At 37.9% G+C, this 271,175-nt stretch overlaps 4 long non-coding RNA genes and 1 pseudogene across 5 annotated transcripts, besides 4 other annotated features; 2 read left to right on the top strand and 3 right to left on the bottom strand.

The window, feature by feature from the left end:
- Nucleotides 1–24,529: 24,529 nt before the first annotated feature.
- On the bottom strand, nt 24,530–42,997 carry LOC124902258 (uncharacterized). The gene is made up of 2 exons (XR_007061749.1): nt 42,879–42,997; nt 24,530–26,447 (listed from the first exon to the last, which is right to left on the bottom strand). It is a non-coding gene; the product is annotated as an uncharacterized LOC124902258 (long non-coding RNA).
- Nucleotides 37,602–38,801: an enhancer, noted in NCBI's record as "MED14-independent group 3 enhancer chr9:118706021-118707220 (GRCh37/hg19 assembly coordinates)". NCBI's record gives its function as "activates an origin of replication core promoter dependent on BRD2, BRD4, P300/CBP and CDK7 cofactors, and independent of MED14, by STARR-seq in HCT116 cells {active_cell/tissue: HCT116}" and the evidence as "EXISTENCE:reporter gene assay evidence [ECO:0000049][PMID:35650434]".
- A 14,338-nt stretch (nt 42,998–57,335) lies between the features above and the next one.
- Nucleotides 57,336–94,381, top strand: LINC00474 (long intergenic non-protein coding RNA 474). Its single transcript, NR_024032.2, has 3 exons — nt 57,336–57,520; nt 77,901–78,172; nt 94,063–94,381. It is a non-coding gene; the product is annotated as a long intergenic non-protein coding RNA 474 (long non-coding RNA).
- Nucleotides 126,393–126,894: an enhancer, noted in NCBI's record as "NANOG hESC enhancer chr9:118617928-118618429 (GRCh37/hg19 assembly coordinates)". NCBI's record gives its function as "activates a minimal SCP1, AML or CMV promoter by ChIP-STARR-seq in naive and primed H9 embryonic stem cells {active_cell/tissue: H9 hESC(naive and primed)}" and the evidence as "EXISTENCE:reporter gene assay evidence [ECO:0000049][PMID:30033119]".
- Nucleotides 137,454–138,436: an enhancer, noted in NCBI's record as "OCT4-NANOG-H3K27ac hESC enhancer chr9:118606386-118607368 (GRCh37/hg19 assembly coordinates)". NCBI's record gives its function as "activates a minimal SCP1, AML or CMV promoter by ChIP-STARR-seq in naive and primed H9 embryonic stem cells {active_cell/tissue: H9 hESC(naive and primed)}" and the evidence as "EXISTENCE:reporter gene assay evidence [ECO:0000049][PMID:30033119]".
- Nucleotides 142,759–143,351: an enhancer, noted in NCBI's record as "OCT4-NANOG-H3K27ac hESC enhancer chr9:118601471-118602063 (GRCh37/hg19 assembly coordinates)". NCBI's record gives its function as "activates a minimal SCP1, AML or CMV promoter by ChIP-STARR-seq in naive and primed H9 embryonic stem cells {active_cell/tissue: H9 hESC(naive and primed)}" and the evidence as "EXISTENCE:reporter gene assay evidence [ECO:0000049][PMID:30033119]".
- On the bottom strand, nt 155,213–238,704 carry LOC105376234 (uncharacterized). Of its 2 annotated transcripts, XR_930269.2 has the most exons (4): nt 238,438–238,704; nt 234,817–234,915; nt 155,800–155,958; nt 155,213–155,600 (listed from the first exon to the last, which is right to left on the bottom strand). It is a non-coding gene; the product is annotated as an uncharacterized LOC105376234 (long non-coding RNA). The 2 variants fall into 2 exon arrangements; XR_930268.2 differs by lacking the exons at nt 155,213–155,600; nt 155,800–155,958 and adding an exon at nt 222,220–222,292.
- LOC101928775 (uncharacterized) lies at nt 238,304–242,873 on the top strand. The gene is made up of 3 exons (NR_109805.1): nt 238,304–238,386; nt 240,981–241,081; nt 242,669–242,873. It is a non-coding gene; the product is annotated as an uncharacterized LOC101928775 (long non-coding RNA).
- Nucleotides 242,874–248,016: 5,143 nt separating this feature from the next.
- Nucleotides 248,017–248,151, bottom strand: LOC124902356 (uncharacterized; annotated as a pseudogene).
- Between the last annotated feature and the right edge of the window lie 23,024 nt (nt 248,152–271,175).

Raw genomic sequence — 271,175 nt, 5'->3', positions numbered from 1 at the left:
AAATGATTTCTGTCTTCTAAGAGCTTATACTGTAGAATGGGAATTTACTTATGAACATGAATTGATATAAGATAAAATACCTATACCATTTTGAATCAAGCACATTTGTTTTTATGTGGTTCATATCTACTACACACCATGCTGGGCACTTTTCATGATCCTTGAAAGCCAAACAACCTTGCCATGTGTCCTTTTATGTAAATATGAAATGCATATTTTTTCTTTACCTTCTTCTTTTTGTTAAAATTCCCCTTGAATGTCCTGATCAGTGACACAGAATATTTCTATTGTCATTCTGGCCATAGACAAACATGCCACATAAGAATAATCAATATTTACTCCCAAATTATTTTTCCCAGATTGGAAAAGCACTGTTTCAATTTGAAAACTTAAAAAATTATATAAAAGTAATATTAAAAACTATATCACTGAGAGTTGCATAAATAGAAGCTCTCTCATCATCTTAAAACATCTTCCCAAATGTTTTTTTTTTTTATTATTTCTGAGTCAAAAGGTCTCCCTAATTTGGCATCACAACTTGGACAGGGATGGAAGAAGCAGCTTTGATTTACCATAGCAAAATACAATATACTCTTATTTTGAATCACCTTCAGAAAAACAGACATTTGGTCCTACAAAATCATGTTTCAACTGCAAAATGTGGGGACGTCCATGTCTTGGTGAACTGCAGTAAATATTAGATTCTTTTGGCTGGCTTGCTTCTGAGCTCCCACCAGCAACCTCAGTACTAAGTCAGGCTATATTTTAAATAAGGCTGGTAGCCACTGTTTCTTGGATCTTCACTCAGTCTATGCAGAGAGGGGTAAAGGTAGCTTTTTTCTATCCACTCTGTCTCACAAAGGATGATGACCTTGGTGAATGTATGGTACTCTGGTCTTTTGTGCATTCCCTCCTGACTTCAGAAATAAGGCAAAGGGATCGGGTATGACCATGGCATGAATATGAAGTGGCCAAAGAAAGAAAGAGAAAAATGGAAGGAAGGAAGGAAGGAAAAGAGAAGAGAAGAGAAAAGAAAAAAGAAAAGAGAAGAAAAGAAAAGAGTCCAAATTTCTGGTAAACTGTTTATAGCCATTTATCAAGACATCCATTGTGCATACAGCTAGAGAGGAATGAAAGTCATAGGCTTACTCCTTGAGGAGGCCAACTAATCCTTCTTTAATGGCTGGTACAAGGATTTGTTTCTCTCCCATCAGTTTTAGGCTCTGAAAGGCACTCATGTGTTCCACTGAATTATACCGGATATATTAAATTAATTCTATTAACCAGCTTATCCTCTAAATCTTTAACCAGGCTCTAATGCATATGCATTCACTGGTATAAATGACTTCAAGCAATTTTAGAAATTGCTCATTGGGACCGTAGTTACATTGAAAGGTGAGCCAGTCTCTGACCTTACTGCATTCCACAATGTTAACTAATCGGCTAAATGATTGCAGCCCTTTTTCAAAAGGGGGTACTGCATTCTCCTCTTACCCCCCTCACTCCTTTTCGAGTTTGGAATTTGCCTTCAAACCAACTGTAGGACTCATGAACTCCAACCAGCAAAAGCAAGGGATGTGAGAGGCAAGGCCTCCACTGAAGTCTGAATATAAAGAAATGCAAGATGTACTGTTTCTAAATCTCCCATTTCTCTGACTGTTTCCCTGCTTATCTCCCCCACACCTGGTATATGCTTTCATCCTGTCCTCTAGAGAGCTTTTCCTGCTCACACCTCACAACCTCTGTAGGTGACTGTTTATTTTCTTACAGCATCTTGTGCTTACTTCTATCAAAAATAATCACAGCAATAATAGTCATAGCTACCATTGAGTCCTTACTATGTGCCAGATACTTATCCAAGTGCTTTGTCAATATTAACTTACTTAATCTTTGTAATGACCCTCTGAGGGAGGTACTATTTTTATCCCAATTTACATGTGAGAAAACAGAGTGATTCAGTAACTTGCTCAAGAATACAAAGTCAGTAGGTGGCGGAACTAGTACTAGACCTAGGCAGGTGGTCTAATTTAATCATAGTAATTAATATTGTTGAGTGACTCTAGATGCAAATACTAAGCTGTTTATGCACTTTATTCCATATCATTACGCTAGCACTCCTGTTCTGTAGGGATTACATAATAGACCCATTTTATAGATGTAAAAGTAAAGTGATCTGCTTGAGTTCAGATGCTGAATAATGAAGCCAGGATTCCCAAGCCCGGGCTCAATCACTTTGCTTTAATATACAGTTTTACAGTTGCTTATTTATTTTTCCATGAGATTTTCTTGTGTATGAGTCATCTTTCTGTGCTGATTCCCCTCCACAATACCTATGATGTGCTATGTTTATAAATACTGGCTATACTCACCTGAACTGAATATATTTTGAAGGTTAGCCCTGTAAATTTGCCTCATCAGGGGAAAGAGAACTTCAAAGAACAGAAGTCCATTTGTCTTAGCTTTTTCTATGTGTTTGCTCTGCTTGTTTCACCTTTCTGAAAACTAGTGGACATATAGAAGCCTCCCTCTCTTCCATTCCAATTACAACATATAAGCTGCGTGTACTGATGCTCCACAGTATAAGACAGGACTATGCTGATCTGATGTGACACAACTCCTTGTGTGTCATGCCAAAACTGCACCAAGCAATCTTAGGAAATGTAAAGATTTTTTGTGTTTTTTTTTTTTTACACAGGATTCTTCTCTGTCACCAGGCTGGAGTGCAGTGGTGCCATAACAGCTCACTGCAGCCTCGACCTCCGGAGCTCAAGCCATTCTCCCACCTCAGCCTCCAGAATAGCTTGGACCACAGGTGTATGCCACCATACCTGGCTAATTTTTTTAAAAAATATATTTTTGGCAGAGATGAGGGTATCACTATGTTGCCCAGGCTGGTCTTGAACTTCTGGTTTCAAGCGATCCTCCTTCCTCGGCCTCCCAAAGTGCTAGGATTGCAGGCGTAAGCCAGTGTGCCTGGCCTTGTTGTTGGCTTCAGAAGAGCAAATATAGAATCAGAATGCCTCACATTTGAGCCTATTTTCTGGATGTCTTACTCTGGGTAAATTACTTAACTTCACTGTGTTTTGATTGCCTTGTACAAAAAGTGAGAATAGTATTTACCTTTTAATATTTCATGGTGATTAAATAAGATAATATTCATAAAGTGCCTGATACAGCACCAATAAGAGATAGCAACTATCATGATTATGTATAGCTAAGCAATCTTTGCTTTTCTCCAACTCACCTCCTGAAAACTTTCTTTGTGGCCATGTGCCCAGATTCATTAGGTGTGTTGTTACACATACAGAATATTTTATTGGTGAGAAGCAAGAAACTATTTCAATAATAGTTTTATATGTATTGAGTCCTTGCTATGTGCCAGGCACTGTGCTGAGCTCTTTAGATAAACACACTTAATCCTCACCACATCCTATGAAATTGGCACAGCCATTATTATTCTTCATTTTACAAGTGAGGAAACAAAGGATTAGACAGGCTAGGCAACTTGCCCAAGGTCATGCAGTTAGTAAGTAACATGAATGGGATTCCAACTGAGGCAGTCAAACTCCACAGCCCGATCTCTTAACCAACCTGTCATGTTACACTTCCTTCCATGTAATCTTGGGCTGAGTCTCTTGTTTTTAAAATGGGTGACAAAGAAGAACAAACACTTGGAAGGTCAAATTTACCCAGCTGTAAGTAACATTTGGGACTTGGCTTGCCAACGTGGAAATCTGTTTGTTTGCAAGCTTTTATGAGTTCGTTGTTGAGCTCTCTTCACTGGCTGCCTCCTGTGTATTCTTTACAGATGATCTTCAGTGGACTTTTGGGTTCTGGGAAGCAGCTGGATGTTTCACATAACTGCTTGTGCACTTCTCTGGCACAGGTGTTAAATGTTCTTAAATTTGACACAGATAAAACCTAATGACTGTCCATTGGATTCTTGACACAGGACTCTCAGTTTTTCCTTCCATCATATTTTACTACACTTCACAAGTGATGATGATGACTTTCTAAGCCTTCTTTGAAATCTTATTGATCATGTAATTAAAAGATCTCCTAATGTATGTCAGAAGTCCAATTTCAATAAAACTCCTGCTGCCTAGTTTAACATAATTTCAATCCACAATTCTGCATAGATGCCCTTCTCAGGCTATGCAGCCATTATGTTCAAAATATGTAGAGAGTTTGAAAGGCTAATTTTAGCATGGGTCACAGCCTACATTACAGAAAACATTGCCAGCATGCATCTTCTCATATGTTTCTCTCACTTCCAGGAAAGCAGTATTCTGATTTTTAAATAGTTCCACATTCAGGAGGCAATCCAACTGGAAACAGGAACATGTGTTCCAAAGTGGGCTTGCAACTTCTAAGAGGCATTATGCTCTCTGTACATGGCAAAATGGCTTAGCAAAGGACCAAAGGGACTCATGGAGAAGCCACAATTTGAAAGATGGTGAATGTACATTGTCCACCCACTGAATAATCAAATTAATTGTTACAGGTTGCTGAGATCCAGGCCACATTTAGGTGATGGTATGGTTAATCTATCAACTACCCACTATTTAGGGTGATAGCATATGAGATATGGCAAAGGAGGAAAAAATAACTGTAGCCTGAGATTCAGGAAATATGGATTATAGTCTTTCCTAACTCATAGTGTCAGTTTCTTAGCTCAGGCTGCTATAACAAAATATAATACATTGAATGGCTTAAACAACAGACATTTATTTCTTACAGTTCTGGAGGCTGCAGAGTCCAAGATCAAGGTGATGACAGATTCGTTGTGTGGTGAGGACTCGCTTCCTGGTTTTCAGATGGCCACCTTCTTGTTGTATTCTCACACAGTGACAAAAAAGAGGCCTGTAGTGTCCTTCTCTTTTTATAAGGATACTAATTCCATCACAAGAATCCCACCTTCATTACCACATTTAAACCTAATTATCTCCCAAAAGTCCCACCTCTAAATACTATCACATTAGGGTCTGGGCTTCAACAAATACATTCGGACTGGTGGGATGGACACAATTCAGTCTATAGCACTCAGTAGATCCTGCCCCCTCTCTGTGGCTCAACCTGACAATCTGAATTGATGGCATGGGTCTGAACACCCCCTCTGTATGAACAGATTTCTCCTTCTGTGTAAAGCCTGCATGAAGCATTGTGTACTCCCACTCTCAGAGCAGTTCTCAGCAGGATGCAAAGTCTGAAATCACTGAAGAGCGAGGAAGAAAGGAATGACTTTCAGCTCTGTTTTCAAGGAGAATAACCTCACCACTCATTGGCCCAAAGGGGCAGCCAATGTTTCCAGAAGTCTGGTGTTAACTGATCTCAAATCTGAACCCTAGTGAATTATAAGGCCAATTTTCCAATCAATTCTGGCTGAAATTCAGAACGCATGTTGATATTTAGGAGCTGGTGAGCAGACTAAGCAGCAGAAATGCCAGAGTTAATTCCTATTACCATGTTCTGGACCCAGAGCAAGTCCTACTAAAAAAAAAGTTTTAAAAGTCTGGCAGTATTGCAGAGTAAAAGTAATAGTAATTCAATCTGGATGTAAGGAATGCATTCAAGCCCATTTCCAAATCAGCAACAGGCAGGCAGAGTTCAATCTTTGATGTATTTTTAACATCTTATAAAAAAACGGGTTCATTTAGTGTTTTAGTTATTCTTTAAAAGAGAGGATACACAGTGAGAAGCAATGGCAAAGTTTTCCTTCACTATGGAAATGAGTTACAGATGGCTTTCTAATGTTGGTCCACCCAACCAGTAGTTGGAGGTTTTATATTTTATTGCTGCCATTTAAGGTTAGAGTGTAGGAATTAGAACTCCCCAATGTCATGCCAGTGTAGGGTGGCTCAATTATTGGCACACTGTGTTGGACACGTCTTCTGTGTCATATTGGGTTCTCTTAGTGCTAATCCCTTCTGGACCTCAAAATGCTGGTAGCACCTCAGCAATTACAGCAAATCCCATCATTTTTAAAGGGTTGTTCACAAGCTTCCCTCTATGGCCATAATAGTTAATTTTATGTGTCAACTTGACTGGGCTAAGGGTTGCCCAGATAGCTGGTAAAACATTATTTCTGGGTGTGTCATTGAGGATGTTGTATTTGAATTTGTAGACTGAGTAAGGAAGATCAGCCTCACTAATGTGGGTGGGCAGCACTAATAGGTTGAGAGCGTGATAGAACATAAAGTTGGAGAAAGGGCGATTTTCTTCTTTTCTCTTCTACTGGAGCATCCATTTTCTCATGCAGTTGGACATCATTCATCTGGTTCTTGGGCCCTCAGACTCCAGGACTTATACTAGTGGGGCCCCCCACCTCAACTCACAGATTCTCTAGCCCTTATACTTAGATTGGGAGCTACACCACTAGGAGAACCCTATCCATTGTTCTCAGGCCATTGGACTCAGACTGAATTATACTACTAGCTTTCCTGGTTCCCCAGCTTACAGATGGCAGGTGGTAGGATTTATTGGCTTCTATAATCACATGAGCCAATTTCCATAATAAATATGATAACTATATCCATATTTATGTCTATGTCTATATCTATATCTATAGCTATATCATCTATATCTATATCTGTATCCTATTGGTTATGTTGTTATGTTCTCTTCTCTATGAACCCTAACTAATACAATGGCCAAGAAGATCTGCTTGGGTCTGTCTGGCTCCTCTTGGAGCTGATCAGCAGCTTCCCCAGGAGGATCAGCCCCCTACCCCTTGAATTTCCATGCAAAGCCAAACTCACCAACTACGTGCCCTGAATTTCAGGGGTTTTTTTTTCCACTTTCAGATACAAATGAAATGCATAGCATGGAGTGTGGGTTGGGGTGGGAAATTAAGTTTTCTTAGCGACTGTCCAAAGGGATAGATACAGCAGTCCAGAAATATGGAGTATTAACTACGGACAACAAAAACCAAAAGAATAAATCCTGTCACATGGAATGCTCTGGGATGTAGATTCTTTATACTACAGCTTTGAGATGGCTCATATGACCATGTGGGTCCACCTCTCATGGTACAGCTGTGTCTCTTTACAGTTCATCATGAAACAGTGAACAGCACAGTAATGTGTCACTTTGAATTTCTGTCTACCTTTCCATGCCTCACTTTCCTTCTCCTAAATCTTTGCTACCCTGGGATTGTATCTGCCTAAATTAAGCATTAGCACCTATTTCTTGCAACAAGTTTGTTTTCTGGAGAACCTGGGCTAAGACCGTACAATATTATATCTACTTCTCACAATAACCCTATGGCACAGGAACTATTGTTATTCTCAATTTACACAGGAGAAGAAAGGTTTAAAAATATAAAATGAATTGGTCAGTATCACAAAGTAAAAGCAAAAGGAAGAATTAGTACTTCAACTAAGGGCTGTCTTATTTCCACCAACATTCTTAAGCAGTACCCTATAGCTATGGTAAATTAATTTGTAGTAAGAACATGCAATCTGTTAATATTTATTGAATACCTCCTATGAGTCAAATACTCTCTAGGGAGTAGAAAATAAAGGGTAACTAATACAAATACTGTCTAGACCTCGAAGATGCTTAATATTTTTGAACACAAGTATTAGTTGGGGTAAGCCACATTAGTTGCTATTAGGAATACCATAATCTCAGTGGTTTAGTATAATAAAATTTACTTTTCATTCTAATCACAGGGCAATGAGAGTAGTCATCAACCTTATAATTTTAATAATGAAATCAAGGATAACTTCAGGATGGTTAAAATAATGTAGATAAGGTCCAGACCATTAGAAGGACAGAGAGATATGCTCTAAATTTGAGCTGCATTTCTGAAGAATGAGTAGGAATTGGCCAAGTGAAGTGGATAGGTTAAAGCATCTTTTAGATTTTTAAAAATGAATTAATTAATTATTTTGAGACAGAGTCTTGCTCTGTCAGCCAGGCTGCAGTGCGCTGGCACAATCATGGCTCTGTGCACCCAGGCTCAAGTGATCCTCCCACCTTAGCCTCCCAAGCAGCTGGGACTACAGGTGTGTACCACCATGGCTGGATAATTTCTTATTTAAATTTTTTATAGAGACAGGGTCTCACTATGTTGAGCAGGCTAGTCTCAAACTCATGGGATTACAAGTGTGAACCACCAGGCCTGGCCTTGGGTTTCTTTAAAATTTTTTTTAAATATATTTTTAAAGAGCAGTTTTAGATTATAGGAAAATTGACCAGAATATAAGAAAATTCTCATACACTACCTTCATCTTCTCTGTATCTCTAGTATCTCCTATTATGAACATCTTGCAATTGTGGGGTACATTTGTCGCAACTGATGAACACATACTGATATATTGTTACTAACTAAAAGTTCATAGTTCACATTAGGGTTCACTCTTTGTGTCACTTGTACTACTTTAACAAACCCATGGTATGTAACCTGAATGGTATGCAGATGTCTGCAGAATTATAAAGTAATTTACGTTATCCTTTTGCAGCTTTTCCTGCTTCAACGTATGCAGTATGCATTGCTGACTTACTCTCCCACTGGACAGCTGTGGTGACGAATTTTTACTACTCAGAATCCATTCGTGGCTACCCATTGTTTTGAGAATCAAGTCTCCAATCCTCATCTACCTAGTTTTGAAGGAGTTCTACATACTGCTGATAGCCCTCACCCTCAAACTTCTTGGGGACCCCTCAGGCAATAACCAACAAATACAAGGGCATAAAACTGAGTCATCTTGCCTTATGACGGGTCAACTCTATGGCACCAGTGAAGATTCACCTGCCTATTGGACCAGGGTGAAGCTTTGCCTACTGTCTTCTTTTGCTCTATTAACAGAGATCTTTATGTCTTTTCTGCAAAGGAGGGCTTCTACTACTGGGAGATTTTGGAAAGCAAAGGAAATATCCAGGAAAACACACACACACACACACACACACACACACACACACACACACACACGTATATAAAGACAGCATTTCAATGCACCATAAACACAAAAATGTCTATCACCCAAGCTTTGTGTAGTATCAACCTGTCATCCCAGCAATGTTCTCCCATTGATACATACGCCTTTCTGCTCTCCACATTAGAACAAGTACAATCTTTAATTTGCTCCAGCCATTATTTCTCATTACTCATAGAGTCAGAAGCTTAGTCATTGTCCACATTTTGTAATCCAAGGCCAAAACACTGTATTTTGCATATATATATGTATATATTTTGCATATATATATATAATTTTTTTCCTGAGCTTGCAGCTGAATCTTCTAGTGGCTCCCAGGGACCACGGAGCAATAATTCAAAGTGGCATGGTAGAGAGATCCATGGCAGAGGGCCAGTTCTCCCTTCCAATAGTTCAACCCAAAAAGAATGGGAGGAGAAAAATAGAGCACCCTGGAGGAAAGAATGCTTGAAAATCCCCTTCTCACTTAGTGAGAATGAAAAAGTTCTATTCATGACTTTTACCACCAGGTTTAGGCCTCTGCTGAAAAACAACAAGGAATTTGGAATATCTGCTTAAAATGAGTGTAAATATTTACCCACATATGCTGAAATATTCTTGTGACATTTAGTCTGATGCATACTGCCAGGAGAGAAGGAAGCTCCTGAGCCAAACACAGGAATTTTTTATTTTTAATCTTCCCTGGGAGTAGAGCAAACATTTGCAATGATATAAAATGTATTAAATTCACTAACCCTGGAATTCATAACTGGTTATACATTGAGTGCTGTCATCTTGTTCAGAACTCCAATGTTTGCAAGCTCTACATTTCTTACTCTTCTCGTTATTCTTCAAGAACTTGAACAGGGTTATTCATATTATTAGCATTATTATAATTAAACAGGCAAAAAACATATGTACCCATTTTTCTTAATATTGTAACAATCACACTGTGATTATTAAATGTATGATTCTATTTATGAGTGCTTATCACTGGCAAAATATTTTTACATTCATGATCCAGGGCATAGTAGGCACTCAAATGTTTGCTGACTCAATGACTCACTTATCCTTACCATGTGACAGAATCTTTGCTAAGCATTTTACATACATTTTTTTCATTTAGTATGAGGCCAGATGAACTATGTGGGGAAAATATGATTTTTCATTTCAACAGGTGAGAAAACTGAGGTTTGGACTGGACAAATGACTAGAATAGGCACTTGATTAACAACCTTGTGTTAAATGCCTATATCATGTATAAGACCCCATGTTAGGTGCCAAGATTAACTCTCTCTATATATATATCTGCACATACACATACACACATACACACACACACACAATCTGCCCATGCCATGGTAATTGTATTGATTACTGAGAGAGGAAGACACATAAGTGGTTAGAAAATAGCACTAGTGTGGTAAGTTCAGGGATAGGGCCACATAGAATGGGAACCTAATTTACTTGGTTCAGTGCGTATGAGGCAAATCAAACTTGGAAAATGATTAATGAAAGAGGCTGATATCCATCTTAAGACTGAGTAGGAGTTGAGTAGAAGTGTGTGTGGCAGTGGTGAGGACAGAAGCCTGTGCTTATGGAGAGCATCTCAGGTAGTGGATGTCCACACCATGTATAAAAAAAATGCATAAAGAAAATACCAAGGACCCCTAGAGGCTTGCTCGGTCTGTAACCAAGGGCACACAGAGGGGAGAATGGCCGAAGGAGCTCAGCTGTCAAATTTTGGTAGGGTTCAAATCATGAATGGCTTTGAATGCCATGCTAAGAAATTTGGACCCTACAACCAGTAAGTGGCAGAGCCTGGGCCTGAATTCCTTAGGTCTACTTAGTTCTCTCTACCACCCCCAGTGACACTTTCCTACTCTGTGTATGCATGCATGATACGGTTTGGTTGTTTCACCACGCAAAATCTCATCTTGAAATTGTAATTTCCTGTAATCCTCATAATCTCCACACATCAAGGGAGAGACTAGATGGAGGCAATCAAATCATGGGGGTAGTTTTCCCCATGCTGTTCTCACGGTAGTGAGATCTGATGGTTTTATAAGTGTTTGGTAGTTCCCCCTGCTTTCATTCTCTTTCCTGCCACCTTGTGAAGAAGGTGCTTTGTTCCCCTTCCACCATGATTATGTTTTCTGAGGCCTCCACAGCCATGCTGAATTGTGAGTCAATTAAGCCTCTTTCCTTTATAAATTACCCAGTCTCAGGCAGTTCTGTATAGCAGTGTGAAAACAGACTAATACAATGCATGTGTGTGGTTGTGTGTGTGCTTAGGAATCTACATGCACACACTATTTCTGCGTTTTGAGAGCTGTGATAGAACTGGTGACGATTGGATATTCGTCCAAGGGTAGTATAAATCACAGAAATGTTTCTGTTTCAAACACACTCAGAGATTTGAACCAGGCTGAGAAAAGTTATGTACAGAAAAACTGGTCGACAATTCCAAAGAATAGAAGAATGTTTGTAAGTGGATGAAAATATTTGTAAGTTCCTTGGGGCTACTAAAGTGTTTGGATGTTATGTGTTCTTTGTAAGTTGTGAGTTTTCCTTGTAGACATTTACCAGAATTTTAAAATGTATTCATATTTTTAAAGCTGATGATGCTTTGGAATATTCCATCAGGTCTGCTGTCCAAACTGAATGATGGACAGAGTTAGTAAGAAGTGAAGACTCACATTCATTCCTTCTGCCTAAAACCTGTACCTCACTTCACTTGGCTAATTTCCATTTATTCTTTGGGTCTCAGAGAAGACTGTATTGAATTCCACATCCTAAATAAGTCCCCTAGATAGAAACATTTTTTTAAAAAAATTCTGTATTTCCATTTCATGTAGCATCAAAATTATAATTTAAATAACCACTTATGTAATTCTCTGCATGTTCATACTCATTTTCTTTCCATTCTACATAATGCCTGGTCATAGGGAATGTCTGGTTCACTCAGTAAATGTGTTTTGAATAGATTAATAAAAATTAAACAAAAATCAGATAGATCATCATGATAGCCAATCTGGTGTTTAAATTAGTATCCAGCCTGGCGTGGTGGCTCATGCCTATAATCTCAACACTTTGAGAGGCCAAGGTGGGCAGATCACCTGAGGTTAGGAGTTCGAGACCAGCCTGACCAACATGGTGAAACCTTGTGTCTACTAAAAATACAAAAATTAGTCGGGCATGGTGGTGCACGCCTGTAATCCCAGCTACTTGGGAGGCTGAGGTGGAAAATTGCTTGAACCCAGGAGGCAGAGGTTGCAGTGAGCAGACATCGTGCCACTGTACTCCAGCCTGGGTGACAGAGTAAGACTCCATTTCAAAATAATAATAATAATAAAAATAATAAAAAATAAATACATTAGTATCCAAAGGATTCCACCAGTGTTTTCAAAGAATGAAATTAAACTTGCAGTTTTAAGATGATGGCTTCCATTAACAATTATTGATTATCTTCTATGTACCAGGCTCTGTACTAAGCATTCGATGTTTGTTTTCTCATTTAGTCTTCACAACAACCTTATAAGATAGTAATGTTGGCTGAGACAGAGACTTGTGCTCTCCTTCCATAATGGAAAGTTGTTGTTGGTAAGCAGCTTCCTTGCCAGGGACTTTTTCCAGCCCCCACTTGCACCTAGGTGGGCAACGTGAATGGTTCTGTTCAACAAAACATGAGCAGAAAGGATGTGTCACTTCTGGGTCAAGGAACTTGAGTCTCTGGCATTCCATACCCATGTTCTCTCTTCTCTTTCTACAGTAAACTTTGAGATAATGTGTTGAAGGTAGAGGCAATAAAGTGGAAGGAGCCCAGGCCATTGAAAAGTGGCATGGACAAAGAACTCCTAAAAACAGCCAGTTATTATTTGACTAACAAAGAAATTGAGGAACAGAGAAGTTAAGTGACTTTTTCCTGGCTAGTAATCAGAAATCATCAGAAAAAAATAATATTTTACTGTGATAAGAATGCTATTTGAATTTCAAGGTTTATCTATTACAACACTGAACATTACTTATCCTAGCTAATATAGGTACATAATAAAGGTACAATTACTGTAACCATTTTACAGAGAAGGAAAGAGAAGCTTAGAGAGGTTAACTACTTCTTCAAGTGTACATAGTGATATGGTTTGATACTTGTTCCCTCCAAATCTCATGTCAAAATATGATTCCCAGTGTTGGGTAGGTGGGCTAGTGGGAGGTGATTGGATTGTGGGGGTGGATCCCTCATGAATGGCTTTGAATCATCCCCTTGGTGATGAGTAAGTTCTCAGTTCATGCAACATCTTGCTATTTAAAAGAGACTGGCACCTCCTCCACCTCTCTCTCTTGCTACCGCTCTTGCCATGTGACTGCCTGCTCTCCTTTCACTTTCTGCCGTGATTGTGAGCTTTAGGAGGCCCTCACTTGAAGCAGATCCTGATGCCATGCTTCTTGTACAGCCTGCAGAATCATGAGAAAATTCAATATTTTCTTTATAAATTACACAGCCTCAGGTATTTCTTTACAGTGATGCAGTATTGGACTAATATACATAGGTATTAAGTAATACATAGGTACAATTTGTAGTGATTCCATAGTTTCATTACTGAGGTGTGTGTAGCAAGGGATTTATGTAGCCATCTGTTTGGAAAAAGGTAGCTTGGGAGCCTAAAACTCAGCTTCCATGAAATATTATATGTAATTGAGAAAACTTCAGTTGTTCAACAGCAAAGAATTGGATTGTGGCTAAAGAAGGTGAAGAGAAGCTACAGTAGTCCCACCTCAAGCCAGCTTGTGGCATAATCACTGGTTTTGTCTGTTAGAATTCATACATACTGATATGGTTTGAATCTGTGTCCCCACAAATCTCATGTTGAATTGTAATCCCAAGTGGTATAAGTAGGGCCTGGTAGGAGGTGATTGGAGCAGGGGGCTAGAATTCTCATGAATCGGTTAGCACCACCCTCTTGGTGCTGTTCTTGTGACAGTGAGTGAGTTATCCTAAGATCTGGTTGTTTAAAAGTGTGTAGCCCCTCCCTCTCCCTCTTGGTCCTACTCCTGCATATAGGATGCCTGCTCCTGCTTTGCCTTCCACCATGAGTAAAAGCTCCCTGAGGCCTCCTGAAAAGTAGTTGCCACCATGCTTTCTGTACAGCCTGGAGAATCATGAGCCAATTAAACCTCTTTTAAAAATTAATTTACCCAGTCTCAGGTATTTCTTTATAGCAGTGTAGGAAGGAACTAATACAGAATGGGGCATTGCTATGAAGATAACTGAAAATGTGGAAGCAACTTTGGAACTAAGTAGTGGGCAGAGGTTGGAAGAGTATGGAAGGCTCAGAAGAAGACAGGAAGATGATGGAAAATTTGGGACTTTCTAGAGACTTGTTAAATGGTTGTGATGAAAATGCTGATAGTGATATGGACAGTGAATCCAGGCTGAGAAGGTTTCAGATGGAAATGAGGAACTGATTGGGAACTGGACTAATGGTTGCTTTTGTTACACATTAGCAAAAGACTTGGAGGCATTGTGCCTCTGCCCTAAGTATCTGTGGAATCTTGAACTTGAGAATGATTATTTAGGGTATCTGGAGGAAAAACTATCTAAGCAGTAAGGAGTTCAAGAAGTAAGCTGGCTGATTCTAACAACTTATCTCATATAGATGAGCAAAGAAATGACCTAAAACTGGAATTTATATTTAAAAGTGAAGCAGAGCATAAAACTTGGGAAAATTTGCACTCTGGCTATCCGGTAAGAAAAAAAGGAGCCCTTTTTCAGGGGAGGAATTCGAGCCAGCTGTAGAAATTTGCATAAGTAAAAAGGAGCCAAGTGGTAATAGCCAAGACAATGGGAAAAAGGTCTCAAAGGCATTTTGGAGACCTTCACAGTAGCCTCTCCCATCACAGACCCAGAGGCTCAGGAGGGAAGAATGGTTTCCTGGGCTAGGCCCAGGGCCCCACAGCCCTGCACAGCCTCTGGACACTGCTCCCTGCATCCCAATCACTCCAGCTCCAGCTGTGGCTAAAAAGGTCCCAGGTATAGCTCAGGCCATTACTTCAGAGGGTGCAAGCCATAAGCTTTGGCAGCTTCCACGTGGTGTTAAGCCCATGGGTGCACAGAGTGCAAGAGTCAAGGCTTGGGAACACCTGCCTAGATTTCAGAGAATGCATGGAAAAGCCTGGAGGTCTAGGCAGAAGCCTGTTGCAGGGGTGGAACCTTTATGGAGAACCTCTACTAGGGCAGTATAAAGTGGAAATGTGGGGTTGGAGCCCCCACATAGAAGCCCCACTGGGACACTGCCTAGTGGAGCTGTGAGAAGAGGGCCATGATCCTCCAGACCCCAGCATGACAGATCCATTGACAGCTTGCAAGGCGTGCCTGGAAAAGCCACAGGCACTCAATGTCAACCTATGAGAGAAACCATGGAGGCTGAACCCTGCAAAGCCACAGGGGTGGAGCTGCCCAAGTCCTTGAGAGCCCACCCTTTGCACCAGTGTGCCTGGATGTGAGACACGGAGTCAAAAGAGATTATTTTGGAGCTTTAAGGTTTAATGGCTGCCTTGCTGGGTTTCAGACTTGCATGGGGACTGTAGCCCCTTTCCTTTGGCCTATCTCTCCCTTTTGGAAAGGGTGTATTTACCCAATGCCTATACCTCCAATGTAGCTTGGAAGTAACTAACTTATTTTTGATTTTCCAGGCTCACAAGCAGAAAGAACTAGCCTTGTCTCTGATGAGACTTTGGACTTTGGACTTTTGAGCTAATGCTGGAATGAGTTAAGACTTTGGAGGACTATTGGAAAGGCATGACTATATTTTGCAATGTGAGAAGAACGTGGAGTTTGGAAGAGCCAAGGGTGGAATGATATGATTTGGATCTATGTCCCCACCAAATCTCATGTCAAATTGTAATCCCCAGTGTTGTAGGTGGGTCCTGGTGGGAGGTGATTTGATCATGAAGGCAGAGCTCTCACGAATGGATTAGCACCAACCCTTTGGTGCTGTTCTCATGATAGTGTGTGAGTTATGATATCCGGTTGTTTAAAAGTATGTTATATTTCCCTCCTCTCTCTTGGTCCTGTTCCTTTCAAGTAAGATGCCTTCTCCTTTACCTTCCCAAATGAGTAAAAACTCTCTGAAGCCTCCCCCAAAACAGATACCATCATGTTTCCTGTACAGCCTGTGAAACTGTGAGCCAATTTTACCTCTTTTCTTTATAAATTACCCAGTATCATGTATTTTTAATAGCAGTATGAGAACAAGCTAATACACATGCCAACTACATTTCATAAATATCCTTAATTCTCACGGTATGAGAAACAGGTGGTATATGCCCATTTTACAGATGACAAATTGGAGTCTGAAAGAAACTAAGTGACTTGCCTAAGTCTCTGTAGCTAATAAACAATGAAACTGGAAATCAAGTCAAGTTCTTTCCAACTCTTCGTATCTCAATTGTATTGTGTCTATATTCAAAACAGATTTGACTTCGTTAGTTTCAAATTCAGAGGTGCATAGCCAAATCTGTCTTTAATGCCCTTTGAAGTTATACATGGTTTTCAAGCTCGTGACTACTATTATTGGATCTCTACCATGTCCCAGCATTTTCATATACTATTGAATCATTTTGGATCCTGATGAGAATCTAGCCTGGTGAACATTAATTTCTTCATTTGCAAAATGAAGAAAATATGATTAAAGAAAGAAAGCAGAGCTTTCCTAAAGCCTGCATATTAAGTAGGTGGCTCACACAAAATTTAAGCATTGGTTGGCTAAATTCAAGATCAGAGATGTTTTCATTGTAATATATAATATTGATAGTGTTAAGTACCGTTTTGGTCATTCAAAAAAGGGAATTATTTTACATGACTGGGGAGTTAGAATAGACTCTATGAAGCAGGGAGGTTTTTGACAGCACTGGAAGAAAGCATGGAGTTTGGATAAACACAGATATGAGTAAGAAGGAAGAACATTTTCAAGATCAGAGATGTTTTCATTATAATATAGAGGTAGGGGACTTAGGAAGATCTCATGGAGTATATAGGGATTGATGTTTGCCAATATGGTCCTCAAACATAATTGTGCATAAGAATCAGCTGGAAACTTGTTAAAATTCCCATGAATTACTGGGCTCAAATTTACAGATTCTGATTCAATATGTCAAACATGATAACTAGGAATCTGTGTTTCTACCAGGTCCCCAGATTAATGTGCTGCAGGTAGATTTCTTAGACCCTACTGACCACCACCCAGGGCTTCTAGCCTGGACATTTAGCGAGGCTCAACTTTTGAAATCCTTTATTGCTGTTCCCAGCACTGAGGGAGAAAATGACACATCTCCTTCTGGAAGGAGGCAGAGGCTTGGAGCTTCCAGTCCTGAGTATTCTGCACTTGGCTTCCGTTCTCTGTGTCGATTAGGCCTTTCAAACCAATTACCATTATATATTGCTGAGATTTATAGTCCTTGGTATTTGAGGTTACAAGACTTCCGTTCTCAGGAAGAAGCTCCATGCCATCACTTCTAATCAGCTCAGCACAATGTCTGATTTCCCCTCTGTAAGAGGGCACAATGTTCCATTAGAGTATTAATAGCCAGGCAGAATGGCCTCAATTGCAGTGCTTGGGGAAACATAAAAATTGGCTTTGGGGGTCCAAATTTTTAAAGAACTGTGCTCCTTCTTATCAAAATAAAGACAATGACTCAACAAAAATGGCTAAGAAAAAAAATCCCTGACTTCCAATAGGTAGAGTACAGTACATAGAAAATGAATCTCTCCAAAATGTGGGCAAGATAGTCTTTCCTGGGCTTACTATGATAAAGAGAGAATTTGCTCCAAGTTCAAAGCACAAATAATATATAGCACAGTCTGTGAACAATTAATTTATTTAATATTTACTAAATGTTATGATTTAATTGGCAAGCAGATGAGTACAAGACAGCTGGGTGTATATCTTCCATAACCATTATTTCATTCATTTATTCATCTATCCATCCATCCATGTCTTCATTTATCCATCCACTATCCACCATTTACTCAAACAATTACTGAGTGCTATTTGCCAATCATTATATTATGATGTTGAAATATTCAAATATTCCATCTTCAGATAATTTACAATCCACTCAAGAAAGACGTCTAATGCTTCTCCATTGCCTATAGAATTCAGAAAGTCCTAAAACCTTTTACCCTGTACTTCTAGCCTACATTTTCAGCCTCATTTCTCAGCCCTTTTATAATATATAAGCTAATCTATGTATCTTTGCACTTTCTGTTTCCTCAAACAAAAAATGTCCTTCCTTCTTACTCATACCTGTGTTTATCCAAACTCCATGCTTTCTTCCAGTGCTGTCAAAAACCTCCCTGCTTCATAGAGTCTATTCTAACTCCCCAGTCAGGTAAAATAATTCCCTTTTTTGAATGACCAAAATGGTACTTAACACTATCAAGTGCAATTACTCTTTGCTCTGTCTCACAGAATTTTTGTTAATATGTCTTTTCATCTCATGAATCTTGAGCTCCGATGATTGAAAAACAGGCAAGCCTCAATAATCTTTATAACCTTTGTAATGCCTCATCAATATTAAGAGCTCAGAAATTTCAGTGAATTGAAAGGAGGGAATCCTTTAGTAAGGTAGGATTGTCTCCTGGGCAAAGATTAGCTCTTTCGGTCAAACTTCTACCCTAATTCTGAGCTCTGTTCGCAAAAACCACAGACAATAGTATTTGTTATTAGCCATTTATCGAGAACTTATTCCTGCTAATTACTGATCTAGTTATTTTATATTATTTATTTTACATATTCTTAATGCCACATTGCTGAAGTAGTTATGGTCACCTCCATTTTAAAGATTAGTGGCCGGGCACAGTGGCTCATGCCTGTAATCTCAGCACTTTGGGAGACAGTGGCAGGTGGATCACTGGAGTTCAGGAGTTCGAGATCAGCCTGGCCAACATGGTGAAACCCCATCTCTACTAAAACACACACACACAAAATTAGCCAGGCATGGTGGCGGGCCCCTGTAATCCCAGCTACTCAGGAGGCTGAGGCAGGAGAATTGCTTGAACCCAGGAGGCAGAGGTTGCAGTGAGCTGAGATTGTGCCATGGCACTCTAGCCTGGGCAACAAGAGTGAAACTCCATCTCCAAAAAAATAAAAATAAAAAAATAAAAAAGGAATGTCTGCTGCCTAAAGCGATCGCTAAATTTCCTAAGGTCATACTGATGTGAGTCCAGAGACCTCAGGTACAGTGTTCCAGTGCCTATGCTCTTGACCATTAGGAAATATCTCTTGCCCGCCCTCTCCCTTGTGGTTAAATTTCACAGACTGTAACCTCCATCTAGAGATGCATCCTCTCCTATGAGATCTAGTTCCCAAGGTCATCCTGGTTCTGGAAAAGTACATGGGGAAGAGGGAACTTCCTCTTACTTCCCTGCAAGGGTCTCTAGGATCACAACAGTCTGGCTTCAGGAAATCTATGGATTGCTTTAGGCAGCAGACACTAATCTCTAAAATGAAGGTGGTCACAACTGCCTCAACTAGGTGACATTAACAATATGTGAAGTGAAATATATATATATAAATATATAATTTATTTATTTATATACATATATATAATAATTAGACCAGCTCTCTGCAAAGCCACAGGGAAACATAAAAATCAAGACAACTGATGGCCGAATAGGAACAGCTCCAGTCTACAGCTCCCAGTGTGAGTGACACAGAAGACAGGAGATTTCTGCATTTCCAACTGAGGTACTGGGTTCATCTCACTGGGGAGTGCCGAACAGTGGGTGCAGGAGAGTGGGTGCAGCGCACCATGCGTGAGCCGAAGCAGGGCAAGGCATCACCTCACCTGGGAAGCGCAAGGGGTCAGGGAATTCCCTTTCCTAGTCAAAGAAAGGGGTGACAGACGGCACCTAGAAAATCGGGTCACTCCCACCCTAATATTGTGCTTTTCCAACGGGCTTAACAAATGGCACACCAGGAGATTATATCCCGCACCTGGCTTGGAGGGTCCTATGCCCACGGAGCCTCGCTCATTGCTAGCACAGCAGTCTGAGATCAAACTGCGAGGTGGCAGCAAGGCTGGGGGAGGGGCGCCCACTATTGCTCAGGCTTGAGTAGGTAAACAAAGTGGCCCGAAAGCTCAAACTGGGTGGAGTCCAACACAGCTCAAGGAGGCCTGCCTGCCTCTGTAGGCTCCACCTCTGGGGGCGGGGCACAGACAAACAAAAGACAGCAATAACCTCTGCATACTTAAATGTCCCTGTCTGACAGCTTTGAAGAGCGTAGTGTTTCTCCCAGCACGCAGCTTGAGATCTGAGAATGGGCAGACTGCCTCCTCAAGTGGGTCCCTGACCCCCGAGTAGCCTAACTGGGAGGCACCCCCGAGTAGGGGGCTGACTGACACCTCACACAGCCGGGTACTCCTCTGAGACAAAACTTCCAGAGGAACGATCAGGCAGCAGCATTTGCGGTTCACCGATGTACACTATTCTGCAGCCACCACTGCTGATACCCAGGCAAACAGGGTCTGGAGTGGACCTCTAGCAAACTCCAACAGAGCTGCAGCTGAGGGTCCTGTCTGTTAGAAGGAAAACTAACAAACAGAAAGGACATCCACACCAAAAACCTGTCTGTACGTCACCATCATCAAAGACCAAAGGTAGATAAAACTACAAAGATGGGAAAAAAACAGAGCAGAAAAAGTGGAAACTCTAAAAATCAGAATGCCTCTCCTCCTCCAAAGGAATGCAGCTCCTCACCAGCAATGGAACAAAGCTGGATGGAGAATGACTTTGACAAAATGAGAGAAGAAGGCTTCAGACAATCAAACTACTCCGAGCTACAGGAAGAAATTCGAACCAATGTCAAAGAAGTTAAAAGCTTTGAAATAAAATTAGATGAATGGATAACTAGAATAACCAAAGCAGAGAAGTCCTTAAAGGACCTGATAGAGCTGAAAACCAAGGCGCGAGAGCCACGTGATGAGTGCAGAAGCCTCAGTAGCCGATGCAATCAACTGGAAGAAAGGGTATCAGTGATGGAAGACGAAATGAATAAAATGAAGCAAGAAGAGAAGTTTAGAGAAAAAGAATAAAAAGAAACGAACAAAACCTCCAAGAAATATGGGACATGTGAAAAGACCAAATCTACGTTTGACTGGTGTACCTGAAAGTGACGGGGAGAATGGAACCAAGTTGGAAAACATTCTACAGGATATTATCCAGGAGAACTTCCCCAATCTAGCAAGGCAGGCCAACATTCAAATTCAGGAAATACAGAGAATGCCACAAAGATACTCCTCGAGAAGAGCAACTCCAAGACACATAATTGTCAGATTCACCGAAGTTGAAATGAAGGAAAAAATGTTAAGGGCAGCCAGAGAGAAAGGTCGGGTTACCCACAAAGGGAAGCCCATCAGACTAACAGCTGATCTCTCGGCAGAAACTCTACAAGCCAGAAGAGAGTGGGGGCCAATATTCAACATTCTTAAAGAAAAGAATTTTCAACCCAGAATTTCATATCCAGCCAAACTAAGCTTCATAAGCGAAGGAGAAATAAAATACTTTACAGACAAGCAAATGCTGAGAGATTTTGTCACCACCAGGCCTGCCCTACAAGAGCTCCTGAAGGAAGCACTAAACATGAAAAGGAACAACCGGTACCACCCACTGCAAAAACATGCCAAATTGTAAAGACCATCAAGGCTAAGAAGAAACTGCATCAAAGCAAAATAACCAGCTAACATCATAATGACAGGATCAAATTCACACATAACAATACCAACCTTAAATGTAAATGGGCTAAATGCTCCAATTAAAAGGCACACACTGGCAAATTGGATAAAGGGTCAACACCCATCAGTGTGCTGTATTCAGGAAACCCATCCGACGTGCAGAGACACACATAGGCTCAAAATAAGGGATGGAGGAAGATCTACCAAGCAAATGGAAAATAAAAAAAGGCAGGGGTTGCAATCCTAGTCTCAGATAAAACAGACTTTAAACCAACAAAGATCAAAAGAGACAAAGAAGGCCATTACATAACGGTAAAGGGATCAATTCAACAAGAAGAACTAACTATCCTAAATACATATGCACCCAATATAGGAGCACCCAGATTCATAAAGCAAGTCCTTAGTGACCTACAAAGTGACTTAGACTCCCACACAATAATAATGGGAGACTTTAACATCCCACTGTCAACATTAGACAGATCAACGAGACAGAAAGTTAACAAGGTTATCCAGGAATTGAACTCAGCTCTGCACCAAGCGGACCTAACAGAAATCTACAGAACTCTGCACCCCAAATCAACAGAATATACATTCTTTTCAGTACCACACCATACCTATTCCAAAACTGACCACATAGTTGGAAGTAAAGCACTCCTCAGCAAATGTAAAAGAACGGAAATTACAACAAACTGTCTCTCAGACCACAGTGCAATCAAACTAGAACTCAGGATTAAGAAAATCACTCAAAACTGCTCAATTACATGGAAACTGAACAACCTGCTCCTGAATGACTACTGGGTACATAATGAAATGAAGGCAGAAATAAAGATGTTCTTTGAAACCAATGAGAACAAAGACACAACATACCAGAATCTCTGGGACACATTCAAAGCAGTGTGTAGAGGGAAATGTATAGCACCAAATGCCCACAAGAGAAAGCAGGAAAGATCTAAAATTGACACCCTAACATCACAATTAAAAGAACTAGAGAAGCAAGAGCAAACACATTCAAAAACTAGCAGAAGGCAAGAAATAACTAAGATCAGAGCAGAACTGAAGGAAATAGAGACACAAAACACCCTTCAAAAAATCAATGAATCCAGGAGCTGTTTTTTTGAAAAGACCAACAAAATTGACAGACCACTAGCAAGACTAATAAAGAAGAAAAGAGAGAAGAATCAAATAGATGCAATAAAAATGATAAAGGGGATATCACCACCAATCCCACAGAAATACAAACTACCATTAGAGAACACTATAAACATCTCTACGCAAATAAACTAGAAAATCTAGAAGAAATGGATAAATTCCTCGACACATACACTCTCCCAAGACTAAACCAGGAAGAAGTTGAATCTCTGAATAGACCAATAACAGGCTCTGAAATTGAGGCAATAATTAATAGCTTACCAACCAAAAAAAGTCCAGGGCCAGATGGATTCACAGCCGAATTCTACCAGAGGTACAAGGAGGAGCTGGTACCATTCCTTCTGAAACTATTCCAATCAATAGAAAAAGAGGGAATCCTCCCTAACTCATTTTATGAGGCCAGCATCATCCTGATACCAAACCCTGGCAGAGACACAACAAAAAAAGAGAATTTTAGACCAATATCCTTGATGAACATTGATGCAAAAATCCTCAATAAAATACTAGCAAACCGAATCCAGCAGCACATCAAAAAGCTTATCCACCATGATCGAGTGGGCTTCATCCCTGGGATGCAAGGCTGGTTCAATATACGCAAATCAATAAATGTAATCCAGCATATAAACAGAACCAAAGACAAAAACCACATGATTATCTCAATAGATGCAGAAAAGGCCTTTGACAAAATTCAACAACCCTTCGTGCTAAAAACTCTCAATAAATTAGGTATTGATGGGACGTATTTCAAAATAATAAGAGCTATCTATGACAAACCCACAGCCAATATCATACTGAATGGCCAAAAACTGGAAGCATTCCCTTTGAAAACTGGCATTTCCTCTTTTCTTCCATGTCTGCCTCTTTCTTCCTCTTCTTTCCTTCTTTTCCCTTCCATTCCATTCTCTCTAACAGGATTTGTGGAATACCCACCATATGTTTGGCTTATGCTAGACATTAAGGAAATATGAGGGAAGCTAAGATTTACGAATCTTAGAATTATGCATAGTTAGGCATTTTTATATGTGCTCTGATTTTTAACCTTTAGAAGAACCTTGGTGAGGAGACATTATACCATGGTGTTTTCTCCCCTTTATATAAATTAGGCATGTCTTAATTGGCTTGCTCAAGATTATACACTTGGGGGCTGGTGTCAGCAATCCAATCCAAATCTGCTTCTAAGGCCCAGATTCTCTCCACCTTAACATGCAGACCAAGCACATAATCATATTCCAGTGCAGCAGGAACAATGGGACAATGGAAGCAAATATAGGGTTCTGTAGGAGACTGGGAGCAACAAAGCTGGAGGGCAGAGATAATTTATAGAGTAAGAAATTAGCCCCAGAAAAGACAACAACTCACCCAAGAACATACAGCTATTTTGTGTGTGTTAGAGACAGGATTAGTGTTCTTATCTTCTAGGTCAAGTGCAATCTAGGTGGTAGATCACTAGGCTGCTCACTATCCACCCATTTTAATGTTAATTTAATTTTATTTATTATTATTTTTTTAGAGGTGGGGTTTCACCATGTTGCCCAGACTGGTCTTGAACTCCTGAGCTCAGGTGATCCACCCCCCTTGGCCTCCCACAGTGCTGGGATTACAGGCGTGAGCACCATCCCCAGCCTCTACCATTTTAATTTTATAAGCTGTACTTTTAGGGCTTGTTTTTTATGTAGCCCCAGGTTATACCATTATCCCCTCCTGGAAGACACAGTAGATCCTAGAAATTGGGGTCAAATCCCAAATTTTTTATTTTAGTATGTTTATTTTTCCACATGAGCATATGTAGGGAGATGCATTTCCCTAGATGACTTGAATATGCTCTGAATCAGTGCAAGGAAAGTGTAGAGCCATTTGGCTCAGATCCTGTCAAATGAAAAAAAAAAAAAGAGAGAGAGAGAGAGTGAGACTGTGGGAGGCAGAGAGAATGGGTAGCTTTCTGTCCAGTTGTGGCTCTGAAGTTCTAAGACGAGTTTGTTTGGGTGAGATCAGCAGGAGGGATCACAAAAGGAGAATTCTGCTCCCCCACTCTCCCTCCTCTGCTCATCTGTCCGGAACAACTCATGCCTTCTGTGCCTCTTCCCATATGTTACAAGCATGTTTGGTCTAACTGGTTTCTCTCTAAATTAATGCAGGGCTCCTCTTTTAAAAAGTCTTCCTTATATAATGTAGAACCTGGCAGGCTCAAAGAAAAATTAGCTACCCACAGCCCCACAGATGAATAAAAATCTGGGCCTTGTTTACTCTTTCTGCAAACAAGCATCAATTAGAAAAAGTCAAAAAGGGTTGTGCTTTGCCTTCTAACTTGAGAACATCTATGAGGAATCTACAAGTTCTTCTTGTGAGTGTGGCTAAGAGTTGAGATGTTGTGACAAGGCCGCATTGATGTCTATGAGCCTGTCTGGACCATTTTTTCAGGAATAGGAGGAAACTTTATTTTACTGATTGTTTTGATTTTGTTTCAAAGAACAAAACATTTGAAGAAACTGCTTGGTATGTGGTGAGACTTCTCTTTGTCAAACTGGAAGATACCAGGTTTTAAGTTGTGCTAGAATGATGAAAGTCAAGAAAGTGAAGTCAGGAAACCTAGGCTCTGTACCTAAGTACAGAGTCTGTTTAGCCACTGTCCCTGTCTGTCATTAGAAAAGTATTTCGTTAGGTCAGATCAGAGGCGGTTTATGCCTGATCTGTGTGTGCCACTGATACCTCCTATGTTCATGACAGACATCCTCAATCTATGGAGACCCTCTCTCATGCATTGCAGGAGTATAGCTTCAGGATTCTTCATAACATTTTCCACTAGAGAGTAGCTGTCTGCTAAAATCTGTTATTCATCTCCATGATAGATCATCACTTACATCTTTTCTAAATTCTTTTTTAAAAATCTGTTGCCAGGGAAGAAGTATTTACCCTCATTCTACAAACATATTTTCCTTTGTCCCAGTCCCACCTGACAAGTAGAAACGTATTTTGGTTGTGTCTTTTTCAAATATGTATGAACTTATCCACAAGCAACTTTCAACAACTTTATAAAATTTGGAATTAGTGTAGATAAAAAAATCAAATGTTTGGATACTGAGCTAAAAACAATTTGATGTGTTGCGTGTGATCCATCTGAATCCAAATACTCAGTTGGCAAACTCACAAGAGACAAGCACTCTTTCTTCTGTTGTTTCTGATCCAGCCATCCAAATGAGCGGGGAACAAGTCCCAAACATGATGCAGCCTTCTTCAGCTTTGTGGATTACTATACATTTTGGCACTAAGACGAATTAAGATTCAGGAGGTGGCAGATAAAAAGATTTTTCTAAACAAGCTTCCATTTCACATACTCAGATGGGATAGAATTAAATGCAGTGACCTGGAGATGGAGAAGAAGTGGTGCGCAGACAAGCCAAGAGCATTGCATTTGGAGTCAGAGAAGGTGGTGGGTTCTGATCTGCACTCTCCTCCTATCTTGTGAGATTTTTGGATCTTTCTCTTCCCTTCTTCAGATGTGCAGCTCTAATTGGTGTTAAGCACCCAGTCCATTCCCTGTTCTGATTCCATAAATCTGCTGCTCAGCTTCAGAAGGGTGGATAGATAATCCTGGTGTTTCTCAGAGCTACTCCTGGTTGCATTTTTACATCTTCAATCACTTGAAATCTGGGAAGGGATAAAATGTATCAAATATCATCCTTCTTTTCCCATTTAATATTTTAGGAAATTAACTTTTCATTGGGTGCTCAGTGACTCTCAATTGTGTGAGCAGGAGTCTTCAGAATTTTTAACTTTTATTATTATAATACATGTCAGGGTACTTTTGTTGATAAACTTGCAGTGGGGTTTGCCTGCTTTGGGTTTCCTCACTTTACTCTTTCCTGCTAAGTCTCACTATCCACAACATCCTGTTTCTATTCTTTACAGAATTTTTTTTTTTTTTTTCTTGACAGAGTCTCATGCTGTTGCCCAGGCCGGAGTGCAGTGGCACAATCTCAGCTCACTGAAACCTCCAACCTCCTGGGTTCAAGCGATTCTCCTGCCTCAGCCTCCCAAGTAGCTGGGATTACAGGCACCTGCCATCATGCCCTGCTAATTTTTTTATTTTTAGTAGAAATGGGTTTTTGCCATGTAGGCCAGGCTGGTCTCAAACTCCTGACCTCAAATGATCTGCCTGCCTCGGCCTCCTAAAGTGCTGGGATTACAGGCATGAACCACTGTGCCTGGCTATTCTTTAGAGAATTTCAATCTCTATCCTATGCATTCTTTAAAGCCCAGCATTTTATTTTCTCTATGAAGCCATTCTAAGCCATCACAGTCAATTTTTTTGTAATTTGTTACACATTTGATCATGAACAATCTTCTTGTCTTCATAGTTATCTCACCCTTTTATCATTTGCCCATTTGTGTATTTGTTGCCTACTTTCCAAATGATTTGAGGAGGCACATGTAATAATAATAATAAATTATTTCATGTTAAATTTTAAGCAGTGTGGTAGATATGCTTATGTGCATATTTTTTCCACACATAATCTTTAAAACCACACCTAGAGAATGTTATTAGCATGATTTTGAGTGAAATAACTTAAAGTAGAAGTGATTAAGGTTATACAACTAGCAACTGACAGAGATGACCTTGAAACTTAGTATTGTGTGACTCCAAAATGCATGCTTCTGGCCGGGCGCATGGCTCATGGCTGCAATTCCAGCACTTTGGGAATTCGAGGTGGGTGGATCAGTTGAGGACAGGAGTTTGAGACCAGCCTGGACAACATGTGAAACCCTGTGTCTACTAAAAATACAAAAATTATCTGGGCATGGTGGCGAGGCCTGTAATCCCAGCTACTCAGCAGGCTGAGGTGGGAGAATTGCTTGAACCTGGGGGGGGCGGAGGTTGCAGTGAGCCAAGATTTTGTCATTGCATTACAGCAAGGGAGATAGAGGGAGACTCTGTCTCAAAAACAAACAAACAAACAAAAAAACATGTTTCTTCATTTTGGAGTAATAAGCAGAATCTGAGAATGAACTGTGTATTACATAATAAACCAATACTACATGGCTGAACTTGACAATATAACTAAGTAATGTAAGAGAATATCCTTTTTCTTAGTATATACACCCTGATTATTCACAGGTAAAGGGCCATGATGTAAGCAGTTAACTATCAATCAGGAGAAAAAAGTGTGTGTGTGTGTGTGTGTGTGAATGTGTGTGTGTATTGTTATGTGTGTGTATGAATGGGAATTCATATTATTCTTGCAACTTTTTCTGTAGGTTTGAAATCATTTTGAAATAAAATGAAAAACAACAAAAGGGAAAAAACAAAAACAAAATGAATGCTGCTTCTACTACCACATTCTTTATTGTCTTTTTGCCACAAATCCTTTAATCAGTAGGTGAGAAAAGCCACATATTAAGAGCTAGAAAAGAAGCAAGGAAGTTAGTAAAGGAAAGATAAAAGCATATTTTTAAAAATCTTGGTTGAGTAAGGTTGTAACAATTGAGTGCCAAAATTAGCATTGAGCTTCCTGTAACCCTAGGCAAGGAGAGAAACCTAATGGGTATCTATCTTTTGGCATCTAGCAGAAGAAAGTATAGATAGATACACATGTTACCCTGGATTCCACTTCTGAGATGAACTTGTCACAAAGGATACTGAGGAATACATTGGAAGATGTCCAGAGTGCAAAAGATATTTTGCAAATATTTCTTTGTTGTATATAGCATTAGTCTGGATGAACACTGAAAGATTAGTGCTAAATCATAATTCCATAAAGACAATTCTTTAGGGACCTCAAAGAATATGGCCAGTGGATACCACTCTCTGCTGATCTGGCTTAACCTAGGGATAAAATGTGGAGAATTTTACGGTTTGAATAGTCAGCACGTTTTTAATCCAATATTTACTTGAGATGGTAGCGCTTTTGTTTTGTTTTTACATAAATAATGAGATGCATACTGTTTCTTAATTTTTAGTATGAGAAAATTTGCTAATTGCTTTATAGTTATATAAATATATGGTTATTTTGCAAAAGATTATTTATAAGATTCATTGAGCTATACTTGTAAATAGCAGAGAGTCATATGAAAAACAATATAGTGTGGAAATTGATGGCTTTGGGGTCCTTGGGGGTAGGGTGTGGTCAGTGAAATCTTCCCAGAGGAGGTACATTTGAGCTGATAACTATTAAATAATTAAAAAAAATACACACCAAGAGTAGTAAGTTTTACTCTGGAGGTAGGTTCAAAGAAAAAAGATAGCTCAAAAGATAAAGTGTCCAACTCTGAGTTACAATCAAGGTGACATTTGAAATGAATATTAAAGGATGAATTTTCCCAGGAGGCAAGGGAGAGAGGTATTCTGAGGAGAGGAAACCGCATCTCCAATGACACGGAAGCATGAAACATGAAAAGCAAATGCACACTAGGTAATTTTAAGTTGCTTTGTGTGGCCTGAGCCTGCCCATGAAGGAAAGTGGTCAAAAATCAAGCTAGAGGTCAACAGAGGGAGATAAGGAAGGACTGCATATGAAATTCCAAAGAGTTTGAGTTTTGTTCTGGGAAGCATGAGGCCTGTATTTTAGTAAAGCACTACTTTGTGACTGATTGGGAAGAGTGACTGGAGAAGTGTTGGGCTGGAATCAAGGAAACACAATGAAAAGGCTGCTGTGATCATCCAGCAAAGAGATGATGAACTAGCACTGAGGAGCTAGTGAGAGTGAGATGGAGTAAGAGGAGAAGGTGGGATTGAAAGATATTTAGGCAATAAAATCAATTGATTTTGGTAACTGTGTGGCAACTCTGCAAGTGCTAAGAACTACGGGAGGAAGAAATACATCTGTCCTGGGGTCAAAATATTGCAACAATTTACAAAGTGCCTGACTCATGATAGCAGCCCAAATGACCCATTGTTAAATAAATAAACATTTTTAGCTTGAATGACCGGGAAATAGCGATGTCTCAGCCAGACATTCAACTAATGACACAGAATTGAGGACACTAGCTGATATGCATAGGGCTTCTCTAGGATTAGAATATATTTCTCTAATTATCATAATTAGAGAAGTGCAGTGTACTAGCACTTGGTTAAGCACTGTACATATGGTATTGCAATTAGCAGTTATGAGTTATGACCATAATAGTTTAGAGGAATTCCTCTATGGGGAATGAATCATTGCTATAATCGCCATTTTAGAAACAAAGAAACTCAGGCTCTGAAAGATTAGGAAAATCAACCAATGTCACAAAGTTAGTGAGTAGCAGAGCCAGGTTTTGGACACAGATCAGTGAGATTCAAAGCCTATATTCTTTTTTAAAAAATTTTATTTTACTTTACCTTCTGGGATACACGTGCAGAACATGCAGGTTTGTTACATAAGTATACATGTACCATGGTGGTTTGCTGCAGCTATCAACCTGTCATCTAGGTTTTAAGCCCCACATGCATTAGATATTTGTCCTAATTCAAAGCCTATATTCTTAACCAGGATGAACAGAGATTGAGAGAGAGCAAATTGCTCAAGGTCGCATAGTGAGCAAGAGTTTCACAGGGGCTGGAGCCATCTCTTTCTCTTATGCCACGTGTTTTGGCTGAGCAGGCTAGTTAAATTCTGATGATGTCTTACTATAGGACTCAGACTATAGATATCTACCGGCTGTTATAGAGAACATGCAAAAACTGCACTATTTACTGGGTAGACATCAGTAAGTCCTCTATTTCCTTTTAGTCTCCAGCCAACGAACAGCTTACTGCAGTGACTTTACTACTGAAGATGGAAAGCTGTTAAAAGAAGAAACTGGGCTTAAATAGGGAGTACCAGAACACAAGAAGTGATGTTATTCTTACTATAATCTGCTGACAATCAAAGGACTTAGGAGCTCTAAATTATATTAGTAAACAAGAATGTTCACAGAATATTGGCATTTTTTATGCTCTTGGCAAACTGCTGAGATATTAAAGATGCATGTTGGAGTTCATAAACTTTCATAATTGCACATGGACACCAAGTTTCTATCTCAATGGAGAAGAAGATTGAGAGCTATGGCTTGCGAGACTCTGGGAAAATCTTCCTTCAAATGTCTGCCATTGTCAAGCAACACAGAGGTGCACTGATAAAGGAAATTTAAGGATTAATAACACCTCAGGAGTGACATTATCTAGGATCTAGCTTTACCTATGACTGTCCTTCCTGCCTCTTCTTGAGGGCTTCAGTTTTAAACTCCTTTTTGGGGAGTCCCATTATTTGCTGGGTAGTGCTACCTGGCAGAACCAAGTTTTTCGTGGTTAAGGTCTGTTAAATAGTAACTTTAGTTCTGTCCTAAGAGCATCCCGTTGTTCCATAAAAATGATACCTCCTATATTGGAGGACAGCTCTTTATTCCATTATGTCCTTTCTCTACAAGGTTTTAGAATGAAGAGCTGTAGTCACCAATATGATAAGAATGCAGATAAAACCAGTCTTCATTTATTGACCACATCAGACAAAGTTCTAGATGGATTTTATGGATGGTATTTTATTTAATCCTAACTAGGACACAGAAACAGAAGTGATAATTATTTCTATATTATATATGAGGATACTATATCTCAGTCAGGTGTTAAAAATTTACCTTGTTACTCAATGAGTAAATGATGGTTCTATAATTTGAATTCAAATGGTTCTCATTCCAGAGATTAAGCTTTTTCTGATATACCAAGCAGTCTCTCAAGTTTTACCTTCTTGGGCTTTTTAAAAAGATGTTCATTTCTTCCTTCACACACATTACTTCTAAACAGTTATATATGTAGAAAAGGAAGTTCGGTTATGGAGAAACATGTGCTTGCTGTTAAAGTTTTATATCATCCTTATTTTGAGTCATTTTCTAGGAAAACTCATAATTAGATGAAAATCTAGTCATTGAACTTTTAAGAACATTATTTTGTGATGATGTTAATAAACATAAAAATAATATGGCCAGGTCAAGTTGAAACTATCCCCTTTAGTTCTTTGTGAATGGGAGTAGAGATTAGACAGTTTTTTGAAGGTCTGTGAGCCCATGATGGGGATTTGATTCCAAGTGTTCTAGGAGATTGACATGAGCTGACTTGCCTTTTTTATATATTTCTCATTCCATTAAGTGGAAAACAAATGAAAGGGCCCACGTAGAGGCAGGGAAACAAGTAACGAGGCTAGTGAGGCTATGTTGGTGATGGGGGAGTGAAACAGGGCGAGGGACTGGAGTGATGGACTAGGGGGAAGTGAAACTGGGTGATGGACTAGAGTGATGGACAAAGGAGAAATGGACAAAAGAAAGGCTCACTAGGGGAGGTGGACTAGGATGATAGTCTGGGGGAGGGAGACTAGGGGAAAATGAAACAGGGTGAGGGACTAGGGTGATGATGAAGTGGAAATGGACTAAAGAAAGGTGGGCTAGGAGAGATGGGCTGGGATGATAGACTTGGGTGATAGACGATGGTGAAATGGACTATAGAAAGTGGACCAGAAAGAGGTGAACTAGGAGATGGTGGACTAGGGAGAGGAGTGGACTGGGAGGAGTGGGCTAGGGTAGTGAATGTGGGTGATGGAGTAAGGGGAGATGCAGTGGGGTGGTGAAGGGGGAAATAATGAGTGGTACTGGGATTTGGGATACACTATTTTTTATTTTTTAATTTTTTAAAATTATTTTATTTATTTATTTTTTTGAGATGGAGTTTTGCTCTGTCGCCCACGCTGGAGTGCAGTGGCGAGATCTTGGCTCACTGCAAGCTCCACCTCCCAGGTTCACACCATTCTCCTGTCTCAGCCTCCTGAGTACCTGGGACTACAGGTGCCCACCACCATGCCCAGCTAATTTTTTGTATTTTTAGTTGAGACGGGGTTTCACCATGTTAGCCATGATGGTCTCGATCTCCTGACCTCGTGATCCACCTGCCTCGGCCTCCCAAAGTGCTGGGATTACAGGAATGAACCACCACGCCCGACCTGGGATACACTTTTTAAATGAAAGTGGCAAAAATTGCCAAATGATTGGCTGTGGGGTTGTATGGCACTGATTCCACTTCTAAAAACTTATTGTAAGTTGATAATCATGAATCTCCTTCAAGATATAAGAATGTTTATGGTTTAAAATAGCACAATGTTAGAAATGTTTTATTAAAAAAATTAGAGGCTAATTAAGTATGTTGTGGAAAATTCTGGAATGATACAATCCAAAATTGAGCGGACGTCTTGTCTGGATTGTGAGTTTCTCCGCAGTTTGCTTCCTTCCTTCCTTCTTTCCTTCCTTCCTTCCTTCCTTCCATCCTTCCTTTTCTTTCTCTCTCTCTTTCTTTTGATCTTTCCTTTTTTGTTGATCTGAAATTTTAAACATGTTTAAAATGAGACTATTTTATTCTGTTAAAAAAAAGTCAGTTATGTTTGAAAAGTAAACCTATCCTTATTTGACTGCACTTCTGCACAGCAGGATCAACCGATTTTCCATTTAAAATGTATCCCCAAAACACAGTTCAGTTGGCCATCCTGTGAAGGACTTCACAAATACTCCTGATAGATTTACTATGTAGTAATATGAGCCCAAACTGTGGCTAACGCTGGGATTCATACATGTTTGAAAACTGTCTGGGTACATGTTTATTTATATGCGTAGTTTTGCACTGGTTGGAGGTGATGGAATGGGGAAGGTTTTACAGAAGGAGGAAAGTGGAATGGTGAGAACAACCACATGCCTATGATATGTCTGGCATGACCCAGAGACTGAGGTTATAGGTAATTACACAGGGTCTCTGTGAGGCACAGAAGTACAAAGATGGCATCTTTGGTATTCAGGAAGAGAAATATGGCACTGAATGGATGCAAATAAACTTCTGCTCACTGTTGGGGAGCACGCAGTCAAACTTTGGCATTTTGAGGGTGCCTGGAAATGCAGAACATCTAGAAATACCAGTTCTGGGAGCATCCTGACAAGTTCGTGTCCTTGGAAGTCCTGAGGCTTCCTCTCCAAATGGATTCATCATCTAACATGAAAGAGGGGGAAATGGGGAAGTAAATGTAAATGTAAAACATAGTGACTATCATAAAGTACCTGGAGTGAATGGGCTTCATTTGAACCTATGTATGGCATCTATAGTCTTCAAAGAGTTAACAAATTGAGGTTTAGAGTTAAAATCCTTTGTTATGCAAAAGAAAATATAGATTATCATCTTTAATGTAACCCTATTTATATACAAAGGGTAGTATAATGTGGTGGGGTTAAGGCTACAATAGAATATAGAGTCTTAGTTCTCAAATCCTAGAGATGAGAAGACACTAGAAGTTCTCTAATGCCTTCGGTCAATTCCAGTCACCCAAATAGACGGTTCTTAGTTTCTGAATGCCTCCTTTGATGGTACCTATTAATTCCCTTTTTGGTGTATCAGATAGTCTAATTTCTCTCTTCTCCCAATAATGTTGCTTGAAACCACGGACAGGGAGGGGCTGTCGTGGCTGAGAGGATGAGTGGGGGCTCAAACCCAATCTGTGCTGTATTCACCAACCTATGTGCCCAGGCTTGGTGAAATGATGGCTTTATTTTTATTATTATTATTATTTTTATCTGAGGAAGAAATTTAAACAACTAACATTCCCCAAAAGGTGCCTTTTTCTTTTTTTAAAAAAGTTATTCACTCAAAGTCACCACACATGCTCAAAGGCAATGTAGAACATGGGCCAGATCCATTAACTCTGGCCACAACAAAGGCTCATGATGTTCAGTGGGAATTCCCACAATTCTATGCTCCCTAGGCTGAAAGGATCCAAGTGCAGAAAACAAACTGAAATTATCAGCAAACTGTCTCAACCAGGACCTATGCTACACATGTTTTGTTTAGCATCTCATTCAACCCATACAACACCCCTTAAGAGCAAATTCTATTCTACTTTTATAACTTAGAACGCTGGAGCTCATCAAACTGGAGTTCGTGTACCTAGAAGGCAACAGAATCAGGACACCAACTTGTATTCATTCCATATGACTTCTTGAATTTGCTACCGATAGTTCTTTCAGTCTTTACAATCATTGGCTTCTTCTTGTTGGATTTTCCTTTGGTCACTTCCCTGGGGTCCAATCTCTGTTTACTAATTCTTCATCAATTAAGTAGAATGTTACCACTCATCTCTGTCTGATTTGGGCACACAATATGCTGCCAAACACTTTCAGCTCTAACAGTACTAGAAAAGATATTATCTCTGAATCACAACCATCTTTCTCATTGTATCGAATTCATCCTTGTGGCATCTGGCTCTGGCTCCAGCTTTAAGTTTTTGACTCCTTCGCTCAATCTCTTCACATATTCTTTTTTTTTGTTTTGTGACGGAGTCTCACTTTTTCTCCCAGACTGGAGTTCAGTGGCATGATCTCAGCTCACTGCAACCTCCACCTCCTGGGTTTAAGTGATTCTCTTGCCTCAGCCTCCCGAGTAGCTGGGATCACAGGCACTCGCCGCCACACTTGGGTAATTTTTGTATTTTTAGTAGAGACGGCAGGGCTTCACCATGTTGGCCAGGCTGGTCTCAAACTCCTGACCTCAGGTGATCTGCCCACCTTGGCCTCCCAAATTGCTGGGATTACAGGTGTAAGGCACCGCGGCTGGCCTCTTCACATATTCTAAGACATTTTATCAATTGCCCAACATAATTATTTTTTTAAAAAAACATTTTATTTAATAATTCTATTTTTTTAAAAAAACTCTTTTTTATTCCGTCTATTAGGACATGGCCTTAGGTCGAACCAATATTAATTTACAGTCTCATTTCTCTCTGGAAGTGGAATCCTACAAGCATTTTTATTCTACATCTCTTTGGCAGATATGCAAACAAACCATTCTACATGACTACACGAAATTTTGCTTGTTTCTCTCTCTACAGCTGGTCTCCAATTGTTTCATGTGCATTTGTTTTCTTCCCCTGACTTGACTCCTTGATGGCAATGTTGTGTACACAGAAGTTACGTCATACATGTGAGTTAGTTGATCTAATTCTTTATTTACTCAATGCTCCTAGCTCACTCTTTGCCCTCCCCCTTCCTGGTCACCTGGTTAAATAGGCTCTTGATAAATACTTACTGAATGAAATAATGAACCAGCACCAACTAAATATAAGGTGCTATTGTAATAATTGGCTGGGTCAGTCAGATACTTGGATACCATGTGGAATTCTGTGGCAGCATTGGAATCCCACTGGATATATGGAGGTCTGGCAGAGAGCAAACTGTGGTTGAATTTGGGCACAAGAGGGTGAGGGTGGAAATGGGAAAAATTGAGCAGGAGTCATTATGTCTGGGGATGAAATGGAAGGTCTGAACAGGAAAAATAGCAGCTGAATAGCAGACTGGCTGTTAGGATTGAAAAATCAGGTGTGAAAATCAACTACAATAGTAATAATAATGATAATATTAATGAATTTACAATATTAAAAGTAGACTGTCCCATGGTTTGTTGTTAATTTATCAATTTCTGAGTATTTTCTTACTAAGAAATATTAATTTCTTAGTATTTTCTGAGATTTACAAATCTTCATTGCAGATATGAAACCTAAAATTCATTTTGGAAAAGAACAAAATGGATCATAAAGTAGATTAAATTCTAATTAATGACATTCATACTGGAGAATTGGGTGAAATGTAGTGATGCCTTCCAACTTAGTTTTAAACATGTCACAAATAAGATAGATTGATGGAGAGAGAGGGGGGAGATCTAGAGAGAGGTATGTGATAAGACAATTATATTAATAGTGAAAGGTTAGTTACAGAATCTGAGTGGTAGGTATATGTATGTTTACTATAAAAATACTTAAACTATACTGTTTATTTGAAAATTTTTATAATAAAATCCTGAGAAAAAATAAATTATAGAGAAATTGATTCAGATCTCTTAAAAATAACCATATTGGAGCCTACAATGATTAGATCAAAATACTAGTTTTTTAGGTAGAATTTTCCAGCATAGTAATAAATCTTCATATTTATGCAAGGTTTTATTGTCCACCAAGTACAAAGTGTGATGATTGAGGGAAAAGACTCTGGAGCCAGACTAGCTGATTTCTGATTACTATCTATGAATAAACCATTTAACTTCTTGGTCTCTTAATTCCTTTGTTAGTCGAATCTGTGTAATAATTCTCCTAGGGTAGTTGTGAAGAGTAAATAAATCAGTAAATGTAAAATGCTTAGAAAGTGCTAAGAAGCAAATAAGCTCTATATTAATGCCATCTATTATAATTGTAATAATAATTGTTATGCCTTCCTCATTAGTTCTTAGGACAGAAATGGTTACTCTGCTTTTCAGCTGAAGTAACTGAGGTCTAGAGAAATATCTCTTGCCCAAAGCCATATGGTTTCATTTTAGGTGATACTGGGTCTAAAGTTAAGTCTTCATTGCCTCTTTCAAATATGCTTCTCCTTGTGTTCCAACTCCCATTGCAATGTCCAATCAAATTGAGGTGCAAAGAAATGCTAAGTGCCTGGCTGGGTGCCTGGCACATGGTAGGCACTTAAAAAGTAGGTGAATGATAAAAGTTCATTTATAGCACTTACTGTGTGTGTTACCCTGCTAATCACTATACATTATCTCAAAGAATCCTTGTAAAAGCTCTAAGAGTTTTGTTTTACTGCCCTGACTTTCCAGATGAGAGCAGAGGCTTTAGAAAGGGTATGTTGCCCAAGATCCCACAGCTAGCAAGTCTGAACCACAGATCCATCTGGTTCCAAAGCCCATGCATTTTTAACAACCCTGCAACACTTTCATGAATGAAGGGAGGCTGCTTCAAAGCTTAGCCGAATGGTAGAAATTAGGGGACATGAGCCATTTTACCCTTAATCCACAGTGCCTTCCCCTAAGTCCTTCTCATCATAGATGCATTGTATTACTAGCAAATGTGAATGTTTTGATGAATTAGGCAAAACACTCCAACTGCCTGTACATTGCAACATCTTCCCTTCAAAGGCCAGGGAATGTAGACTGTACGTTCTTTGTCCAGCTTGTCTGAATGCGTCAACGCTGTCTGGGAGGCACAGAGGTGGATGCTTTCCTAGCAGGGGTGAGGCCCCTCCTGAATGTCCAGCTCCCGTATTTGTAACATTGCCATGTGCTGCCACTGGGCCAAGGAATGAAGGGGCCTATGGTCCCAGCCTCCTCAGATTACGCAAGCCAAGAAAAATGTGCAAATCGCATGAGAAAAGCAGGCAGTCCCCAAACATCTTTATTTGTTCATTTCTGTGCCCTGATGCTTTGATTGCAGCCCTGCACTTAGAAATTTCAAGATAAGTATCAGCAGCTGGACACTGGGTAAATCAGAGGCACAGATTCCGTGTAAATACTGAAGTTTCGAAAGCACAAACTTATGTCCAATAGCTTGGAGCACAGGACCCAGTGGAAAGTGGGGGAGTGGTGTTCTGGCTTTGGCAGAGTCAACCTTCTGAGAAACTCATGGACATGTCTGTGCATGCCTGAACTTGTCTGACAAAGCCAAGCAGAGATTTCAGGATTGGCCAGATTCAGACACAAGCGGCCTGCTTGCTCGGAACCAAAATGGAACAGTCAGAGGAAGTGCAGGATTAGAAAGAAGAAACAAAAGATTACAGTCTGAAATCTGTTAACAGCAGAGGTTGCATGGTGAATGACCATGCTGATGACAATAAACTAAGCTGTCATCTATTGAATGGCTCACTGACAAGATCCCATATTAGGCTTTTTGTGTCCATTCACATAGTTAATTCTCCTAACAATCCTCAAGTTTTGATGGACTTTACCAGATTTTATAAATTTTAAAAAAAGAATAAAAAGGAAAGAAAGGGAGATGGAATGGTAAAACCACTATCTCAAAGTCAGGAACTAGCCAGTAAGAGGAAACAGGTTAGCAACACATGCTTGTCAGAGCCAAGGACCAATTTGTATCTTAAACTGCCCCCATGATCAATGAACATGAATTTAAACAAATGATAATCCCAGAACCTAAATCTGCCTCCCTGCAGTTAGAATAAATAATAACCATTGTGTGCCATTTTACAGTTCTCAAAGGGGTTATGTAATCTACATATACTGGAGACAGAAAAGAGAAAACTGTCCAGTTGGGTTTTGCTCCTAGGACAATAACAGTTCATATACTAGTTGTAAATAGTAAACACACCATTTTTTTTTTCTTCCTGACAGAAGGGGGATTTTGTCTGAGAAGAGAAAAAAAAAATGAGAGAGAGACAGCAGCTTTCTATTCAGAGACTAAATTAATGGGTAGGGCTGATCTCTTGGCATAATATGAGCTGTGAGGAGAGAGTTTGCTGATGAGATCTGTCAAGAACATAACAAGAAGATAGACTGGAAGAGTCTGGACCACACTGGGTGTGACAGCAGCCTCATCAGCTCAGCTAAGAGTAGATATATTGGTAAGAAAAATTAGAACAATGGGTAAAGCAAGATAACTAATGCTGTAGTTATGCTGTGAAGCTTATTTTGTTATTTAGGATTCTTTGGTTGCAAGTAACAGAATCCAACTCAAGGCAGCATACACAAAAATTTGTGAGATCTAATATAAGCACATGGAGATTTCTCTCAGGACAGCAAATACTAAAGATAAGGTAAATATGAAAATGAAAATTCAAGGTGGCTGGCAGAGTATAAAAACATGATCCTGGAGAGCATGACAGAATCCAAATCTTGAAGTTCTTTGTAGATTTCATTAAAGCACTTTAATTTCCTTGTAAATGTAGCAAGTGGCCAAGAAATGGGAAGTAATGTTATCAAAATGCAGGAAAATGGGATTATCAGATACAATACCACTTGAGCTGCTGTATGGGATAGAGAAAGGAAGTATGAAGGGTTGCTGTTGGTTGATTTTTTTGACTATGTATATAGTAGTGCCATAAATTGTGATAAGGAACATCAAAATGCAGATATGGGGTTGGAGGAAAAAGTTTGTGATGCATTTACTTTTGAACAGATTGGATTTAAGATGTCTGTGAGTCTTTCAAGAGATATCTACAGATACTTAGATAAAACAGTGTGGAGTTCAGAAGAAGCACATGTGCTGGAGTTACAAATGAGAAGTCACCTTCACAAAGATGCTACCAGAAGCCATAGCAGTGAATCAGGATATCCAAGGACTTGATTAAAGGTGAGAGAGCAGGGGAGAGCCTCGAACATAGAACTCTAACAACAACAACAAAAACCAGTTATGGGCCATAAGCATTAAGAAGAAAAGCCTTTAAACCTTCCAAGAGTAGCCAGAGAGATAGAGATAATTAGGAGAAGGAACACTTTCTGAAAGCTGGAGTGAAGACTTCTGAAAATCTACTTCATAACAGCAAAAAGAACACTAAAAAAATTGACAAAATAAACTTTTACAGAGCTGTAAAACTTAATCAAAAGCTTGTAACAATCTGAAGAATGTTTGTTGAAGAAAAATAGCTGAATTTCTGTAAGAATAGCAAAGAGCTTTGTAGCATTTTAACACACACTATTTCTATTTCTGTTTTCCTGCACAGTAGCAGTGAAAACCAACAGCCTCACGAGCATGGTAATTGTGAAAACCAGCAGTCTTACAGCTACTGGATGGGATAGAAAGTGTTTAGAGATCTCCCAAAAGTCCATTCCTAGAGAACTATCACTATCTGACCTGCCTGACAACTCCCTGGAAAGCCCCATTCATGGAGACTGGCTTTATTTTAACTGACTCAGAGCTCATTCACTGGGGAAATGCTGTATCCCCAGGGTGTTTGTGAAAAATGAACAGTGTCCATCATTTAAATTGAAGCTGCCTGAAGCAGTGATACAAGTTGTATCAATTAGGGCAAATAAGAGGCTAGCTAAGACCCTTAAAGGAAAAAGCTGAAAAATGAAACATTTACAGGGGGCTTTAAAAGACTCCAACATATTCAAGGGCATCTAGAAAATGATGTACATGTGCAGGGCTGTGAGAATGCTCGGGAAAGACTTGAGAAGATCCCAATATCTTATGCTGGCTGACACTGAGGATCTGCATAAACAGGAACTGAAAGCTAAGGCAGAGTTGAAAACTGGCAGTGTTGAAATGGTGCCCCAACACATCCACTCAGGGCTCCATGGTAAAGTGTGAGAGACCTATGGGTTCAAGTCATTCATGCAAATTTTTATCCAATCATTCCCTGACCACTAAGCTAACTCAGCAGAGACTTCAGTGGCCACACACAACACAGTGCAGACTTTAAATAATAAGTTGAGTAAAGTCACCAAACAAACTTCAAACAGCAGGAACAACAAACAGTAACAGTGGAAAACCCTGGGAAGTGAGGAATCTTATTTCCAGAGTTGCCACATTAGATTATGAAAAATTCCAGTTTTCAACACGAAGCTGTGAAACACACTAAGAAACAGGAAGGTATGGCCCAAACACATAATTATAAACTAAATAATATCGTACATGGATTAAAAGGGTTTCCTATGTTAAAGAAATATAATAAAAACACAAAGATTCTTCATTGGGAGTATATTCAGGTAACTTATTATAATTATTAGATAGTTTAAATTCTGCTGTACCAAAGTTTATTAATTAATTTTTTAAAAATACATAGTCCACGAGGTTTAGAAATGCAAGACGTGTACACTGAAACTACAAGACATTGCTGAAGGAAATTAAAGAAGACCTAAATAAATTGAAATTTAACCACATTTATAGATTGAAAAATTTAATATTGTTAAGATAGCAGTACTTCCCAAATTGAACTATAAATTCAATGCAGTCCCTATCAAAATCCTAGTGCCACTTTCTGCAGAAATTGACAAACTGATTTTAAAACTTATAGGAAAATGTAAGGGACCAAGAAGGACCAAAATGATTTTTAAAAAGGAAAATAAAGTTAAAAATTCACACTTTTTAATTTCATAACTTAAACAAAAGTATGGTATTTAAGAAAATGTTGTACTTGCAGAGAGATAGGCTATAAACTAATGCAGTGGAAATGAAAATTCAGAAGTAAATCCTTACAATATAGTTGATTGATTTTTGACAAGGTTGCCTGGACAAATCGATATGAAAAGAAATAGTCTTTTCAACAAGTGGTGCTGAAACAACTGGCTATCTACCTGGAAAAAAATGAAGGTGGACCCTTCCTTACACTGTACAGAAAAGCTAACATAAAATGGATCATAGACCTAAATATCAGAGATAAAAGTACGAAAGTCTTGTAAGTAAATATAGTAGTATATATTCATGACTTTGGGTTAGGCAAAAGTTTCTTAGATATGATACTGGAAGCATAAGTGAAGACAGAATAAGTAGGCAAACTGGATAAGATCAAGTTTAAAAAGTTTTCGCTTCAAAGGTCGCCACCAAGAAAGTGAAAAGGCAACCCAGATAATGAGAGAAAATGTTTGCAAGCCATATATTTCATAAGAGTCTCTATAAGAGTTTTGTACTTTTATCTCTGTGATCATTCCTTATATATTCTAAAGGCTAAATATATAAGGAATGATCACAACTCAACAATAAAGAGAAATAATGCAATTAAAAAATGAGCACATATCTGAGTAGACATTCCTCTTCAAACAAAGATATAGAAATGGCCAATAAACCCATGAAAAGATGTTCAAGATAATATGACATGAGGAAAATTAAAAACAGAACTACAGTGAGACACTACTTCACATTGACTAGGATGGCTAAAATTTTAAAAGATAGTAAAAAGTTTGACAAGGATGAAAATGGTGGAGAAAATGATACCCTCATATATTGCTGGCAGAAATGTTAAATGGTACACCTCCTTTGGAAATAAACTTGACATTTCTTCAAAATGTTAAACATAGAGTTACCATATGACCTAGCAATTCCAGTCTTAGGTATATAACTAAGAAAAATAAAAATGCACTTTCATACAAAAACTTGTACACACATTTCCGTAACAGCATTATTCATAGTAACAAATTAGAAGCAACCCAATTGTTCATCAACAGGTGAATGGATAAACAAAATGTGATATATATATGCAATGGAATATTACTCAGCCATTTAAAAATGACATACTGATACATGCTACAACATGAATAAATCTTGAAAATATTATGCTAAGTGAAATAAGCCAGTCACAAAAGACCACATTTTAAATGACTTCACTTACATAAAATGTCCTGAGTAGTTAAATCCAAAGAGACGGAAAGTAGATTAGTGGTTTCCAGGGAATGGGTGGAAGAAGAGAATTGGGAGTGACTGCTATAGGGTATGGGGTTTCTTTGAAGTGATGTAAATGTTCTGGAATTAAGTAGTTGTTAAGATTGCACAACTCTGTGAATATATTACAAATCACTCAGTTGTACATTTCAAAAAAGGTGAATTTTAAGGCATGTGAATTATAGCTTGATAGAGCTGTTATAGGGAAAAAAAAAAGGAATCCAGGAGACATGATGACAGCAGTGTCATACGCTGTGAATAAGCCCATTTGATAAAATGAGCAACATTTATTGGATATAGCAACAGTGAGGTCTTTGATAAACTTGGCTAAAGATAGTGGAGAGGTGGGGTAAAACAAGTTTGATTCATTCACCAAATATTTATGAATTACATATTGCACAATGGCATGTGCCATTGGGATGAGATATGAATGAAGGGAAGAAAGCCAGATGATAATGGGTTGATTTGAAAATAGGGGATGAGAAATGAGAGACTAGGAGTATGCACAATTCTTATAGAAGTTAGGTTGCAAAGGGCTGAAAACAAAAATGTTAGTAACTGGAAGAGGACACACACTCAGCTTGTTTTGTGGTTTGTTATCTGGGAGAAACTTCAGCATCTTAACATGGGTGAACATATCCTCTGTGTAGCGCTGATGGAAAGGATTCATGGGAGAAGGAAGGATGGGGTTGATGACACACGATGGCATGGGGATAGCTCAAAGGGACAAGTTCTGGAGAAGTTCACCAGAGCACAGATGGAGGGATAAACTTTAGATAGCAAGGGACACAGCCATATATTGTGATGGAAGAAAGAGAGGAAAATGGATGGAAATGAAGCTTATCTTAAAGACTTGTGGGAGAACACTGAAGAAATTTCCTGTCCTGGATTCTATTACTAATAAAGGAAGGTTTTATCTGTGGAGAGCCAAGAATTGGTAGAGCTTCCAGACTCACTTGGGATCAGTGAAATAGTGGCCAGGGAGGAAGCTTGAGAGGAGCGTGTAGGAGAAACATGAATGATTGCTCTGTGTTGAATAGACAAATCCATAGAGTGTTGAGAGCTCAAGGTCTGAGACTATCAATTTCTTGTAGCCCCAATTCACAGGGTTGGACATTTTTTTTAATTCTCCCAGTTTTCAGCAGCAGTGTTCAGATTGTAACATTAATAAAGCAAATCAGTGAATATTGCATAGTAGAGGAAGTAAAAATATTCTATTGATAAAGGAATTCTTTAAAGTGGGCACCCAGGATCTAAGCTGTGGAAAGAAAGGGAAGTCTGGGCATGACTGGTAGGGAGAAATTAGAGGGGTCAAATGATTGAAGGTATTTTTTCTCTTCTCTCTAATCTGTTTTGGATATCCCTTCCTCCTTTCCATCATCTTTCTTCTTCTATTTCTTCTCCTTTTTTAAGAAGCTGCTCATTTAAGATTACTTTTCTGCCTGGTTGGCATGTTCTTGATCATGAGCTCATCAGTTCTTGAAGAACTGTTGACTGGCAGTTGCCTGTGTGAAGGTTAGGCAGGTTTAGGATGCTAGTTACCTCATGGTTCAGCTTTCACAGAGGGGTTTTCATTTGAATTTCACAGCAATCCTGCCCTCTAAGTGAAGCGAAGAAACAGAATCCACTTCAATGGGCTAGGGGCTAGTTGAATAATGTTCCAAGAGGTTTAGGGACAACTCTATGAAGTCCAGTACAGGGTTGAAATTCAGTTTGATTTGTTTCACTTTTCTCCATTCCATGCTGACAGATCATTTAATTTATATATGGAAATGCATGCATTTCATTCAGTGAAGGGAGTCCTATTTATTTGGAGGGATGTTATTTATAGTAGAGAACTCTTTAAAAATAATAATCCACCACATATTTTAAATATAATTATTACTCCATCAATGTAATCCTTCCTTGGTTTTCTAGATGATCTTTTCAATATATTTATGCTTTGCCCTCCTCCCCTCCCCAAACATTTTCTTTAAATTAGGAACCAAATATGAGCCAAGCACCATCTTAATGATGGTATGAGAAAGAGTCACTATTTACAAGGGACTTAAAATCCATTTGGGAATATAACACATATTTGTATATATGTATGTTGGAGTACATAACATGTTATGTTGGAAAGAGTTCGTTATTTATATTAACTTTTTAAATTTCATGTGATTACCCCGTTTTCCTAGAACATTTATTTGAACACCTGTTCACCCTAATTTAGAAATCAACTTTTCCTTAACATCATTATATTCATGCAATATTCAGATTAGAAATTTATCCTAGTCTCTGAAAATTTGGTGGCAGGAATTGTGTCATTTAGGTATGACAAACTTAGTGTTAATACCTAACTAATTCTTGCTGATTTTAACTGAAATGTTGAATCAAAACAAATACTAAATCTCAGCATGTATGCCCACCTGCATCAGCTTCTATATAGCTATTAAATTCTGATGTCCAGACACATACAAAATATCCTTCACTACTTAATAGCTTTGTGACTTCAGTCAAGTCATGCGGCCTCTGGACATTGATTTTCTTACTTGTTAAATGGGGGTAATACTTTCTGCTCTATTTACCTCACAGGAGTGCTCTGTTTTATAGGCAAAAGCAGAAAGCACTCAAAGAACATGTTGAACACACATACACACGTGTGTTTTCACACAGAAACACATTCTTTTGAAAGGCCATTAGATCAAAGAATCATAATATCTTCTCCCATGATATGGGTGAATCTGAAAAAACCAGGATTATCCATTCTGTCATAAATGGCAAGATTTCTTTTTAAAAGGCTGAATGATATTCTATTGTGTATACATACCACATTTTCTTTATCTATTCATTCATACATGGATATTTCGGTTGATTCAATATCTTGTCAATTGCAAATAATGCTGTAATGAACATAGGACTGTTGATACCTCAACATATTTATTTTATTTCTTCTAGATATATACCCAGGAGTAAGATTGCTGGATTGTATGGGAGTTTTAGTTTTAATGTTTTGAGGAACCTACATACTGTTTTCCATAATGGTTATACCAATTTACCTTCCCACCAACAATGTGCAGAGGACCTCTCTTCTAGATATTGTCACCAACCCTTAGGTTTTTTTTTTTTTTAAATAATAGCATTCTAACAGGTATGAAGTAATATCTCATTGTAGTTTCAATTTGCATTTCTCTGATGATTAGTGATGTATACAATTTTTTATATTCCTGTTGACGATTTGTATGTCCTCTTTGGTAAGTGTCTAGTCAGGACCTTTGCCCATTTTTAAATTGGGTTGTTTCCTTCCTATTGAGTTATTTGGGTTCCTTATGCATTTTGGATATTAACACCTTACATGATGTACAGTTTGGAAATACTTTCTCTCATTCCATAGGCTGTATTTTCACTCTATTGATTATTTCCTTTGCTGTGCAGAAGCTTTTTAGTTTCTTGCAATACCATTTGTCTATTTTTGCTTTTGTTGCCTGTTTTTTGGGGTGTTATCATTGCCCAGGATAATATGAAAACAATTTTTCCTATGTTTTTCTGCAGTGATTTTTACAGTTTCAAATCTTATGTTTAAGTCTAATCCCTTTTGAGTTAACTTTTGTATATGATGTGAGATAAAAGTCTAATTTCTTTCAACATGTGGAGATCCAGTTTTCCCATTACGATTTAATAGAGAGACTATAATTTCATTGTTGTGTGTTTTTTAACCTAAAAATATCAAATTCAGAGAAGCAAAGAGTAGAATGGTGGTTGCCAGGAGCTGTGTGGGGGTGGGGAAAATGGGAAGATGTTGATCAGAGTACAAACTTCCAGTTACTCAGGATGAAATATGTTCTAGAGATCTAATGTACCATACGGTGACTATAGTTAAAATACTGTATTGAATAATCAAAATTTGCTAGGAGTAGATCTTAAATGTTCTCAACACACACACAAGGTAACTATGTGAGTTGATGGATATTTTAATTAGTTTGATGATTGTATTAGTCCATTCTCACACTGCTAATACAGACATATCTAAGACTGGGGTAATTTATAAAGAAAAGAGGTTTAATTGACTCATAGTTCAGCATGGCTGGGAGGCCTCAGGAAATGTACAATCATGACAGAAGGGGAAGCAGACATGTCCTTCTTCACATGGCAGCAGAAAAGAGAAGTGCAGAGTGAAGAGTGAAGAGCAGCAGCAAGAAGTGCCAAGCAAAAAGGGGAAAAGTCTCTTATAAAATGATTAGATCTCATGAGAACTCACTATTATGAGAATAGCATGAGGGTAACTTCCTCCATGATTAAATTACCTCTTCCCCACCGGGTCCTACCCATGACATGTGGGGGATTATGGGAACTACAATTCAAGATGAGATTTGGGTGGGAGCACAGCCAAATCGTATGAATGATGTTAATCATTTCACAATATATGAGTATATCAAAACAATGTTGAACACCTAAAATACATATTACTTGTATTTGTCTATGATACTCCAATAAAGCTGGAGAAGAAAAAATACACCATGAGATGCTGATCATGCTGGCTATCATTAATTGGTCATTTAAGAAATAAACAAATGTTCTTGAATGTTCTTATTAAGAGACCACCTTTAAATTTTCATTATATCAACATTTAAATTAGGGTTTCTCAACTCCATACTACTGAAATTTGGGGCCAGATTATTCTTTGCTGAGGAGTGAAAAGAGACTGCCCTGTGCATTGCAGGATGTTGAGCAGCATCCCTGGCCTCTACCTCCTAGGTGCCAGTAGCACTCCCCTTTCCTACAGTGTAAAAACATGCCTCTAGACATTGCCAAATATCCCTAGGGGTGTTTGTGTAAAACTGCCCCTAGTTGAGAACCCCTGCTTTAAATAATATGAACCAAGGCTTTCATGCAGTATTTTGCAAAACCCACTGAAATACATTATATATTAAATTCCCATAATACTAAGGCTTTGAGAAAGTGGATGATTTGCCTGAGGTCACACAGAAGGGAATTCAGGGAAACCAGGATTGAAGTTCAGTCTTCTGGTGTCTCAAATCCATGCTAATTCCCCTCCTCATCCTGCCTCCTGCCTCCATGTACTATGTAATATCAGGCAGGGAATATATATATATATATGGAGAGAGAGAGAGAGAGAGAGAGAGAGAGAAAATGAGTGAGAGAATGAGTGAGAGTGAGAGAGAGAGTAGTGAGTTTACCACACCACTCAAAAGGCAATTCCGGAGACTAATAAGTCCAAATACATTGACATGGCAATATATTGCATGATTTGTATGGATTGATAAGTAATTTCTTTAATGTATATTCTAATTTAGAGTTAAAACACACATATGTTTTACTCTCACAATAAACTTGTAATCTCCAAAAAATAAGTATCAATATTTCCAGTTTAAAGACAAGCAAATCAAGGCTCATTTGAGTAAGCTGCCTGAGGATACACAGCTATGTAATGGTATGTGAAGTGACGTCTGTTTAATTGTAATCTATCTTTCTCCTCTCACCTCTTTCCTCTTCTCTCCATGGCTGATGCCTAGAAATTTCCATTATCTTAGCGCAATAAGCAGGTGTTACAGCTCCTTAAATTTTTCTGAGGAAAAAAATGAGTCATTCATAGGTGTTCTGCTTAATTCAATTCACATTCAATTCAATTAATATTTATTGAGAGTCTTCAGAGGACTTGAAACTGTACAGTATTTTTAATGAGGTAGAGTTTGCGAATTTCAATCTCTTTGTTTTAAGAAACTTTGAGGATTATTTTTCCCCTTGCTTTTGAGAGATTCTTAACCACCTCAGTGAACATCAAAGTGCATTCAAGGGCAAAAAGCCTTCTTTTCTGTTATCTAAACTACTTATGGTATTTTACAGTGGGTCTATTGATGAAGCATTAATTCATCCAGCTTCACTGTCTTTGGGAAGCAAATGTCCAATAAGGAGAAGCACTAATAATATTAGTGACTTCAACGCAAGTTGTAATCCCCTCTGTGTGTTTGCCGCTTTTATATTTTGAATTGTCAAGAACCTTCGGAGCACAAAGGAAACAATGGTACGGGGTTTTAATTTTCATGATTTCCAACTTAAATTTCTCTCATCTATTCCTTTGTTTATTACTTTACTTATTCATCAAATGCAATGAAGGCAGGGACAGGGGACACAGTGATAAAAAGGAGACAGTCCTTCCTGTAATGGAGCAGACAAGTGGGTGAAGCACACAAAGGGATGTAAATATGGATGCAGAAGAGATGCTATGACAAAGGTCTGTGTGGCATGAAGTGGAAGCACGTGGAAAGGGTATCTAATCTGGATATGGAGCACACAGGGATGCCCTCCATGAATACCAATTCACAGCTGAAGGATAAGAAAGAATTATCAGAGGTGGGTGGAATTGGGACCAGCATATGCTCAATTAAAGAGTCAAGAAAAAATTATGACAATGGAGGCAGCAGAAACTTATTGTGAGTGGAGAATAAAGTGTAAAACACACACACAGAGAAAGAGATAGAGAGACTAGCAATAAGTGAGGCAGAAGGGGTACACAAATTGGAATGTGAAAGCCTTGTTTTACATGTTAAAGGGGCCATGTCTAATAGAGCCACTGAACATTTAAAGTAAGGGTCAGACCTATGGCCGATGTTGGTTTTGGGAAAGATCCCATATGCTACATGATGGAAGATGAATTGGCAAGAGACAGGCCCAGAGTGTCCAGTTCAGATGAGAGGTGAATATGCCTTGAACCAGGGTGATGTCGAGGAAGTGGAGATAAGGGGCAGACGTAAGTGGGATGAAAGTGGTAATGCCCTGGACCAGAGAAATGTCAGTATGATGGCGATAAGAAGGCAGATAGAAAAGGAAAAGAGCCAATTTTCAGGCAAGGAAACAGGAGAAAAATCGTCCTGTCATACACGGATCTTGTGGAAGGGATGCCATAGTAGACGTTTTGGAGACAGACAAATATTCCATCCCAGCTTGGTGACCTTGGGCAAGTTACTACAATACTGTGTGCCTCAGTTTCCTCAGGTATAAAATTATGACAATAATAGAACTACTTCATAATATTACAAGAACTCAATGGGACAATATATAAAGCACTTAGCCCAGTACCTGGCACATAGAATCTATTCAATAAAGAATAGTTATCGTCATCATAGTATTTTTTCGTTCTCTTACATTAATGTGGTCTCTGATATGAGGGGTGGGAATGAGAGTGAGTGTCATTTATTTATATTTTGCATTTACTGAGGAGAGGGGTTGGCTGGATGGATTCCCTGATGTCTTAGCATTGAGGTCTTAGGATACTGAACTAAATAGTTCCTCTCTTTTGAATCCAGTTTTTGCTCCCCTCATCCCATCGTTTTCCCCCTCTCCCACTGAAACATATGGAATTGCAAACTTCACCCCAAGTGGGACTTCTTCTGTCTGTTTTGGAAAGCCTTTGCTTGTAGACAAATGGAGCTAAAATTTGGTGTTCCCCATTATGGTTTATGTAGGCAAGACCAGGGACAGATCTTGTTACCTTTGAAACTGGTTTCAGTTTTGGCTAAAGACAAAGTGCAGACAGTACTCAGTAGGATGGGAGTGGTGGCATGTCTTCAAGAAGGTGCATGAATCTCTTTGGGTGATGCCTTGGGGGAAAATGAAATTCTGCAGAGGTAGGGTGGGCCCTGGGAGTCAGGGATCTTCCTCACCCTGCCTCCTAGTCCCAACAAGGAACCTTAAACCTGCATTTCTGATTTCTGTCTTTACAATACCCTGAGATATAGAAGAGAATGGAGCACAGCATGTCAGCCCAGGGAAGATCTTAATAGACCATGCCATTCAATAGCCTTCCTCTATTTCCAGATGCAGAACCAGAGGCCCAAAAAAGGGTTGGAGCTTATTCATATCAATTTCATGATAAAAATAAAATAAAAAAAACCAAATTGCTGCCTCACTGAATAAAAACAGTTGTACTTGCTATGTGCTAACCTTCATAGCAGTTCACCTGACTCTTTCTTGTGTTGTATTTCTTTTCTACCTCTTTGTGTAAACATGTATACATTTTTCTTTTTCTCATCTCTAGCCTGATAAATCCCGGGAAATGAGGTTGACTCCATTTTTTTTTTAATTTTTATTTTTTTACCTCTACATTGTACACAGTCTGATATACAGAACCTTGTACCAGACAAAATCTTAATAATTAGTTATTAACTGTTAATAATGGGAAGCAGGTGCATCAATTAGAATGACACATAAAATTTACATTAGAAGGAAGAGAATCTGAAAGTATGCCTCCAAATAGCACCAGGAGCATTGTATTAATCACTTGATCTACAACTTGTTGGGATTTTAGGGAGCTTCTCAAGTTCTGAATTTGTATAACCAAGTTACACAAATGAGTTGAGTGGATAGAAAGCCAAATGTTGACTTTATTACTGAAAGAGCTGTATAAAATGTGCAGTGGGTTTCTTCTGGAATTAGTCAGATGTGCCCACTTGGTCACAGCAATCATGGATGTCCTCAGGTCTCTCTGGCACGGCCAGGACCTTTACTGCCTGGTTCATTGCATGGCAGGGGGCACACCCAGGCAAAGGTTCTGTGAAGACAGAAAGATTCCTAGGAGGAAAGGGATGGTGCTGAGCTATGAATATAGCTCCTTGTTCCAATAAGTTATCTGAGAGGTGGAGAGGACCTAGAAGTGTTTGTTTATAGGCATCTTCCACATGAAAACACAGCCCCCCACCCCTGCTGGCAACAGTACTCTCAATTACCATAGGAAACAGTGCAATTAATTTTCCCTTATTACAAAGAAGAAAACAAAAACAAAAACCCAAGACTCATCCAGTAAGGGACTTGCTCTAGGTCACAGGGCTGGTAAAGAGCAGGGCCCTGATTTGAAGCTGGGCTGTCCTCAGGTCTAAACAATCTGCTATATTTCATCACTTCCTCTTCCTCTAAGGTGGTCATTCCAATTCCCTGTGTCAGTTAAAAGAAAATTCTTTAAAAAGATGCTGATTTATTAACTCACCACCTTTATTCATAGGGTCATGTTGCTGGCATTTAAATGAAGATTGATGAGGGTGGAGTATCTGGCAGACCTCTGCTGTTTGAAGTGCAGGGGGGATTTTCTTTGTAGCCAAAGAGAGACAGAGAATATAAATTGTGAGAGCTAAGGGAAAATGATTCAAGACAGCAATGGCTGGTGTTGCACCCCTGGAGAGAAAGTGCCCTTATTGTGTGTTGCTGAACTGATGGGCTGGGTGAAGACTCCTCCACTTAGTCTTCTCTCATTGGCCATTGACTCATCTTCAAAGTAAAACTGGGCTGGGCACGTTGGCTCACACCTGTAATCCCAGCACTTTGGGAGGCCGAGGCTGGCGGATCATAAAGTCAAGATATCAAGACCATCCTGGCCAACATGCTGAAACCCATCTCTACTAAAAATACAAAAATTAGCTGGGTGCGGTGGCGCATGCCTGTAGTACCAACTTCTGGGGAAACTAAGGCAGGAGAATCGCTTGAACTCGGGAGGCAGAGGTTGCAGTGAGCAGAGATTGTGCCACTGCACTCCAGCCTGGCAACAAAGCGAGACTCTGTCTCAAAAAAAAAAAAAAAAAAAAAAAGTAAAACTAGTACTTTGTTCAGAAAGAAAACTAGAAAGTAGTATCTTTTTTTTTCTTTTTGATAGCATAGAGGTCAGGAGTTATGACTAAATCATCTGCTTGGCATTTTCCATACTTTTTTGAAAATGTCCTCTGTCCATAACAAAGCTGGAATATAAGAACCTATGTTCTGTGTTCATGTCAACCAACATTATATCCGACAGGGCAGAATGTAATAAAATGGCAGCTGGAAGGGGCTCAGCATATGGTACCCGCTGTCAAAAAAGTCACAGGATCCTAGAACTTCCGACCTCTCAGAGCCTCTTTTTCCTTATCAATAAAATCAGTAGATTTCCACCTCAACCACTCTAATTAAAAACAATGTTTACAAGGCCGGGCGTGGTGGCTCTAGCCTGTAATCCCAGCACTTTGGGAGGCCGAGGCGGGTGGATCTTAAGGTCAGGAGGTCCAGGAGAAGATCAGCTGACCAACATGGTGAAACCCCATCTCTACTAAAGAAAAAAAAAATTAGCCAGACGTGGTGGCACATGCCTGTAATCCCAGCTACTCGGGAGGCTGAGGCAGGAGAATTACTTGAACCCGGGAGGCAGAGGTTGCAGTGAGCCAAGATCACACCACTGCACTCCAGCCTGGGCGACAGCGTGAGACTCCTTCTCAGAAAACAAACAAACAAACAAACAAACAGACAAAAAAACCATGTTTACAAAACAGTAGGTTAAATGCTAGAGCAGAGCAGTATCAAAAGCACAGGCCCTGAAGGTGAGTAGACTTGGTTTTAAATCTTGGCCATACTACTTACTGGTGGTTTAAGCTTGAGCAGTCATTTAGTCTCATGGAACCTCAGATTTTCCATATGGAAAACATGGATAACACTTGCCCTCTCTCCTCTTCTGGTGATGCATCAGAACAATGTAAATAGGATACTTTGCACAGTGTTTGACACATAATAAATGCTCGCTAAATGGTAGCTTATTTCATCATTATGGTATTATTAAACAATATTATCATTTGGTCCCTAGTAAATATGCATTTATGGGGTAGTGTTAAACAGAGAGACTTTATGAGAAGCAGCCTCATAAAGCTCATTTTTAAAAGCTTTTTAGAGATATTGAAGAGGGTATGCGCCATTATATTGCACATTTTTCCTTCAATTAGGACCTAGGAACAAAACTGATTTCCAGCTTCAAAACAGGCAAATAACTGTTTCTTCATGGGAAGCAGTATTTTAATCATGTAACTAATTGCATTTCCCTCTTTGTTTTCTGTGCTAGGAAGCTCATATTTAAAGTTGGACTATAAATTAATACTTATCTAAATACCCCTTAATTCAAGGGTTCGTAAGACCAAAGGGAACACCAAGTCCCAGAATTATTTATTTTGTATATTTAACATGAAAGATCATTCCCTCAAGTCTCAAACTCTTATTCCTTGACAACTACTTTTCTGAAAATTGTTTCCCTTTCTTCTCATCTCGCTTCTTGCACTCTGGATGCCTCATATTTTTAATGTTTTTTACCTGCATCATCACATTTAATTACCACACAAATGCTGTAAAACAGGATACTATTATCTTCACTCTACAGCAAAGACACCTGAGGCTTAGAACAATTAGAACTAACTGATATACTAGTCTTTCACCTTCTCATCTCACTATACCCTTTCCCTGAATGATATATTTATGTGATTTAAACAATACCACTGAACTACACCAATTTTGTACCTCTAGTATTGAACTCCCTTTTGAACACCAATTATTATTTCCAAACAACTACTAGATATCCTATAGACACTGTAAAATCAACATGTTGAGAACCAAACTTAATATCACTCATCTGAAAAACACTTTTTTCTATAGACTTGTTCTTGCCTACCATAATTAATTTATACAATAAAAATTTTGAGCACTCATGTTTCTGGCACCATGCTATGTGTTTTATGTGCATTATCTCATTTAATCCTCACAGTAATTCTATACAGTGAGTTTACTATTATTTCTAGGCAAGAAGTATGTCATTTGCCCAAGGCTACCATCAAGCACCTGTTGTAGCCACTCTGATTCCAGAGACAAGACCTTAAACCAATAGCGTTTCCCCAGGTCATGTGAGCTAGAAAATCTATCTTTATGTCCTCCTTCCTTCCCAGTCATAGCCAACTAGTCATCCAGACCCGGTAATTCATAAACCAGTGATTCTCAAACTTAGCTACACATTAGAATTACCTGTGGGGCCTTACAAGCTATTGATACTCTGCTCCATGCCCAAAATTTCTGATATAATTGGTTTGGGCTGTGTGCGAGGTCCCAGAGTTGTTTAAAGCTCCCTGGGTCATTCAATGGACATCCAAATTTGAGAATAACTGATTAATTCTCTAAGCATGGATATCTGAGTCATCATTCTCACTTCTTCCGACTTAGCACTTCTATTAGTCCGTTTTCACACTGCTATAAAGAACTGCTGAGACTGGGTCATTTATAAAGGAAAGAGGTTTAATTGACTCACAGTTCTGCATGGCTGAGAAGGCCTCAGGAAACTTACAGTCAGCGGAAGGCAAAGGGAAAGCAAGGCACCTTCCTCAAAAGGTGGCAGGAAGGAGAATGAATGCAGGAAGAACTATCAAACACTTATAAAACCATCAGATCTCATGATAACTCACTCATTATCATGAAAACAGCATGGGGGAAACTGCCCCCGTAATTCAATTACCTCCACCTGGTCTCTCCCTTGACATGTGGGGATTATGGGGACTACAATTAAAGATGAGATTTGAGTGGGGACACAAAGCCTAATCATATCAACTGTTTTCACCATTTTCTCCCAGATGTCACAAGGCCCCTAACCCAGCATCCTGTCTCCCTTTTTATCCCTTGCCATCCATCTTCCCTGATGGCTGTCAGAGTGACCTCAATGAAGCACAGATCTGACCAACCCACAACCTAGATTAAACGTGGCAATGGCTTCCTACCACCCTTAAGGCATCTTCATCTCCTTGTTTTTACCTGCTAAGCTCTTTTCCTTGAGTAGATCTCATACTCTTGCTACAGCCTCTGCCTGAAGACCACTTTCTGCATTTAGCAATGGTTTAATCCATTCTGTAGGCTTATGTTTAGATGCCATCTGTCTTTGAGATATTCTTTGTATAACTACATCCCTAAGGAAATCAATTGCTCCCTCCTCTGTGCTCTTAAAGCACAAAGCTGTTAAAATACTGATAATTTTACGCTAACTAGGCTGCGCTAGATTGTAAGCTCACTGTGAGCAGGCAATGTTTCATTCATTTTTCCGTCCTATGGGTACAGCACACAGTATAATAAATTGCTATAAGGAACTAATAATAACAGTTATTGAATAAACAAAGAAATATATTAATAAACACTTAATTGTTCTTTTCAAATGTAACTGTCTGATTTTTTTTCTCTCTTTAATTCAAGTAGGATAGTTTCATATCTAAAAGAGATTTCTAAAATGGTACCCCATGGTTGGCAACCAGAGAGATAAAGGTCTGGCTCCTGGCCTCTTATATAAATTGTTGCACTGATTTTGAGAAAGTGAGTTAGCCTTTTGACACAACAGTTTTCTAATCTGTAAAATGGACACAATAATTTTATGAACTTATTTCACAGAGTCATTAAGAGGGTTTAATGAGATAATAGCTCTAAGACACTTAGCATAGTATCTGGCACGCAGTAAGTACTCAAAAATTATTTTTATTTTCTTCTCCACAAAGCCCTCCTTGCTTATGCCAAGCCTCAGTGATGCCTCTCTTTTTCTTTCTTGTGTGGATTTATTTACTTAATCAATATTAATTGAAGGTCCCATACTCATGACATATGCTTCTCTAAAGTGCTGTGAGATATATGTCTCACAATTATTCGCTGTCAATTAATATTTATTATTTATGTATTATTAGATTAGTTACATATATATCAGTGGAGAGGACCAGTGTTGCCCGTAGGAGCTTACTTTCTAGTATGGGAAATGAGATAAAATATACAAAATAAATAAGATATATAGAATACATGATGGAGGTAAGTGCTATGGAGAAAAAGAAAACACGAGAGGGAAACAGAAAATAAACGTTGGGATAGGATTTTAATTTTAAGAAAAGGGGTCAGGTACGTCTTTGCTGAGAAAGTCTCATCTGAGTGAAGACCTGAAGGAGATGTGGAAATCAGCCGTGTAGGTTTCTGGGGGACAGAATTTCAGACAGAGGGGACAGCAGGCAGGCTAGTGTGGCCAGAGCAGAGTGGCAGGGATGGGGGTGGGGTATAAGTGGTGAGTTCAGGGAGGGAACAGGGAGTATGGTCCTGTCAGTTGTTTTAAGGTCTTTGGATTTTACTCTGAATAAAACGAGAGGCCTTTGGAGAGCTGTCAGTTCCGGAACCACAAGTCTAACAGGTTTATTAGGATCACACTGGTGACTGAGTTAAGACCAGGCTGTATGGGGCAAATACAAAGGAAGAGCCTCCAAGAAGTAATCTGGGTGAGAGAAGACTGAGAGTTGCAGCAGGCTGGTCACAGGGCAGATGATGAGAAATTGCTGGATCCAGGATGTATTTGGGAGGTAACACAAACCAGTTTGCCATCAGATTGGGTGTGGGGTGTAATCAAAAGAGGCTTTTTGTTCCGAGCAACGGGAAAGATGAAGTTGCCATGAACTGAAATTGGGGAGTCCATCAGAGGAGTAGGTTTAATGGAGAAAAATGGGGACTTCAATTTTGAAAATGATAAGTTTGAGACACCCAAGGAGAGATAGCAAGTATGCTGTTGTATATATCAAGCTGAAGTTTAAAGAAGTGGTACAGAATAGAGGAAATTTGAGCTATTGGTATGCAGGTGGGATATGAAGCATGAGACGGAATGAGGTCACCAAGAGAGTGAATGTATATAAAGCAAAGAGGGTGTCCAAGGGCTGAGTTCTGAGATACTTCAATAGCAGAAGATGATGCTGAGAAGCAGAAGCCAGCTAAAGAGACTGAGAAAGTGCTGGTGGTGAAGCACCAGGAAAATCAACAGATCATGTAAGATGTCTCAGATGCCAAGTGAAGAAAGCATTTTAAGGACAAGGAGGCAGTCAACTGTATTATATGTTGCTAATCAGCAAACCAAGATGAGAATTGATGTTTGACTTTTGTGTTTAGCAATGTGGGTGTCAATCATTATAATAATTAGGTTTATATATAATAACCTTGATAACAACAATTTTGGTGGAGAGTGAAGGTGAAACTGTGATTTAAGAGTGATGAAGAGAAAATGAGTAGAAAGCTTATTCATCAGCTATGGGTTTTATACAAGTTACAGAACCTCAAATCCTCCCTCCCTCTGTTCCTCCCTCCCTCTGTTCCTCCCTCCTTCCATTTCTCCCTCTCCCACTCCCTTCCCTTCCCTTCCCTTCCTTTACCTTCCCTTCCCTTCCATCCCCTTCCCTTCCATCCCCTTCCTTCTTTCCTCCTTTCCCCAATCTGTAAAGCAGAATGATAGTATCTTTTTTATGTATGTAAATCATGACAATATATGATATGTCATCAATAAAAGTAGCCTCTTCCTGCTCTTTTAGGATCCTATGTCTTGTGTTCTCAGTGGCTGTGATAGTATTTGCACGAGTAGGTGTCCATTAAATGTCCATGGATGGAGACGAATTAGGTCCTTAATTCTGCTTCTGACCCAGGTGTCTGGTTATTTGTTTGGTGCAAACAACAAAGAGTTCCTGTTAAAGGTGATAGCTGAATGTTGGAGGCCACTACCAGCTTTTCAGGAAAGAAGCCTTTTGGCTCAGAATTTCATGGAGCTTCTGACTGTAAATAAAAATTGCATTGACTTCTGCTTGGAAGTGGGGATGGGAGGTCTGAGAGTAAGTGCACTCTGTCCAGGGCAGCCTCCTGCGGAAATGATTTCCAGAGCAGAATGCCAAAGTGCTTTCGTAAATGACTCTGGCTCACCCCTTTCTCTATCTTCTGCCCTGTGTATACAACATTTATAAAAATAAACAGTTGCTGGAGGCATTTGGGAGGAAGCCAAGGTGAAGCACCCAGCAAAAGAAACAGATACACCAGACAACTCAGAACTCCCAAGAACAGTATAAGTTTTCAGAGGAGGAAACAGAGGGACTAGCGGATGTTTGGGAGGATGGTGATAGGAGAGGAATGTATGAGTTTTAGAGTTTCCATTCTTTCCACTCTTGGCTTCTCTTTTCATGCACCATAATGTTATAAGTGAATGAGAGTGAATGAACTTCTCCACTGGACTGCATGATCCTTGAGGGAAGGGACCCTCAAATGAGTACTCATTTTTGGATTTGGGTTATTGATCCAAATATGATACATTTATCAAATACCTACTTCATGACAGGAACTCTGCTCCTACAACCACATTCATCATGCATTAGATGCTCCATAGTTAAATGAACATTCCTTCACCCTTAAGAGTTAGTACTGCATTTGCTCTACTGGGCGCAGTGAACATGTCATATCCTCATAAAAGCCAGATCTAAACTCCCACCATAGGCAGAATAAGGCTTTTCCTCCTGTAAACTTCATGGCTTTTCAGATTTCCCTCACTGAAAGATCTGTAATAGAAGCTCACTGAGTGTGAGGCTTGGCTTTGCTTACCTGTACACCCCACTGCCTAGAACAGTGCCAGGCATATAGTAGTTGCTATGGTCTGAATGTTTGTGACTCCCCCAAACTGCAAAATTCATGTTAGAATCCAACATGATACAATAGCATTAGGAGGTGAGGCCTTTTGGGAAGTTATTAAGTCCTTAGGGCTCTGCCCTCATGAATGGGATTAGTGCCCTTATAAAAAAGGTTCAAGAAAGGTATCTTGCCCCTTCCACCATGTGAGGATACAGAAAGTGCCATCTAAGAGGAACAGGCCCTCATCAGACACTGAATCTGCTAGTGCCTTGACCTTGGACTTCCCAGCCTCCATAAATATAAGCAGCAAAATCTGTTGATTATTAATTATCCAGTTTAAGCTATTAATATTTTGTCATAGCAGCCTGAAAAGATGAAGTCTGTAGGTATCCCATTAATATGAACAAATGATTAGTACCCAATTCCTCATTATTTTAAAGTCAAATATTTTGAGTCTGTCTCTATTAACTAGGCTGTGAACACTTTGATGGGAGAGGTGGTGCTATTTTCTTCCTAATTTTTCCATTTCATGGCATACAGAAGTGACTTAGTAAATGGTAATGGGATAAATGTATAACCAAACCTTCATTGTTTTTTATGAGTTTCTTTTAAATTATTCTTTGCTCTATAAAATCTAACATGTAATTTTATTACATAAAATGTGTATTACAAAAGAGATACAGTTAAAGGCTCTTGCTGAGATAAGGGTACTACAGGGAGTGGTGGAAGGATGTGGTATGTGTGGTATGACCCAGACTGATGCCACCAACGAGAACGTCAGAGGACGGGACATGAAAGCTAAAGAATGAATTTCAGTACATTGTGTAGTCAAGTGATAAGTAGTCCTGAATTTGGCAAGGGGTGAAGAAAGAGGTGAGAATAGGGAGATGTTTATTTGGACAAAGAAAACAGCATTTTTTATAGCATTTAAGTGATAAAGTGAAAGGAAAATAATAGAAGTTCAGGAAAATGATAGTAGTTCAAAATGGCCAAAAGGTAGATTGCAGGTGGGCAGGGGCATCCAGTGGAGAGAAGGCACAGAAGTGAGGAAGTCAGGGACCATGTCAAACAAAGCCCTGTTATTCATGAGCAGGTTAGCCTTTGCCCGCTTTCTTTCCTCAATGCTGAATCACCTATTTTCTGCCCTGATCTTCATAAACACACAGGGGCATTAGTTAGATAGGTAATCTACTAGAAAGACTAATGAGCTGATATCAAGAGAAACTAAGTCAGTTGAAAATATCTGGAAATATCCGGTTGGTAGAACTGGACCTAAATTCAAAATCTCCACACTTTGTTGTTGTTGTTGTTTTTTTTTTTTTTTTTTTTTTTTTAAGACGGAATTTTACTCTTGTTGCCCAGGCTGGAGTGCAATGGCGTGGTCTTGGCTCACTGGAACCTCCATCTCCCGGGTTCAAGCGATTCTCCTGCCTCAGCTTCCCAAGTAGCTGGGAATACAGGTGCTTGCCACCAGGCTTGGCTAATTTTTTGTGTTTAGTAGAGACGGGGTTTCACCATTGTGGTCAGGCTGGTCTTGAACTCCTGACCTCAGGTGGTCCACCCACCTCGGCCTCCTAAAGTGCTGGGATTACAGGCATGAGCCACCATGCCTGGCCAATCTCCACACTCTTAAATCCAAATGGCAGCAGTAGGAATGGAAACTAGATAACATCTTTTATGCCAATTCTAATTAACTGGTAGTGGATGTCTGTAGTCTGTTTTCAGTCTGTGATCCAACTGTGCTCTAAAGAAATGAGAACTCAGATTGATTCACCGTGATGCCTCGGGAGGGCGAGGGGGAAGAGCAGGTAGCCCCACCTGTCATGCATCCCGCATGCCCTGCAACAGCATTGTGCAATTCTTAGTTACACCACGCAGACCTCTATTTCTCGGTGAATTCTTTCTAAATGATTATGGTTCTTCATTTATCCCCTTTTTTTGTTGGAACACTTCTTCACTATGACGCATACCAGAGATTTTCCTAGAAATCCAGAAAACTGCTAGTGTGGGCCAGTCAGGCTAGTGATTACGAAATTCTCCAAATTCAAAAATGGTTCATTTGAATCAGCCAAACCAAAGAAAACTCTTACCACCAATTCCCTGCCACAGATTTTTCAAGCTAAAGTGAATTAGGGTTATCCAATTACACATATATTAACAGTGATTACTACCTTAAGATGACTGCATTTCATTGCCATAGGAAGCATTTTAGTTATTCAAGACTTAGATATTGAAAAATGTATGCAAGCTAAGGTGTCAACCCTCCCATAGTATGATGTTGGTGATATTGGTATTTTCTGTAGGTACTCACCATATATTTTCCTGCCATCATGATAGCACATTTCACTTAGCAGCTATTTTGTAAATATTTATTAAATGCATAAAGGAATGAATTAATTGATGCAACAAATAGGTCAAATAGGTAAATGAGTGAAGGCAGAAATTAATTATTCTTACCTAACGCTAATGAAACTTTTTGAGGAGAAGAACCATGTATTTTTACCTTTGTGCTGCCTTGGAGGCTAGCATGTTATCTAATATGTAATGGTTTTTTATAAAACAGATATAGATTTATTGGAATATTATCACTCCTAGTAGATTAAATGTCTTTAAATACTTTGGACTATAGTCTATGGTTATGGACTACATTCCACATGCTTTTTCAAATTCTTCACAGATTCATTTATTAAATAGGGAATCCTTTTCCCCATTGTTTGTTTTTCTCAGGTTTGTCAAAGATCAGATAGCTGTAGATATGCGGCATTATTTCTGAGGGCTCTGTTCTATTCCATTGATCTATATCTCTGTTTTGGTACCAGTACCATGCTGTTTTGGTTACTGTAGCCTTGTAGTATAGTTTGAAGTCAGGTAGCATGAGGCCTCCAGCTTTGTTCTTTTGGCTTAGGATTGACTTGGCGATGCAGGCTCTTTTTTGGTTCCATGTGAACTTTAAAGTAGTTTTTTCCAACTCTGTGAAGAAAGTCATTGGTAGCTTGATGGGGATGACATTGAATCTATAAATTACCTTGGGCAGTATGGCCATTTTCACGATATTGATTCTTCCTACCCATGAGCATGGAATGTTCTTCCATTTGTTTGTATCCTCTTTTATTTCATTGAGCAGTGGTTTGTAGTTCTCCTTGAAGAGGTCCTTCACGTCCCTTGTAAGTTGGATTCCTAAGTATTTTATCCCCTTTGAAGCAATTGTGAATGGGAGTTCACTCATGATTTGGCTCTCTGTTTGTCTGTTATTGGTGTATAAGAATGCTTGTGATTTTTGCACATTGACTTTGTATCCTGAGACTTTGCTGAAGTTGCTTATCAGCTTAAGGAGATTTTGGGCTGAGACAATGGGATTTTCTAGATATACAATCATGTCGTCTGCAAACAGGGACAATTTGACTTCCTCTTTTCCTAATTGAATACCCTTTATTTCCTTCTCCTGCCTAATTGCCCTGGCCAGAACTTCCAACACTATGTTGAATAGGAGTGGTGAGAGAGGGCATCCCTGTCTTGTGCCAATTTTCAAAGGGAATGTTTCCAGTTTTTGCCCATTCAGTATGATATTGGCTGCGGGTTTGTCATAGATAGCTCTTATTATTTTGAGATATGTCCCATCAATACCTAATTTATTGAGAGTTTTTAGCACGAAGGGTTGTTGAATTTTGTCAAAGGCCTTTTCTGCATCTATTGAGATAATCATGTGGTTTTTGTCTTTGGTTCTGTTTATATGCTGGATTACATTTATTGATTTGTGTATATTGAACCAGCCTTGCATCCCAGGGATGAAGCCCACTTGATCATGGTGGATAAGCTTTTTGATGTGCTGCTGGATTCGGTTTGCCAGTATTTTATTGAGGATTTTTGCATCAATGTTCATCAAGGATATTGGTCTAAAATTCTCTTTTTTGGTTGTGTCTCTGCCTGGCTTTGGTATCAGGATGATGCTGGCCTCATAAAATGAGTTAGGGAGGATTCCCTCTTTTTCTATTGATTGGAATAGTTTCAGAAGGAATGGTACCAGTTCCTCCTTGTACCTCTGGTAGAATTCGGCTGTGAATCCATCTGGTCCTGGACTCTTTTTGGTTGGTAAGCTATTGATTATTGCCACAATTTCAGATCCTGTGATTGGTCTATTCAGAGATTCAACTTCTTCCTGGTTTAGTCTTGGGAGAGCGTATGTGTCGAGGAATTTATCTATTTCTTCTAGATTTTCTAGTTTATTTGCATAGAGGTGTTTGTAGTATTCTCTGATGGTAGTTTGTATTTCTGTGGAATTGGTGGTGATATCCCCTTTATCATTTTTTATTGCGTCTATTTGATTCTTCTCTCCTTTTTTCTTTATTAGTCTTGCTAGCGGTCTATCAATGATGCTGGGAAAACTGGCTAGCCATATGTAGAAAGCTGAAACTGGATCCCTTCCTTACACCTTATACAAAAGTTAATTCAAGATGGATTAAAGACTTACATGTTAGACCTAAAACCACAAAAGCCCTAGAAGAAAACCTAGGCATTACCATTCAGGACATAGGCATGGGCAAGGACTTCATGTCTAAAACACCAAAAGCAATGGCAACAAAAGACAAAATTGACAAATGGGATCTAATTAAACTAAAGAGCTTTTGCACAGCAAAAGAAACTACCATCAGAGTGAACAGGCAACCTACAAAATGGGAGAAAATTTTCACAACCTACTCATCTGACAAAGGGCTAATATCCAGAATCTACAATGAACTCAAACAAATTTACAAGAAAAAAACAAACAACCCCATCAAAAAGTGGGCAAAGGTTATGAACAGACACTTCTCAAAAGAAGACATTTATGCAGCCAAAAAACACATGAAAAATGCTCATCATCACTAGCCATCAGAGAAATGCAAAGCAAAACCACAATGAGATACCATCTCACACCAGTTAGAATGGCAATCATTAAAAAGTCAGGAAACAACAGGTGCTGGAGAGGATGTGGAGAAATAGGAACACTTTTACACTGTTGGTGGGACTGTAAACTAGTTCAACCATTGTGGAAGTTAGTGTGGCGATTCCTCAGGGATCTAGAACTAGAAATACCATTTGACCCAGCCATCCCATTACTGGGTATATACCCAGAGGACTATAAATCATGCTGCTATAAAGACACATGCACACGTATGTTTATTGTGGCACTATTCACAATAGCAAAGACTTGGAACCAACCCAAATGTCCAACAATGATAGACTGGATTAAGAAAATGTGGCACATATGCACCATGGAATACTATGCAGCCATAAAAAAATGATGAGTTCATGTCCTTTGTAGGGACATGGATGAAATTGGAAATCATCATTCTCAGTAAACTATTGCAAGGACAAAAAACCAAACACCGCATATTCTCACTCATAGATGGGAATTGAACAATGAGAACACATGGACACAGGAAGGGGAACATCACACTCTGGGGACTGTTGTGGGGTGGGGGGAGTGGGGAGGGATAGCATTAGGAGATATACCTGAGGCTAAATGACGAGTTAATGGGTGCAGCACACCAGCATGGCACATGTATACATATGTAACTAACCTCCACATTGTGCACATGTACCCTAAAACTTAAAGTATAATAATAGTAAAAAAAATAAAATAAAAATAAAATTCTTCACAGATTCTAGCACAGTATCTGGTGCTTAGTAAGGTTAGACCTAGCAATGTATGTTTTATGTCATCTTTGGGATTTCAGTTTCTCCACAAGTGGTTCATGAATAACTTGTATCACAATATTAATATTAGAACCCAGCAGAAATCATTCTTAGTTCCAATTCCAAGACAAAGCATGAGAATTTTTAACAAGCTTGTTGGGTGGTTCTGGTGAACAAAAGTTAGAGAATCATCTTCTAAACTAAGAGCTACTTGAGGATAGAACTAAGTTTATGCATCTTTGACTTTCTTGTAATGCATCATTAATTCCCAGCTCACAGTTGGTCTTATTTATTGAATGTAGGAGCTTTCAGAGTAAGTTACCTGCTGGCTGTGATGACTGTTGATGTGGTTTGGATCTGTGTCCACATCCCCTCCTGCCCCCCACCAAGTCTCCTGTTGAACTGTAATCCCCAATGTTGGAGGTGGGACATGGTGGGAGGTGATTGGATCTTGGGGGTAGATTTCTTATGAATGGGTTAGCACCATTCCCTTGGTGCTGTTCTCATGGTAACGAGTGAGTTCCTGTGAGTTCTGGTTGTTTAAAAGTGTGCATCTCCCCCTTCTCTCTCATGCTCCTGCTCCTGCCGTGTAAGATGCCTGCTCCCTCTTTGCCTGCTGCCATGATTGGAAGTTTCCTGAGGCCTCCCTTGAAACAGAAGCTGCTATGCTTCCTGTACAGCCTGAAGAATCATGAGCCAATTAAACCTCTTTACTTTATAAATTACCCAGTCTCAGGTATTTCTTTATCACGATGTGAGAATGGACAAATAGAACTGTCAAATTGGTGATGTACTACCAAGGTAGTCAAGTTAACAGGTGATCTCAAAAGGGTGAAATTGTGTATCATAGTTGTTTTTGCCAAAGTGCTTCTGGCAGTTAGGAGAGAGTGCCTCAAATCTTGTGAAACTAGGCGTTCCCAACACTGCGCATGGTCTGGGACCTTATCTAAGGTATATGCTACCCGTATTGTTGAGTTCACTAATCTCTGAACTCCACAATACCACCTACTATATTGACATTGATCAGGCTCCCTGTAAACAGACTCCAAGGCTGAGATTTGTGTGTCAGAAGTTCATCAAGGGGTGCTTTTGTAAGATACACCTGTGGGAGTGTGAAGGCACTAGGGCTGGGCAAAGGGAAGAGTTGGGTCTCATGCAGTCACAACAGAGACTTCCATCAGTCCCACTGGAATCACTGGAGCTGGGATGGCCTTCAGAGTTGTTCCACATGAGGCAAGGGGGCCATGTTTTTGTACCCCACATTGAAGAGTACTGGATATGGGCTGGCCCTGGGAAGAGGTGTGACCTAGGGTGAGGAGGCTCCCTGAAGTAGAGGGCAGTTGGTAGCTGGAGAGCTGATAGTGAACAGCAATCCCAACATCAGGGAAAAGGAGCCCCTTAGTCCTGAAGAAAGGTAACTGCATGGCACACTACTGCATCCAACATGTAAATTATCTACAATAACCATTTCTGAAGAATTTACAGTTTGAAGATAGTACACTATGTTGCAGTAAATCATAGGATTTGGAGTCAGGAATAATGAATCTAAATCATACTGCTTCTTTTTATTAGCTGTGTAACCTCCATAAGTCACTTAAATTTTCAGAATCTCAGGCTTTTATTTGTAATAGTGGTGTTTGTCAATGCCTGGCTCCTGGAAGATGATACATACAAGCACCTCTGCCTCCTCAGCCTTTCCCCTTAAAGGTTATTTAGCATTGTCTTAACATTCATTCATCTGTCAGACATGCCTTTTTTGATTTGACTAATTATATATTTGTAAAACTAAAATGACTTGGGCGTAGGTACAGTTGTATCCCTTGAGCATGTTTACTAAATTGGTACCTTTTGAAAAAAATAACTTCATTTTATTTTATTTTGAGACAGGTTCTCACTCTGTAGTCCAGGCTGAAGTGCAGTGACATGATCTTGGCTCACTACAACCTCCGCCTTCTGGGTTCAAGCAATTCTCCGGTCTCAGCCACCCGAATAGCTGGAATTACAGGCGTGTGCCACCAGGCCTGGCTAATTTTTGTATTTTTCTGTAGAGACAGGGTTTTGCTATGTTGGCAGGCTGGTCTTGAACTCCTGATCTACAAGTGATAGGCCCACCTTGGCCTCCCAAATTGCTAGGATTACAGACATGAACCATCGTGCCCAGCAGAAAAAAATAACTTTAAAAGGAAGTACATTGACAGGCTTTATATTATGACATTTTTTATCATAATGTGATAAAAAAGTAATTAAAGGAAACAATATGAAAAAAATTAACCACTTATTTAAAAAATATTTGAGTGCCTATACCCTATGCTAGCCCTATTCTGTGTGCTTAGGATTTATCAGTGAACAAAGTAGATGGAAATCCTCTCTTTTTCAGAGCATACCTTCTAAAAGGGAACTAAAAACAAATTTAAATAAATATACACGTTTGTTAGAAAGGAGTAAGTATGGGAAAAACAAGGCTTTAGGGAGGATGCAAATTGCAGTTTGAAATAGGGTGATCAGAGTGAGCCTCACTGAAAAAAATGGCATTTGAATGAGCATTGTAGGTGTTATGGGAGTCAGCTTTGAAGAAGAGTATTCCGAGTAGAGATCACAGCTGGTGCAAGGATCCTGAGGCAGGAGGATGCCTGTCATATTTGAGGAATAGCAGGGAGACAGGTAGAGAAGGCAATCAAAGTGTGATGCTTTGACTATCCTAGCCTCTCCGCCAACACACAATTCAGGGCCTACCCTCCCAAAGCCATTTCTAAGCCTCTCCCTAAGCCCCTGCTCTGCTGCAGTAGGCCACACTATGTTACGTTCGTTCCTCTTCACTTTCTAACTCCACACATGGAGCAGGAAACCACGTACATCATGGAGTATTATTATTCCAGCTCTCCTCTTTTTCTATAGAAACCACAATAGTGGACTCAGTCTGGAAAACATCACCAGGATAGAATAAAAAACATACACACAAAAAAATCTAAGTTACACAGAAGCCTGGAACTGACGTCCCCAAATCCTGTTTCAAACACAAGCCTGGAATTGACACCCCAAATGAGCTTCCACAAGATGACTCAAGGCCAGTCTTCATCTTGCTTCAGTATGTGCATGATAGCCACTAAGAGAAACTGATCTTGAATGTTTCCACAACTTGAATGTTTCATCCTGGAGTGGAATTTATAAAATGGAAAGAAAAAAATAATGATTTGTGGTATAAGTAACAATGCTGCCTCTCAGACGTATTCCGCCCCTGTGATCTGGATTCCATTTGGATCGAACATTTTCATAGATGTACACACACAGGGTGGTTCCCATTGCTTAAATTCGTACTCATAACTCAGCTTTAGTATCCCAAAAGGATCTAGTGATGGATCTCACAATCTTGTAGAGAAAACTGTTCAAGATTTTAACTGAAGTCGTTGACCTCCAAATCTTCTGTGATTTTATTCCTGAGTATTTCTGAAGAAGGAAAATTCTGGATCCTTTTCCCCACGTTCAGTAAAAGCTACATAATTTCAGTCCTCGAAAGCCAGAAAACCTACATATTTGCTGGTCATGATTTGGTGCATTTAATAGTGTGCAGCTCCTTTTGAAAGACCTAAATGTTGTTATAATATTTCTGATGAATTATCCAAAACACATTTTTGCTCTCTGATTTTTCCCCAGTGTCTCTAAAAACCATTTTGACAATGCTACCAAATAACTGTACTTTTTGTCAAGATGCTTAAAATTCATCAAACTCTTTTTTATCTGTAAGAAAGAATCCTGTAACTGGAACAGAATGACAAAGATTTGACACCTAGCACTTCCATGTATTACTTTCTGATCTGAAGCCAAACACTTAGGCATTCTGCACTACAGTGTCCAAGTCTGACTAAGCTACTCACAAGAAACTATGCAACTGTACTGTGGATTAAGCTTTGCCGGATAACTATAAAGTGATATTCAAGTGAAAGAGGCATTAAGGTCTGCTGCTGGTGGTCATGGAGGTCTCCTTGTCCCTGACGTAAAATTCTATGACATACAGCGCAGTTGCTTAGATTTTTCTAATCCTTTAAAAAAATCAAAAGCACTCACATGTGCATTTTCTTATTCTACTCATATTATGTCTGTTTCCTTTGGGAGTTAACCCCTCTGAGTCCCAAATCTATATCTTACAGCTCTTGAAACACCATCCTGTTTCTCACTAGGAGGATCAGTTTATGTTAATAATTAAGAACTTAGACTCCAGGGCCAGAAAGATTGCAAATTCTTTCACTCACTAGCTGCCATGGATACATTTCTTCACTTCTCTAAGGCCAAGTTTTACAAAGTAAACATAATAATGGTAATTACTATATAGGATGTTGATTGTATTTAATGAAATAATGCATATAATTATTTTAGCATAGTGCCTGCTACATAGCAAATGCCTTAAAATTGATTATTATTGTTGTTGTTGCTGTTGTTATTAATATTATTATTTAACCATAAATGTTATATAACTCTGTTTTTTAAATTAGGCATTGAGATTTTGTCTGCCAAGAAAAATGACTCTGGGTCATTAAGGTTAAAATGTTTAACATGAATATAATGTTATTAATACACTTTTCTCATAGATCATCACTTCTTTAAAAAAGAAAGCCATTCTGATGCATTATTCTGATCTCTGTGTTAAAAGGAGTTTGGAGTGGAGGATGGTGGGGAACTGAACCATCAGGTTTAACTGAGAATCCATTGTAATTAAGGTGCTGGGCTAAGAATAGAATTGAGATATTTGGACTCTAATCAATATGTACTTAAAAGAGAGAGGCCTTTCAAGTGGAAGAGAAAAGGGTATTTGACCAGCAATTCCTCTGCTACCATGTACACTGCTCCCTCCAATTTCTCTAACAAAACACACACGTAGAAACTTCGATGTCCAGGTTACTTTTACTAGCTATTCCCAGTTTGTCCAGCTCTCATTACAACCTGATGCCTTTTTCCCTGAGAGATGAAAAAAAAAAAAAAAAAGCTTGAAGTTTATGCAGGTACTTTGTTGCAATACAGATCCCGATGAAATTTATGATCTTGCAGACTTCTGTTTGAATCTTAGCTCTGACATTTACATTAGCTGTGTGACCTTGAGAAGATTCTGAGCATCTCTTGACATATTTTCCTCTGATCCAATGTGATGATTAAATGAGATAATTGAATCTATCGTTTCTTGAGTGCCTATCATTCTTCTTGTCCTAGGCAAGGTGAGAGATACCAAAAAATCTTTACATAGAGTCCAACTTTAGGAGAGATGAGATATGTATGTAAATCACACTGCGCTATTATGCACATAATGATGACTTAATAAATGATAGCTGTTTTATTATTGTTATTATTATTAGCAGTAATCGTATGATCATGATTATCTGCTATTGAAGAGCACTGGGCAAGAGAAGACACATAGGTTTTCTAGGCAATGGGAGCAACCAGAGCAAATGTGTTTGGGCTGGAACCCAAATGTAACTGGGACACTGAATGCATGTGTAAAGCTGACAACACTTAATAATTGCAAAACTCAGGAAGTAAATGTTGAGTCTTAACCCTACCGCCACTCCCCAGTACACACTGGTAAGTGCAAAACCAAAAGTAGAAGGCGAAGATTTTGATACACCTCAAGGCAGCTCATTTTCCTGCATCCTTATAGCTAGGACTATGCCTTAATCTTTTCTCCTGAGCAAAGGGACTATGGGAGAGAAGTTCAAACTTCGAGCGTTTCTGAGGTGAGAGGGTTTAAAGAGAGCATCTCTGATTGCCCCTTGGAAGTTTTCACAGGTTTCTTTTTCTCTAGATGTGGCAGATGATGGGGTATAGGATACAGCCTTGCTGTCCGATATAAAACCAAGGAGTACAGTGAACTAGGATGCCAGAATATCAAAATGGAGCTTGGTGTGTTTGCTCAGTTCCTTCTTTGTTTTATATTTCGGGAAACTGAAGCTCAGGGAGGGGAAAACTTGGGTAAAATCATGTAGCCAGAAGGTAGTAAAAACTACAGCCGATAGGAACCCAGGATGTGTGGCTCAAAATTGAGCCCTGTTTTTTTTTTGGGCTTTTTTTTGTTTTTTTTGTTTTTGCCATATAACACAGTTGTTTGACTCCACAGAGCATATTACAAAAGAGTATAACTGCAAAGTGCCTTAGATACCTGAGGCCTCTCATTTTAGAGATGGGAATACTGAGTGAGGCCTGCAGAGAAAAATGGACTTGTCCAAGGTAATAGTGAATAAATTGTTGCATTTCAATTAGAATGTAAATCTATGTACTCAAACAATATACTTTCTAGTGCCCACTCTCACACTGTTGCAAAAAGGTCATGGGCTGGAGAATTTTGGGAGCAGTCTCCACTCCTTGAGGTTTTCTGCATATAGACCAGGAGTCAGCCTTTGAAAGCCTTAAGCTTGTGGTTGGCCATGCTCCAGGTTGGCTGCATGCACCTCCCAAGTGGCAATTCCCATGAAATATCTCACAAAAACATGGTGGAAAGGAATGAGATCTTTTATTAAATCTGTTTTAGGCTTGTTGGCTGCTGGACTATCTTGGCTAGTTCAACTTCTTCCTCAATTTCTTGGCTCTTAAACATAAAGTACAGGTGCTGAGCTTGGGAGTCCAGAGGACTCCAGAATGCTGACCTCAGGGTGAATGATCCCGCGGGTGCTCTTTGTACATAGAGCACCTACTGGCTGAGTGTTGCTGGCCAGAGCTACCTATAGAGATAAGCCATTCAGCTCCTTGGCCAGGTACTAGTGAAAGAACCACAACAAACAAGGGCATCTGGAAACATGTAATCAGAATTGGCACACTTGCAGGGGAAATGCAGTGCAGTATATTAAATTATTTCTGCAACCACAGCTCTGTATTTAAAAGGGAAAAAATAAGCACACATAATGTTTCATATTTCAATTTTAAAAGAGGGAGGCTTGGTTTTTAACGTCAAACACAGAGTTCAGGGCAAGGCACACAGTTGGATTTGTAATTTATTTTCATATGCTTATTTATTTATTTATGGCTAACCAAGTTCCACAAAGAATATGAAGCAAAGGATTTGTATTTTTTTTTCTTTTCCAAGTTTGTTTAGGCCAATAGTTGTCACTGAGTGGCTTATCATTGCACTAGAAATTTGGGGGACAGATAAAAGAAGACGCGTCATTCTTGGCCTCAAGGTCTCAATCACAGGAAACAAAGATAGAATCATGATGATGATGATGATGATGGACACAATGTTATGGTTTATCAAGTATTATCACCTGTGGTAACCTAATGATCTTCTTAGGTGATACTGCAAGCAAATATAATTTCCTCTAGCTTACACAAAGTACTAAATTGATATGATGTAAAGAAAGGAAGAATGGTCTACTCAGATTCACTTGGCTGATACTTGGTAGAATCAAACCTGGATTCCCAGAATTTTAAAATTGAAAATAAAATCCTTGATTGATCAGTTCGGGCACTGAGATAGAAAAGAGGAAGAAAGGCTGAAATTGTTTAGAAACGCTTTATGAAAGACACGATATATGACTAAGCAAGAAAGACAAGTAAGAGTTTGTTTTGGTGGAATTGAGAAAGAAAACAGCAATGCAGCGAATGACTTCTCCTCCCTTCACAGAGGAAACTGACCAAGTTTAAACACATTCCACATCTACTTGGTGTTAAATGCTTCCTGAAGCTCATCCACTTGCCTTGTTTGCTATCCAGAATAGCACCACAGGTGGTTCAAACTATCCTGACGGTTACAAAGCCCAGCTTTCACCTTTTCCTGGGTGAGGGACTAGTTTTGGTCATGGCCTCCATCAGGACCACTGCAGTTAGAGCCCGAGAATCTCCAGTCTTGATGGGATCCATGGAGCCTCTGGCCGCATACACAGGCTGGGTGGTAAAATCCTTTTCACATTCACCTGGATGATACTTGGTAGAGTCAAACCAGGAATCTACCCACCAGGAAGACTTTTGTCAATGGAAAACAGGAACACGAGAAGGACGTTGATAGACACATTTCTTTTTCCATTTTTCTATCCTACCTTTGTCACGCTGTTTTGAGATGCAGCAGCCTTAAAGGACCAAACAACCAACTATGTTTTCTTGAGAAGCTATAACCACCTTATAATGGCTTTCCCTTAAAATATTATGTTTGCTTATTTCTACAACATCAAACTCTCCTTGTTTTTCTTGTTCTTTCTGCTCACACCTTAGTTTTCTTTGGAATTCTTAATATTGAAATGCCCAGGTCTTCGTCTTTGGACACTTTCTTATCTAGGCTTAATATTTTTGGGTGAAAAAGCATTCTTATTGCAGATAAATATAAAATGTTTTATTTTTTAGCCCAGACTTGTTTCTTGGACTTTCAGATTTGTTTATTAAATGAACTGCCTGATCAGTATTTCTTTGTGTATGTCTAATCAGCATCCCAAACTTAACATGACTACAACCCAACCTTTTATCTTCCACATATACAGCAAATAAACAAACTTGCTCTCTAGTAGTTTTCCCCACCTCATGAAGTGCCCGTTCTAACCTGCAGTTGCTAGAGTAACCTTTGACCTCTTTTGTTCAACATCCCCCTACCATCTCCAATCCGTTAATGAATACAGAATCAATCCATTTATCCCCCTTCCACAGCAAGATGCCATCGTATTTTGCTAGATTAGTGCAGAAGCCTCCTAACTAATAATATCTTTGCTGCTACCCCATTCCCCTAGTTTCAAGGCAGAAGACTGAGCAGCTTTTTTAGAACATAAATCAGATAACAGCTCTCCTTAGCTTAAAACTCTCTTAAATTTTGCAACTTGCTCAGACTGGAAGTCTGTCCTTAAAATGGCCTACAAATCCCTCTCCAATCTGCCTCTCCATGATGTCAATAACCTTTTCCTTTCTGTTTCCACATCAACTATCTTAGACTCTTTGTCCCTCCTCCAACATGCTACGCTTGCTCTCTCCTTGGGCCTCTGCACTCGCCATTCCTCTGACTAGAGGTAAGGTACCATAAATAGGTGCCTGGATCACTTCATCACCTCTTCAGGTCATTGCTCCAAAGACATCTTCTCAAGAAAGCCCCTTCTGACCACCTTATATAATATTCCCACTGAACTCTTGTCTCCTTTTTCTGCTTTATTATTTATTTATATTGATACATATTTGATGTACATATTTTGGGAGTACATGTAATAATTTCATACCTTCATATAATCCTAATCAGGGTAATTAGGATAGCCAACACCTTAAATATTTAGCTTTTCATTATGCTAGAAACATTCAACTTATTCTCTTCTAGCTAGTTTGAATGGTACAATCAAATTAATGTTAACTATAGTCATCTTATTTAATTTTTTTTGTATATGATTTCTCCCATTAAACATGTGTCTCGTTTCACTTATTTATTTGATGGATTGTCTATATCTATCCTCTCGTTATAAGCACCATGAGTCTTGTGCCCTCCTCTAGCCTCCTATCCCCAGCCCCTGAGACAGTATCTGGCACATGGAAGATGCCCAACAGATATTTGTTGAATGAGTGAGCACTCTGTCTCTTTGCCCTGAGTGCTCTATGATTGTCTTTCCTTTGGGATCAGTGTTTCCGATTGCTGAGGTGATGAGAAGGGTGTGGTAAAATGCCTTTATGGTCATCGCTTGCTACTCAGAGCCTCAACAGAAGCTGCATCCCCCCGCCCCAGCACCCACGTGCAGGAAAACACAGCACATCCTCTGCAGCATATATGACTCTGGCCCTTAACAGAGAGCAAGAGCATTAACATGAACATAGTCTAGGCTTACAAAAGGCTGTCTCTGATCTATCAGTCCCTTCCCTCAAGCAACTTCCAGGCTCATAGGGCAGGTAAAGCATTCCCAAGCAGCTGGTATAGTGTGCTGATGGCAATGAGTTACAGAGTGACATTTGCACATGCAAAAGGGAAGGAACAGTATTGGAAAAAGGCTTTAAGTTTTTATTTGAGCCAAATCTTAACATGGTATTTCAATAAGCAAAAATAAAATGAAAAGGGGACATTAAAAAAAAAAAGATATTTACCATGGGACCATGGGACTTGAGAGAAATGGATTCTGGAAGCTGTGGCTGAGCATCTGAATTTATTCAGGTTCTGAAGGGCAGCATTATGAGTGGACCCCAAGATCAACAAAGGCCTCACAGAGCCAGGCATTTGGTGACAGTTTGTGAGAATGTAACAATGCAAAATTTAGCCTGTATTGGCTGTCATTATCCTAGAAGTCTCTTTCAGACAATTTAAAGGACTCATGACAACTCTTAAGAAAACAAAATACATATATCAAAATGTGTACCTGAGGGAAGTAAAATGTTCTGTTTGGCTTCTGTACCAGGGCTCGTTAGTGAAGAATGAATAAAGCAAGTGTTATTATTATTATTATTATTGTTATTACAATGATAATTCATGTGGTTGCTTGTGTGGAGCAAAGAAATTCTTGTGTAAATGGCCTTTAATAGTAGTTGATGAACATCTGGACTCTCATGTATCAGGTCAGCTTGCAGAGAATTTTACTTTTAATTTACTGGCTTTTGTGTTCATCCTTTCACTTTTTAAAAGTTGGGAAAGTAAATGCAATTTTAACAGGACAAGCAATTTACACTATAAAATGTATTTTGTGGTTCCGTTAGTGAATTGAAGCTCTAGCATAGGCAGCTTATATGCCAGTTCATTAAAATATATCTGCCCTCAAATAACAGACAAAAGGATCTAGGACTAGAAGATAATAATTTTGAACCCCTGCCTTGCTAATTGTTAGCTGTATGAACTTAGTTAGACACTCTTCCAAACCTTGATTTCCCTCTTTGTGAAACAGAGAAAATACTAAGGCTATTTCTAGGAAGATCCAATGAGATAAGATCTAATAATATGAAGTGCTTTGCAAATTATAAATCTCAATTTGTCTAGAAAATTTGTGTTCTTATTGCAGTTATTGCTTATATATCAGTTCTTCTGTCCCTTCCTCAGTGTCCTCATTAAGAGATGCTGACAAAAATCAGTTGCATTTATATATACCATTAAACTATTTGAAAAAAATTAAGAAAATATTGTCATTTACCAATAGCATCAAAAAATAAAATAAAAGACTTTGGAAAAATTTTAACCAAGGAAATGAAAGATGTGTTCAGTGAATACTATAAGATATTGATTAAAGAAGTTGAAAAAGATACAACTAAATGGAAAGATGTTTATGTGCATGGACTGGAATAAGTAATATTGTTAAAATATCTATACTACCCAAAGCGAGCTGCAGATTCAATGCAATCCATATAAAAATTTTAATGGCTTTTTTTTTTCATGAAAATAGATAAAACAGTCCTAAACTTCACCTGAAACCACAAAAGACCCTGAATAGACCAAACAATCTTGAGCAAGAACAAAGCTGGTGGAATCATACATTGTGATTTCAAACTATATTACAAACCTATAGTAATTGCAAAAATATGGCATTGGCATTAAAAAAACAGACATATGGACCAATGGTACAGCATACAGGACCCAGAAATAAACCCATGCCTATAAGGTCATATCTTTGACAAAAACTCCAATAATACACAATGATGAAAGTACAGTATTTAAATAAATGGTGTTGGGAAACTGGATATCCACAAGTAAAAGAATAGAACTGAACTCTTATCTTATATCACAGGCAAAACGTAGCTAGAAATGAATTAAAGAATGTAAGACCTGAAATTATAAAATGTCTACACAAAGACATAAGGGAAAAGCTCTTTGACTTAGGGAAAAATCTCTTTGGTCTTGGCAATGATTTTTTAAAATATGACACAAAAAATCACAGACACCAAAAACAAACAAATGGGACTATATTAAACTAAAAAGTTTCTGCACAGCAAATAAAACAATCAACAAAATGAAAAGACAATCCACAGAATGGGAGAAAATATTTGCAAACTACACATTTGATAAGGAATTAATATCAAAAATATATTCAAAATTCATACAACTTAGCAAAACTCTAAGAAGAAAACAAAACAAAATAACAACATACAAGCCAATTAAAAATAGGCAAAAGATTTGCATAGATATTTCTCACAAATAGACATATGAGTGACCAATGGGTATGTTAAAAAGTGCTCAACAGCACTAATCATCAGGGAATTGCAAATAAAAATCACATTGGGATATTACCTCATACCTGTTAGGATGGCTATTATTGAAAAGACAAGAGATAGCAAGTGTTAGTGGGGGTATGAAGAAAAGGGAACCCTTACACTATTAGTAAGAGTGTAATTGGCATGGCCATTAAGGTGAACAGTTTGGAGGTTCCTCAAAAAATGAATAGTAAAACCACTAAAAAAATGCTCCATAAATCCCACTTATGGCTATTAATTCCATTGCAAAGGAAATGCACTTAAGATGCCAAAGAAATATCTGCACACCCACATTAATTGCAGTATTATTCACAATAGCCAAGATATGGAAACGCCCAAAGTGTCTGTCAATGGATGAATGGATAAAAGAAGTGTGGCATATATACACGATGAAATATATTCAGCCAGAAAAAAAGAAGGAAACCCTGCCTTGCGACAGCAGGGATGAACGTGAAGAATATTAGGCTAAGTGAAATAAACCAGATACGGAGGGACAAATTCTGCATGGTCTCACTTACATGTGGAATGTAAAAATGTCAAACTCACAGAAGCAGAGTAGAAAGGTGATTGCCAAAGGGTAGGAGGTGGGAGAAATAGGGAGATGTTCAAAATGTACACACTTTCAGCTTTAAGATGAATAACTTCTGGGGATCTCAAACACAGCGTAATAATGTTGGTGACTGTAGTTAACAAGGCTGTACTGTATACTTGAATTGTGCTAAGGCAGTAGATCTTATGTATCCTCACCACACGCACACATGAAAGAAGGTGACAGATGTATAAATTAGCTTGATGTTGATGATCATTTCACAATGTACACATTTATCTAATTATCACATTGTGCACCTTAAATATATACTGAACAATATTTATTGATTGCACTTCAACAAAAAATAAGACAAAATTATATTTAAAAAAAAAAACAGACAAAAAACAAAGATATGCTGAATTTAATTAGTCTCTGGTTTTATTTCTCCTACTCCTCTTCCCAAAGGCTCTGTGTTAGTGGATTCACAAGCAACCTGTACTCCTCAAAGAAAGATGATAAGATGAAGGAGATCTCTAGAACCAGCAACTGGGGCTCTTCCTTCAGTGAAAAAAGTGGGTGTATGCAGACTCATCCATCCATGAATCTAGATTGCAGGGATGTGACCTATGTAATGAACTTGCTACTTATTGCTCATCATCATCTTCTTCAATGACAAAAAAGAAAATAGTAACAATGAATACGTCTCTTGGGCAAAATAAATAATGAGATTGTTACAGGTAAGTCTTTTAAAAATCTTTTATTGTAAAGTATTTCATAGATAGATAAAAGGTTGGTACCCATAATATATGAAGAACCTTAAAAATCAATAAAAATGTCAATTTAAATGAGCCAAGGTTATATATAGCCAATTGACAGAAGAGAAAACATAATGGCTTATAATGGCCTAAAAATATAAAAATATGATTTACCTCATCAGTAATAAGGGAAAAGTAAAAATGAACAATCCAAAACAGAAACAAACGTAACAACAGTGACAGACCACTTTACATCTAACAGCTTGATAAAATTAAATATCTAATGTGTTCTATTGATAATTCAATAAATTCTAATTGTCTTTAGTCCTGTATATTTTAGCCACTTTAATGAACTTCTGTGGGTTTTTTTGTGTGTGTTGAAAGAGGTCAAGGAACATTATAATTATAATGATATAAAGTATTCCATTTACTTATGAAGTCTTGTGCATTGCTTTGTAAATTTTTCACTCAATGACCAGCTTAATGCACAGTTAAATTAAAAAAAACCTTGCTGTTTCAGTCAATCTTTGTTTACCAAAGATTCCCTCTTTTTCCATCTTGGCTCTGAGGTGTACTTATTCCATGTATCAGAAAAAACTAAACATTTCCTTAATAAACATTGATTTTGTTCACATCATTTTAACCATCCAGGATTTAAGCCACTTCAAAGGGCTTTTTTTCTGCACTAAATGGGACATTGGGCTCAGCGACCTTTTAGCTTCTTTCCAACTTTGAGATCATATAACTACATAGATTCCAAATGCATTTTTAGTATTTTAAACATACTATTCAAAGAAAAGTCAAAGGATTGGTGGAGAGGATTGTGAGGGTGGGCTGGGCATATGTGGGATGCAGTAAGGGGTGGAGTTGGGGAGATCAAGTGGTACCAATTGTGGGTTGGAATTCTGTAAGCAGCCATGGGTCACAGATGAATCTTACAGAGGGCTTAAAGAGTAGCATGTGCACAAAGTTACAGTCACACAGCATTCACTCTGGAAGGGTTGATGACATCTCTGTCTCTACATCAGGTCCGCAGCCTCTGGAGGTGGGTCCTTGTAACCACCCTCAGATTCATCTGCAGTGTTTTTTTCCACAGTTCCCTGGGAATCTTCCCCCACAGGGCTCTCCCATCCTGTCCCAAGCTGAAACTTTCCCTCCAAGTTCTGTCTCCCTGATGTTAGAATGGGTACCACCTGCAAGCCATACCATGGAACTATTGCCTCCTGCTTAGAAGAGGCTTCTGGGAAGCATATTTGCCTTCCTGCACATCTGGGGGATTATGTCAGGGCCTTGGGAGGAAAGATCAAGCTCTTTGAAAATGAGATTATATTTGCAGTTGTTTATCTGGCTTCCCAGAGAGTGAAGAGAGATGGGATGGGTGCTGAGGAGAGGAAAGATTTGCTCAGAGCCAAGAACCCTGGCCTGAGAGTCAGAAGGATTATTTAATCTTAATGAAAAAATGGGTTTAACAAAAGTGGCCAATTAATAGAGGCCTTTTTAATGGAAATATTTATTGAGCTCTTACTACATGCCAGGAACAGTTCTAGGCTCTGAAAATACATCAGTGAAATGAGATAAGACAGGTTGCCCATTCTTACAAGTTTAGAATCTAGTGGTAAGTAGGGAATGTGAGATAATTTTCATATTAAAATTAGGATAATTCTATTAAAGAATTCTATTACGTATTAAGATAATTCTATTAAAATTAAGATAATTCACTTAAACAGCTCATTACTATTTCTGGGACATTGTAAAAGCTCAATACATGGTAGTTATTTTTAAATGCTCAATGGTAGCTAAATCTAGAAGGTAGAACACTGTGGGTCTTGCAGTATCCTTATCATCGTCAGCACTTAATAACTATTATATTTATTGAATGGCTGAATAAATGGCTCTGCCAATTGACTAGATGTGAGACTTGGAGAAAGTCACTTTCTCTCTCTGGGATGCAGATTTCTCTTATGTACAATACAGAAAGGAGAACACTGTTGATTCATGGCTCCCAATAGCGATCCCAATTCACAATGACCCCATCCTCAGTCCAGATAATTCATCCCGTGTCCCTCAGTCTCACTTAAAGGGCCTTACAGGAAAAACCTCCACTTATCATTTCACACTAGTCTTCCACAAGACCTCTAAGCTCAAGATGAACCAATCTAATCACCATCCTCTAAATTCTCCACGTGTTTCTCGCCCCTAGGCCTCTGCTCACAGTACTTCCTCTGAGAGCTTTCTGTTCTCTTCTCCATCCAGTTGACTTTTTCTTGTTATTGATGTTTCAACATCAACCGTCTTCCCTAGATAATCACCCTTGCCATCTCTTCATTCTCACCTTGCACATTTAGGCTCCCTTCTACTTTGCTGGCAAAGCTCCCGGGGCTTAACTTTAACTCAGCATGGGTACATTTAATTGTGATTCTGTTTTAGTGCATTTTTTTTGAGATCAGAGATAGTTTTATGTATTTATTTATTTTTGTATCCTGAAAGACTCATGGTGCCTTTCACATAACAGATGCTCCATAATCTTTTTTAAGACAGGGTCTCTCTCTGTAACCCAGGCTGGAGTGCAGTGACATTAACACAGCTCACAGGGTCTGGGAAAGTTACCCAGGCTGATCTTGAAATCCTGGGCTCAAGCAATCTTTCTGCCTTGGCTTCCCAAACTGCTTGAATTACAGGTGTGAACCACTGCACCCAACCAATAAATGTTTCTTGAATTGAACTGAATTGTCCTCCATATGCCACTGGGACAAAAATTGCCAGCCATCATTTTATAATGAGTTCATATTAATGTTGACAATATTTTTTTTCACAAAGTATATATTCTTGGAAGGTATTTATCTACTATAACATGCCTTCCTACATTGCCCAGCTGAAGAAACAAATAGAACAAATTTCAAAGTCTGGATGTCAAAAATAATATATGATTCCATGTTAAGCTGAAATAAGATTATAGAGAACTATCAATGCACTAAAGTAGAAAGTCATTTATACTTGATATAAGTTGGTCTTAAACCTAGTTCTGCCACTTTATTTATCTCCCTTCAATCTCTTGGGGGCAATGCAATTACTAGTAGAAAGAGTACTCGTTTTGGCATGAGACGAATCTGGATTCAGTTGATATACATATATCTTTTTCTAACTCTGTGAACTGTGAAATGTAGTATATTCTTGAAGTGCAATTCTTTCATCTGTATCATGGTCTAACTAGATATAATACGTAGGGTGTTCTTAATATTTTATAAAATGATTTAAATAAAGAATTTAACATAGAATCTACCCCATGTGAAATACACAATGCAAATTGGTTTTTCCACTTATAAAATTAGGATCTTGGGGACAGAATGCATCTGAGGATGTAGCTATGTCTATGAAAATGGTATGCCTAGTTATTGGCCATAGTTGATATTCAATATATGTCTGTTAACATAATGAAAATGGTGACATCATAATAACTCTTTTGTTGAAAACCAGCACTACTTCCTGAAACATATTTGAGTCAGTTAGAAGCTAGTTTTCTGATGAAGAAGAAAGTAATAAAAACAAGTAAGAAGACATAAAAAGAAGATGAAGAAAAGGGAGGAGGAGCAGGAAAAGGAGGAGAAGGATGAGGGAGATGAAGAGAAGGAAGAAGCAAAAGGTGAAAAAAGAGGAGGAGGAGAGGAAGGAGGGGAAAGAGGAGAAAAATTGTTACAGAAAGATGAGAAAAAATGTGATACGTGTATTATTAAGAAAAAGGAAATACCATCAGTTTGAAATAATTTTTAGAGTTTTCAGCCCAGAACAGTCCTGGTAGACTTTGTCTCTACCAAAGGGTACCATAAGAGATATTGGGATGAAGTTGCTTTCATCCTTATTTTACAAAGGTCTGCCAACATCTCTTAGGACCAAGTGCTCTATACTTGTGAATTTCTTGGAATTCCAGGATAGCTACAGCCTATGTTTTAGTGACCCAAGGCAGCAAAATTGCAAGGGTCTAAACTGGATTTCTTGATTTAGGATCAAAAGTCTGATCTTTTAAATAGCTTGTGGAGGTTAAAAATGGCCAAGCCTTGACATCAGGGAATTACCCTTTTAAAAAATTATTATTTCTTTAGAAAGCACCGCATGTCTGGATTTTTCCATCTCATTATTGGCATGACCATTTTTGCAGGCTTAGTAATGATACTCTTTTTAAACTTTAGTCATAGTAATGAGGCCCTTTTAGGAGAGAACCAAAGGCTCCATATTTAGTCTTTCAACTAATGAGCTTGGGTAAAATGTTGAATTTGTTATGTGCTAGAGAAACAGTTAATAATGCAGCAAAAACTAGCTTTAAGAGGCAGTCAAGCTTGCCTGTGTATTGGTCTTATAATCAGGAGGTATGCATGTAAACAAGTTAGGCCTTTGCCTTTTCTTGACTATTTGGTTTAATAATTTCATCAGCTTTTTTCTTTGCTTGATATCTTTTTAATTCACTTTACATTTTTATATGTTATGACATTAAAAAGGAAAATGTCATAATGAAATATAGATGCCTTTAGGCACTTTTTCTTTCCTTTTTTCCTTGTCTCTGATTGTAAGAAAAGAGCTTCAATGTGGTAATATACAAAATAAATAAAGTTCTAAAAACAGTATAAAACACCTATATAGCACCAACCGGAAATGTATGTGTAAGTGTGAATGTACACACTCACACACACACACACTCACACATACACACACACAAATATGATCTATATGTCTCTTTCTAGTTTTTAGTCTGAACTTTTTATTCTTCATCTTTATATACTACCTGCATAATTTTATATTCAACTGTTTTGTTGTTTGTGTTTTTGTTTTCAACCTTAGATGAAGCATATAATTGAGTCAATCTTACTCTGTTTCATGGTAATTATCCCGATTCTTTCAAGGCCTCATACTTGTTTTATTTTACTTAGTATTTTATCTTCTATTCATTTTCTCTCCCTCCCCTTTTCCCCTTTGTTCCTCCAAACATCCAGACTAGCATATTTGATGTTTCTTAGATATACAGTCAAGCTTAACACATATTTTGTTGTTTTATATAAATATACATTTTTAATTTTCACAAATAAAATTATACATTTGTTATTTATTTCTTAATTTATTCAATAAATACTGTGTTTTTAACATTTAACCTTATTCTTCCAAGTGCATCTAGTTTTTGTCTTCTGACTATAATTCTGCTTTGTATTGATCACCCTCTTCTTTTTAATTTACCCAACCTTTTGGTAATAGACATTTAGATTAATCTACTTCCTTACTACCACACGTATCTTATGAATAAATATGTCATGCATGTCTCTTGATAGACTTGTGCGTGGCTTTCTCTGGAGTAGATACCCAAGAGTAGGATTCCTACATCCATGGCCATATACACATGCAATTTCACTTAGTATTACCAAGATTTGCCCTTGAAATTGGCCACACCAGTTCAGGCTCCCACCTGTAGGGCAGGGAGTGGGTTCCCATTTCACTCCTGTATTAGTCCATTTTCATACTGCTATAAAGAACTGCCTGAGACTAGGTAATTTATAAAGGAAAGAGGTTTAACTGACTCACAGTTCAGCATGGCTTGGGAGGTCTCAGGAAACTTACAATTGTGGTGGAAAGTGAAGGGGAAGCAAGTCGCCTTCCTCACAGGTGGCAGGAAAGAGACCTGTGGAGGGAAGTGGAAAGAGCTCCTTATAAAACCATCAGATCTTGTGAGAACTCATTATCATGAGAACAGCATGAAGGAAACTGCCCCCCATTCAATTACCTTCACTTTGTCTCTCCCTTGACCTATGGGTATCATGAGGATTACAATTCAAGATGAGATATGGGTCAGGACACAAAGCCTAACCGTATCAGCTCACTCACCCCATATACAATAAGGCACAATTGTAAGTATGAGCTAAATATAAAATAGTATATGTTATCTCTGCCTGCAATATTCTTCCCCCAGACATTCACATGGGTCACTCCCTCTCCTTCAAGTCTTTATTCAAATGTCAATTTATAAATGAAGACTTCACTGTAGCCCTTTAAAAAATTGCAACCCCAAACTTTTTATTCTCTTTTTGAAATTTCAACTCCCACACTTTATATTCCCATTCCCTACTTTTTATTATTTAATAGCACTATGTAATCTCTTACATGTTAATATTTGTCACTGTTTTATATGTCCTTAAAAAATGTATATTCTTTGTTGGGTCTGTATGTATCTATTAGATAGTACCTACTAATCATATTTTTGTAATTTTTAAAAATACTTTTGCTTATTTTGAAACTCTACTTGATCTGTTAGAGGAACATGTAAAAATCTCACCCTGTAAGTTATTGCCACATTTATTTCTCTCTGATATTCTTATAGTGTTGTTTTATTAATTCTGTGTGTATTTCTTTATGTGCATATATGTTTATGAATATTGTTTCTTTTTTTGTTCTATTGTTCTATTATCTATGTTGTTATTTTACTATTTTTCTCACTTTACTTAAAATTATATTAATATGTTATAAAAATTGCTATCTCAGACACCTGTGGTACATATCTTCCTCATATATATGTTTCTATTATTTTTGTGTAAACCATACCTGTGTTTTTAATTTTTCTCTTAAAGATAACAAATTAGTGGATTTTGGCATTAAAAAGTACAATTTAAGAATCTCTGAGTCTTGAACAGTAAATTTAAACCATGAACATTTAATGTATCATGATTATATTTGTACTTATTTCTGTAACTTTATTTCATAGTTGTATTTGCCATGCTTATTTCCCTTTTCATCTTCCTTCCTGCCTCCAATTAATGCAGTAAATTTTATTGTGCAGTTTAGAAAAATTATATTGAATTGTTTCTGATGATAAGAGAAAATTTATTAAGAATTTTATATTGTTTTGTCATTCTCTCATCAATTTTTAAGACTTTCAATGTGTATGTCTTCCATGATCAACAAAAACACTTTAGCCCATTCTCTTCTTACTTGTCCTCTTCTCCTTCACCCTCTCATAGTATCATACTGAGTTTTAATTTGAATTCCTATACATTTCTCTTTTCTCACTTTTTTTTTTATCTTGTGAGAGATCATTGATTAAGACAGTAACTTTTCTTAAGGTAATTAATTAACTTTGTTAGCAAGATCTTCTATAATTCTCCTGAATTTAATAGTCTACTTGTAATATTTTTTATAAAAATGTCTGCAAAAATGGTATTTTTGTATTAAAACTTTTGGGACTTTTTAAGCCTAAGACTATGATTACTTGGCTTTTTCATTTAGAGTTGATTATACACATACTTCTTTTTTTAGCACTTTGGAAATATTTCTCCACTATCCTCTTGCATCTAGTGCTTCATACACAATGTTGGTTTCTACCTGATTTCCTCTTCCTCTATAGATCAGGTCTTTTTTTCTCTAGAACTGGATAAAATTTTCTCCTTTACTGAAGTTTTTAATTTTACTGTACAGTCTTTTTTTGTTTACTTCTTTGATTCTTGTTTGTTTTGATTTCTTTATTCACATGATTTAGCACTCTGAGACCTTTCTATCTGCAATTTTGCTTCTTTTTATTTTAGGACAGTCTCAATTGTTATTTCTTCAAGTATGCTTTTTATGCATCCCCCACTAACTTCTTTCCAATATTCCTATTATATAAAAATTGGCAACTCTGTTTTACTCCTTTGCATTCCTTAAGTTAAAAGAACATTAATCAATATGTTTCTTTCCAATATCTTCCATATACATTAGTCTGAATTTCCACTTGATTCTTTAACTCTTCATTGATTCCATGCTTTCATTTATTTGCCATAAGAACTTTATTTTAGCTGTTTTATTTTGTTAACCTGTTATCTCCATGATTTTTTTCATATTTCGTTTTCTTGCCTTATATTTCTAACAGACTATCTTATTACACTGAAGATGACTTTTTATGTTTACATCTATTTTCCTAAGCACATCTACGCTTCATAAAGGCAAGGACCATGTCTTACTTATCAACTTTTATATATCAGTTCTTGAAAAATATGACATTCTTAAAAACATTTGCCCAATTACTAAATGTGCTAAATTAGTGAAAGAAAAGATACATTTTATTCATTGTATATTTTTTGAAATGGTTTACTGAATGCTTAGCATTTTTTAAAGCACACTTATTGATTAGCAGAAGACTTTTTTTGAGGCTATTCTGTTAAAACTGTGGCTCTTCTGATATGTTAGCTTTGGACTTCCAGCCATTAGAACTATAAAAGAATACATTTCTGTTGTTTTAAAATACCAAGTTTGTGTTACTTTGTTACTACAGCCACAGGACTCTAATATACACAGTGAAAAGTTTTGGGATCCCTTTATACAATGATCTCCCTTCCACATTTTAGAGATTTATAATATACATTAATATATTAAAAGATCTATTAAGTCCGTGAATTTATTTAGGTCAATATTTTCAAAACTTATTTGAGACTGGGATTCATTCCTTCTCTACTCTCTTCATAACACTGATAGCCTGTGTGACTATGATTTACAAAGTACACTTCGAAGAATATTGAATTAAATATTCCTAATCCTAAAATTAAGTCAAAAATAGTTGCAAAATCATAGCATACTTTCTTTCATTCTTAAAACAATTGACGCACTGTTATTTACGCTTTAAGTAGCAATCCTGTGGAATTCATATTTTCTTTTTTCTCCCTTTCTCCCTTTCTTTCTCTCTTTCTCTTTCTCTCTCTCTCTCTCTTTCTTTTTTTTTTTTTTTTCACTCTTGTTGCCCAGGCTGGAGTGCAATTGCATGATCTAGGCTCTCTGCAACCTCTGTCTCCTGAATTCAAGCGATTCTCCTGTTTCAGCCTCCCAAGTAGCTGGGATTACAAGCGCCGGCCACTATGCCAGGCTAATTTTTGTATTTTTAGTAGAGACGGGGTTTCACCATGTTGGCCAGGCTAGGCTCAAACTCCTGACCTCAGGTGACCTCCCACCTTGGCCTCCCAAAGTGCTGGGATTATGCACATGAGCCACCATACCCAGCCCAGAATTCACACTTTCAACAGCAAAATGGACTTTGCAAGATATTATACATAGATAGGGGCCAAAGATAGTAATAATCTGAATTTTTTGCATTAATTCCATTATTGCCATTTTATATTTCACAGACATTAATAACATTTTGTATAGCAGAAAAACCAGCATGTTTTTATGTACTAGTCCAGCAAATAAATACTGTCATTTACATAATGATATCATACTATTACTTCAATAAACAGATGACTGAAAATTGTACTCTATTTCCATATCTAGAATACATTAGGAAAGGGCAAGTATTTAAGTAAGGATAAGAAATTCCAATTCCTTATCCTATTGGACTTAGTATATTGCACTTTGGAAAGAAGGCATATTTTAAAGATAGAAATGTAAAGGATGAAATGCAGCAGAGTACTGTCAAAGTCTCTCTTTTATTAATTTATTCAACATTTTTTACAAATATTTGTTGAGGTGCCCTTCCATATACAAAACATTGTGATGGGTGCTCTTTTCATAAATGATAGTAGAAATTAATTTAAGGAAACATTGTCTAGTTAAAACCAAACATTGATGCTTCAGAAAACTGAGGTTCAGGGATACGAAAAAAACTTGCCAAGTCACACAAAGAGTTAATAGAACAACAAACTTGAACAGTAATAATATTAATTTGGATACTTTAATGACAATGCAGCTATAATCAATTTATGTAAAAAAATGAAATCAGATCTCAATACTTTGCTTTTACTCTTCCCCAATAAATGTATTGACCCTTTTATTATTGCCCAGTAAACGGTTTATTTTGGTGAACAGTCCATGTATACATGAAAATAATGTGTTTCCCGCTGAGTGGAGTGTTCCATAAATTCCAATTAGAACAAGTTCATATGAGAGTTGTTTGTCTCATCTACATTCTCACTGATTTTCTATGCATTATATTAATTATTAAAAGCAGAATTTTAAAATTTTCAACAAATCTGTATATTTCTCCATTTATTTCTATTAGTTCTTATTCATTTTGAAACTCTTATTATGTTCAAGCACATTTAGGATTATTCAGTCTTCCCAGTGAATTGACTTTACCATCTTTATTATTAAAAAATGTCTCTATTTTTCTCCGGAAATATTCATTTTTATGATGTTTATTTTGACTGATATTAACCTAGCACTCCTAGCATTCCAGTTTTCTTATAATCAATGACTGCTTTATAAATATTTTTTATTCTTATACTTGTAGCCTGTATGTGTCTTTTAACTTAAAACACATTGCCTGCAATAATTGGTTTACATACTTTTTACTTCTTCATATGTTATAAATCCAACCATAGATTGTTATTGCTTTTTGCACTGAACAGCCAATTATCTTTACAGGAATTATGGAATGAGAAAACACATATTTTAAAGTTTCATTTCTAGTGTGGTTCATTTGTATAGATTGTTTCCCACCTAGCATCACTTTCCTTTAGCCTGAAAAACTTCCTTTAACTTCCTTCTTATATATTATTTTAACATGTTTGCTGGTGACAAATTGTTTTAGTGTTTGACTTTTTCATTCATAAGGAATATTTTTTATTTAAAATATTTTATTGTTGGATGCAGAATTCCATGTTACTTTAGAATTTTGAAGATGTTGTTCTTTTATCTTCCAGATAATGTTTGGCCTGTTTCTAATGAAAAGTTACTGATAATTGTTATCACTATTCCTGATGACTGCTTTTAAGATTTTCTCTTTGTCTTGAGTTTTCATCAGTGTGAACACGACGTGCTTAAATGTAGTTTTCTTTGTGTTAGTCTTTCTTAATTTTATTGAGATTCTTGAATACATGGGTTTATTCATTTTTTTATTAAACTAGGGAATTTTTAGCCAGTATTTAAAGAAATATATTCTCTTCTTGATCTCTTTCTTCCCTCTTTCTAAAACTCCAATTACACATATATTAGACTGCTTGCTATTATCCCTCAGATCATTGAAGGTATATCCATAACTTAAAGTCATTTTAATCTCTGCTTTTTAATTAGAATGATTATCGATATAACTTCTATGGCTATGCATTCAAGGCTGCTTATCATGTTTTCTGCAGCATCCAGTCTGCTGTTAAATACATTCAGTTAATAGCCTTTATTTCAGATATTGGACTTATTACTCTATAATTTATTTTGTTTTTTTAAATATGATTTTTACTTCTACATTGAGATCCCTATCTGTTTTCTAGTTATGTTCACATTTTCCTTTAAGTCCTTGTATATATTTATAGTAACTGATTTAAAGTCCTTGTGTGGTAATTCCATTAGTTGTATTATTTGTGGGCATTTTTTGTTGACTAATGTTTCTATTGATTGTCAGTCAAAATTTTCTGCTTCTTTCCCAGTCTAGTAATTTTGAATTATGTACATGAACATGTGGATACTTCATTACTGAGTGTCTGGATTTTATTGCCTTTACTTAAATAGTTGATGTTTGTTTTGCCAGGCAGTTAATTTCTTCTGAGACTTTTATGTAAGTCTCTTTCTTCATCTGAGGCTTTTTTGTAAGTGTTCTTAGGTTCATGTGGATTAGCCTATACTCTGTGAATTGATTAGCCCTATTCCTAAGGTGAAAGCTGTTTAGAATTTCATCTAAGATGGATAATACCTCTCCATTCTGGCTTGCTTTGTACAAACTTAAGAATCTCATAGCTCATAGATGTTTAGCTAATATCCCCCTAGTAGTTGTCTTCTTATTGCTTTATTTTATTTCTTGCCAAAACTTGCAGGCTATATAGTAGGTTCAACTAAGTATTCAGCCAAATACTCAAAGGGAGATCCAAATTTCTGTTATGGACATTTCCACATTTCCATACAACTCTTTCTCTAGAGCTTGGACCAGCAGTTTGGAACTATAGGTTCTATTCCTTCAGCTCCATATTGTAATACTTCCTGCCCTGTGGGCCAAAATGTATTCCCTGGTTGTAAGCCTGTTGATTTGAGGATTCACTACATTTGTTTCCCATTTCTTAGTGATCACCATTATGCTTTACCTGTTGCTCAATATCTGAAAACAGTTGTTTACTATACATGTGATGTTTCAGTTTTTTAATGGCAGGAGACCTAGTTAAGATAAGTGTCCTCGTTTTTTTTTTGTTTTTTTTTTCTTGTAATTAGATACTCCATCTGCTTAATAGTGCTGTCTTTGGATTAGTAGAGAACCCAGGAATGTTTCCTAAGTTCATTGTCAACCATTTAGCCATTCCTCTGCAAACATATATCAATGTGTCATTGTGGTCTGGCACACGTGTTTTAGATTAAAATGTGCTAGATCATACTAAGTGATTGTTACTAGTTGAATAAATAAATTATATGGTCTATGTTGCTAAACATACTATTACAACAGTATCCTCCATTATCTTATACATGTAGATTTTTACATAGCAAAAAAAATCCTACACACAGTTTGAGATCAGTGTGTATATTGATCTGATGGCTGTGAAGATGACTAAAGATGCAGTCACTGTACTTAAAGGATTTAGATTAAAATTAAAAATATAAGATCCAAATGCATGGAAATTTGAAGTACTAAGACATCACTTTCACTTTGAATTTGAATTTGTTAAGTCACCTAAGTACATGCCATTGTATATGGTATTATACTATTATTATTTTGAATGTGGTTGACTGATGAATTTGGAAGAAGCTGGACATGGCTGCCAAATCGTTCTGAAGGAAGAAGCACCTTGCACTTTGTATACTAACAAAATGTCATTAGTTATAGATTTTTGAGCATATCATTGTGTTTCACCTGTCTATCACTTTCAATATTCTGTTCTCACTGACTAGAATATGACCTTCTGTAGTCTTTTTTTAACAAACTCCTACTCACCCTTATAAACAATGTTTCTTTTATTATCTTCTCCAAAAAAATAACTTTGATGTTATAAAAATAAATGGATTCTTCTGTGTATGTATATCTGAACTTTGCACAAGGTTGAATAGAGCACTTATCAACATATATTTGAAATATTTTTGTAAATTAATACTTTTACTGAAGTATTGAGGTCAAGGATTATTTATTTTTTGCTACCACCACAACTTTTGCTAATACCTAGTGTTAGTCATTGCATGGAAAATGTAAATGAAAAAGAATAGAATAGATTGGAAATGGATAAACTAGAAGAGAATAGGATAGAATAGAATCAGGGAGTCTAGGATAGAATAGAATATAATGTAATACAATAGAATAACTTAAAAAATTGGTTAGACACTCTGGAGGAATTTTAACTTTTGAAAATTACCAAAATATCAAGTATTCAAATAATAATTGCTATCTGGTCATCACTTGTGAAGATCTCCACTGCGTGACTGATGCAGTAGCAATGATTCTACTCTTTGAAAGTGATTGAAGCCTATTAAAACCAAGAAAAGTGCTAATAAAGTAAAAAAATAAATAAATAAACTTTTAAAAGCTTCCTCTTGCCTGTGCCTGTCAGAGCCCAGTGTGTAAAGCTCAACCCAGTATTTCCAGGTGACTAAAGGCAGGTTCATCTCTTTCAAGGACTTCCTAAAAATTTTCGAGTGAGAGTTTTTTGCCATAGAATGGATCCTTAGAAACCCAGTGGCAGGTTAGCATAGGGAAGAAGGTAGAAATTTCAGAATCACTTCAAATACCAGCCAATAGTGAGATGTAATGGAGTCTGTGAGGACTCTAATACTTTAGTTTTATTGGCTGGTGTATCTGTACTCCATTCATTTCCTTATTTACTTATTCATTAGTTTGCTTCTTTATTTAAAGTAAATATAAACAAATATTTACTGGTTGCCTACTATTGGCCATATAAACCTCATTTCTTACCCTCTGTTTAGGCATAGGCAATAAGAATTAAGAAATAAAGAAGACAAAAGATAGCTATAATCATGGAGCTAAAAATAAGGACATGGACAATGCTGAGAACAGGCTTTATCATAGAGTACAATAGGTGCTATAATGGATAAATGCAGAGGGTACTTTGAAATCATATAGCAGGGACCCCAAAGTTAATATAGACAGTTAGGGCAGACTTGCTTCCTAGAGAAAGTGACATCTACATTGAGATCTGAATGTTGAGTGGGAAATAATGAGGGGAGGAGAAATAAAAGAGAGTATAGCTTCTTAGAAGGGGTAAAAAATGAAGCACAGTGTTCCTAGAGGGTAGACTGGGGGTAGGTTGGTGAAGAATGAGTCCAGATTGGTGAACAGGTACAGACACAAAAAGCTTTGTGAGTTGGATTAAAGTGTTTAGAAAGTATCCTTTTTCATTTTTGTTGTAAGAAGAGTGACTATGCATTACTGGAATAATTGTAATCGATCTATACCGTATGCCTGTACATCTATATGTATATAATCTATTTGTATGTCATATGTATTATGACATCATAATACACACAATATGTATATATATACATGAAATGAGTGTGAATGCATGCAGACACATTATGCCAGGTGTACACAGTTACGGTTTGACTCTTAATTCCTATCCATGGGGTGTACTCATCAGCACATCCTTGTTGATGTAAATTCTCCTGCAGTGGGTTACCTGACTCTTTCCTAAGCTCTTCAGACCGCCCTACCTCTACTTGTCAATTAAAAATATCAATCTAAGATGGAAATCTGGTCATGCTGTCTCGTTTGCTTAAAACACCCCATTGCCCTTAATAAATTGCATTAAAATAAAATTTAAGCTCTTTAGAAGTGTTTACCAAGACCCTTCATAATCTGAGATTCCCAAATTTGCCAACCAATCCTCAGCCGTCATTGTTCTCCCACACAAATCCAATATTCCAATAAAAATAAATTTCCTCCAGTTGCTTGATGTGACACAAGCGTTTCTAACTTTGTATATGCTCTTCCTCAGTCTCTACCATTCTTTTTCCTTCTTTACCTGTCTAATTTCTATTTTTCCTTGAAAACCCAGTGCAGGCATCACTTTCTCCTTCTTCCTAGGATGCTATGGGTGTTTCCCCTTCTCTGATTACCAAAAGCACCAGTTGTACACATAGTCCCAGCTCCATTACTTGATGACCATAACTTTGGTTTGAAACTTAACCTCCACAATCCTATTTCCCTTTACCTCTTTAAGATAATGACACATCTACCTCTTGGGGTCACTATAAGAATAATAGATTCCATTCAATATATGATGACTGGTGTTATTATTTTAAATTATTGTAGTCATTGTTACATGCATCATTATTCTATTAACTGATCGGTTTTTCTAATCAGCCTGAAGGGCAGGTTCATGTGTTTGTTTTGTTATTTCTTTAGTGTCTCAAGGACCAGAAATAGGATGGGAGTTCAGTGAATCTCTACTGTGTAATGGAAGAGAAAAGGTCTCTATAGGAGCCAAATGTCCAGCTTCACAATTGGCCTGTTGTGGGATATTAGGCAGATCATTTCCCTCCCTGGGCCTCTGTAATTTTATCTGAGACACAGAATGAAGGAATTAGAAGGTGACTAAGGTCTCTTCTAATTACATAATGTTATTGAACTTATCAAACTATAGGATGAGATGCTTTGATGATTTTTATGTTATTCCTCAAAGAGTCCACTCTAACTCCAGGGTCTGGTGCAACCCAGGTCCAGGCTCTCAGAAGTTCACTGCCAAATCTGAAAACTGGTTTGTACTGGGTGGGATGAATATTACTTACACTGATACCTCTAATAATTTTGGTCCTGACTGCTTACCAGTGCAGCAATTGGACACTCATTGTTCCTGCTGTTTCAGCAAAGACGTGAGAGGCACATTTATGATTTAGTGTGTCAGAATCACAGATAGAAAAGCTGTCATCTGTAATTTTCGCATGTCAAGTGACTACAAGTTGAGCTGACAGAATGAATCAGGCCTTCTTTCTCTTATTTTGTGTACCATCTCCAGCAACCTGATTTTTGAAAAGAAAAAAGGAACTTCCTCGAACTAAAGCAGTTAAGACCTCGACATTTGCTCATAGAAAAAGTCGCTGAGTCGTTTCTAGTTGTGAAGGTGCAAAAGATGCAGTTATCCCTTATGGAAAATTCCAAGAACTTGTGCCTAATTTGAGTCATGCAAACCTGAGTTCTGCATGACTGAGCTCTGTCACTCAATGGTTGGGAAATTTGTGATCATCTCTACGCCTTGCTTTCTGCATCTGTAAAGTGGAAATGATAATATCTACCTTGTGTGATTCCTGGAAGAATTAAATACATTATATTCAAAATCTTTTGGTCAATTGTAAATTAACAGCAAGCATAAGTTATTGTAAACTGAGAGAATCAAACTTTGATTAACATATTTAGCATCTTTAAAATCCACATAATTCCAGTTTTTACTCATGGGAGAGGATTATATTGAAAATAATGTAAGTTTTGTTTAAACATTTTGTATCTTATATGGTTTGGGGTACATTTTTTGTGAATGAAAATTTTCACTGTCCTGGACTGAAGAGAAGCAGAGGAAATTGAGTTGCTTCTAATTTTGCCCCCTATGTTTTCTAGAACACAGGAAGGAGATTTGTGCTGATTAAACACACATACATACATATATGCACACACACAAAAAATTCCATTCTTCAACTTTATATAATTGTCCTATTTCTCCCAAACACAAAGTGAAGAAATTCAAGGAAAGCTAATGCACCTTGGTTGTAAAATAGGCACATCAACCCATATGGCTGTTGTGAGGCATAACTGAACTAGAATTACGTGTCAGGGGCTTTGCAGATGGTTACACATTATACACAAAGGTGAATGTTTTGGAGGCAGCCATAAAGTGTAAAAATTTAACCAAGGGCTTTGAGGTCAAAAGCCCTGAGATCAAATTCAGCCTCTGCCCCTTTTCCTGGTTTTTCCTGCATGGTATATGACCTATCTCTTGCAATCTGAAAGTTGCGGTCTCCTTAGGTATAAATGGTGGTATTCTCACCTGCCTCACAGGACAATGATGAGGAGGAAGTAAAATGATGGATATGACTTTGCTCTGTAACCAGTAGCATGGTCTACAAATGTGTGGCCAAGAAGTGGGTTCTACACTAATTACAGGGAAAACAAAGGGATCTCTGAATTAGCTGGGGAATTATTCCTCCCTCCACCTATGCCTTGAACAGCCAAGAGCAGTGCTCAGTCAGCAAAGACACAAAGGTTGAGGCCATTAAGCTGCATTCACACCCAGAGCCTGATGATCTCACAAGTGCAATCAGCAACAAAAAAAAGAGACAAACATTTACTGCAAAGACGAGTTTCTTTGCAAAGGAAATCTAGCACTTTGGTCCATTCTGGGTTGGGTGCAAACACCATTCTCTCGCTGAGTCTCAGCTGTGTCAATATTCAAAAAAGAAAGGGATTAATGAAACAAAATGTCTACTCTGAGCACTTGGCTATCCCTGAAATAAAAGAAGAAAGCGGGGGAAACAAAAGAAAGAATATAACCAGCCTTGCTCTCCACTGGGAATTTATTTCCCTTTAATATTCATGTGGGTAACATTCATTGCCAATAAATGTAGACATGCATTTTAATGGCATACTGTATTAGGAATAAAATGAGAACACCCAGAAACTTGACAACACAAATGAGTACTAAGATCCTTTTGTCTGCTATCTGTGCTAATTTCTGTCCCATCTGTGGAAAAACACCTTAAAACTTTTGCCTTTTGTTTCTGTTTCTGTGTTTACCTGCCACTTGATAGCTTTGTTTTGTAGAAGAGCTCCTCAAAAACACAGGCCATGTCTTCTACATCTCCTTGTTGTTTTTGCTTAGCACAGAGATGGACACAAATAAATTGCATGGGGGAATTACATGGGGATTTTGCAGTTCTGGCCACCACTGTTCAAAAAGGACATTGGACAACTGGAGCAGATGGAAAGGGGCCTAGAAACAATGTTATATGAGCAACTAGTGAAAGAACAAAAAGAGCTCTAAGCTAGAATACTGGAACACTCAGAGCTGAAGTGAGGATGGCAGGACAGCATGAGAACTGTCAGTTAAATTTCCTTGTGCCTTGGGAGACTAAATCCAGAGCTCAGTTACACGAACGAAGGATTTTGCTAAAACTAAACCAAAAGAAGACACACAAATAGCCAACAAGTACATAAAAAATGTGCAACATCACTGATCATCAGAGAAATGCAATCAAAACCACAATGAGTTACCATCTCACCCCAGTTAGAATGGCTGTTATAAAAAAAGACAAAATAAAATGCTAGCATAGATGCAGAGAAAGGGGGACTCTTATACATTATAGATGGAAATCTAAATTAGTACAGCCATTATAAAAAACCATATGGAGGTTCCTCAAAAAATTAAAAATAGAACTACTATATGACCCAGCAATTTCACTACTGGTTATTTATACAAAGTAAAGAAAACCAGTATATCGAAGTGATATCTGTACTCCCATTTTCACTGCAGCACCGTTCACAGTAGCAAAGATAAGGAAACAACCTAAGTGTCCATCAGCAGATGAATGAATAAAGAAAATGTGTTAAATACACACAATGAAATATGACTCAGCCATAAAAAGAATGAAATCACATCATTTGCAGCGACATGGATGAAACGGGAGGACATTATGTTAAGTGAAATAAGCCAAGCAGAGAAAGACAAATATGGCATGTTCTTATTAACATGTGGGAGCCAAAGAAATTGATCTTATGGAGGTAGATAGTAGAATGATAGGTACCAGAGACTGGGAAGAGTAGAGTAAGATGCAGAGATGTTGGTCAGTGGGTACAGACATACAGGCAGATAGAAGAAATACATTCCAGGGTTTGACAGCACAGTTGGGTGACTATAGTTAACAACAATATATTATATATTTCAAATGGGTAGAAAAGAAGATTTAAAATGTTCCCAGAACAAATGAATAATAAATGGTAGAGGTGATGGATATCCTAAATACCCTGCTTCAGTGATTACACATTGTGTGAATATATCACAAGCACTCCATAAATAGGTACGATTAGTATGTATCACTTTAAAAAATACCCACACCTATAATGATTTAATTTTATTCCCCTCCCCAACATTGGTGATTTTACTTGCTGTGGAGATTTTTACCCGTGGGAATTTTCAAATTTGGGATCAGAAAATCTATCTACTCTTGAATATCACTCTAAGAAATTCAGTGTCCCAAGTGAGGTCACTTGGCTTATTTGAGCATTAAAATACAAAACAAAACTAAGTTTCATCTGGGCACATGATTTGTTTTTTTTTTTTTTTTAACTTTTCCTACTGAGAATCATTGACTCTTCCTCTGATGGGAGAGCATTTTTCTAAAACAGTATGATGGCATTTCTTTTTCCCTGAAGTCCCAACCTCAGAGCTTTCCAAAGAATAAACATTCCACATTCAGTCATTAGGGACTCCTCATTGCACAGCCAACGTTTTGCTATAAAGGAATCTGAACAGAAGCAGAAGCAGTAGGAGAGGCAATTCAATTGCTAACAAACTTCATGACAGGAGGATATTAGATGATCTAGAAAATTAGGATGTTTGGCTTTGAGAAACACCGGGAAACTGAGGCCCAAAGAAAAGTAACTTTTTTTAAGGCACCTCAGAGAGTGACAAACCTGGAATGAGAAGGAACCCTTGTGTATTAGTATTGCAGCAGAGCGATGTCAGGAAGCTCATCCAGAGGTCTGGATGCTACCAATGGACTTCAGAGACCACTTGACTTCTCCTAGAGTCAGAAACTAAGCTGGACCCTGATTTCTGTGGAGGAGCCGGAGAGTGAGAGTTAAGGTAAGGGTTAAGGCAGCCCAAACATCCCTGTTCCACCTCTATAATCTTGAAAGTCAATGTGTGAGTTCACAGTGGACATATAAGAGCAGGGCAGGGTCCTCAGTGTCCCTTTGTCATCCCCTGAGTACCAAAAATTGGGCCAGGGTCCTAGTAAGGGCACAACCCAGCCCCCAAATTTGTTGGCTTCTTGTTAATTGAGTGAGTGAGAGATAAGGGGGAAAGTAGTTTGTGCCCCCATTAACTTCTAATATAGAGCTGAAAAATCTAAATCTATGCAAGTTAGGAAAAATAAACCAATCCTCCAAAAACAAAACAAACAAACAGACAAAAAACCTCCAGGATCTTCTACATGGCAAGCAAAATAGGCACAATCCCTGCCCTCATGGTGGATATATTTGAATTTCTTATACTGATAATTCTTTAAAATACACATTGACATATTTCACACTTTGTTAAATTGAGGGGCAAGTTCCATTACCTGGGTGCTTAATAATGGGTAATGCATTTCCCTTTCTGATTAGTACTTGGGTGATTTATGTTCTATACCACAACTCGCTCAGGCAGGTTATGCCTTGTTCCTGGCCTCAATATCATCATCTGTAAAATGAACAGATTGTGATAAATATCCTCTTAACTCCCAGGTGTGGAATGAATATCACAGCCTCACCTGGGAACAGGGAAGCAAGTTTGTGGCATTTCACTTTAATCTGCGATGCCACCTTGTGGTTATCAACACGGACCGCACCAAGGACAGGGAAGAGTGTGCAACACAGCAGCCCACATCAGAAGATGTCCCTTTATTCTTCCCACCCCTGAGGCTGGATGCACTAAATGGGAAACAGGAGTTTCCTTTCAAGTCCACATCCCATAACCCTTGGAAGCCTCATCCTGCATAGAATCACCAAGAGTGAACTCTAGTAACACAGTTTGGGGCTTCCTGGAGTCTTGCAAAATGTGTCCATCCCCATCACTCCACACTCACATGTCTCTCCTTAAGTCTGCTAGATGATGACAGATGGGACCAGGCTGGGGCAAGACACTGGAGACAGAGATGGAACGAAGATAAGCCAACTTTCCAGACCAAACTCCTCTCACTCAGGCCATGGGAAAAGTAAGTCATTTCCAGGGTCCAGGAGGTCTGAAGATATTCAAGCTTCTGATTCCCTTTACTTTCTTCATATAACTATATGTTTTCTCATGAATACATTACAAAAAGGGGTTGTCATATCTTGGTGTGGCTGTGTACCAGGTCCCTGACCTCAGGTACATACCAGTCAGCCCTAAAACTGTGATGCCCTAGTTCCAAACACCATACTGCCAATTAGAACACACTGCATGTGGAGCTCTCAATATGGTGAACTCAAGTGTGTTTGCACTCTGGTGGCAGAGACACTAGGCTTGCTGGGGGAGAGAGAGCCAATTTGAAATTAGCTGGTCCTTAAAAAATCAGGAACTCTAAGAATGCATTACTTTGAAACAGGAAGCAACAAGGCACAACAAAACAACAATGACAAAGCATCAGCTCAGAAATCCTCATGCTGCACTTGGCACTGGGCTAAACAAATTTAACATGTGTTGTTTTATTTAACCCCCTACAACATTATGAAGTCACTACTTTTATTATTTTAAATTTCATAGTGGAAAAAGCCAAGGCTTGCTAAGGCAAATGTAACTTGGCCCCAGTCTCCCAGCTAGGAAGTGGTGTCACTATTATTTTGAATCTCTTTCCAACTTCAGGTTTCATGCTCTTCCAACACCCAAAAGAGCATGAAGCAGGGAATTCAAAGACTTCTCTTCTAGTTCTTACCCACTTGTCATGAGACATTGTACCTGTACTCCACATCTTCAGCCTCTGGTTTCCTTAGATCTAGAATGGAGATGATACAAAGTTAGACTAAAGGCAAAATGCCGGATCACATCATACTGTGAAGTTCCTCCTAAATCTAGGACTGAAATTTGTAGTATATCAATTGACATTGAAGTCAAAGGTTGCAAACCAGCAGCCTATAAGGGAATTCAGTTCAACAATTTGATTCGTTTACTCTGAAATCTGTTACAGATTGGAAGTTTAAAGATTTTGGGTGGACACGACTCTCCATTTCATCCTGGTTCTTATTTCTCTGTGCTATCCTATGCAGCTCAGTTGTCTGCTTGACCTCACTGGTGGACATGTGATTACATGGTTCTTGGTTTATGTCAAATCCAAGGTTTTGTGTGTTGGTAATCAGAGTGCAGGCCATTACAGAGGCTAACTTCACTGCTAGCCTCCATCTAGATTATTTTATTAAGACATTGTTGTCCCAAACTCTGTTGTTTTCTCTGGGCAGCTTATGAGCAACTCAGACTAATGTTATACTACCACAGGAAATATTATGACCTAAATTTCAGGAGACCTGAATTCTGCTTCAAGTTGTATGGTTCTGGGCAAGCTCATGAATCTCTCTGAGCTTCAACTTTCCCATCTATGGGAGGCTTAGAGTAAACGTTGAAAACTTCTGTGTCCCGGCCGGGCACGGTGGCTCACGCCTGTAATCCCAGCACTTTGGGAGGCCAAGGTGGTTGGATCACGAGGTAAGGAGATTGAAACCATCGTGGCCAACATGGTGATACCCAGTCTCTACTAAAAATACAAAAATTGGCTGGGTGTTCTGGTGTATGCTTGTGGTCCCAGCTATTTGGGAGGCTGAGGCAGAAAATCGCTAGAACCCAGAAGGCAGAGCTTGCAGTGAGCCAAGATCCAGCCACTGCACTCCAGCCTGGCGACAGAGCGAGACTCTGTTTCAAAAAAAAAAAAAAAAAAGAGAGAGAAAACTTCTGTGTCCCTGTAAAACTGAACCTTCCATTCTGATTGGCTAAGCAGCAGCCTATTAATTTAGATGCATGCGAGTGCTGTATCTTTAATAACTTTGGTCTCACACATAGGCTTTAATTGACTTGGGCATTTGTAGTTTTTAAAAGCTCCCCAGGAGATTCTAATGTGCAGCCCAAATTGAGAACCACTGTGCTAAAGTGTGAGCTCTGAAACAAAGTACCTTTTTCATTAAGGACAAGGAGACATTTTTAAAAATTAAAAACAGGCCGATTAAAAAAAAACTGATATAAGTGATATGTTAAAAATCCTAGGATTCTTAACTCCAAACCCAGGTTCTTTTCTGTTATACTGACCATGGGATACTATTTAAAGAACCCAATCCATCTTTTCTTAGAATACTTAAAATATCTCATAAACTCAACAAACTAAACAATGCATAGCTTGTAAAAAAAAAAAAAAAAAAAAAAAAAAAGCAATACTGTGGCTTCTCCTGAGTTCCCCAGGTCCTAGCAAAGGTATACAGGATATTCTCACATAAATCTAATCCTTTAGGCCTCATGACCTTATTTTCAGAGTGCTAAATGGTTCTCAAAGTGAGGAGAGAAGCTAGAACTAGCTAGGAAGGGTGAAGAAAAGAAAGCTTTCTGTATTCCAACAGTTAGCTGATGCTCATATACAAACTAAAAAAAATTAAGCAGCACTTTTAAGATTTTCTAATCATTTAAAAAGCCCAGATTATCACCGTCCAAGGAAAGAGGAATGGCTTGGAAGTCAGTTTCTGCCGACACCTGCAGCTTTCAGCAACTCTGGTCCCTGCTTCAGGCTCCAAATCCATCTGTCAAGTCACAGCAGCCCATTTGCAAATGCTATCTAGCTTCACAAGGACTCTTTTATTCATCGCATTTATTAAGTAATAGAAAGTGAGTTATAGTCATTAGAGAATATAAAAATTACTTTCATTCAGGTGTCCAAATGAGTCTCTTTGGCTACAATATGAAAAAAGAGCTCTGGCTGACTTCTCTCTGTGCCCAACAATTGTGCCAGGAAGTAGAAACTGGTCAGGCAGCCCTTTCTAGAAGATTAGCTCAGCACTTAAGCTAATTAAGCTTCATTCCTTCAGATTGGTTTCCTGAGTGTCCAGTATGTGCCTGGCCCTGTGCTAGGACAGTGTGACTTTGGACCAGGTGCTTAGTGAGTCAAGCCTCTTTTTCTTCATCTTTGTGATGGACATAATAATGTCTACATCACCATCTTGCAAGTGACATAAGACATATTCAGGCTCTGTCAAATGTAAAGCAACATGTTCAAAGTTTATTTTTTGTATTTTTTCCCTAAAATCAAATCCAAGATTGTGTCATTTCTGTGTAATGGACCGTTGGCTATCTGATGCAACTGGAAGTTCTTGACTCACTTGCCACATGGCTCAAATAATTACCCGCTCCCTTCCCGGTGCTATTTTGATTGACATTTTGTCGTATATATGGCCCTTACAGAGGCAGTTAATCCTCGTTTTTTGACCCATATCCTCAGGATTTTGATCTTCTTTCAGTTAATCTCTTTATGTTAATTCTTTCTTTTTTCTCTTTATGTTAATTCTTAATGCAACATCAATGAAACTTATAGTTATAAATCTTTTGGGAAAAGTGGTTTGCACTTCCACTGAATTACAGATCTGAGATATGGGTGAATCTTTAAAGTACTGGTTCAATATCCTACCTGATCTTGAAAGAACTTGAGGTTTTTAGCTGAAGAACAGAGTGTCTGCTGTTCCAGAGAGCCTGCTGGAGCTATTTGCACATATTTCAAGTTATGACATGGAAGAGAAATCAGACCTATTGTCTGAGATTAAATAATAGAAAACGTAGTTGGCAGACTTCAGTAATTTGAACTATACCACATTGACATGGGCTGTCTGGGAATTCTTTGAGTCCTCTGACTCTGCAAATATGCAAGTAAAAGTTGTATTAAATAATGTTGAACATGCTATATGCTGAGCTAAATTGATTCAGTTGTAACTCACAGCATTCAAAATATAGGTGTGCTGGATATCTTGGACTGGTCTCTCCAGATACACTTTCTAACCTTCTGCACCCTTCCCTGTGACCCAGGTGTCTGATCTCCATGCCCCTCCTTGCCTTCTGGCTTCTGGTTAGACTCATCCCGAAGATTAGAGGGAGGAGCGGGGAAGGAGCATGAGGTCAGGGGACTTAACCCATCGGCTCCCTGCCTCCAGGATTGCCAAGGGCTGGCTGTGTTCTTTGGGTGATTCTCACAGCCCCTTCCAGGAAGCTTTTTACCTGCTGCATGTGTGTCTCTGGGGTCCCCACAGAACATCTTCCTCTCACCCCATCAGCACAGGCACCCTGCTCATACTAGACCTAGCAGGCTGCCCTCAAACCTTGAGTTTCCCTATGCCCAGCCCTCACCATTGTCAATACTTCCTTTATTATATTCTCCTCAAATTACACATCGTTCTTTCTGATGAGACTCTGACTGATAAAAGTGGGATAAACAAACAAAGTGAGAACATAAAATTTAAGAAATAAAGAAGAACTCAGGATGTTTCCTTTTTCCTTTTAATAATTCTCTAAACCCCGTAGAATACAGATGAGACGTGGAGGGGTGAAGTTCCACAGGAAGTTGGTAAGGCCAAAATAAGAACTTACATGTATTGACTTCAGATCACATACCTCAAACCTCTGTCCTGTTGCTTCTCTGAATGCTAAAAAAGAGTTGGTTGAAAATTAATCCATTTCCAAACTGGCAAACACTATTGGTAGGGTCATCAAGGTTAACATCCTCAGTTTTAAATCATGTTGCTAGCATGTACCCTTGATATACTGTGATGAGAATGACACTTCGTCTCTGAGATTTTCCCTCCATAAACTTATAACCCATAACCCCAGTTTCACTATGAGGAAAACATCAAAGAAACCCAGACTAAGGCACGTTCTATAAAATGCCTGACTTGTATTCCTCAATACTGTCAAGAGCAGAAAAAAGTCTGAGAAACTGTCACAGTACAAAGTAATCTAAAGAGATTTGTCAACTAAATGTAATGTGGTATGCTGGATGAAATTCTGGAACAGGAACAAGACATTAAGGAAAACTAATGAAATCCAAATAAAATTTGGGACCACAGCTGCCGCTGACATGAACCCATTGCTGAAGCAAAGAAGTGCTGGATGGAGTCTGAGGATCCTCAGCTCCCACTAGGAAGGAGAGAGGCTGAGCAGCGATGTGGGGGTGGTGGGGTAGGAAGCCTGGAAGAGGCTGGAGAGAAACATGGGGGAAAGCAGATTCTCACATGAGGTGGATGGGAAACAGAACTAGATTGCAGCTCCGACTTGGACCAACTGAGCAGCGTTGGAAGGCTCACATTGTTCACTTTAGCTCCAGATGGACTGCAAGAACAAATCAGCAGTCCTGAGAGGACCCACAGACCCTATGAAGGAAGGGGACTGCTCCTGCAGAACCTGGGACACACCCCAAATACTCAGCTGCAGCAAGACCCACCCAAAGAGAACTTGAGCTCAGACACACCTAGCACTGCCCCTACTGGATGGCTCCTTCCCTAGCCACCCTAGTAGCAGAAGACAAAGGACATATAATCTTGGGAGTTCTAGGGCCCCGCCCACCACTGGATCCTTTCATACTACTACAGCTGATGCTCTCTGGAAAGTGCCACCTCCCAGCAGGAGGCCAACCAGCACAAAAATAGATCATTAAACCACCAAAGCTAAGAACTTTCAAGGAGTCCATTGCACAACCACCCTCCCCAACCCCGCCACCTCCACCCCAGTAGGAGCTGGTATCCACAGCTGAGAGACCCACAGACTGCTCACATCACAGGACTCTGTGCAGACAACCCCCATTACCAGCCCAGAGCGGGGCAAACTTGCTGGGTGGCTACACCCAGAAGAAAAACAACAATCACTGTAGTTTGGCTCACAGGAAGCCCCATCCATAGGAAAAGGGGGAGTGTACTACAGCAGAGAACACCCCATGGGACAAAAGAATCTGAACAACAGCCTTCAGCCCAAGACCTTCCCTCTGACAGAGCTTACCAAAATGAGAAGGAACCAGAAAACCAACTCTGGTAATACAAAAACAAAAAAAACAAAAAAAACAAGGATCTTTAACACCCCCCAAAAATCACACTAGTTCACCAGCAGTGGATCCAAACCAAGAAGAAATCCCTGATTTACTTGAAAAAAAAATTCAGGAGGTTAGTCATTAAGCTAAAGAGGGAGGCACCAGAGAAAGGCAAAGCCCCATGCAAGGAAATCCAAAAAATGATACGAGAAGTGAAGGGAGAAATATTCAAGGAAATAGATAGCTCAAAGAAAAAACAATCAATCAAAAATTCAGGAAACATTGGACACACCTATAGAAATGCAAAATACTCTGGAAAGTCTCGGCAATAGAATTGAACAAATAGAAGAAAGAAATTCAGAGCTGGAAGACAAGGTCTTTGAATTAACCCAATCCAACAGAGACAAATAAAAAAGAATTTTAAAAAATGAACAAAGCCTCCAAAAAGTTGGGGATTATGTTAAACAACCAAACCTAAGAATAATCGGTGTTCCTGAGGAAGAAGAGAATTCTAAAAGCTTGGAAAACACATTTGGAGGAATAATCAAGGAAAGCTCCCCTGGCCTAGACATTCAAATATAGAAGAACAAAGAACATCTGCAAAATTCATTGGAAAAAGATCATCGCCTAGGCACATTGTCATCAGGTTATCCAAAGTTAAGACAAAGGGAAAAATCTTAAGAGCTGTGAGAGACAGAAGCACCAGGTTACCTATAAAGGAAAATCTATCAGATTAACAGCAGAATTCTCAGCAGAAACCCTACAAGCTAGAAGAGAGAGGAGCCCTATCTTCAGCCTCCTTAAACAAAACCATTATCAGCCAAGAATTTTGTATCCAGCGAAACTAAGCATCATATATGGAGGAAAGATACAGCATTTTTCAGACAAACACATGCTGAGAGAGAATTCACCAATATCAAGCCACCACTACAAGAACTGCTAAAAGGAGCTCTAAATCTTGAAACAAATCCTGGAAACACATCAGAATAGAACCTCTTTAAGGCATAAATCACACAGGGCCTACAAAACAAAAATACAAGAAGCAAAACCAAAAAACAAAGTACACGGGCAACAAATAGCATGATGAATGCAATGGTACCTGACATCTCAACATTAACATTGAATGTAAATGGCCTAAATGCTCCACTTAAAATATATGGAACTCCAGAATGGATAAGAGCTCACCAACCAACTATCTGCTGCCTTCAGGAGACTCACCTAACACATAAGGACCCACATAAACTTAAAGTAAATGGGTGGAAAAGGGCATTTCACACAAATGGACACCAAAAGCAAGCAGGGGTAGCTATTCTTTTATCAGACAAAACAAACTTTAAACCAACAGCAGTTAAAAGAGACAAAGAGGGACATTACATAATTGTAAAAGGCCTTGTTCAACAGGAAAATATGACAATCCTAAACATATGTGCACCTAACACTGGAGCTCCCAAATTTATAAAACAATTACTAATAGATTGAAGAAATGAGACAGATAGCAACACAATAATAGTGGGGGACTTCAATACTCTACTGACAGCACAAGACAGGTCATCAAGACAAAATGTCAACAAAAAAACAATGAATTTAAACTATATCTTGGAATAAATGGACTTAACAGATATATGCAGAATATTTCATCCAACAACTGCAGAATACACATTCTATTCAACAGCACATGGAACTTTCTCCAAGATAGACCATATGATAGGCAATGAAATGAGCCTCAATAATTTTAAGAAAATTAAAATTACATCAAGCATTCTTTTGGACCACAGTGGAATAAAATTGGAAATTAACTCCAAAAGGAACCTTCAAAACCATGCAAATATATGGAAATTAAATAGCCTGCTCCTGAATGAGCACTGGGTCAAAAAGGAAATCAAGATGGAAATTTAAAAAATCTTCGAACTGAATGACAATAATGACACAACCTATCAAAACCTCTGGGATACAGCAAAGGTGGTGCTAAAAGGAAAGTGCATAGCCCTAAACAGCTACATCAAAAAGACTGAAAGAGTACAAACTGACATTATAATGTCACATATCAAGCAACTAGAGAAACCAGAACAAACCAAACGCAACCCCAGCAGAAGGAAGGAAATAACTAAGATCAAGGCAGAACTAAATGAAATTGAAACAAATGAACGAACAACAAAAAAATAAAAAAGATAGATGAAGAAGCTGTTTCTTTGAAAAGATAAATAAAATTGATAGACCATTATCAAGATTAACCAAGAAAAGAAGAGAGAAAATCCAAATAGCCTCACTAAGAAACGAAACAGGAGATATTACAACTGACATCACTGAAATACAAAAGATTATTCAAGGCTAGTATGAACACCTTTATGCACATAAACTAGAAAACCTAGAGGAGATGGATAAAGTCCTGGAAAAATATAACCCTCCTAGGTTAAATCGGGAAGAATTAGATACCCTGAACAGACAAATAACAAGCAGTGAGATTGAAATGGTAACTAAAAAATTACCAACAAAAAAAGTCCAGAACCAGATGGATTCACAGCAAAATTCTACCAAACATTCAAAGAAGAATTGGTACCAATTCTTTTGACACTATTCCACAAGATAGAGAAAGAAAGAACCCTCCCTAATTCATCCTATGAAGTCAGCATAGCCCTAATGCCAAAACCAGGGCAGGACATAACCAAAAAAAGAAAACTACAGACTGATATTCTTGATGAACATAGATGCTAAAATCCTTAACAAAATACTAGCTAACTGAATCCAACAAAATATCAAAAAGATAATCCACCATGATCAAGTGGGTTTCATACGAGGGATGCAGGGATGGTTTAACATGTGCAAGTCAATAAAAGTGATACACCACATAAACAGAATTAAAAACAGAAATCACATGACCATCTCAATAGATGCAGAAAAAAAATTCAACAAAATCCAGCATCCCTTTATGATTAAAACTCTCAGCAAAATCGGCATACAAAGGACATACCTCAATGTAATAAAAGCTATATACAACAAACCCACAGATGACATAATACTGAATGGGGAAAAGTTGAAAGTATCCCCTCTGCAAACTGGAACAGGACAAGGATGCCCATTCTTATCACTCCTCTTCAACATAGCACTGGAAGTCCTAGCAAGAGCAATCAGACAGGAAAAAGAAATAAACGGCATCCAAATCAATAAAGAGGAAGTAAAAAAAGTCACTGTTTGCTGACAATATGATCATTTACCTTGAAAATCCTAAAGACTCCTCCAGTTTGCTGATAAAAGAATTCAGCAAAGTTTCTGGATACAAGATTAATGAACACAAATCAGTAGCTCTTCTATATACCAACAGCGACCAAGCAGAGAATCAGATCAAGAACTCAAACCTTTTTACAATAGCTGCAAAAATAAAATAAAATAAAATACTTAGGAATATACCTAACCAAGGAGTCAAAAGACCTCTACAAGGTAAACTACAAAACACTGTTAAAAGAAATCACAGATGACACAAACAAATGGAAATACATCCCATGCTCATGGATGGGTAGAATCAATATTGTGAAAATGACCATACTGACAAAAGCAATCTACAAATTCAATGCAATCTCCATCAAAACACCACTATCATTCTTCACAGAATTAGAAAAAATCAATTCTAAAATTCATATGGAACCAAAAAAGAGCCCATATAGCCAAAGCAAGACTAAGCAAAAAGAACAAATCTGAAGACATCACACTACCTGATTTCACACTGCACTATAAGGCCATAGTCACCAAAACAACGTGGTACTAGTATAAAAATAGGCACATAGACCAATGGAACAGAATAGAGAACGCAGAAATAAACCCAAATACTTACAGCCAACTGATCATCAACAAAGCAAACAAAGCAAACAAAAACATAAAGTGGGGAAAGGACACCCTTTTCAACAAATGGTGTTGGAATAATTGGCTAGCCACATACAGGAGAATGAAACTGGATACTCATCTTTCACCTTATACAAAAAATCAACTTAAATCTAAGACTTGAAACTATAAAAATTCTAGAAGATAACATTGAAGAAACCCTTCTAGACATTGGCTTAAGCAAGTATTTCATGATCAAGAACCCGAAAGCAAATGCAATAAAAACAAAGATAAATAGTTGGGACCCAATTAAACTAAACAGCTTTTGCAAGGCAAAAGGAACAGTCAGCAGAGTAAACAGACAACCCACTGAGTGGGAGAAAATCTTCACAATCTATACATCTGACAAAGGACTAATGTCCAGAATCTACAACGAACTCAGACAAATCAGTAAGAACAAAAGCAAACAATCCCATCAAAAAGTGGGTTAAGAACATGAATAGACAATTCTCAAAAGAAGATATACAAATGACCAACAAACAAATGGAAAAATGCTCAACATCACTGAAGATCAGGGAAGTGCAAATCAGAACCACAAGGCAATACCATCTTACTCCTACAAGAATGGCTATAATAAAAAAATTAAAAAACAGTAGATGTTGGTGTGGATGAGGTGATCAGGGAACACTTCTACACTGCTTGTGGAAATGTAAACTGGTATAGCCACTGTGGAAAACAGTGTGGAGATTCCTTAAAAACTAAAAGTAGAACTACCATTTGATCCAGCAATCCCACTACTGGGTATCTACCCAGAGGAAAAGAAGTCATTATACAAAAAACATACTTGTGCACACATGTTTATAGCAGCACAATTCACAATTGCAAAATCATGGAATCAATCCAAATGCCCATCAATCAATGAGTAGATAAAGAAACTGTATATATATATATATACACACACAATGGACTACTACTCAGCCATAAGAAGGAGTGAATTAACATTTGCAGCAACCTGGATGAGATTGGAGACTATTATTCTAAGTGAAATAGCTCAGAAATGAAAAACCAAACATCATATGTTCTCACTGATATGTTGGAGTTAAGCTAGGAGGATGCAAAGGCACAAGAATGATACAATGGACTTTGGGGACTTGGGGGAAAGAGTGGAGGGGGAAGTGAGGGATAAAAGACTACAGATACGGTGCAGTGTATACTGCCTGGGTATGGGTACATCAAAATCTCACAAATCATCACTAAACAACTTACTTGTGTAACCTAATACCACTTGTACTACAATAACTCATGGAATAAAGCAACAAATATAAATTGGCATTTAATTAATTGCAATGTGTCCATGTTAGCCCTTTATAATAAATGTATCATAGTAATGAAAAGTGTTAATAACAGAGGAAACTGAGGAAGGAATATACAGGAGCTGTCTGCACCATTTTTAAATTTTTTATGTAAATAGAAAGCTATTCTAAAAGTAAAACTGTAAGCTACCACTTATCCTCTAAAATAGGACCCGAATGTTTTGTACCTGAGGCCACTTCCTACCCCCACAAATAAAAGACGATGCAGGAAAAAAAGCCAGTTTCAAGGTGTAAACAAAATATTTCGGACTATAGCTGCCGAAAAAAAATTAATTTCAGAAACTTTTATAAAACACAAAAGAACATAAAAAGGTTTTCTAAAGTATAGGCCTTTACATACCACAGATAAAAAATAATGTTACAAGTAATCAATTTTCACAGTTTGGTGGTGGTACTGTTTTAGCTTTTTTTTTCTTTTTTTTTTAAATCTGAGGTTAGAGAGTTATGGGGAAAATTAGAGAGAAATAGAGAAAGTGGGAAAAGGTCACCCAGATAACAGAAAAGCTATATATCAACCTACAAAGCCCAAATATATTTTTCCACATTAAGAATTCTAAGAATTTTGGATTTGTACTTTTTAAAACCAAAATGTATCAACTCTAATCTTTTGATGTTTGAAAGGAAAGAAAAAAATTCAAAAGAAGATATCAAATATCTTACATAAAATCACATTTTGTGAATCAAATCCAGGGATTAAGTTTTCTTTAAATTGCACCTGGGAATTAAAACCTAAAGGGAGAGAGTGTTTGCCCAAATACATTTGAGTTTTTATTGAATCTTAAATGAAACAAATCCCAAATTCCTCAAGATGTAGAGACAGCTCTGAAACTAGTCTGATTTCCCTTATTGCCTCTGGGCATAAGGTCTAAAAAGCCTACAGTTCACCTGCATGCCTGAGCAAGGACGGAAATTTCTCTAAATTCAAAGATATGGAGGGAAAAAAGAAGCTGTAACAGTGGAGGCATTTATTTACTCTGTTTGACACGTAATTGTCCATTGTTTGGGTCTTTCTTTGTCAATGAGATGCATGCTCAGCACTTCTGGTCAGCTACGTTGCTGATGTTTCTTTAGCTATTCTAATTAAAAGGGCCCATGAACAAGTATTTCTAAAAATGTGAAATCAAAAGTAACATTGATGGCACCAATAATGGCTAAAAACACCATTTTCTTATATCTAGCACAGCAATAATCTCATGGTTATCAGAAAACTCTTTTTCTATGATGAAATGCTTTAAACAGCTCGTCCTTGTTCTTGGTGTAAACTTTGATGGTTTGTGCTATAGTGTATATGTCTTCACATACGGTTCAGCATCTGTCAACGATCTGGGACCAGCTACTTTGCCTCATTGAGTCTCAGTTTTCTCTTCTATAAAATGAGATATTAATCACTCTCTAAGGGGAAGCATTCTTTTTAAAGTCCTTAGCGTGCTGCTTGTGGGCATGTAATAATTGTGAGCTCCCCAGGTTTTTGACAAATTGTCACCAAAATTAGTCTATCCTTTTCCCTTAATGTATTCATTCATCCATTCATTCATTTAATGAGTATTGAACACATAGGGACTGTGCTAAGTACTGCTGAGAAAATGGCAAAGGGCATAGACAATCTCCCTGTTGGGTATCACGTTGAAGACTTTGATACAGTGAGAGGTTGGTTAATCACTTCACAGGGCTATGGAGAAAAATTACTGAGAGGTATAAGACCATGTCTTAGTGGCACCTGCTTTAGGTTGTGAGATGACTCTTCTCAAAGGAAGGGAAGACTAAAATTAGGTCTGGAAGATAAGCAAGACTCATCTAGGTAAAGAGAGTTCATGGACAGAGGGATTTTCCTGTCTACAGACCCACTTAGACAAAGATATGATATCCCTCTTTCCCACCTTCCAAAAACTTGGTGTCCTCCTTCATGAATTCGATCCTTTTCCTTTCTGAACCAGCTATATAGTTATCAGCTAATTTTACCCTAATGAAAAGAAGCTTCAGTTATAAATCTGTAGAACTCTAGAAATTAGAAATTCAAATTTCAGAAAGAATATTATAGTAAGTAGCCTTTAACATTTCTTTCAACCTCGGTAGACGAAAATGCAATGAACAAGAAAACTGCATGATGGCCATGACATTTTAGGGCTATTTGTCTACGTAAAGTCTGGGATGGAAATAAGGGAGAGACTGGAGGTGGGGAGAATGATTTGGAAGCATCTCTGATACTGAGGGCATGAAGGATCAAAAGATTCAACCAGTCTTACGATATTGAAAAGGAAGAGAAAACCACAGTTGAGAAATATCTAAAATATAGACTCAACAGGTCTATGTTATTAGTTGTTTTAGAGATGAGTTCAAATCTCTGGACTTTGAATTCTAAAAGTACCATGGGAAATAGAAGATAAAAGAGTTTAAAAGAGTGTATTTGGGAAGACAAGGATGAGTTTTAATTGAGCCCTGCAGGCTGGCAGGAGACTCATGTGGAAATGTCCTCCACATAGGTGGGTATGTATGGACCTTTCCAAGCCTAAATAAGGATTTTTTTTTTTCTTTTTGAAACAGAATTTCACTCATGTCACCCAGGCTGGAGTGCAATGGAGTGATCTTGGCTCACTGCAACCTCTGCCTCTCAGGTTCAAACAATTCTCCTGCCTCAGCCTCCCAATTATCTGGGATTACAGGCATGCGCCACCATGCCTGGCTAATTTTGTATTTTTAGTAGAGACTGGGTTTCACCATGTTGGCCAGGCTGGTCTCAAACTCCTGACCTGAAGTGATCCACCTGCCTCAGTCTCCCAAAGTGTTGAGATTACCGGTGTGAGCCACCACGCCCGGCCAGTAAGGATTTCTTAAGTGACCTATACATTAAAAAAAAAAAAAATTTCCACAATTTTAATGAAATTTTCACAATAATCATACATTTAAAAAATAAGGCCCAGTGCAGTGGCTCACGCCTGTAATCCCAGCACTTTAAGAGGCAGAGGTGCTGGATCACCTGGGGTCAGGAGTTCGAGACCAGCCTGGCCAACATGGTGAAACCCTGTCTCTACTAAAAATACAAAAATTAGCCAAGTGTGGTGGCAAATGCCTGTAATCCCAGCTACTCGGGAGGCTGAGGCAGGAGAATTGCTTGAACCTAGGAGGTAGAGGTTGCAGTGAGTCAAGATCGCCCCACCCGCCCTCCAATCTGGGTGACAGAGCAAGATTTCATCTAGAAAAAATAAACAATAAATAAATTAATTAATTAAAAAAAGAAAATAACACTCCTGTTTCATCTGGACCAATACCTTCTTTTACCTTCTTTTTCTTTTTCCTTTTAAGTTCCAGGGTACATGTGCAGGATGTGCAGGATGTGCAGGTTTGTTACACAGGTAAACGTGTGCCATGGTGGTTTGCTGCACCTATCACCAATACTTTCTTGATGGGTTTCCACATGAGAATCAGTCCTTAAGCATGGAAAATGTGTCTGATTTTCTTATTTGGTTGTAAAGAGACAAGACAAGGTAGTTTGGGGTTCTTTGTTTTTAATTTTTATTGACACATAATAACTATGTATTTTTGGGGAACATAGTGATATTTCAATACCACGTATTGTGATCAGATCAGAGTATGCTAATAGCATATCCATTATGTCAAACATTTATCATCTCTTTGTGCTGGGAACATTCAATATCCCCTCTTCCAGCTATTTGAAAATATATATTATTAACTATAGCAATCCTACATTGCTATAAAACACTACAATGTATCCTTCCTATCTAGCTGTAATTTTGTATCCTTTAACATATCTCCCTCTATCCCCTATTCTCCCTACACTTCCCAACCTCTGGAAACCTCAGTTCTACTATTTCTCTTATGAAATCAACATTTTTAGCTTCCACATATGAATAAGAACATGCCATAATTGCCTTTCTGTCCTTGGCTTATTTCACTTAAAATAATGGCCTCCAGTTCCATCCATGCTGCTTCAAAGTACAGGATTTCATTCTTTTTATGACTGAATAGTATTTCATTGTGTATATGTACCACATTTTCTTTATCCCTTCATCTGTTGTTGGACATGGGTTGATTTAATGTCTTGGCTATTGTGAAAACTGCTGCAATAAGCATGAGGCTGCAGACATCTCTTCAATATACTGTTTTCCTTTCCTTTGAATAAATATCCACTAGTGGGATTGCTAGATCATACAGCAGTTATATTTGTAGTTTTGAGGAATTTCTATACTGTTCTTCATAGAGGCTGCACTCTTGTAGTTAGGGTTCTCACTGCAGCAAATCTAAGCCGAATCCAATCCCTGCTATCCATTGTCTCATAAACTTGAAGAAGTTAGTTTTCAGCCTCATTGTACTAAGAGGTTGTTACTTATCTCATAAGTTTTATTTTTTTGTCATTTAGTGAGATAACAATGTAAAATGCCTAAAAAAAATCCCTGGCACATAGAATGTATCCCAATATGGTAGCAATTGCAATTTAGTATTTTGTACAGTACTCTACAGTTTTCAAAATATTTATGTTATATATTGCATCACTTACTCTTTACTGTTAGAAGGATGTGAGACCATTTTACAGGTGGGAAATATGAAACTCTGGTAATTGATAATTTATACAGCTCTTAAATGAAATTACTTAGACCTATACTTCCAAATCTTTTTTCCACTATGCAATTCTGCTTCCCTAGAACATGGGAAAGGAAGATGAGAATCCTTGAAAATGACACCATGTTTTTATATGTGCTTCTCTGTGTGCTATACACTAGTTTTACACTTTAATACATATCAAATTTAATGAATATCAAATAATTTACATTATTTAAAAATATTGTAAGACCAAATTTGATCATCTTTCTCATAATAATTGTCATTTTTATGAGTTTGCTTAACAGCTTTATTGAAGTACACATTACATGCCATAAAATTCACCTATTTTTCAGGGTAAAATTCAATAATTATTAGTAACTTCATGTAGTTGTGCAACCATTACCACTATTCAGATTTAGAACATTTCCATCACTCTAAAGAGAAACCTTGTGTCTGTTTGCATTCAGTTTACAGTTCCTCCTTATGCCCCAAGGCCACTGCTAGTCCATTTTCTGTCTGTGGAGGCTTACCTTTTCTGAAACTTTCATATAAATAGACCATATAATATGCAGTCTTTTGTGTCTGTCTTTTTCCACTTAGAATGTTTTTGAGGTTATCCACTTTGTCCCTCTTATCAATGGTTTGTTCCTTTTTATTGCTGAATAATATTTGATCATATGGCTATATCACATTTTGTTTATCCATTCACCAGTTGATAGACATTTTCATTGTTCTTATGTTTGAGCTCTTACTAATAATGTTATTACGAAAATTCACATGCAGGTCTATGTGACAAATGTTTTTATTTATTTTGAGTATATACTTAAGGGTAGAATTTCTGGGTCATATGGTAAGTATATGTTTAACTTTTTAAGAAACTGTCAAATTGTTTTTCAAAGTGGCTGTACTATCTTACATTTCCAGCATTGTATGAAGATTTCCATTCTCTGCATCCTCATCAACACTCATTATTGTCTGTCTTTTTGATCATAGACATTGTAGTGGATATGCAGCATTATCCTATTGTGGTTTTGATTTGTATTTCCCTATTGATTAATGATGCTGAGCATCTTTTCATGAGCTATTTGGCCATTGTTTATCTTATTTGATAAAATATATCTTCAAATATTTTGCCATTGTATTGGATTGTTTGTCTTATTATTGAATTATATGACCTCCTTATATATTGTAAATAAAAGTCCTTCAGCAAGTAGGATTTGCAAATATTTTCTCCAAGTCTGTGACTTGTATATTCCTCTTAATATTTTTTTGCAGTAAAAATTATTTTAATTTTGATAAAGTCCAATTTAATACTTTTTTCTTATATGGATTATGCTTTTGATATTATATCTAAGAACACTTTGTTCAACCTAACATCATTTCCCCAAAAGTTCTCTTTTAGAAGTTTAATAGTTTTACCTCTTGCATTTAGATCTATGATTAATTAGACCTATGATTAATTAATCTATGATTACTTAATTAGGGTTAATTTTTGTGAGTGGTATAGGATAAGGGTGAAAATTCATTATTTCATTTCTCAGAAACATGGCTGAAAAGATTATCTTTCTGCAGTTGAATTGCTTTGGTACCTTTCTCAAAATTCAATTAGCCATAAAAGTAAAAATTAATTTTTGTACTCTCAGTTTTTTTCCATTGGTTATCCTCAAACAACTGTCACGCTGTATTGTGTTCTGTAAGTTATATAAGTTGAAATCAAGATGTTTAAGTCCTCTATCTTGTTCTGTTACAAATTTATTTTGGCTTTTCTTATTTCTTTGTATTTTCATATAATCTTTAGGTTCAGTTTGTCAACTGTTATTTTTTCTAAAAAAATTTAAAAATCTGCTGAAATTTTGACAGAAAATGTGTTGAATCCATACACCAAAACTTAAGAACTGCTTTCTAAACAATATTGAGTCGTCAGATCTGTGAACATAAACTATTTCTCCATTTATTTAGATCTTTGATTTATTTCAGTAATTTTTGTATTTTTCATTGCATAAGTTTAGCATTTCATTTGTTATATACACCTTACCCTGAAGTCATAGAAATAATTTCTTATTTGTTAAATGTTCTAAAGTTATGCTATTCACATTTAGATTGTTAATTCTTCTGGAATTAGGTAGGGAATAATTTTATTTTGATTATTAATTCATCTGGAATTAGGTAGGAAATTATTTTATTTTATTTTTTGCCTAAGAATAGTCAATTGACTTAACACTGTTTACAGAAGAACAAATTATTTTCACACTAATTGTAAACACCACATTTCTCATATAGCAATTTCTCATATATAAATGTGTCTGTTTCTGAGCTCTAAAGTTGATGCTATTGTTAGTTTGTCTACCCCTCAGTTAATTAAACATTATTTTAATTACCATAGCCTTATATAAATTATTAATAGTCTGCCAAGCAATTGTCTCTTATATTATTATTCAAACTTTTCTTGGCTAGTCTTAGCCTTAAAATCTTTCATACAATCATTTGGAACAACTTGTCAGGTCACACACACATGCAAGCACAAGCGGCACACACACACATGCCACACACACACAGACATACATGTACACATGCATGCACACACGCAGACTCATACATATTGTTGAGATTGTTATTAAAATTGCACTTATTACTATAGATTAATTGGTGATTTCGTACAATAATTTGGGAGAAATTAACATTGCATTTTTATGTCTTTCGACGTGATAAATCTCCTGATACTCAAATGTTCTGTTGTGTACTTCAACAAGTTTAATAATTTTGTTCTTATTTAAAATTCATGTAAATCTTTTTCTGGACTTATTTCTTCATATTGTATAGCTGATGTTACTATCATAAATTGCATCTTTAAGACATTTATGTTTTCTAATAAATTGCTACTATTCCTTGTGAACACTGATAATTCATATGTTTTGATATTATACCCAACAGTCTAAATTCTTAATATTTCAAATATAGACATTCTCCTGGAATTCTTATGTATAAATTATTTTGTAGAAATACCAATCATCATTTCTCCCTTTCAAATTCTTTCCCTCCCTCCCTCCCTCCCTCCCCTACTTCCTTCCTTCCTTCCTTCCTTCCTTCCTTCCTTCCTTCCTTCCTTCCTTCCTTCCTTCCTTCCTCTCTGTCTCTCTGTTTCTCTCTCAGTCTCTCTCTCTGCCTTTCATCTTATTGTGCTAGCTTGGACATCCATGTCATATTTAAGAGATGCAGCAATAACAGGCATTGCTGCCTTGGTCCTGACCTTACAGGGAATGCTTTTAATGTCTCTATTGAGTAGTTTTGCTGCTGGTTTTTTTGCTGGATAAATTTATCTGTAAAATGCTTTTTAATTTTCTTATGTTGCTGAGAGTTATGTATACCATGGATGGAGATTATTACATTAAACACATTTTTACATTTATTGAGAAGACCATATGTTTTTACTCCTTTTGCCTTTTAATGGTAGGAGTTAAAAGTAACAGATTTTTTTTAACAGTTAAAATTTCATTTTTGAGATAACTTTTATCTGATTATTAAATATCCAGGAAATACTGAATAACAATTGATAGTCATTCATTAGGATTTTATATAAATCTTTCTAAGTGATATTGTTTTAAATTTTCTTGTAGTACTCTTATCCAGTTTTGAATTTTAATCTTAGTAAGAAATGACTGGGAGCATAATGTTTTTTGCTCAACATTCTCTGGAATAGGTAGTATATAAGACAGGCATTGCATATGCCTTATAGTTCTGATCTTTTCTGCAAATGTTTAGGTTCAGTTGGAGTGTGTGCATGTTTAGATATAGATGTATTTTTTATTTAATCTCTGTAATGATTTGAGTTTTATCCATTCTTTCCCTTTTTTCTTGAGTCAGTTTGGTTCTATTATGTGCTGCTTTATTTTCATTTCTCTCATTTTTTGCTCATATTTTCTTCCCTCTACGGTTTTTTCTAATATTTAATTTAATCATTTTTCATCTATGTTTAGCCTTCTTTTCTTTTTAAATAATGTAATCCAATTTTTTCCTTTTTAACATTTTCATAGATTCATAGGGTAAGTGTACAGGTTTGTTACAAGGATATATTGTAATGGTGAGGTACGGGTTTCTAGAGTATTATCTTCTTTTCTTAAGTAAGGCAATAAATTGGCCCTAGTAACTTCCTTAGCCATATCACATAAGATTTAGCAATGTTGTTATGGTAATTCAGATTTAAATAACTTAGTTTTCCTTATCCATTCTTAATCAGCAATTTAATTGACTTTTAGTCTCTCAAATGAAAGACTTTAGTTATCTTTTTGTTATTGATTTTTTTTTTTTCCAGTGTGGTTAAACAACATGGTCTATGATATTAACTCTTTGAAATTTGCTTAGACTTCTTGTGTGGCCTAGTTGATGAAACATTTTAAAAATATATTTGAGATGCTTATTTATCTTTCAATTAGTGTGTGTGTGTCGCATTTCTTTTTTCTTTCTTTCTCTTTTTTTTTTTTTTTTTTTGGTGTTTAAATGTTAGGATGCATACATGACAACAAAGTCAGTTTTGTCAATCTCTCCAAACTTGCCAAACAATTCAAAGAGCCTAGAATATTTTCTCTTGTTCACACTGCCACCCTGTCATTCATGTTATTTATTGTTTGGAATACTTTCTTTGAACATTGTTTCTAATTACCTCAATTTAGTTATTATTGTTACTGTTTCTGTTTATTTAGATTTACTTACATGTCTACTTATTTCTTTCCTCACCACTATAACTTGCACATCTCTAATTCCTTTTTAGTATAACTTGCTTCTTTCTGAAATACATTCTTTAGCAACACTTTCTGTGATGGTCTATAAGTCTTTAGTCTTTTCTGAATATTTGTTCACCTTACTATCAATCTTGAATGATATTCTGGTATAATAGAATCACCAGCTTAAAAGTACTTTCCTTTGTATAGATATTGTTTCATTCTGGCCCCTATTATTACTGATAAGAAGTCTACCAAACATCTAATATTTTTGTTTTTATTTTTGCTATTGTGCATTTTCCTTTGCTTTTTACAATTCTTACTATGTCTACAGTTTCACTATGTTTTGTCTGTGTGTTTATTTTGATTTTTTTACTTTTCAGGACTGGTTACATCTCTTTCAACTGATACCTCATATCTTTATTCTGTTCTGAAAAATTAACAGCTCTTTTATCTTTAATTTTCACTCCATTACCATGCATCATGTATCTTCTCTTTCTGAAACTTCATTCATTCATTCATCTTTTCAACAAATATTTTTTTGAGTACTACTACTTGCTGTACATTGGTTTATATGGTTAATATTAACAAAATAAAGTATTGAAACTTCTAATATCTTACTTCATAATTCTTAACCTATTTTAAATGTGTTTACATTTATTTATATCTCTGTACTTCAATCTAGGTAATTTATCTTTTTAATCTTCTTGTTCTTTACTTCTCTCTTCAACTATGACTAATCTACTGTTTAGCCCAGTCAGTAATGTTTTAAAAAAATTAAGACCATATATTTTGTCTTTATAGTATCTATTTTTTAAATTATATTTTTATAATTTCTTATTTCACTTTAATTTGTTTCTGTCTGTGTTCTCTTTAATCATTTAAAATGTATTTATTTGATAGCTTCATTCTTCTGTTCTCTGATTTCAACTTCTTGGGGTATTAATTTTCTGCTTTGTTGTTTCTGTTGATCTCCCACATGGTGGATTATTTCCTCAAGTAATTTGTAATTTTGGACTATGTGTTTACTTTCAGTGGTGGTCCTTCCGCCACACTCCATCCCCTGCTGTCAATGGGAGGCACATATCCTCTGGATTTTGGAAGTGTCTCCACAGTGTGGTTTCTTTCATTAGTGTATTCTGAAACCATGGGGCTTACAATGGTCTTGGAGTAAATTTCGCATTTTTTTTTCATTTGTGATCCCAACTGTGTACGAATATCAAATTCTGACCCAATATGTATGTATGGTGCATGTTAATTTTTTCAATTTCGAACTCTAGATACATGTTTTCTTCCCATTAGTCATAGGCAGAAGACAAACTTTCTTGCAACTTTTCTGTACTTGTGGGGAAAAAAATTTCCCCTTATAACATAGATTCTACAATCTTTCATGGCCCTGGAGTTATGTAGAACATCTATATACAGCTTCCAGTTCCCTACAATCCTAATTCCACACTTTTTGTTCCTACAGGAGCATTCAATTTCCATTTTGTCTGCTATGTCTTTAACCTCTATGGCATTAACTTGAATGAGTATGCATTTGGCTTAGATCCATCTCTTAATTCTTACCCTTCAGGATTTGTGCTTCTTTCTTTCAGTCTTAGCTATGTATCGCTATACCACTGTTGCAATATCATTACTATATCATTGTTGTTATAACACATTTCCATGTGTTCATAATAACAGCGGGTCTCTGAAGGCTCCATCCATGATATTGCTAGAAGTGTGGAGAAGTCAGGTCAAGAAAGGAGAAGGACTAACTCATGGTCTTTAGCATGCCTACCATTGAGCCAGATCTCCCGGCTCTCAGCATAGCTTTGTATTTCCACAATAGAGTGGATCAATAGCCACGTGCTTTATTTATTTTGTATGTACTTTCCTCACAGTTTTCTTTCACTCCTGCTTTCCAACTATTCTGCCTTTGTCACTCCATTCCTTCCAAATACGTTTCAAATAAATATTTCTTAAGTCTTAATAAAGTTGCAGTATATAATATTACACCTTTAAGGCAGTGGTCACATCTCCCCAGGGTGCTGTAATTATAGGATAATGTAATACTCAGTAATGTATACAATATGACAATACATTCCTCAGCTCAATTCTGGGATGAAACTTGAATTATATGGGAGAATGAACCTCCAGAAGGCATAGACTATTTGGTATGTAATTTTATAACGAGAGAACCTCACTGCCCAATACAGTAACCACTAGATATGTAAGCTTTGAACATTTGAAATCTATCTAGTAGGACTGAGGAACTATATTTTAAAATGTTAATTAATTTAAAGTTAAAGATGGATGCTCTATTCAGTTATTAACAATCTTTTAAGTACTTTTGAAAGGATTTTGATATGTGAATGTTTTTCTCTGTAAATTTGATGGAATCAAAATATAGATTAGGTATTTCTGATGACAATTTGGTGTTCAAATTGAGATGAGCTGCAAAGATGCAGTAACTATGATTTTTGCACATTGATTTTGTATCCTGAGACTTTGCTGAAGTTGCTAATCAGCTTAGGAGTTTTGGGGCTGAGACGATGGGGTTTTCTAAATGTACAATCATGTCATCTGCAAAGAGAGATAATTTGGCTTCCTTTCTTCTTATTTGAATACCCATTATTTCTTTCTCTTGACTGATTGTCCTGGCCAGAACTTCCAATACTCTGTTGAATAGGAGTGGTGAGAGAGGGCATCCTTGTCTTGTGCCGGTTTTCAAAGGGAATGCTTCTAGCTTTTGCCCATTCAGTATGATATTGGCTGTGGGTTTGTCATAAACTGCTCTTATTATTTTAAGATACGTTCCCAGTTTATTGAGTGTTTTTAGCATGAAGGGGTGTTGAATTTTATCAAAGGCCTTTTCTGCATCTATTGAGATAATCTTGTGTTTTTTGTCATTGGTTGTGTTTGTGTAATGGATTGCATTCATTGATTTGCGTATGTTGAACCAGCCTTGCATCCCAGGGATAAAGCTGACTTGATCGTGGTGGATAAACTGTTTAATGTGCTGCTGGATTTGGTTTGCCAGTATTTTATTGAGGATTTTCGCATCGATGTTCATTAGGGATATTGGCTTGAAATTTTGTTGTTGTTGTTGTGTCTCTGCCAGGTTTTGGTGTCAGGATGATGCTGGCCTCATAGAATGAGTTAGGGAGGAGTCCCTCTTTTTCTATTGATTGGAATAGTTTCAGAAGGAATGCTACCAGCTCCTATTTGTACCTCTGGTAGAATTCGGCTGTGAATCCATCTTGTCCTGAGCTCTTTTTGGTTGGTAGGCTATTAATTACTGCCTCAATTTCAGAACTTGTTATTGGTCTATTCAGGGATTTGACTTCTTCCTGGATTAGTCTTGGGAGGGTGTATGTGTCCAGGAATTTATCCATTTTTTCTAGATCTTCTAGTTTATTTGCGTAGCAGTGCTTATAGCATTCTCTGATGGTAGTTTGTATTTCTGTGGAATCAGTGGTGATATCCCCTTTATCATATTTTATTCTGTCTATTTGATTCTTCTCTCTTTTCTTCTTTATTAGTCTGGCTAGCAGTCTATCTATTTTGTTAATCTTTTCAAAAAATCAGCTCCTGGATTCACTGATTTTTTGAAGGGTTTTTCATGTCTCTATTTCCTTTAGTTCTGCTCTGTGAGCAAACTCCCATTCACAATTACTACAAAGAAAGTAAAATACCTAGGAATACAAGGGATGAACTACAAACCACACTCAAGGAAACGAGAGAAGATGCAAACAAATGGAAAAACATTTCATGCTCATGAATAGGAAGAATCAATATTGTGAAAATGGCCATACTGCCCAAAGTAATTTATAGATTCATTGCTATTCCCATTAAGCTACCATTGACTTTCTTCACAGAATTAGAAAAAAACTACTTTAAATTTCATACAGAACCAAAAACGACCTCATATAGCCAAGACCATCTTAAGCAAGAAGAACAAAGTTGAAGGCATTATGCTACCTGACTTCAAACCATACTACGAGGCTGCGGTGACCAAAACAGCATGGTACTGGTACCAAAACAGATATATAGACCAATGGAACAGAACAGAGGTCTCAGAAATAACACCAGACATCTACAACCATCTGATCTTTGACAAACCCGACAAAAACAAGCAATGGGGAAAGGATTCCCTATTTAATAAATGGTGCTGGGAAAATTGGCTAGCCATATGCAGAAAACTGAAACTGGACCCCTTCCTTACACCTTACACAAAAATCAACTCAAGATAGGTTAAAGATTTAAGCATAAGACCTAAAACCATAAAAACCCTGGAAGAAAAACTAGGGAATACCATTCAGAACATAGGCATGGGCAAATACTTCATGACTAAAACACCAAAACCAATGGCAACAAAAGCCAAAACTGACAAATGGAATCTAATTAAACTAAGAGCTTCTACACAGCAAAAGAAACTACCATCAGAGTGAACAGGCAACCTACAGAATGGGAGAAAATTTTTGCAATCTATCTGACAAAGGGCTAATATCCAAAATCTACAAGGAACTTAAACAATTTTACAAGAGAAAAACAAACAACCCCATCAAAAAGTGGATAAAGGATATGAGCAGACACTTTTCAAAAGAAGACATTTAATGTGGCCAATAAACATATGAAAAAAACTTCATCATCACTGGTCATTACAGCAATGTGAATCAAAACCACAATGAAATAACATCTCATGCCAGTTAGAATAGCAATTATTAAAAAGTAAGGAAGCAACAGATGCTGAAGGGGATGTGGAGAAATAGGAATGCTTTTACACTGTTGGTGGGAGTATAAATTCGTTCAACCATTGTGGAAGGCAGTGTGGTGATTCCTCAAGGATCTAGAACTAGAAATACCATTTGACCCAGCAGTCCCATTACTGGGTATATACCCAAAGGATTATAAGTCAGTCTACTATAAAGAGACATGCACACATGTTTATTGCAGCACTATTCACAATAGCAAAGACTTGGAACCAACCCAAATGCCCATCAATGTTAGACTGGATAAAGAAAATGTGGCACATACACACCATGGAGTACTATGCAGCCATAAAAAAGAATAAGTTCGTGTCCTTTGCGGGGACACGGATGAAGCTGGAAACCATCATTCTCAGCAAACTAACACAGGAACAGAAAACCAAACACCACATGTTCTCACTCATAAGTTGGAGTTGAATAATGAGAACATATGGGTACAGAGAGGGGAACATCACACACCAGGGCGTGTGGTGGGGTGGGGGATAAGGGGCGGGATAGCATTAGGAGAAATACCTAATGCAGATGACGTGTTGATGGGTGCAGCAAACCACCATGGGACATGTATACCTATGTAACAACCTATACATTCTGCACATGTATCCCAGAACTTAAAGTATAGTTAAAAAAAAAAAAAAAAAAAAAAAAAAAAAGATGCAGTAACTAACCAGCCTAGTTTGTCTGAAACTGAGGGGTTTTCCTGCATGAGGGACTTCCAGGGCTAAAACCTAGACAGACCCAGGGAAACATGACAGATTTATTTAAGCATAAAAACACACAGGATTTTAAAGACAAAATATGAAAAAATATAAGATATTACCTTCGTATTTTTATGTTAATGATATTGAATAATATTTTAGACATTGAGCAAATAAAATATATCATTAAAACTATTTCATTGGTTTCCTTTTACTTTATTTTAAGGCAGCTGCTAAAAACGTTGAAACATTACATGTGGCTCACATTATATTTCTACAGAGGTAGTCTAGTATTTAGGCCACTTTGAGTGATTTTATCTATCTATCTATCAACTATCTATCTATGCATTTACTGTTAGCACTCAAAGTTTAATGCCTGGAATTACAAAATCCTTGAGGAGATTTCACAAATCTTAACGCATTTTATATCCCCAGAGCTATTATTTGAATGTTTCTCCCCAAAAGCATGTGCTGGAAACTTAATCCTCAGTGCAACAGTATTGGGAGGTGGAGCCTAATGCAAGATGCGAATGGATTAGTGCTGATTATAATAGCATTGGAGTCTGCAAATTCAATCTCTTGGTTTCAATCTCCTATTCTTTGTCCTCCAACCATGAGATGACATAGCAAGAAGCCCTATGTCAAATACAAGCTCCTTAAATCTTGGATTTTCAAGACTCGGAATCATGAGACACTAAATTTTTGTTCACTATAAATTGTTTGATCTCAGTATTTTGTTATAGTAGCACAAAATGGACCGACACCAGTGTCTAACAATTAATACTGTCCATAACTGTCATCTTTTGAGGACTTGCTATATTCTAGGCACAATAGTTTCCTAAATTCCTAAATTCTATGTACCCAAATAGATCTCAACCTCTAAAATAGCCCACTGACACAGATAACTTCATGATACTCCACTTTACATGTAAGAAAACTGAGGTACATAATGGAAAAATAACTCGCCAATGTCCATCTTCCTAGTCAGTGATAGAGCCCAGGTCCCCAACTCTGAAAGATAATTCTTACCAAGATGATTTCAACACAGGTGTGGTCACCTGGGATCTGCATTGACAACTATGGGACTGGAGTTTATATTAACACACAGGAGTAAGAACAAAGAGTGTTGGGTCATCTCGGCAGGTTTTTAAACAAATAAATTACAATAATCAAGGTAATTGACATCTTTTTCTTTTTACTGTGAGTTTACACTTAGTGCTTGCCACAACTTCGCTTTTATCTTGGGCAGATGTTGATCTTTCCAATACATTGCTGCCTCCTGGCTCAGGGTTTGCTGCCATCAAGAGCAATAACAGTTAATATGTTCCTGAAACATAATAGATGCCAAAACTGTGCTATGTGCTAAGCCTGTATTGTTTTATCATAACTTAAGCCTTATGAATAAAGATATTATTATAAGCTCCCTTTAATAGATGAGAACATTGAGGCAAAAACTTGAGCAATTTATCAAAAATGATATCTTTCTGGGTAGTTCCAGAATGTTAATCTGGTTTCATCTGTTTCCAGAAAAGAAACTTTCTGTCCTTTGATATACTGAAAATGTAACAGATGATCTCAAGATTCTGGCCCCAGTGAATCTGAATGTTGTTTAACACAGAACAGCACAACGTTAGCTGTATAAAATTGTATCTTTTGGAGGGATGTCACCAATAATTTGAGGTTCACACTCTACTAATTTCCTATCACTGCTAAAACAAATTATCACAAACTTGGTGGCTCCAAATAACACACATTTATTCTGTGTAGTTATGAATGTCAGAAACCCAAATTCAGTTTCACTGAGTCCAAACATAGGTGTCAGCATGGTCCTTCTCCCTGGGGAAGCTCTGGGGGAAAAATCATTTTCCTTGGTCTTTTCAGCTTCTAGAGCTGCATTCCTTGCATTCCTTGGCCTTTTGCCCCTTTATCTTTAGAGCAAGCAGCTTAGCATCTTCAAATTGCTCTATTTTGTCATCACATCACCTTCTCTCCTGTGTTTGTAGTCAAATTTCCCTACACCTCCCTATTATAAGGACACTTGTGATTACATTTAGACCCCACTGAGATAATACAGGATAAAATAATCTACCCATTTCAAGACTCTTAACTGGTTAACTCTTAACCCCATTTGCACCATCCCTGTAACTATATAAGGTTACATTCACAGGTTCTAGGGATTAGGCCAAGGACATATTGGGGAAGCCATCACTCAGCCTAAAAACACTACTTATTTCTGCATGTCCTTGATTCTCACAACAGTCATAAAAGTGAGCACAGATGAGTCTTTTAGAAAAGTCTACATTCTAAATAGCTGCACACAAGTGCATTAACATGTCTAAAATATTGCTCAAAACCTATGTAAAATTAAGTTTCACAGGAAAACTGTAGACGTTGACAATATTAATTCTAAATCTTCTTATTTCTTGTTAACTCTCTTAAAAATATATCCAAAGATGTTTGCATTTTGTCTTTCTTTATCATAGAATGTTTGTAAAATTTTAGTAGTTTCAATACTTAATATGACATAAACTAATAAAAAAGGATAGATGAGACTAAAAAGAGTTTATGATGCTGTTTTTATCTGCTTGTGGTGGGTACAGTCAATCTGCTTTTGTTCTCATGAGCAGCTTTATTAAAATCTATAAACACTTACAATTTGAAATTTTTTAAGTAGAAGAGCTTCTGTACTTACTTATAACAGTAAATTTATAAGACATTTTTGAAGAGATACAGACTGCTTATAATATGTGAGATCTCATTAGTTAAACAAATATTATTTATGCTTGCAATCTAATGAGAAATGTATAATTTATCTTAAATCATCTTGCTTCCATACAATTTATACATACTTTAGAGTGCATTTATGCCACACGGTTCTCATAGATATCTTTAAGATAGGTAGAACAGATATAACCTCAAATTTGCAAAAAAAAAAAAAAAAAGGCGAATAGATATAATCTCAACTTTGCAAAAAAAAAAAAAAAAAAGCCTACTGAGAAACTGAGATCAGGTTAGTTCTCATCTGAGATATATGAGCTAATTACACCTAGAGAGAGACCAGAACACAGATAGATGTCAACTATCTTCCTACTGAAGTTGTACTGATGTGGTTTTATTACACATTTCCTCCAGAGTAACTTAAATATTCTATTTGCTTGCTTTGAAGAAACTGACACTTTTTAAAAATTTAGTATGTTGGATTTACTTTTATGACTGAAATTGATTACAAATTCCTTTTTTTTTTTTTTTTTACAAATTTTACTTTAGATTCAGGGGGTACATGTACATGTGCAGGTTTTTTACCTCGGTATATTGTGTGATGCTGAGGTTTGGGGTATGAATGAATAGTACCCAGTGGGTAGTTTTCCAGCTCTTGCCTCCTGTCTCTCCTCACTTTAGTAGTCTCCAATTTCCATTGTGGCCATCTTTATACCCATGGATACTCAATGTCTAACTCCCACTTATAAGTCAGAACACGTTATATTTGGTTTTCTGTTCCTGTGTTAATTTGCTTAGAATAATGTCCTCCAGCTGCAACCATGTTGCTGCAAATGACAATATTGTTCTTTTTATGGGTGTGTAGTATTCTGTGGTATATATGTACTGCATTTTCTTTATCCAGCCTACCATTGATGAGCACCTAGGTTGATTCCATGTCTTTGCTATTGTGAATAGAACTGTGATGAACATGCGAGTACATGTATCCATTTGGTAGAATAATTCGTTTTTCTTTTGGATGTATGCCCAGTAATGGGATTGCTGGGTTGAGTGGTAGTTCTGTTTGAGAAATCTCCAAACTGCTTTCCACTGGGGATGAACTAATTTATATTCCCACTAACAGTGTATAAGTATTCCCTTTTCTCCACAGCTCACTAGTGTCTATATTTTTTGATATTTTAATAATAGTCATTCTGACTAGTGTGGGATGGTGTATCATTGTGATTTTGATTCACATTCCTCTGATGATTAGTGATATGGTACATTTTATCATGTTTACTGGCTGTTCATATGTTTTCTTTTGAAAAGTATACCTTCATGTCTTCTGCCCATTTTTAAATAAAGTTGTTTTTGGCTTGTTGAGTTTTTTAAATTCCTTATAAATTCTGGATATTAGATCTTTGTCAGATGCTTAGTTTGTGAATGTTTTCTCCCATTCTGTAGGTTATCTGTTTATGCTGTTGACAGTTTCTTTTGTTGCACAGAAACTCTTTAATTAGGTCCCCTTTGTCAATTTTTGTTTTTGTTAGAATTGCTTTTGAGAACTTACTCATAAATTATTTCCCAAGGCTTATGTATAGAATGGTGTTTCCTAGGTTTTCTTCTAGAATTCTTATATTTTAAAGTCTTACATTTACATATTTAATGGATCTTTGGTTAATTTTTGTATATGATGACAGGCCGGGGTCCAATTTTGTTCTTCTGCAAATGAGTAGCCAAATAATCCCAGCACCATTTATTGAATGGGGAGTCCTTTCACCATTGCTCATTTTTTGTTGTCTTTGTTGAAGATCAGATGGCTATAGGTGTGCAGTTTTATTTCTGGGTTCTCTATTTTGTTCCATTGGTCTTTGTGTCTGTTTTTGTACCAGTACCATGATGTTTTGGTTACTGTAGCCTTATAGTATAGTTTTAAATAAGGCCACATTATGCCTCTGGCTTTGTTCTTTTTGTTTAGGATTGCTTTGGATATTCAGGCTCTTTATGGTTTTATATGAATTTTGGAATAGTATTTTTCTAGTTTTGTGAAAAATGACATTGGTAGTTTGATAATAATAGCATTGAATTTGTAGATTGCTTTGGGCAATATGGCCATTTTAATGATATTGAGTCTTCCAATCCATGAGCATGGAATGTTTTTCCATTTGTTTGCATCACTTACAATTTCTTTGAGCAGTGCTTTGTAGTCCTCCTTATAGAGATCTTTCACCTTGTTGGCTACATGTATTCCTAGGTATGTGTGTGTGTATTGTAAATGAGATTGCATTCTTGATTTGGCTCTCAGCTTGAACATTATCGGTGTATAGACATGCTACTGATTTTTATTTTCGATTTTTAAAAATTTTTGTGGATACCTAGTATTTGATAGCACAACAGGGTGACTATAGTCAATACTAATTTAATTATACATTTAAAAATAATGAAAAGAATGTAATTGGATTGCTTGTAATACAAAGCATAAGTGCTTGAAAGGATGGATACCCAATTTTCCATGATGTGATTATTATGTTTTGCATGCTTGTATCCAAATATTTTATGTACCCCAGAAATGCTATTGATTTTTGTACACTGATTTTGTGTTTTGAAATTTTACTAAAGTTGATAAATTTTATTATTAGACAGATGGAGAAACAAAGGCACAATGAATTCAATGTGTTCAACACAGATATTTGTCTGTTTGTATCTTTATATTTTCATGGACTCAACTGATTTAAACATCACCTTAAGAAGTCTTCTTGTTCAAGATTTTGTTTCATCAAACTTATAGTATTATACATTATGTGTTTATATGCATGTGTATATGTATAAACAAATTATATATATGTACAAATAAATTATCTCTCTCTACATATAAATATACTGTGTTTCTTATCTGTGAACTATGTTAGAATATAAGTTCCATGAATGCAATGATTTTTGTATCTTTAATTTAATAATTTATTGCAAGTGCCTAGATGAACTGGATCCATAATAGGTACTAAATAAAAATTTGTTGAACAAGTAAATTAAGTCAAATTCTTTTTCAAATAAATGAGTGTGGCTTTGATAAGAATATTAATTATAAAAAAGTCTCTTCTCTTAAATGACAACTTTCGTATAATTTATTCTCATTGTGCAAAGGAGAGAACTGAAGCTCATTAAAACACAGAAATGAGGCCAGGCATGGTGGCTCATGCCTGTAATCCCAGCACTTTGGAAGGCTGAGGCAGGCAGATCACAAGGTCAGGCATTCGAGACCAGCCTGACAAACATGGTGAAACCCCATCTCTACTAAAAATGCAAAAATAAGCCAGGCGTGGTGGCGTGCACCTGTAATCCCCACTACTCGGGAGGCTGAGACAGGAGAATCCCTTGAACCCGGGAGGTGGAGGTTGCAGTGAGCTGAGATCCTGTCACTTCACTACAGTCTGGGTGACAGAGCAAGGTTCCGTTTCAAAAAAAAAACAAAAACAAAAACAAACAAAAAAACAGAAATGAGATGAACTCACCATGGCCACTCAATAGTTGGCATTTAATGTTATATTTGTATATAAATATAAATGATCCCTTCTACCTCCACCCTATTCGGTTAATAGATAATCACATATGTAGAAGTGTCTTTTTGGCCCTTATGCAGGATTCTTGCTTCCATTGAGATCTAAGAGATAAAAGATACAGGTAGTCTGGGGGCTTAATTTTGACCAACAGTACTGGATGGGAATTTGTATTGATATTTACCACAGAATAGTAGGAACTCCCAAATGCTCAGGATTACCCCCATCTCCATTAGTCCAGCATTTTTCCTTCATGCTAAACTGTTCAGATTCTTCTTTGAGAATTACTTGAAAGAGAACAGAGACAATTCAGCCACCTCTCATTTCCACCCTGCTTGTTTAGCTGAAATGAGTCTCAATCTTAGACACTAATTCCTATTTCTCAGGAAGAACAGAATGAAATGCTCTGTTTGCCAACAGTGTCCACAGTGATTAATCTGTACTCATCTTGTGGTTATGTCTGGAGAAAAGCATGAAGCCATATTTGCATAATTGTTTATAAACTCATCCTACTCCTTGGTGGGTGTGTATTTACCCCACAAGCTGCACTCAGCTGAGGTTAATACTCTCCAGAGTAACAGAAGAAGAGCTGCAATCATTTTAGTAGAGCAATTGTGTTCCTTAAGGGGCATCAGAAAGACCTAACTCTTTCACTTGACTGCTCTCTTAGCAAAGATCATTGTTAAGGTGATTTGGTTGATGAAGAAAACTGACATTTATTGAATTCCTAAGGATTTAACAAATTCATTTTGCATTCAACAACAAGAAAAAAAGTAAAGCAGTTATTACATGTCTTGTACTAGACAGGAAGCTGTAGCTCAAGAAGGTTAAATGTGTGGTCAATATCAAACAGCTACTATGTGTTGAACCAAGACTTGAGTTCAGATCAAATTCTAAAATGTTTTAGCTACATCCCAGTGCCCATCTGTTGTGTGCGTGTATGTGTTTGTCTCTGTGTGTGTGTTTGTGTGTGTGTGTGTGTGTGTGTGTGTGTGTGTGTTTTCTAAACCTATTCCTGCTTTTAAAGAAGGGAAGAGGGTTTGAAGGGATTATTATGTGTAGTCTCTGCCTAAGAGTTTGTTTACAAAATAAATAATCAATAAACATAGGATTGAAACTTTTTATAAAGGAAGTTCAAATTTTTGGGGGGTACACACATTTATTAAGTATTCAGTGTTTCTTCTATACATTTTCTACAATACACTAGCAGCAATTGTCATCTCTCCATGCTGTTTTGGGGAGTATTTGGGTTCTTTGGGATTGGAACACAAACAAACAAAACAAAACAAATACAAAAAGTATTTTTACTCTGTCTTAGATGCACCAAGCAGGGGAGAAATTAGTCAGCTGGAACTCAGCTGTTGATGCTTTGGCTAATAGTCTACAAACATGCCAAAAATATTCTTCCTTTTCAGAAAACTGTTAGCTAAGATCATGCAAAAGCCTGTAAGAAAAGTCGAGAAATTTGTATAGTTCTCACTCTCAAGTCAAGCCTGGAAAATGGCTTGCCCCAGTGGCTGGAAGCCAGCGAGTGTGATTATGTTGGAATCAGAGATGAAGAGAGAAAGACATCTGAGCCCACATTTCTTTCATTAAACACACCAGTTCTTCTGCCAGGATCATGGAGTTATTGGATTTGACCATGAGGAGGCATAACGAAACCCAAACCACAGGAAACAACATTATTGAATAGCTACTCTACCACATCCTGTAATACAAATATAACCAACCTCACCTATAACTATATTAAGCCCCCACAACATCCACACCAACAAGCATGTAAACAACAACAAAATAGTAAGACAGATAAATGAGGTTAATGAGAGTTGTTATAAAGAAAATTAAATAGAGTGATGCCACAGTAACTTAGGGTGGGGTAAAGGTTACTTTAGCTAGACTGGCCTTGGGAAAACCCTCTCCCTATATGTAATATATAAACTTGAATGATGAAAAGGAGCTATCCATCAAATATTCTGGGAAAAGAATATCCTACTAGAGCCTTTGTATGTGCAAAAATCCTGAGTTGAATATAAGTGTAGTATATGTGAGAAACAAAAGTAGGACCATTGTAATAAACAGAGAGAACGATAATAGGTAGGTGCTGAGAGGAGGGATCATGAAAGGCTTGGGAGGTTACGGTTCTTACTTTGAATGTACTTTAGGTACACTGGGATATTGTTAGATAGATTTAAACAAAGGAGTTATAGGACATAATTTATACTTTAAAAATGCATTGCTGAATGGAAAATGTAGTAAAGTATAGCAAGAGGAAAAATAGAGGACAAGTGTCTATGAGCAGTAGAAAGAAAACATTTACGGGACTTAGACTGTCATGGGTAGGGGGAGAGTGAGGCTGTTGACTAAATGAGAAGTGAAGGATTTACAGTTGTACTCCATGGAAGTAGAACATGTCAGAGGAGCCTCTGGATTTCTTGATGCCATTACTTTTTATTACATGACATGAAACATTTGTGCCACGGCACAGCTGTGCCTTGAACCCAGGAATGAATTCACATGGAATTTTAATGATTACACACTAATGTGGCTGGCAGTGTCTGTGACCATACACATGGAAAACAGGAGAGAGAGAGATGAAAAGAGTGAAGTAGGAGAAAATGTCAGCAACTGCTTTTAGTATTGAAAGAGTTTTAGGATCAAGTATTGATGTGAAGTCCTTGGAGAGCCACAGAAAAATCAAAAGCAAGACAGGATGGAAAGATAGAGAAGAAGGCATTAAAAAAGCAAAAATGGAAGACATAAGGATAGAAAGAGGGATTGAAGAAACAAAGAAGAACAAAGATGTATGTGATAGGGGGCATGGTAGAGACCTAAAGCCACAAACAGAAATTCCTTTCCAAATCTAGAATAACATACTTCAGAGGAACAGCAGACCTAAGAGTTTGGAACACTAATAATGAGAATCATTATTTTCCACATACCTTGCATATGAAAGGCACTATATTAATTGCTTTACGAGCTGCGTGGGGAAACAGACTTTGAGAGGTAATTCAACTTATCCAAACCCTACAACCACTTATTTGCAAATTCAAGATTCCAATCCAGAGCTATAGAATCCCAAACCACTTATCTCACTATAAATTAGCTTTATTTATTTTTGAATTGTTCATAAATAGCATCATATAGTGTGAATCTTTTTCTGGTGCCTGGTGTATTTCTTCAACATTTTGAGATTCATCAATGTTTTTGCATACTCCTTTTCATTGTTATAAAATATTTCATGACTATAACACAGCTTAGTGTTGATGAACACATATTTCCATTTTTTAAATTATTGTTATAGGCATTGAAGATAAGAACGCTCCTGAACATACCTTTTTTTTTTTTTTTTTTTTTAAGACACATTCTCACTCTGCTGCCCAGGCTGGAGTGCAGTGACGCGATCGATCTTGGCTTACTGCAATCTCCGCCTCCTGGGTTCAAGCAATTCTCGTGCCTCAGCCTCTTGAGTAGCTGGATTAAAGGCATGCTACACCACACCCAGGTAATTTTGTTGTATTTTTAGTAGACACAGGGCTTCACCATGTTGGACAAGCTGGTCTCAAACTCCTGACCTCAAGTGATCCGCCCTCCTCGGTCTCCCAAAGTGCATACATCTTTTAATACACATTTTCACTCATGTCTATTGGTATATATTTAGTAGTGGAATTGCTTCATCATATGGTATACATATTTTCTGCTATTGGAGATAATGCCAAAGAATGTTCCAAAGTAGTTGTACCAAATCCCTTTATTCATAGGAATGGAAAGAGGGAGACTCTTGAGGGGGAGGAACTTGCCAAAGAAGAGGGAGCTGAGCCTGCCCTAGAACCCAGGCTGCCAGCTCTCCTAAGACATGTGCCCCTCCCAGAACAATGGTCTACTCCCCTACCCTAAATCATTCACTTCATAACATTCCCATTCATTTCTCTCATTGGTCTTCTATGTAAAATGCCTAAAATGTATTCATTCCTCTTCTCTGCATATCCAGCAGAAAAGTTTTCTAAGTAGAATTAATTTTAAAATAACAAAACAAAACAGGGCAACCATTTGTGGAAAGGCTGTCTGATGGGAAAACCAGACAGCTACATCCATGGATTTTCAGTGTACCTTTGAGTCAGCTGGGATTCCTTAGTGAGTTTTGTTGCAAAGCTGAGTCATTGGCTTTTTACCACACGTACAAACAAGCATCACTGTATTTAAGAAAGAGCAGCAGCATTTTCCAAAAAATATATTTTCCCCTCACTCTCTTTTTCCTGGACATCATGATTTCTGAAATCACCTCAAAGTAAGAGAAGCTGCCAATTTCACCAATTGCCATAACAAGCTAAACTTTTTAAAAACACATTATGATATAACAAATATGCATATTTTAAAGCTTTACAAAAAAGAACAGAGCACAGTGAACAATTTCACTTCACAGTGTTTCATTAATTATGAAGCAAACAGATATGTGAGATCCAAAGGGTGCATGTGTGTGTGTCCATTTTGGAAACCTATTAGGAGTTATTTACTATGAAAAATCCATATAAAGCATGTTGGTTTCATGAACAGAGATCAATTTTGTAGGATCCTCACCCCTTCTCAGTGTCTGATGTTTTAATTTTTCTTTCTATTAATAAGTCCATGTGTTATTCAGCTTTGATTATAATCACTTAATAAAAACCTTGTCAAGTTGCTTCCCCCCTCTCTACATCTCTAACAATCCATCCATCCTTTTCTATCCAGGAAATTCTGTAATTCTTAGTTGGCAAAACTTATCTAATGCCTATCACATTTATTCAGTTGTGTCATTCATTCATTCAACAAACATTTGTTGAGTTCCTGCTTTGTGCCAAAGCCCTAGACTCACCACTAGCACTATTATATTGGAATTATATTTTTTGTGAGTTTCCTTCAAAAGAGAACATTGTCGAGACCCTACTCTCTGTGACTGCATAGTGAATGGCTTCTGAAATAATTCCTACATGTGTTAACTAATCAGAGAACTGTATTAAGACAATTTTTTGAAGTAAGTTAGAGACTCAGCGAGAAAGATGGCCACAATCGACTAGCATGTCTACTAAATGTGCATGAGTAGATGAAATATGCATTTGCATTATTGTCTAATTGAATTCTTGTAAAGAAGGATTCAAACAACACAGCAGATGGAGAGAGAAAAGTCACAATTGGGCAGTTTAGCAAGCAAGGGTCAGACTGCATGTGTCTGCAAATACAGAAAAACTCCCAGCATGTGAGGCTACTGAGTGGTATTTGGAAGGTTTTGGGACATGATCCCATCACTCTTCTAATTCTCAAGAAAAAGACAACACTTTGGCAAACACCCTGTTAAGCAGCACATTGCAAAATACAAATGCATTAGAGTTAAACAAGAAAACCAAAAGGTGAGACTTGAATGTCTGTCTGTCTGTCTGTGACACCTTGGACAAGTCACTCCTCACTTCCCTGGAATCTGTCTTCCCTTTTGCTAAAAGAGGGATAGGATCTTGATGAACTCTAAGGATGCATGGAAAAACTTGCCTGCTTCTTTCACACATCTTGCTAAATAATTGGAATGAGTGCTTTGCTTAAGATACCTTGAGAGCAAGCAGAATTCCCTCTAAGAGATAATCTGAAGAAGTCCATGTGGGCCCCTTTTGGGTGGAGTGGCCAGGCTAGTTCAGCAGATGGACACAGATTGCAGTCAGAGGCTGGTGAATCATCTGCAACACACTTTAGTCATTCAGGTGCATTTGCATTGAACTCTGTGGCTGGGAATAGGCCCCAGACTCTGTGTTTGTTTATTTCCATGGATGTCCCAGAGCTTGTTGTGAAATACGAAATTTATAAATTGTTATGTTCTATTGCTGACAGCTTTCGCCCTTCTCTTGATGATCAGCAGCCTCTTCGTCCCTTCCTCCACTCTAGAGGGAGGGAATTTGTTTGCCTGAACAATGACCAGGTGTCCTGCCCTGAATTGGGAACTTAATATTGATTATCTTATATTATCCTCATAAAAAACCTGTGAAATAGGTATGATGATCCTAGTATTTAGATGTAAGAAGAGAGGCCAAGAAAGTGTAAAAAGATTGGCAAAGTTCCACAGTTAGGAAGACTCAGAGGACTTTCTTTTTCAAAGCCATGTTCTACATTATACAGCTTGTATCCTAGAAAAGAAGGTTCAGTCACACATTATTTCACTTGGATCATTTAGCTCCGCATAACAACCTTCTGAAATTGGGAAACAACATGGAGATATGTCTGAAGTCTGGAGAAATTGCAATAAAAGTTAATATTCACGTTTCTTTTCATTCTGTCCCTTTTTGGGAAAGGAGAGCATATAAATTTATGTTTGTAACTTCGGGTCAAAATTATAGTGGGGCTTCAAAACTTTTTGTGGAACTGAGCTAAATTAGTTTTGTTTTTAAAAAGAAGATTATTTCAGAGTTTGTTTATAATGATTATTGCGGCAGATTTAAATTATGGTAATGTATAAAAGTGAGGATATGCTTAGATGATAATTCAGGGAAAAATGAAAAAAGACATACAAAGTAATAATATCATTACTATAACAAAATTTTTGAAAAAAATCAGCAATCTTACTTTTCTAATTGTTTATAGGAATTAATTGAGATTGTGAAAGAAAAATAAAATCTCAGAACCCCAAACTCACTGTCAGGCCTCTGAGCCCAAGCCAAGCCATCACATCCCCTGTGACTTGCACATATATGCCCAGATGGCCTGAAGTAACTGAAGAATCACAAAAGAAGTGAATATGCCCTGCCCCACCTTAACTGATGACATTCCACCACAAAAGAAGTGTAAATGGCTGGTCCTTGCTTTAAGGGATGACATTACCTTGTGAAAGTCCTTTTCCTGGCTCATCCTGGCTCAAAAAGCACCCCCACTGAGCACCTTGCATCCCCTACTCCTGCCCGCCAGAGAACAAACCCCCTTTGACTGTAATTTTCCTTTACCTACCCAAATCCTATAAAACGGCCCCACCCTTATCTCCCTTCACTGACTCTCTTTTCGCATTCAGCCCGCCTGCACCCAGGTGAAATAAACAGCCATGTTGCTCACACAAAGCCTGTTTGGTGGTCTCTTCACACGGAAGCGCATGAAATTTGGTGCTGTGACTCGGATCGGGGGACCTCCCTTGGGAGATCAATCCCCTGTCCTCCTGTTCTTTGCTCCGTGAGAAATATCTACCTACAACCTCAGATCCTCAGACCAACCAGCCCAAGGAACATCTCACTAATTTTAAATCAGGTAAGCGGCCTCTTCTTACTCTCTTCTCCAACTTCCCTCACTGTCCCTCAACCACTTTCTTCTTTCCACTCTTCAATCTCTCCTTTCTCTTAATTTCAATTCCTTTCATTTTCTGGGAGAGACAAAGGAGACACGTTTTATCTGTGGACCCAAAACTCCGGCGCCGGTCACGGACTGGGATGGCAGCCTTCCCTTGGTGTTTAATCATTGCAGGGATGCCTCTCTGATTGTTCACCCACGTTTCAAAGGTGTCAGAGCACGCAGGGACGCCTGCCTTGGTCCTTCACCCTTAGCGGCAAGTCCTGCTTTTCTGGGGAAGGGGCAAGTACCCCAACCCCTTCTCTCCTTGTCTCTACCCCTTCTCTGCTTTCCTGGGGCAGGGGCAAGTACCCCTCAACCCCTTCTCCTTCACCCTTAGCGGCAAGTCCCGCTTTCCTAGGGGGCAAGAACCCCCCAATCGCTTATATCCACACCCCAACCTCTTATCTCTGTGCCCCAATCCCTTATTTCCGCACCCTGACCTCTTATCTCTGTACCCCAATCCCTTATTTCCGTGCCCCAACCCCTTCTCTGCTTTTCTGGAGGGCAAGAACCCTCCACCCCTTCTCTCTGTCTCTACTCTTTTCTCTGGGCTTGCCTCCTTCACTATGGGTAAGCTTCCACCTTCCATTCCTCCTTCTTCTCCCTTAGCCTGTGTTCTCAAAAACTTCAAACCTCTTCAACTCACACCTGACCTAAAATCTAAATGCCTTTTCTTCTGCAATGCCGCTTGACCCCAGTACAAACTTGACAGTAGTTCCAAATAGCCAGAAAATGGCACTTTGAATTTTTCCATCCTGCAAAATCTAAGTAATTCTTGTCGTAAAATAGGCAAACGGTCTGAGGTGCCTGACGTCCAGGCATTCTTTTACACATCAGTCCCTTCCTAGTCTCTGTGCCCAGTGCAACTCGTCCCAAATCTTCCTTCTTTCCCTCCTGCCTGTCCCCTCAGTCCCAACCCCAAGCATCGCTGAGTCTTTCTAATCTTCCTTTTCTACAGACCCATCTGACCTCTCCCTTCCTCCCCAGGCTGCTCCTCGCCAGGCCGAGCTAGGTCCCAATGCTTCCTCAGCCTCCGCTCCTCCACCCTATAATCTTTTTATCGCCTCCCCTCCTCACACCTGGTCCGGCTTACAGTTTCGTTCGGTGACTAGCCCTCCCCCACCTGCCCAGCAATTTACTCTTAAAAAGGTGGCTGGAGCCAAAGGCATAGTCAAGGTTAATGCTCCTTTTTCTTTATCCCAAATCAGATAGCGTTTAGGCTCTTTTTCATCAAATATAAAAATCCAGCCCAGTTCATGACTTGTTTGGCAGCAACCCTGAGACACTTTATAGCCCTAGACCCTAAAAAGTCAAAAGGCCGTCTTATTCTCAAAATACATTTTATTACCCAATCTGCTCCCGACATTAAATAAAACTCCAAAAATTAAATTCCGGCCCTCAAACCCCACAACACGATTTAATTAACCTCGCCTTCAAGGTGTACAATAATAGAAAAAAGTTGCAATTCCTTGCCTCCACTGTGAGACAAACCCCAGCCACATCTCCAGCACACAAGAACTTCCAAACGCCTGAACCGCAGCAGCCAGGCGTTCCTCCAGAACCTCCTCCCACAGGAGCTTGCTACACTTGCCGGAAATCTGGCCACTGGGCCAAGGAATGCCCGCTGCCCGGGATTCCTCCTAAGCCGCGTCCCATCTGTGTGGGACCCCACTGAAAATCAGACTGTTCAACTCACCTGGCAGCCACTCCCAGAGCCCCAGGAACTCTGGCCCAAGGCTCTCTGACTGACTCCTTCCCAGATCTTCTCGGCTTAGCGGCTGAAGACTGACACTGCCCGATCGCCTCGGGAGCCCCCTAGACCATCATGGACGCCGAGCTTCCAGTAACTCTCACAGTGGAAGGTAAGCCCGTCCCCTTCTTAATCAATATGGAGGCTACCCACTCCACATTACCTTCTTTTCAAGGGCCTGTTTCCCTTCCCTCCATAACTGTTGTGGGTATTGACGGCCAGGCTTCTAAACCTCTTAAAACTCCCCAACTCTGGTGCCAACTTAGACAATACTCTTTGAAGCACTCCTTTTTAGTTATCCCCACCTGCCCAGTTCCCTTATTAGGCTGAGACACTTTAACTAAATTATCTGCTTCCCTGACGATTCCTGGACTACAGCTGTATCTCATTGCCGTCCTCCTTCCCAATCCAAAGCCTCCTTTGCGTCCTCCTCTTGTATCTCCCCACCTTAACCCACAAGTATAAGATACCTCTACTCCTTCCTTGGCGACCGATCATGCACCCCTTACCATCTCATTAAAACCTCATCACCCTTACCCCACTCAATGCCAATATCCCATCCCACAGCACGCTTTAAAAAGATTAAAGCCTGTTATCACTCGCCTGCTACAGCATGGCCTTTTAAAGCCTATAAACTCTCCTTACAATTCCCCCATTTTACCTGTCCTAAAACCAGACAAGCCTTACAAGTTAGTTCAGGATCTGCGCCTTATCAACCAAATTGTTTTGCCTATCCACCCCGTGGTGCCAAACCCATATACTCTCCTATCCTCAATACCTGCCTCTATAACCCATTATTCTGTTCTGGATCTCAAACATGCTTTCTTTACTATTCCTTTGCACCCTTAATCCCAGCCTCTCTTCACTTTCACTTGGACTGACCCTGACACCCATCAAGCTCAGCAAATTACCTAGGCTGTACTGCCGCAAAGCTTCACAGACAGCCCCCATTACTTCAATCAAGACCAAATTTCTTCCTCATCTGTTACCTATCTCGGCATAATTCTCATAAAAACACACGTGCTCTCCCTGCCAATCGTGTCCAACTGATCTCTCAAACCCCAGCACCTTCTACAAAACAACAACTCCTTTCCTTCCTAGGCATGGTTAGCGTGGTCAGAATTCTTACACAAGAGCCAGGACCACACCCTGTAGCCTTTCTGTCCAAACAACTTGACCTTACTGTTTTAGCCTAGCCCTCATGTCTGCGTGCAGCGGCTGCCGCTGCATTAATACTTTTAGAGGCCCTCAAAATCACAAACTATGCTCAACTCACTCTCTACAGTTCTCATAACTTCCAAAATCGATTTTCTTCCTCATACCTGATGCATATACTGTCTGCTTCCCGGCTCCTTCAGCTATACTCACTCTTTGTTGAGTCTCCCACAATTACCGTTGTTCCTGGCCCAGACTTCAATCCGGCCTCCCACATTATTCCTGATACCACACCTGACCCCCATGACTGTATCTCTCTGATCCACCTGACATTCACCCCATTTCCCCAAATTTCCTTCTTTCCTGTTCCTCACCCTGATCACGCTTGATTTATTGATGGCGGTGCCACCAGGCCTAATCGCCACACAAAAGCAAAGGCAGGTTATGCTATAGTACAAGCCACTAGCCCGCCTCTTAGAACCTCTCATTTCCTTTCCATCGTGGAAATCTATCCTCAAGGAAATAACTTCTCAGTGTTCCATCTGCTATTATACTACTACTCCTCAGGGATTATTCAGGCCCCCTCCCTTCTCTAGACATCAAGCTCGAGGATTTGCCCCACCCAGGACTGGCAAATTAGCTTTACTCAACATGCTCGGAGTCAGATAACTAAAATACCTCTTAGTCTAGGTAGATACTTTCACTGGATAGGTAGAGGCCTTTCCTACAGGGTCTGAGAAGGCCACCGCAGTCATTTCTTCCCTTCTGTCAGACATAATTCCTCAGTTTAGCCTTCCCACCTCAATACAGTCTGATAACAGACGAGCCTTTATTAGTCAAATCAACCAAGCAGTTTTTCAGGCTGCTAGTATTCAGTGAAGCCTTTATATCCCTTACGGTCCTCCGTCTTCAAGAAAAGTAGAATGGACTAAAGGTCTTTTAAAAACACACCTCACCAAGCTCAGCCACCAACTTAAAAAGGACTGGACAATACTTTTACCACTTTCCCTTCTCAGAATTCAGGCCTGTCCTCGGAATGCTACAGGGTACAGCCCATTTGAGCTCCTGTATAGATGCTCCTTTTTATTAGGCCCCAGTCTCATTCCAGACACCAGACCAACTTAGACTGTGCCCCAAAAAAGAACTTGTCATCCCTACTATCTTCTGTCTAGTCATACTCCTATTCACCGTTCTCAACTACTCATACATGCCCTGCTCTTGTTTACACTGCCGGTTTACACTGTTTTTCGAAGCCATCACAGCTGATATCTCCTGGTGCTATCCCCAAACTGCCACTCTTAACTCTTGAAGTAAATAAATAATCTTTGCTGGCAGGACTATGCTGAATCTCCTTAGGCACTCTCTAATCAGATATCCTGAGTCGTCCCAATTCTTAGACCTTTTATACCTGTTTTTCTCCTTCTGTTATTCCATTTAGTTTCTCAACTCATCCAAAACCATATCCAGGCCATCACCAATCATTCTATATGACAAATGTTTCTTCTAACATCCCCACAATATCACCCCTTACCACAAGACCTCCCTTCAGCTTAATCTCTCCCACTCTAGGTTCCCACGCCGCCCCTAATCCCGCTTGAAGCAGCCCTGAGAAACATCGCCCATTCTCTCTCCATATCACCCCCCCAAAATTTTCGCCGCCCCAACACTTCAACACCATTTTGTTTTATTTTTATTATTAATAAAAGAAGGCAGGAATGTCAAGCCTCTGAGCCCAAGCCAAGCCATCACATCCCCTGTGACTTGCACATATACGCCCAGATGGCCTGAAGTAACTGAAGAATCACAAAAGAAGTGAATATGCCCTGCCCCACCTTAACTGATGACATTCCACCACAAAAGAAGTGTAAATGGCTGGTCCTTGCTTTAAGGGATGACATTACCTTGTGAAAGTCCTTTTCCTGGCTCATCCTGGCTCAAAAAGCACCTCCACTGAGCACCTCGCAACCCCCACTCCTGCCCGCCAGAGAACAAACCCCCTTTGACTGTAATTTTCCTTTACCTACCCAAATCCTATAAAACGGCCCCACCCTTATCTCCCTTCGCTGACTCTCTTTTCGGACTCAGCCAGCCTGCACCCAGGTGAAATAAACAGCCATGTTGCTCACACAAAGCCTGTTTGGTGGTCTCTTCACACGGACGCACATGAAACTCACTATGCCAAAGGGAAAAGTTCAGCTTGGGAACTGATTCACTTGAAAAACGACAACAGTGACAACAACAAAACTGACTTCGTTTTGTTCCCAAACAGATAGCTATAATTTCACATGCTTTTTTTTTTTTTTTTTTTTTTGAGATGGAGTCTCTCTGTGTCATTGAGGCTGGAGTGCAGTGGTGCGCTCTCTGCTCACTGCAACCTCTGCCTCCTGGGTTCAAGTGATTCTCCAGCCTTAGCCTCCTGAGTAGCTGGGACTACAGGCACACACCTCCACTCAAAAATATATAATTTTTTATATTTTAGTAGAGACTGGGTTTCACCACATTGGCCAGGCTGGTCTCAAACTTCTGACCTTGTGATCCATCTGCCTTGGCCTCCCAAAGTTGTGGGATTACAGGCATGAGCCACTGCACCCAGCCTGGCTTATTTTATCTTACATAAAATGTAGATTTCCTGAGCGCCAGATGAATGAATGAATAATTGACTTTTTCCCCCTCTTCCTCCCTTTTCACATGTAAAATGTGGATTCAGTGAGACTAATCAAAGCCTCACGAAAATGTAACCACTTGCCTCATTGCCTACCCTCCCTCTTTTTTTCTTCTTTCCCCTCCTGCCCTCTTTCCCCGCTTTACATATTGAAGTTCTCAAAACCTTCTTTGGAAAAAAGCACAGGCCACAGATCCAACTGAAACTTGTCTTTCTTTCTTTCCTTTTTTTTTTTTTTTTTTCCCCAGGAGTGTCCTCAATCTTGGCAAAATAAACTTCTGACTTGATTGAGATCTATCTCAGATTTTTTTTTGGTTTAAAAGATCTTAGAACAGTATGTGAGTTCTAAGTTCATGGCAGCCTTAATAAGTTCTAGAAACCATGGTCCTCAGTAGCCTGAATCCTCTGATTAGTGGTAGTTTTTCCAGGCCATTATCTGCAGTTTTTCCAGGATCAATTGATTAGTCCTTCTATCTATTGTTCTTGAATACATCTGCAACAGCACTGTCCAATCTTTTGGCTTCCCTGGGCCACACTGAAAGAATTGTCTTGGGCCACACATAAAATACACTAACACTAATGATAACTGATGGGCTAAAAAAAAAAAAAATCACACAGAAAAATCTCATAATGTCTTAAGAAAGTTCACAAATTTGTGTTGGGCCACATTCAAAGCCATGCTGGGCTGCATGAGGCCTACAGGCCGTGGGTTGGATAAGCTTGATCTATAAGGTTCTGTAGTGCTGCTCCGAATTTAAAAAATAAATGAAAAGAAAAGGACAATTTGAGGACAGGCAGTACTAGAACAAGGTTATATGTATTTAGAACATGGAGAGTGAATTTGTGGCAGGAAACTGCTACTGAAGACGCCCCTGAAGGGAAACAGATGTCTCCCTGTCCCTGGCTCACATGAGCTCAAAAGAAGTGTGCTGGTGAGGCAAAACATCAGCAACACTTGCATTCCGAAAAAAATGCCTTTAAAAAATATCAGCTTCATAACAAGTCTTAATATCAAGTTGTGTTTGTCCCTCCTATTCATTTTTTTTTCCAAAATTATTTTGTCTATTCTAGGCCCCATGCTTTTCCATATAAATTATAGAAGTAGTACGTTAACTTCTACAGAAATCTCTTCTAGGTTTTTGATTGTATTTGCATTGAAGCTATAGATCCATTTTGGAGGAATTAGCATTCTAGTAATATTGAGCTAAAAAAATTGAGAGGCACCCCCTGTATATGTTCAAAGTTCTCTCTTTGTGCAACTAACTCCTCTCTATTACTCTGTACTGAGAATTCTAGCCTCCTTGGTCTCCTAGGACTCATTTCTGTCTCCTCAACTTAGGGAACCTTTTCTGTTCAGACTGCGTTCCTTTTCTTGCTGCTAGGCCTGGAAACTCTCTCCAGATGATAAGCTGTGGCAATTACAATGTTCACCTTGTTTCCTGTCTCTCAGGGATCACTGCCCTTCATTGCCTGATGTCTTGAAAACCATTGGTTCATATATTTTGTTTGTTGGTAGTTTCAGTGGAGTAAGAGACTAAATATGATCCCTGTCACTCTTTTTTGAGAAATCAAAGTTAGATATTTATTTTTTAATAAGTTTTAATAAAGAGAGTAAAAGCATTTTATTGTTATATACATATTTACAATTTCCGATTCTGTCCACTTCTTTGTGTAAGTGCTAAATTATTTCTGGCTATCTTCTATTTGAAAGATTTTTTTAAAGCATTTCTTCTAGAGCTAGTTGACCAAAGACAAGCTCTTTCGGTTCTCTTTTTGTCTGTAAAATTCTTTATTTTGCTTTAGCATTTTAAATATATTCATGTTGATAGAATATTCCAGATCGACTTGTTTTTAATTTTGTTTTTGTCTCTTTTCAATACTTTAATAATGTTGCTTTACTTTCCTCTGAGTTCCATTTTTCCTGATGAGTATTCAGCATTACCTTTTATCCTCTGTGCATAATGAGTTGTTTTTGTTTGTCTGATCACAACTTTTTTTATCATTGGTTTAAGAAATTTTATTATGATGTGCCTTGTTGTAGTTTTCCTCGTGTTTCTCCTGCTTGTTATTTGTGCTCCTGGGATATGTGAGTTTATAATTTTCTTTGAATGTGGAGAATTTTCAGTCATTATTTCTTTAAATACTGTCTTGTTATTCTTTCTCTCTCTTCCCTCCTTTGGGGACTCCAATTACACATATATGTGGTTGCTTCTAGTTGTCCCATAGCTCACAGATTTCTTGGTTGTGGTGATGTCTGTCATGTTTCTGCATGCAAAATTTTAATTACCGTATTTGTAATTAGTAAGCATTATGTGTGGAGATAATTTGAAACTATTTAAATAGTATGCCTTTCATCATCCCTAATGGTAGTATACATTGATGCATACAATGATTATTACAATGGTGTTTTCCAAGTGGTAATTTTTATTTACATTATTCCTCTTATATTTATCAGTGTAATTCTATCTGACAGGCAGAATAATGGTCCTCCCAAAATAGCTATGTCTTAAACCCCAGAACTTGTGTATATACTATGTTTCATGGCAAGGAGGAAATCAGATTGTAGATGAAATTATATAGGCTAATCAGACGACCTTAAGAAAAGGAGCTCAGTTTGGATTGCCCAGATGGTCCTATGTAACCACAAGGGTCCTTTAAGTGGAGGAGATGTGGAAGAGTTGTGTCAGATCCATATGGGAAAAATTCTGCTGATTATCCCTGACACTGATGATGGAAGGAACCACAATCCTAGGAATGCAGGAAGTCTGTTGAAGCTGGAAATGGGAAGAAAATGTATTCTCCCTTAGAGCTTTCTGTAAGAAATCTACTTCGGCTCACACTTGATTTTATCCCAGTGAGACCCATTTCAAACTTCTGACCTCCAGAACTATAATTTTTTAATTTAAGAATTAATTTGTTTTCTTTAATAAATTTGTAGTACAACATTACTCCAAAAACATCATTTTTGCCCAACATAATTTCATTGTAATAGTAATGAGAAAAAAAATTAAACTGATTTTCGGCCAGAGAGCCACATCCTTCCTATGTCTGAATGAGTTTTCTTCAGGCACTGGCGTTTCCCCTTACATTCTAAAGATGTGCATGTCAGGTTAATTGATGTGTCCAAATTGTCTGAATGAGTGTGAGTGCATGCGTGTGCATGTGTTTGTATGTATGTATGTGTATGTGTGAGTGAGTGTGCTCTGCCATAGAATGGCATCTGGTCCAGTATTGGTTCCCACCTTGCTTCCTGAGTTGCCAGGATAGAGTCTAGCCCCTGGTGACCCTGAACTGGAATAATTGGGTAAATAATTATCTTACTTTTGTTTCAGTGTTTAATGTTAGCAATTTTTTAGTCTTTATTTTGAAGTTTGGTAATTTTTTTTTTTGTGACCAGCAATATATGCTAGGAAATGAACTCTTGTTATATCAATTAGCCTATGGTAAAATTGATTTCCTGAACCAGTTGAAAAGTCAGAGTTTTCAAAAATCTATCCACTATGTAAAGTGAAGAGTCACCATAATTTGTTACAATAACAATAGGAAACTAATAGATTGTACCATAAGAAAGGGTATCTTTTTCTCTCTACTTATTTACTGACATTCATTCATTTATTCATTCACTTATTCCTTTGTTATATCAGCATAAATTTATGGATATTTATTTTATTTTATAACTTACATCATTCAGTGTTTTTATTTTCTATTTTTTGCTTGACTCAACCCAGACTTAGCCATTCAGCTTTCTTCATATCGACTCCTCTGTCCTTTCTGCATGTCTCTGTTATATGATGAGCACTTTCTCACCCATCTCTGTTATATGATGAGCACTTCCTCACCCGGCAGTGCTTACACTCTTAACCCAATGCTACACTGACCTTCATGAATCATATTTCATATACTTAGTTGCTTCTCAGAATTACTAGTGAACTTGATATATCAAAAAAACAATGTGGTCTGCAAAAGGAAAAAATATTAAAAGCCATATGAATACTCACATCTTTAAAAGTCTGATTAAAGATGTTCACAACCATTCACCACTAACGTTTGAAATCGACATAAAGGAAACCATATCAGTTCTAAAAATGCCCTTGTTCTACAATTGAAATTGACATCTTGTGCTGCAATTTTGTTTCTTCATGCCTTCATGTCAGCATTTATTTATGCCCTTGTTTTAATCTAAAAGGAAGTCAGAATACAAGTTTCCAACACAGATAAAAGCTCATCAAAACCAAAACTTAAACTTCCAAAACTAATGAATCAGTGATTATTACCAATATAATCCAAAGAGTTTTTGCTTCATTAATGCTTACCTTTAAAATGTTAAGTTAAATATGTATTTACAGTTCGTTAATAACTTACCATGCAGCAGAGGTATTTGAGGCCACTAAAAATTGAAAATAATTCTATAAAATTAATCTTTATGATTACTCTATAGGTAATGAGAACATGAAATTTGATTTACAAACTACTTCTCAAAAATATAGGTGCTGTACAGAATAAGACTTACTTACAAATGAGATAAAATATATATTGGTGCCTCATGGCAGAACTATGGGGAATGTGTAACTTTTGTAGGCTGCCTCAATAGTCTTCATGCACTTGAATAATAATTTTTAGAGCATTGGGCTGTTATTCTTTAAATATTTCCCTAATAAAATAAGTAGCCTTCTGGACTTTTCAAAATTCCAGCTCAAAAATCTAACTCAGCAGTGTTTTAGGTATTTAAATAAGAAACGACATCATTTACCTATAGAAGAATGCTCCAAGACAAACCAACAGTACTTCCTTGGTTAAAAAAAGAAAGACAGAGAAAACCAGTCTTTCAATAAGATGAGAAAGAGGCCAAGCAAGGAAAGCAGTATCACATAACCACTCTGTTAGTAAGGGATAGCTCCTGAATGTAAATCCAGACTGGATGATGGCAAATTCAGTGTTTTTTAATTCATTACAGCTGGAGACAGAGGCAGAAAAATACTGTGTATCTATGAGGAGACAGCACTTCAGGTGCATCTTAAAGGCTAGATATGGTTTAAGGGTAGGCATTATTGAAGAAAGAGCAGAGGCAGAAGGTTAGCTTTCCACACAGAAAGTTAATCTGAAATAAAAGCACAGAACTAGAAACTTTGGGCAATTAATTCAGTCTGTTAACAGTAACATACGAAGAGCCATAATGGGAAACTGGAATCAAGTTGGAGGTACACTGTGATGAGCCTTGAATGACACCCCTAGGTGAAGGACATCATATTTGCCTTCCAAGCATCCACTACTGCATCTCTCCACAATGGCTCATTTTGTTTGGCTAGAAATTCCTTTAATTCATGCTTCCACAGTTGGTCCTGATTCTCCTCAACTAACAGATTACAGCAGTCCCACAAATCTTCCCACAGGGTTCCACTCAGAGATGGGTTTTAAACCGAAACCTAAGGCAGTCAACTCCCAATATCGCTATAGATTCAACGATTGGTTCAGAGGTAGGTCCATACCTTAAGAAGAAGCCATTGAAAAAAATCCCTTGACTCTTGTTTGTCTCTCTGCCTCTAGATCGTGTGGAGTGCAGATAGAATACCCATGACTGCTTTAAACATTTTTCCATTCATGAGAAAGGCTGGCTAAAGAATAAAGCTGACATTTGGAGGGGAACTAAGAGAATAACAGAGAAACAGCTTACACCTTTGCATTAGTAAATTTTCACACTGCTATAAAGAAATATCTGAGACTGGGTAATTTATAAAGGAAAGGGGTTTAACTGACTCACAGTTCCACATGGTTGGGGAGGCCTCAGGAAACTCGCAATCATGGCCGAAGGGGAAACAATACCTGCTACATGGCAACAGGAGAAAGAGAAAGAGAATGAAGCGGGAAGGGGCCCCTTATAAAACCATCAGATCTCACGAGAACTCACTCACTATCATGAGAACAGCATGAGGAAAACAGCCTACCAGGTTTTTCCTTAGACACAAGGGAATTATGGGGATTACAATTCAAAATGAAATTTAAGTAGGAACACAGATCCAAACCATGTAAAACCTTATCAAATTGTGTCTATAGTGCAAATTACCTGTGGATTTCTCAGGGATATAAAACAATATATTCTCATTACCTTTTAAATTATTGTGAGTTTGTTATTGTTCTTTGCAATCAAAAGTATCCTGATAGATTAATTATTTAGAAAAGAGGAAACGTTTGAAGGTTTTCAAATGTGGATATAAAATGATCAGTGTGGTATTATTGAAAGATGCTTTTGATATCTCAGTGGAAGCTGGATTGGAGCAGGCAGTTTGGAAACAAAGAGAAAGAAAAATGGGGATGATATTACACTCATTTAAATGGAAGATGAATCCTAACTTCACATATGGCAGTGATATAGGAATGTGGATAAACTGAGAAACATGAACAGGGTCAAACCAAAGAGTATCTTTAGTGTTGACAACCAAGTGAGAAATAGTATTTGACTCATATTTTAGGCTCTGCTCATTCATCCCTCTCCCCTTAAGGGGTAGAACATGCTAATGTGAATTTCCAAGTGAGTTATGTATGGGAACTGATCTTTGACATGGTCCTGGCATGGAAATAACAAACAGGACTCCATTACTTTAGATTATCAATTGTCCAGTTCCTGGAGCCCAATCATGATGGAGCATCGCTACAGAGTGAGAGGGCAAGAGAAAGAAAAGGACAGATGGAGGGGGAACAAGAGTAGAATGGGTAGAGAGGTGATCGAGTGTTGGATGGCTTCCAGGAAAATGTTGATCCCAAATAACTTGACTGAGGTGTTACATAATAAATTATGTAACAATAATAATAATGATAATCATAATACTAATCAAGTTATTATCATAATAGACATTAATTCTTATTGAGCAGTTACCACATTTCAGCCACTGTACAAACAATTTATATGCTCTACCTTGCTCAAGTCTTAGAAAGAAACTTGCTCAAGACCAAACAGCTATGAAGATTTGGAGCTGGTATGGAACAGAGTATGCCTGACCACATGGTTGTAGAAACATAATTTTTAAAAATGATACCATCCAGGTCCTCATCTCCCTAGTTGAATCTCTTACCAACTGACACTTCAACTCTAATCTGTAACAGTTTTCCTTTCTATTGCTAGACTTTTCTCACACATTCTTCTTATTCAGCTTGAATATCACTTTTCCTGACATAACTTGCATGACTTTCTGGATCCGAAAAACACTCTCCCATGGTATATCGCCCCATGATAGTGTTAAATGCTAAGTTGTCCACTTTCCATGATAAACCAGAGACTATACAGTCATATACTTGACTGTTTTGCTCTCTGATTGACACACAATGATTATTCATTAATTGTGTTGAATAAATGAATGCGGTCAGAAGGGGAGTGTGTTGGGAAGACAACGTTATTTGTAAGAAAAAATATGTGTGTCTATTTGTGTGTGTGCGGGGAGGGGGGGCTTGCTTTCAAAAATAAGACTTAAACAACAGCAAGAATATGCTTAGGCTTTTTTTTCCAGTGTCCCGGGGCCTGTCTTGGTGAGGAGGACTTCTGCATTGGGTAGCAAGGCATGATTGTGTATGTCTATGCTTCCCACATCTCCTTTTAAATGGCTAGATTTAGCATGAAAATTTCAACTTCAAATAGTCTCCAAAGACATGGTTGGTGACCAGCATAATACTTTTGGTGGCAAAAGGAAAAAAACGAAAGTAATGCAAGAAATGGTCAAAGAGAAAAGAGGCCAGACAATTCAATCTCCTTCCACAAGCACTCAAGCAATTAAAATAAAAACAATTACTCATATACATAGAGCAGGTCAGCACTTTTATTTTATTATTGTTTTTACAGAACAAGGGAAATGCATAACTCCTAAGGGGCAGCGATATAAATATTTCAGCTGATAGTAAGTCCAGGACCAACAAGGTAAAATAAACTAGATTTAAACAATCAATTTTACACAGAACTGCAAAAGATACTGTGAAATTCTGCAAAATTGCAGATCCAATTTCCCTAGAATATACTTCAGCCTACCAAAACCTTGACAATTATTCGTGTTGGAGGACAAGGCATAAATGCAGACAATGGGAAAACAAACACTCAATCATCTGGTTTCAGAATGGCACAGGGTCCAAAAAATGCCTGTTTGTCTCTTCGTCCCTGAAACCTGGAGCTGGTCTCCTGATCTCTATATCTTCTAATACATACATTTCCAGTAACAATAAATATGGGTTCTTTGGGAAGAGGCTAGAAAGACTCACCAGTCACAGTAAGCTTTGGCCTTCCTCTTAGTATGAAGAGGCTTTCTGCATTTTTGAACTTCATACTTAGTTTTCCTTCGGATTTTCTTTGAGGAGAAATTACTATGTGCAGCCAGGCACAGTGGCTCACACCTATAATCCCAGCACTTTGGGAGGCTGAGGTGAGCGGATAACTTGAGGCCAGGAGTTCAAGACCAGCCTGGCCAACATGGTGAAACCTTGTCTTTACTAAAAATACAAAAGTTAGCCTGATGTGGTGGCACACACCTGTAATCCTAGCTACTCAGGAAGGTGAGGCAGGAGAATCACTTGAACCCAAGAGGCGAAGGTTGCTGTGAGCCAAGATCATGCCACTGCACTTCAGCCTGGGTGACAGAGCGAGACTGTCTCAAAAAAAAAAAAAAAAAAAAATTATTGTGTGGTAGACACATGGTCATCCAAAGGTTTTTATTTTTAATAAAACCTTGCATTATGACATTCTGAAGTTTTGTCTTTCTTTATCTACTGGCCAACATTCAGATTATCAGTCTGAAATCACAGATCTGACTCTTATGCCACTGCTCGTTTCCTTTCTGTGACCACTGATTGTCTTCAGGACAATCTCCAAACTCCTGAGCCTGGCACACAAAGTTCTCATGCTCTGTCCTTGCTGAAATCTTTAATCTCATTTCCCACTACTGCCTAATTTAAGTCCCACTCTTCACTCATACAGAAGTGTATGGTGATTCTTAGCTGTCTGGATTGTGGCACGCCTTCAGCACTGCTGTGCAGAGTGATTTCCCACCTCTCACACCCAGTTCTACCACCTGTCTTCTCACTCCATCCTTGTCTATCTAGTGAATTTCTATATAACCTTTAATCTGAGCTCAATAATTACCTTCTTTGAGAAAACTTTTCTTATTCTCACAGGCAGATATTGGAATTGTGTATATAGTTAACTTCAGGTTGTTGAGACCTCCACTGACCACTTAGGATGCTCTATCATTCCTTTTTACTTACAAATCAATTTCTTCAACAAGGCTATGCCTCTTAGGGCAAAGACTGTGTATTATTTTTCTCTGAGTCCCCTGGCTCAGGATCCTGCTTGATGCAAAATCAGTACTCAGAAAATAGTTGTTGGTTTCAGAGGCTGTAAATTTTTGTTCAGTTTTCATTCATTCATTCATTCATTCAATAAACGTTCATTGAGTTTCCATCCTGGGCCAGCCTTCATACTAGGTACTGAGGATGTAATAGTGGGTAAAATAGATAATACCCCAGATCTTATGAAGTATACTGACTGAAAGAGGAGTCAGAAATTATTCCCTGATCCCAGTGGTCAACATACAGCTACAAATTAACCCTAAATGAAAGGCTGTTATTATGATACTGTGATTGGTGGATTAGGGTAGGCTACACCGATGGAGTGACCATTACACTTGGATATGAGCAATAATCTGACATTAAGGATTTAGAGGTGGGATATGGAGATTATGTCACATAGAAGAGCTGGAGCGTTTAGAAGTTCTGTAATGAGAAGAAGCACGGTTTATTTCAATGAACACAACACACAGAGAAGAAAGATTTAGGCCAGTAATTCTCAACCAGGAGCAATTTTGATCCCCCAGGATACATTTGGCAATATGGAGACATTTTGATTGTCACACCTGGGGTATGGTGTGGGTATCTAGTGGGTGGAGACCAGAAATGCTGCTAAATATCTTACTGATGCTGAGGAAAGCCCCCAACATATCAATAATGCCAATGTTGAGAGGCCTTAATCAAATCTAGTATTAAATGAGGCTTTAATACATTTTAAGTGTCAAAATGAAGCTTTTATTTATTTTGGGGTTTGGCTTTTTGTATGTGTGTGTTTGATTTTATTTATTTATGTTTAATATTAGATTCAGAAGATACATGTGCATGTATGTTACATGCGTGATGCTGTGTGATGCTGATAATTTAATAATCAGCATCTTATTATTACATTATTATGTAATTATATATAATATAATAATTATATTTTAGGATATTATTAGATAATAATTGTTGTATTATTAGGATATTATTCTAACAATCACGCTATCCAAATACCGACCAGAGTAACCAGTGGGTAGTTTTTCAACACTTATCTGCATCCTTCCCTCTCCACTTTTGGAGTGGCCCATACCTATTGATACCATCTTTGTGTCCATGTGTACCCAGTGTTTAGCTTCCACTTATAAATGAGAATATGTGGTATTTGGTTGTCTGTTTCTGCCTTAATTCACTTAGGCTAATGGCCTCCAGCTGCATCCATGTTTCCATGTTGCTGCAAAGAATGCAATTTCATTCTTTTTTTTGGCTGCATAGTATTCCATGGTGCATATGTGCCACATTTTCTTTACGCAGTTCACTGTTGATGGGCACCTAGTTTGATTCCATGCCTTTGCTATTGTGAATGGTGCTGCAATAAACATATTAATGCAGGAGTCCTTTTGGTAGAACAATTTATTTTCTTTTGAGTACATATCCAGTAATGGCATTTGGGTCAAATAGTAATTCTATTTTTAATTCTTTGAGCAATTTCCAAACTACTTTTTACAAGGGTGAAAATGATTTGCATTCCCACCAGAAGTGTATAAGTGTTCCCCTTTCTCTGAATCCTCACTAGCATCTGTTATTTTTTTGACATTTAAATAATGGCCATTTTTGCAGCAGTAAGGTGGTATCTCACTGTTGTTTTGATTTATATTTCTTTGATGATTAGTGATGTTGAGCATAGTTTCATATGTTTGTTGGTCACTTATATGTCTTCTTTTGAGTAGTGTCTATTCATGTACTTTGCCCACTTTTTAATTGACATATTTGTTTCTATACTATTCATTTGTTTAAGTTCCATGTAGATTCTGGATATTAATCCTTTGTCAGATGCATAGTTGGCAAATATTTTCTCCTATTCTGTAGGTTGTCTACTTCCTCTGTTGATAGTTTCTTTTGCTGTACATCAGCTCTTTTGTTTAATTAGATCCCATTTATCTATTTTTTATTTAGTTGCACTTGCTTTTGGAGTCTTCGTCATAAATTATTTGCCTAGGTCAATGTTTAGATGAGAATTTCCTAGGTTTCCTACTAGGATTTTTATTGAGGTCTTACATTTAACCCTTTAACCCATCTGGAGTTAATTTTTGTATCTGGTTACAGGTAGGGGTCCAGTTTCATTCTTCTGCGTATGGTTAGCCAGTTTTCCCAACACCATTTGTTGAATAAAGTGTCTTTTCCCCACTGTATATTTTTGTCAGTTTTGTCAAAGATCAGTTGGTTGTAGGTGTGTGGCTTCATTTCAGCATTTTCTATTCTATTCCATACATCTATGCATCTATTTTTGTACCAGTATCATGCTGCTTTAGTTATCATAGCATTGTAGTATGGTTTGAAATTAGGTAACGTGATTCTTCTGAATTTATTCTTTTTACTTAAGAATGCCTTGGCCATTTGGGCTTTTTTTGGTTCCATATACATTTTAGAATAGTTTCTTCTAATTCTGTGAAAAAAAAAATGACATTAGCAATTTGATAGTAATAGCATAGAATCTGTAAATTGCTTTGGGAAGTATGGACATTTTAACAATATTGATTCTTTCAACCTATTTTAATTATTAAGGCCTTTTTTTCTTTTGACCTAGGAAATTTCTCCAAATTCTGTTTCTTAATCATACTTGCTTCTTTATTACTGATAATGACCTCTCACTCCTGATGTAGCAGGCTGCCTCTGGTCATCCCTCTCAACTTCATGGTCCAGATGATCACTATTTTCTGGAGGACATGTCATGCAAGACTCAGGCTTCATTTCCCCTTCAGATTATGGCCTTTTCCCAGCTCCACATTTGGTTCTGGAAATTCCTGCAGAATTTAAGCACCACCGTTGGCTTGTCAGGAATGGAAAACCAGATAAAAAGCTCACAAAGTTCTCAGTACAAAGCAGGTGCTCTAAAAATATCTGTAAGCCTACACTAACTTACCATTTACATTTGTTGCAGATACATACAAACCTACATTATGCTGTATTCCTACATGATCCTGAGCAACCAGAATATCAAGGGCCATGTGATAATTAAAGTTCACGTTCTGGAGGTCCTTGAGCAATAGACTAAGTCACTCTGTGAATTTTGGAAACAGTGATGTATTCCTGGATTGCTTCTCAATCAGATCTATAAAACAAAGTTATTTGTAGAAAATTTCAAAAGACATGTGCTCAAGCTCACTGAGATATGGTGAATGGAATATTCATGGGTGGGACTTAGACTTTCATATTAGGAGAAATATCTTTAGGTCATGCTGATGGTCAGCCATGGCAGGAAACTACTAAACCAGAGTATCGTTAAGGAATTTGTGACAGACACCTAAACATAAAGTCTAAAAAGTTTTAGAGTTGACTAATGAATGAAGCAAACACTCTCTTTCTCTTTTGTTTTGTTTTTGGAATAAAGCTTGTATTAGTCCATAATGAAGCAAACACTCTCTTTCTCTTTCATTTTGTTTTTGGAATAAAGCTTGTATTCGTCCATTCTCACACTGCTATAAAGAAATACCTGAAACTGGATAATTTATAAAGAAAGGAGGTTTAATTGACTCATGATTCTGCAGGCTATACAGGAAGCATAGCTGAGGAGGCCTCAGGAACTTACAATCATGGTGGAAGTTGAAGAGGAAGGAGGCATGTCTTACATGGCAGAAGCAGAAGAAAGAGTGAAGGGGGATGTACTACCCACTTTTAAACAACCAGATTTTTTGAGAACTCTATTATGAGACAGCACTAAGGAGATGATGCTAACCATCAGAAACCACCCTCATGATCCAGTGACTTCTCCCCAGGCCCCAACTGCAGCAGTGGGGATTATAATTCAATATGAGATTTGGGTGAGGATACAGAGCCAAACCATTTTGTTCCACCTCTGGACCCTCCCTAATCTCATGTCCTTCTCACATTTCAAAACTAATCATGCCTTCCAAATAGTCCCCCAGATTTTTAACTCATTCCAGCATTAACTCAAAAGTTCAAGTCCAAAGTCTCATCTGAGACAAGGCAAGCCTCTACTGCCTATGAACCTGAAAAATCAAAAACAACTTAGTTGCATCCAAGATACAATGCAGATACAGATATCACATAAATGCTCTTGTTCCAAGAGGGAGAACTTGGCCAAAACAAAGGGGCTACAGGTCCCAGGCAAGTCTGAAACCCAGCAGGGCAGTCATTAAACCTCAAAGCTCCGAAATAATGTCCCTTGGCTCCATGTTTCAAATCCAAGCCATACTGATGCAAGGAGTGGGCTCCCAAGGCCTTGAGCAGCTTTGCCTCTGTGGCTCTGCACGGTACAGCCCCTGTGGCTCCTTTCACAAGCTGGCATTGAGTGCCTCTGGCTTTTCCAGGTGCACAATGCAAGCTTTCACTGGATCTACCATTCTGGGATCTGGAAGATGGTGACACTCTTCTCATAGCTTCATTAGGCAATGCCCCAGTGGGGACTCTCTGTGTGGGGCTCCAACCCCACATTTCCCCCTCTGCACTGCCTCAGTAGAGGCTCTCCGTGAGGGCTCCACCCCTGCAGCAGACTTCTGCCTGGACATCCAGGCATTTCTGTACATTTTCTGAAATCTAGGCAGAAGCTCCCAATCCTCAACTCTTGCCCTTTTAGCCAAAGTTGAAGCTGGAGTGGCTGAGACACAGGGAGCAGTGTCCCAAGGTTGCACAGGGAAGTGAGGCCCTGGGCCTGACCCACAAAACCTTTTTTCCCTCCTATGTCTTCAGCTCTGTGATGGAAGGAGCTACCAGGAAGGTCAAGGCATTTTCCTCATTGTCTTGGCTATTAACATTTGGCTCCTTTTTACTTATGCAAATTTCTGTAGGCTGCTTGTATTCCTCCCCAGAAAATGGAATTTTCATTTCTACCACATGACCAGGCTGCAAATTTTTCTTTTTCTTTTTCTTTTTTTTTTTGATGGAGTCTTGCTCTTGTCACCCAGGCTGGAGTGTGCAATTGTGTGGTCTCAGCTCACTGCAACCTCCACCTCCCAAGTTCAAGTGATTCTCCTGTCTCAGTCTCCCGAGTAGCTGGGATTACAGGCACATGCCACTAAGCCTGGCTAATTTTTGTATTTTTAGTAGAGATGGGGTTTCACCATGTTGGCCAGGCTGGTCTCAAAGTCCTGATCCCAGGTGATCTGCCCACCTTAGCCTCCCAAAGTGCTAGAATTACAGGTGTGAGCCACCACACCTGGCTTGACTACAAACTTTTCAAGCTTTCACACCCTGCTTCCCTTTTAAATAGAAGATCCAGTTTCAGATAATCTCTTTGCTCACCATATGACCATATGCTTTTAGAAGCAGCCAGGCTATTTCTTGAATACTTTGCTGCTTAGAAATTTCTTCTGCCAGATACTTGAAATCATCACTCTCAAGTTCAGTTTCACCTAGAGCAGGGATACAATGCCTCCAGTCTCTTTGCTAAAGCATAGCAAGAGTGACCTTTACTCCATTTCTCAATAAGTTTCTCATCTCCCTCTGAGACCACCTCATCTGGATTTCATTGGCCATATCACTATCAGCATTTTGGTCAAAGCCATTCAACAAGTCTCTAGGAAGTTCCAAATTTTCTCTCATCTTCTTGTCTTCTTCTGAGCCCTCTGAACTGTTCTAACCTCTGCCCGTTACCCAGTTTCAAAGTTGCTTCCACATTTTTAGGTATTTTTATAGCAATACCCAACTTATCCATTCTCACACGGCTATAGAAATACCTGAAACTGGGTAATTTATAAAGAAAAGAGGTTTAATTGGCTCATGGTTCTGCAGATTGTACAGCAACCATGGCTGGGGAGGCCTCAGCAAACTTGCAATCATGGCAGAAGGTGAAGAGAAAGGAGGGACAGCTTACATGGCAGGAGGAAAAAAAGTGAAGGGGGAGGTGTTACACACTTTGAAACAACCAGATATCATGAGACAGCACTAGGGGGATGGTGCTAAACCATTAGAAACCACCACCATGATCCAATCACCTTTCACTAGGCTCCACCTCCAATATTGGGGATTACAATTCAACATGAGATTTGGGTGAGAACACAGAGCCAAACAATATCAAATCTTGAACTGGGCTGTTTGTCAGAATTCTTATTTCACTCAAATGTTAGGTATTTGTTGTATATATATGGCCGTTTAGAGATGGTAACTGTTCTAAAATTTTACACTGAGCCCAGACCTTCCAGAGAATGAAGAAGTGAGACTCTTCAAGAAACTGCTGTGTTAATGTGCCAATTATCTGCATACAGCTTAAGTTACTAGCTTAAACTTCTATTTTTAATTGATTATCATTTTTATTTGCCTCTCAGCCACCTAACTGTGGTACTATTTTCTATAAGTTTCTCAGATTGACAAAAATTTTATGGAATAAAAAATGCTAAAAAAGTAAAATTATATAGTTAAGAATATAGACAAAATGCAGTTGAAAAATTACTGAACTCAAATTCCATTCAAATTCTGGATCCTGTGATTATTTGCTAAGTGCTTTGTGGAAAATCATATTAGCTCTGTGGGATTTAAATTTTCCATAGGTAAACGAGGTGTGATAACTTTTAAGTTCTTAACTAATGGGTGAGAACAAAGGTATCCATCAATTTCATAAATGTTTTACATGATTTTATGAATGTTGATGGGTACACTTGTTTCACATCAATAGTGTCTCCAGATAAGGTCTGCAGAAAAATCTCAATAAAATTAGTGTCTCGATGGAGGCAATAACCAATAAGTAAATAAGTTACATATCAGCAGATAAGTTATATGATCCCTTTGTCTATTTTATAGTTATATTGATCTATCTACTGTTTATTTAAAAATTAAGTACTTTGGATTTGATACACATTGTAGATGTATAGTGCACAATGATGGAAATATTTGAAAATGATACAACACAATTTTTCTGAGACATTAAATTATACACCTCAAACCAAAAGTCATCTCTGGTGCTTCAAATATTCTATATTTTTGTCCCTATCAGTTGGTCTCACACAGCTATACTTTCATTAAGTTTCTATTGCATTTGCCAGAGTGGTGATAACAGACAAGATGTCAACTCAGTCATGGAGTGAAGAATGAATCAAAATAAAAATCTTCCGTTTCTTCAATAAGCCCACATTAAACTTGAGACCATCCCAATTCTTGGGATAGCCTTAAAGATAGAAGGGATTACACATTGTTGCCTACTTCTAGAATAAGGGAATCTGGGGAATAGTTGAAGACTTGCTCAAAGCCACAGAGAATATCAACATTGAAGTGACTAGTTTCTGACCCCAAACTACCAGATCAACAGGATTCTCTGCATTTTCCTTATTATAGCTTGTAATGTCTCTCAGAAAGGATACAGGTAGCATCCTTTTAGGAGGATTCCCTGCGTCTCAGGCAGGAGAAGTAACTAGTTCCTGAAAACACCCCAACCTAGTTTTTAATTCTGATCAGACTCTCTTGGAAAGTTTAGCTCTCTCTTCCTAGAAGTATGCGTTTACACAAGATATTTAACCTCCCTGACGTTCAATTTTTCTTTTTGATAAATAGAGGATAATGGTAGCTATCTCATATGGTGTTGAAAGCTTCATTTAGGGCAAAGCGTAAGTCTTTTCACAGATTTATCTTCAATACCAAATGCGTCACCTTGCACATAGCAAGCATTTAACAAGTGCTCCTTTCTGACTCATTTTCTCATCCTCACGAATTGGTTGCCTTTAGAGGCCAATATCATCTTCAGCATGCCATAGGGTATCAACTGAGAGAATATGCATGCATGCAGTTTTTAAATTCCCTCCCTGAATTGCTTTTTCATCCTGATTATCTCAATTGTATTCCTCCCCTAGAGAATCCCTCAGCCCCATAGCCATTACCGCTCCCCTCCCTCACGTTGTCTTACTACTTCCAGCTGTTTTTCCTCATTTCCTATTTGGCTTTCACATTCTCTATTGGACCTGAAGGAGTCTCCAATTAACTGGTCACAGAATTTCTCAGGTCATTAGCTCCAGTCTGTGAAGGGTTTCCCACCTAATCTGGTTTTTGAGAACCTTCAGTTAGCTTACCTGGGATGGGCCCCAAGTGTCTCCCACTAGACTCAGCCAGAAAGCTGGTGAAACAGAGGGAAAACACTTGGATTTCTTGGCTCTTCCAGGACTGACCCCAGTGATCAGCCAACCAAACCACTTTCTAGCCACATAGTCAGAAACACAGAGTCAATTTCTCCCTAGGTATTAATAGAGTTGATCAATATTAAATCCATCATACCATATGCATATTTTTAATCATGAAACTCATAATGGACCAGTGATAGTGAGCAAAAGATCCTCTGTGTCTTTCCAAGAGAGAGAAAAATATCACCATGCTCCAAAACATCAGAACATGTTTATTTTTTTCTATCTTAGTTGGACCTGACCCTCTTTCTCTTTCTCTATATTAATTCATTCATTTTATTTTAGTTTGTTTCATTTATTTTCTCACTTAAAAAAAATTGAGAGAAAGGGAAACAGCTAGTTATACAGACACTTTACCAGACCCCGGGTATTAAAAAATAAGATGCAGTTTTTGTCTCCAAGGAAGACACAGTTAGTGGGTAAAGACAGACATACACAAATAAATATCAGCACAATGTACTAAGTATAACACTAGAGGTGTTTACGCCATATTAAGATGGCATTAAAAAGTGGTTGACTATTTCTTACCGTAGACTATAAAGAAGAGATTCTAGGTTTAGTAATTTGACCCTTTTTTTTGAAAACTCAACAGTCAAATAATGGAAGAAATGATGGGTCATCTGAGACATCATCATAAAGTAGGGCACAGTATAGAGTTTAGACTTGATCATCTAGATGATATATAGCTATTGATAAAAATCAAACAGGAAAGAAGTCATTTAGAATGCTCACTTTGACAAAAAGTGAGGGACACAGATTGGGGGAAAAGATATAGGAGGCAAATAATATAGAGATGGGGTGACTGCCACAGTTTAGTTCAAGAACAATAGGTGTCTGAACAGGAGCATGGCAGTAGGAATAAAGAGAAGAGGATGTGTTTTAAAGGCATGTAGGATGTATAATTGATAGGATACATTGACTAACGTATATCATAGTTGAGGCAAGAAAAAACTGAGTGTGAATCCTGTATTTCTTATTTAAATGTGGTTCTTAAATATAAGCATGGCTCTAACAATGCTTTTTTAATCCTTTGACAATATTCACCAACAAGCAACATAGTCTTTTGAGCTATAACCATATACCTTGTCCTTCACTTCTAAGTGTTCTGCTTCGGTCATAAGTGATTTCTCTCCATCCCCCACTACACACACACACACAAACACACACACACACACACACACACACACACACACACACATAAGTCCTTCTGTCCAGGTACTTCCATGCATAAATCACCTCTTTGCTGCCCCATTGCTCTCAGAATTAAGCCCAGACTTCCTAACATGGATTAAAACGTTTGATGTGATCTCTGCCTGCCTTCCCAGCCTGTTTATCCAGTGCTGTCCTGCTTCCATTCTTATTTCCCTTTGCATTATAATCCAACCATAGTGAACTTCCCTTTTGTTAGACCTCTGTGTCTTTGCAAATATTTTTCTTTTGCTGGGACACACACACACAGACACACACAAATTGCCTAGCAAACCCCTATTATGTTCAAAGCACAGTTGAAATATCATATCATTTGTGTATCCTCCCCATTATCCCCAACCCCTCAAATGCAGAGTTATGCCATATCTTCTCTCCCTAAGCTTTTCGTGCCTTCTCAATGGCAACACTTGTCATATTTATTACTGCTAACAAACCGTTATGAAGCCAAACACTATGCCAGGAGCTGAGGATACATTAATAAACAGCACCATCTAACTTGCTATTATTTTAGAACTTACTCCCTAGAAATAAAGACAAATATTAAACAATGACCAGTCACGCTGGTTATTGAAAAAAGTACTTTGAACTTTGAGAGTACAGTCCTTGAGTTTAACTAAGCCAGGAGTCACTTGTGCTGATTGTACTGTAACATATTTACAATCATAGAGTAAGGAGCGTGGGTAAAAATTCACCTTATGGCATAGAACAATTAGAGTATAAGAAAATAATAGAATTTGGTGACTATGCATATATCAAGGCCTTGATTAAGACCCACTCATCTGAGATAGTGGTAGGACCTCTGGGAACCTGGAAGCTGGGTTGAAGTTTCTGAGATGATTGAGGTGTGACCCTAAGAAAAATAAAATCAGGTCTGGTGCAGTGGCTTATGCCTGTAATCCCAGCACTTTGGGAGGCCGAGGCGGGTGGATCACCTGAGGTCAGGAGTTTGAGACCAGCCTGGTCAACATGGTGAAAACCCGTCTCTACTAAAAATACAAAATTAACTGGACATGGTGGTGGGTGCCTGTAATCCCAGCTACTCAGGAGGCTGAGGCAGGAGAATCACTTGAACCCAGGAGGTGGAGGCTGCAGCAAGCCGAGATCATGCCATTACACTCCAGCCTGGGTGATGAGAGCAAACTCTGTCTCAAAATAAAATAATATAAAATAAAATAAAATAAAATAAAATAAAATAAAATAAAATAAAATAAAATAAATAAAATAAAATAAAACAAAATAAATAGAGGGCTTTGAGAATTCATGGTTCGTCACCAATCTCTGCCTTAGACTGCAGCACAGGCTAGGTTCTAGCACAAGAAGTTTCCATGAAGATTTTGTGTATGTGTATTTTAAATGAATGGGTACATGGATAAATGAGCAAGTAAATGAGTAAACAAATACATGAATTAGAGAATCAAAGAATGAGACAACAATGAAAGATGATATAAGTAAGTGAATGCATAAATGAATGACCAAGTGAGTGAGACTCGTGAATGAGTTAATGACTGACTCAATAAAATGTGAGTGAATTTGTACACAATGTGTGAAGGAATACATATGGGCATGGAAACAGAAGTGAATATGAGGGTGAATAAATAAGTGACTGGCCAAATGAATATTACGAGAATTTTTTTAAATCTATTTTTAGAAGAAAAAATATATATGCTGGTCCTGCATTTTGTAGTAATTAGAGTTTAGAGAAGGTGAGACATTTTAGCCTTTATCAATGTCATAAATTCTGAAGTGTGTTTCTATGCAGGAAGAGTTTAGTTCTGTGAGCATCTGAAATTTGACTGTCCTATACTTTCTGAGACTGGGATTTTTGTGCTTCAGTGAGATGGCCTCAACTTATCCCAAACACCTCTTCCCCTACATGGCCCTGAAGAAATGAGAAAAAACAAGAAAGACGGCAGGGACTGTGGACTGAGTGTCACCAGGAGAGCCCAATCTGCTACCTCTTATCAAATATTAGATTCTCAGATATTAACTTCAATCTACCAAGGACTTGTCCTTGGTTCTTTAATCCATGAAACCCATTTCATCAATGTGAAGAGTTACCTTTTATAAAAATGAATGCACACTCTGTTTTCTGATTTCTCAAATTCTTCTGAAATTGATATATAAACGAAGTGCCTTGGCATTAACTTGGTTGAAAAACAGAACCGCCAAGGGACTGCAATATTCTCACGTAGGACAGTAATTCTCAAACATGTGGTCCTCAGGTTATCACTTCACTGGGGTATGTGATAAAAATGCCCCTACCTCTCCCCTATTTAGTCAGTACATTTGGGAATATAATCTAGTGTTCTACATTTGAAAACCATAGTTGTAGGCAGATCTCTTCGGTTAGCTAAGTTTTAACTGGAAGATTTACATTATTTAATAGTTTTAAGAACTGGTCCTCAGCAAAGAGAGCTTGGAAGCTTCACTGTAGAGGATCTTTTCAATGGCAGGTGTGTTGACCAATATTTTATCTTCCTTGGACAGTTCTGGAATAGATAAGGTCCTCTCTTTAGGTGTCCATTGATAATTCACCTTTCTGTTGCCTTATCTATCCTTGCTCTAGCCTGGGAATTTTACTCCCCTGTTTTTTGTAGTTTTTGTTGTTTGCTTGTTTATTTGTTTTAGGACTTTTAACATATGTATTCTAATTTAATATCCTCTTTCTAGTGTTTCAGTGGTTATGCCAAAATATTACACATAATTAACAAAGTCCTCAGTTACTTAAAATATTTATCCCATGCTGAAGAATACATGAATTTCAAAATTCTTTTACACTTCTCACTCCTTCCCAATACAAGTGCTATTGTTGTCTAATATTTAAGTTGCATCTTGGATTGTTTTTATTTTTTTAACCTCAAATTAGACACTATTATTCTTTGGTCAGAGAGTTAGTATTTGTTTTTGTTGACTGTTTCCTTGCATCATAGACCTTACTTCTAGGGTTATTCTTTATCCATAAATACATCCTTCAGAAATTTCTTTTATGAGAATTTATCCATGTTTCATTCAGTTCTTATTTGTCTAAAAATGCCTTTACTCCAGCCTCAGTCTTTAAAGGCAGTTTTCCTGGCTGTATAAGCCTACCAATGTTTTCTGCACTTTGAAAATATTTTTCTCATCTTTTTCAGTTACTCAAACTCTAGTTAATTTCTATTTATTCTGTCGTTGTAATTTAGGTGCTGTCATCCACATATTTCTTACTTTTTAAAAAAATTTTCAAAATTTTGATTGAAGCAGCCTACCACGTTGGATATGCTCAGGATTTGGAGAGTAAGAAAACTGGGTTTTGGGCTGGGCGCGGTGGCTCACGCCTGTAATCCCAGCACTTTGGGAGGCCGAGGTGGGCAGATCACGAGGTCAGGAGATGGAGATAATCCTGGCTAACACAGTGAAACCCCGTCTCTACTGAAAATACAAAAATTAGCCGAGCGTGGTGGCAGGCGCCTGTAGTCCCAGCTACTTGGGAGGCTGAGGCAGGAGAATGGCATGAACCTGGGGGGCGGAGCTTGCAGTGAGCCGAGATGGCGCCACTGCACTCCAGCCTGGGCGACAGAGCGAGACTCTGTCTCAAAAAAAAAAAAAAAAAAAAAGAAAGAAAGAAAGAAAGAAAAAAAAGAAAAGAAAACTGAGTTTTGATCTCCGCACTCCCATTCATCAATGGGTGGCTTTTGCATGATGATATAATCTCTGTGATGCTGTTCCCTCTCTCTGCAAACTGAAGTTTTTAGTATCTCTTTGAAAGAATGTGAGAGCTAAATTAGGTGAGTTAGCTAAGTAAAATGAGGTTTCTTGGTAGTTCCTCAACAAATTAATATTAATAGAGAACTTTGCATATTGCATTGTAATTATTTCAAGCAAGGTGTTCAATAAGCACTCAATTTAATATCCAAGGAATCCATAGCTAGTTAAAAAATATAAAACTATTTTAACTGTGAAGTGGCTGTACATTCCAGATACACTAACATAAAGCAAGAGGCCAGGCAAGAATTGACTCTATATAATGTTCAAGCAGTGTAAAATCCAGTCTTCTTGAGTAAGGACATCTGTCAGCTATTGGCTAACCTTTGGCATGGAAAATTACCCAGGGGTCCTCTCAAAAACACTGCATGAATATATTAGGCTGTATTACAAATATTAGCTAAAATAATCAAGCTGCTATTTTTCAAAGGCCTGTTTTATGCTTTCATAAATTACAACATGCCTTTATTGTCTTTAAATTTAGTAAGGTAACACCCCTTGGCTTTGGATGATAATGATGCAATGGTAGTGATAATACTATAATTATAGCTTAAATTTCTACAATTTCTTACCCCTTAAAGAATTTCAAAACCTTGGCTTGCTATCATGTACAGATATTTTGCTCACTGTCTACTTCAAATAACTATAAAGGTAGAAACCAGCTGCTAAAAACCATGCTTTAGTGGGGCCCAAAAACAGAACAATCAACTTGACCCAAATGGAACTAGAAGCCAGAATTTTGCAGTCAATATTTATTACTTTTGCACTCCCAGCCACATGCTCAGGTTTTAGGAAGATAATTCTCTGTGTTTGTAAACTATAGAAACATGTGTATTTAAAGGTTGGAAAGGACCCTTACAAATAATGCCATTCCATTTCTTCCTCCTACTAATGGGGAAACTGAGAACCAGTGAAGAAAAGGGACTTTTGAAAGCTTTATAACATTAGTGGCAAAGCTGAGAAATGCAGTTTAGGTTGACCTATTTTCTTCCCGTCTATGGTTCTAGATAACTCTGGATCTTTACACTGAGCACCACTCTTACTGACTTTGAAGGTTGGTGCAAGGAATTAGCAATGTTATTTATTCAGCTCACATTGACTGACACTTGCAATGCACATCAGAAACAATATGCATACTGGGAATCAGAGATTAACTGAACACAGGCTGCGCCCTGGAAGATTGAAATAAAAATAGCTAAAATGTATTGAATGTTTCCTATATTGCTGAGCAGCATTCCAAGTGCTTTACATACACACATATACTCCTGTGTGTCTATATATCTACTTAATACATATAAATATAATATTTATAAAATAATATGTACATACATATGAAATATGTATGTATAGTTATACATCAATTTAATGTTTACATATATAGGTATATTCATTTAATATTTACAACTGCTGTGAAAAGGCCATGCGCATGTTAAGTACTCTTTGCATATTTTCAGAATTAAATAAAAAACTATCATTCTAATCAAACTTTTATTTCATAGCTGTAGACTTACATATACTAGTAAGAAATAATACAGGGAGATCCTGTGTACCCTTTACCTAGTTTCCCTCAATGATAATATCTTGCAATATCACAAAGAGGAAATCGACATTAATGCAATCCACCTACATGTTCAAATTTTCAAAGTTTTAGATGTACTCATGTGTATGTGTGCTGTGTGTATTTATTTCCATGTGATTTTATCCCATGTGTAATGCATGTATCCACCACTACCAAGAAACAGAAGTTTCATATGACCACAAGGATCCCTTATATTGTCCTTTTTAAAATTTTATTTCTCTATATTGTCCTTTAATAAATGCATCCACATTTCTTTCTCTACCACCATCCTCATCCCTAATTACTTGCAACCACTAACCTGTTCTTCATGTCTTTAATTTTGTCATTTTGAGAATTTTATGTAAATTGAATCATACAGTACATAGCCTTCAGAGGTTAGCTCTTTTTACTTTGAGATTCATTCAAGCTGTATCAATAGTGTATTTCTTTTTATTACTGAGTAATATTCCACAGTATGGATGTACCACAGTATGTTTAACCATTACCCCCCTAAAAGGCACCTGAGTTGTTTTTAGTTTTCAGCTATTGCAAATAAAGCTGTTATGAACATTCATATACAACTTTTCACAAGAACGTAAGTTTTCATTCTTAGAGATAAATGTCCAAAGTGCAATTGCTGAATCATATGGCAATCACATGTTTAGTTTAATAAGAAAATTCTAAACTGTTTTCCAGAGTGGTTGTGCCGTGTCATATTTTACCAGCAATGTGTGAGTAATCAATTTCTTTATATCCTCACCAGCATTTGATATTTATAATTTTTGATAATGTAACTGAGGCACAAGATGGTCAAATAACTCCTATCAGCCACTCAATGAATAATGATTGAGCACCTAGTATATGCCAAGTACCATTCTATGTGGTAAAAATACAGCAGTAAATTAAAAAAAAATCTGGCCTGTGAAACATACTCCAGTGAGGAAGATAGGCAATTTATACAAGAATTGTATAAATTCTTTTTACAGGGTAGTAAAAACTATACTATTTTACATAGTAATGAGTTCTAAAGAAAATAATTGAGTAGGAAATGTGGAAGTGGGGGGTATTTAAATTTTAGAAAGGGTTGCCTGTGAAGGTGACATTTCGGTAAAGACCACAGGAGGTAAGGTCAACCTTACGAACATCGGAAGGAAGCATGCTGGAGGCAAAGAAACAGCCCAAATCCTAGAGCTCACCTCAGTGAGTCTGAGAGCTCTTAAGGAATGCCAGGAGGCTGGAGTGAGCTGATCTGGGATAGGAAGGTAACAGGTAGACAGGTCATGAAGGACCATGTGGGTCTGGGGAATGATTTGGGGCTTAACTCTGAATGAGACTGATAGCCACCAGCAGGTCTTAAGGAAAACAATGAATTTGTATGACTGTATTTTGAAGGTATCATTTTTGCCATCCTTACCCAAGTTTCCATAACTAATAAGCAAAAGAGTCTGGAAAATCTCAGGCTCTAGTAGAGAAGCAAATAGTCTTGAATGACAATCCCATGTGGTAAGTGACGTTGCTGAGATGTTATGAACAAGTCAAAGGACAGAGGAACAAGAGAGTATGCCTGCCTGGGAGGAGAGCAGAGGATGACTTCCTTTGCCTCTCTCCCATCTGCCTGCCTATTACCTTTCAGGTGGGCACCAAAACCAGACAGTGGTCACCACTGCTCCTCTCTCTGCCTCCATCCACTTCTATCTGCATCCCAATTCTCTCTGCCTCCTCTCTCCTCTTCCCTTTCTTTCCTCTAGGTCTTTGTTTTTTTTTTTTTGTTTTTTTTTGTTTGTTTGTTTGTTTTTTGAGATGGAGTCTTGCTCTGTCACCCAGGCCAGAGTGCAGTGGCACAATCTCAGCTCACTGCAACCTGCGCCTCCTGGGTTCAGGTGATTCTCCTGCCTCAGCCTCCCAAGTAGCTGGGATTACAGGCATGCACCACCACACCCAGCTAATTTTTTTTCGTGTGTGTACTTTTAGTAGAGATGGGGTTTCACCATGTTGGCCAGGCTGGTCTCAAACTCCCAACCTCAGGTGATCTGCCCGCTTCTCCCAAAATGCTGGGATTACAGGCATGAGCCACTGTACCCAACCTTCTTTAAGGAAATAGGGCTCAGGGAAATTTGTAAAGCTAAACTCTAAAAGAGTCTCTCTTTTGCTTTTCTCTCTTTGATAACTTTATTAAAATGTTAACATGTGTGAACTACTGGCTTCCCTCACTGGCAACTACAGGCTCAGAAATCACCTCTTTAAGATCTGTTTTTCTTTATCAGTGTGAACTGTGATGACCCATTTGCAACCCATTCCGAGACTATTGTACTGTGAGATGGATCAAATCATAATGCCCATCTCACCTACCTCATTATGGTGTACCTAAGATCAAAGGAGATGGCACGTATGAAAATATTAATAGATTGTTGCATACAAAATTATAGTTTATCACTTTTTAAATTGACAAGTAAAATTGTACATATTTATGGTGTACAAAATAATATTTTGAGATATATAACATATATACAGACATATTGTGGAATGGCTAAATAAAGCTATTTAACATATGCTTTGTCTCACATACTTATCTTTATTTTTTTGCAGTGAGAACACTTAAAATCTACCCTTTTAGCAATTTTCAAGTATACAATACATCGTTATTAATTATATTGCATTTTCCACTGATTTTAAGCTTACAGAAAAGTTGTAAGAACAATATGAAGAACTTCTGCATTTGTCTTATGTAGTGTCTTAGTTTGCTAGGGCTACTGTAACAAAATACCAAAAACTAGATAACTTCTGTCTCACAGTTCTGGAGAGATGGAAATCTAGTCCAAAGTCTGAAAGCAAGGCATGGGCCAACTTGATTCCTTCTGAGGACTGTGAGGGAAGGACCTGTTTCAGGCCTCTATTCTTGGCTTGGAAATGGCTATCTTCTCTCTGTGTATCTTCCCATCATCTTTTCTCTGTTCATGTCTCTGTGTCCAAATTTCCTCTTACTTTTTTTTAAAACCAATATCTTTAAATCTCAAACTTTAAAGATCACATATGCCAGGACAGCCATAAAGAAATAATTGCTTCTTTTGTTTCATCTTATTTTGTCTTCCTGGCCCAAATAATCTACAAATTTGAAAGAGGAAAGGACTAAATTTCCCCTTCTCTTGAGGACACCAGCCATATTCCATCAGGGTCCCCTCCAATGGCCTCACATTAACTCGATTACCACTCTAAAGAACCTCTCCGAGTTACATTCTGAGTTACTGGAAGTTAGGTTCATCAACATATTAATTTAGGGACAATAATTCAACCCATAACATATGGATTCCCCACATTTACTCTCTTCTCTGCTCTTCTCTGCCACCTCCCAATTGTCATTAATCTTTTTCCAAACCATTGAGATCAACAGCAGATATGCCTCCATGACTCCTCAATTCCCCACTGTGTATTTACCCCAGGCAAGGGCATTCTCTTCCATCACCACTGTATAAGCCTCCAAATCAGAAAATCAACCTTGATACAGTACAAGCATCCAATCCACATGCCCCATTCAAATTTCACCAGCCATCCTAACAGTGTCCCACTGGCGGTTCTGGCCAAGCATATTATTCAGGAATGCGTGTTGCTTTTAGCTGTTCGATTTTATCAATCTCCTTCAGCCTGAAACAGCACCTTAGCCATTCTTTGGCCTTCATGTTCTTGATAGTTTTTAAGAGTATAATCCATTCATTTTGTAGACCAAACCTCAACCAGAGTATTTCTAAAGTTGGCCTGACACAGTCCTTGCCTTCTTTTTTTTTTTAAAAAAAAGTCTTAAATAAATTGTATTTTTTAAAGCAGTTTTAGGTTCATGACAAAATTGAGTGGAGAGTACAGAGTTTCCATATTCCTCCTGCCCCCTCATCATGCACAGTATTCCCCACTATCAGTAACTGGCATCAGTGGTAGTTATTGTAACTGATGAGCTTACATTGACACATCATGATCTCTCAAAATTTATAGTTTACATTAGGTTTACTCTTGGTATTGAACATTCTATGGGTTTGGACTAATAAGTAATAATATGTATTCACCATTATAGTATCATACAGAATAGCTTTATTGCCCTAACAATTCTCTGTGCTCTGCCTATTTATCCCTCTCTTCCCCCAGCCTCTGACAACCCCTCATTTTTTTACTATCCCCATAGTTTTGAATTTTCCAGAATGTCATATAATTGGATCATATAGTATATAGTCTTTATAGTTCTACAGAGTCCTATATGTTCTGAGAGGGGTACCACAGAAGTGACACTGTGCTTTTTTCAACGAGTTCCATCAGGAAATGCATGCTGTTGACTCATCCTTCTTGTGGTCATGTCAGACTTTATCACCTGGTCATATTGTTCTTGATCAGATTTCTCCACAATACAGTAATCATTTCTTCTTTATAACTGATGAGTAGTTTGCAGGGGTGGGTGGATACTCAGATATTACCTTAGTGTCTTACTTTTGTCAGAACTCCACCCACTTTCCTAACAGCCATCATGACTTCTGCCTAAATCAACCACAACTATGATGCTTGCCAAGTGGCGTTTTTTTCTATTTCCATTCTATATTTCCTTCTATATTTTTTAGTTGTCATCTCAATACAGGGAAGAAATTTCTCTTTTACCCCATTCATTGATATGATTAATGGCTTATTTATTTATTTTACTATGGACTCATGGATTTTAATTAATTTAATGGGTCAATATATGTTACTACCACTTTCTGATTTGATGCTCAAATCTTCCCATCTGTGGTGATTAGGAACCTTTTGAACTGGCTCTGAAATTCTTTTGACATGTTTCAGTATTCTTTGAGCATTTCTTTATTTTCTAGCAAAACAAGATATTCTGTGCACCTCTCATACAATTTCAGTCCTGGATTCAGCCATTAATCCAAGGGCCTGTCATTCCTTTTAGTAGAAGAAGGTATTTAGAAGCTAAGTTTGTTTGACTATTCAGCGTGCTCATTGCCACTTCTCTGTCATGGCTTAAGGACTTCCCAATGGACAGAGGTAGAAAAATTATGTGTATGTGTGTGTGTGTGTACGCACATATATATGTGTGTGTGCATGTGTATATCCATATATACATATACAAAATTGTGTGTACACATATATATGTGTGTGCATGTGTATATCCATGTATACATACACAAAATTCTTATATTTATGTATATACAAATGTACCTAATAAACATAAAATTCATGACAATCCCTTTGGCTGCCCACAAATTTGTTTTCACTCTTCTCATTGATGGGTGACTTGATGTCATTTTTCCTTGAACCTAGACAAACTTGTGACTCATGTATAACCAATAGAGATGGGAGAAATGATGCCACATGTTTACTGAGACTCAGTTAGCAAAGGCATGCAGCTTTCACTTTGTTCACTAGAATGCACAAGTATATGGAGCTAGCATCAAAAAAATTCAACTGCCCTAAGGACTCTGGATGATTCCAGTCCCCTGCAGTTGGGTCTGCCGAATCATGGAAGTCTTTCCAGCTGAGGCCCCAGATGTCATGGAGCAGGCTGTCTGTGCCCCCTGTGCTCCCCCGGATCCCTGACCCACAGGATATGCAAACAGAAAAAGTTGTTTTGCACGACTAAATTTTGAGATGGTTTATCATATAGCAATAAAAAACTGTAAAAATCTCTAATTGCAAATGAAATACCTTCGTGTTCTTCTAGATGTCTTCCTTTTTATATTTGTAAATTATTTTACTAGTAGTAAGAAAACCGGCTCTCATTATTCTTAAAATATTTACTCATTTGCTCAATCATCTGACTTATTTGCTTAATGTAAGCAATCTCCCAACCACACTGGCTTCATCTTCTTCCCTGCTTCTGCCTCCTTGGCCCCTGGCCACACCACTACATGCGTATATTCTCCTCACTGCCCATATGAATCAGCACCTCTGGGCAGCCAGGTATACTGATGCCCTCACTCCCACCTCCATCCATTTTCCTTGGCAGCAGGACATGCCGATGCCTATGAACAGGAAATGGAACGGAAGAAGAAAAGGAAAATAAGGAAGGGAAACTGCTGTTATTTTTATTTCAGCTGAAAAAAATCTCAAGGGCTAGATTTGGACAACAGTTGGCAAATTATAGCTATATGGTCATTGTTATAGTGTCTGCTCTGATCCAGTAGAGGATGCTTGGCTGCAAAACTTACCACAAGTGGGTTTCACGATATATTTCCTAAGCTGGGTCCTCCACCTTTGACCTTCAGCTCCTTGCCTATCCACGGGTCTGATTTTCATTGTATTCACATCCTGTCCCATTAAGGCTGCCTTTCATTGTCTCTAGGTTTTTTGCTGTTGTTTATTCTTTTCTTTTTCAGTTTGCCCAGCTAGTTTCTAACTGAGGGCAGAGAAGGCTGGTCAGGAGAGCATAGTACACTTTTCCTGGACAACTTCCAGAAGTACCTGGACAAGACTCCATGAAGGACTGGGGATTGCACAACAGTGGGTAGGAGTGAGAGCCAGAGGAATTCTTTTCATTATGCACAAAATGACCCTATTTTTACAACCTTAAGAGCAGCTTGTGTAATATATAACACACTTTGAAAAGGAACGCATTGTTTATCAGATGTGTAGTCTTTATTTTTAATGCAAGAGAAACTGGGTTTCAATTTCTTAGTTTGCATTTATTATTTCTGTTTTCTTGGTCAAATCAATTTCTTATCTTACCTTTGGCTTCCTTTTTAACAAAATGAGAACAGGAATTCTTATCTTACAGAACTGACCCACCTAAATAAAATTACAGGAGCGTTCTTACACCTTCTAGTGAGTTTCTTTACAAAGAAATGATCTTAAGCCATTTTTGTTTTTGGGTCCCTGTGAGCTGTATGTTGTTTGGACTTTTAGTTTGTGTTCATGTGTACCTCCCACTGGATATCAAGCCTAGTGATTTAGGTTCTATTTTCACCTCTAGAATAAAGCCACATGTCTTCATCATTGCCATATCACATCAGTTATTTGAATTTTCCACCAAATGTAAATAAAGACAATAACGAGGTAATACTTCCATCTAACATAATGCAACTATCCTGTGATTGTGATTTTCGGCATGTTAAACATTAGGGATTTTGATGTGTCAGGATTTCAGTATTTGGGATTATGGCATTTAGGGTTTTGTCTTTGGGGATTATGATCAAAACCCACATACATGAAACTGATAAAATTGCTTTAAGCCTCCAAATTGGCCTGTGAAAGTTGAAAGTCCTTCCCTAAGTTTATAGGTGTACTTTATATTATTGAGTTTGTTTTAATGCACTTGGCATATATTACAAATTTTACAACTGTAAAAGATTGTAGCAACCCTGCATCAAGCAATTCTATCAGCTCCATTTTTCCAATAGCATGTGCTCACTTTGTGTCTCTGTGTGACATTTTAGTAATTTTCACAATATTTCAAATATTTTTCTTATTATTAGATTGTTATGGTGATCTATGATTAATGATCTTTGATGTTACTATTGTAATTGTTTCAGGGTGTCATGAACCACGGCTATATAACATAGTGAAATTAATTGATACATATGTGTGTTCTGACTGATCCACTAAGCAGCCATTCCTCCATCTCTCTTTCTCTCCTCGGGCCTCCCTATCTTATAAGGTGCAACAACATTAAAATTAGGCCAATTAATAACCTTAAAATGTTATCTAAGTGTTCAAGTGGAAGGAAGAGTCGCATGTCTCTCACTTTTAAATCAAGAACTAAAAATAATGCAGCTCAGCTCAGAAGGGATGTAGAAAGCTGAGCCAGGCTAAAAGCCATGCCTCTCGTCCAAATGGTTAACCAAATTGTGAATAGAAAGCAAAAGTTATTGAAGGAGTTGAAAGTTAAAAGTACCAGTGAACACACAAATGGTAAAAGAGTTAAATAGCCTTATTGCTAACGTGGAGAAAATTTTGATGGTCTGGGTAGAAGATCAAACCAGCTACAACATTCCCTTAAGCCAAAGCCTAATGCAGACCAGTGTCCTAACTCTCTTCAATTCTATGGAGTCTGAGAGGAAGCTGCAGAAGAAAAATCTGAAGTTATCAGAGATTGGGTTCACAAAGTTGAAGCAAAGGAAGCCATCTCCATCACATAAAAGTGCAATGTGAAGCAGTAAGTCACATGGAAGGCCTAAGATCATTAATGGAGGTGGTTATGTTAAACAATAGTTTTTCAATGTGGACAAAACAGCCTTTCTATTGTAAGAAGATGCTGTTCTAGGTTTCATAGCTAGAGAAATGTCAATGCCTGACTTCAATGCTTCACATGACAGGCTGACTCTCTTGTTAGAGGCTAATGCAGCTGGTGACTTTAAGTTGAAGCCACTGCTGATTTACCACTCCAAAAATCATAGGACCCTTAAAAATTATGCAAAATCTACCCTTCCTGTGCCTGATACATAAAACAACAAATCCTGGATGACAGCAATCTGCTTACAAAATAGTTTACTGAATATTTTAAGGCTACTATTGATATCTACTGCTTAGAAAAACAGTTTCCTTTCAAAATATTACATTAACAACCACCTAGTCACCCAAGAGTTCTGATAAACATGTAAAAGGAGATTAATGTTATTTTTATGCCTGATAACACAACATCTATTCTGCAGCCCACGGATCAAGAAGCAATTTTAACTTTCTTTTTTATTTTATTTTATTTTTACATTTTAGATTCAGGTAGTACATACGCAGGTTTGTTACATGGGGATATTGTATGATGCTGAGATTTGGGCTTCTAACAATCCTATTTCCCAAGCACTGCCACCAGGCAGGCAGTTTTTCAACTTTTCCCCTTCCCTTCCCCCTTCTGGAATCCCCAGTGACTGTTGATCACATCTTTGTGTTCATGCAGTTTAGCTTCAACTTATAAGTGAGAACATGTGGCATTGGGGATATTGGGTTTTCTGTTTCTGTATTAATTTGCTTAAGATAATGGTATCTAACCTCATTCATGTTGCTGAAAAAGACATACTTTCATTCTTTTCATGGTAGTATTCCATAGCATATATGTACATTTCCCTTGTCCAATCTATTATCTTGTTATTTAAGAAATACATTTTATAAGGCCATAGCTCCTATAATAGTGATTCCATTGATGGATGTGGGTAAAGTAAATTTAAAATCTTCTGAATAAGTTTCACCATTCTAAATGCCATTAGGAACATCCATGATTCATGGAAGGAGGTAAAAATATCAACATTAACAGGAGTTTGGAAGACATTGATTCCAAATCTCAGAGATTACTTTGAGGGGTCAAGATTTCCATGGAGGAGGTAACTGCAGATGTGGTGGAAATAGCAAGAGAACTAGCCTTAGAAGTGGAGCCTGAAGATGTGACTGAATTACTGCAATTTAATTTAATTTAATTTTTTTAGACAGAATATCACTTTGTCACCCAGGATGGAGTGCAGTGGCATGATCTCTGCTCACTGTGACCTCTGCTTCCTGGGTTCAAGCAATTCTCATGCCTCAGCCTGAGAAAGCTGGAATTACAGGTGCATGCCATCAGGCCTGGATAACATTTTGTGTGTGTGTGTGTGTGTGTGTGTGTATATATATACACACACACATATGTGTGTATATATATGTCTTGATATCAAGTCTTGATATATATATACACACATATGTGTGTGTGTGTATATGTGTATAGACATATGTATGTGTGTATATATGTGAGTGTATACATATATATGTATATGTATGTGTGTGTATATATACGTATATATACATATATGTATATATGTGTGTGCGTATATATATGTGTGTATATATGTATATGTGTATATATACACACATATACATATATGCACACACACACACACACACACACACACACATATATATATATATATATTAGTAGAGGCAGGGTTGCACCATGTTGTCCAGGCTGGTCTCGAACTCCTGGCCTCAAGTGATCCACCTGCCTCTTGGCCTCCCAAAGTGCTGGGATTATAGGTGTGAACCACCACACCCAGCCAGAATTGCTGCAATTTTTTGATAAAACTTCAATGAATGGACTTTCTTCTTATAGGTGAGCAAATAAATGTATTTATTGAGATTGAATCTACTCTTGGTGAAGGTGGTATGAATATTGTTGAAATGACAGTAATGGATTTTACAATATTGAATAAATTTAGTTGATAAAGCAGATGACAGAGTTTGAAGACTGACTACTGTTTTGGAAGATGTTCTAATGTGAGTCAAATGCTATCAAACAGCATCACATGCTACAGAGAAATAGTTTATGAGTCAACAGATGCACCAAATATCATTTTTATCTTATTTTAAGAAATTACCACAGCCACCCAACCTTCAGCAACCACACCCTGATCAGTCAGCAGCGATCAACATCAAGTCATGACCTTCCACCAGCAAAATGATAACAACTTACTGAAGACTCAGATGATTGTTAGCATTTTTTTTAAGCAATAGAGTTTTTGTTTGTTTTCACCCTGGCTGGAGTGAAGTGGGATGATCTCGACTCACTGCAACCTCCACCTCCCGGATTCAAGTGATTCTCTTGCCTCAGCCACTCAAGTAGCTGGGACTATAGGCACACACCACTACATCTGGGTAATTTTTGTATTTTTAATGGAGGCAGGGTCTCACCATGTTGCCCAGGCTGGTCTTGAAATCCAGAGCTCAAGCAATCTGCTCACCTTGGCCTCCCAAAGTGCTAGGATTACAGGTGTTAGCCACCACACCTAGCCAGAGGTAAAGTACTTTTAAAATAAGATATGTACATTATTTTTAGGTATAATCCTATTACATACTTAATAGACTACAGTGCGGTGTAAATATAACTTTTTTAAATTTTATTATTATTATACTTTAAGTTTTAGGGTACATGTGCACAATGTGCAGGTTTGTTACATATGAATACATGTGCCATATTGGTGTGCTGCACCCATTAACTCGTCATTTAGCATTAGGTACATCTCCTAATGCTATCCCTCCCCCCTCCCCACCCCACAACAGTCCCCAGAGTGTGATGTTCCCCTTCCTGTGTCCATGTGTTCTCATTTTTCAATTCCCACCTATGAGTGAGAACATGCAGTGTTTGGTTTTTTGTCCTTGCGATAGTTTGCTGAGAATGATGGTTTCCAGTTTCATCCATGTCCCTAAAAAGGACATGAACTCATCATTTTTTATGGCTGCATAGTATTCCACGGTGTATATATGCCACGTTTTCTTAATCCAGTCTATCGTTGTTGGACATTTGGGTTGGTTCCAAGTCTTTGCTATTGTGAATAGTGCCACAATAAACATACGTGTGCATGTGTCTTTATAGCAGCATGATTTATAGTCCTCTGGGTATATACCCAGTAATGGGATGGCTGGGTCAAATGCTATTTCTAGTTCTAGATCCCTGAGGAATTGCCACACTAACTTCCACAATGGTTGAACTAGTTTACAGTCCCACCAACAGTGTAAAAGTGTTCCTATTTCTCCACATCCTCTCTAGCACCTGTTGTTTCCTGACTTTTTAATGATCACCATTCTAGCTGGTGCGAGATGGTATCTCATTGTGGTTTTGATTTGCATTTCTCTGATGGCCAGTGATGATGAGCATTTTTTCATGTGTCTGTTGGTTGCATAAATGTCTTCTTTTGAGAAGTGTCTGTTCATATCCTTCGCCCACTTTTTGATGGGGTTATTTGTTTTTTCTGGTAAATCTGTTTGAGTTCATTGTGGATTCTGGATATTAGCCCTTTGTCAGATGAGTAGGTTGCAAAAATTTTCTCCCATTTTGTAGGTTGCGTGTTCACTCTGATGGTAGTTTCTTTTGCTGTGCAGAAGCTCTTTAGTTTAATTAGATCCCATTTGTCAATTTTGTCTTTTGTTGCCATTGCTTTTGGTGTTTTAGACATGAGGTCCTTGCCCATGCCTATGTCCTGAATGGTATTGCCTAGGTTTTCTTCTAGGGTTTTTATGGTTTTAGGTCTAACATGTAAGTCTTTAATCCATCTTGAATTAATTTTTGTATAAGGTGTAAGGAAGGGATCCAGTTTCAGCTTTCTACATAGGGCTAGCCAGTTTTCCCAGCACCATTTATTAAATAGGGAATCCTTTCCCCATTGCTTGTTTTTGTCAGGTTTGTCAAAGATCAGATAGTTGTAGATATGTGGCATTATTTCTGAGGGCTCTGTTCTGTTCCATTGGTCTATATCTCTGTTTTGGTACCAATACCATGCTGTTTTGGTTACTGTAGCCTTGCAGTATAGTTTGAAGTCTGGTAGCGTGATGCCTCTGGCTTTGTTCTTTTGGCTTAGGATTGACTTGACTACATAGTTGGAAGTAAAGCACTCCTCAGCAAATGTAAAAGAACAGAAATTATAACAAACTGTCTCTCAGACCACAGTGAAATCAAACTAGAACTCAGGATTAAGAAAATCCCTCAAAACTGCTCAACTACATGGAAACTGAACAACCTGCTCCTGAATGACTACTGGATACATAACGAAATGAAGGCAGAAATAAAGATGTTCTTTGAAACCAACGAGAACAAAGACACAGTATACCAGAATCTCTGGGACACATTCAAAGCAGTGTGTAGAGGGAAATTTATAGCACTAAATGCCCACAAGAGAAAGCAGGAAAGATCCAAAATTGACACCCTAACATCACAATTAAAAGAACTAGAAAAGCAAGAGCAAACACATTCAAAAGCTAGCAGAAGGCAAGAAATAACTAAAATCAGAGCAAAACTGAAGGAAATAGAGACATAAAAAACCCTTCAAAAAATTAATGAATCCAGGAGCTGGTTTTTTGAAAAGATCAACAAAATTGATAGACTGCTAGCAAGACTAATAAAGAAGAAAAGAGAGAAGAATCAAATAGACGCAATAAAAAATGATAAAGGAGATATCACCACCGATCCCACAGAAATACAAACTACCATCAGAGAATACTACAAACACCTCTATGCAAATAAACTAGAAAATCTAGAAGAAATGGATAAATTCCTGGACACATACATCCTCCCAAGACTAAACCAGGAAGAAGTTGAATTTCTGAATAGACCAATAACAGGCTCTGAAATTGTGGCAATAATCAATAGCTTACCAACCAAAAAAAGTCCAGGACCAGATGGATTCACAGCCGAATTCTACCAGAGGTACAAGGAGGAACTGGTACCATTCCTTCTGAAACTATTCCAATCAATAGAAAAAGAGGGAATCCTCCCTATCTCATTTTATGAGGCCAGCATCATCCTGATACCAAAGCCTGGCAGAGACGCAACCAAAAAAGAGAATTTTAGACCAATATCCCTGATGAACATTGATGCAAAAATCCTCAATAAAATACTGGCAAACCAAATCCAGCAGCACATCAAAAAGCTTATCCATCATGATCAAGTGGGCTTCATCCCTGGGATGCAAGGCTGGTTCAACATATGAAAATCAGTAAATGTAATCCAGCATATAAACAGAACCAAAGACAAAAACCACATGATTATCTCAATAGATGCAGAAAAGGCCTTTGACAAAATTCAACAACCCTTCATGCTAAAAACTCTCAATAAATTAGGTATTGATGGGACGTATCTCAAAATAATAAGAGCTATCTATGACAAACCCACAGTCAATATCATGGGCAAAAACTGGAAGCATTCCCTTTGAAAACTGGCACAAGACAGAGATGCCCTCTCTCACCACTCCTATTCAACATAGTGTTGGAAGTTCTGGCCAGGGCAATTAGGCAGGAGAAGGAAATAAAGGGTATTCAATTAGGAAAAGAGGAAGTCAAATTGTCCCTGTTTGCAGATGACATGATTGTATATCCAGAAAACCCCATTGTCTCAGCCCAAAATCTCCTTAAGCCGATAAGCAACTTCAGCAAAGTCTCAGAATAGAAAATCAACGTACAAAAATCACAAGCATTCTTATACACCAATAACAGACAAACAGAGAGCCAAATCATGAATGAACTCCCATTCACAATTGCTTCAAAGAGAATAAAATACCTAGGAATCCAACTTACAAGGGATGTGAAGGACCTCTTCAAGGAGAACTACAAACCACTGCTCAATGAAATAAAAGAGGATACAAACAAATGGAAGAATATTCCATGCTCATGGGTAGGAAGAATCAATATCGTGAAAATGGCCATACTGCCCAAGGTAATTTATAGATTCAATGTCATCCCCATCAAGCTACCAATGACTTTCTTCACAGAATTGGAAAAAACTACTTTAAAGTTCATATGGAACCAAAAAAATATAACTTTTAAATGCACTGGAAAACCAAAATATTTGTGCACCTCTCTTTATTCTGATGGTCTGGAACCAAACTCACAATATCTCCAAGGTACATCTTTATATGAATCATTGGAAGATATTTAGTTTCCCTTGAGACTTGATATTTTACTTACCACCTCTGTCTATAACTGCATTACTTTCCTTTATATAGCAGTAACACCTTAACATGGATGTTTGGCAGAATTTACTGGGGGATTCTGGGGGCTTCCCTGAAAAGCTGTGCAAAGATCCCTGCATCATAAGGCTATCTACTTCTCCATTTCTGTCTTTTTTCCCCTCTATTCACCCTTTCCATCTCCCAAAGTTCTAGGCACTCTAAAAGTAGGGCACTGCAACTTTTCTCAGGTTTTAATACCAAACGTGCATAGCCAAAGGCATCTAAGGTTTCAGAAAAACAAAATGCTTCTATCTGACAGGCACCCTTCTTTGAACAGAGTTGCAGTGTGAGGATAGCAAGCAGACACTCCTGATTCACTGTCTGTCTTTGTTTTTGCTCCTGTTACACATGTAAAGCACTCAGCACTGTACTGACATCTGTGGCTCTCTGATCATGTGCAACACAGCTACACAGATGCAGCCCAGCCACTCTCTCCTTCTGGCACTATTAGTCCTGCTATACTCTCAGAGGCAACTCAATTACTTCTATGGAGAACCACCTGGTATCCACTCCTTTCCTTATATTCAATTTAGTATGTAAATATAAACATGGCCAGATAATTATTTCTGAGCACTAGGGTTCAAATATTTAAAACTTGACTCTAAAACAATGATTGCTAATATTAATTGAATGTCAACCAGGCACTTTCTGTATAATATATTTAATCCTTGCAAGCATCTCTATGATTTTTGTCCAGAGAAGGAAACTAGGGCTCAGAGATATTAAGTGGCTGAGTCAGGGTTTGAATTCAGCCATACTGTCATAAAACATAAAACATTAGCTCTTTCTACTATATCACATTCTCTTATAACTAATTAACAGAAAGGTCTAACATATTATATTTGCAACGACATTAACTAGTCTAAAAGAGGTGTCATTGATACACATAAGTATAATTCCAATTTAATGATAATCGTTTCTTTGTTTTCCATGGTTAAATTTAATTGAGCTTTATTTGGAATGTCACATAGCATGGCTTTGTCTAAAACATAGGTAATTTAAAAAATCATTCAGTAATTCCCTACATCTTAATTATTAACTGCGTAATGGAACTGTTTAACTCTGTGTAAATTCATCAGAAAAATGGTAGGACAAATAGTACCTTGGGCAAAATGTAGCTGATTCACATATTTGAGGCTCTGTGACTCAAGGAGACAGATATAAATGTGGCAATTCCTATCTTAACAATTCTTAATATAAATACATGAAGACTAACATGGTGCTTAAATTTCTCACTTGCAAATCCAATTTGGAGAAAGAAGTAGAGAGAGGATTGAAATGGGTACGATTCATAGAAAATATGTATCAGAAAGAACTTCAGTCGCAGATACAACTGACATTTATGTATTACTTTACATTCTATAAAGTGTACATTTATTGGCTCATTCCTTCCTCATAACCATCTTACGAGAAAAGTCTTGTTATGACCATTTAGTGGATGGGAGAATTTAGGGTCAGAGAGCTGTGGTGGTTTGCTCAAAATAATATAGTCAGTAAAGGACAGAGCCATGAGTTAAACTGGAGTCTTCTATCTATAAACCTTATGCTTTTGCCATTATATCATTTTAGAGAGAGGCAGATAAATGAACAAGTATGAGATGTGGCTATAATTTATAGAACCTCAGCTTAATCAATGGCAAAACAAAAATATCAGTAGGAACTATAGTTTAACTATTTATTCAATGACCATTTACTTAGTTCTCCCAATGTGCCAGGCAAATAGTAGTGAGTGTTCAAGGGTGAACAACACACAAGGTCCCAAGCTTCATGGAGCTTGTAGACCAGCAGGAAAGACAGCAATTAGGTTAGTATAAGCTCTGCTCTGTTTTAGGTTCATTAGAAAGAATAAGCAATTGATGTTTAGATCTACGTTGATACAAATTTTCCACTGCTTTTTATCAACAGCTTCCAGGATGAGAGCCACATGCAACCCTAAGCTGCCCTTTGCAAGTCTTTGTAGTAGAAGAACGCACATCATTAAGACGCAACTTACAGCCTCTCTTCTCCCACCCAGTGGTTTTCATGGTCTTGTGTCTCACAATGGTACCTGTTGTTCAAAAGCATCACACATTTAACTGTCCATTAAGGTTTACCAGAGACTTGTGCACTTTACTATTTTACTTATTTATTTTTAACCAAAGAAAATGAAGCTTATTAGAGACTACAGTCAACACTCAACGAGAAGCTTAGGTAAATCCATTTCCCATTTTCCATTTCCAAAAGCTTTAACATATAACATTCATGAGGTTTCCTGTTTTCAAGTCTTTCCTTTAGCACTTTTGTTTTTTCTTTAACACATTTTTAGGTATTAAAAATACCTTTTTAGGTGTTTGATGCATACAAAATAATATACGTAGGCTTTATGTAGGTTATACAGTACAATAACACAATCAAAACTTTTGAGCTCAGCACTCAATTCAAAGACAACATGACATTGATTCACATTGATCTACATGTGCTGCCCCTCCCATCCCACTGTTTAATTGTTTATCAGAGTAATATATGGAACTTTTTTTAAAAAAAAAGTCAAACAGTATTATGAGAGATTTAACATAAATAGCAATTGTTTCCCTTTCCACTACTGATTCCTATTCCTATAAGGCATATGATTTTGATTCCTATTCATATGAGGCATACATTTTCAACACCTTAAAAATATTTCTTTTGGTACTCACCTCTATTTTTCTAAATTATTTAGTATATTTTTAGTCTTAATTTTAGATGTTATCTACCCACTGTTAGCAATATCTGATGAAGACCTATCTGCTCCCCTGCAAGTGCCTATGACCCATTCCTTTACATCAACACAAAAGCACATACATTTTCCTTCTTGTAACTTTTCAATATAGTTTTACCTGTTTTTTAAATTAAAATAAACTTTAGTGTTTATATTACTAACCCAGATATTTTCAGAGCTAAATCATGAAATATGACATAAATTTTTTCTTTCTTTGTATTAATTTCCCCTCCTTTGGTTTAAAATTGCCTCATTAATCCATTTGCTCAGGGATTTCTTTTTTTCCTTAACCCTCCAAATATCCACCGGAATGATAAAACTTTTATTATTTTGGTTAAAGTCAAAACAAAAATCTGTCTGTCTGCCTGCCTATCTATCAATCAATCATTATCTATCAGCCTAATATCTGGTTTTTCCCCCTTGAGACCTCTCTCCTAGAGCCTACCATCCTCTGACTCCCATCTAACCGCTCTCCAGCCTTGGCAAACAGCTCTTGCCTTGGAACTTGTCTTCATCATTATCTTCAGGATTCCTTTTGTCTTCTGTCCAATATACAAGCCGCTATTTCCTGAAACCCATGCTTTTCTTATTTACATTGTGAATCCTTAATTTTATTGGGACACATGAGCTTTCTGTATAAAGTTCATTTTTTCAGTTCTTGCATATTTTAATCTTTTCCTTATTTTATCTTTAAATTTGAATGACAGTCTAGAAATTAGTTGTTAGAAATACTTTCTTTTTACAATGTTAAAGACCACTCTATTTTCTTCTGGTGTCTGATGTTGTGTTGAGAGCAGTGATAACATCATAAATCTCAATATTTTTATATGAACTCTTTTTGTCTGTTCCCTGAAAATTATTATAGTCTTCTTAACATCCTCAGTGTTCAGAAATTCGCCTATGACATGCATTTATTCATATTTGTATGATTCATGCACACACATGATTATTTCCTCCAATCAATCTCCATTCTTCTCTTTTCCTTCCTTTTTTTGTTTTCTTTCTTTTTGTTTGAGACCAGATTTCACTCTGTCACTCAGGCTGGAGTGCACTGTCAAGATCAGGACTCACTGCAGTCTCGACCTACTGAGCTCAGGTGATTCTCCCATCTCAGCCTCCCGAGTAGCTGGGACGACAGGTGCGTGTCATCATGCCCAGCTATTTTTTGTATTTTTTGTAGAGATGGGATTTCACCATGTTGCCCAGGCTGGTCTTGAACTCCAGGGCTGAAAGTGATCTGTCCACCTAGTCCTCCCAAAGTACTGGGATTACAGGGATGAGCCACTGTGCCCAGCCTTCTTTTCCTTCCTTATGAAAGCTTTACTAATTACTTCTGGACTTTTTAGTCAATCCTCGAAAATAATAAAATTTCCCTCACTTACCTTGTATTTATCTATTTCCTCTACTTTCAGAGATATTTTCTCAACATTATTTTTTAATCCAATTTGAAAATACTTTTAAGGCACAATCATGATTTTAATTTTCAATAACCATTTTTTGTTGTTCTCAGATTATTCCATTTTATAGCAACATATTCTTGTTTTGTGAATGTAATAATTTATTTTACAATTATTATAAACTTCTGATTATGGTTTTACATTTCAGATTTTGTCTTTCATGGTAGAGCCTGTCCTCAAATGTCCCAGGATACTTGACTATTCATTTACATTAAAGAATGAAGAACAAAAATCTAGTGCATAAGTAGGACTTGTTGACTGTTGGGTTGCCCTCCCTGTATGGTGATCTAGTAGTGACTACATTGTTTGACTGGGGTTCTTAAAATCACTATTTTCTGTTTGTCTCTTTGGGCCACTCAGAATCTCCAGAGAAGAAACCATCCATATCTCTGCCCACCATCTTCTGTATGCCTTTTGGTTGACAAGAGATTGTGGGAAGGGTGTGGTCACCATTTAGAATATTCACTTATATTCTCTTTCACTTATATTCTCTTATTTTCAAAGTGGCATCTTACTCCTAGCCTTTGCTTGACTAGACTTCCAACTTTAAAGCATTTCTCATTCTGTATTCCCACATACAAAAAAAATTGCCTCCTGAAAGGGTCATAAAGAAGTAGTTGGCTCACTGCACGGAGTATAGTCCATCTAGGGGTCTAGCTCCTTGTACAGATTCATGAGTAGGATGTGTGTTTAGCCCTCTACCTAGTACTTACAATTTTTTTAGCCTTTCTGAGATTTTATGATGTAAGTCAGCTTGGTTTTTATTAGAATCTCTTTTGAAAGGCAGTTGGGTTTCAGGATTTTCCAGTCTGTTGGGATAGTTACTACTTATTCATCTGCTTTTCATCTTCCAAAAATTTGTTGTTCCCTCTTTTCCAGGTCATTTTGTTTCAAGTTCCCTTAATCATCGTGAATTTATACATTATAACTTGATTATCATCATTTTCATGGTGACTCAGAAGGAAACATAGAAAAACACATGTGTTAGATCATCATTTTAACTGGAATTCTTTTGTCCTGTATTAACATAAAATGAATTTGAATAATGCAAATTATATGCATACAGACTATTTGAATACTATGACTACAGAAAAGAATAATATAAATGCATTATCTCCAGAATGCAGTGGGAATCCTGGAAAATATTACTTTGCTGTTATTTATTATAGGAAGTGCTCTACCATGGCATTTTTAGGTTTCATACACTTTTTCAAAAATGCATAACTCAAGCATATTGAGGAAGGAGAGCATAATTTTGTAAAAATGCTTGGTGAGTGTTATGCCAGTGGAAGTTTGGGGATCTATGAGAATATAAGGAAGAAAGACCTTAGGAATTGGAAGAGGAGAGGCTTTCCTGAAGAAATGACATTTGGCTTAAGACATGGAGAATGAATGAGAATTGGTCAAGATAAATAGATTATGTGTGTGTGTGTGTGTGTGTGTGTGTGTGTGTGTGTACTGGAGTTGTGGAATAGAAAAGATTGGGGAATAAAAGTGCTTCGGCCAACTGACATATTTTGAATAACTTTAAGATTAGGTAGGAATAAAAAGCCAAGAGAAAGCACTGGAGAATTTTTAAGAAGAATACTGAAAGGGACAGATTTTAATTTTAGAAATATACCTGCAGCTCTAAAATACATAATGGACTACACAGGGACAGAAGTGCAGACTGGAAACTGAGAGAGGAGGCTGCTACTGATGCTCATGCAGAAAAAGATTGGATCATAGTATGTTATGATGTGTTGAAGAGAAATGAACGCATTTTGGAAGTATTAGATAAATTACTTGTCTATAAATTAGGCTTATCAATAAATTAGTTTTAAGAAAAGACAAATAGAGAAAATTTGAGGATTATTATTCAGTCATTCTTTCATTTGGCTTAGAAGCCTGAGTGAAATTTACTTTGAAAAAGGAACACCACTTTGGGAGGCCGAGGCGGGTGGATCATGAGGTCAGGAGATCGAGACCATCCTGGCTAACAAGGTGAAACCCCGTCTCTACTAAAAATACAAAAAATTAGCCGGGCTCGGTGGCGGGCGCCTGTAGTCCCAGCTACTCGGGAGGCTGAGGCAGGAGAATGGCGTGAACCCGGGAAGCGGAGCTTGCAGTGAGCCAAGATTGCGCCACTGCAGTCCGCAGTCCGGCCTGGGCGACAGAGCAAGACTCCGTCTCAAAAAAAAAAAAAAAAAAAAAAAAAAGAAAAAGGAACACAAGTGATGGAACCTACTGAGAGTAGTAGATTTAGATTTCAAGATACTTGCAGGTCATTCAAGTTGGAATTTTAAGTAAGAAATTGGATATGCTCTTGAAGCCATGGGTTCTTCTAGACTGAATATAAATCTGGAGTCATTAGCATCCAGGTTGTAGATGAATCCATGAGAGTAGGTGAAGTCACCCAAGTAGAGTGTGACTGTTGAGATGGCCTGGAATTAATCTCTGAGGAGGACTAGCATTTAGAGGATAGACAAAGGAAAAGAAGTCTCCTTAAGAGATTGAGACGACATCACTAGAGAAGCAGAAGAAAACAAGTCAAGTGAGCTGTCCATGAAGGTAAAGAAATAGCATGTTGAAAGAAGAAGGAATGGTTAATGAAATGCAGAATTGAAAGGTGCCCAGTGATTCACAATAAGATCACTAATGATCTTGAAAAAGTTTCAATGGAGTGATGGCAAAGGCCTAATTGCAGAAATCTGAAAAGTGGCTGAGAAGTGAAGATATGTAGATAGGGGGTATAGACAAGATTTTCAAGAAACTGGCTGACAAGGAGAGAGAGAGGAGAGAATAGGAAGAGGAAAAAGAGGGATGAAAGAAAAAAGAGAAAGGATTATTCTTGTTTGTGTATAGGGAGAAAATTAATCATACTAAAAATTGTAAAAATTTTAAAGTATAAACAATAGAGAGGAAGAGGTAGAAAATGAGCCAGGGGTGTGGATTCAGGGTAAAATTTGAAAATTCAAAAAAGGCCTGGAGTATGTAGGCAAGTGTAGAGACATTGTTTTTAGTTTTTGTTTTGTTTTGTTTTTAGACAAACAAAGGAAAAGTGGAATGATGGGTGCAGATAAAACTAAATTTTTAAGTCAGTTTGTGGATAGTTGAGGAAGTATACTTCTAAAGCTATTTCTATTTTTGGTCAAAAGGAAGTGAATTAATCTTCTGCAAGTGGAGTAGTAGAGAGAATATAGAAATTTTAAAATAGTTAATGTGGAAGAAAGAGAAGGTGAAATAAGAAAACATACTGAAATTGCTTTGTAGAGTGAAAGACTAAGCTGAAACTGATGACCATAATTTCATCATGACATCTCATTTAAATGTTGTAGAAAGAATGCTAGCTTAAGTGACAGAAAGATCTGGATTTGAATTTTGATCAACAGTGTGGCAGTAAGAAAATCAACTATATTTCTTGAGACCTCATTTTGTCAGCTGTATAATGCAGGTAACTTTATCTACCTTATAGAATTGTGCAGCCCTTGGCAGATAGTCCCTATTATTTTTATTAATCCATTTTTCAGGGGGGATATTCAAGGCATACATTGTTCAAAGTTTTAAAAATATATTTTCCCAGCATTACTAAAGACATTTACTTTTTTTCCCTATAAATAAGAAAAAGTAGCTCTGTCAATGTTTTCCATTGTGTGTTCTGCAGAGATATTAATTCCTCATGATGATACTAGTTACCCAGCCAAGAGTTTTAGTGGTCAAATATTTTGAGAAGTGTTGAAATAAACATAGTTAAGTGGGTTTTGTTACTAAAAGACTTATCAGTGTCATTAATATATGCATGTGCATTATGAATTTTCACAGGAAACATATAATGTGTGACAGTACTCAAGGCTTTTGGATCAAGATTTACTTTTTTTTGGGACAACACAAACAACCAGTGTTGCATAGAAATCCTTGGTAAATAGTCCTCCTGGTCAGAGACTCCTTTAACAGAGATAAACAAGAGTATTAAAAGACCCTATAAATGGTAGCATGCTGTGGCTTTCTTAACATTGAGAATCCATGATAAGAATCATTAATTTCATCATTCATTTATTCACATGTTTATTTTTTCACATCTTTTCTTTGCACATGCCTTGAGTGGTGTGCTGAAGCTGGTTTGTATTTCCTCACGACAGACTACTATTAAATTTTCAGGAATTTTGTGAGCCACTTGACGTCATGTTGATAGCTTGAAAACGAACATGGTGGGAGTATTTACACCACAGAAAATGGCAAACACTACAAATCGAGGTTTCCTTTTTTGGAGAGCCTATTGTTAAACATTTACCAGCACACGACTGAAACAGAGTTGAGACAGCACAATATTAAGGTGAATCTGACATGCTTTCTGCACTCCAAGGACTTGCTTTCTGCTGAGGAAAAAAAATTGATCCAAATAAATATAAAAAATACTAGAAAGTAGAGGATGGAAAGGAGGTGAAGATGGAAAAATTACTTATTGTGTACCATGTTCACTATTTGGGTAATGGGTACGTTAGGTGCCCAGTTCACATCAACATGCAATATCACCTGTGTAACAATCATATGCATGTTCTGTTTAGTTTCAGAATCTAAAATTAAATTGTTTAATTTTAAAAATAAAAAGTGATTCTTAATAATTATAACAACATTTATTAAACACTTGCTATGTTTTGGGCATTGTTCTAAGTGCTCCTCATGTTTTGTCTATAGAATCTCAGAAAAAAAACTTCAGTGAGGTAGATCATATTATTATCCTGTATATATAACAGAGAAAGAAACTGAGGCACAGAGATGGCAAATAATTTTTTTAAAAATTATCTTGTTACGTGGCAGAACCAATCCAAAATTCCAACTCAGGGTGTCAGACTCTAGAACTCAGGCCTCAAGCATTATGCTTGATCACTTCTTCCATGCCTTGAAAGATGGTCAAATAAAGCAGTGTGGCTATTCTGATGTGGGAAAAAGAGATAACAGAGAGCTAAGGAAAATGGCAGCCTTCTACAGAAACTTCATTTGTACCTGCAATGAGTAAACACAACTCACTTTCTCCACCTGCACTTTTTACACAAGCACAAAAGAGTGAGCTGAGGTGAACCATGTCATTAGGGGCCTAAACTCCAATTGTCCTTCTCTCTGGCCTGGAGCCAGATCCCCTGCTTTAGGCCGTGTCATTTTCCTCTGAGGTATGCACAAAGTAGAGGTTATTCGTGTCACATCTGTTCCTGCTTTTTGGGTCCATTGGAAAAAAAAAAATCACTGACTTTATTTTCCAAGGGAGCCCCTTTTAAGAAAGACCGGATACAGGGTGGCCAGGAGGGAAACCTGTGTACGTCCTTAAAAGCAAACCTTTCAGCATTAGCATTCATAAAGCATATTTTGGCATATGTGCTCAGACTCTAATGTCTCCCCACCGACCCCTGTTCGGGTTTAGAATTTCAGAAACGTCACAATGCTACATTCCTTCTCTGCAAAGAAAATCGAACCTGTATGTCTATATTACACACCCATATGCAAAATCTTCACAGATAGGATGGGCTTTTCTCTGGCTTTTCCTGAGAACAGCCTCCAACTTTAAAATAGCCTTGCATTTTTTGAATTCTGGTTTTTTAATGAAGAGGCTTTCTCCTGCTAAGAGCCTTTGTTTGAAATGAGTAGTGTTTTCAGTAAGCATTATTTCTAAGATTCTTCCATACCGTCTAATATATTCACTCTCTTAAAATACTCATGGTGTACAGCTGGATGTGGTTATAGGCAAATTCTATATCTACAAATAAATTAATATATGAAAGTAAATTGAAATTTGTAAACAATTTTTAGGGCAATGTGTACAACTCCTTGAAATGGGACATTCTGGATATATTTTCCTTTTCTCTTATGGTAAATTAGTGGTAATTTGATTATTAGATAGACATATAACAATTGCCTAGCCATGTAAGCAACATCCTTTACTTCAAGCAGCTAAGGAACCATTTAGCTGCTAAGCTATGGAGTGGAGAATTGGTTAGAGGAAAAGACCCTGAAAGAAGAGATCAAAGAAAAGATGAGGACACAAAACATTCCTCACATTAATCACCAAATTAATTAGAAGTGGAGAGAGATCTTCCTTTCAGTCCTTTTTGACTATCCTACTTAAGACAGGCTCTTGGCTCTGAATTTATTATGGAGGATGTAACATTCCTATCCCATTTACCTGCATAGCTAATTCTCCTTTTATGCACTCATGTCTTGCCTCCCTAAACATACACTAGAAACTCTTTGTGGACAGGAAATATGCTTTGCAATTATACATGTTCTCCTGTTTAGCCCATTACTTTCTACTCAATAAGCATTGATTACACTATTACAGGTAATGCGCGCGCTCTCTCTCTCTCTCTCTCAGTCTCACTCTTCTTATCTTACCCTTTGAACAATCTGCTCTGGCCACCCTTGATGACTTGATATGCCGGATACCTCCAAGTTCTCCAACTCCATTTATTTGTTGAGACAGATCCATTTGTTAGACATATAATACCCGAGTTTCTATTTCCAATTGTGTGACCATTCTTATAGGACTCAGGGAAAAACATTAGCTAATCTCAACCTCAACTTTCTTATCTATAAAATGTAATTATTAAATGGAATGTATACAAAAAGCTTGGAATGGTGCCTGACATGTACTAAGCATTTAATAAATATAATTTTCTTTACCTTTCCCTACTTTTCTACCTCCTTTTGCCTGTCCCATGACAGCTATCTCATTGGCCTTTGTCTTTTGGCATCTCTCATCCTTTCTTCTTACAAGGAAAATAAAATAAATTAATACAAAGCAATTGTAATTTCATTTTTAAAAAGACATGCTTGGTTGGAAAAGAATGATGTGCTGTGGTATTGTACCACCTGACTTTGACAGTAGACTAAAATACAAAGCCATGTCTTCATTTACTTGGCCAGTCCTTAGACATGTTTATGTCCTGCAGCAATTCACTGGAAAACAAATTGATCTTCATGAAATGGGAAACTGTTTACTTAAAGAAGAGGACAATTGGAAAGAGGGTTATGGAGTACCATTCGTTATGTATTCCTCAGTCAGAGTAACCCTGAAGAGTGTCTGTATGAGTGTGCTTACTAAATGCTCATTTACTGAATACCTTCAAGACTTCAAACCAGGCAGTAGGTGCTGCAGGTGACTTTAAGGTAAAAGACAGCATCTTTGATCTGAAGGGGTCAAACAGGAAAGACAGACATGCTAAAGCTGCATGGCAATGTAGTGGGATAAGGGTTTTCTGCTGGGAATACAGGAAGCTCTGGAAATGCAGGGAAGAAAACAAGAGACAGAGGAGGTTCCTAGAGGGAGTGATGAGAATATAAATGGAGGAAGCGAAAGCATGTGCAGCATTAGCACTGGATGAATCCTTAGAGGTTTTCTGGCCCAGTCCCTGCTAAGCCAGGTAGCTAAAGGCTAGAAAAATATCCAAGCTCACATTCTTTGCAATTTACATATGAGTCTATTGGATATGGACAGATGTTGCAGGCTCTGTTCTCTAGGTTCAGACGCTGAAATGAAGTTCAGCATACAAGATGTTTATTAGGGATCAATACCTCTGAAAGGAAGAGGGAGGGTACAGGATTGATACTGGGAGAAGTCAAAGGCCATGCAGGCCTGACAAGGTTCAGCCAGTCCAGCAGAGAGCTTGTCAGAGTGCCCTGCATTAGGAGAAATAACAGATTTTATACCCTGCTCCACCCAGGCTCTGGATGCAGACTGTCCCAGGGAGGATGTGAGCTCAATGAGGCAGTTTTCTGTGGCCAACGTAGACCCTGAAGTTGCTGACAGTTGGAGGCCATCTGTTGACTGTATTCTCCATACCTGGGAACATTCCCTTCCTTAAAAGGGTATCTAGGCAGCATATCTTTGTGTCTACCAGAACAGAACTGGATTCAACTAATATTTACTGAAAACTTACTATGTGCTAGACACTGTGCCAAGAAATTTTATAAATTTTATCTTGTTTGATCTTTCTAGCATGAAGAACGTGTCATTATGCTACCCATTAGTTCACAGGTTCATAGGCCAGTTTCCTCATGGCATGAAATGTCAACAGCAAAACCACTTTTCACATGCAAATTCTGAACAGTCTGAGAGCATTTACCAGCATCACCTATAGCTGACATCAGCAACAGGCATTGCAACCCCCACTTGTCTCAAGAGGGAGCTAAAAGAGAATCAGCCTATGCTTTAATTTAAGAAGAACTGTCAAATCTGAGTCCAAAGGGCCAATGTCTGGGTCAAGTCCACTTCTTTATCTGAGTGGTTTTCAGTGATTACTGAGCCAACAGACCATTTATATCATGGAAGCATGAGATGCAAACATCTTTCCAAGTTTGGGAAAAGATCCCTGAAATTGACAACTCTAACGTCTTCATAGAAATCAGGAATCTTGGCTATAATGTTCTGGGCAAGTGAATATTTGAAAAAGTGAATATTTGAATATTTCTAATGACTGGACACTCATAGCCTCACAATGTTGCCCCTCCTGATTGAATTTCTGCCATTCTCTAGAGTCACAAAGAATGAAACCAATTTCTCTTCTCTGTCTCTCTGTTTTTTTTTTGTTGTTGTTAATGAGAGCCACCTTTGTGCAAACTTCTCTTCTTTCCCCTGAATTGCTAACCCTGGTTCTGGCACTTACTCTGACCTTTCTTCGATCACCCAATCTGTGTAAGGTTTTCTCCCTCATTCACATGGTGGATATAATAATATCCACCTAATAAGATTGTGAGGCTTAAAACATGCCATTTACATGGTAAACACTCAATAAACAGTAGCCATTAGGATCAATGACATCAGTGTTCCTTTTATACTCATGGCAATCCCGATGATCAATGAATTGGAGAGCACAGTACATTTCTTCATATGAACATGATACTTCCATTACAAAGATCATCAATATACATAAGTTACTTTTGCTTATGGCTTTTTTCTCCCAAATGGAATGTGCCTTGCATCTAGCTATGATGCTCTAGTCTTTGTGTGCATCTGAATGTTTATGGGGTACACGAATCTCTTATATTCTATTCCTCGTTATTTGGCATCTTTAAATATATTGGATATTTTGCATTCACTATGAGACTTGGAGTGACAGTCTCATCCAGAAATCATACACGTTTGTGGGTCATAGTCAGTCCTTGAATTCAGTTTTCCAAGTAGTGCAGTTTCTTACATGACAGAGGTACTTCACAGTGTATGGGTTATGGCCTGCTTGAAAATCTGATAGGTTATGTCCCTGGAGGGAGGGAGATTTCAAATACACACACACACACACACACACACACACACATACACACACACACACAATTTTCTTTAATTACAGGAGTAATTAACTGAGAACTCCTTACTTAAAAATACTGTGGTTAGTAGTCTTAGTAATTCATGAATCAGGGTGGGAGGGATCCATTTTTGTGATCTGTCTTCTGGGCAGAGACAGTAGAATAGAAAGAAAAAAGACTAAATGGGTAGTGGATTCATCATAAGGGAGTTAGTGAAACTTGTAAGTAATTTCACATCTCTTCCATATTAGGAGAGGCTAATATTCTTAGAATAACGAATGAAATCATGGGTGCTCAGAACAGAGCACCTAATTTTAAAGCTAATGCATGTTCTATTAGCTGCATATGTCAGAACACTCTGATTCATAACTCCACGAGGCCCAGAGCTATCTGTCCCAAGGGAGGGCAGAAATAGAAAAGACAAAAAACACACACACAATGTTTTGTTATGTCTTTGGCCAGTCCTAGACACATGGAAAAGTTTGTTTGCTTCATTTGACTTGCAGTCTTTTAGCCAGCCCATTATCTACACACAAACCTGCTATTATAACATGAATCCAGAGCATCATTTTTTCCTCTTTTAATAACTAATATATGAACTTCTCAATTTTATTTATTTATTTATCTATTTATTTTTAGAGGTAGATAGTCACCATACTGGGCCACTGTAAGCTCTGTTTGGAAAGTCTGGTTGGACTCACATGTAAACCTAGAGCTTCTGTAAAATCTTTTCTTTTTTTTTTTTCTTTGAGACAGAGTCTCGCTCTGTCACCTAGGCTGGAGTGCAGTGGTGTGATCTCAGCTCACTGCAAACTCCACCTCCCGGGTTCAAGTGATTCTCCTGCCTCAGCCTCCCAAGTAGCTGGTACTACAGGCACATGCCACCAGGCCTGGATAATTTTTTGTATTTTTAGTAGAGACGGGGTTTCACCATGTTAGCCAGGAAGGTCTTGATCTCCTGACCTCGTGATCCATCCACCTCAGCCTCCCAAAGTGCTGGGATACAGGTGTGAGCCACTGCGCCTGACCAAAATATTTTTTAATGTTTTTTGTCATGATTTCTTTTTATTATTTTACTTTAAGTTCCAGTATATGTGTGCAGAATGTGTGGGTTTGTTACATAGGCATACATGTGCCACGGTGGTTTGCTGTACCTATCAACCCGTCATCTAGGTTTTAAGCCCAGCAAGCATTAGGTATTTGTCTTAATGCTCTCCCTCCCCTTGCCCCCCACCCCCTGACAGGCCCTGGTGTGTGTTGTTCCCCTCCCTGTGTCCATGTGGAGAACCACTCAATTTTAATTGTCACTTTATCTTCCTGTGTCCAGATTTCCTTACTTTGTTTATATCCTCCACACAAGTATTTCCCATACTTAGGTATTCAGACATAGGGTTGCACTTGATGCATTAAATCACCTGCAGAATTGGCTAAAAGTACTGATTCCTGGGTCACATTAAAAGCCCAGGATGAATATAGTCTGACATTGAGCATAGGCGTCAGCCATTATATGTAGATGTTCATTTATTCAGTGGCTCAGTTATGTTTGGGAATTTTCTCTAAGATATTAGCAGTGGGACCTCTACAATTCTCTACCAAGAATATACTGTGTTAGTTCCATGGTGCCTCTTTGACACCATGAATACCTTAACACAATCATCTAGCTTTTCCTGAGCTTTCACTAGAAATTCTATCACAGCAGTATTTTTTAACTTTATTTTAAGCTCAGGGGTACGAGTGCAGGTTTGTTACATAGGTAAACTTGTGTCATGAGGGTTTGTTGTACAGATTATTCCTCATCCAGATACTAAGCTTAGTACCCATTAGTTATTTTTCCTGATCCTCTCCCTCCTCCCAGCCTCTACCCTCCAAAAGGTCCCAGTGTGTGTTGTTCCTCTCTATGTGTCCATGTGTTCTCATCGTTTAGATCCCACTAGTAAGTGAGAACACGCAGTATTCTGTTCCTGTGTGATTTTACTAAGAATAATGAACAACAATATTTTTAATCTCTTAAATATTTTGCTGAGAATTTACGAGGTTCTGAAGAAGAGTAGGTTCTGAGGAAGAGTAATATAGTATAGCAACAGTATTTCACTTGAAATACACCCACTGAATGTGTCTTCTACTGCAGGTACCTCCTCCTTATCTTGAGCACCATCTGGGTTACTCCTAACACTTGATGCTGACACTTCTTCCAAACAGTTTGAATTTTTATGCTGGCCTTCCTCTCACCTTAATTATGCAAGATAGACTCTTTCTTCTCTGTAATGCTTGGCCAGGAACCCGGGATATAACTTCCAGTATAAAGTGCATTTAAAAAAAAAAATAAGCAAACATACTCTTTGCATCAGTCATAACTCTAGGAGCTCTCTTACCTGAAAAAATCCCAATCCATTCTTCAAGTATCAGTTAAAATGCTGCTTATTCCATGAAGTTACCCCAAAAGCAATATGTTCTCCTCTGAACTTTTTCATTTTATCGACACCTTACTTATCACAACAAGCCTATCTTACCTCATAGTAATGGGCTCACAGTTCCACATGGCTGGGGAAGCTTCACAATTATAGTGGAAGGGAAAGGAAGAGCAAAGGCACTTCTTACACGGTGGCAGGCAAGAGAGTGTGTGCAGAGGAACTGCCCTTTATAAAACCATCAGATCTCATGAGACTTATTCACTACCATAAGAAGAGCACAGAAAAAACCCTGCCCCTGTGATTCAATTACCTCCCACTGGGTCCCTCCCATGACATGTGGGGATTATGGGAGCTACAATTCAATATGAGATTTGGGTGGGGACACAGCCAAACCATATCATTCTGCCTCTGGCCCTTCCAAATCTCATTTCAAAACCAATCATGCCTTCCCAATAGTCCCCCAATCTTAACTTATTTCAGCATTAACTTAAAAGTCCACATTCCGAAGTCTAATCTGAGACAAGGCAAATCCCTCCCACCTATGAGCCTGTAAAATCAAAAGCAAGTTAGTTACTTCCTATATACAATGGGGGTACTGGCATTGGGTAAATACACCCATTTTAAATGGAAGAAATTGGCCAAAACAAAGGGGCCTCAGGCACCATGCAAGTCCAAAATCCTGTGGTGCAGTAAAATCTTAAAACTCCAAAATGATCTCCTTTGACTTTATGTCTCACATCCAGATCATGCTGATGCAAGAGGTGGGTCCCCATGGTCTTGCACAGCTCTGCCCCTGTGGCTTTGCAGGGTACAACCCCCATCCTGGCTGCATTCATGGGCTGGCATTGAGTGTCTGTGGCTTTTCAGGAGCACAGTGCAAGCTGTCAGTGGATCTACCATTCTGGGGTCTGAAGGTGTAGGCCCTCTTCCCATAGCTCCACTAGGCAGTGCCCCAGTGGGGACTCTGTGTGGTGCCTCCCACCCCATATTTTCTTTCCCCACTGTCTTAGCAGAGGTTCTCCATGAGGGCGTTACCCCTGCATCACACCTGTGCCTGAACATCCTAGGTATTTTCACACATCCTCTGAAATCTAGGCAAAGGTTCCCAAACCTCAATTCTTGACTTCTGTGTACCCACAGGCTGAACACCACATGGAAGCTGCCAAGGCTTGGGGCTTTCACCCTGTGAAGCTATGGCCCAAGCTGTACCTTGGCCCCTTTTAGCCATGGCTGAAGCAACTGGGATGCAGGGCACCAAATCCTGAGGCTGCACACAACAGGGGCGCCCTGGACCCAGCCCAGGAAACCATTTTTCCCTCCTAGGCCTCCAAGTCTGACGAAGGTATCTGACATGGCCTGGAGACATTTTCCCCATTGTCTTGGCAATTAGCATTAGGCTAATTGTTACTTATACAAATTTCTGCTGCAGTCTTGAATTTCTCTCCAGAAAAAGGGTTTTTCTTTTCTACTGCATCCTTGGTCTGCAAATTTTCCAAATTTTTATGCTCTGCTTCCTCTTGAACACTTTGCCACTTAGAAATTTCTTTCTCCAGATACCCTAAATCATCTCTCTCAAGTTCAAAGTTCTACAGATCTCTAGGGCAGGAGAAAAATGCTACCAGTCTCTTTGCCTAGGAAGAGTGACCTTACTTGAGTTCCCAATAAGTTCCTCATCTCCATCTGAGACCATCTCAACCTGGACTTTATTGTCCATATCACTGTTAGCATTTTGTTCAAAACCATTCAATGAGTCTCTAGGAAGTTCCAAGCTTTCCCACATCTTCCCATCTTCTGAGCCCTCCAATTCTGTAGACAGTTTCAAACTCTCATATATTTTCCTATCTTCTTCTGAGCCTTTCGAGCTGTTCCAACCTCTGCATGTTACCAAGTTCCAAAGTTGCTTTCACATTTTCAGGTGTCTTTGCAGCAGCACCCCACTCCAAATACCAGTTTTCTGTATTAGTTCATTCTCATGCGGCTATAAGGACATACGTGAGACTCGGTAATTTATTTTTTTAAAAAAAAGGTTTAATAGGCTCACAGCTCCACATGGCTGGGGAGGCCTCACAATCATGGCAGAAGGTGAAGAAGGAGCAAAGGCACATCTTACATGGTGGCAGGCAAGAGAGCACGTGCAAGAGAAATGCCTTTTCTAAAACCATCAGCTCTCATGAGACTTATTCACTATCATGAGAACAGCACAGGAAAAACCCACGCCCATGATTCAATTACCTCCTACCAGGTCCCTCCCATGACATGTGGGGATTATGAGAGCTACAATTCAAGATGAGAGCTGGGTGGGGACACAGCCAAACCATATCATATCTTAAAACTTCCAATCTAGTTTGGGGAAGGCCAACATAAATATTAATTGCTCTAACATGAGGTAACTGACTAGTGTAAGAATTAACTATTTATGGGTATACAGTGAAAAAAGAAAACCTTTGCTATTTAAAACCAAAACAGCCTTCTCAAGAGAATAGGGCTTGCTAAATGAGAGGCATTTTAGTTGTCCAGAGCATCTTATTCTTATATAGTTATGCTATATAAGAAGGCATGGAACTCAGAGCAGGCGTAAGTCTCTTGAAGACCCAAATTGCTCAATCCTCCCACTAATCAACACTCTTATCTAGAGTTCATTACTTCACAATTCCCTGCTTTTAGGATTCCTAGGACCTGTTTTTTATGTTTCTTTCTTTAGGTATTTGACCGTCATAATGGAGCAAGAAGAGCAAAGTTGTAAGCACTAATTCAGGCCTTAAACCAAACAGTAACATTTGATGTGTTTGCTTGAATTGTTCTTTACCTTAAGGATTTTCCAAGTCTATTAAGCAAGTCTCTTACCAGGCAAGGGCTTTCCTTCGTACACACTGTTTGTCCTCCTTGATGGAGGTGGGGTTTATGACGCATTGTCTGTTATGATCTCTCAATAAAAGCCTCTGCCTCATATGCTGGGTTTTAGTCACAGCTGAAAGCACTATGGAAATTGTTTTTTTTTTCTTTCTTCCATTATCATATATCTTTTCCTTTACTGCCCTAAAAAGGTGTTAACATGACTCTTAGCAATGAAGGGCAGTTTTTCTTATCTGGGCCTAGGTTGCAGCATACTAATGTAAGATATTAGGAGGATGCTAAATTATCCCATTTCTTTAAAAAATGACACATAAAAGGTATTTCACGTGGTAGCACCAACCAAATCATATCTGACCCACCCCACTAGTGACATTTATGGAGAAACAGGGCTATTGTTGGCTGCTTGCAGAGAGGAAAGTGTCTTTGTCATATAATTGATATTCTCAAATCCTGTAAACATCATGCCCTCTAGAGAGCTATATTTTAGAGTCCAGTGAGGTCATCGTTTGTTCAGAAATTTTGGGGAGTTGGCAAGCGGATTTGGAGTGCTGAATATGTAGCCCTTGGGTACCAAATATTCAGGACTAGATGTTTGATTATCTGTGTCTTTGTGAATGCAATCTCAAATGCCAAGATTTTAATCAGATATATTAGAAAGGTAGTTTCAACTCCTGGAATAACAGAACAGTGATTCTCAGTCTCTAGTGTGCCTAAGAATCACGCAGAGAGTGTATTGAAACAGATTCCTGGACTCCCACCTCCAAGATTCTGATTCAGTGAGTTTGTGGTAGGGCCCAAAAATCAGTAATTCTAGGAAGCCTCCAGGTAATACAGATATGTTGAATCATGTACACAAATGATGACATAGAGTATTTAGGTTAGGAGGCAAAATATAAGATATCCCTTCTTTCTGATGCACATTGTATATTTTTATAATTTCCATTAGAGATTGAATGTTTTTGCAGGGGTTACCTTCTTCCAGTTGCTCAAATTGTCAAACATATTGAAGCCGTTAAGATTTTGCACCTGATGTTTAATCTGTCTGAAATCTCTTTCATTATCTGTTGGTGTGGCTCATTTTTTAAGCCTCAGTTTAAAGGACATTTCCTGTGAAGATTTTTCTCAGTTCTTGTTTGCTGAGTCCCTTTCATTGTGTTCCCTGAACATTCTGGACTTTCTGTATTACTCATTATCTTTTCATATTGTTCATCATATGTCTTACTACTTAGATGGAATCTTCATGAAGTTCTAAACTTTCTCTAGCAAGCTCACTATTACATCTCCAAAATCAAGCAACGGAATTAGCACATGGTAATTGTACCATAACTATTTATTAATTGGGCAAAAGACTCAAAACTCTAAGAATCAGAACAGAGTCACACAGCCCTTCAGAAATCATCTGGTTAACAGATCCATTGTAATAGTGCAGACTTAGTACCCAGAGAGAAAAATAAGACTGGTCTAATATATCCCAACTAGTGCATACTTCCTTCTTATGTCTTTTCCCTAGCCCCAAATTTATGAAATTGGAATATTGTCAAAAAGAAGACAAGAATTTGATGCACAAATAGAAACTGATTTAAATACAGGTAACATAGCGTCTGTAGTCTCCAGACTTCTTCACTGAAAAAGAGTATGAAGTTAGGGCACGTTTCTATCACTGCATGAAAATGGCTAGCTCATTGCTCCTTCCTATACAGTTGCAAGACCTCAGCATGCCTCCCTCCTCAAAAATCTTCATGCAGTTTCTGGGTATCATAGGTTGAGTCTCCCCTACTTTAACTAGAGATTTGCATGGAGGTATTTATTGGGGAGTGTTTTCAAAGAACAGTTGTAAAGGCATGAGGTAGGCAACATGAACAGAAAGAGAAGTAAAAAGGCAACTTTGTAAGATATGAAGAAGAACTGGAACTCCATTCTCTGAAAGTGGTCAGAAATTGATAACAATCACCTCTCTTGATTGTGCACTCTATTTTTTCTTGTTTAAGCAAATGTTCACAACATAGGCTCAAATAAAGCCAACTAGAAAGATTCTGGGAACGAAGGTGCCAGGGCTAAATAAGCCATATTGAATAACATGGATTGAGCAATATGTTATAGGCCCTACATTCTTTCTCATTTATTTCTCACCACAGTTTTTTGAGGTTGATTTTACAATGGTTAAGAGATAAATACTTCTTATGAGTTAGGTAAGAAACAGTCACAAAGGCCATGCATTTTTCAAAAAGCTCATACATTTACCAAATGGAGTAGCTACAAAGTGAACCTAGATTTATCTAATTGTGTAAAATCTCATGGTTTTTTTTATTATACTTTAAGTTTTAGGGTACATGTGCACAACGTGCAGGTTTGTTACATATGTATACATGTGCCATGTTGGTGTGCTGCACATGCACACGTATATTTATTGTGGCACTATTCACAATAGCAAAGACTTGGAACCAACCCAAATGTCCAACAATGATAGACTGGATTAAGAAAATGTGGCACATATACACCATGGAATACTATGCAGCCATAAAAAATGATGAGTTCATGTCCTTTGTAGGGACATGGATGAAGCTGGAAACCATCATTCTCAGCAAACTATTACAAGCTCATGGTTTTAACTGGAATCCATTTCCAGAATGATGAGAGAAAATAAAATCAAATTAGATAAGAAGTAGTGAAAGAACCTGGGAATGTTTAACATGGAGAAGTTGAGGCTTATGACAGAGGGACAGAAATAATCAGCATTTTCAATTCTTGAAGGGCTATCATCTGTATAGAGGGAAGATTAGTATGGAAGAGGACCAGAATTGTAGCAAGGCAAGTGGCACTGAATATTAGGACTGGCATTTTGATTATTGGAATTGTTGAAAAATATAATGGGGATACCTATGGGAGCAATGATTACATAATTATTGAACCCTGGTATTCTTGTGTGGGAGACACAATGGTGAACATGTCACAATGATGTGCTCAGAAAACGTACAGTTTGATAGGGGAAATAGAGTCAGGTAAGTGTCCCATTATTGTAAAGCATCAAGCTGGACATTTACGTGATGACCCTGTTGATTGTGAAACCAAGTATCCAGTTGGAATGGTCAACCTTAACACTTTACAAACTATATTTTGCAAAATCCAAGTGTTTCCTAGCATGTCAATATGTGGCAAGAAGGAAAATTATTCTGCAGTCAAGTGAGTTTGGGAAACAAAGTCAAATGAGCATCTTTGTAAGATTTATCAGAGCTTTGAAAACAGGCATGGTGGCTCTTCAATAAACTTGTATAGTAGCCACTGATTCACAAACTTGACTGACCACGAAATCCCTTTTCCATGGACACTTATTAATATGAAATTAGGGGAAGTCTAGTGAGGTCATAATCTCAATTTCTCTATCATTCTGAAATTCTCTAATTCCTCAAGCACAAAATGAGTCAAGGAACTTAAAACGTAGCACTAATCTTGGAAACAAATTCACTGGCCCTTCTTAAATAATTTCCTTCTATATTCTGAGCCTCAGTTTAGTGTCACTAGCTGAAAAAAAAATTGCTGAAACTCTTTATCTCCAATATCTTGTGGTTTTATGGAGGCTTCAGGGCACCAAAGATGGGTTTTACCTACTTGACAGTTCTCCTGGGCCTGCCTTCTTCTAATGCTAGCAAGTGTCCAACCTGGTGGCTTTGAGCGAGTGCATATTGTTTCTGGTTCCTGTTCTGCTGGATAGCAGCTTGAAGACAGGAAGCCAAAAAGACCTCCCATTCTGGAGGTTTCCAAATTGGTTTTGCAGACCTCAGCAATTCAGAATGTTTGAAGACACTGCAGAGATGTGCAGTTCTGCGGTTGACCCCTCTCAAATAGTACATAATTCTGAAAAAACTTGGAGCTCCTCCATAAAGCCATATTTCAGTTGCACATTTTAGGCATGTGACTTCAGCCAAAAGCCATAATATAGCACTGCAGAGGATTTTTTCTTTCAAAAATATGCATTTGGACAAAACTTAGGAACCTAAAATTACAGGAATTGAATGTAACTTCTATGTTAACCAAAGTGCTACAGATCAAATAATAAATCACAGAAATGTAGAGTGTGATGTCCTCCTAGGGATTTGCCAGTTCAAAGTTTCAGATAAGACTTCAATCTTTCTTATATACCTGTGAAGTCATTACTTTCTTCCTTGCCCATGCTTTTGAATAGTTTGTTATTTTTCATTTTTATTTGATTTTTTAAAAGTTTTAATCAACTTTTATTTTAAGTTCCAGTGTACATGTGCAGGATGTGCAGGTTTGTTACATAGGTAAATATATACCATGGTAGTTTGATGCATAGATCAAACCATCACCCAAGTATTAAGCCCAGCACCCATTGGCTGTTCTTTCTGATGCTCTCCACAACCCTGCGTCCTCAATAGGCCCCAGTGTGTGTTGTTCCCCCACAATGTGTCCAAATGTTCTCATCATTCAGCTCTCACTTATAAGTGAAAACATACGGTGTTTGGTTTTCTGTTCCTGCATTAGTGTGCTGAGGAGGACAGCTTCCAGCTCCGTCCATGTCCCTGCAAAGGACATGATCTCATTCCTTTTTATGGCTGCATAGTATTCCATGATAATATATATATGTACCAAGTTTTCTTTATACAGTCTATTATTGATGGGCATGTGGAATAGCATGTTAATTCTCAGGCAGGCCAATCTGATATCATGCAACTCTTCTTATTTCAATGGCCTCTCTTTCTTATACATATATCTTCTATTATGTCCATCTGTATTTCTTGCTCAGTATTCTGAGGATGCAAAGGGAAAAAATTTATTCTCTCCTTTATAAACTGGTCTTGAGTTTTGAAGAAAAAAAAGCATCTCCCTCTATGATATTTTAATCTTTCAACATAAACATTCCCTGTTTCTTTATTGGAAGTAATCAGACCAACCAGAAGAAAGCATAGCTTTTGAATTTAGAAAGTGCCAGAGTTCTAAACTCTTCTCTTTCACCTGAACACTAATGACCTGGAATTCTCTACTTAGTGTTGGTGAGCCTCATCTTTCACATTTTAAGATAATGGAAATAATGACTACATAACAGGATTATTGTGAGAAATAAAGAAGGCAAGTATGAAGACTTCTCCATGGTAAGCAATCAGTACACTATACTCTCCACGTTCCCCACTGGCTTTTCTTCTTTCTTTATACTGATATGATATGATATGATATGATATGATATGATATGATATGATATGATATGAATTCATACCCATTTGTCATGCAATGTCCCTGCTTGTCTCCCAAGAAAACCCAGGGTCTGGAGGTAAACATAATTCTAGATAAATTGGCAAGCTGGCATCTTACCTCCTTGATTTAGGCCATTACATGTTTATTATTGCAAGTATTCTATAATACTAAAACATCTAATTTTTCTTTGGACATTATAATGCAGACCAAAGAAAGAAGACCTTGGATATTTTCAATACAATATTAATATCGGTGAGAGTGCATTTGAGGAAGTCAAAGCAGCCAGTGTACTCAGACAATAACTAATTTCCTTAAGGATTATTTTATTATGCACTCAGTGTTCTGAAATGCCAATATCTGCAGATGCAGTGTGATTACTTTGCCTTTTTCATTTCAATTATTCTTTAAGAAGAGTGATCATTTTTCATTATAGAGTAAAAACTTATATGTTCTGGACTAACTTAATAGAACAAAACAACAAAACATCTTCTCTCTGTGAAGTCTGACATCAGATTTAATCACGTTGGAGGAAATGCAGGTCACTGGACTGGAATGTGGGGGCCTGGGTCTGGTCCCAGCTCTGCACTGAATTGACATGTGGCTTTGCTAAGCCAAAGCTTGTCCTTCTGTGATCCTCAGTGTCTCTCATCCGATCATTAAGGATGAATTAGGTGATGACTATGGACTCTTTTTCACTCTTTATTCTAGTGTTACAACAGGAAAGAGCCTAATCAGGGAAGCTACACTCAATAGCCAATCTAAGGAGTTTCCCGTAAGAGGGGAGCAGAAAACACCCATTCAATCTTAAAAGATGTGCAGAAACTGAAGATTGAGTGTGGAAATTGAGGAGATGAACATTACCTCTTTTCTATCTGAGAGGGGAAAGCAACATGATCAAGATGTATGCAAATCAAGCTATTTACCAATAAAGAACCAGAATGTATGTCTCTTGCCTCCCAGGCCAATTTTCTTTCCATCCTATCTTTCTGTCCCCAGAAACTACTCAGATATGTCTCTGTTTCTTTTGTCTTACCTGTCTATAATTCTGTATCAATACTAAATAAGGATGTAGAAAATGTATGACATTCATAGCATGTCATCTTCAGATGTTATGCCAAAACAAAAATGTTGCCCTGAAATTTAGCTCTTGCATTAGATAAGTTTTACATTTGAAAGCACATTTCTCTCTCTTAAAAAATTATTCTGTGAAGTTATAAAAATTCTTTCCACAAAGTTTCCTAGGTTGTATGCTATAAACTGCACATCTATACTTTGAATTTCTCTTATAAAATCTATTTGATTAAAATATAGAAAAGCATGGTATCATAGAAAAAGTATAGAATCAAGAGGGATTCAGGGTATGACTTATTGATGCTGCATCTTAGAAGTTCTATGACCTTGAACAAATATTTCACCAGAATATGCCTCAGTTTTCTTATATAGAAAGGATATAAAACGCCTCAGTTTCTTTATATGAAAAGGATAAAGTGCCCATCTCATAGAGTTGTTGTTAAGACTTAAACAAGATGGGATATTAAAATCCCTTTCACAGTGCCAGGCATATGGGGGTCTTAATGAATTTACAATAAGTATTTTAAGTGAGAATTGACCCAAAGCAAAATTTTGTAAACACTACTCTCAATGCCCTTCAGTGAGGCTTATTTGAATGATTTTTAACCAAAGTTCCTAATTCCCAGAATGTATCTGAAAAAAGTCTTTCAGTGACTTGAATTTATATTTGGGCATGTGAACTATCACCAGCCTAAAAATCACGTTCATCCACTTTTCCTAATTTAAAGTTTTCTCATATAATATAGTTCAGTTGCACTCCAATTTTTCTATTTCCCTTTTTCACTCATAAAAAATAAATTTAAAAATATCTACACTTCGGCCGGGTGCAGTGGCTCATGCCTGTAATCCCAGCACTTTGTGAATCCGAGGCAGGTAGATCACCTGAGATCAGGAGTTTGAGACAAGCCTGGCCAACATGGTGAAACCCTGTCTCTACTAAAAATACAAAAATTAGCTGGGTGTGGTAGTGCATGCCTGTAATCCTAGCTACTGGGGAGGCTGAGGCAGGAGGATCACTTGAGCCCTGGAGGAGCAGGTTGCAGTGAGCCAAGACTGAGCCACTGCACTCCAGCCTGGGTGACAGAGTAAGACTCCATCTCAAAAAAAAAAAAAAAAAAAAAATCTCTACACTCTAACATATTTCATAAATCCACAAAATAGACATCTACAGAGAGATACAGTAAGGGGACAGAAATATCCAATTCACGTCACTTTCATCTTTGGACTAATGAAGCAGAGGAGAGAAAAATTTCTCTGATAGTCTTAAGTATAAGTGATTCAAAGCTATCTCAATACTTGAATATATTTCTGAGACAATCCAATTAAACAGACGGATGGTGCCTTTTCACTTTCGGAAACATTTGCACAATGTGGTGGGTTACTCAAAGCAAACCATTCACTGTTTCTTTCCTTTTAATACCAGAAAAGTTTACAGAGAGAGTGACAGGAATCACAGAACTCCACCTTTGTGTCAGGCCCCATGTCAGGCTCTTTATAATCCTTAGCACATGAAATGATCACACAGACTCAGTGAGTTAGATATTTGGTGCCCATTTTACAGATGAGAAAACTCAAGCCCAGAGAGAAAGTATTTTTTTTCAATTTTTCATAGCTTGAAATTCTAAATCTTTCTTAAATTTGAAATAGGTCTAGTAAGATTGTAACTCATATTTCTTGGTTTGCTTAGCTGGAATGCTATTCTTCAAGCTTTAAAGCCACAAAGGTCCATAATTTAAAGATTAATTTTCTTTTCATTTTGCCATGTTTTCTCACAATCCACCATTTCCACTTTTCTTGTCATGCTATTGCTAACTCTTAAACCTTCTTCAAGGGTTTAATGAAATGCCACCTTCTCAACAAAGCACACATTGTCCACCACATTGAAACTTGCAACACCTGTGCCTTCTTGCAGAGACCACTTACCTTGGTCTACATTGTCTTGTTTTTCCAGAACGTGTTTTAATGTCTAACAAGCTGAATGATCTACTTATTTATTATGTTTGCTGTTCCTTGTATCTTCCTCTAGAATATCAGCAATAAAAAAGCAGGGACTCATGCCTACTTTTGTTTACCAGTGTATTCTAATCATCTATAATAATGCCAGGCACATCTAAAGAGCTGAGTAATATTTGTTGTACAAATTACTAATTGAGCATGTCATTCCCTCTATTGTTATTAAATGTAGCTTCAGAATCCTTCTCAACACAGCCTTATGTTTAGCCACTACCACTAGATCTGAATGGATATTTTAATTACAACTCAAATACTATGCACCTGTTTCCTTATTGTAAATTTAAATGGAGTTGTTGTCATCTACTATACGGCTGTCAGAAGGAGTGAGTGAGTCAATATATGTAAAGTGCTTAGCACAATGCATGGTCTTTAGTAGGTACTCAATAATTATTTCTAACTATTATTTGATGACTTTTATTTATCTGGCTTATAGTACGTTGTTTTTTTGTTTGTTTGTTTGTTTTTGAGACAGAGTTTTGCTCTTGTTGCCCAGGCTGGAGTAAAATGGCGCAATCCCGGCTCACTGCAACCTTCACCTCCCATGTTCAAGTGATTCTCCTCACTCAGCCTCCTGAGTAGCTGGGACTACAGGAGCATGCCACCACACCCAGATAATTTTTATATATTTTTTTTTAGTAGAGACAGGGTTTCACCATGTTGGCCAGGCTGGTCTAGAACTCCTGACCTCAGGTGATCCACCCGTCTCAGCCTCCCAAAGTGCTGGGGTTACAAGCGTGAGCCAATGCACCTGGTCTATAGTACATGTTTCTAAACAGTTCTAGTGAAAGAATATATAAAAATCTATCTTATTAATAGAATCACCTTGATTTTCCCCATATTCTGATGTGAAAATTTAATACTAGCTCATTAAAGAAAGAAGCCTTTCTCATTCCTTCAAAGCAGAATCATTTGTTAACTCATTTTATTCCCATAGTACCTAGTACATGCAACTCTTTATATCTCATCTCACAATCATGCATTTATTAGCTACTTTATCCATGAGACAATGAATTTTTCCATGACAGGGTCACTGTCTTGTTACTTTCTCTGTTCCCATTTCCTCAGATGGTGTCTGGCACATGGTATAAACTTAGTACATGTTTGTTATATTACTAATATCATGATAGCATTTAGGTGCAGGAGGTATGCTTGAAAATTACCAAGTTCCATCCCTATAGTACAGATGGGGATACTGAGGCTCAGAGAAGAGAAAGGAATCACTGAAATAATGCATCTCTATAGTACAGATGGGGATGCCGAGGCTCATGGACTGGAAATGAATCACTGAAAGCATACAGTTATTGTCTAAGTTAGGCCTATAACCCAATTTTATAAAATATAAATCCTTGCTGATTTAAACTGTCTGCTTTTCAATTAAGTGTGTCTTAACATAATTCATTTACTTTTTTCTCCTTTAATTTCATGGTTAACATTGAAGATGCAACTCTGTTAAAAGTCAAGTTTACATGACCATTTTCTTTTGGAAGAAAATTCTGGCTGGCTAATTCTACATGAAGTAGAATTATCAGAGTAAATAGTGCACAAGTTTGACAATGTATAATATCTAGTCAGTGACTGAAATGAAATTGGGAAAGCTGAGTTACTAAGTCTGTCCTAGAATCAAAGAACCTAGGTTGGCTATCTGTACTTAAGAGGAAAGACACTCTATTATGTTTGAATCTGTTCCTCTCCCAAAGTATGGCTGGGGTCTTTCATGTACTTGACTGTCATTAAACATTTGTTGCATTTACCTGCATCTAGTCCAAGTGCTCATTAAGTATGGGAATCTCTACCCCTTATTTAACTTACCAGTCTTATCCTAACCTCAGATTGCATGTGTCCAGTAACAGAGCATTGACTACCTCTGAAGAGTCACTGTGGGACTATTAGCTGCAATGAATTGAACTGAGAAATGTCTCATGGTAACTTTGATCTACTGGCCAGAGTTCTCTTGTCTGGACCACAAAGCACATCAAATCTTTCCCCCCACAGCAGATGAGATGATATTTGGAAAGAGTAACCACTGCCTCCACCTCACCCCACGCACAAACCTAACCAAGTCATCTCTCCTCCAGGGAAAATGTCCCTCTGGCTCAAGCTATTTTAAATGAATAGTAAGCCAAAAATTTCTAGTCCCTTTCTTTTCTTTGATGGCATAATTGCTTTGATTTACCATGAAAGATTGTTTTTGGACTTTCAAAATGAAAGGGTGAGTTGACCAGTAACAAACATATCATTCAATGGTGTCTTTCAGACACAGTCTCATTCCATATTATTTAAGTGGTGTGTGGGAAAGGAAACGGAAATAGCATTTATGGAATACCTACTCTGCTTTGGTCACATTACATTGATTACATTCTGGGATCTTCACAACACTTTTAAGTACATATTATTATTATACTCTATTTCATAGGTGAGAAAACTGAGACTCGGTGGTTTTAAGTAACTTGCTCTAAGCCAAACTAGAGCTGGAAATTGAACTCAGGTCTACTAAATTCCTTAGGCTATTCTGGCACTTTGTCTAGTGGTCTCCTGTCTCAGGGTGCACAACTGTGGTCAAATCTCCACTTCTTTAACATGCCTATGAATACCTCCCACAAACCATAAACAATGTGGTCTTCCAGTAAATCTTCCATAAACTTACTAGAAAGGCCACAAGTGTCCAGTGGAATGATGCATCTTGCCCAGGGATCTGTATATCAACATGGCCTTAAAGGACAGACCAATGCGACCACTGATATTCCATGTAAGATCAAAGAAAAATCCCAAAACTGAATGCCTTAGTTAACATTTTAAACTGATTCCCCTGGTGAAATTTTCCCTGTGAATAAATGACACAGTCAGAGTCCTATCATTCGCACCTTTGGCTACATTTCCTCTACACATCTGAACTCTCACTGACACTCGGTCTACAAAAGGCTTCTCATGCTTGCACTCTTCAGCTCTATTGTAATTGTCTTTATTAAGTGCACCCTCTTCATTCATTTGTCCTCATTATTTTACTTCCTCCTACTTGGTCAATCTTGCTGCAGCTATATTTACTCCAGTTTATCCTCCAAAGTGTATCAAGAGAGACATTTCTGAATGATATCTGATCAGGTTACCTCCTTGGTCAATAGGTCTTCAGTACTATTAGAGGTAACAGACATCTTATTTTCATTTACAGGAGACACCACTAAAGTAACACTGCCTCTTGTTTCTTAGCCTAATTTTACTCTCTCCTTCCCATAGAGGAGGAGTGAGTAAACCAATTGCTAGGTGACAAAGTTTGGGCTACATTTCTTAATTGGGTAGAGTTAATCTATTGAAAGGCCATAAACACAAAGAATTTTTTATTTCTCCCCTCTCTGCTAGGGATATAGCACACTGTGACTTAGTCCATCATGAGGTAAGAAAGTGTACTTTTCAGTCTTTAATACATCTTGAATTAATTTTTGTATAAGGTGTAAGGAAGGGATCCAGTTTCAGCTTTCTACATATGGCTAGCCAGTTTTCCCAGCACCATTTATTAAATAGGGAATCCTTTCCCCATTGCTTGTTTTTCTCAGGTTTGTCAAAGATCAGATAGTTGTAGATATGTGGCGTTATTTCTGAGGGCTCTGTTCTGTTCCATTGATCTATATCTCTGTTTTGGTACCAGTACCATGCTGTTTTGGTTACTGTAGCCTTGTAGTATAGTTTGAAGTCAGGTAGCGTGATGCCTCCAGCTTTGTTCTTTTGGCTTAGGATTGACTTGGCGATGCGGGCTCTTTTTTGGTTCCATATGAACTTTAAAGTAGTTTTTTCCAATTCTGTGAAGAAAGTCATTGGTAGCTTGATGGGGATGGCATTGAATCTATAAATTACCTTGGGCAGTATGGCCATTTTCACAATATTGATTCTTCCTACCCATGAGCATGGAATGTTCTTCCATTTGTTTGTATCCTCTTTTATTTCATTGAGCAGTGGTTTGTAGTTCTCCTTGAAGAGGTCCTTCACATCCCTTGTAAGTTGGATTCCTAGGTATTTTATTCTCTTTGAAGCAATTGTGAATGGGAGTTCACTCATGATTTGGCTCTCTGTTTGTCTGTTATTGGTGTATAAGAATGCTTGTGATTATAAAAACCCTAGAAGAAAACCTAGGCATTACCATTCAGGACATAGGCATGGGCAAGGACTTCATGTCTAAAACACCAAAAGCAATGGCAACAAAAGACAAAATTGACAAATGGGATCTAATTAAACTAAAGAGCTTCTGCACAGCAAAAGAAACTACCATCAGAGTGAATAGGCAACCTAAAAAATGGGAGAAAATTTTCACAACCTACTCATCTGACAAAGGGCTAATATCCAGAATCTACAATGAACTCAAACAAATTTACAAGAAAAAAACAAACAACCCCATCAAAAAGTGGGTGAAGGACATAAACAGACACTTCTCAAAAGAAGACATTTATGCAGCCAAAAAACACATGAAAAAATGCTCACCATCACTGGCTATCAGAGAAATGCAAATCAAAACCACAATGAGATACCATCTCACACCAGTTAGAATGGTGATCATTAAAAAGTCAGGAAACAACAGGTGCTGGAGAGGATGTGGAGAAATAGGAATGCTTTTACACTGTTGGTGGGACTGTAAACTAGTTCAACCATTGTGGAAGTCAGTGTGGCAATTCCTCAGGGATCTAGAACTAGAAATATCATTTGACCCAGCCATCCCATTACTGGGTATATACCCAAAGGACTATAAATTATGCTGCTATAAAGATACATGCACACGTATGTTTATTATGGCACTATTCACAATAGCAAAGACTTGGAACCAACCCAAATGTCCAACAATGATAGACTGGATTAAGAAAATGTGGCACATATACACCATGGAATACTATGCAGCCACAAAAAATGATGAGTTCATGTCCTTTGTAGGGACATGGATGGAATTGGAAATCATCATTCTCAGTAAACTATCACAAGAACAAAAAACCAAACACCGTATATTCTCACTTCTAGGTGGGAACTGAACAATGAGAACACATGGACCCAGGAAGGGGAACATCACACTCTGGGGACTGTTGTGGGGTAGGGGGAGGGGGGAGGGATAGCTTTAGGAGATATACCTAATGCTAAGTGACGAGTGAATGGGTGCAGCACACCAGCATGGCACATGTATACATATGTAACTAACCTCCACATTGTGCACATGTACCCTAAAACTTAAAGTATAATAATAATAATAAAATAAAAAATAAATAAATAAATAAATAAATGCATACTAAATTATAATTATCATAAGAAAAAAAAAAGAAAGTGTACTTTTCAGACTAGAGTTTTCTCCTATCCTGTGAGTAGAGGTAAATGGGTTTTGTTGGAGTAACAAGAGAGCCCCCAAATCTCAGTGACTTAAAACATTAAGTGTAAATTTCTCACTTATGCTGTATGTTGGTGAGAGTCAGTCATAGTACAGCTTTATATCATTTTTACCCTAGGCCACAGGCTGATGTGTTAGCTTCTATCTGGACCATTGTTGGTCATCAGGGCAGAGAGGAGGAAAAAGCAGATACACTGAGCCTCTTACTGGCTCTAAAAGCTCCTGCTTATACACTTGTCACTTCTGCCTACATCCCACTGCACAAAAAAGTCATTTGACCATACCTGAGTTTTAAACTGTGGGCTGGCATATCCCATCACAAGTAGGGGTATTGCAAGGAGGGGCATCAAACATGAGTGAACATATTACCACACCTGGAACTCTCCCCAGTCTAGACCGGAGAGTGAAAGAGGGAGCATTAGCAAGCCCATTTAGTCTTCTGCCAAATGATCTGACCTAGGATTTATTTATTAAAAAGAAAAATCTGACATTTTAAGTTGACACGCACAAAGTGGAAGTGATTTGTTTTACTCTGCAAAGCTTGTGAGCCTTAGAGCAAGGACTAGAAGCTCACATTCTTTCCACTAAATCAGATTGCTTCTCAAGCTTCATTGCCTATGCCTGGCACAAAGTAGGTGTCCAGTACACGCTTGTAGAATTGAATCAAATTTATATATGACCCACTGGTCAATCTCACACTGAAATGCATTTTCTCAGTTCTATAAACACAGCTCCCACCTGTGTTCTATACTCCAGGAAATTCTGCCACACTCTTAACACAGAGCCTCCACAGTAAGTAAATCCCATACCCTCACCTAGTCTGCCTAGAAACACACTTTGGTTCCTATATTGGTGTCATATCAACAGACTCCCAAAACAATAAGTGAAAAACAGACAACTGTCTTAGCAACAGGAAAAGCCTCCACGTGCCACCCCTAATTCTCGGTTTAATATTAATCTATTTTTCTATTTCTAGGCCAACAATCATCTCCCTCAAGCCTCAAACCTTTTCCACTCTGGAGGAAAGACTAGGTATTTCTCAAATTCATTTAATGTGTTTTTCCTTCTCTTCAGTCATCTTCCCTGGTAACGTCTTCCATATGTCTGTGGGCCATTGTGTTAAAGAGTTCTGCCCAAAGTCCTTATTTATTCGGAGTGGATTGGAATGGCAGCCTTAAGTCTGGTATTTCCTCACGTTTGACAGCTTGAATTACAGACTTTGGGTACATTTAACGTAATCCATTCATGTGGAATGGCTGTTGTTCCTCTCATAGTAGTTTAAAAATATAAATATTTACAAACCCCTAAGACAAAAGCTCTTACTGACAAGGTCTCTAAAGCAACAGCTTCATGGACAGGAACATTTCCACTTAGATATTTCCACTGACAGTTTCAATTCTCCTGGGTCATGTGTACTCCATTTAATGCTAATGGAATCTTTGCAAAATCATTGAAACTTATCTCTCTATATATCCAAATAGGGAAGGGAACGGGGCAGGAGTAAGGGAGAGATTTTCTTAGCAGAATACAGTCAGCTCCTTTAAGGCAAGCCAGCAATGAAGTTCCTGGAACTGTAGGGAATGTCTGAACCCATGGGAATTCCTACTACTTGAGTGCCGTCTCTGTTCCATTACTATGATAAACACTTGATACCTCACACTCTTTTATTTGTATACAAATAAAGCTTTGAGAGATAAATGGACTCATCCAATGTCAAATAGGTAGCAAGCGGAAATTCAAGGGTTTGATCACAGACCTTATGCTTTCACAGAGGACTAGATGGACTAGGAGAATATTATAATTAAGTTGTTTAAATACAGAGATACCAGATAATGCTGCAAGAATCTAAGCTTTTGAAATATTTTCTCTCACCCACATATAACCTACAACAGCTACATTAGATTGCCTCTATTCATGTCAATTTCCTTCACTTTATCAACATCTAACTCTCTCTGTTCTTCTCTTTAATGAGCTCTCAATCTATATTAGTTGGGATTGGTTTCTGTTGTATACAAGGGAAATAAATAACAATGCTTTAAAAGAAGATAGATGATCAGCTGTCTTCATTATGAAGCACACTGTGGGATGGAGGTATGAATTTAGTATGATGAGTCTGTTTAGATCAGTGACATAGGAGGTTTTACTTCTCTATTCCATCATTCCTGGGGTATGTACCTCAACCTCATGGACCAAAATGGCTGCACAGTGGCAACCTTTAAAACACTGTTCCAAGCATCAGAAAGAAAAAATAGGTTAGGATGGGTACACAGCTTCTCTTTTAGGGATAAGTACCCCATATACACTACATCAGGTTATATCTCTTTTGCCAGAACATCGTGGCATGATAACACTTAGTTACAGAAAAAGAAAGAGGATGGCAAAAATGAGCTTATAGGTGGGTGATAATGTGCTCAGCTGCAAAGTGTAGCTCAACATTACTGAGAAGAGGACTGTGAAAACTGGTCCAGTTCATTGACACTGGGAACAAAAACAGACATTCTAACTATTGCTCTAAAATGTCTGTCTTTGCTAAAAAGAATCTGAGCAGGATGAATATTGGGAATCAACCAGAAATCTTCAGGTCACTGGGATTTCAAATCCCAGCTTAAATGCCAGCATGAGGTGGTAGAAAGTGTGCTGGCTGTGGCATCAAACTGACCTGGATTCAATCCCATTTCTCTCTAAACAGATAGTTTAGAGAGGGACCCAGAGAACCAAAAGTTCAGAACACAAGATCACAACTAAGTGAGAGTGCTAGAGCAAAGGCCATGTCAGTCTGTGGCCCACTCTAGGCCCGACATGTTAACTGTAGGCAGAGAAAGTTGAGGAACCTACAGATAAGCCCTCCATCTAGGAAATGAAGGGAGATAAAAAAGCGGGGTTAGTAAAGAAAATGAAAAGGCTTTGTATTTTGAAAGTGTTCATATAAAAACAGCATGTAGAAGGTGTCCCAGCTGTAGACACAAACAGGATGCCCACCCTCTAGGTATGGAGCCCAAGGCTAATGACAAAGAGATCAGAGCCCTGGCAAGAGAAGGTCCTTAGGGGCTCCAGACAGGAGGGGGCAGAATAAAAATAATCAAGGAACCAGAGTTTGGCCAAATCCTGGGAAATCTGTGGTCAGTGATACATTAACCAGCCTTGGCCTTGCAAAGTTTTAATTGGCGTCATTTCTTATGAATGTGGCCAAGAAAACTGTAAAAAGAATAGAAAGGGACAAAAACAGAGAAAAACAAAGTCATTCATTGGGGGCCCAGTAGATTCCAAGACCAGAGATGACAGAATGAAAGCCTATGGAATTTTAACCCTTTATCTACTGATAATATCCATGTCAGTTAGTATAATGAGTTGTGCTTGGATGCTGGAATCAGAATTGGATTTATATCGTAGCCCAATGACTTTCTAACTACAGAACCTTGGGAAATTTTGTCATGTCTCTGATCCTCCCTTTTGGAAAATTTAAAAAAGAATACCTGTCTCACAGAGTGCTTATATAAATTAAAGGAGATGAGAGATTTGGAATATCATTGCAAGCTACAACATAAGCCAATGTGAGCATCTAATGCAGAGGAGTTTCATAATAGCAGGCCTTCTAATTCTCATGATTCTGAATTCAATTGCTTTCTATAGCTTGTTCTCATTTTAACCTGGCCAATTTCTTTTTTGCATTTTGGTGGTTCTATAATAGAACATTTTATTTAGCTAGTGTAGTCAAACCACTATGCTACATTGCTTAACATCTTGCCTGTTGAACAATATATACGGGGATGGGGCTGTGTAAGTTGATTGAGGTGGCAGCCAGTGATACAAAAACTGGAAATTCTAATATTCTACATTTTCTGTCTTAGAGAAAAGAGAATTTTAGAAGAATCTACAAACTTGGCCATAAAAAAACAACAGAATATTTCTACATATATGGCTGTGAAACTTACCAATAATAAAGAATGAGAACTCAAACTCCCTAATCCTGATTAAAATTTGAGTTTGAAATGAATAAGCATGGCATGCATTAGGGGAACATAATAATGTGTTAATGATTTTAAGACAACAATCTGGTCATGAATGTAGTTTAAAAATATAAAGTATAGTAAACTTCAAAATGAAATTACAGATTATGTTTTTTAAACTAATATTCAATTGAGTCAATATAACAAGAGTTCATATAAAGTTCTTCCAGCAGTTTCCTTAAAAGTAACATGGGTTTAAAACACACCTAGTGATCAGTAATTTGTCTATTTGACCTCTTGTATGCTACTCAAATCTAGCTCAGAAGGAGGAAGGTGAGAATTTAATTTGAAGAAAACACAAAATGGAAAATTTTGAAATGAAGAGAGTGGGTATATAAGGAAAATATCACAGTACATAAACTGAAAGATAAAAAGAATGTTGGAGTTAAGTTTTAAGTCTAAATACTGTGACCAAAGAGCTGAGTGAACTTGAGAAAGTTCTATATAGTCTGTAAGAGCTATGGTTTGAATATTTTTGTGCCTTCCAAAACTCATGTTGAAATTAATCCCCAATGAAGCAGTTTTGGGAGATGTGGCCTCATGGAAGATGTATAGGTCATAAATGCTCTTTCCTCATGTATTAGTCTATTTTCATACTGCTATGAAGGAATACCTAAGACTGTGAAATCTATTTAAAAGAAAAAAAAGAGGTTTAATGGACTCACAGTTCCACATGTCTGGGGAGGCCTCACAATCATGGTGAAAGGCCAGAGTGGAGCAAAGTCACATCTTACATGGCAGCAGGCAAGAGAGCTTGTGCGGGGAAGTGCCTTTTATAAAATCATCAAATCTCATGAGACTTATTCACTATCATGAGAACAGCATGGGAAAAACCCACCCCCATAATTCAGTTACCTCCCACCAGGTCCCTTCCATGACACATGGGATTCTGCAAGCTACAATTCAAGATGAGATTTGGGTGGGGACACAGCCAAACCATACCACCTCATGAAGGGATTAATGCCACTGTAAAAACGCTTGCAGGAATGGCTTTACTCTCTCGCTCTCTTCGGCCATGTGAAGACACAGGATTGATCTCCCTCTTCCCCTTCTGCCTTCTACCATGTGAGGACACAGCAACAAGGCCTTCATCAGATATGGATGCCTTGATCTTAGACTTGCCAGCCTCCAGAACTGTGAGAAAATACATTTCTGTTCTTCATAAATCGCCCAGTCTGCGGTATTCTGTTATTGTAGCACAAAACAAAAAGAGTCTTAGTTTTCTCATCTGATAAAATGATATTCCCAGTACCCAGCTCTCAGTGCTACTAGGAAAAGGAAGAGTAACAGGTTCTGTAAAAATCAGACTGCCCCCCTCTGATTCTCTGCTTTCACATATTTTGCCTGTGTGACCTTAGGTAAATTCCTCATATTTTTGTGCCTCAACTTTTTTATCTAGAAAATGATAATATTGGTACTTACATTATTTGAATGGGTGAGTATGAATACTTAGTACCTTATAAATATTAAGAGCTAAATAAATGATAAATACTAATGTCTATTACACAGCCCCTGAAGCATAGTAACAGCACAATAAATTGTAAATATTATTTTATTTATTCAGGAATATTTTCCTTTTATGGTCTACCATAAAATGGAAATGTTAAACCCATTTCATTGATGAAAAGGCTAAGGTTTAGCAGCTGGGATATGGTGGAATCCCACAAATACCTGGGCCCATAACTCAGGCTTTCTAAAATTCCAAAATAAGGTATCATTCCATATAAAGTATTCCAGAAGTCAAGCAGCACCTCTGGTTTCTCAGAGAACATGCTATTTCCATTAGAGCCTTCTCACCCCAAATTTCAATCTCCAAATTGAAAAAGAAAGTTACTGCTATAAACTGACAGTTTGGAATTTATTCCACTTGTCCAAGTTCTTAAATTTCATATATATGTATATGGAAGTTAAATATATTTTCTTGAATGTGATTTATGAGGACTTTCTGACAAAGTTCAAGAGGATCACTCATAATATACTCCTGGACTGCATGCTATAATCTAAACACTGGTAGAAAAGTTTGGGAAAGCAATTCCCCAAACAGTTTCATTGTCATTGAAATCACAGTATCTTGTACTTGAAGCATTGGCCCTAAAGATTCAACTTGCCTTAGAATTGAAATTGACTCAAGTTATTATAAGTTTGTGGCTTATCTGGTTTATATTAAATACCTAAAGAGAAATGAATACATCTATGGAGTCAGTGGGAGAGAGAAAAACAGTGTCAGGCTCCAAGCCCAAGGGAGGTAGTTCTTCTCAAGGAAAGACATAAGTAGAATTACTTCCTTTCCTCTTCTGGGAGACAAAGAGAGAAGTCGAATGACTAGGCATGGAATGAGAACAAAATAAGACTAATCGCAAATTAAAAGACTGGCTGACTTTCATGGACTCTGTTTTGGACTATCCTGACTTAATGGTGTTCTGCATTGTGCACTACCATAAGGATTACTTTCCAGATTATGGCACTCTGGGAGACACAAATATCAGTAGATCTCTTATTGCCAACAAAGTTTAATGTACTTTTCAAGGATTCTGTATCAAGATGCTTTGAATGGCAAGTAATAGCAAATACTAGTCAAATTGACTTAAAACATAATGGGGATTTATTGGCTCATGGAACTTAAAAGTCCAGAAATAGCAATACTCTCATGTAAGCTTTAATCCACTGGCTCAAAAGAAAATGTTGTCAGGACTCAGTTCTTCTCCTTTTTAATTTTTAGCCTTGCTTACTCAGTGCCAGATTATTTTTATTATTTACTTTTCCTCTGGTCCTAGAACTTCAGATTTCCATGTCTACATCCAGCAAGAGAAAGAGAGTAATATCCTATAGTATGCATTGAAGATAAAGAGGTTGGCTTGCTCAAAACCCATAGAAGAGTATCTTCTTTTACCCCCCACCAGCTAATATCTCTGGATTAATCCTTTTGAATATGAGAATGGGATACAAGGATAAATTCAATCTAATCAGGACCCCCTTCTATAGAACTGATAGTGGAGCTAATCCCATCAAATCTTTCAGGCTCAGAATTGTGGAGGTTGGTGGATTAGATACGGAAGAAGCAACCAACAAGTTTTTCTAACTTCTGGACTCAACCAATTTTTTTTCATCCTTACCTTCTACTTCAGATTTTACTTTCCATGCTTAGTGAACTACTTCTAGTTTGACAAGCACATACTTGATCTTCCAGCCTCTGTTCCAGTCTACTTTCCTCCTGAAATATCTTTCTTTCCATGTTGTTGAAATCATATCCATAATTTAAGGCCCAGTTCAAACAGATCCTCTTCCATAAAGCTCTTCATATTATTCTCATCTAAAGGTTCTCTCTCCATCATCTTATTTCTGATAACAATTTAAATGCCCTTTATTCCTGGGACTGACAGCTTCCAACCTTGTATTCCCAGATACTACAAGTTCTCTGAGAAAGAAGAATGCACCTCCCTTGTTATTACTTCCCCTTAGAGTGCCAAGTACCTGCCCAACATATTATAGGCAATTCAGCCAATGAGTTTTCGAGGTCATTGTCCCAGTGAAACACAGTGAGTATATTTCTATTAACATCAAAAACCCCATTTCTGCCTCTTAGAGAAGGTCTGAGGGCTAAGGGTTCTGAGAGTTTAACTCATACCTATCCAGCAGTGGGCTTATTTGGTAGCCAATTCTTCCCCTTTCCAAGTGAGTTAATGCAGTGAGCTGGTTAGCTGAGGCAGAGAAGGAAACAAATGAATAAAAAATAGGGGATTAGCAAGTATTTATGTTTTACTTTTCAAAATCAGCCTTAATACAATAGCCTTGGTCCATAAACCAATGATTCATGGATTAGAAAAAACAATACTTTGTTTTTCACTCCCTTCTTTCTTATAATACCACTCCATTTAGATCACATGTACCTGAGAAGGAGGGAAAAAGGTATTCCCTAATTTTGGAAATGAATACTTTATAAAATGAGGGACTGTCTGTTGTGTTGCAGTGTGGGATAAGTAGGGGAAGTGGTTGTGGACAAACCACAGAGAGCCTTGAATACCCAGCCAAGTGTCAGGATCCTTAGACAGGAGGAAAAACAGGGCCATTGAAAAGCTTAAGCAAATAAATGATCTGAACACATTTTTGTTCACTTTGTTGAGAGTCCTATCCATTTTTTTTTTTACTACAGGAAAAAGAATTACTTTTTGCTTTCAAATTTTGCTATTCTTGTCTTTGACTACATCATTCACAGATATTTCAAGTTTAGCACATTTAAAATAAAACTAGATTTTCCTCCCGAAACTTGGCACTACCTCATTATCTTCCTCTTAGTAAATGGCTCCATCATCCGTCCTGTTTCTCAAATAAAAATCTGGGAATCATCCCTAAAATTCTTCCGTCTTTGGCTCTATGCACTGATCCATAAACAAGCCCTGTAAATTGTCTTCATGCCTATCATTGGATTCATCCATCTCTCTCTCTCTCACTGATTGCCACGAACTTAGCCCAGCAGCTCCTGGATGGTGATGACAGTAATTCAAAGGTGATTTCTACTCCACTGTTGCTTACCTTAATCGTTCTTCACATGAGGCAATAACCCAGCTCCCAACTCCTCCCATGGTAATTCTTTCCACTCTTTTCCTCTTCTAGCCACCTCCTTAAACTTGTCTAGTTTATGCCACCCTCAAAGCCTTTGCCAATGCCATTCTGTTTACTTAAAATATTCCTTCTTCAGCCTCTTCATGAGGTTGCACTTTCTTACCTTTGAGGTCCCTACTAAAATATCATCTCAGAATGGCTTTCCATTACTACCCTATCTAAATCGTGGTCCCCTATAATTCCCTCTTTTATCTCCTGTTCACAGAACACTTTTATGTGTGCACTTCTTTGCTGTCTTTATTGTTACTTTTGTGTATGTGTGTGTTTCTCCTGTTAGAATATCAATTTTCCAAGAAAGGTTTGTGTCAGCTTTGTTCACCAATTTATTGCAGTCTCTAGCACTGTCACATTGTCAGGGATGGATTAAACACCCACAGAATGGAAGGAATGTCTGTTAATTTCTGCCTATCTATTGAATTTCAGAGGATGTTTGTTGAGTCTCCCCCTGAATATGAAATACAGCTCCCCCTGAATATAAAACAATGGGGTAATTTAACCTCTTTTACTATCTAAATACTACTATTATTTAAAAAAAGAATTCTTAAGAATTTGTGGGATTTAAAGTTTCCTCACCACCAGGAAATGTCCTTGATGGAATTGACGAATGCACTTGAGGCATATCTTGAGAAACAGAAGGTTGGAATTTGTGAAAAATGACAATCTGTGTCCTTATATGGCAAACCAGACTTTGCCAAACAACAATTCTGAAATCCGCAGAGTCTTTGTGGATTTGACAATCTTTGTGGTCTGTGATATGCCACTGCGATTCACCCAGTGACACTGGGGATGAATGCACAAGCTTCCAGCTTCTTCTCTAGGTTCTCCTACCTTAATCCTTTTCCTTAAGTAGAGGTTTGCCAAGGTCTAATCCTATATTTCTCTTGTGTCTATTCTAATTCTATGATCTATTTCCATTAGAAAATTGTCCCATCTCATCTTTCCAGCTATCAACTTTCTACTGACAAATCTTAAATAAAAGTTTCTAATCTCAGTCTCACCCTCTAATTGGCTCTGTTTTCCCATCAGTCTTCATCATGGGTTCCTAACGTTGCTCTGAAGTCTGGATTTGAATTGGAGCCTGAAAAATCTCAACTCATTGTCCTTGCTTCTAAACCTCAGCTCTACAATTTCCTATTTTCTCTCATCAACATTTTTTTTGTTCATGGCTTTTTATTTTTACCTGATTAAGCCCTTCCTATGAATATATAAAAACACAGAAGTGTGAAATATTTCCTAGTTTCAGTTTACATCATTGTAAAGATTGTGGATCGCACGATTTTAGAGGGTGCCATTTATACTGCAATCTTTGTGAATGGTGCCCTCTGGAGTTGTATCTAAAAATGTCTCTGACCTTTTCTTATTTTTTCCATCTTCAGTACCAAATGCAAGCCACTGTACATTGTGGACACCAAGTAGATGCTGTTGACAGACTAATTTGGCCAAAAGTCAGGACCAAAACTTGTTAGAGAATGTCAAATGCCCATCCTAAATCTTATTCACTGGTTTCTGTGAACCACTTGCCATGTTTCCCATCTCATGTAGTTTGCTCCATTCTGAAAAGAATGTGTTTATATTACGTATTGTCAATTTATCTTTTACTTCCTTGTATAATCCTCCTATCGTGGAGGCACAAAGCTCAACAAAGACATGTGAGGCTAAATAGCAGTTATTTCCTGGTGGCTCTGCCCAGAGATTGGTCATGGTGGTTACTCAATCAGAAAATTGGGACATGAATTTTCTCTGCTGAGCACTTAGATAATATATTTACAGTAGTGATTGGCAGAGGGCTCTTAATCAGAATCCCTCAATGAGGAAACTAAGAAACAATCTCCAGGTCCTTTTGCCTAGCCCAGGACTTGGCATTAGGCAAGGACACTCCAAACATATGCTGAATGAGTGAGGTTGGAATTAACCTTCAAAATAGTATAAATGTCCTTGGGTAATTATCCCAAATCTAATGTGATTCGGTTAAAAAGATCTGGCAGGAAGACTAATCAGATAAATTACAATGGATAAGTCCCAACATTTTAAAGGGTTTCCATTTATACCCACATAGATCTTACAAACTTAGATTTGTGTCTTTTCATGACTGAGATTTTATGAATCGATATATGAATCGATACCACAAACATCTCAGAGGACCTGCAATGAAAATGTCATATCTGTTTGAACACTCGCTGTAACCAATTTTTGAGATACTTTGCATATTTATAAAATGTATTCTCAATAAGTGCACATTAACACATTATTAAGATAATGAAAACAGAGAGTATTTCTTTAATTTTTATTCTTTACATCTGTTAGTGTTCTTGGCAAAGATTCTGGCATATGATGGACATTCAATAACTCCAGGAGTTATTGAATGAATCAATGTGGAAAATATGTATTTCTCATTGCCAGTTGGAGCTCTTTGAAGCATTGCTGTAGCCCTCACAGAGCCTAGAATAGCCCTTGAGCCACTGCAGCTTTTCTGGCTATATTTGCAAGAAGGGAAGATATGGATATAATGGAAACCTAATAGGTAACAGTTACTGCAATTGAGTATTACATTAAATTAAGCTCTGAGCTTCCTAGAGGTCAAATAAGAAGGAACTGCACAATGGATTAAGTGGACCTTGTCTGCTAAAAACAACATAAAAAAGTGAGTGGACAAGTTTATATGGAGAGATGAAGAAAAGAAGTTCATACTAGAAAGCCTCCAAGATCTCGTCTAACAGTAATTTTCTAGGCTATCTCACTCTATGGTTTATAGTATGTCTATATCTATAATAGGGCCAACCTGAAGCAATCTTTTGATTTAGGATATTTCCCTTTATTTTCTACCCTCAGTTTTCTTAGACAGAATAGCCCCACTTCCTTTAGAAACTTCCAGAGTTTTTCAGTGTTGGTTAATCACCTGTCTGCATTTCAGTTATGCTCCCAGACTGGCCCCTCTATCCATCTTTCTTTCCCACTCCAAGTTCCTTCCTTCTTGCTTCCCTTGTTTTTTCTCTGCCTCTCCCTTAATCTTTTTACCAACATTTTTTTTGAGAATGAAATATGTTTAATTTGACTTATGCCAATTTTTCCAAGTTTATTTGAAATGGAAATTTGGTGTGTTTTTTTCTTTTTTTCTTTTTACATAGCATCACATGGAACTAGTCATCTGTGGAAAATTCTTGGGGAGTTGCTTCCTTGGGAAGGTGATTATGGACAGACTTGAGGACAGATAGAGCAAAGCCAGCTCAAAAACATTCAAGGATCTTCACCTGACCGTTCCCAGTGCTTCACCCTTGTTAGTCTTTAAACAAATCATGTCCAGTGACATCCCAATGACCTGAGCCACAGTCCTTGTCTTCATCCTTTTGTCATTGCAACATACTCCTGAAATCGCCACCTTCTACGTAATCTCTTTGCTCTGAGCTCTACTTACCATCTCTTTTCCAGCAGTCATTACATTTAAAAATCTTGTTTCTAAGGCCTGAGTCAGGTACCTCCACTTCATGAAGAATTCCACAGTCATTTTCATTCGTCATTCCTCCCATTCCTGCCCAGTGCCCCCAAGGGGAAATAATTTCACCTTTAGCAAGTGATTCAGCAGTATTTATTTCTGTATCTATTTTATTTTTTGAGACAGGGTCTCACTCTGTTGCCCAGACTGGAGTGCAGTGGCACAATCTCAGCTCACTGCAACCTCTGCCTCCCAGGCTGAAGTGATTCTCCTGCCTCAGTCTCTGGAGTGGCTAGAATTACAGGCACACGCCACTACTGCTGAGCTAATTTTTTGTGTTTTCAGTAGAGAGGGGTTTCACCATGTTGGTCAGACTGGTCTTGAATTCCTGACCTCAAATGATCCACTCGCCTCAGCCTCCCAAAGTGCTGGGATTACAGGCGTGAGTCACCATGCCTGGCCCTGTATGTATTTTGAATATTTCAGTGATACACATCAGTCTAGCTCCTTATATATAGTTAATTGTAAGTGGAAACTTGTCCAAAAACATGAGTGTTGGGTTGAAATCAATATTTTATATGTACTAGATTGGCCAGCCTCTTTGTACCCACCACTGTTCCCTTGTGCCCACCACTCAACAATTCCCTTTTTATAATATAAGCAAAGAATAGGATATTAATGCAAACGATGACAATAAACCAGTTTGGAAACTGCCTTAAACCATTTCTCAAGTTATTTTCTGCACATATGTATTCAATTCATATATAGGTGTTATGCTTTAAAAGTTTAACATATTCTGCTCTTACAGGTTACTTTGCACGTGATAGGAACGGCATGTATCATCCATCCATTTTATTTAACACCTGTGTGCTTCCAAAATAAAAAGATAGTTTTTCTTACTGAGTCCTGAGTTTACAGCCTAAAGTTATTATCTGAATATAAATTTATAGGGAGAAGTCTTCTGTGGAGAGTATATATCTACTTTTATTTAAAAATCTTTGCAGATTGAAAATGGCTTTTGTAATTTGTAGCTTGTGTTATTTGTTTACATTTACTTATTTTTTTCTAACTTTGGGAGGGGGGGTGTTTAAAATGAAGTCCTTAAAAAAACAAGTCTACAAACTGATTCCAACAAAAGGTATTTTGGTGAAAGTCTACTATAAAATTAACTTGAAAATATCTTAGAGAGAATAAAATTATCTCCTATAAATGGCATAAATATTTCTTTGGGATGCTTAGCTTATGACCCCAGAGAGATTTTAGAACAAGAGGGCACATTTTTCCTAGTTTTAAATAATAATAATAAAATTAGTTCTACTAAGTCTTTATTTTCCATTAGCATAATACTTCAAAGTTTACAAACTGTTGTCATTTGATCTTCCCAGTTAGCCTGAGGGGTTGGCATAAGAATAAAAACAGCTACCATTTACGAGAGGCACTGTTCTTAGAGACTTACATGTGGGGTGTCATGAATGCTCAAGCAGTCCCATGACATAAGTATTAGGGTGATGCAAAAGTAATAGCAGTTTTTGCCATTACTTTAAAAATACTATTGCTGTTGTCATTTTGCAGATTGGGAGCATGAGGTACTGCTAGTTTGGGATGAAGCTGAAGTATAAACCCAGGTTGTTTGCTCCATAGTTCATGTTCTTAACCAGTGCCCTAGACTCTCCTGTGACCACAGCTTGCATGAAGAAACACTGGCTAAAAGAGATTATATGTTGACCACTAACAAAACAGAGCACCCTTTTGATGAACAAAGCTAAACACCAAAAAGACAAATGAAGAAGAATGAATCTCTAACAATTCAGGGTTTTGGGGGCCTCTTATCCTGACTAAACGGATGTTCCACTATGGACGTAGCTCATCATATTTAAGGCCTTCTCAAAAGAAGGCCTTTCTAAGTGCAGGTATCCTTAGAAAGTCTATCTGTAGACCTATAAACAGGAAAGAAAAGCCTGGAAAACTCAAAGGACATGCCTAAGACCACTATGGTGTATTCCCCACTACACCTTTTCTGTGGCATTCTTTTCCAGGTTCTGACTTTCACCTAAATCTGTGTAGTCATAAGTCCTCATTCTGCCCCTGGATAGACTTCAGCCAGCCATGAGCCTGGTCCAACTCCAAATTTTCTCATCAGAAAAACAAGGAAAGCCAAACCCAGTAGGTTTTTAAGAATTAATAACATAAAAAATTGTAAGATATTGCTGTAAAAACATACACAGAGTAGCACTTTAAATTTTTCCAGAATCATGGTGGTATGCTATGTTCCATAGAAGATTTTCTATCTCAATAAACTATGTATCACATATCTCTATCTCTCTCTCTCTATTGCAACATTTCCTCTTAAACCTTTCACTTACAATCTTTCAGAATTGTACCTCTGCATTTCTAAGCAGAACAGACACTAAAATACAAATTCCCTCCCTATTTTCGAGATGTTTTCAGTCAAGGAATAGAGAAAGCTGCCTGCAAAAGACACTGGAGGCAGGTTACTAAGAGAATAACTGGAAAAAAAACTTTGCAAGGTGAAGACAAAGGGGAATGATGAATTCTCATTTAGAAAAATTGGGGAGGGTTTCAAGAAAGAAGTCACACTTATATGGGCATGAGAGACAGAATTTTGGCAGGTTAAGATGAGGACAAAGGATATTTATTCCAAGTGGAGAGACTATGTGAATAAAGGCAGGGTGGCGAGAAACATCAGGGAATAAAATCGCAGAGAATAAATATCAATTTAACAGCAAACCCCCATAAGTTTACCTGTGTAACAAACCTGCACTTGTACCCCTGAACTTAAGATAAAAGTTAAAAAGGAACGATACTAAGGGTTTTTGTAGCATCCAGTGAAAAAGAGGTCAGAAGCCAGATCTCAGAAAGCTTTCTATGACAGGTCAAGACATGTGGGCTACTGTTCACAGGTAGGTACTGATGATAGAGCAGATTTGTTTTGTTGGGCAGATCATGCTCGGGTCAGAGCAGGAAAGTTCTACAGGAGGCAGCAGTTCAGCCCGTCCTGGAGCAGAGGGACCAGGTGCATAAGATTGCATGCAAGTCAGTGTGTGCCAACGTTATGACAAAAGCTTGGGAATAAGAGAGATGGTGAATGGCTCTGACTTTCTGGACACTCTGAATGAACAACGATACGATCAGTCTGTTAACTTTGAAAGGAGCTCAAGAAATAGACTCGTGTGTGTGTGCGCGCATGTGTGTGTGCATGTGTGTGTGTGTGTGTATGTGTGAAAGAGAAGGAAATAGCTTGCAATTCATTTTGGTATAAGGACCATTTCATAGGAAATAACCGAATGCATCAGATCATCATCAATTATTCACCACATTCCTGGCAATCTTTCAAAGCATCTTATAGGTTTGTATATTATTTACTCCCTTGCCCTAATGCATTTCTCCTCTGACATCCCTACCTCAACCCTAAAATGAAACAAAATTGTAATCATTTTATAGCACACAAAAAAATAAAGTCCAGGGAAACGTTCCTCATTTCCTGGAGGGCAGTGACTCTCAACTGACTAAAGAAATGGAAAATGATTTTTACCATCTTAGGGAGAAGAAAAACAGCAATTTCCAATTAAGCTGTTTGCTCTCCGTATTCAGAAAGAGGATTGGACTGGTTTGGACCTGCTCTTTCTATAAAACAGAATTAAAATTGTATGTAGTAGAGGACAGGAAAATGACATGATGCAAAATAATGAGTGACACAGAGATGTAAATATAGCGCCCAACACAGCACCTGGCACAGTGTGGGTTGGTGTTCTGCCATTTTTATTACCCAAAGATTCTGAATATAAATTTTTTGACACTGGGATTCTGAAGAAGTCAGACAGAAAATTCCACTGAATTATACAGGATATCAAGATACTCCGGATTCTGGCAACAGATCTCATATCGTGACCACCTTGTTTCTAACATCACAGACCTAATTGCAGGAATAAAGCTTTTATTTTATTTTTACTTTTTAATTTGAGAAAACATTAAATTTACGATAAAGTAGAAAAAATAGTACACAATGTTTCTGTTTACCTTTCACCAAGCATTTCCTGATGTTTTATAACCTTGGTATAATTATCAAACTATGAAATGGACATGGGTGCAGTTCTAGTAACTAACCTGCAAACCTGATGTGACGTTTGCCCATTGTCCCACTGGCGTCCTTTGTCAGACCCAGGATTTAATCCTGGATTACAGGTTACTTTTCAGTGCCCCTTTTCCTCGGTCTTCTCCAAACTGGGGCAGGTCCTCAGACTTTTTTAATTTTTATTTTATAAACTTTTTGTGTATGACTATGACATTTGAAGAATACAGCTCCATTATTTGGTAGAATGTCTACCATCTGCTCTTCCTTCATATTTAAATTTGGATAATGCATTTTTTGGCAAGAATATCATAAAAATTATGCTGTGTTCTTCTTAGTGCATCATATTAGAAGGTAAACAATGTCCATGTATTTCATGGCTGGCCATATTAAAGTTCACCATTGACTGAAGTGGTTTCTGCTTGGTTTACCAATGTAAAGTTACTATCTTCTCCCATGTATTTAATAAGTACCTTATAGGGAGGTACTTTCTATAAATATGTTTGCATGCAAAAATCTTGTTTCTCATCATACCTTTACCCACTAATTTTAGTTTTCATTGATAAATCTTGCCTGCAACACCTATTTCTGTAGTATTTGCTAAGTGATGAAGTCCATCTATCTTTCTTCATATATAAGTTGGAATTCTGCTGAGGAAAAGAGCTTTCACTCTCCCTCATTTACTTATTTATTTATATCAATATAAAACAACACAGGCTGTTTTATTAGTACTTATTTTGTTGCTTATGGTGTCATAAAATTTACCAGTGAAAGCTTCTTCAGGTTAACTGCTACATTCTTTTTACATGCCCCATCATTTTTGGAGTATTCTCTTATTTCTTGGCACCATAAGTAGTCCCAGGCTTATCTTGCATTTCCCTGTACTAGCACTGAAATAATCCAGTACTTAAATGAATTCATTTTTCCTTTTTATTTATTTTAAAAATAGTATTTAGAAACTATTTTGAAACTTTAGGTGTGCTCATTATAATTGCTGTACTACAGTATTATTACTTCTAGGCCCTCTCAGCAGACAAAAATGAAAAAAAAATAAGTATGCACACACACACATCTACATCAATTTAACCGTATATATACACAAATGTGATTTATGTGTGTGTGCATATGAATGTGTGTATATAAATATATACACACATACATATATTAATATATACATATATTGTATATAATGCATATAATATATACATATATAAATATATACACACATACATATATTAATTTATTGTAATACCTCTGATTCAAATCCAACATTACACAGTTCATTCTAGCCTTCAACCTTTAATTATGATTCCTTTCTTCAAAAATGAGAAAACTGGCTTTCATTATCCATGATTTGATAGCAAGTTTATTTATTTGCTATCTTAGAATGCATTTAAAGTCATTCCAGGATTACTAACGTTATGGAAAACAAACTTATTAACTAGAGTAAAATTCCATGTACAGTTATTTTTGTTGTTAGCTTTGCAATTTGTAGTCGAAATCCTGTTTTCCAGTATTACTTAGGTTAGTCCTTAACTTTCCCACTCCCTTCAGTAAAATGATTTCATCTATTTTTTGTAGAGTTAGTTCATTTGTTAATGTTTGTATTCTGCTTAAAGTTTACCTCCTTCCCAATTCTCCGTTGATTTTGTCTGTCTATTTGATTGGTTGGTATTTATTTATTTGGTATGTGATATACTATCACTCTTTCAAAAGTCAAAGCTTTACAAAGACATATACTCAAGGAGGTACCACTCATCCTTTATTCCTTCCAACCAATTTCCATTCCCTTATTCTTTCCTACCCACTCTCTGCAGGCAATCCATCTTGTTAGTGTCTGGTTTACCTTCCTGTATTTCTTTTTGAACAAATGTACATATACATGCATATTGATTTATGCCACCTTATTTTTACATGAAAGGTTGCATACTATGATACTGTAAGAGAATGAAGCCTCAATCCCTAATCTTTCCAAGTACTGAATTATTAAAGTTATAAAACTAGAGAATAAGTAAACCATTCTTGAAGCCACATAAACATAAGGTCTTAAGTACAAAAGGCAATAGCATAAAAATATATTAATAGTTACTCAAATTTCAGCCTAAGCCTCCTCTATAAGCACCTACAGCAAGGTTTCTATATGTTATTCAATGATCCCAAATCCAGAAAAGTTGTAATACTGAGCAAAACTTCCACAAAATCATAGCTATTAACTTGGATATAAATGATACTTTGTAACTTCTAATACATTTTTTCACTCATTATTTTATTACACACCCCTATCATCCTGTGAGGTAGCAAGAAGTTGTTTTCTCATCTTCATTTTTACATATGGACACACTGGAACTCACTTACTTGCATACTTGTCTGCCATCCCCAACACATGCTGATACTCTGGAAACCATGCATTTTGCCTTATCACTCCTCTAATGCCTAGCAGAGCTACATGCTACTTATGCAGTGGCAAGGAAACATTGATTGGACAAGATTAAATAGTAAATCCAAGACAAATAGCTAGTCAGGGGTGAAGTCAGGAGTCCTTAATTTATTTAGTGATTCAACAAGCATTGAACATTCAATAAGCATTGGACATTTATTTTACACTTGGTACAAGGGACAGAAAGATAAGAAATACGAGGACCATGTTTTCAAGGAATTCACTGTCTGTAAACACAGACGAATAAACATGTGATTAGAATATGATGAGAAGGCTATGATACAGATAAGTGTTATGGTATTCAGAATATATTTATTTATCTATTTATTTATATAAATTTAAGTGGCACAAGTGCAGTTTTGCTACAAGGATATACTACACAGTGGTGAAGTCTGGATTTTTATTGTAACCACTACCCAAATAGTGGTTTTTGGGTACACAATAGTGTACATTACACACATTTAGCAAGTATAGCTGTTTGGGATCTTGGAGTTACTGAGAGGGGGAGACCGATAGCTTTTGGTATAAGCACCTTCTTGGTGCCTGGAATATTTCATCCTTCTCTTCTTTCACTGTGGTTCTCCCATAGACACTTTTATAACTCATGCTTAGTCTTTGGGTCTCATTCTCCACTTTTTTTCTTCCATGAAGATGCCCCTATTCTGATTGAATTTGAGAATCTTCATTTGGAGTTTGCTATCACTCTGTGTTTTTCTACATTCAAGAATTTTTTAGAAGGTATAAATGCTGGAGGTAAAAAGTCGTATTAATTGCCGCTATCTTGGAACACCGCATAGTGGAGAAAACATGGGCCCCGTTACTGAGACTCAGTTTTCCTGGTATGGCAGAGTGGAATAGGAATTGGGAGATCAAAGGTCAACTGAATCTGAGCTCTGCTCCTCTTGGCTATGTGATTTTGGACAACTTGTTTAATTTCTTTAAAGTGCTATTTTCCTTTTTCCGAAATGTACGGATAAAAATGGTACTTACTTCAAGCTCTATGGTCAGAATTTAATATTAAATATAATAAAAATAAAGTACTTATAAAATATCTAGCATTTAGAAAATACCTGTTAGTTAAGCATCAACTATTATTATTCTATCCTTCACCAAACTTCTAGACTATAAATCACTCTGTTGTCTCCTCTATCCCAGTGACCCCACAAGATGTAAACCAGCAGGCAGGAAGAGCACTCCAGGAACTGCCCCTTTTGGCCCATGAATCTTTCTACCTGTTGGCCCCCAATGTCACTTCTAGACTGTGGTGTATTGTCTGTCTTCCACCTCTGCCCTGAAAGTCTGATTCCAACGTGCTACTCAGGTCCTCTCAGTTCCAGTGTCTTGGTCATGAGGCCAATAAAAATGTAGACCCTTGGGGATTGGAGCATTCTTTGAATTTTGATAATCAGAGTGTCTATGCCCAAATGAATACTAATGCCAATCCATAGTTCTCAGATTTCTGAACTATCAGAGTGGGAAGGAATCTAAAGAGAAGGATTCATTTTACAGATGGAAAAAGCTGAGGTCATAAATCAAATTAGTAATATGACCAGGATTAGAACTCAATCTGTTCTCCCCAAAGGTTGAATTTTTTCCAATCCATAAATGGGCACATGAAAAGAACAAACCAGATCACTGAACTTACCCTTCTCAGATGCATAAGTCTGAATTATCTTCTAGTATATAGATATGGAAATCCTTGGGAAATCTGAGCCAGTTTTGATTTCTTTTTTGAGATCCATCTCTGAGGATTGAAAAATTAAATGTTTTAGGCATTGGAAATCTCAGTGCTATAGATGGAATTGTGTGCCCTCCCCAGCCCTTCCCACCCTATCAAATGTTGAAGCCCTAACTTTCAGTGTGACTGTATCTGGGGATAGGGTCTTTAGGAGGTAATTAAGGTTAAATGAGGCCATAGGGTGAAACCCTAATCCAACAAGAAAGTAGCCTCTGAGAAGAGAAACAGATCTTTCTCCCTCTGCTATGGGAAGACATAGTCAGAAGGTGTTCATCTGCAAGCCAGGAAGAGAGTTCTTGCCTAAACATGACCATGCTGGCACTCTGATCTTAGACTTCCAGCCTCCAGAACTGTAAGAAAGTAAATTTTCAATGGTTTAAATCTCCCAGTCTATAGTACTTTTTATGACAGCCCAAGCTGACAAATACATCCATTTGCAATGAGGGTACATTTTAAATCTTTAACAAATACAATCTGTAGTTGGCTTCTTAGAACTTGGGGAACAGGACATTAGTTTGTAAAGTTATTGTTTTTCCATTAAGTGCTCTACAATTCAACTGGAACTTAGATTAGTGAAGACAGTATGATAATGCTAGGTGAGAAGTAGGAGCAGAAAGGAAGAAACTTAGAAAAAAATATAATTTGTGTTCTCCATAAGAAGACCAATATTTGAAATGGCAATTATCAGAATTGGGGAGTCATATGAAGTAATGATGAAGAGCCCCTCTTGTATTCCAGCAGCAAATGGGCATGATTCTCTTCCCTATCCTCCCACCGGTACAAAACTGCTCACAGTGGGACACTGGGATTCCTCGCTCTGGTCTAATTTTAAGTAAATAAAATGATGCGGCACTTTGCCACATCCCTCTGGAAACTATTCCAAAATTGAGCAGATCTCATCTTTCGAAAATGTTCCCTGAGTAATGGAAACATGAGGAAGGGGGATACACTACAGACCCCGGATGCATCTTTCAACCACAGTGGAATGCAATATACCAGACACACTGTTACAGTGGTCAGGATGGACGTGGGAAAGATTTGAAGGATAGAACAGTAAGCTGTGCTGTCATCTTAAATCATTCCCACTGCTAGATGCTCTCAAGGATGAAATCTCACAATGCTAGGCACAGTGGGAAGGGTTTAATCCCCTTTCAATCTATGACATGTAGATATTGCTACATGGAAGCTGCCATCTAGCTAACAGGCTACTTTTCTGATTTTCCTATAGTGTAAAAAATGTAGAGGGGGAGTAGAAGAGACAAATTCACCTTGGAATCTTTCCACCCACCTGTGTAGAACTGTAACCCAGACAATAGGCAGGGCCTTTCTGAATCTTGAGATTTCAATATTTATTTCAGCCTTCAGATTTATACTCAGATCCAAAGCTGATTTCAAGATTTTTGTTAGTTGCTAGGAATTTTTTTGTTCTCAAAATCATCTTTGTCTCCTAACTTCAGCATCTATGTGTTCCCTTTTGTTCCACATCTTAACTCTTTATCCCCAAAAACCTCACTACTCAAGTCTTAGTCTGCAGTGTGCCAAAAATATTTTCAGTTGTCCAGACACTAAAATGTTTTCACTGTCGCTTCTACCTCATCATCTCAACCTATTTTGATCTTCCTGCCTCTTGTCTCTAATCTCTTCCCCATAAGCTGAGCTCCAGCTCTTACTTCCAGAAGGGAAACAAAAATTCATCCTGACTTAATAGAGTCTAGTGAGGGATCATTTTTTGTTGCACAGAAATAATTGTCTTTGGACCTTTCCCTTCACTAAATCATCCCAAGGGGTTTATTAAGGTATTTTCTATTTTTAAAAATAATTTTATCCTGAAGAGAAATTCTGACATCAGAGCCTAAGATAAGGTAAGCATTTCATTCTGCTGTATTTTCAACTGCTGCTCTACCACTCTGATCTCTATTGAGCAGGATAATCAGGATTACAATTTTTGCACCTATAAAAAGGTTCTGTACCAAGGACAGATCTTCATTGCAAAGCAACCATAGACCATAGGCATTATTCTCCTCTGTCAGGCTACTTAACTGGACTCAGCTAGGTTATTCATTGCTTTGAAGTGAGTTTTCAAAGGTCTCTGTTAAGTGCAAGTATCAGTTAGAAATTCGTTGTGGTGCAATAGAAAGGTATGTCCCTGTGTATTGAGGACAATTGCAATTTGAAATCTATCTCTGCTATATGGCCAAGGATCACTCTCAACTTCCTTTTTTTCTTTTTTAATCTGGAAAGTAGGATTGCATTAATCTGCTCAGTGGGGTTAGTTGGAAATGGAAATATCAAAGAATAGGTGAGTATAAAGAATGTTTGCAAATATTTAATTATATATTGCTAATGTTACTTATTATGACTTGTCAGTCATTTCTACTGTACTATTGTCTTAAATTGAATTTATGAGGCTTCACAGTGAAGATTCTTTAGGACAGATAAGCTTTGTGTGTGTGTCTGTGTGTGAGAGAGAGCTTTTAAATGAAGAGATTTACCATAAGAAATTGACACCTGTAATTTTGGAGGCCGGCAAGTGTCATGGTTTGCAAGTCTGCAGGGTGAGTTCACAACCTGGAGACTCAGGCTGATGTTGAGTTTCAGTCCTAAGGCCAGCAGACTTGAACCCCAGTTTAGGTCTGAGGAGAGGAAAAATGCTGATGTCCCAGTTTGAAGGCCATTAAGCAAGAAAAATCCTCTCTTACCTGGGGGAGGGTCAGCCTTTCTGTTCTACTCAGACCTTCAACTGATTTGGTGAGGCCCATTCACATTAGGGAGGGCCATCTGCTTTACTCAGTTTAACAATTTAAATGTTAACCTCATCTAAAAGCACTCTTAAGGAAACACCCAGAATATTGTGTGACTAAATATCTGGGCATTGCATGGCCCAATCAAGTTGACACATAAAATTAAGCCATCACAATATCGTAAGAAGTACAGGAGATCCAAGGGCAGGGACAGAAAGAGAGGTAGATGGGAGAACCAAACCCACTGGATTGTAAAGTTTCCAGTGATCCTCTAGTATTACGTTAATTTGCTCATTTAAAAGATGAAAACACTAAGTCCAGATAGGCATCTAGGATGTGTTACAGGTAGGTAGGTAGGCGTGAGCCAGACAGAAGAGGGCTCTTCCCCCACGCACTAGAAGTGTCAGGTGCTGGTTTGGCAATTCTCGCATTGCCTCTCTGAGAGTGATGATTTAGCAGCGTCAGGCAGAGGCCATTTCCTGATAGTCCACACCTGTTAACATCAAAATGGTAAATGAACGCAGAGCCCAGGGAGAAGAAACTTCCTGGGCATGCGTATTAAGAGGAAAATGGCGAAGTATGATCTTCCGGGTACACGCCACCGGAAAAAGGAAAAAAGCCTCGGAGGGGCATGCCAATAACGCCTTTAACACATGGCGCATGCTTGCTTCCCAAAGCTAAGGAGGGCTCTGTGCAGGCGGGCAGCCCACCCTAAGGGAAGAATCATGGGAAAGAGGTGAGTTTCCCTTGGGAAAGTCCCAAGATTACAGTTAAACGGGGCACTGACCTTCTCTCTTTAACCTTCATGTGCCTGCGTGGGTCTTTTCCATGCACACCTTCATTTCGTTCCTGTTCTAAGGCATTTTAAAATAAACTTTCATTCCTGCTCTGGAACTTGACTCAGTCGCCCTTTCTGCTTTGTGCCCCTCAGTCGAATTCTTCCTTCTTAGGAGGCAAGAATTGACGTTGCTGCAGACCTGGACGGATACTTCCGCCAGTAACTCGGTGTAACTCCGGTCTCTTCCCCTGTAATAGGTGGAGTCACAAAAGGAGAGGCTGCAGGACCAGACCAGAGTCCCCTGTGCCCTAACGTCTCCTCTCCCCCTTTACCAGGTCTATGTCTCTCCTTTCCCAAGGAAAAATTCAAACAGTGCATTAATTTTTCAGAGTAAGGGTTTCTTTTTTGTTCTTATAAGTGGACATTGAAGGGACTTTACATTTGACAATGTAAAGCTTTTAGATTTGAGGTTTCATGATCTTATTAGAAAAGTTTGAACAACAATTTATACCTTCTCTGTTTCTTATACCTTTGAGAGTGAAGTAAGATCTCTGAGTTAGGAGGCAGACAGCAAGTTTGTGTTATCCTGAACAAATGATTGATGGCATGAACGCTCTGGGCTGGGAGACATTAGAAAGGCTTCTTATCCACCTCTCTCCCACAAGGGGTAGTAATGCCAAATAAAATACCTACCAAGTAGCTGTCCCCTTTGAATATCTCCAAAAAGGAGAACTGACACCCACTTTCTGAGAACCTATTGTACATCAGGCACTTCAACCAGCATTTCAATGTGTTATGAATTTAATTCCAATAACCACTCTGTGGTAATTATGATTATCTATATTTACGTGTGCGAAAATTGACCTTGAGAGAGATGAAATATTTTGGCCAAAGTTCAGGACACATTAGCTGTAGATTTGCTTTCTAGCCTAAGTGTGTGTTTGCCTCTAAAGTCTGTCTACCATGTAGCAGTTAGGAGCACAGATTTTGGTATCACCTGCACCTGAGTTTGGATCCTGAGTCTTCACCTTTTTAACATTATAGCTCTGGCCTTGCAGCCTGTTTCTTCATCTGAAAAAAAGAAGGAAAAATAATACCAAACTCAGAAAGACTTCATGAGGATCGAGTCTGTTTGAATTGCTTTTCATTGCACCTTCTAAATGTAAGTGCTCAGCAAATGATAGGTGTTTTTAATAATACAACTCTCAGTAACTTCATTGGCGCTGCTATCGAGACTATCTGCAGTGATGTGGATAATTTCCTCTGCATCTACAGCCTTCATCCACTTCAGAAACTCATGGTAGGAGCAGCTCTTCTTTCCCTCCTCTCCTCACCCTGTAGCAACATAGACAAAATCCATTATTTACACTGCCTCAAACAGCCTGAGCTTTAGGAAAACAAACAGAGTCATTAGAATAGTCAACTAAGTAAGATTTCTGCCACTTCTGTCTTGCGTGGGATAGATGTTCCTTATCAGAGCGAGTGACAGTTACATCCATTCAGTGGGCGAGAAACAGCTTTTTATTCCGTGCATTTCATTAATTCGCTGCCAAGAAGAGAACCCCAGTCAAAGGTAAAAACAATTCTGCCTGTAGCTGTACCTAATTGTCCAGCAGCAGAAAGGAGTGTGATGGAGGTGCCTGTCAGTGTTTGAAAGCAGAGCAGATGTTTTCAATTGCTCCCTTCTTTGTAATTCTACCCTGGAAATAAGAATTTCAAACCTAGAAAATAATAGGAATACATGAACCTCACAAAGGGACATACATGTTAAAAATAAATAAATAAAGATGAACAGCATGGGATAACAGAGTGAACACATTTAAAGCCATTGAATGAGACTATTTGGGAATTATTTTTCCAATCAGATCAGTACCCAGTAAACACAATTGTATCTCTGAATACCTTGTAGTTGAAAAAAATGTCAGGTTTTTTTTTGTTTGTTTTTTGTTTTTTTTTTTTTGAGACAGAGTTTTGTTCTTGTTGCCCAGGCTGGAGTGCAATGGCACGATCTTGGCTCACCACAACCTCCATCTCCTGGGTTCAAGCGATTCTCCTGCCTAAGCCTCCTGAGTAGCTGGGATTACAGGCATGCACCACTATGCCCAGCTAATTTTGTATTTTTAGTAGAGATGGGATTTCTCCATGTTGGTCAGGCTAGTCTCGAACTCCCGACCTCAGGTGATCCTCCCACCTTGGCCTCCCAAAGTGCTGGGATTATAGGCGTGAGCCACAGCGCCCGGCCTTAAATGTCAGGTTTTTTGAATGTGCTTTTTATAATAGAAAAATAGCAGCATTTCTTTATGATGCCAGGATTCAGCATTGGTCAACACTTGTATGAGAAGCTTTATTATTCTAACAGATTTTGTTTACAAGCAGAAAATATTGGTAAATCTCATATAACATAAGGATGTATCAATAGTTCCATATGCTATGCTTTAATAGAGTTCTGTAAGGTTTCTAAAGATGACTTAAGTCAGCGTCACTGAAAATAAAGAGTCAGAAATAACCTAAAAAATGAGTGATTCCATAGAACAAATATATTCATTTTACAGATGGGGAACTGCGACATGAAGAAGTTAACTTACCTAAGATCAGAGAATGAGTCAAGGACAGAACAGGACCATGTCATCAAATTTAGAGAAACTTGAACTATGTGAGTAAATAATCTTATTTATTTCTTTCTAGTAGAGTTGAGTGCAATAATTTGAAGGGTGATTAAAACAATTTGAATTCCAGTTTTCAAGCTTATCTAGTAAAAGCTCAGTATACCAAAGAAAGAGGGTACTAATTCAAGAATATAATGCCAATTTTTACTTTCTACAGTCTTGCTTTGACATGATAATGAGAAAACAATCAGTCCAAAATGAGTCTTAGAGAGGAATCAGCACCTTTGAAAACAAATGTCTCCAACAGGAAAAAGCATGTTTATACCTGCTTCTTGAAAGGAGATATTCTACAGCCTCATTAAGAGAAAAGCACGTTACACAGTAAGGAAGTGGGATTTGAAAATTGCTGTAGGTGATTTACAATATCTCTTTGACATCTTAGAATCCCATTCTTTAGAGGGAACTTAGGTGCTACCTTGAGCCATCCTGTCTGTGCAGCATACCATCCCTGGGCAGCATTCACTGGGCACAAAAGCCCAGCTATATTTCGAAGCCTCCATTGAAATAATACAGCTAGAATTTGACACATGAGTTTGAACCTATCAACTGATAGAACGTTCTTTCTTATTTTGCCCTTGCTGTCTCTGGAGCTGCATTTCTTAGTCTTTGTTGGGCCTTCAGCAACCTCTAAAAGTAAGCCCTGCTTCGCAACTGCTATTTAGATATTGGAGACCACGATCATGTGCACCCCGTGCCTTCTTGTTTACAAACCACTACCCAGTTCTTTCCACTTGGAAATACTGTACAGTGTTTGGTGCTGTGATGGTTAATTTTACATGTCAATTTGGCTAAGTATAGGGCCCATTTTTTTGGTCTGATGCCAGTCTAGATGTTGCTGTGTTGGTATTTTTTAGATGTGATTAATATTTAAATCAGTAGACTTTCAGTGATGCAGATTATCCTCCATGATGTGTGTGTGTGTGTGTGTGTTTAGAGGGGATGTCTTCCAATCATTTGAAAGCCTTGAGGGCAAAGACTGAAGTTCTTTTTCGGTGGAGAACCTTGCCTGATACAGGTGCTGTGCCTCTGTAATGATTTGCAGAATTAAATAGATACCAGCATCACAGATTGAGATAGTGAATTAATGTGATGCAGTAGGGTTTTCAGGAGCCTTTCACAATTGTGGATAAATCACAATATCTTTCAATACTCAGTATGTTGAGATACTTACAGATGTTTGGTGAGGATAAATATATGTGAAGAACATAATACAAGACCTTTTCACAGTCTTATTTCTAGCCTGTTGCCTACACTGTAGACAAGCCAGTGTTAGGAATGACATTAGCCTGAGAGATGAAGGGTGTTTCATCTCCCTAGTGACAGCAATGGCCAGATAAACAAGTCCCCACCATGGGTACAGGGATTTAACACTTATAAATGATTTTTGCAAATATTGTATCAAAGGATTCTGATTTTCAATCCCATAAACTAGATATTGACCCTATTTTATAAATACAAATGAAGGCCTGGGAATATAAAATGATTTGCTCAAGACTTCTAAACTCATATGTGGTAGAACTCTGAGTCTGATATTCTCCCCGCACATCTTTCCATGCCTTTCTCCAAATAAATAGGCAGAAAAGAGATGGGATTCTTCTGTGGCTGTGCTGCTCACTCAAGGGAGTCTGAACCATTTTGACCAGGAAAAGCCAAAGGAAAGGCCACTGCCAAGGGCAGACCACACATTGCCTGAAGTCATTGTTCTCCATTCCAGCCCCAAGAACTCTGCGAGATCGATGAAAGCATACATTGAGAAATAAAAGTCATGAGAAAATTTTACAAATTAGCTAGCTTTCATTTCCTGTTGGCTTTTCCAGCACATGCTTGGCACCAGATGAGAGTAATGTGGTAATGCAGTAAAATATCCCTGTGAGACACTATCTGCTTAGAGACAGGAGGCAGTGAGATGCTTTAGCCCTTGATGTCCTAAGGGCCTGTCTGGACATCGTGAGGTTTTCTCAGAAGCCAATGTAATAGACTTTTTGTCATATCAAGTTTGTTTTTTAGGGAATTTCAAGGCATCAACATTATCTATATTTCCACTGCCGGCTCTGATTTGGAAATGCCAGTAAAGTTGGTGTGCTTTATATTTACTTGATCTCTAAAAAAATGTGTGAGCTCAATCTTGTCTTGTCCTAACTGGCATAATTATTCATCACGGATGCGTTTCGTGGGATTAGAACCAGTAACAGGAAGTCACAGTGTGCCCTATTTTAACAAAAACAAATGTCTAGGCCCTGAACCTGGAAAACAGATTCAACAAGGGAGTTAACCCTCACATTGGAAAATTATTCTCATGATGTAATAGTGACAGCTATGATTTATTGAGCACCTACTATGGGCCAGGTATTTTATTGATGTTATTTATAATGCTCATAACTACTCTGCAAAGCATGTGAAAGAAAATTGATACTTGGTAAAGGAAAGTAACTTGCTGAAGGTCACATATTTAGAAAATATCTAACCCAGGCTGGTTTCTCCAGCAGGTGTTTCTGCTACTACACTGAAGTGTTTGTCTTCAGATCATATATAAAACATGTTAATTATTTATAAGGAAGATATATATATATATATATACACACACACACACACACACACACACACACACACATACTAATATGGAGTTTACATTTTAATTATTTGTAAGGAAGATATATATATATATACTGATATGGAATATAAATTTTATTTATAAGGAAGACATATACATATATATACTGATATGACATTTAAATGAAATTTCTGACAAAAAGAACTATTTCATTAAAATAAGTGTACTTATCTTTTAGTACCTAAAAAGCAGTTACAGTTGTATTAGGTGTTCAATTAATATTTGTGAAATAAAAAATGCATCATTTATTCCAGTTGATCCAAAGGGTTGCATCTATGACCTTTTCTCCTACCAACCCATCAGAAAATTTTGTAAAAAGAAATTCATTAATTTTTTTCAGCAAGCATGCACAGAGAACATATATACACTTGTGGCAGATATAGTTCTAGGCAATGGGACACAGTTATGGGAGAAAACATTCTAGCTTCTAGAGAGGACACAATCTGGGGATAACAGACTTCTAAACTGACAATGTCAAACAATGTGATAAGTCATACAGGTATGTGCATGTGGGGCCTAAGACAGCACAGAGGAAGACTCTATAGACAGCTTTAGAAAGAGGTAAAAACCTGGAGTATTCCAGTGCCTGACCAAATGCAACAATCCTTTGTTTTCTCATGTTTTCATACATTCAAATAGGCTTTTCATTATGAGTAATTTTAGGTTTTTATCCTGGAGTTATAGGACCATGAGATTTGAAAAGTGTGTTGGTCACTTTGAAATCAGATGTTTGTTTTTTTACCATAGGATAGCATGGAAAAGCTTCACTGCTACACAACACTTACTAACCCTAGATATAAGAGGGTTGTGAATTCAGTTGTTTGTTTCATAGGACCTCTTATTGTGTCTAGGGTTTCTAAGTGATGTGTAGCAGTGGAGCTTTTCAATTTCCTATTCTATGGCAAAAACAAACATCTGATTTTAAGATGACCAACATGCTTTTCAAATCTCATGCAGCAAAAGTGATAAAAGGAACTGAGATCTAGATAATGAGCAAAAAAGTGGATGCTGCAGCTGCCCTAGGAGGGCAGGGTCAAGGTGGGGGAAAATGTTGGGGGCTGTTGTTTGGGGTCTTCATGCTGGAAAAATTGGGGTTCAAGCTCCAGTGGAGTCAGGAGAGGAGAATCTGTGCATGCTCAGGGTGAGGGCTGAGATTTATACTTCTGCATTAAGCCAGAACACTCAAAGATCTACAGCTTCAATTAAAGGTGGAATAAACTCAAACTTGCATTTCTGAGCAACCATATTGTTCACAGCAACCTGTCCCTGTGTGCAGCTTGGAGCCTTGGAGATCATACCCTAGTCTATGGTATGCTGTGTTATCTCCTTTTTATGAGAATATCTCTTATGTGTTCTGTATAATTTTCCATTAAAATAAGCTAATTTCACTTGCCCTTGGCTCTTAAAATATATAATGAAATATTTCATAATATAAAATAGTTTTTCATAAACTTGCCTAAATAAATACACATTAGAAGGGTTTGTTCCAATTTACATTTTCTCCAAGTGTTTGTTGCAAAGCCCATTCTTATACTTTTATGCCAACCTCTGGGTAATACACAAAAAAATATTTCAATCTATGCCAATTTAATAGGATAAAAATAACACATCTTGTAAAATGTAAGGCACATGTATTGGTTCCCGTGTGAAGTCAAACACCCATTGACGTGTATTGACTGTGGTTGTTTCACCTGTGAATTATTTTTATATGTTTATATATCAGTTTCCAGTTTTTCAATTCAGCTGCTTTTATTTTTCCTTTTTTGTTGTTGACAGCTAATTATACTTAGTATTTATACAGCATGCATTTCTCTGTTTCAAGCACCATTTTTAATGCTTAAATCACTGTTGTTCATTGAATCTTTACAATAAACCCTATAGGCTAGGTACTATTATTGTCCCCATTGATACAGAGGACAAAACTGGCTCAGAGATGTTAAGTAACTGATAAAGACAGAATAAAAATTGGGGGACTTAACCCTTCTGTTTAGTATTTCTGCTGTTACTCATGTTGAATTATTTTGTTGTGTGCTTTGTAACTAAAAATTGTGAGCTCATCTTCAGTGAGGTTTTATCTAGAAGAACCCAGTGAGACCTGAGATGAAGACATGATCATCCGGAGAAGATTATAATTTGCCTGTATTAGACATTCCAGATATTTCACTAGCAATTTGTAAAAATTTTACTGAGATATAATTAACATGCCATAAAGTTTACTTGTTTTAAATATACAATTCACCAAAGCAATTCTGAGCAAAAATAGCAAAGCTGGAAACATCACACTACCTAACTTTCAGTATACTACAAAGCTATAGTAACCAAAATGGTGTGGTACTGGCCTTAAAAACAGAACAGTGAAACAGAATACAGAACACAGAAATAAATCCATGCACTGACAGCAAATTGATTTTCAACAAAGATGTCAAGAACAGAGTCTCTTCAATAAATAATGCTGGCAAAACTGGATATCCAGTTTTCTTCATATGCAGAAAAATGAAAACTAGACCCCTATCTCTCACCAAATACAAAAATCAACTCAAAATGGGTTAAAGACTTGAATGTAAGACCCAAAATGATAAAACTACCAGAAAAAACATAGGGGAAACATTTCATGACATTGGCTTCAGCAAAAATTTTTTTGAATAAGAACTTGAAAGCACAAACAAACAAAAGCAAAAATAGACAAATGGAATTACATCAAGCTAAAAAGCTTCTGCACAGCAAACAATCAGCAGACGAAAGAGGCAACTTATATAATGATAGAAAAATTTGCCCACCATCTATCTGACAAAGGACTAATATCGAGAATATATAAGAAACTCAAACAACTCAATAGCAAAAAAAAAAAAATAACCAAATCTAAAAATGGACAAAATACTTGAATAGACATTTCTCAAAAGAAGACATACAGATGGCTAACAGCTATATGAAAACATGTGTGATATCACTAATCATCAAGGAAATGCAAACCAAAACCACAATGAGATATCACTTCACCCCATTTCGAGAATGCCTATTATCAAAACAAAACAAAACAAATCCACAAATGCTGGTGTGGATGTAGAGAGAGGGCAACTTTTTAAAAAATATATTATTATTATTTTTACTTTTAGAGATAGAATCTTGCTCTGTTGCCCAGGCTGGAGTACAGTGGCCTGATCATGGCTAACTGCAACCTAGAACTCTTAGGCTCAAGGGGATCCTCCTTCATTAACCTCCTGAGTAGCTGAGACTGCAGGCACACACCACCATGCATGGCTAAAAAAGAGAAACTCATGCACTGTTGGTGAGGTTGTACGTTTGTAGAATCATTATGGAAAACAGTATGAAAAGTTTCCACAAAATTAAAAACTAAGTTACCATATGATCCAACAATTGCACAACTGGATATTACACATCCAAAGGAAATGAAATAAGTATGTTGAAGAGATATCTGCACTCCCATGTTTATTATAGCAATACCCGAGACATAGAATCAACCTAAGTATCCATCAACAGATGAATGTATAAAATGTATAAAGAAAATGTGTGGATATACACAATGGAATACTATTCAGATGTTAAAAAGAATGAAATCCTGTCATTTATGGCAACATGAGTGAAGTTGGAGGATATTATGGTAGGTGAAATAAACCAGGCACAAAAGCACAAAAAGACAAAAACCACATGATCTCACACACATGTGGAATCTAAAAACATTGATCTTATAGAAATAGAAAGAACTGTGGTCACCAGAGGCTGGAGAGTGAAGAGGCGAGTGGGATGGGGAGAGATTAGTTAATGAATACAAAGTTATGGTTAAATAAGAGGAATAAGTTCCGGTCTTCTATTGCCCAGTAGGGTGACTATGGTTAACAGTGTTGTATTCTATATCTCAAAATAGCTAGAGGAGGGAATTTTGAAATTTCTTATAACAAAAAATTATAAATATTTGGGATAATGCTAAATAGCCCCACTTTGATTATTATACAACCTTGCCTTGAGTTAGGACATACTCTGAGGAACAACATGCTCTAGAGTTTCCTCAGCATCAGGCTGATAGTGAGGGTTCACCCAAAATCATGCCCTTGCTTGGTTTTGTTCCATCCCTCCCACTTTTACCTTATTGATCTTTCCTGACAGCATGTTCTTAATAAATACCATGTGCGTGATATATCATTTCAGACACTACTTTGGAGAAAGCTGACCTAAGATGCAGAATTAGTAAGTACTGTCTCCCATTTCTGTATTCAAATTTTGCACCTCTACAAAGGGGAGGAAAGTAAGATTCAGAGAGGTTCATATTTTTTTCTCAAGGTCAGGCAGTTGGTAAAAGACTTAAGTCTACTATTCTAAAATCTAGTGAAGTGAGTTGCACCACATTGCCTCTTAAAGATTTTCATAGGGAAGTAAATCTGATAAGAACAGATTCTACACTTGATCTTAGCCAAAAGACTGAGAAGCAATACGGAAGTAAATCTATAATAATGTGCTACGAAGATTCCTTAGAATCTCCAATTTAAATTACATTTATGCTCACTCTCAGTTTCTTCATTTATGAAATTAGGACACTTATTATTGTCAGTGTCTTTCTTTTTTTAAGATTAAATGGAAAAACATAGGGAGCATGCTTTGGCATATGACTAGATATTCAGTATATATTTTTCCTTCATTGAAAAGCCAGGGTAAAGAAACTTTAACCCCATAAGGACTCGGGTGTTCAAAATTTGTTTGACCAACCACAGGTTGTTTTTTTGTTTGTTTGTTTTGTTTTTTGTTTGTTTGTTTTTGGTGGATAAAGAATGAAGAATCACATGTTTAGAAGGTTTCTTAATAAAGCCTAGCTCTCTCCTAAAGAGGAAAAGCCACAGACGACAGGCATGCCACATTTAAAACAGTAGTAACCCAGTAGTCCTTCCTAACTGCTGACTAGGCAATTCCCAGGAGCCCAGGAAGGAAATCCAGAAGGATATAAACATGAAATGAATCAAGCATGCAAGATTTTCAAGCAAAATCAAGCAATATTTTCTTTCTCTCTTTTTCCTTCTGTTTTGTTTTGATGTGTGTCTATGTATGTGTGTGAAATATTTATTTATTTCAATCACCATCAGGACATTAGTATTCAGAGGAAGGAAAATGCCTCTTGAATGAGATGTTTGTAGGGAAAATTACAAGGGAGAGGAGGCTGACTTTGACCGAGCAGTGCCCTCTGAGGATTGGGGTGGATCAGAATGGTTTCTAATATTTTTTCTACTCCCCTAATGGAAGTAAAATAACAACATGAAATAGAGGGGATGGAACAGCCAGCAGGAGGATAAATACCAAGGAAGCGATGTAAACACAGCCCCCAATTTCCCCTGCGAGTAAGAGAATGAGGAATGTGTTATTTATCTCTCTTTGCAATCTGCAAGGCAGAGTATGGAGCTGCCCCTTTGGGAATATCTTCTATAAACAATCAAAGAATTTCAGGATGGGAGTTTGAGATGCAGTGAAAGGAGTAAAGGAGATTGAGAATTTCTCTAACTCCAGGTCTTCACACACCTCTTCCAAGAAGCCTTTCTTCATCTTCCCTGGCAGTGAAATAATACCCTTTTTAAAAGAGAGGTACTTTAGAAGTCATTGATTATGCCATCCCCACTAATTATTTTAGAATATAAAAATTAATGCAACCTGGCTAAATGAGTTATTATGATTACTCTGCACTTGCAGGTGAGTATGTAGTGTGAGCTCTGGAATTAAACCACCTAGCTTGAACCTTGCATTCATTACTAATGAAGTGTATTACCTTGGGAAAATTATGTACCTCAAGCCTCTGTTTCCTCACCTGTAAAACTAATGATTTCTACGTAATAGGATTTCTGTAAGAAATAAATGTGGTAATGTACACAAAGTTCCTAGCACAATGCCTAGAAGATATTAAGAGCTCCATAAAGCCTGGAGCTTATTCTTGTTTTTGTTGCTGTTATTACTATTGTTATTAATATTCATTAAGAAATGGAAGTAGAATCCAAATTCATTCTTTCCATCTTTAAATTCATCCTTCTTTTCTTTCCATTCTGTAACTTTTAATCTCTTAAGATTTCACATGGCTTTAGCAAATATTATTGTTCTAATATATAATAACTAGTGGCATATACATCTGATGCAACGAGGTAGTAGGTAGTTTATGGAACTTTTCAGACCAGGCCTTAACTCATACCAATCCAATACATCTCAGAAAATGTTAGCCAGGTAAACATAGAACGATCTCACCTAAATATAGAGAAGACTGGTGGATTTGTCATCATAAATGGAGTCAACTGTCTTTAAGAAAGTGTTTGCTGACTACGAATGGAAATGACTAAAATTTATTCTTATAGGGAAACTTTAATCTTTTTTTTTTTTTTTTTAGAAAGGGCAGGGCTAGGGTAGATAAGGACTTGCAGAATCAATGGCACTTGTCCTGTGCCTTGAAGAATGTGTACGTCTTTGATGAAGTAAGGAGGTAAGGGAGGCTATTGTAGGTGGGCCAACCACATAAGAAATGGGATGGAGAACTAGCAGAATTTACTCATAAGTATATTCTTTAATCCTTAGGCTTCCTCTTGAAAGGAATTTCCTTAAAGATGCATTCCTCAATACCCCAGTTCAATAGTGTTCACTTTTTTCCCCTCCCTCATAGCATACTACAGTTTTCCTTCAAATTACATATTATAATTTAAAACTGAATATCTATTTATGTATGTTGATGGGGCCACCCATCAACATACCAAGTAGAGTGGTGTGTGTGTGTGTTTTAATTCAGTCTCCCCTGTTAGGCTGTAAGTTTGTTCTGTGAGGATATAAATCTGGTGTATTTTTACAAATAAAACAAAATAAGAAAAAAGTGACAAAAAAGCATATGTTACAGTTAGCTACATTTTATAAAACCTATTTACTCTCTTTTCTTATTCAACAATAACAGCCAAGCAAGCAAATAACAGAAAAAGTAAAGGAAACCAAACAACATCAAAATTTAAAACCAACAAACTAGTCATGTGTGATGTCTAGCACCATACATACCTGACGCATTGTAAATGCTATTACACATTTTTCATTGAATGAATGGATTAGTCAAGTGACCTGCCTGCATAGAGGGTGGTGCAGTGCTGTAGAAATAGAGATATGGATGAGGAGCAAGATAGGTCACTCTGTCCCTGCCTCCAAGACAACTGTGGATCAATCCCTATTCCTCTCTTAGCCTTCATTGTGTTTTCTGTAAATTCAGAGCTAAAGGCACTCAGTGGGTTTTCTGGTACTAACGTTCTAGGATTTTTAATGCTTCTTTAATTATTTACTGAGAAGTATTTGCATTATACTAGTTAGTACCCATTAGTAAGAATACAAGATATGATGGTGCTTTTTAATATACAAATAAAGGATTGTTAAGAGTTCTTTTTTCCTTATCATATAAATATACATTGAGCCCCTACATACAAGGTCTTAGGGGAAGCAGAGAGCAGTAAAGAAACATGGCTCCTGACTTTGAGCAACAGAGATAGAGAATGAAAGAGGAATAAAAGAATGATAATTTAAAATGACAAGAAAAATAACAAGAAGAAAGATGCAGGAAATGTAAAGGAGAGGTAAAAGAAAGTGAAGATGAAAAGGGGAAGGACGTGGAGAAGGAATGATTTCTTGGGCATGTATTTTATGCATCTTATCCTATTTTACTGATGTTGAAACTGAGGTTCTAACAGATTAAATCTAAAGTTATTGGTAGGACTTGGCTTACTTCCAAAGCTGACTGCTTTATGATCTTAATATTGAGCCTATGATTCCTCTCTGCCTGGTGAAACCACATACAGGGAAACAGGCAGTTGCACTGATGTGGTAAGGGACTTGAGAGAGACCTGCATCCTTTTCATTTGTAATCCAAGACCAAGGGCCCTGCCCTCTTGTTCCTCTGGAGTCTCCCTCTTAGTACTTAGCATGCTTATGTTTCCCCTGCACTTAAAAGAAAAATGAAAAGAAAAGAAAAAAGAAAATGTTGCTACAGCAAACTGAAGGGAGAAAGACTATTTTCCCCCAAAGAAAGAGGAAGCTTGCAGAAGCTTGGGGTAAAGACAGGGCGGGGAGATGGCAGGGGAGGATCAAACTGAAGCCTAAAGGCTTTTGGCTTCTCTCCTCAATTCTTCCTTCTCTTCTTTGCAGCTTTTAAGTTTCATTCATTGTATCAGTGGGATTTGGGGATTGGACTGAAGTTGCGGTAATAGAGGTGCCCGAGGCAAACTTTGATTCTTTAGTTTCCAAGAAAAACAATTATCCTAATCTAGCCTGCCATCCCTTCTTCTCCCCCAGCAGTGGAAATTCACTGGGTTCAGAGAGCATTCTTGGGAGGAGACGTGTGCTGTTTCAGTCACATTACATTGTGTGACTACAATTTGCCCAAATTCCTTTTTTCCCCCACTTACATTATTTGCCATTTATTTATTAAGCATTTACCCAGTGCTTCATATAACTAGCCTTCATTGAGCTCTTCCCAGGAGCCCAGTGCTTAGTCAAGGATGTGAGATATATTATTTCATTTAGTCTTCACGGTGACCCACAAGGTAAATATAATTTTTATCCTTGTTTATTCCAAAGAGATTAAGTAACCTGCTCAAATTCACAGATATGAATTAGACTAGCCAATATGTGAACTCCTTCATTGCCTGTCTTCAGGGCCTGTGCTCTTAACATGTCATCATACAATCTCTGAACCACAACCCCTGTGTCCTAATTACCATTCTATGATTTTTAAATAAATCTTGAAACCAAGACACAGAGGGCTGAAGCAATTGCTTCAGGTCCCACAGCTTGAAAACAGCAGAGGTAAGATTTGAATTCATTATGTTTCTTTGTTGTTGTTGTTGTTTTTCTTTATTTCTTCTAAAAAAAGAAAGACAACAAAACACCATACATGTGCAGAACGTGCAGGTTTGTTACATGGGTATACGTGTGCCATGATGGTTTGCTGCACCTATTGACCCATCCTCTAAGTTCCCTCCCCTCAGCCCCTACCCCATAGCAGACCCTGGTGTGTTTGTTCTCCTCTCTGTGTCCATGTGTTCTCATCATTCAGCTCCCTCTTATGAGTGAGAAATTGTGGTGTTTGGTTTTCTGTTCCTGTGTTAGTTTGCCGAGGATAATGTCTTCCAGCTTCATTCATGCCCCTGCAAAGAACATGATCTCATTCCTTTTTATGGCTGCATAGTATTCCATGGTGTATATGTACCACATTTTCTTTATTCAGTCTATCATTCATGGGCATTTGGGTTAGTTCCATGTTTTTACTATTATAAATAGTGCTGCAATAAACATACGTGTGCATGTGTCTTTGTAGTGGAATGATTTATATTCCTTTGGGTATATATCCAGTAATGGTATTGCTGGGTCAAATGGTATTTCTGATTCTAGATTCTTGAAGAATCGCCATACTGTCTTCCACAATGGTTGAACTAATTTACATTCCCATCAATAGTGTAAAAGCGTTCCTGTTTCTCCACAGCCTCACCAGCATCTATTGTTTCTTGACTTTTTAATAATCGCCATTCTGAGCAATGTGAAGTGGTATCTCATTGTGGTTTTGATTTGCATTTCTCTGATGATCAGTGATGTTGAGTTTTTTTTCATATGTCTGTTGGCCACATAAATGTTTTCTTTTGAGAAGTGTCTGTTCATATCCTTTGCCCACTTTTTGATGGGGTTGCTTTTTTTTTTTTGTAAATTTGTTTAAGTTCCTCATAAATTCTGGATATTAGACCTTTGTCAGATGGGTAGATTGCAAACATTTTCTCCCATTCTGTAGGTTGCCTGTTCACTCTGATGATAGTTACTTTTGCTGTGCAGAAGCTCTTTAGTTTAATTAAATCCCATGTGTGAGTTTTGGTTTTTGTTGCAATTGCTTTTGGCACTTTAATCATGAAGTATTTGCCCATGCCTATGTCCTGAATGGTATTGCCTAAGTTTTCTTCTAAAACTAGAAGAAACTCTAAGTTTTTTTAAGGGTTTTTATGCTTTTGGGTTTTACATTTAAGTCTTTAATCCATCTTGAGTTAATTTTTGTATAAGGTAAGGAAGGGGTACAGTTTCAGTTTTCTGCATATGGATAGCCAGTTTTCCCAACACCATTTATTGAACAGGAGATCCTTTCCCCATTGCTTGGGTTTTGGTGAGGTTTGTTGAAGATCAGATGGTTGTAGATGTGTAGTGTTATTTCTGAGGTCTCTATTCTGTTCCATTGGTCTATATGTCTGCTTTGGTACCAATACCATGCTGTTTGGTTATGGTAGCCTTGTAGTATAGTTTGAAGTCAGGTATTGTGTTGCTCCAGCTTTGTTCTTTTTGCTTAGGATTGTCTTGGCTATATAGGGTCTTCTTTGATTCCATACAAAATTTAAAGTAATTTTTTCTAATTCTGTGAAGAATGTCAATGGTAGTTTGATGGAAATAGCATTAAATCTATAAATTACTTTGGGCATACATATGCCCATTTTCATGATATTGATTCTTCTTATCCATATAATGGAATGTTTTTCCCTTTGTTTGTGTCTTCTCTTATTTCCTTGAGCAGTGGTTTGTAGTTCTCCTTGAAAAGGTCCTCCACATCCCTTCTTAGCTGTATTCCTAGGTATTTTATTCTCTGTAGCAATTGTGAATGAGGTTCATTCATGATTTGGCTCTGTTTGTCTATTGTTGGTGTAAATAAATGCTTATGGTTTTTGCACATCGATTTTGTATCCTGAGACTTTGCTGAATTTGCTTATCAGTTTAAGGAGTTTTGGGGCTGAGATGATGGGGTTTTCTAAATATAAAATTATGTCATCTGCAAATATAGTATGACTTCCTCTCTTCCCTGTATTTCTTCCTCTTGCCTGATTGCCCTGGCTAGAACTTCCAATAGCATGTTGAATAGGAGTGGTGAGAGAGGGCATCCTTGTCTTGTACTGATTTTCAAAGGGAATGTTTCCAGCTTTTGCCCATTCAATACGATATTCGCTGTGGCTTTGTCATGAATAGTTCTTATCATTTTGAGGTATATTTTATCTATACCTAGTTTATTGAGAGTTTTTAACATGAAGAGATGTTGAATTTTATTGAAGCCCTTTTCTCAATCTATTGAGATAATCATGTGGTTTTTGTCTTTGGTTCTGTTTATGTGATGAATTATATTTATTGATTTGTGCATGTTGAACCAGCCTTGCATCCCAGGGATGAAGCCAACTTGATCGTGGTGGATAAGTTTTTTGATGTGCTGCTGGATTCAGTTGGCCAGTATTTTATTGAGGATTTTTGCATCAATGTTCAACAAGGATATTGGCCTGAAGTTTCTTTTTCTGTTGTGTCTCTTCCCAGTTTTGGTATCAGGATGATGCTGCCTCCTAAAATGAGTTCGGGAGGAGTCCCTCCTCTTCAATTGTTTGGAATAATTTCAGAAGGAATGATACCAGCTCCTCTTTGTACTTCTGGTAGAATTTGGCAGTGAATCCATCTGGTCCTGGGCTTTTTTTGGTTGGTAGGGTATTAATTATTGCTTCAATTTCAGAACTTGTTATTGGTCTTTTCAAGGATTTGACTTCTTCCTGGTTTAGTCTTGGGAGGGTGTATGTGTCCAAGAATTTATCCATTTCTTCTAGATTTTCTAGTTTATTTGCATAGAGGTTTTATAGTATGCTCTGATGGTAGTTTGTATTTCTGTGGGGTCAGTGGTGATATCACCTTTATCATCTTTTATTGCATCTATTTGATTCTTCTCTCTTTTCTTGTTTATTAGTGCAGCTAGCAGTCTATCTGTTTTGTTAATTTTTTTCAAAGAATCAACTCCTGGATTCATTGATTTTTTGGAGGGTTTTTCATGTCTCTATCTCCTTCAATTCTGCTCTGATCTTAGTTATTTCTTGTCTTATGCTAACTTTTGGATTAGTTTGCTCTTGCTTCTCTCATTCTTTAGTTGTGATGTTAGGGTGTCAATTTGAGATCTTTCAAGCTTTCTGATGTAGCATTTAGTGCTATAAATTTCCCTCTTAATGCTACTTTAGCTGTGTTCCAGAGATTCTGGTATGTTGTCTTTTTGTCCTCATTGGTTTCAAAGAATTTGATTTCTGCTTTAATTTCATTATTTACCCAGGAGTCATTCAGGAGCAGATTGTTCAATTTCCATGTAATTGTGTGATTTCGAGTGAGTTTCTTAATCCTGAATTCTAATTTGATTGCACTGTGGTCTGAGAGACTGTTTGCTATAGTTTCAGTTTTTTGCATTTGCTGAGGAGTGTTTTACTTCAAATTATGTGGTCGATTTTAGAATAAGTGCCACATGGCACTGAGAAGAGTGCATATTCTACTGATTTGGGTTGGAGAATTCTGCAGATGTCTATTAGGTCCACATGATCCAGAGCCGAGTTCAAGTACTGAATATCCTTTTAATTTTCTGCCTCGTTGATCTGTCTAATATTGACAGCGGAGTGTTAAAGTCTTCCACTATTATTGTGTGGGAGTACAAGTTTCTTTGTAAGTCTCTAAGTACTTGTTTTATGAATCTGGGTGCTCCAGTATTGGGTGCATATATATGTAGAATAGTTAGCTCTTCTCATTGAATTGTTCCCTTTACCAATATGTAATGCCTTTCTTTGTCTTTTTTTATCTTTGTTGATTTAAAGGCTATTTTGTCAGAGACTAGGATTGCAACCCCTCCTTTTTTTTTTTTTTTTGCTTTTTATTTCTTTGGTAAATTTTCCTTCATATCTTTATTTTGAGCTTATGTGTGTCCTTGCACATGAGATAGGTCTCCTGAATACAGCACACTGATGGGTCTTGAATCTTTATACAATTTGCCAGTCTGTGTCTTTTAATTGGGACATTTATCCTGCTTACATTTAAGGTTAGAATTGTTACATGCAAATTTGATCCTGTCAGCACGATGCTATTTGGTTATTTGCACACTAGTTGATGCAGTTTCTTCAGTGTCATTGGTCTTTATATTTTAGTGTATTTTTGCAGCGGCTGGTACCGGTTTTTCCTTTCCATATTTAGTGCTTGTTTTAGGAGCCCTTGCAAGACAGGCCTGGTGGTAATGCAATCCCTCAGCATTTACTTCTCTGGAAAGGATTTTATTTCTCCTTTGCTTATGAAGCTTAGTTTGGCTGGATATGAAATTCTGAGTTGAAAATTCTTTTCTTTAAGAATGTTGATTATTGGCTCCCAATCTCTTATGGCTTGTGGAGTTTCTGCTGAGAAGTCCACTGTTAGTGTGATGGACCTCCCTTTGTAGATGACCTGGCCTTTCTCTCTGGCTGCCCTTAACATTTTTTCCTTCATTTTTGACCTGGGAGAATCTGATGGTTATGTTTCTTGGGGTTGATCTTCTCATGGAGTGTCGTAGTGGTCTTCTCCATATTTCCTGAATTTGCACGTTGGCCTTTCTTGCTAGGTTGGGGGTGTTCTCCTGGATAATATCCTGGAGTGTGTTTTCCAGCTTGTTTCCATTCTCCCCATCTCCTTCAGGTACTCCAATCAATCACAGGTTTGGTCTTCTTATGAAGTCCCTTATTTCTTGGAGGCATTGTTCATTCCTTTTCATTCTTTTTTCTCTAGTCTCATCTGCATGCCTTATTTCAGCAAGGTGGTCTTCAAACTCTGATATGCTTTCTTCCACTTGGTCAATTCAGTTATTGATACTTGTGTATGCTTCATGAAGTTTTCATGCTGTGTTTTTTCCATCAGGTCATTTATGTTCCTCTCAAAATTGGTTATTCTAGTTAACAGCTCCTCTAACCTTTTATCAAGGTTCTTAGCTTCTTTGCATTGGGTTAGAGCATGCTCCTTTAGCTCAGCATAGTTTTTTATTACCCATCTTCTGAAGCCTACTTCTATCAATTAGTCCACCTCATCCTCTGTCCAGTTCTGAGCCCTTGCTGGAGATGTTGCAATCATTTGGAGGAGAAGAGGCACTCTGGCCTTTTGAGTTTTCAGCATTTTTTTCATTGATTCTTTCTCATCTTTGTGAGTTTGTCTGGTTTCAGTCTTTGAGGCTGCTAATCCTTGGATGGGTTTTTTTTGTTGTTGATGATGCTGTTGTTGTTGCTTCCTGTTTGTTTTTTTTCAATGGTCAGGTCCCTCTTCTGTACGGCTGCTGCAATTTGCTGAAGGTTCACTTCAGACCTCGTTCATCTGGTTCGCCCTTGCACCTGGAGATGTCACTCACGGAGGCTGGAGGACAGCAAAGATGTGTGCCTCCTCCTTCTTCTGGGACCTCTGACCTCAAGAGGCACCAACCTGATGCCAGTAGGATCGCTCCTGTATAGGGTGTCTGACATCCCCTGTTGGAGGGTCTCACCCAGTTGGGTGGCACGGGGAACAGGACCCATTTAACGACGCACTTTGTCCCTTAGTGGAGGGGGTGTGGTTCGCTGGACGGGAAACCCACTTATCTGGGCTGCCAGCATTCCTCAAAACTATGAGAAGGAAAGGCTAAGTCTGCTGGTCCACAGAGACTGTGGCCACTCTTTTTCCTATTGGCTCAGGCCCAGGGAGATCAGAGTTCTGTCCCTGAGCCTCTGGCTGGAGTTATTGGAGTTCCTGAAGGGAAGCCCTGCCCAGTGAGGATGGACGGGTCAGGGTCAGGCCTGAAGATGCACTCTGGGCACAGTCTGCCACAGCTGGTGTGTTGAGCTGTGGGGGACATGTCTTGGGACCAATCCATCCAGCATCACTGGCTCCAGCGGGGGAAAAGCACAGCCTGGAGCTATAGAGATGGATGCCACCCTTACCCTACCCAGGGAGTTTAGTGTGTTAAGCAGTTGTAAGTCCCAGTGCTGGCTGCTGCCCCTTCCCCAGGGAGCTCAGATGGCTTAGACAGCAGGCAGCCGCATCTGTGATGCTGGTTGCCCCTCCCCATGGGAGCTCCGTAAGCTTAAGCAGATTCCAGCAGAGAGGCTGTTGAGAATGCTCCAAGGTTGGGACCACCACACCTGGTGGTGTGGGTTCATGAGCGGGATCTTCCCATCCGTGGGTTGCACAGTTCCATGGAAAAAGCATGGTTTACCCAGCTAAGTAGCATGCTTACTCACTGCCTCCCTTGGCTTGGGGGAAGGGGCTCCCACCTGTGGCTGTCAGGTGGATCACCACACCACACTGTTCTTCCTTCCTCTCCATAGATCACACCAGCCCCTAGTCAGTTCTAAGGAGAGAACCTGGATACCTTGGTTGCTGATGAAGGATTCACTCACTTATTATGGTTCTTTTCAATGGGAGCCTCTAAATGCCACTGTTTCTAGTTGGCCATCTTGGCCCCACCCTCAATTAATGCTGTTTCTACAACCCCAAGCTCCATATGAAGGGCTGCACCAGTGTTGAGGGTGGTGACGAGGAGGTTTGCGTTTCAAAAAAGGCCATTCTGTCTGGTGTATGGTGCATCGTCTGATAGGAGCACGTGGACACGAGGAGGCCAGTCCTTCTCATATCCACACCAGGGCAGGGCTGTGAGTTTCTCTATTCTGATTTATATCTCCTTCCAGGATGTTCCCGCATGTTCATTTATGTCTCATTTCAATTGTTTGTTTAAAAAGTGAAAATGGTGCAATTTGCCTCAAACAATGCATTTTCTTAGAAAACAGGACCAGTCCTGTTGGAGACTCTTGTATTTTAATTATGCTTAGCAGGTACATTTTTAAAGAGTCTCAAGTAGGAGTCTGATGGCCAAGCATGCACCTTTCTTCTTCAAAATTGCTACCAAATCAACATTTGACTTTCAAGGAGGTTGCTTTCTCTTCCACAGTGCAGTTTCACATCTCAGTGTAGCTGGATTGATTCTCAGAAACAAGGGAATACAGAGAACTACAGGGGTAAAGAGTGATTTGAGCCAGCTTCTAGAAGGTCTTGAATGCTAGGTCAGGGTGTCTAGACTGTATCCAATAGTCAAAGAAAGACCACTAAGTATTTTTGTGTTATCTTAGCTTATAAGCTTGAGTAAAGAATATTTTTCTCCAATGACTCTAATCTGGTTTCTCTCTCTCTTTCTGTTTCTGTGTATACGTGTGTATATGTGTGTGTGTGTATACACACACATATATATTTAAATATACATATATACTATGTATAAAATTGCATGTATTGCTTATTTTTTTCTCGAACATAACTCTTACACAGGTTAATTGAAGAAAATATAGGGCATAGATTAAATATAAAGAATATAAAAATCACCTATAATCTCACAATAGAAACTTTACTATGTTAAAATATTTTCTTTCAAAACCCCAGTAAATACATATAATATTGTATCAGACTCCACAGATGTATTGACATCCATTAAGTTAATAAGCCTCTGCTGTAATTAATTCTAGAATACATAACACAGTGGTGACTAAATAAGAAGCAGCTGGATCTTAAGTCAACTTTGCAATGTAGTTTGTAATTTTTCAAAACCACTTATATAGCACTAACCATGAGCCAGCACTGTTCTCAGTGTATTTAAAATATTAACTCATTTAATACTCATAACAACTGTATGGGGCAGGTACTAATATTAATTTTCCTTTTAGAGATGAAGAAACTGAGGGCTGAGAGAGTTTAAATTAATCAAGTTCACTCTTTAAAGAGCTCAAATTTGTAACTTTTAAAAAGTTGTCTCTACTTGTGACCTTCTATTAAGGATGATGTGGTAGGTAGAATAATATAGTAGCTTCCCACCAAAGATGTCCAGGTTCTAGTCCCCTGTACCTGTGAATATGTCACCTGAAGAATACATTACCTGCAGAATAAATTACCTGGCAGAAAGGACTTCTCAGATGTGATTAATTTAAACATCTTAAAATGGGAAGATGATCCTGGATTATCCAGATGGACCCAATGTAATCACAAGAGTCATTATAAAAAAGACACAGGAGGGTCAAGATCAGAGAAAAGGCAATGTGATGATCGTGGCAGAGATTGGAGTGATTTGTTGTCATGAAACAAGGAATGCAGGTAGCCTCCAGAAAACATACAAGGAAAGGAAACAGGTTCTCCCCTAGTTCCTCTAGAAGGAATGGCAGCTCTATTGGCATCTTGATTTTTAGCCTTGGAAGAACTTTTCTCAGGTTTCTGACTTCTAGAACATTAAGATAATAAATCTGCACTGTCTTCAGCCACTAAATATATGATAATTTATTATAATAGTAACAGGAAAATAATACAAATGGCATCTGGAATTTATCTCTTATGTCTTTTAAGTGTCAAGCAGGGGTGCCCCTCTCCAACCAGGTGAATCTCACAGGGCTACATAAATCATATTTTAAATGAGAGGATCTCAAATATCTCCTCCACCACATCTGGTACTAAACCATATATTTATAAATAAATAAATACACACACACTGTTTACTTGTTATTTGTTATATATATATGATATATACACATATATATAAATGTATATGTATATAAAAATTAAGGATGGTGTGGTAGGTAGAATAGTAGTTTCACACCAAAGATGTCCAGGTTCTAGTCCCCTATACCCGTGAATACATTACCTGAGTAATACATTACCTAGCAGAAAGGATTTCTCAGATGTGATTAATTTACGGATCTTAAAATGGGAAGATTACCCTGGATTTTATACACACACACACACACACACACACACACACACAACAAATAATGCATCAAAAGTAAACAATGTGTGTATGTATATATTTGTTAAATATATTTATCTATAATTAAATATATAAATATATAATATATTAAGCATATATTTATATATTTAAATATATCAATTTATTAAACATTATGTACCAAGACCTTTCCCGATGTCTTTGTGTCTCAGGAGGTGCTCCAAAGGCCCAGAATATCCATTGCCACCTATTGATGCAGCACAAGGTGAGAGCAATGAAACTGGTGGAAAAAACTTGCCAAAAGAGTCTTTAGCAGCTGGGAGTGGGGGTGGCTGTTGGAGATCCACTTCCTGCCATGATGGGGGAAGGCACGTGTGTCCTCTGGGCCAGGCAAGGCAGCAGCCATCAGGCATCTTGAAAGGGACTGTGCACAAAACTGCCTGCGGGTGAGGAAACCTAATGGAGACAGTCCGTGTGAGGTAGAGGGATGGATTGTGGGGCTGAGGTGTGGTCATAAATATACAGCCAGAGGGGTATTGGAATCAGAGGTCATCAAATTAGGGGGCCCTGCTATGATGGGGCTGGAGTCGCAAATTCCTAACAACCCCAGAGGCACCTCACAAAGGAAAGAAACAGTCTTTGAACATCTACCACATTCACTCCAGTGTCAGCTTTAAATTGTTCTGGTAGACAGGGCTGCCTCTCCCTATGTCGCTATGTGAACACTTTTAAAAGGCACATCCTCCTGGTAGGGGCAGCCAAGAACTTGGTGACAAAATGACACTATTGTGATAATTTACAAACATGCCCCTTCTCCCAGATGATTGAAGCTCCTCCCCAGAGTATATGGCTTCCCTAGCAGAGTGAGCTAGATATCTTGCTACATTAGCTGGGTACACTTGTGCAGTATGTAACTTACACAACTGTAGGTGGTAGCCTAGAAGGCAAGTAAGATATCCTTTGTTTCTTTCCTCTCTCACCTCACCCTGACCATTCTGGGAGGACTCAAATAGTCATAATAAGTGGGGAAAGAGAAATAAAAGAGTATAGTGGGAAAATACTTAGGAGACTGATGACAAGTCTCTTTACCTCTCTCTAAGATTTCTAATTGTGCCAGGCCAGAGCTTGGGAGAGGAAGAAGTTTGTTTGTTTGTTTTATTATATATATTTAAGGTATACAACATGAGGTTTTGCTACACTTAACTTGATATACATAAACATAGTGAAGTGAGTACTACGGTCAAGCAAATTAACAAAACCATCATCTCATATAACTACCTTTCTCTTTTTCTTTTATTTTTTGGAGGTAAGAGTACGTAAAATCTACTTTCTTGGCAAATTAACAGTATATAAAACAATCATATTAACAGTAGTCCCCATGTTGCACATTACATCTCTAGACTTACTAATTCTATGTAAGTGTAACTTTATACCCTTTGACCTATAATGTATTATTTTCCCCTGCCATACCCAGCCTGGTAGCCACCACTTTGCTCTCTATTTCTATGTATTCAGTTTTAAGATTTCACATATAAGTGAGATGATGCATCATGTATTTGTCTTTATGTGTTTGACTTATTTCACTTAGTATAATTCATCCATATTTTCACAAGTAACAGGACTTCCATATGACCCAGCAATCCCATTTCTAGGTGTATACCCAAAGGAAATGAAATCAGCATCTTATAAATATATCTCCATTCCCAGGTTCACTGGAGCATTATTTACAATAGCCAAGATATAGAAACAATCAAAGTATCCATCCACAGATGAGTGGATAAAAAATTGTTATATATATATTATATATTATATTACATATTTATATATAACATATATATGTAATATATATGGGAAAAGTTGCTTTTTTAAAAAACATTGATTGAGATTGACTTTAGTTTTACATTAAGCTGAACATTTTAGTACCTGGAAAATAGGATTATGTTTTCCAAAGGAGGACCAGAGAAAATAAGGAAATCTACCTAAGACATAAACCAGGAATATGGGAAAATTTAGTATATAGAGTAAGTTAGAGAGATAATCATTGAAAAGAAAAGTTATTTTCTACTTATACCTATAGACCCATACATTCAATAAGCCAGTTTAAAATATTGTAAAGTAATACTTTTTAAACATATTATAAAGAGCTCTCTCAGAAACTACAGTGTGTTGGAGAGCAGATGGAAAGAGAGGTACTTAATTGCTGACTCTACAGGCCTCTTGTTTCTACTTCAGCCATAGTAGTCCCCTATTATCAGTTTTATTTATTGGACTTCTTTGCAAAATTTCACTTAAATGAAAATGTTCACAGCCACAAATTATTGAATATCATAGTTTAAGATGCAATATTTAACACTGCAGATAATAAAGGTCATCTTTTATTGTAGCTGTGTACACAGTCAACTGTCCCTATTGGACTCTATGATTCTTTTAACAGTAATGACCTTATTTGTCTTTCTTTTATTATTATTATTATTATTATTATTATTATTTGGGGGGGGGCGGTGGACAGAGTCTCGCTCTGTCGCCCAGGCTGGAGTGCAGTGGCGTGATCTCAGCTCACTGCAAGCTCTGCCTCCCGGGTTCACACCATTCTTCTGCCTCAGCCTCCCAAGTAGCTGGGACTACAGGCTCCCGCCACCGCGCCTGGCTAATTTTTTGTATTTTTAGTAGAGACAGGGTTTCACCATGTTAGCCAGGATGGTCTTGATCTCCTGACCTCGTGATCCACCCGCCTCGGCCTCCCAAAGTGCTGGGATTACAGTATTGAGCCACCGCACCCAGCCTGTTTGTCTTTCTATCAGCAAGACTGCATAGAACACAGGAGGTCTGTATTTTGCTCACCAAATGAATCAATGATTCTACTCTTACATGCCACATTGGAGTTACAAACCCAATAACAATTTACTTTTTGTCTTCAGGCTATGATGAGATTCTACCTTGATAGTGAAATGGATCATATTTTAATCCTTATATTTAATTACATGAAAACACAGCTTTAATCCATAGTGCTTTTAGGTATAACATTTGATCACATGAAGGCAAGCAGCCTAGGCAATGATAACTCATAATGACTCCAAGTGCCTCCTAGTACTAAGTGTCACTTGTAGCAGGAAATTGGTGATTTTCAGTTGACATGAAGTGGAAAATTATTTCATGTCAATTGATGCTAGATGGTTCCATTTTTATTAAGCAGATGTAAAATGGCTTGGTGTGCAGGAAGCATTTAGTGCTAAGTGAGCTGACATTGATTTGGCTCTAGGGGCAGAGGTTCAAGAGGAATGTGGGAACTGGAAATGCCAGGGAAGACCAAAGTTGTCACATCGGATGAAGCCAGCATGCCTGTCTTTAACTTCTAATTCTTGTGGGATGCCTGGGTGGAAAGGAATCAAGAAGCTCAGTCCCCAAGCTGCTTATGGAATGTTGTAGAAAGCAGGTGTGGAATTTTGTTCTTGTAATTACTTTCCCTGCAAATTCTTGTACCACTGTGTAATCTGGTCTGGGGTTTGCCACTAACCCACTTTATGACCTTGTGCCAGTTGTTACTCCTCTCTGTGCCTGTATTCTCATCTGTGCAATATAGGGACATAAATTTATCCTTTTAGTGTTTTGCATTTTTATGTAAACTATGCTTTGTTCTCAACTGATATCTTATTAAATACTCACTGAAAATCCTGAAAAGTGGATCCTATACTTATCATTTTATAGATGAGAAAACTGTGATTCAGAGAGACAAACTGATTTGAGTCAATGTCACATGGCTAATAAGAGAAGGAACAAGTTTCTAAATCTATGAGATTCCAGATGCATCATTCTACTCTTGTGAAATACCCACACTCACATTTGAGCTATATGTATTTTTGTTTATAATGGAAAGAATATGAGGTTAGAAATCTTGCTCCTGGATTCAAATTTAAACTCATTTACCTGTACTGTTCTCCCATCATGGACAAAACTTTCTAAATTTTTTGGCCTCTGCTTTCTTAATTGTGCTAGAGAGAATAATATCCCCTACTTGTATCTATGCTCTAATACCTATATCTTGTGCATATATTACCTTAAATTGAAAAAAAGACTTGACCTATGTGATTAAGATTGAAGACTTTGAGATGGAGTGATTATCCTGGCTTATCTGGATGGGCCCAGTCTAATCACATGAATTTCTAGAAGTAAACAAGGAAGGCAGAATAGTGGGTCAGAGAAACAGAAGGACAGAAGGAGAGTCAGGAGAGATGGCAGTGTGAAAAGGCTTGACACCTTGTTGCTGATTCTGACATATAGGGGCCTCTAGGGCCTGAGTGGTTTCTGGTTGATAACAGGTAAATGGAGACTATAGTGCTGCAACCACATGGAACTGAATTGAATTCTTCCCTATAGTCCCCAAAAAGTAACACAGCCTTCTGGTACCTTGATTTTAACCCTGTGAGACTCATGCCAAACTGCTGACCTATAGACTGTAAAATAATAAATTTGAGCTATTTTAAGCCTCTAAATTTAAGGTAGTTTGTTATGACAGCAATAGAAAACTAATGCATCAACTCTAAAGTGAAAATAGCAAGGTAGACAGTGTCAGGAAGAACAGAGAGATCAGAACCCTGCTTATAGAGGAGGAGAATTGAAAGAACATCCTGAGATACTAAAACTTAAGGTGACATGGGTTTGAGAGTTCCTCGAAGCTTATGCTGTAAGTACACTTGCTGCTTGGCAAAGTCTAAAGAAAGGACATCATACATTATTTTTGGAACTGATATAAAAGAAAAAAAGTTCAGAAATAAACTCGCGATCTCTGGCTAAACACAAATTAATTGTGACAAGGCATCTCTAAATTGCTTATAATCTATCCTAGTCCCTCAGGTTGTGACATTGAAGTCTGAACTGAATTATGGTGGATGAGGTTTCCAGACTTGGAAAAAGCCAAATACTGATGAATTCAATCTTATTCATGGGGAAAAAAGAAAATTATCTCTAGTTTGAGGAAAAAAGAAATAACCTGTAGGCTCTATTATTATCCTTAAATAAACTACCCTTAGCTATAATCTTTTGTTGGCTTTGAACCCAAATGTCTAAGGATCTGAGCAGGCTAGTGGATTTCTCTAGAGAGAAGATAGTGTTGCTGTTACAGAGAGTGATGTACAGTGGTCTAAGCTCAGACATTGAGAGCCCACTGGACCTTGGCTTGACCTCGTTAGTGCTCTTTCTTTTCCCACCTGGTTCCCTTTGTTTTTACATTTTTCTTCACATTCTCTACCGGTAAACCCTACTCATCCTTCAGGAGTCAATTCAAATGGTACCCCTCTTTGAAGCTTATCAAGTATCATATAAATCCTCCTCACTCTCCAATTCTGTCTCTAGCCCAAATCTCCTCTCTGGGAGCCAAATTTATACACTCAACATTCTGTTTGCCATCTGCTCTTGGAAGTTGCAAAATGTACATGTCTAAAACGGAAATGCTGACTCTTATTCCACCCCAAATATATCCTGCTCCCAATCTCTGCCATTTCAGCAAATGGGAAACAAAAGCAACTCAATTGATAAGGCCAAAATCCTTGAGACATTCTTCATTCTATCTTTTTATTCACTACCTGTAATCAATCCATTAGTAAGTCATAATAATTCCTCCATTCAGTATCTACCCCAAATCACCTGAATTTCTAATGTCACCACCATGGCCCAACTCACCATCATTTTTCATGTGGAGTACTTGGATGGTCTCTTAGTTCTACCACCCCAGCCTTCTAAAGTCCACTGTAATCTATTGTTTACACAAAAGACAGAGATCTCTTAAAGATATAATTCATTATCCTGTTACTCTTCTGCATAAATCTCTATAGATGAATAAACCCCACCAAGCAAAATTAAGTGATTCCTTTGTTTCTTCTGTAAAACTCCTTTTATTGATCATCCAGCCTTGGTGTAAAAATCTGTCTCTTTGCAATTCCCTTGCAATTTCCACCATTCATTTGAGTTAGACTTTGGAGACTGTACAGAGCCAGCTTAATCTTTCTTCCAAATGACAGATTTTCACATCCCAGTAGTATACCCTTTCACTTCTACACCTTGACTTTCAAAGTTAATATATCTAGCTTAGTGAAAACCAGACTTGGGTGGCGAGGGCTTATTGTGTAGATAAGGAATCTAACAAACTCGAGGAGAGTGGTGTACCCAAGATCAAGTGAAGAGGTAGTACCACACCAGAACTGGAAACCAGACCTTCTGACTCCCAGTCCAGTGCTCTCTCTACCACATCTCACCAATTCCTGGCCATAAAGTCATCAGGCAATGGAGTCTTCATCTTAGTAAGTGACATCACCCCTTAGTTCTAAGAGGGCCACATGTCATTTCCTTCACCAAACACCCAATTCTGTGCCATTTTCCATTCCAATTAGACACTGTCTGGAAAACATGAAAGAGTGGAATGTTTTTATATAAGACCAGAACTCCAAGTTGGTCAAGGAGAATGTGTCCAAAGCACTTACGTTGTCTGGAAAACACACGTAGGTGCTCAAATGTGTGTATGTTTTCATGGGAAGAAAAGGAAGGCTTTGAAGTTTGGTTTTGGTACAATGGAGATTTTTTCCAAAAAGTATATGGAAGGTGATGATCTATGAAATATCAGAATTAGCTCCAGAAAGAAACCTGTCTCATAAGGTCTTTGATAATGAGAGGTACTAATTTCATGTGATTCTTAATGATCGCATGATGAAGTTTCCAAACAAGGAAACCTGTTACTCAGGTTCCGACAGGACACTCATCAATAACTGATGTATGTCAACCCCACATGAGCCTACTTTTGTGTCATTCCAGAGTTGAAGACTCCTACATCATGGATTGGGTGTGGAAAGGGTAAATAAGGAGAGGGCTTAAGAAACTTAAAGTAGGCAGATCATGAGGTTAGGAGATCAAGACCATCCTGGCTAACACAGTGAAACCCCGTCTCTACTAAAAATACAAAAAAAAATTAGCCAGGCGTGGTGGCAGGCGCCTGTATTCCCAGCTACTCGGGAGGCTGAGGCAGGAGAATGGCGTGAACCTGGGAGGCGGAGCTTGCAGTGAACCGAGATCGCACCACTGCACTCCAGCCTGGGTGAAAGAGCAAGACTCCGTCTCAAAAAAAAAAAAAAAAAAGAAACCGTAGCAGTAAAAATCATGCTCCTGTGGTATATGTGTTCATACCTACCTCAGCCACTAGGAGAAAAAAGATTCAGACTGGAAACCTAGTGAGAGGCCCCAAGTTCTGCTCCTACTTCCCACAAGCAAGTGACTCAAACTCTGTGCTTCAGATTCCTAATTTCTAAAATAAGTAGCTCAAACCATACCAGAACTCCCCAGAGTATATCCAGTGGAACATCATTTCTCAAGATGCTGAAGTAAGGAATCTGTGTTAAAATGAATTCAGTTGATGTTGTAACACACATCACGCTTTATGATTCATAGTGCATATTAGCTATCAAAAGTTCAGATTGGCCCTTAAGTAATGAAATTCATTTTTTCATGGAATCACTTAAAAGCATTCTGTAGAAACAAGGACCTAAAAAAATGCTTTGGGAAAACCAGATGGAGTACTTTCAGACACTTCTTTGGGATTTAAACTGTGGTCCTGTAGAGAGTACACCATGCTTGGAGACTTGTAGTTCCAGATAATTATCTCTCATTTGGCGTTGGCCCTTATTCAGAATTTTTTTTCTTACCTTACTTTCCACTCTTAGCTAATTGTCACATACATTCACTTCCTATATTTGTGTTAATCAGAACCCTTCTAGTCTCTAGTTATGGAAGCCTAACTAAAAGTACCAAAATAAAATAATGGTTTGGGAATGAATAGTTTTGGCCTATGATATCTGAAAAATTCAAGAATAACATAGCATAATTGATTGTCGCCAAAGATGGGCACCAGGAACTCCTCTATCCTCTGAAACTGAGGAGAGCAAAGATCACCTGGTGACCATCAAGCAGACCATCCAGAGGCAAATTCCTTATCTGAGGAATTTAGAAATAATTAGACTTCCCTATTATCTAAAGCAGGCATCTGGTTCCAGATTTCTTTCCCAAAAATGTGTAATTAACTGGAATTTCTATACATCTCTGGAATGCACGCATGTTGAAACTAACTGTGCAACCCTTGCTGACATCAAGGCACCAAAATGTCTACAAATGTAATCATTTATCATGACCTATGTGGCTAATATGGTCTAAATTATCCCAAGCTCCCACTTTAAGGTCCATATATACCCCTCAGGAAAAATCCACCACCACACACTGAGTCCTCTCTTGCTGAGGCATCCCGCTGCACTCTTCTGCAGTGTTCTTTCTAATAAAACTTTCCTTTTTCAAACCTATACTGTTGTCGTCATATAATTCTTACTAACCTGCAAGACGAACACTTTCCAGTGCTGGGGTTCTGAGACTTAGCCCCGCAGAAACTTTAAAACACTTTGCATCAGAAAGTGGAGTCTAATTCCCCTATCCCTGAATTTACAAGCTAAAACTTGTAAGCTTCTTTGGCCAATAAAATGTAGCAGACGTGATGCTGAAAGAGTCTGGGCTTGTCCCTTAAGACGTTTAATTGCTGCCTTTCTTGCTCTTTTGCTCATTTGCTATGTAAATGAGCCTGAGCCGACTACTGGACTGCTGAATGATAAGAGAAAAGTAGGTATGAGGAGAGAGAGAGAGAGAGAGAGAGGAGAGAGAAGAGAGAGAAGGAAAGAGAGATCAGAAGATGAGAACTGAGGTTCTGTAGCAGACAGCCAGCGCTGGGGCCCCAGATACTTAAGTGTTTCCCCGGAATGTTATAGCCTCAGCCAAGCTCCTGACTGAAGGAAGCACCCTTATTTATTGACTCCAGTCAACACCATATGCAGCAGAAGAACCACAAGATGATCCCAAAATTATAAGAAAAGTGTTTTTTTAAAAAGTTGTTTTTAAGTCCTTAAGTGTTAAGAGAAATGCTAGATAGGGCTAAATAACTGGGGAAAAAAAAAAAAGAAAAGAAATTAGTGTGAACGTGACAAAAATATAAAATACGTGGCATTGGCTTTGGGACCAGGCTGCAAGCGGAGGCCAGAGGGTGATGAAACTCTTAGTGGAGGATGGTGCAGAAGTGTGGAAATTGCTTTGGGGGCTGCAGGAAGGGTGATGGGTGTTATGAGTAGAAACATTATTACTTAGAGTAAAATTGAAATTTTAAGAAAAAATCGACCCAATGAGCTTGTGAATCTTGCCGAGATTTTCAGGAAGAATATTGACAGTATTAATTGGGTCTTTTGTCTGCCTATTATGAGAATGGAGACTCAGTTAAGAAAGAGATGTTCATTTCCCAATCAGAATTTAGAGAAAATACTTCCAACCTAGGATTTACAGGACTCGAAAATAGAACTGTATCTAATTCTCATCTACTCCCGCTGGCATATGACTAGAAAGTAAGATATGACCTCGGGGCAAATGTAATAACCTGGATACTTCCAGTGAAACGTGAGGATGGGATCAAGGTCAAATCTAAGGTGTGGTTTTATCACCCATTATTAAGACATCAGACATTTTTAAGTTGTTACATTTAAATCTTTCTCAGGTAGTCCACAGAGCTAAAAATCTTTAAGGGTATTGTTCCACAGCATGTTGATTCTGAGTCCGAAGTGGAGAGAGTTAGAATTTGAAGAGATAATACAGGTGTGAGAGTATCTCAAGTCAATTATAACTGGATATGTAGAGACCCCATAAAGTTTTTTATTGTTATTTTTTAGTGTGATTATTCTGATATCTTTTAAAAACTAGCTCGACTGATGGATTTTTATGCCAAAAAATTCACCAACTGTAAGTATACAGTTTTTTGAGTTTTGGCAAATGTCTACAATCATGTAACCACCACCAAAGTCAAGAAATGTTGGGTAGAAGTGGTGGCTCACACCTGTAATCCCAG

This window comes from Homo sapiens, chromosome 9 (genome assembly GCF_000001405.40).
Source record: "Homo sapiens chromosome 9, GRCh38.p14 Primary Assembly".
Classification (NCBI taxonomy): Eukaryota; Metazoa; Chordata; class Mammalia; order Primates; family Hominidae; genus Homo; species Homo sapiens.
Note: the sequence above shows the minus strand (reverse complement) of the source record. Positions and strands in the feature narration are given on the sequence as shown.